Source organism: Aquila chrysaetos, chromosome 3 (assembly GCF_900496995.4).
Source record: "Aquila chrysaetos chrysaetos chromosome 3, bAquChr1.4, whole genome shotgun sequence".
In the NCBI taxonomy this organism is placed as follows: domain Eukaryota; kingdom Metazoa; phylum Chordata; class Aves; order Accipitriformes; family Accipitridae; genus Aquila; species Aquila chrysaetos.
In genome coordinates, this window is record NC_044006.1 from 16,794,975 (window position 1) to 17,069,910 (window position 274,936).

The 274,936-nt window shown below is 52.7% G+C and overlaps 5 protein-coding genes across 19 annotated transcripts; 3 read left to right on the forward strand and 2 right to left on the reverse strand.

The window, feature by feature from the left end:
* Positions 1-29,257: 29,257 nt before the first annotated feature.
* On the forward strand, positions 29,258-206,917 carry DLGAP4 (DLG associated protein 4). 10 transcript variants are annotated; one of them, XM_030010511.2, is made up of 15 exons: positions 29,258-29,370; positions 56,412-56,549; positions 125,446-125,539; positions 135,509-136,551; positions 137,932-138,102; positions 144,552-144,769; positions 148,180-148,294; positions 151,264-151,314; positions 152,454-152,700; positions 198,067-198,428; positions 199,842-199,933; positions 200,386-200,795; positions 202,503-202,594; positions 204,174-204,326; positions 205,079-206,917. In XM_030010511.2, the coding sequence occupies exons 4-15, from the start codon at positions 135,601-135,603 to the stop codon at positions 205,292-205,294; spliced, it is 3,078 nt and encodes a 1,025-aa protein (XP_029866371.1). In that variant the 5' UTR covers positions 29,258-29,370; positions 56,412-56,549; positions 125,446-125,539; positions 135,509-135,600; the 3' UTR covers positions 205,295-206,917. The 10 variants fall into 10 exon arrangements, with proteins under 10 accessions (XP_029866371.1, XP_029866368.1, XP_029866369.1 ...); XM_030010508.2 differs by lacking the exon at positions 125,446-125,539; XM_030010512.2 differs by lacking the exons at positions 29,258-29,370; positions 56,412-56,549 and adding an exon at positions 102,927-102,944.
* A 3,977-nt stretch (positions 206,918-210,894) lies between these two features.
* On the reverse strand, positions 210,895-218,845 carry TGIF2 (TGFB induced factor homeobox 2). Of its 3 annotated transcripts, none has more exons than XM_030010520.2 (3): positions 218,637-218,845; positions 217,389-217,627; positions 210,895-213,653 (listed from the first exon to the last, which is right to left on the reverse strand). In XM_030010520.2, exons 1-3 carry the CDS (start codon positions 218,674-218,676, stop codon positions 213,069-213,071), a joined length of 864 nt encoding a protein of 287 aa, XP_029866380.1. In that variant the 5' UTR covers positions 218,677-218,845; the 3' UTR covers positions 210,895-213,068. The 3 variants fall into 3 exon arrangements, with proteins under 3 accessions (XP_029866380.1, XP_029866382.1, XP_040978509.1); XM_030010522.2 differs by lacking the exon at positions 218,637-218,845 and adding an exon at positions 218,443-218,598; XM_041122575.1 differs by lacking the exon at positions 218,637-218,845 and adding an exon at positions 217,848-217,963.
* A 6,325-nt stretch (positions 218,846-225,170) lies between these two features.
* MYL9 (myosin light chain 9) lies at positions 225,171-234,506 on the reverse strand. Of its 3 annotated transcripts, none has more exons than XM_030010524.2 (5): positions 234,399-234,506; positions 233,344-233,417; positions 227,353-227,556; positions 226,019-226,180; positions 225,171-225,795 (listed from the first exon to the last, which is right to left on the reverse strand). In XM_030010524.2, the coding sequence occupies exons 3-5, from the start codon at positions 227,534-227,536 to the stop codon at positions 225,623-225,625; spliced, it is 519 nt and encodes a 172-aa protein (XP_029866384.1). In that variant the 5' UTR covers positions 227,537-227,556; positions 233,344-233,417; positions 234,399-234,506; the 3' UTR covers positions 225,171-225,622. The 3 variants fall into 3 exon arrangements, with proteins under 3 accessions (XP_029866384.1, XP_029866383.1, XP_029866385.1); XM_030010523.2 differs by having other exon boundaries at positions 234,349-234,475; XM_030010525.2 differs by lacking the exon at positions 233,344-233,417 and having other exon boundaries at positions 234,399-234,414.
* A 4,430-nt stretch (positions 234,507-238,936) lies between these two features.
* On the forward strand, positions 238,937-245,331 carry RAB5IF (RAB5 interacting factor). The gene is made up of 4 exons (XM_030010055.2): positions 238,937-239,142; positions 240,640-240,743; positions 242,781-242,910; positions 243,579-245,331. The coding sequence occupies exons 1-4, from the start codon at positions 239,014-239,016 to the stop codon at positions 243,618-243,620; spliced, it is 405 nt and encodes a 134-aa protein (XP_029865915.1). The 5' UTR covers positions 238,937-239,013; the 3' UTR covers positions 243,621-245,331.
* Positions 245,332-249,170: 3,839 nt separating this feature from the next.
* On the forward strand, positions 249,171-271,528 carry GGT7 (gamma-glutamyltransferase 7). 2 transcript variants are annotated; one of them, XM_041122260.1, is made up of 16 exons: positions 249,266-249,375; positions 252,889-253,140; positions 253,255-253,481; positions 254,902-255,053; positions 256,048-256,162; positions 256,701-256,768; positions 257,453-257,526; positions 257,999-258,192; positions 260,521-260,608; positions 261,382-261,509; positions 263,665-263,753; positions 264,536-264,688; positions 265,212-265,329; positions 266,051-266,188; positions 267,176-267,275; positions 268,766-271,528. In XM_041122260.1, the coding sequence occupies exons 3-16, from the start codon at positions 253,314-253,316 to the stop codon at positions 268,927-268,929; spliced, it is 1,749 nt and encodes a 582-aa protein (XP_040978194.1). In that variant the 5' UTR covers positions 249,266-249,375; positions 252,889-253,140; positions 253,255-253,313; the 3' UTR covers positions 268,930-271,528. The 2 variants fall into 2 exon arrangements, with proteins under 2 accessions (XP_029865173.1, XP_040978194.1); XM_030009313.2 differs by lacking the exon at positions 252,889-253,140 and having other exon boundaries at positions 249,171-249,375.
* The last annotated feature ends 3,408 nt before the right edge of the window (positions 271,529-274,936 follow it).

Here is a 274,936-nt window from a genome sequence, read left to right on the forward strand (position 1 = left end):
CACCTGTGTGTCACTGCAACCCTGCAGGTGATCCATGACTCCTCATTTCAAGAAGTGAGGAGGGGGAGCAGGACGCCTGGTTTTTCCTGCTCCCAAGGTGGCACTGGGTCATGCTCCTCTGTAACAGTGAGGGGTTATACAAAGGATCCCCCCTCCAGACTGCACTCCCCCTGCAATGGAGAGGCAGCAGGACTTCTCTGTAGTCCAGCTCTTTGGATGCCACAGGAAGGGCATTCCACATTGTAGGGCAGTTGCACCTGTGGAAGGCAGCCCAGCAGCAGTCTCTCCAAGCACATCTGACCTCTGGACGCTATGAACTTGCACTGTCCCTTATTCATATCCAGTCTCTGGCCCTGACACGATTTTAAGTCTCCCACCTCACTGGGCTGCTCCTCTACTTGGGGCACTGGGCCAAAATTCTGGCTGCGAATCAGATGCTTTCACGTGGGGGGACTCTGAGAGAGATTTAGCACTTCAAGTGCAGAGACAAGCTCTCCTTTAGGGCATACGAAACAAGGGGTGAGACCTGCTAAGCACAGTGTGATCACCAAGGCCTGTGATAGGAGCCTTGAAACTAGAGAAACAGGGAAGAGCCTGGGAAGTGGCGACGAGGGTCTCCTGCAGCTGGTCCTTCCTTTCACTGCCTCTGACCTCCATCTCTCTCCTTGCCTGTGGAAAGCTCCCCAAAAGGCAAAATCACCATTATTTTGTTTTCCCAACCTGAGCTTTAAGTAAAAAAATAGCTAACTAAATATTCCTGATGCAGCAGTGGTTTTCAGCAAAGGCAGTAACATGACTCTCTAGGTCTTGCCATGGGGTGGGATGGGGATGCATGGAGGGTAAGAAGCTGTCCTGGAGCCTTCCAGGATGTTTGTGTGCAGGATTCATGTCTCATCAGCCCAGGCTGCCAGCCTTGCCACCCGAACTGGGCATGCAAACCTAGGCATGCTTAGGGCATCAGCTCGTGTGCACAGAGCTGTGGGTCCCTGTGTGTTTGGAAACCTGGTCAGCTCTGTTGTTGCTGGGGAGGGGAACAGGGCTTGTATTTGTTGATGATCTGTTGATGCTTTGTGTAAAACCAACAAATACTTGCTGAGGCTCATGAGCTTGGATGGGATGCTATTGCAGCAAGTGTGATACAGCTCTGCACTCCTACCAGACTCTACAACTGTCTCTTGCTCTCAGGGACTGAACCCAGCCTCTTATGGCAGAACAAGGCAGGCTTGCTTGCCTGAGCTGACTGCAGTCCTGGGAGTTCAAATCACTGTTTCTTCTAGGGCTAAGACTGGACATTGCTGTAAACTGTCATTTGCCTAACTAGGACCTCGTTCTGCTTTGTATGACCCATCCTGCAGTGATCCTTCAGCAAACCTGTTCCTCTCTCACTGGCACTGATGTGATGGGCAGCATTGTCTGAGGGAGGCTGGTGGAGGTCCCCTGGGGTAACCTGGTGTTGGGCACAGTAGCTCTGACTGAATCGCAGGCTGGCAATCTGGTTCATTGGGTGGGTGGGAAAGCAGGGATGCTCCAAGCAAGGTGAGGAGGGGGTGAGGGCTGCGATCCCCCACCTGTCTGCGGTAGCACCCCTTGCTGTGGGGGGTCAGGTTGACAGGAGAGGCTGCTCATTCCTTCCTGCCTGTGTTGGGGCGGCACCTGCCTGTCCACATGCCTTTCTGAGGGGCTGCACCCCACAGCCCTTACTCCAGTTGGCATGCAAGTGGCCATCTCCTTTTTCAAGTCCCTTTCTCAAAATCCTGGCTTGAATGCACAAACCTTTGCCTGTGCCCACTGCTGCCTGCCTCTCCCCTGCAGTCACTCCTGGTGTGGCTCACGCTGACTTCAGCACTGGTGGCTTTTTCGTATCACAGAGCAGAGATGTTGCAAGAAACACCCTCTCGGGTGGATGCGGGAGGAGGACAGAGAGGGAATCACATTGCCTCTAGTCATCAAGCTCCGCAGCCGAGGACAGAAAGGGTGGAAGAGGAAAAGCCATTGCCCCAGTCCTTCTGCCACGACTGGTCCTGGTCCGAGCCCTGGCACCGTGGATGGGGCTCCTGTTCCCCTCTGCAGCTGGAATCACCTCCTCCTCTGCTGCTGGTGCTGCGGTGGCAGACGCAGGTTGCTCCTTGGAGAGCCAACACCCCACTCCCTGTCCAACTGCCACCCTCTGCAGGAGCCCACTGACATCCCCAGCCCCAGTGACGAGCACGGGGTTTCTGAGCCCGTTAGAGACTTTGCAGAAGTATGGCTGGGCGTGTGTGCGGGGGATATATTTATAACCTCCCTGGTTTCACCTGTCTGCTCAGTCATAACAGTCCCAGACACGCTGCCTTTCCTCCCCCGTTTTCCATATGCTAATGCTTTCCTCTCACCTGCCAGGGGCTGCTAATAGACTTGTTCGTGTCAGCCTGATAGACAGCCCTTTAATTTTCTATTCCTGCAAACTGTGTGGCTGCAGGAGAAGGAGGCCACATGCCAGGGGATGCATGGTTGTCCGGCGGGTTTCCAAACCGCTGGTGTCCCTGGGAGGTGGGTGTCCGGATTCGAGCTCTGGGTGGTTTGGGACAAGCAGCACCTGCCCTGTGCTGCTATGCCCAGTCTGGCCCCAATGAGAGGCTGGGGCTTCTCACCAACTGGTGGCAGGGACAGCCAGGTACAGACCACAGCAAGCTCAGCAAGGTCCTTCACCTCCCTGGCACTCTGCTCCCTCCAGGACCTCTTCCCCTCCAGTTCCCAGCCTGGCAGAGCGGCCGAACCCATCCCCAAAGGAATGCTGCTCACCCAGGAGCAGAGAGCTGCCTGCCTGTCCTGCTTGCCCAGCACACACACGGTGAGACGCAAGGACAGAGGGAATAAGTCTTTCAGGACAGGGATGCTGCAGGAACCCTAGAAGGTGACAGCAGTGCCTGACTTACCACCGGTGAAAGGTGGTAGAAACCCTGCCTGTGCCTGAGAGCTGGGTGCCCAGCTGGGCTGATGGTGTCTGCTCTCTGGCAGCCTTTGGCCAGGTTGGTCTGCCAGCTCCCCACCTCAGTTTCCCCAGGGCAGTGCCACAGCCCTATTTTGCCTCAGTGCCTTTGTTTCCACTTATCTCTAAGCCAAGGCAGTTGTGCTGTCCCCGGCTTTGCTTTAGGGGCCCACAATAATGTGCATCTTTCCAAAACCGGGAGCAGATGTGGCATGAGCTCCATTCCTCACCTTAGTCTCCTGCAAGCTCTCCAGTTCTGTGCTCCCATGGCAAACCCAAATGCTTCCTCCTCCTCACCCTTCTCCCAGCTGCCCGAAGAGCCCAGTGCCCTGACCCAGGACCTGCAGCAAGCTGGAGACGTGCCAGGAATCAGCAACCCACAATGGTGGGGCTGATGCTGGGCCAGCCCTGCAACTCCCTGAGTGGGTGGCAGGGCTGAGGGCTTGGCAGCCTCCCCTGCCTGCCTGCTCTCCCTGGGCCTCTCCTGATGTGAGGTTATTTTTCTCACTAGATATTACTCGTGTTGAGCACCTCCCTCTATTTGTGGACCTTTTGAGCATCGTTCGTTTCCCAGGCATTCTCCCCCCCCCCTTTTATTTTTAAATTAAAAAGGAAAAAAGAGATGTTTCCATAGGAACTTGGTGAGAGGCTGATCCCGACCTCATTATTTGCTCAGTGAAAGGAACTTTATTTTCGTCTGTTTGTGTACATTGTCAGATTTTGGCTAAACCTACTTTCCTGACTTTGTACAGTGTGTTCTTTTAATCTTCATTTCAAATGCATTCATCCCATGGCTTAATTTATCCCGTATTGTGATCAAATTTAGCTGAAAGCTATCTGCTTTGCCAATTCCGAATATTCATCAGCTGCCTCATTCATTCACTGGAGCAAACCCTGCTCAGAGCGTGTGGCTGCAGCCGCCTCCGCCGGGTGCTGCCAACCGGGTTGCTTGCTCAGGATGCTGCCTTTCTGCATGCCCTTACCCGCTGCAGAGGTGCTGCCCGCAGCCTGCACCCTCGGCCTGTGCCTGCTGCGAGGGAGCGCTGCCTGCTCAGCCGGCTCGCAGTGCCGCCAGCCTTGCATTGCGCCGGCTGACTCACCAGCAACAGCCTGCCCCAGCAGCCGGTGCGTACGGGCTCCCCGGCACCATTGGCTTTGGACCTGTCTGAAGAGAGAGGGAAGGAGGCTGCCTGGTCCAGGGAGAATCACAAGGGATTAAGAGGAGGAGGGATGGATGGCTTTGCCAGGTTCACCTGGGGGATCTGCAGGTGGTCGAGGACATCTCCACCTCCCCGCCCTTCGTACCTGTTTGGGACTCGTGCATAGATGGACCTTTCTGATCTCTCCTTGTGACACAGTTGGTCCCCTCTTTATCCAGAACTGGCTTGTTTCAGCCTCCATCCTCCTGGGAGTGTATGAATGCAACGAGGGGAACAGGAGGTGAAACACCCACAACGCAGAGCCTAGAGGAAAATTCATGAGACGTGTGGAGAAACACGGTCAGCACAGGGTATAGTCTGTGTTTCGCAATAGTCCCCAGCTGGCACTGGAGCACAAGCTGGGAAGGTGCTGTCACCATTTCCCCCTACTCTAGGCCTGTTTTGCCTGTGACTCGATGTCTGCACAAAGTGCAGAACAAGGGTCCTTGATCTCAGCCATGCATTAACAGTAGCAAAGGTGATTGGTGGTGGTGTGAGAAGTTACACATGCTCTCTCCCAAAAACACGGTGACTTGTTCTTTTTCAGGAGACATTGCACCCATTTCAGCAAGTCCCATGCAGTCAGCATGGCTGCGCAAGGCAGTGCTGGGGTGAGTAAGCCCCCTCTGCGGCTCAGGGGCTCAAGCCCCATGCTGCTCTGCGCAGACGCAGTGGGCAGGAGGGAGGACAGGAATCCCACAGGCTCTGCTATCCAAGTTGCTGTTCTGTGGGAAGGATTTTGTTTTTACCTTTATTTTCAGGCTACAAGTAAACATGACAAAGTGGAAAGAAAGTGACTTGACTTCAGTGCTGATGTTGAGATTTTCAAAGGAGTTTTGGCACAGATTGAATTGAAAAGATGTGGGATTGCCCCATTCCCTGCTTTACCTTTGTCTCTATGAATCAGCAGTGTCTTAAAGAAGTGAAAAAAATTGTTTGAGCTGAAACAGCACTGTTCACTAAATATTTGTGAAAAAAAAAATAATTTGAGAGGTGGATTGTTTTGATGAGTGAGTGCCTCTTCCCTCTCCCCCAGCTCAGCCTCACAGGTCGCAGGGGCTGAGGAGCAGCCAGCAGAGCAAGAACCCCCCAGCTGCAGAGCTGCATCTGGGTGTGGGCATCCAGGATGTGAACAGCCCCAAGCAAACATCATGGCCAAAGGGACTCAGCAAAGTCAGAGGCAGGGCTTGTAAAGGGATTGAGCACTTTGTGCATCACCTTTCTCTGCACTTTGTGCATCACCTTTCTCTGCAGAAGTGCTAGTGTGAGATGTCCGGAGTGAGACAAGACAGAAATTCATGCATAATGCTACCTCCAAATCTCCCATTTAATCCATCCCTCTGTATTAATGTCACTTTACAGCTCTTGCACTAACGTTGTGCTGCCCCTAGAGACTAGAGAGATTACTGAGAAGGAAGCACACTGGTGCTTTGTCGTGGGCTCCCACAGCACTGTGCCACCTTACACCGGCTGAGCATCTGCCCCTAATCTGGTTTAGCTGCATACAGTTCAACAAAACCACTAAGTGGATTGGCTTATCTCTCCTCCACTAACCCAATCTGCAAATTAGATCTGGCTGGTTTTTACATAGTGCGCAAGTCTGTCCTCGAATCATTCAGGAAATCTGTACAGACGGGCTGCCACGGAGGCTCAGTGCCATCCCCGAGCTGGCTGGCTGCAGCCACCTGATCCTGTCCACTGCCAAGCTATTGAGAGCACACCATGGTGTGCCACGGCCCTGCCAGTCCTGGGCTGCTGGCCATGGTAAAACGCACCTTTACCCCATCTCCTCGGTGTCCTTTGCAGACCCACATCACCTTCTCTCTCCCTTTTGTGGAGCAGCAAGGGGAGCAGCAGGATGAGTCCCTGGACTGATTCATTCCCTTCTCTGCAGCCTTGTCCGGACTGACAACACTTTAAAGGCAGGAGCTGGGAGTGCTACAGGGGCAACTATTACTGGGCTTTGGCACTCTCAGTGGGATAGGGAAAGAGGAAGGGATGAGCAGGGTCATGGCCATGGGAAGGTGGCTGGAGGCACTGGTGTGTGTAATGCATCTCATGTATCTGTCCTTTGTTTGACTTCAGTGGGTTTGGTCCTGCCTCTCAAATCCTTCAGGCCACTGGGCTGGCAGTGTAGCACAACCACTAATGCTCACAGCCCATGTGCAACGCTTTGCCTGCTTGCACCAGAGACAGCAGCTCCCAGCCCTGCTGGGACTTCACATTGCTTGCCTGTCTTTCCCAGGTCAAGAAAGCTGGGATGAAGGGCAGGTGGGCAAGGTCTCAATTTGGACCAGAGATCTCAGGCTGAGCCCCTTCCAGAGGCATCAACTGAGCATAGCATGGTGCAATGCCCCCACAAGCCGTCAGCTCACATCTGCAGGGCCCTGGTGAAGAGTGACAGTGTGACCACAGAGCAACCCTGCCACTACAGCTCCAGGTACAGCACAGGAGCAACACTGTCCCAAAGCCAAGACTGAGACAAAATATGCTGGACAGAAACCCCTTACTTATGTAAAAAAGCAAGTGCAACTCAAAGCATTCTCCCTCCCAAGGAAAATAGTGGGGGAGGGCAGTCTAGCCCTTGAAGTCCCACCTTACCCCATCATCGTTTGGTCAGGGAGCGAGAGGGTGCCTTAGTAGAATTGAACAGATTAATATTCCGCCTGCTGCTTGCCAAGGACAGGCTGTGTCTGTGACCAGCAGCACAGCAAGATGTGCAGTCCCCACTGAAACCATGTTACACCAGAGACACTCTTGGCCTCCTACAACCACCTTTATGGCTCCCTGGCCGTTCTGATTACTGGGCTTGTTCCTATCAATTCTTGTCTGCAGCTAGTGCTGGCTTTTTGATTTCCCAAGCTGCTTGCTAGGCAAGAGCAAATTGCTTGCTGGAATCAAGTGAGATTGTATATGTGTTCTGCTGGGACAGCCACTTTCTTGGGTTTTTTTAAAAGAAAAAGAAAACCCCAAAACCTTTCAGAGACAGGTTAAAGGTTGCTCAACTCCTCAAGGCTCCAATTTAGATCAAGATCAGCTTTTTCTTACTGTGAAGGTAAAGGTCAGAAGGGGAATAATTTCTGGCCATGTCCTGAGAGCTATTCTCCTCCCAGATGTACGTCTGACACAGCTTGCCTCCAGGCCCAGCTGTAAGTGTAGCACCTCATGCTCAGCTGCTCCTCAGCATCAGTTGCAAAAAGGGAAGCAGCAGAGGTGAGTGTTAGACTTGCTTTTATTTCCAGGCGTTGTGACACTAAAACATATCGAGAGAGTGGCGGCTCTGAGGGTTTATGCTTTGAGCTGGGCATTCAAGTCTAACACTGCTCCTTCTCTGGAGACCACCACTCCCCTATACTCCCCTTGCAAAATGGTGATGATCCTTCTGCCAGTGGTGCTCCCATCTCTCTCTAGTGAAGCCTGAAAAAGGGGCTGACAGAACTGGGACCCACGATCCACCTCTTTAACAAACAAGGTATGGAAAAACAGCACAGCTCCAAAACCCCAGGCCACCTGGGACCTTTACACCTCTTACAGGGTGCTGTGCTTTTCCTTGTCTCTTGCTTCCTTTGTGTAGATGCACATGCAGTGCCCTGTGCAGCAATCTCTGCTCTTGCACAGCATCCTAGCATGCCAGCATTCAGCGCTAATAACAGCTAATCACTGGGCTGACTTGATTTTTAATGGCAGAATGAGGCAAGTGCTGTGCTTTGGCAGGACCTTACCTTCCTTCCTAAGTGATGCTGAGAGGAGGAGGAGGAGGAGGAGAAGGAGGTATGCTCCAGGCTGTGCATCATCCTTTGCTCTTCTCGGGGCAAGGAAGAGTGGAAGGGAGCTTGTGGCATGCCAGTGGTAACACTTGGGCATTTGATGCATCATGGGACAACCAAGCACAACACAATACCTAGTGAATTTTAGTGATTTTTATGACATTGCATAATGTAGGCTGTAGGTCTGCAATGGCTGCAGCGATGGTGGCTCTGAGTGCTCCTTCACCCGTCCATAATCAGTCACAGCACAACTGCCCACCCTGGCATCAGCCTGCTTTGGCCCCCTCTCACCAGGGCACCAGGTGAGGATGTGAGATGGTGATGCATATCCTCAGAGCAGGTCTCAGATCACCTCCTCCAGCCACATGTCATGCAATGGCTCTGTACTGCTCTCTGCCTCAGCTGGCTCTGAGGGGACTAGCATCTCTAAGTCTACCAGCCCTGGGATGATGGAGGATATGAAGGCTTTGGAACAGGCTCCATCAATCCCAAGAGCAAGGTGGTCACCTCATTGAGTTCTGTGTTATGGGGCATTTGTGTCTTTATTCTGTGCACAGTGTGGGTATCCTGGTCCTCAGAGCCCCCCATGGCCACGCAAGCTAAGGTGATCGGCTCTTTTGAGGGAGATGGATGATGAAGGAGGTTAGATGTGGTGCTCAGAGGAACCTGACTAAGGCTGCAGGTGATGGTCCCAGCCATGCTGCCATTTAGGCCTGGTGACAAAGGCTTTTCTGGTCTGTGCTCCCCATCCTGTGGGGCCGGAGTCTGGCTGGCAAGAAGGGATTCAGGTATATGGCACAGGTCTTCAGAGGCTCTGGAAAGGTGTCCTTCTGGTGCACCATGCCCCAAGTTGCCTACCCTCGGCCCATCCTAAACCCTCCTGCATGTGGTACCTGCTGGTTGTATGGCACCACCATTCCTGCAGGAGGCAGACATCCAGGGCACAGAGCCCCTAACCATGGGGCTGCCCCATATGACCAAACCAGAGGGGGATGACACCGTCTCTTGGCAAAGAACGGAGCATCCCTTCCCCTCTGCTGAGCAAGATGGAGACTTCAGAGGTCCTCACAGGAGACAGGCTGCTGTGTTGTGACCAAACATGGTGTTAAGAGGTTGATCTCGGGGAACCACAGCTGATATGCAGACTGGAGAGAGACTCTGAAGGCAAGCACAGAGCTGCTAAAAGGCCTGTGCAAGGCACAACTTCTTGGGAGGGTGGCAGGGTGGGAAAGATGGCTTAAATGGTGCTTTCCCATTTCTCTGCAAGTAGTAGATAAACTGGAGAGGGAAGACTGTGAGAACGCAGCTTCATTTCTTACAATAGCCTGCTCTGAAGCACATGATGTTTTTAATACTTTCAATTAAGTCAGGCGGAGGAAGCTAACTATCACAGGGTATTACAGAAAATTGAGGAGTTCTGCACTCTGCACAAAACTTGAGCAGCTGAGCGGGGCCTTTGAATGAAGTGCAGAAATCAACGGTGAGCACAGAAGAGCTTGTGGCTCTTGTAAATCTAAAGAGGCAATATTGCCAGGGCTAATGGATGCCTGAGACAAGATGAGATCTTTTAGGAATTCAGAGATGGGGGAAAAGCTCAGAAAGTCACCAGAAGGACACAGAATTAACCCGAAACCAATTAGGATGCGCTCATCAAAGGAAGACATGCAAGCTGGCTCGTGGAGCATGAGTGGCCCTGACTCGACCTGATAGAGGATCTGGTCCTTAGAAGAGAAGACACTAGCTCAGAGTTTACAAACAGCAGTGCACAGGTCTGCAGGCACTTGAGTCAAAGTGATGGATGGGAAATGGCTGTGAAGGGTGACAGGTGACCTCCCTCTGCAAGCTGTTGCCCAAGGTGGGGAGGAAGGCGCTGATTCAACCTTCACTTGCAGGAGGAGTGCTCTGGAGGGGCAATGTGCACTGCAACAGCAGCAGGGAAGTGTGAGAAACATTTTTGCAGAGGAATGAGATAAAGCCAATCTCCTTTCCCTGGTCAATACTGAGGTCAAGGAGAGCTGAAGGAATACCATAACTTTGTCTGCAACATGTTCTGCTGCCTCTGCCAGCTCTGCCCCCCCTACCCCCCCCGGAATAAATTCCTGCCATGATTGTATCTGCAGCATCTGGGAGATGCCCTTAGGGAAAGCGCACATATGTTTGTGAGGATTCAGAATCTCTGACAAGAGGTGGTTTCTTTGGTGTCCACTGACATTGTCTTCAGCTCTGAGGTGCTTCACAGAAAATGGTCCATTCAGGAGAGTATGGCAGGGCCCAGGTTCTCAGCTGATGTCCTTTTGATCTAAGAGAAATCAAAGACCACAACCAGCCTGTAAGAAGTTTTGGGAAGAGTCAGGACTGATGAGCTAAAGTAATGAAAAGGATGTCTTTGGTAAATAACATGCCTGGGACAGTGATGGACACAGTGAGGTGCCAGACTTGGCTTTGGACGATCACTGGAAAACACCAATTATACCAGCACAAGGGAGATCTTGCCCAATTAGCAGCTGTGGGAAGTTGCCTAATGTCATCCAGACCATCAGGAACCCCAGTCGTGCTGAGCAGTGGGGGCTGTGCTCTCTGCTGCTGCTGCTGAAGGGTTTCCTGTGGTTGTGGGGCCACCAGCAGAGCGGGACAGGCCAACCTCGGGGCTGCGAGGCTGGGGCACCTGGCAGAGGAAGCATTTCCTGGACCTCTCCTGGCTGCTGCTCAACTAAGGGCTGAATTAAGTGGCAGCAAAGGAGCCAGAGAGGCCAGGATGGAGCTGGGGCCACCAATCCTGGGCTCCATGCGTTGCCAACATGTGCCACCCACTGCCTGAGGTGCTGGTCTGCACCACAAGGTATCCTTACAAATACCTTTTCAAGGTACCAGAGCTGAGATTAGTCCCTGCAGTTACCAAGAGGCTGTCAGTTTGGTGAGGCGGTTTCAGACGAACTGTTAGCTTCCAAGGCCACCTGGCAGCAGGGTGGCCATGTGTTCTGCCAGAAGCTGCTGCTATCAGAAAGGGGAGAATGGGATACGTAACTGCCTCAAAAATGCAGTGGGCAAGGCGGGGGGGGGGGGGGGGGGGGGGGGCATGGCAAGGCTTGGGGCTATGTGGGCAGTGGCAGGTTTCTGTAGTTGTCTTTGTAATGCCCATCTCGCCTGCCTGCATGCCTGCTGCTGGGGGTCAGTGCTGGAGGAGCCCCCATCCTCCCCTCCCAGACTGGGGGGGTTCCTGCTCACCCCCTCCAGCTCATCCCCTGCTGCACAACACAGGCCTGGACCCAGCACTGCTCCTGGATACCCTCAGGCAGGATCCTACTGTCCCATATGTGCCTTCTCCACCACTTCAGTCCTGGCATCCTCAGGTGTCTCAGATGAGGTTTGTGGTCTCCAGTTCATTTCATTTGGGTCTCTCTGTTGTTTATATCCAAACTTTGGTCTCCCAGGGGCACAAATACTACGAGCACAGCTTGACATTAAGTTTCCTGAAAATTCCAAAGGAAGACAAACCCACCAATTTTGCTTTTTCTCATGCTCTGAGGAAGACCAGGTCCCTATCCTGGAAGAGTTGGAGAGTCCTCAGACTCATGCATGGTGTACTTGTAACACAGAGGTGTGATAAACAGTCCATGGGTGGGGAGCAGGGGGGGAGTAACAGCAAGGGCACCCTACCCCAAGGGACAGTGTTGGATGGAGTTTGAGGACTCTGGTTCCTACCCCAAGTTCAACCCAGCTTTGGCATCTGGGAGATGAGCTGCAACTTGCACTGCAGCCAACCCAGCCCAGCTACCTCCCACTCTACTGTGAGGACTCCTTCCACACGTGTTCCTCCGGTATTGCTTTTATGACCAACATGCTTCCCGGGCAACAGTTATTTGGAAGCAAAATGACTATTAGCTAACAAACATTGGGGCAATATTTGTCTTCTGTAGGAGTTAAACAAGCCCATGTGCCTCGTCTTTAGGTTGCTGCTGGCTGCTGAGCCTGGGTGGGCTGCAGAGTCCCATCCCTGCCTGGTAAGAGTCCAAAAGATCCTTGAACTGGCAGGTTGGGGGTGAGAGGGGGATGTCCCCCCTGCCGTTAGCAGTTCCCTGACTCCCCTGATGGATCCTTGTCACATGTCAGCCACTGGGGGTTACCTGTGTGGACCACAGTGACATTTCTTGATCTCTCACACAAGGACAGCCAGGCACTTTGGAAGAGTATTTCTTGATTTGTGTACCTGCGTTGACACATCAGGGGTGGGCAGCTTCACCCTGTCACACCAAGGCTGCCAAAAGCAGTTGTCTGACCCCTAAGCAGAGGGACATTGCTTTCTGGGTGCTTGTCATGCGTGGCTGAAAGTGCCAGCGCCACCTTCTCTGCCAGGCTTGTGAGCTGCGTTTTGCCATCCCAGGGTCCACACTGGACGAGAGCATCCCCCCCCTAGCAAGGAGGCTTGGCTGGCAAGTCTCAAGGCCAGCTGAGGGTGGCCCCTGTCTTTTGGGGCCCTTGGACAGCCAGAGGGGGCTGCAGGGAGGCTCAGCGAGGGCTGACCCCCTGCCCCATCGCAGCCATGCCTGCAACCAGCAGGGCCCTGGTCCCCTGGACCCTGATCTGAGGACTGACTTTCTGGCTCAAGCCTTGACCTGCTTCACCATTGTGGGTTTGCTGGGTGGTCACTGGGCTGTGTCTGACCCCAGTTACCATTGCCACACCTGATCCTGACCCTGGCTTGCTGACTTGCCTTCCAGGCTTGGCCGTGGACCTGTCTCATCACCAGCAACTTGCCTGATGATCATGACTCTTGGCTGAACCTGGCTGCCATGCCTGCCCTGCTCCCTTGCTCTGGTACCATGGGACAGACCACTGCTTATGAAGCCCCAGCCCCACCAGCCATGTTACTCTGCCCTTGCTGTGCCCTGGCAGGCATTGCTGTGTAGTGCAACACTGAAAGGATTATTTTCCTTTGACCTGTGATGCAAAATAAATATAGAAATGAGCCAAAACTTTGCTTACAGAATATACCAGGTGAATAAAATATGGCTTTGTGTATCTGACTAGGAATTCCTGCTCTGCTTCTGGCTGTTTTTTTGCGGCCGGGGGAAGGCATGCTTGGGCAAGCATGGCTTTCCCTTGCAGCTCACTATCAAAGATTGGGGATAGAGAGTCACACAGTGACCTCTTGTGTGCACTGCACAATACCCAGTACCTTCCTAGACTGTAGGCTACATGCTAGGTGCTGTACGTTTGCTATGAAAAGGGTAGGTACCACTCCAAAGAGTGGAGGTAGGAATACCTGTGTTAGAGGTATTGAGGAAAGGAACTTAAAAGCTGAAGGCTTTGCTGCCAGAAGAGTTTGTGGCCAGTGGAGGATGCTCGGGCAGAAGTGTAAGAAACGTGACAAGCCCCAAATGCCTTCTCTGGCCACCTCATTGAGGTGTCGCTGCTTGTTCAGAGACTTTTGAGATTGCATGCAGACCATCATCTCAGATGTTGGACTTATCCCATCTTGAATGCCTTTATTCTCTTTGCCAACATGATGCCCTGTGGCAAGGAGGTCCACAATTTCCTTGCACATTTGTATGGACAGATCCTTCCTTTTGTGTGTTTTAAACCTTTCTCTGTGACAGCTTCTTTCCTGGCTTAGCTTCTGCATTGTGAGACAGAGTGAATTACTATTGCTGACTTGTGTTCCTGCCTCCTTGTGTCCCCATCTGTGTGCCAAGGACCCTGCAGGAGCAGGTCCCAGCCACCAGACAGCATTTGACTTTTCTGATGGGACAGTTCCCTTCAATTATTTTTTTTCCCAGAACAAAGCCTTTAGTATTGCTGAATCTGTGAAGATAAACAAGAGCACAGGACAGACTACGGTCTGGTTAATGCACCCACCAGGCAAGCAGCATGATGGCTTTCCATGGAAGGAGCCAGGGCTCGTGCCAGAGCTGATGCCAGGACATGCCCTGCCCTTCCCTGCCCAGCTCCCCGTGCTGGCCGACCCCTTCTTTCCTGGTCCGCTCCCACTTTGGCTCCAGGAAGTGCAGCCCTGGATTGTACAGCAGCTGGCTAGACAAAACCCTTCTGAATTGTCTGAAATTAAGCAAGCTGTATATGTGAGACAAGGAACCTGGACTGAGCATGAAATGGCTCTGTCCCTCCCCGGCAGCTAATTTCTAGATTGTCAGAGCCATTTACAGATGTCTTCCTGCTGCAGTCTTCTTGTCCTGCAGTATGATAGTAGCCAAAAAAATGATGAATAATAAAATCGTTTTTACCCATTAACTCTTGTCTCTCAGGCACATGCTCATATACAGAGTACAACAATCTCATGTTACTTGATAGACAAGAGGCTGCAACACTAGCAAATCTCCGGGTATGTTGACAAGAAGGTGAATCACTAGCTAGGCAGATTCAGGCAGACAACTGCCAGGCGAGCACATGGCTGGATAAACAGAGGTACAGGAGCTGATCAGTAAGTGGAAAAGCATTAAAGATCCTTTCATAGTTCATCTGTAGTGCAATAAATAAGACCCTCACCAAGAGCGGAGGGCACCTCTCTGCGGTCTGCAGGAGTGTGAGTGATGTACCTGTGGCATGATCTATATGGAGAGCCAATATGGTCCCTGATTAATAAAGCCAAAGACTTTTGTCTTCTGTGCTTCCAAAGCAGGTCATACTGAACTGTGAGCTGAGATGCGCAGAAAAAGGGCAGATCTCAGCTCTGCAGAGCCAAAATTTCTGGTACACTGTTTTTCCACTTCTCAGATTTTTGTTCTTAAAATTGAGCGTTTTCTCTGAGATTCACAAAATGGATATTTTCATGCTAAGAACAAACCAAATCACACTTAGCATTTTGAAATTTTTATTTATACTTTCCCCAGTGATTAGAGAAACAGACCATTTTTAAGGAAAATATTTGCAACATTTTGCAAATCTGTTGTGAAAACAGGATGATTTTGCATTCATAATGAAGAGTGAAGAGACTGGCAGAGAACATTTCCCTGTTTCATTGCATGTATTAGTCACTCTGAGTAGAAAAGAGAGACATATACACATGTAAAGGCAAGCAGAGAAATGAATCTATAGGAAAAGAGCACTTTGTGAATGGTCAGATGAGGGACAGAAAAGGGGAGAAATAGGGTGGAATTTGGAAAAAGTGTATGTAGAAACAGTGATGAACCTGGATAGAAAAATATATGGAGGGCTGGCAAACTGAGCCCAGGAGGAGGTCCTATTCATTGAACATCTTCCTTGCACCTGAGGGCTTCATCATGTCCCTTCCATGACAGGTCATGGTCTACCTGCAGTGCCCGACTGCCCCAACATTGGACATCTCTAAGAGAAGCAGCAGGTTGTGTAACACAGGATTTACTCCAAAGAGAACAAGGAGCATACGCTGTCCTGCATGGGGCATCAGCTGTCCCAGCAGAGCTGACCAAGAACACCAAACACAGCAGGAGCTGATCTAGAGTTGATACAACAGTCTTGGATATGGTGTGGGGCTGAAGGAATTGCAGGCCACCATGTCATTTGTCTGAAGGGTTTTGGAGAGTGCCAGGAGAGCTCAGCCTCTTGTCCCAGTGCACTGGGGCTGCACAAACACTATGCCTGAAGTTGTCTTTATCTAGGCTCAGAGGTGGATAGGAGACAAGCAGCGTTCAAACACACCCACCACCCAATCCTGACATTTTTTTCATTTTTCAAAATTTCACTTGGGAAACAACAATTACACTCAAAATTGGCTTTAATTTCAAGACTCTAATTTTCAGTTTTGCATCACTATTATTATTATTTTGATATAGCGGACCAGTGTACACATCATATCAAAAGGCACATCACGGTGTGTACAACCACCGCTGATATATCCTAATAGAATTGTTTCGTAGTGAAATGTTTTGACACTTTGAACAAGATAGGAAGAAAAGCACACAGCATACTAATTAGAGGCCCAGCATTTTTCAATATATTAAATAATGATTTTAAACTAACACAAAGGTATTGTGTCAAAGTATTTCATTAAAACACAAAGAAACATTTTGATCTAGAAAATAAGACGTTTCAATCAATGCTAAGTAAAAGCTGTTCAGAATGATGTAAATCAAATACCGTAATGTGAATAAAATAATGGAAGTGGTGGAATGCTCTGCCCCAGTGTGTGCCTGATGCATGTTACACAGTACTGCTGCTGCCACTTCTTGAGTGATAGAAATGTAAAGAAATACAGTTTGTATCCCTAGGGAAATGATGAAATGAATATTTTATTTCAAATTTTATTTGTGTATTTTATTTTAAAACACAATTTGCACTTTTATTTTCCAAACTATATTTGTTCCGGAACTGCTCATTTTATAGGACAGTTTTTTCCCTGAGCTAGAATTAATGCAGATTTCAAGATGTGACAGTTTCTTATTAAATGCAGTTTCCAAGCTTCAGCCCCTGGTTGGTATGGCTCATTGCCACCTGTCCTGCTGTCCCTTGCCTGCCCATGGCTGGATGAGGCAGGGAGAGACCTTCCTGCCTGCACCAGTGTAACACCATGCTCTGGGCTCCTGGCACGGTGCTTCCCCTTTGTGCCCACAAAGCCCAGTGACTGTGCCTGGGCTGTGACCACCTTGCCCTCAACTGTTGCAGAGGCGCTGAAAATTGGTGCTTCCTCCTCTCCCTCGAGGCTGATGCTCTTTGCAAGGGCAGCAGGCACACAGGGCCGGAGCAGGGTCTGCTGGCATCCCTCCCCAGGCTCCTGTCCCAGCGTGGGAGCAGGCTCTTGCAAACAGAGTCTGTTGGGAACGCGGGGATTCTCCAAGGACCCGTGGCATCATTAGAGAAAACAGCATCTAAGGGAGTCACGATCAGCCTCTGACTTTCCCTTTGGGCCCTAAATCTGTTCTTTGTTCACAGACGCCAGGCCCAGCTCCATTGGGAGGCTGTGGTGTCATCCCCGAGTGCACCCTGAGCTCCCCAGGAGCAGAACTGAACCAGGCGGTCCATCACTCCTCACACTGTCAGAGAACCCGTTTCCCAGTCCACTCCATGCACTGTGGAGGAGCAGCAGGCAGCCTGGGGTGAGCTGCATGGCATTAATTCAGTCCTGGCTGCTCTGGTGGCTCATGAAGATCCAGCGAGCCTCCTTCCAGGGCTGCAATGTCACAGCATCACCATGCACTTGTTTCCTCCCAACCCCAAGCAGCAGCTCCATTACTCTTCCCATCCTGAGCAATGCTGCAGCCACTGGCTCCTGTCCAAACATCTGCAGCACCTTCAGGACAGACATCTCCCTGGTGGGCTTTGCAGCAAGCTGTCCCCAGTGAGCTCCCCATGGCAGCTGGGGTGTTCTGCTGCCCAGCCTCCCTGGCCAGGAGGCAAGCCTGGCATTTTCTGTTCCACTGGGTTTTTCATATATATGCTAAGCAGGTAATCCTGGCTGGTAGACATAACCCATTCATCTTAACACGGCTGGGGATCCATCCATTTCTTTCTCCTGTTTTGGAGGGTTGTGCCAGAATTTGCTGGCGGTACCTGGAGTTGGGAAAGTGCCGAGATGCTACAAATCTGTCAGGACAGCACCAATGTCCAGATTATGCATGCAGGTAGGCAGTACTGCATTTCTTGGACACATGCCTAGCCAGCCCCTTTTACCTCTCAGGCACTCTGGCCTCAGCAGCGTGGACAGACAGGCTGACTGCAGGTATCTGCTCCTTCCTTTCTCCCACAGACACCCCCCCAGGCAGTTGCAGCCAGCAGACCAATCCCACAGAGATGTCAGACCAGAGCACCCAGCCTCCACAATCACTCTCTGCCTGGCATGAGACAGGGAGGTCCCGAAGACGCAGATGAGTGCAGCAGTACGAAGTCTCAGGAGGGCTCAAAGGGCTGCTGGGCAGCAGGGATGAGCTGCATGGCCACTTCTGATCACTGCATTGGAAATGATGCTTAAAAAATGAAGTGACTCTTTTCCATCCTGGCAAGAGTTTCTGCAGGGTCTACTGTCACAGTGAGCAGATGCTTGCCCTCATGAAGGGCAGGAGCAATTTCCATGCCCATGAAACAATGCCTGCGGGATCATTTCTGACTCCATCTGCAGCAGTGCAGAAAGGCTGCAGCAGGCAAGCTCCAGCTACACCATCCAGCTAGAGCGACTGCATCCCAGCTCGGTGGCCTCAGTTCCAGGGAAGTCCTACGTAGTCACCTTGGTGCCCTTGGAGGACCGAAAAGACTGTGGGCTGTGCCTGAAGCACCAAGGATGGTACCTTCTTGGGTGCCCCTGTGCAAAGTGCTATTTGGCTCAGCTGGTCCCCAAGTCACTCCTGTCTTGCTGCTCACCTAGGCCCCCCCCAACTCCAATGGCACCTCTGCCGCACAGGCAGCAGCAGCCATCAGGAAATGTACAGATTGTCAGTAAAGGAGAAAAAAATGGCTGTCGGTGAAAAAAATGTATATGTCACTAAAAATGGCAAGATAATGTAGAAAAATCTGCTTTTCTTCCTTTGGCTTTAGTCTCTCTTTGGTGTCAATGCCTTGAATGCAGGATGTGGATTTAAGGGTTTCTGTGTTTTTTGAAGATTGAAAATGATGGATTTGGTATAAAGGGGAGTATAACTCTTGTAGTGCATGCCTGGACTGGTCTGTCCCTGCTGTGAGTCTGTCCCACATGTCCCTGGCAACAGGCAGGGTTGTCCCTCTGCATTTCAGGACAAGGCAATGTCCCTGGACTACTCTGGTGGCAGCCCAGGCAGGACTGGGAGCTGCCCAAGCTGCTCCCATGCAACTGCTCGCTGCTGACTGTGCAGGTTCCCACCTGCCTCAGGTACTGGACACTCGCTAACTTCTCCTCCCCAAACTGCTTCAGGCAGTCAGCTGGCAGACTTGTGGTTCGTGGTTCATGGTTCAGTGTTTTCAGCTCAGAGACTTCACAAGCCAGATCTGGTTTCTGAATATTTAATAACCTGCCTGGGGATTTAATTTCTTTCCATTTATTTATTTTTCACACTTGTTATTGTCGAATCCTCAAGAATTTCTCTTTCAAGCAGTTTTCTGGTCTCCATATATTCCTGTACACTTTTGGTGTCTACAGCATCCTGTGGCAAGGAGAACCACAGCTCTGCCTCCACTTCATCACAGCACTTTGGGTTGGTTTGAACCTCATTGCTCTCGGCTTCATTTGGAGTAAGACGCTGTGAACTTTTTCTGGGTCTAATTCCTGTGTGCGCTGAGGGGAACAGAACTGCAGACGGCGTTCAAGAGGTGGTTTTCAACTTGCACAGTGGCTCTGCCATCTCCTTTCTTCTGCTTGTGTTGCAGTGGCCCAGCTGCATTGCTGGAAAGGGCACAGCTTCCCCATTTGCATGGCCACTTCGGGTTTCATGCTGCACCGGGGGTGAGACTGAGCTGCATCACGTCCATTGGGAGCAGTTACAGCTAAAGCCAGCTCCAGGCCCTTGAGCTGCAGGAGCTCCAGGGCATGAACACCCAAAGCTGCTTTGCTGCCCAGGATGCTGAAGTCAGAAAGGCAGCAGTGAGCTATGGTCCCAGGCCACGCGTCAGCTGAAGGAGCTGGGAGGCCTTCAGCTCCTGAGACATCACAGCCTTCCTTGCATTTTACAATGGCCTTTCTATTTCATCTCTAAAATGTGCCTTGTGTGCTTTCTGTGTCTCAATAATAAAAAAAAAAAAACAAACCATGGTATCTCCACACTGCAGGGAGGTAATTAAAACTAATAATGATCCGTGTTGTAAGTGATTTTAAAAACAAAGCACAGCTATTTCTATTTCTATTAGGCTTTTATAAAGCTTTTATCGGCTTTTATGAAGCTTATAGTTGGCTTTTTTAGATAATTAACTGTAGGCCTTAGCCTACGGGATGCTGATGTTACACCTTCAAACCAGCCATACTCTCCCACCCTGCACCAAGCACCTCTAGTCAGGGGACACCTCTCCATCCATTTAACAAAATACCTCGTAACGTTTCTACCTTTTCCTCCACACTGGTATAAAGCTAATTGCTCTGTGATAGCTCAGTGATCCCGTATGTTGTGTTCGCTGCTTCTCAGTCCCTGGAAATCCTACTTTTCTTGAGGGAACTCAAACCTGACGCTTACCTGGAAGCTGCATTTCTCTTATTGCCAGCTAAAAGCTGGTTCTTTCCCGAGCTGCATCTTCCCAAAGAAGTACGCTGCAAAAGGAGAAGCAAAACCTGACTTTGTTGTCTTTGCTTTGGGCAGGAATGGGATCTGGAGATGGGATCTGATGGGATCTGGAGATTTTAGAGAGGCCAAAAGATGCTGAAGGAGAGAGTGGAGCAAACCCAGGATGCGACCACATGAGCATGCTTGGAGGCACAAAGCAGCAACACCTCCCAGGCTCTGAGCTCTCTCCGACCAGCAGGTGCGATGCCGGCAGTGACAGCACAGCTTGCCAGCCTCTGGGCTGTGTGGTGTGGGCACTGCCGGCAGCGGGCATTTGCGTTAGCAGCTTTGCTTAGATAGGAGCACACATCTCCTGGTCACCATCACCTGCCATAGCCTCACCTCTTGGGCTGCCACTTGCTAATGAAATGGAGCCAATGGAGGAGATTTCTGCTGATATGCATCTGATGATACATTATTTATAAGGCGGTTGTATATTTGAACCAGGAAAAGGGGATTTTAATTATTCTGTAGTAACTCATTAGGTTTGACCATTATACACTTCAAAGAAAAAAGGGTACCACTGTTAACCATTGCACATTTTTGCCTCACTAGTTAGAGGGTGATTTTACGGCATATGTGATGTAGGACCCTTCATACCCTCAGGAAAACAAAAGAAGTGTTCTCGGTGTATCTATGAGAAGAACCATCTCACACTGGTCCCCATCTCAAGGTTGCATACTCCATCTGGGGAAAACGAGGTATCAAAGTCCTTTTTATAAGAATGTCTTTTACAAGGTAACTAGAAAAGTTAAAAGAAAATGTGTTAGGTATGACCTGCCAATCAAATGTCTTCTGAGATCATCTGAATATAGCATGAAGGGAGGCAGGCAACGTGATGGAAAAGATTAGCCTAGTACCAAGGCCTACTCGCTGTGGTAAAACATCCCCAAAATAGCAAAAGCCCCTGGCCCAGGGTGTGCGCTGAGTCTGGTGTCCAGAGCAGCCCCTGCCTGGGCCGGCTGAGAGGGCCAGGCTGCCAGGCGGCCAGCAGCTGGGTTAGGAGAGGTTTCTCCAGTCTGAACTGGGCAAATAAAACTCCCCAGCCATAAAAGTGGCTGTAGATGCCTGCCCACTTCTGCTTTGCTCTGCGGATGACAGTTTCATCATTTCTAAGCCTTTTGGTTTGAATTCAGTCAGGTTGTAAAAATATTCATTTTATCCCTAGCTCAGATGTTGAAATTGAATGTCAGTTAGAAGCAGAAACCCAGAATTATTCCATGAGAAAATGCTAAAAAGACGTTCTTCAAACTTTATTCCAAAAATAAAGTAAATTTTCCAGGGAGGCAGTTTGCTCCTGCAAGCACCCGTGCTCTCCCCACCCCAGCGCTGGGGCTGGTTCTGCCCACGGCGGGGTCTGGTGCTGCTGCCCACCTGGCAGCATGTCAGCTCAGGATTTCACTGGGCGTTTCATGGTAGCTGCAAATATTTGTCACCTCCCACAACCTGACTGCCCGGAGCCACACTGCTAGGGCAGTCTCAGTGCCTTTCCCCTCCTTTCCTCTCTCCATGCCCTCGGCATTATTCTCATTTATCGAGAGCTTAGAAATACAAACTCTAAAGGTTTATGTACCAGAAAGCAAATACAACTGCCAACAATTATTATTTTTAACCTCTCCAAATCTGTAATCCAATGACATGGATTTAAAAAATAGTAATTTATCTTATTGTACTTTTCAGTGAGGCTGTTTTTTTTCATGCTTAGACTTCACCACGGAGTTACCTCCTGCTTCTGCCAGGGAACTGGTGCCACAGCAGTCTGGGCTTACTGTGTCTCCTGCCCAAGCAGAACCAGGAATTGGGTGGGGTGAGAGTCATGCTACCTTGGACATATCAGCTCACCCTTAGACCCAGCTTCCTGGTGTTGCAAACACCAGTTCCTATAAGGAAACCCCATTTTCAGCAAGCACTGACCAGTGCAGGATCCCGGCCCCGGGAGAAGACACAGGTACCCAGGGGAGAGGGATGCTGCCTGGCTGGCACTGGGTGCGGACATTGCCCTGGCAAAGTGAGGCTGCCAGCTCCTCCGTGTGGCCTGTCCCCAGGTCCAGGCCCCAGCATTTACAGCTCACATGAGAAAATGACATTATGCTGCTGTAATTTTTGTGGTTAGCACCCTGGCTTTGCTGTGCCTGTTGAGTCCTCCAGTGAAGCCTTCCTCATTTCTGTTTCTGGGTCACATCTTCAATCTCCCTTCTTATCAGGTTGAATCTATTTTTTTAATTGAATGCATTTCTGCTTAGCTGGTGCATATATCTCACCTGCATAGTTCCTGGCAGAAACGCGGCTTGTTCCTGGATGTTCACATGCTGAGAGCTATTACCATGCCCACTGCAGATGAGAGCAGTGTATAAAAATACTGGGTTTTGGGGAGGGTGTGTAGATTTTGGGTGCATGGTTTTAATTAGAAATTGACATTTCTAAGCCTTTTGCTGCCAAGCAACAAGCATCTAGAAAATTATCTCAGTTGTGGTATGTAGGTACCCAGCGTCCATCCTCACTGCGGTATTTAAAGCCTCAGAAAGTGCCACCTCACCATTCATTACACAGGCACTCATTGGCAGTTAAGTTAGCAGTTAAGCTAGATGGAAGCCAAGGCAGAGTGGCTGACCAAGGACCTTGTCACCCCCCAGCACTGCTGGAGTAGCAGAAACTGAACATAAAATTATGTGGGAATGAAATTTGGTATCGGAGACGGTAGGATGCTCTGAAATTGCAGTCTGATTCCTGGCTGAATCTGGAGCCCTGGCTACTCTCTGTGGGTCAAGCCCAGGACTTCCCACAGCCTGAGGACTTGGCCCCTTGCTCAGCAGGCAAATGGGAGTGTGCAGCTGTAGCCTGGAGCCCATACAAACAAAATGCAGCAGGAGGCAGAGAGCACAGAGACACTTGCACAGCTCTGCAGGCACTGCCGTACAGCCTCCCTGGCCTCATCCTTACAGAACAAGCAGCTTCCTCCTTATCTTTCCTTTCTGGAAGAGATTCTTGCCTCAAATTAGCTGACTGACTCACTGCACTCTTTGCAAAACAGTGTTTTGTCCTTTCTTGCTTGCAGCACCTCCCCTAGAGCTCTTCAGCCAGGCTGGCAGCAGAGGAGAGCAGCAAGAGAGTTTCTAGAGACTCTGTAAAGCTTTGGCATCTCTGGGCCATCCTGCAGGTCGGAGGTCCTGATGGATACAGCACGCTCCTCCCCCTGCACGGCCCTTGTACTTCTGGCCTGCCCTGCCCTGACAGGAGAAGGGGCTGTAGCAGTGGCCGGGTGAAGCTGCTCCCCTGCTCAGCAGATGCAAAACTGCCCATTGGCTGTGGTCAGAGCATGGCAGCAAGATGAGCTCCTGAGCAATGGAAGAAAGGTTGCAGCTGCCTTATTCATTTCCCTCTTCCTTTCCTGGTACAGACTCATTTCTCATAGAATATTACCCACATCTTTGCAGGTACTAAATATAACGGTATCTCTCAAGGAACAGCTGGACAGTATTGTAAACCGTTTCCTAGTGCCCACGCCATGGTTTCCTGCAATAAAAACATGCAAACAGTCACACTGGAGCAGACTGATGGCCCATCTGGTCTGACACTCTATGTCCAACAGTGGCTCATGGCAAACGCTCCCGAGAAATTCCTTATACGCTCTTAATGTGCTTAACTGTGCAGTCCTGTCCTGTGGGGGCCAGATCCCGGCTGGCCAGCAGCTCTTGGTCTGTAGCAGAAGGTCTGCTGTCCCTTGTTTGCTTCCCTCTCTGGCCTAATGTGACTGCAGATGCTCCTCTTCTCCATAAGTGCCTCAGCTTCTTTCTGAATCTTACCAAGCTCTTTCCTTCAGTTTTATCCTGTTACTCCTCAGCATTCCTCCCTGGCATCCCTTCAGATAACTAGATATGGCCTTATACTGTCAGCCCTACTGTGCTCGTTGCTTGGCTCATCGTGTATTGAATTGAATTTGGTGCGTTGCAAACATGAGAGTAAGTGTCTGACTGAGTTTAGTCCACTTATTTCACCCTTCTGAGTATTCAGTTCTTGGTGTGCCCTATTTTGCATGCTCTCTGAGGTAGGGCACAGGACATTTTTTGTTCCAAGATATCATCAACTATAGGCGATGCATCTTGCCTGTGTGGAACATGTCTCTCCTCAGATGTGCTGATGGTCTCCAGCTTGTTCAGACAGAGTAGAAGACCCATAATCTGCCTGCAGGTGCACATGCCATAACCAGCCCATCTGTCCTCAGAGAGAATGTGGACTTCAAGCCTCCAGCAAAGCCACATTGCCTGGAATGAACCCTTACCTGGTTATGAGGAATTTTATGACAAAGGGTAGCAGAGGCTGGTCTGACAGACCATTCATTCTCGGTGAAACAGGCTTTTGAGAGCTTCCACCTAAGACCAAAGCAGGGGGAGACATTTTCTGTGAGCAGGACACAGAGAGCATGGGAGACTGAGGCTGAGGTTTTGAGCATGTGGCTAAGTCAACAGGCTGTTACTCAGCAGCGTTTGCTTTCAGCAAGGAGCAGAGAGAAGAGTTGACTTCTGAGTGATTTGATGACAGACAATCAAAGCAAACCAGGCCTGCCCTCTGCCTAGCTGGGAGGTGCAGGAGGGCTGCACTGTGCTGTGCACACACCTCTGATCTTTTACAGCCCACTGCAGATTTTCTGGCCTTTCACCCTTCAGTGGTCTCCAGAGGTATCTCCAGCACCCTGAATATGCAGGGGGTTATAGGATCTCACTGGAAGACCCACATCAGCTCAGAGCTTCATGAGCTTGTGGGATGCCAATCCATCCTGTGTTCAGTGCATCTCCTACATGGGAGCACTGGGGTCTGGACCCCACACTTGAACAGCTGCTTCCCTGCAGTGCCCTCATCTGGGCTCACTGTGTCTCTTCCTTATTCCCCCAGGTCCTAAATCAGTCATGGTTGTTTGTCTCAGGGTCCTACAGACTTAACAGCCCCAATATTGCTTTGTGCGTGCTCAGCACTGTATCCATCACTCTACACTGCCACCTCACTTACTCCTCTGACCTCCCTCTCCATATGCTGTCCTCTGGTCCCTCCCCAGCTTTGCTTGCTTCCTGTGCAGAGCCAACCTGGGTCATCTCTCCTGTTGGCAGCGAACATTTGGTCCAGTATGACTGAAATATTCGGTGGCATCTTTGACAAATTATGTCACCCTTGGAGACTGAAGCAATCCAGTGCCAGAGGAATTGTTTCTGCTTAACAGCAGAGGGTTGCAAGCTACATTCAAAGACTGTCCTGTGCGCTGCAAAGCCATCCACTAGCTAAAATTCCAGGAGGATAAAACTTGAAATAGAAGAGCCTTTGTGTGACCAGGGTGGCTTTTGTGCCCATTGCTCATACAGTGCCATAGTGCAAGTCCCAAACTCAAGCCAACTTCTTGACTCAAACCAGTTCCTTTTAGATTTGGTTCTGCCTTCTCCTCCCTAAATGACTGTTCCTCTCAGCGAATTGACCTCCCACACAGCATCCTGCCACCATCTTCATAAGGGATGTAAGAGATCCTGACCTGTCAACCCTCATCCTCTTCTGCTACTCTGTGGAGACAAATCTCCCCTGCCACCTTGGTGAGACTCTTCTGGATCCCTCTGTTTCTCCTTGCACCCCCATCCTCTGCCTCCCATGGGGACAGTCTCCCTCTGCTCTACTCTGCTCTCTCCCTCATCTGTGCTAGGGCTCCTCAGCCTTACAGCACAAACATCTCTAAGCCTGGAGAAATCCCCTCAGATTGCTGTCCCATCTCTCCCAGGCCTTCTCCTCCTCCACCTCTACACTTACACTGTCTCTGCCTTCTGTCCCACTTGCTCAGCACACAGTCCCGTGTCCAGGTTTTAAAGCTATGCTCAGCCTTCAGCTTGGATCTTTCTCCTTGACGCCACACATTCAATCACACTGGCTTAGAAAGCTGGTCCCTCTGAGCTTCTCTGATGTCCTTCCCTGGTTTTCTGCCTGCCTTTCTCAACTCTGCTTCTCTTTCTCGTCCTTGCGCCCACTTCCCTCTTCTGCTGGATGCCCACAGCATCCTGTCCTTCAGCCCTTTCTGTTTTCCTTTCACACATTATCTCTGGGTAATCTCCACTACCCACTAACTCCAACTGCTATCTCTATGGTGACTCTCAGATCTACCGTGCTGTGCCAGACTTGTCTCTTCCTTTCAAAAAAAATCAGCGAGCCTGGCTGACATTTCCTGGTGGAGGTCTAGCCCCTCAGCCCAATTTCAGCACAGTGAGAGCAGAGTTCATCACCTCTCACTAAAGGCTTTCCCATCTCTCCCGAGCAGACAAGACCTCCGTGCTGCACTGCTCTGCACCACCTTGAGTCCCACACGTTCTCTCCATACACTGCTTCCAGATAAACACTTTCATATTAATTCCTCCAGCTAAAATACTTGTCTGGGCTCAAGTACGTTGCCATTTGATTACTGCTATGCTCTTTTCTCTGGCCTGACAACAACAGCCATGTTAATGAATACTCATCGCACTGGTTCCTGGAAAGATTATTTCCCCTTTGCCTTGAATGTGTCACCTCTTCTTCCTATGCCCCCTTAATTGTCCCTCCTTTATCCCCAGGAAAAGCATCTACAGCTGCCTGTGGCTTTCCTGCTAGTGTCCAAGTCCCCTCTAGACTCCTGTACACCTGAGAAGTGAGGTTTGGGGCTGTTTTGCAGACAAACCTCCCCAGCTGTCCCTCATTCCCGATATCCCTCCTTATCCCACCATCTTATTCCTCCACATGGGCTTTGCTGGGTTGCTAATTAAAAATATAACAGGGGAGCATGCCAGCCTGCCAGGGCTGCTCTCCATCACCCTGGGGTCTGCACCTGGCTGTAGGCTTCTTAAGACATCAAGTGGCTTTTCTGAGGAGCACACATACACTTATAGTAAAATCAGCAATAAATAGCATTATTCATGCCTTCATCTTCATTTCCTTTCAGACAGTTGGGGCTGACATAAGGCTTGGGAGGGCTGTAGAATAGGCAGTATGATGGAAGAGGCATTGCCCCGCAAAGCCAAAAGATTCAAGACTGACTGGTCCCGCCACTGGGATCCAGAAGCCTTCTTGCCTTTGGCAGAGACGAAATGCACTTTGCCTCTGCAGCAGTGTGGTGCCTTTCGAAGTAAGCCATTCACTCAGCTTCTGCTCTCTTTTGTCCCCACACCTCTGGGTCACAGTCTCCATCATTGACAAATAACCTGCCAAGTTTCAATTTAAGAAGCAAACCCATTTTGAAGCTGATAGGCATTTAGAGCGGGGTTTCAAAAACATGTGGGTAGCCTTCATTGCCCTGCAAAGGGAGCCAGGCACCCCTGAAACTTGGGAGAGGAAAGTGCCTGGGTTGAGAAAGACTTTAGAGGGTGCAGAGAGCACTGTGGGGCTCGTTGTTCCTCTCTACTTGGTCATTTCCCCTTAGGAATGAACTGAATGGTCAATTCTGTATTCAAGGCTGTGAAGGCAGCTGCACTTTTGCTGAATCTGCTACAGGAAGGAAAAAAAAAATCTGTATATTTCCATTTTCCTTAGAGAATGAATCCTCTTCCCCAGAAGAGGGGAAGCAAAAGCACTAGGGCAAAGTGATGAGAAAATAACCATGATAGCTGCTCATAGCATCTTGTACTCATCCCTCAGGCCTGATTCTGAAGCCTCTGACAGAGGTGCACAGCAGCTGTGGTGTTATTTTTTAGAAATTACCACTGCTTGGCTCTCCAAACACCTCACTTTCTCATGGGGCAGCCCTGGTCAGGCCTCCCAAAGCACCAAAGTCCATGAATTAGCCATCAATCACCTCTGAAGCCACAGATACCTGAATTGCCCAAGGCCGGGCTGTGAATCCGTGGCAAGGGGAAGTCCAAGAGCTCTTGCTCAACGTCCTTCATGGATCCATCTGCTCAGTGCACTTGAAAGACAGTTGCTTGTCCTGCACACACCTCAAAGGGGTGTGTGAATAAAGGGGCTGTTCCCCCAGACAGGTTCCTCAGCTCTCCCCAGGAGAGGACTGTGGGCATCAGGCAGGCTGGGCAGGGGGAATGCCTTCCACCCAGTTAAGGGTCCTAAAAGCATCCTAAGAAGATCAGAGAAAGTGTGAGGAGCAAGCACACTTGCCTGCAGCCCTGTGCTGGCTGCCAGGCCTGGCAAGGTCATCCCCAGCCCATGGCAAGCTGGTGCCTAGGAAGACATGCATGCAACGGAATGACCAAAAGCCATGGGCAAAAGAGGAGAAATATGTGAAGAGTTGAGCCTAATTTGTGCAAGGCTGTAAATGAAAATCAGTGTGGCAGATGGTCAGTGGATTATTTTCCAGAGGGTTAAGCAAGACCCAGATTAGGAAAAGCTGAGAAACTTTGATGTGGTGTGCAGGACATTATCCTGGTGCTCAGGACACATGGACCCCATTGCCTTTTGAGGGGCTCCTGGCTGTTCAGGGGGGTGGAGGAGCCCTGTCAGAGGATGGCAAAGCTGGGAGGCTGCCAGGGCAGATGTGGGGCCAAGCGTGCAGAGTCTGCACACTGGGTTGGCAACACTGGCAAAAGGTGCCCCCCGAGCTTTACATGTCTTTAAAGCCAAGCTCCTGGCTGGGGTGGCTGGTGACCCCCTGGCTGGTGTGAGCCCTCACTTAGGAGGACATTTCGATTTTGCAGGGGAGCCCTGACACTGCTCTGGCCCTGCGCGGGGCCGTGCCCACCGCCTGTATTCCCCGGGCTTTTGCTTGCCCTTGCCACCCTCACAGCATCCCTGGGTTCCGTGCTGGGGTGCTGTGCCGGCCCCGCTCCGCTGCCTGCCCTGATTTCCTTGTGGAAATCCCAGAGTCTTCTCCAGATCCAGCTCTGGTTTTGGGGGCAGCCATCTCCCTCTCCCTCTCTCTCTCTTTCCTCTTCCCTCCTTCTGCTCTCCTTCCTCCTCCTTTCCCTCCTCCTCTCCGCACTGTACTCTCCGGGGGCTCTGGGTACCGCTGCAGCATCACTAGCCACCTCCATCCAGGAGGCTGGGAGCGCGGGGCGGAAGGGGAGGGCTGCGGGGGACAAGCTGAATGAATGGGCATCGCCTCGGTGCTGCTGGAGCCTCCGCATAGGGGCGAGGCGGCCGGACCGCGCCGCGGGCAGGGGGGCAGCGGCGGCCGGCCAGCGGCCGGGGCCGGGGCCGGGGCCGGGGCCGGGCCGGGGCGGGCCGAGCCGAGCCGGGCCCCCCGCCGAGCCCGCCGCCGCCGCCGGGGGGCTGCGAGGAGCGGGCGCTGCCCCGCCGCGGGGCCCCTCGGGCCCGGGCGCCGCCTCCTGCCGCCGCGGACCGAGGTGAGCGGGCGGGCCGGGGGGCGCGGGGTGGGCTGCGGCGGGGCCGGCGCTCGACCGCGGCCGCTCCCGGGAGCCGCGCCGGGGCCGGCCCGACGGGGCGGGCTGCGGGGCTGGGGGCCGCGGCGGCCCCCCCGATGCAGCAGCGCGGGGCGGGGGGGGGGGACACGCCGGGAGCGGGGCGGGAGGCGCAGCCCGGGAGGGCGGTGTGGAGCCGGGCCGGGCCGGACGGTGTGGGGCGTAGGGCTGGACGGGGCTGGGAGCGGGCTGGACGATGGTGGGGCCGGGTTCGGTGATGCTGGGGCCGGGCTGGATGGTGCAGGGCTGGGCTGGATGGTGCTGGGGCCGGGCAACAAGGAGTTAAGGGGCTGCGGAGCAAGCGGGCTTAGCGAGTGTGTGTGTGTGTGTGTGTGTGTGTGTGTGTGTGTGTGTGAGCGCGTGTGATCCGGCACCCACCGGGGGGGCGTGGCCCATCCCACCCCACGGGTGTTGGTGCGCACGGCGAGCACCGGGCAGCGGGAGGCCGAGGGGGTGCAGGTTCTGGCTGCGGCGTGTCGGGCCTCCACGGTTGCCAGAGCCACGGCAGAGCCTGTCCCCGCCGCTGCCTCTCCGGGAACCACATCGCGCTTGTACGGGTGTGCGTGTGCGAGAACCCCGGGCCGAGCGTTCGTGCGTGTTTGGGGGGCGGGGGAGCCACTGCAGAGCCGGCGTGTGCGGTTGTGCCTGGGTATGAGCCCCACGCCACGCCTGGCGCTGTCAGGGGTGCAGAGCTGAGCGTGGCCCTGTTTCGGCGTGAGTGCCAACCGCATTGAGCCTGTGTGTGGGAGCAACCCCCGCCGGAGCGCGCGCATGTGTGTGCGCGCGTCCTGGTGCATGCGTGTGCACTGCTCCGGGTGTGCGTGGCGCATGCACGCGTGTGTGTCGGTAGGTGATGTGGGCCTGCCTGTGTGCATGCTGGGGGTGGTGGGGGGGTGGTGGGGGCTGTGGGGGGGTGTGCCAGGGAAGGCACCGGTGGGATGGAGGGAGCAGGCAGGTGTGGGGAAAGTGGGGATGTGCGCAGAGTCTGTGAGCACCCGTGTGCGGGGGCTGGCTGCTTCCCCCGCAGGCAGGGGGACAGCATCTGATGGGCACACTGGGCCCCAGGCTGGCTCCTGGCACCTCCGAGGGAGAGGGGCTGCCGGCTCCCCCCTGCCCGCCTCTGAGTGTCTGGCCCCCATCTCACCGAGTGGCTGCTGGCACTGAGCATGGCCTGCCTCTGGCTGCATCCCTCAGTGTCCCCCTCTCCTTTCCCTGGGACGGGGACACCATCAGCACACAGCGCCTGCTGAGGCAGGGTGGCCAGCCGGAACCTCACCCCCCGCTGCCTGCTAGTTTTTGCAAGTGTAAAGGTGGTCCTGCTTCGCACCAGATGACACAGAGCCAGAGGGGCTGTGGGGAAATGGAGCCGGCTGGCAGCGAGCAGCAGTGCCTGGCAGGGCAGTGCCCTCAGTTCCCCTGTGGATGCTGCCAGCAGGCAGGCTCCCTGCCTGCCCTTCAGGCTGTGGCAACAGCGTGGATCAGCCCTGAGGCGGTGGTCAGGTCATTACACTCGCATTAGACTTTTGGAGGGGCAGACCAGTGTCCCCCCACATGCTAGTACCCCTCCAGGAGAGAGATGCCACAGAACAAACTCTTCTACGGGTCTTTGCCATGACGCAGTTAGGAAGCCCCAGTCCAGGATGAGGCCCAGGCAGGAGCAGGATTTAGAGCCTTGTTGCCATCATTTCAATAGGAGTTTGGCACCAGCATGCCTGTGAGGATCTGAGCCTTGGTGACCTTCCCGACACCATGCCACCATCCCGGTGTAGGGCCAGCACCTGCTGCACCATGAGCAGACGTGTCCATGCAGATGCGCGAGGGCTGGCAGCCCACAGGACCTGGGCATCTTGGAGTGCTTCCTGCAAAATGGACCCTCAGAGCCTTGCGAATCTGCCTTCGACTGCTTCTCCTCTGAGGAAGCACAAAGTGGAGCCAGCCCAGAGGCTTCCTGCAGGAAGCTAACGCCTGGTCGGAGCTGCCACTCCTGCTCCTGAGACATGGGGCTGCTTCTTATACTGGCTGGAAAATGGGGCTTTTCCAAATCCAGGCTCAGCAGCTGGTGTGTGCAAGCCCAGTTCTGATCTCCACAGCAGCTCGGCTCCTTCGCTTCTCTCAGTGTACATGACGTACCGGTACAGTTTGAAGCACGGCTGCAAGTGGTGAAGGAATAGAGCAGCACAAGAGAAACATGCCACTCTGCAGCAGGAGACTTTTGCACCTTCTTACACCCTTGTGCCAGTCCAATGGTGTCAGGCTGAATTTTACCCTCAGAGCATAAACATCTGGCAAGCCAGAAAAAAATATAAATCAAATAAACATCAGTAGTAATTGAAGACCCGTTTTGAAATTGGTTTGATACCTGCATGCCTCCCAGGCAAGCTTTTCTCATGTTAACCATTGTGCATCTTTGCATGAAAAATGAGGCTTTATTTTCAGCCTGGGTAATGGCAGCGCAGCATGGATAGAAATGAACACGCTGTGTCCCCTCTAATCTGTCCACAATCAGGCTTCTCCCAAGCACTGAGCCGCTACTGCCGTCGTCAGAGATGAATAGTCCTGGATCCAGATGGCAGCCTGCTTTCCTTGGTGCCCACATCATCCCTTTGCCATCCGCAGAGGAGAGGAGCAGCCTGTGAGAAAGCGTCCCTGGGAGGACCCCTGTGCCACAGCAGCCACCTGCGTCCCCAGTTTTGCTGCCCATGGCTCAGGCCAAAGCCGTCAGCTTGTGCCAAGCAGCGTCAGCCGCAGGCAAGGCAGCACCTGGTTGCCAGAAGCTGCGCTGACTTCCGATTTGCTTTTGGACAGAGTTCAAGGTGCTGATTTTGAGCTTTGAGCTCCGCATGGTTTTTCTTCTCGCCGTCTTCCAGCCTAGATCCGTCGCACCTGAGGCTGAAGCCACAGCTAGCTGAGCGGTCTGGCCAGCCGTGCCCAGGGCTGGAGGCAGCAGGCAGCCCCTTGCTGCAGCTCTGCAGCCCTGAGCAGCCTTTTTGGTCTCCTGGACCATGGTGAGGTGTGCTGAGTCACCCTAGGTCAGGCTGAGACATCACCCACCCTTCCCATGAGGAGGCTGTGTTTGTGGAGAGGACTCTAGTCGTACTTACTGAAAGCAAAGGGGTTGCAGGCGGATCACAGGCAGATCGCAGGCTGTAGCTGGGATGATCAGAGGGAGTTGTTTTGAGCAGCGAGTCTGCTTGATTATTCTTCATTTTGGGGGTGTTTTTAGGTTTATGCAGACTAAGTGGAAGTGAAGATTCAGCTCCTCTGCTTGGGGATGTGAGGGAAGCCCTCGGAACGAGCTGTTGCTTTAGGCACTGTGTCTTGCTGAAAGCTGGCTATGTGACAGCAAAGCTTTGTTGAAACGACACTCCTTGAGATTTGCATCAACCTCTTGCAGCTTGGACTTGGTGTGTCCTGCTGTCTATGGCATAAAAATGACAATGCTTTGCAGAAGATACCTGTATTTCACACTTTGTATCTGCTTACAAGTCTTGTTTGCGAGCTTAGCTGGGTTCCTCTGTAGGGTAGTGTCTTTGGCTACAAGAACCACGCAACTATTAGCAGACTTTCCAGCAGACTCCTTGTGTGACCTCGTGTTATGGTTTTGTGTGTGCAAGAGAAAGGGAGTCCTGAGCCCCTTCTTGCTTGCAGAGACATTGCATAGGGAAAGTTCCCATGAGGCTGAGACCTAACGTGCCAGCTCTTGTTTTCCTCAGGCAGGCTCTCAGGGATGTCACCCTTTCCCAGCTCTAATGGCTGGCTGGTGGGTTTGGACCATGGGCTGTCAGGAAAATTACCTTTCCTGAGAGCTTTCTCTGAATGACGCCTGGCTCACTGCAGCTCTTTGCAAAGCTTTCCAGCTGCTTGAAGGAAATTCTGTACAACTTCCAGAGCTGTTATGGTGATCTCAGTGGTTTTATGCCCTCTGAGGATGGGCAGGTGGGTTGTGACAAGCAGCCACAAACCTACACTGCTGGCTGCAGGATGGTTTAGATGTCCCCCGGGTCTGGCTCCTGCATGCCCTGGGGAGCGTGCACCCTTCTGCACATCCCTTGGGCAACTCTTGCATTGAGGGACCCCATTCCTTCAGGCCCTCAGCAACAGCCTTGAGGTTTGGTGTCCCCTTTTATCTCCTGTGCTGCCCATAGACCAGTTGGTGAGGACTTGGAGGAGCTGTCTCTGCAGGAGGGACTCAGGAGCTTTGAAGAACAGTGTTGACACTTGCAGGTGGGCAGAGGTCTGGCCTGTGAGCAGGGAAGCCAGGTGGCAGCTCAGTGTGTGCATAAAATATGTAAAAGGCAGGAGTATTAAAACTACTCAGCACTGGCTCAACTGTATCCTCAGGAGGAGCAGTATGAGACCCATGATGGGTGTCATGAAAGTCCCCTTACCTCAAGTACTTAATATCCAAATCCCTCGGCCATTTGTCTTAATGTGTCTGTGCAGGACAGGGGCCACCCACACCATTTGCCTTGCAAGATGAGATATGCATGACAGCACCACGGCTCCAGCCGTTCCCCTCGCTGCACAGCACTGTGGTGGTGGCTGGCTGGCATGGCTGGAGTGCTGGAACCCTTTCCCCACCTCTTCCCCTCCAATTGCTGTCCCTTTCAGATGTGACAGGATATTTTCTTCATCCACATTGTCTCAAGGCCTTGGTAGAGGAGCAGGCACTGGAGATGGGTCATTGATTTTTCATGTTTGGTGCCCACGGTGGCCCAGCTGACGGCCAGGGCTTCGCAGGGAGCCACTTCCCTCCATGCCGTGTGTACTGTGAAGAATGTGTGGCGAATGTCCCTGGGATGTTTCAGGGCATCAACTTGTGCCCTGAGGAGCTCGGTTGCTACCTCCTCTTGTGTGAGACATCCCTCTGTGCCTGGGGTGCCCTGTGAGGAGGATAGAGATGGGCTGACTGTGTGTTTCAGGCTGGTTTGAGTCAGACCATAGTCCTCGGCTGCAGCCGCAGGGAGCCTTGCAGTTTGCTTTGGAAACATCCTGTGGGTGCTAATGCTTTCCACCATCTTCTTACCTCCATCCTCCCCCTGGCTCAGCTCCATCCCCTCTGGTGTCTCCAGGGTTTACACAGCTCTTGCCCTATTCCCATCGACCGTGGCTCTCTCCCAGCCCCTAGCTTTCCTCTGGGGCTGCCCTGGAACAGCCCTGCTGTAATGTGTCCTTCTGTCCCTCACCCTCAGGGCAGGGCCAGGCAGCTGCCAGCTCCAGTGATGGTCATGGCCGTGCCTTTCCTGGGAGGCTGCCGGGCCCCGGCACCAGGGTAGGCAAGGGCCACATCCTACTGCTCCATCAGCAGAGCAGCACCCCACGAGGTATTTATAGGCTTAGTAATGTTATTCCCTTGCCAAACTATTACTGAAATAGGCTCAGTGTGTGTCATAGGAGAGAGGATTTTAATGGCACAGTTTCTTCACTGCCGGACTGAAGTTGACGCTCCCTCACTGTTTCCCTCATCTGATTAATCCTTCTCGTGGTGGAGGGGCACAAGGGGTTGGCTGGTCCGGTGGCTTTGTTGGGGTTTCACGGGCTTGGGCAAATCCTTGAGATGGGCACCTCAGCCAGGCGTTCATTGCTGTGCCTGCTGGGACCTGCTGCCTTGCAGCCGCGCTTGGCTGGACCTAAACTGCAGGAGCGGTGGTGCCTCTTGTCGGCTCCTCATGAGACCCTGGGGAGCACTAAGCCTGGCGGGAGCAGCCTGGACCCCAGGGACCCTCCTCCTGGGGCAGATCTGCCAAGGCAGCCGGGACTCAGGGCTGGTGTTGGGACCGCGCTGACACAGTTTAAGGGACAAGGTCCCTTTTCTGGCAATTTTCGTGTTCTGAACAGTAAGGCAATTTTCTGAATGATCAGAAAGGGTCAGTTTGGCATTTTCTAAATAACCCACCCTCCTTTTGTCTCAGCTGGACACTGCTGGTGGTTTGGGAAGAGGTTGTGAGTCCAGTGAATCCTTTTAGCAATGTCTCAAGGAAGCGTTTCAGCTGGCTGAAGCACAAAGGATTTCTCAGCCTGTCAGTTCATAAACACTAGTGTGATTCCCTGTCTAGTCCCCACTTGCTGTGGGTAAAAGTCTCTGGGGTGGGAAAACCAATTTCATGCCGGGTGTAGGTTTGGGTTGTGCTTTCCAGGCAGCATGCTGGATGTCCTGGAGGCTGGAGGTGCACGGACAGACAGACCTACCACAGCACGATGGCCAGTGTCCTCTCCCCCAGCTCAGCATGAGAGGGTGATGCTCAGTGAAGGTGTATGTGCCTTCCACAATGGGATGCAGGACAGCAGGGCTGGGCAGAAATAGGGGCACCTAAGCTCCTGATGAGCTCTTCAGTCATTTCCTGAGGCTGGCTGGGCATGGGAGTCCTGGCCCCAGCACTTCAGATGGGTCTGCCTGTGGGATTTGAGCCCTGAAGGGCATGAGCAGAGGAGAGCAGACCTCTCACTGCCCAGCACAGGAGCAGTGGAAGCCAAGGTCATGGGCTCTGAGCCATGGGGAGCCAAGGCCCCTGCGTGACATGGGGATGGGAGGCTGCTGCAGACCAGGGCTCAGTAGGTTTGGAAACAGTTGCTACTGGTGACCCAAGGAACAATGTGAGGCTTCGGAGCTGGAGCAGCTGCTGTCGTGGAGCTGCTGACCGTGCAGCCTCTGCCCCTCCCACCCTGGTGTCTCCACTCCTCTGCTTGGAGCTGCGAGCTGGGGAGGGAAACCTTTCCCTCCCGTTGCTCCCTGACAGGCTCTGCCACTGCCCACGTGTGATGCAGACAGACCCGCTCCTGGGCCTTCATGCCCTCTGCCCCAGGCGGAGCCAGCCAGGGGCTGGTGGCCAGGGGCCAGTGGCCAGGAGGAGCCCAGCACCCAGTCCCCCGCAGTGCTGCGCACAAGTGCAGCACCCAGGCCCTTGAAGAGACAGCTTGGAAACTGGGAACCGATGTGCTAAAGAAAAATGTCCTTCCCACACAGCTCAGCCTATCCTCCTCCCTCCACCAGTGCTGCTGCTGGTGAGCTGCAGGCTCACTGCCGGGCCAGGGCACCAGGACCTGGCAAAGTGATGGTAGCCTACAGGATGGAGAGACCTGAGGTCCAGAGCAGGGCGTGCAGATGGAGCGTATAGCCTTGGGGAGGCTTCTCCTGTGATGCCATGGGTATCTCCCAGGACCCGGCCCTCCTGCCTATGGCTCTGTAGGCCTTCCTTTGCCTCCTGCCAGCTCAGGGAGCTACCTTTTGGTGGATGGGTGCTGATGGCGGCTGTGTGGCTCAGGAGGCAGCATCCCTGCCCTGCTCTCCTCCTGCCCACACCTCTTTGGCTTCCACCATTGCTGCCAGACCCCCCAGGCAGGCTGCCCAGCTAGCTGGACCCCTCGTCCTTTCCACCCCCAGTTATTTTCCGGACAGTCATTCCTCTCCCTCTGGTGGCTGCATACCCGGAGATCAATGCTGAGTGCTCTCCTCCTCCTCCGTGCTGTACTGTCCCTTAGGACAGACCATTCAGCTTGCTCCTCCTCCTCCTTTTCCACTTCGTTAATGAGTCTCTTAGCACTAAGGAGTCGTGATAGCTGCCAGGGGACCTGGGAGGACTGTGGAGAGCAGTGGGAAGGCCACCAGCCCAACTCCCAGGGTTTGGGATGCTGAGCGCTGGGTTTGGGATGCTGCTGTGGTTGCCTTGGTGCTGGCTGAGCCCCCAGCACAAGGTGTGTGGGGCAGGAGGGACATGACAGACAGTGAGTGTTTTGCACTTGCTCCCCTGCAGTGGCAGGAGGTGGAGAATCAGTTTTGGGCAGCTCCTAGCTGCTCTGCTAGTTTTGCCCCTTTTCTGCTGTGCGTGGTGCTCCTTACCCTGCTGCAGGGCTTCTCTTTCAGGGATCTCAAGGGCAGAGGGTGGGCAGCCCCCGTGTGGCCTCCCAGCTCCATCCCCGCAGCAAAGCTCCAAGTGGCCACTGAAGCTCCTGCAAAGGCTTGTGAATCTCACAGGAGATCTCCACTGGCCCTGGTGGGCTTCATATCCAGTGGGCGGTGTGTTGGCAGGGGATGTGGGTTCTGATCAGCCTCCAGCCCCCTCACCCAGCAGCTGGTTCCCCCGCTCAGCATGTGCCAGCTGGCAGCAGAGGGGTCTGTGTGGCAGCTACACATGGTTCAGAGCCTTACTAATGAAAACTGGACTTTTCAAACACATTTTGTGGGCATTGCTTTAATTTCCCAGTGTCTCAGCACTCTCCAAAACCTGAGAAACTGATATGGTTTCTTCTCGGTGGGGAGGTAGGCTCCTGTTGTCGCTCTCTCACATATGCATGCATGCATGCACGCACACACACACAGAGGCTCTTTCTCTTCCTTCCCACTTTCCTCCTCCAAAAGACTTCAAACACTTTATGAAAATGTTATTTTCTCCCAAACATTTGCCTTTCTGTCTTGCTCTGCCTGAGCAGCCTGCTGGCTTTCACTGGGCTCTGCTCCCGAAGTGCATGGTCGCAGCCACTCCGCATGTGCAATGTCAGCGATGTCCCTGCAGCAGACACAGCCGAGCCTGCAGAAGGGGAAAGGTGCTTGTGTGGCTGCGCTGGGGCTGGCGGGCTGTCCCAGGGGCCTAACAGCAAACCTCCTTTTGCTTCTAGTGGGGCTCATCTGATCCCTCAAAGTTGTTCTAGATGATACAATAAAGCAAAACCCTCCTGTGAGATGGTGCTGTGAGGATACAGCTGCCTGGCTGTGCTCTCCAGGATGCCGTAAAGGTCCTGTTCACCAGAAACATGCTGGAAGATGCCCACAGCCCCATGGCAGCCTGCCTGCCTCTGGCAGCTGCCCTGCCTCGGGGAGCTGGGCTGCGGCGCTGGGCAGGAGCCCTGCTCCCCCTGCATAAGGCAGGCTCTGCTGTCTGAGTGTCCTGCAGGCAAGGCTGGACCTGGGGACAGGCTGGAGGTGGGCTGGAGTTGAAAAACCCTTTGTTGTCTTGTACGAAGGGGACTGACTCACTGCTCTCCCGTGCTGTCATAAGCAGATGGATGATTTAATCACCTAGCAACCAAAATAATGTCAGGTGAGGAGTGCTTTCTGATCTGTTCTCGGCCCACAGCCCCTCTGCCAGGCTGGTGGCAGGGGCCAGGCAACCCCCAGCCATTCCCCAGCCCTTGGGGTTCCCTGGGATAAGGCTGGCAGGGATCCCTCTCCTGCCAGCCCCACCGGAACAGGGTGCAGGGCTGTGCTGTGCATCATGCCTGCCACCAGCAGCCCAACAGAAGTGGCTCGCAGAGCCATGGCTGAGGTGGGGTGCACAGGGCCATGCAAGGGGTGAGGGTCATGCAGGGCCATGCAAGGAGTGGGATACTCCAAGACCAGCTCCCAGGAAGGTCAAAGGGGCATCTCCAAACATCCATAGAGGGGCCAAGTCTCTAACACCATTTGGGCCAGGTTGCTGACTGCCTGGAGCATCCAGAGGTCCCATATGAGGCGAGGGAGGCTTGTGCCCGGGACCTCCAGAACACAGTGAAGTTTCTGGGAGGTGAACCCAGAGGACTTTGGATGGGATCCACCAACCGCTTGGCACCCCCTCCTTTGTGTGCACCACTACAGTGCCAGCTCTGAGCGCCCTTGGCTCCTGCCCTGTCCCCTTGCCTGGCACCCTCAAAGTGGGAGAATAACCCCAGCATCAGTGTGTTCATTCCAGTTCTTCTCCCATCACAGGCAGGGAGGTGTTTGCCTGCCCTGCCTGTGCTCATGGCATAGCCCTGATGCTATCAATCCTGTGCTGCCTGAGAGAGCAATTTCCTCCTGATGGCTCCAGCCACCCAGAAAGGCTCTTGGCATGGAGCTACTACAAGCCTGCAGGATGGGTTCACTACAACCCACCCTGCAGGTGATGAGACCTCCTGGAGCAGGGTCTGAGCTGAGAAGGTTAGCAAGTGCTGGGCAGGCAGAGGGCTGCCCCAGCCTGGCACGGCAGAGTGCAGACATGTGACAAAACTGTCAGTCTTGGGGTGTTTGTGCCACCCACTCGGAGCTAGCTGGAATCCCTTTGCTGCAGACCCCTTCATGGCTCCTGACGTGGGTGCATGTGCGAGGTGGTGTGGTGAGGACACATCTGCCCAGGCCACAAGCTCCAGCACCCTTGTGGGATTGCACTGCTGGACTGCCCAGGGTGGGCTTCTTCCCCCAGAGTGCCTGATCTTATGCTCAGACCTTGGTGGCAAGTGTGAGATCACTTGCAGCCCTCAGGGCAGCCCAGTATTAGTCAGTCCAAAGGCTGGAGGGTGGGATGAAGAGAGGCCACTGATCCATCAGACACCGCCTCAGACCCATGCAACTGTCTTCCCTCCCCACCAAAAGCAAACATGGACGCAGGGAGTGGTTGTACCAGGCAAGCCTTGCTAGGTGCGGAGGTGCGGGCGGTGGGGAGCTGCTGCTCCCCTCCTCCAGCTGATTAGGCTGAAGGACATGGGCCCATCGCAGTACCTGGGCAAGGGGTGGGCTAGCACCAGCGCAGCAGCTGCTGGGGACCAGAGGAGAGCTGCGTAAATAGGGCACCCCATCTCCCAGCTCCTCTTTGTGGGACAGAGCCGATATAATTAGATGATACGCCCTGTTCTGTGCAGTGCGCTGAGAAAGTCTTTGTGCCGCCGTGGCCCCAGGGAGCCTGGCAGCCCTACTTTGGTGGTACCGCTTGTCCCCACGAAGGTGAGCCACTTGCAGGCAATGAGCCCTGACTGGTTTGCTCCCTCCTTCCCTGTGCTGCTCCAAGAAGCACTGCCTGGTCTGCTTGCTAGATGACCATGTCTCCTCTCCTCTGCTGTGGGTTTTGGTGGCTTTGGTGGACCCTGCTGACCTACAAGAGAGGGGTCAGTGAGGTGATGCTGGCAGGAGCTGAGCACAGATCAGCACCTGAAACTCTGCACACCTGTGGGAAGAAGTGACCAAATCCAGTGCCTGCAACAGCAGCCAAAGCCCCACAGGCAAGTTAGGGGGTGGAGGGGTCCCCCCAAGTCAGGCTCTTAACCTCATTAGTGGACATCCCAAACTGCATCTGCACTGCCCCTGGAGAGCCTTGTCCCTCAAAACATCCATGAAACAAACCATCTTGGGGTAGCTCCAGAAGTGCAGAGACTCCTGGTAGCACACATCGCCCTAGTCCTCCTGCTAACATGCAGCTCCTTGCTACTGCTGGTAGTGTGCCATTTTGGGGAGAAGAAAAGCCAGGGCCTGCTCTGGCTTGGTCTGGTTCACTTCTGCTCAGTGCCACAGCTCTTCTCTAAACACCCTGTGGTGTTCTCATGTTGATTGATTAATGACCACAGCCTAGGTGCTAAGCGGCCTGCTATTGATTTCTGCCCCAGGGTGTTCTGCACATCCTGGTGTTGATCAGTTGATCCTCCTGGACTGGTCCTGCCAAAGAAACTGAGCCATAGCTATTTGGGAAGTCCTGCTTGGTGGTTCTGATGTCAAGCTACCAAATCCTGCCACTTCTGCCCCTGCCAGCAGCCAGGAGTGTGTTTGGCATCCCCACTCCTCCAGCCACTTCCAGTTCCTGCACAGGGATGGGCTCAGACCAAGCACCCACCAGCTCCATCAGGGTCCCTCTGCCAAGCTCCCATCCAGGTCTGGGGTGGATCTGTGGGTGCTCCCTGCAGAGTTTGCTCTGCGAGCATCCCTCATGGTAACTGCCAGTCTGCTGCAGAAACAACCGAGGTCTCTATGAACCAAGGCAAATTTCAGAGAAAGAGAAAAGAAATTTTAATTCCACAAATGCCTGTTTATACTGATCTACTGGTTTACACTGGAGATGTAAAGCTGCTTTAACCTCCCTTTCTCAGAGGGCTGTGAAGGGATATTTATGTACATCAGGCTCAGTGCTTGGGTCTCCAGGCTGTTCTCCCCAGGAGTCAGGTCCAGTTTCCCACCTGAGGACAGATTGATTAACTCACTGGCTCAGAAGCGGCTGCTCAGCCTCGTCACAGCACCGCTGCCTGCTCCTCTGCCTGCTCAGCCACGGCTCCTGGCTCACGCTGGCGGGAGCACTTGGGAGCTGCTGCTCTTTACCTCTCCAGATGTGGTACACACGACTGTGCCTGTGCCTGCCCCAGACAGGGCTTTGTCCCCCTCCTGCTGGAGGACACTTGCCTCAATTTGATGTCTTGGCTGGGAGAGAAGCAGTGCCATTGCCACCAGCTGTAGCAGGCAGTATGGACCAGGTGCCCCTGGCAGCCATGTGTGTCACCTCCAAGCCAGGGATGACATAACCAGGAGGAGAAAAGAGGAGGGTGAAGGGCAGCTGCTTTGATATTTCCCACTCTTGGCAGGGAAGTGACCCCATGAGGGGGTGCATGGGACCGTGGGGCACATCAGGACCTTTTCCATGAGAAGAATTCACAGCACATTGTGGCCTTCAGGGAACTTTGTGCAAGCAGAAGCTCTGGCTCACCCTGGCTGCTGGCCCTGGGCAGTGCCACGAGCAGCACGGTGCAGGCGGGTGCATCGGTGAGCTGGCCTGTGGGTGCAGGCAGGACTGTCCTGCCTTGGTGCTGGCATAGGGATGTGTCTGAGGGTGGCTTGTAACACTCTGTGGTGAGGTCCCAGTGTAGGAAGAGCTTTAGGAACCCCCAAGTTTTCCCTAGCCCCACCAAGCTGTGATAGAGCTGCTGGCAATGGGGCGAGCAGAGCAGGGTGGGAGCAGGGCTGGGTGCTGCTGGTGGCTCCCATGGTACGTGGCATCTGCTGCCCTTGGCAATGCTGCAGGAGGATGGGGTGGGCTGAAGGGAGAGGCATTTTTGGTTGGAAAGCCAAAATGGTGGGAGACCAAGCCATTGCTGTAGCTGGCGAGGACTCACCTCTGCGCTGAACCCAGCCCAGACATGTTTGAATTTCCAGTGCCATTCCTGCTCTTTCCTCTCTCTGAAGATGTGACGGGATGGCTTTCTGGTCAGCTTGATGTTTTTGAGTACAGTGGCTCTGTTTGTCCTCTCCTCCAGGCAAGGAGGATTAGCCTGGGCAAGGCAATGCTGCTCAGGGAGCCCTGGTGTCCTCTGGCACCTGGACCACAGCCGGCATTGCTCAGAAAGGGGAATTTCACAGGGTTGACAAGGAGGAGAGGAGAAAGTCCATACCTATGGATTTGAGGAGGTCATCCCAGATCTGAAGCAGGCTCTGACTCTCCTGTTTTCCCCAGTGATGGGAAAGACCAAGCCTGGGAAAGAGCCAGTAAATTGAACCCAGGCCACCCGCACCCTACTTCAAGAGTAACTGGAGGCATCAGAAAAATGAACCTCTGCTGGCAAAGCAGACAAGGGCCTACTGGAGGCTGGAGACCGGCTCCAGCATGACTCCTTCTGGAAGACCCTGGCCAGCAGGCTGGCCTCTCTACTCGAGATGGGAAGAGGGGGAGGACAGGGAGACCCCAGCAGGCCGGGGTGCTCTACTGGACTGGGGCTTATCATCATTTCCATGAGCTCTTTGTTCTGTGTGCACCATCTTCTCCCAGTGGAGAAAAGACAATGTATATTTTTCCATTGAAATTCACAGTTTTTCTAACTTTTATCATAATGGGAACATGAAATCTTGCCTCCCCTAGAAGTATGTGCAGCTTGAGCAAGAGATCACTCCACATTTAATTGGCATGGTGCAGGGAGCTGCAGTTCGGACAGTGGGTGCTTTTCTCCCAGCTGTTGTGCTGGCATCGCTGTTAAATAGGTGTCTGCAAAAAACATACTCAAATGTCGTAAAAATGTGACTGAAAGTCCTATTCTCTCTCAGATCATATGTTTATGGGCATAAAGAGCTTTTATAGGTAGATTAACTTCATTAAAATTGAAAGCACTCATTAATACCACTGTAACTCAATCTAATAATACCTTAAGCTGACCGGGTTCATCTTTGTCATGAAGCTGCTCCTCTGTGGGTGCCTGTACCTGTCACTGAGGCTTCCCATCTCCTCCCTCTGCCTTCACATCATATTTGCATTTCTGTGTTGGATGATGCCGAATCAGGGTGGTGCCAGAAGGCTCACTCAGCACCAAGGGTCGGCGGGGAGCACCTGGGGACACGCAGGGTGGGGGACAGTCCAGGGTGGGTCTTGCAGATGTCAAGTCCCAGCAGGGTCATACCGGGGGTGGAGGGCAGGAGTATCTCTGCCCTTGTGCACTGAGGATGTGGCTCATGCTTTCGAGCTCTGGCTCTTTGCTGTTTCTCCTATGCAAAGTCTTTGCACACAGCATGGAGCACTGCTGGAGGTAGCTGGGCTGCTTGGCTTTGTGCCCGTTGGTTGGGTTTTAGAAGGGGGGTGATGCTGGGGAAGGGGGGTGAGCACTAGGATGACTTTTGGGAAGGGCAAAGCTGTAGAGCAGTTCCTGAGATGGTCCTAGACCCACCTCATCTCCTGTTTGATCTGGAGCAAGTTTCTCACCCAGGAGAGAGGAGCCTGGTCCTGTAACAAACTACATGGGAAACAGGGGCCCTGCTAGAGACAGCAAGGGTTCAGAAGGGGCTGAGGCCAGTTCTGCTGCTCCTCCTTTGCTGGGAGCAGCATCTTGTCTCTGGGCTGTGTCTGGAGGAGGTGTTCAGAGCAGCCTCCACACACTTATCATGGGCATTACCCAAAACACCCAGGCATGGGGCTGCTTCCATCATGGCCTGCCGGTGGCCGCGGAGCTGGGGCGATCCTCTCGGACGTGTGGCCATGCCTGTCTGCACGCACAAGGACTGCATTGCCCGTGGCTGTCGGCGAGTCCCATCACAGCATGGAGGTGCCAGTTGGGGCTTTCCTCCTGGAGTCCATCCCCAGCCAGAGCCAGCTCCCTGCCACCAGCAGCCACGTGGGGAAGGAGACAAGTGGGAACCCCAGGAAGTGGCGTGAGCTTTCTGGGGCGCTTGCTGTGCTGCTGCCTGCCGATGGCCAGTCCCCCGGTGTGACTTGCCAGTCATGGGAAGCAGGGTCCGTGTCCCCCTGAGACAGCCCAGGTGGCCTCCAGCTCGGCGCCAGGCTGCTCTTCTCTGGCAGCAGCATGAAGATCTGATTTATCTCCCCTGCCTTCAATTGGCCCCACTAAGCAGGTTTTAATTTTGTTAAATAAATATGAAGTAATGGCAGCGGGGCTAGGAGCCAAATGGCCTGGGGACAGCCTTGAGAGCCAGATGAGCTCTGCAGAAGGGCAAGACTCACTGCAGGAGCTGTGCGAGCTGGGGATGGCGTTGGGCAGAGCCTCCCAGGGCGAGAGGGAGCTGCTGGCAGTGGGGCCAGCAGGGTGGTCCTGGGCTTGCTGGCATGGAGCAGATGCGGCTGCATGCTGCGGTGTGCTCACAGCGACTTGCTGCCTTCAGAGCAATTTCTAAATGGCTGCTAAACGTCACTGTCAGAAGCACACTCATCTTCACTTCCTAATTAGTGGATCAGACAGTAATTTGTAATCCTTTTGAATAGGAAGGTCTTAGTGTCTAGCCCTGGAGCCTGGGCCGGACATGGGGGATGGCAGCACAGAGCAGAGCTTGCCCCAGCCAGCAAGGCATCCAGGCAGGGATAAGGCAGAAGGGCTTCCTGCAGGGTCCTCAGTCTCTGCAAGAATTGCTCTCCCTTTTCTCTTTGGTCCAACGCACCTTTCTCTTCCTTCTCCAGAGTTTTGGCATTTTCATTTCTCTTTGTGATACGAAATGTAAAATAATCTGCATGGCAGCCCCAGCAGCAGGCTGGCTTGCAAGTCAGCTCCTCCAAGGTGGTGGATGTGGCAGGGTGGCGTAGCTGGTGGGAGCTGGAGCCCTTTGCACTGCTGGCGAGCCAGCTGAGCAGTCACACTGGAGTTGGGATGGGCTGGTGTCAGGGAAGCCCCCCAGGGCAAACCCGTCCCAGTGTGGGTCGGGTCTTTGGTGTGCTGGTAAGCGTTTGCATTTTCAAGGCTGAGGATAAAATGAGACCTGGGAGCAAAAGGGGAAAAAAAGCTAACAAGGGGAAAAAAAGCTAACAAGCTGAAAAAGACGATGCAAAGGAAGAGGGAATGAAGGTGGGAGGTGCACAGAGGGCAGTGAGCGGAGCAAGCAGGAGCGGACCCAGGTTAGATGGGCAGGGAGAGGAGGCCAGCATGGAGATGGGCTGGGCTGGACTGCTGGCCATCAAGAGCAGCAGTGAAGCAGGAGTTTGGTGTGATGGCCACAGCCTATCCCAAGTGTCAGCATCTCTGTGTGGCCCTTGGACAGACCAAGCCATGCTCTATGGAGCAAGGCAGAGGTTGGGAATGGAGGTGGAAGTTCACAGAGGGGTCACAGCAGCTTCCCTACACACGCAAGTGTAGGGGAGGGGAGAGTGGTCATGGTGTGGAGTGGGGCTGAGCCAGGAGAAGGGCAGCAGGCAGACCTGCAGCACAGGGTGATGATGGGTGTTGAGGCTCATAGGGAGCTCTGGGATTATTAACAGTGGTGACAGGCAGAATCAGCGCTTTGGGCAGACTGAGGGGACCAAGGAGTAGTAGCATGCTGGGAGAGGGTCATGCAGCCCTCACCACATTATGGATGTCACTGAGCAACTCCTTGCTGCTGCTGTCCTTAGCATCAATTAATCTGGGAAAAGCATATCTGTCCTGCATGCATTAACCTTTATAAATGGCTTAATATGAGGTGCAGCCACAAAGCACAGGAAGGGTGGTGGGAGTGGTAAAGATGCAGCTCATGTTGTCACCCCAGGCGTGAAGAGCCTGGCCCCGGGGGGCACAGCCTTGGGGGAGGCAGGTGCCTCTGGGGCAGGCCAGGGGGATGGAGCCGTCCCAGGTCCCAGAGCAGAGATCTTGATGGAAGGAAACAGCTGCAACCAGTGACTTCAAGGAACACCACTTTCCTACTCATTTCTACAGACTTTAGAAGAAAGTGTTTGTAATAGCATTGGTGACTCACTGAGCGTGCTTTACTCACCAGTTAATGACTGAGCAGAGTTCCAGGGCTCTTAGCGATTCTGGCTTAGATAAACTCAACCTTTCTCACAGATTCCCATTAATAGGGGAGAGTGGTCTGGGGCATTCAGAGAGGGCAGGTGAGCAGCATGGACAAGGAGGGCAACTTCTTACCCCAGTCCCAGCTCCCCACAGTTCCCCTGATGCTGAGGGTCTGCATCAGAGCCAGAGGTAAAAGGAGAAAGCAAGCGATTTTGCAGGAAGGCTGGAGAAGCCACACACTCCGTTTTTGGTGCTCATTCTTGCAAACCCCCACGCATCTGCACCCTGAGGCAGCTGCCTACACGTTCATGAAGAGGGTGGTGAGAGCCACCCAGCTCCCAGAGGAGCAGGAGGAGGTGTCAGTGGGATGGAAGGGGCACTGTGGCTGGAGCAGGGAGCTGGGGAGCCTCGGGAGCTGCACTTACTGTGGTCCCTGGTCTTACATAAAGTTATGAGTTGGCAGGGGACAGCCTGCTTTGGGGATGAACAAGAGGTTCCTGGAAGACAAGCTTAAAGCCAGGCCTGGCTACGAGTGGCTTGCAAGGAACAAAGCACAGGAACAGATCACCATGCAGTGCAAGACCTTTGTGCACCATCAGGGCCTGGATCCAGAGAAGGACAGGCGCTGGCTTTCTGGGCAAGAGTGTGTCCCACCAACGTGCCCAAGCTCACTGCCCTGGTCATGCCCCAAGTGAAACATGCTGTTTGGTACGTGCTGACTGTGGGAGGTCCCAGCCCAGCCACAGCCGGGGCTGCTGACAGTGGGTCGACAGAGTGTGCAGGACCCCGTCTGCTGGCTCCTGGCCCTCTTGCTGCAGGTGAGCTTCCCCCGGCTCTCGCCCTGACCCACTATGCTGTGCTACCCAAGCAGTGAATCATGAAGCCAGGGTGAGCAAGTGCTTGCAGGTAATCACAAGAAGCCTGTCATCACTGTTGCGGGCTTCGCCCTCCAACCTGCCATGCTTGTCACGCTCACCAGGGAGGTTTTGGTGGCCCCAGGCACTCGCTGGCTGGTTTAGGCAAACCAGACGCCAACCAGGTCCTCCCCACCTGGAGTGGTTTGGATCAAGCCACTCCGCGTGAAGTGGTAGCTTTGACACCAGCATTGGCACTCGTTTAGATAAACCACAGGATCAGTGGGGTCAAAAGTCGTTCCCTCTGTGTACCAGCAGCACACAGAGGTCTGGCTCATGCATGGGGACACTGGGATGGCTGTAAAGGCTCCTCACCTCTGCCAGGCACGTGCCAGGCTGGTTGTGAAGCCATTGCAGAAGCAGGATGTGAACATGAAAATGAAAACGATGCTCAGGTCTGTGGGGTGGGGAGGGGACTTGCAGGAAAGGAAGTTGAGCTTTGCCTGCTTTACCATTTGTGCTGCCCGCACCGCCCGGATGCATCTCATGGGGGCTGGCGGGGAGGGAGGGCTGGAGGTTGCTGGCGTTCCTTGGCCGAGGTAGGATGCATGCCCAGGGCCTTCACCGGCAGGGAGGCAGGCCCCCTGCACCACTCTGTTCAGCCTGCCGTGTTCAGACCATGCCTTGTCTGCAATTAAATGTGTCCCAGCTGGCACTGAGACCAAGAGCCAAGGAAAGACCCCTGTGCCCGAGAATAGACTTTCTTGTGCTCGTCCATCTTGTTTGGATGCTGGCTGCATCTGAACTGCCTCCTGGGATGGTTCCTGCCTGTGCTGGTCCCAAACCATGCCCTGAACCCAGCTGAGGGCTGTGCCAGGACTGGAGGGGTCAGGTCTTGGTCCTTGGTGGTGTGGAGGTTTCCTGGGGGCTGGGGCTGGAGGCCAGACCCAGGGCTGCCCAGGGCAGAGGTAGCCAGAGGGGGTGATGCCTCCCATGCTTGCAGTGCAGGGAAGGGGCTCATCCTCTGTCCTAACCAGGCATGTCCCAGTTCATGTGGACCACAGAAATTCCTCCTCGGCCAGAGGGACTGTAAAGAGGGAACAGTGGGAGGTTTCTCCAGGCTTCACAGGCTCCTGTAAGCCTGGAGCAGGGGCCTAAGCAGCACCTGGAGAGTGCACGTGGTGTGCCTGAAGAGCTGGGCTCAGTGGGGCAGCCCTGGCACCTGCACTGCTGGTGGATGAGGTGTTCCTGCAAATCCATCTTCCAAACTGCTTTTGACAAAACCATGGGTTTTGAGCTACTATTTTTGCTGTAACGAGGTAGTTCGTGGCTGCCCCATATTCTTGCTGGGCTGTGAGGTGTCGTCTCCTCTGGGTACAGAGACCTGCCAGGGCTGGCCCCAGTGCTCAGTGGGTCAGGGGGACATGCAGGACCCCTGGTATCAGCAGGGCCCTGTATGTCCCCGGTGCAGCCCTGGCCCTGAACATTTAGGGGTCCTAGGCCCCCAGGGAGGGCAGGCTGCCTGGAGGCAGCTTTGTGTGCGTGTGATGGATGGGCAGAATTCATTTTAAGATTTTTTTTTTTTCCTAGCTTTTCCTTTTTCTCCCTAAATTACCAAATCTGGGACAGAGAGCTAGCTGTTTGCATTTGTCACACATACACGCGATGTTACATCTATACATTATCTTGACATCAAAGGGAAAGTGTGACGTTTCTCTGGCTGTGCAGGCAAGAAAGGACACTGCCTGCTTTTGGGAGAGAAGAGGTTATTATCAAAGGGTTACAGACAGCTCCTGGAAAGGAGAATGAGAAATAAGGACGGAGAGCACAGAACTGGGAGTGACAGCGAGGTGCTGCAAAAGCAAATCTTCTCCTGGTCTTTTCATCTTCCCTCTTTATTAAAGCAGGGCAAGAGCAAGCCTCTCACGGCATGGACTTAGTTATTATTTTAAGGAAAAAGAATCTGCAGATGTGATAGCTGGAGGGAGTTGGGGAATTTTGTTTGGCGAGGAGACTGAAGGAAACCTATCCGCATACAAAGCTTTACTGCAGTGAGGCTCAAGGTTAAGCCAACACAGCCACCTTACCCCAAATGGGTGGGTGCTGAGCTCCTCAGTGCAGGGACGCTCGTGCCACTGTCTCAAGCTCCCCGAGGAGTTCAGCATCTCACCCCCGAGGAGCCCAAGCATGCGAGCACTTGGAGGGGGCATTTCCCAAAGTGCCAGATGAGCTTGGAAAGCTGCTGAGCCTTTGGCACCCAGGTCAAAACAAGCCTGGGCCGAGGGAAGGTGTAAAGAGGCAGCGTGTGGAGACGAACCTGGCTGGGCACTGGCCTGGCTCTGCTCCATGGGAGTCACTGTCCCCTGGAGTCCTTCAGCGTATCCAGCCCACTGCCCTCAGCCCTGCCTCCTGCCTGCCCTCCCTCCAAGCAGGGCAGGGTGGCGAGCTGCCGGGGGCCTTCCCCACATCCCCCTCCTCTGCCCATGGGAGCGGATGACCAGCTCGTCCCCATGCACATACCAGCAGTGCCCGTGATGGGCAGCTGAGCCCTCTCCTTGAGTGGAGTTGTCCTCACTGGGGCCAGCTGGGCAGCCCAGCTGAGCCAGCTGAGCTGCTACCAGGCAGCTGGGCAGCCAGGAGGAGACTGCCCTGCCTCCAGCCTCCCAGCTGTTGCCCGGGCAGCACCCACAATTTGCCAGATGACAGCTTGCCTTCCACCCCAAGGGTCTCCCAGCCACAGGGCTCCTGGGGCTTTCCATTGGTGCAAGGTCAGATGCTCCAAAGGACTGTTGTCCCTGCTGTGGAGAGCTGCAGACAGTGTCTTCTCCTGAGATAGGTCCTTTCTGCTCCATCTCTCTCCTTGCACCAGGGAAGAAGCATAGGGGGGCAGTGGCAGTGATGCTGCCTGGCCAGATTGCTTCCTAAATGACCCCACATCCAGCCCTTGCTCTCCCCTGAAGCTCTTCACACCAAAGCAGTGTGGCTGAGCTTCCCTCTGCACTGCCCACACACCACGGGAATGCAAACAAACCTGTCTCCAGGCTTTACTGCAATGAAACTGAGTATGAAAAACAGCAGGGAGAAAAACTTCCAAGCCTGAGACTGGTGGTAAATCCTGCTGGGGAGTTTCTGCAGGAAGTCGGTGCTGGAGGGTCCTTGTAGAGGTGACCCATCCCAGCGCAGGGAGCTGCAGGCTCGGTGCCTCCAGCCACACTCCGGAGCTGGCAGAGCTGGTGCAGATGAGCTTGCAACTGGAGAGCAGCAAACCGCAGGGGCTGGATGTGCATGTTGTCCTTCCCGCTGAAGGTTTCTTGTCTGTCTTGGGGGAAACCTGGAAGGCAAAAAGGTTCCTGCTTGTCCTCTGAGTGGCCAAGGTCATTTCTGGGAGCCAGTGCAGATGCCGGCTGCCAAGTGGCTCATGCCCACAGCACCGTGGGGTAATTAGCTGGAAAGACAGTCAAGCAGCATGGCAAATGGGCAAGAAAAGGAAGGAAACAGCAGAGCCATGCACAGATCAGAGCCTGAGGAGGATGCTTTTCTCTCCAGAGGTACCTTTCCATGTTCAGGTCTTCAGCCCCTGGAGCTGTGGGGATATTTGCGTGGGCATGTGTGGGGTGAGGAGTGGGAGCTCGGCCTGTGCTGGCTACCAAACATGTCTTGGTTCTGCATCAGGGTACTGCAGGCTCCCCATGGTGCCTCTGCAGTGCCCCCAGACATCTTCCCCGGCCCTCCATGGACATATTGTGTTTGTTTCAGCTCAGCGCGCTCATTAGATTAAAGTGGAAGAGTCGATCTGATCAAACTTGGAAACACAAAAATAAACGTGCTGGGTTCAGCAGATGGAGGGAGCAGCGTGGCAAGTCAGGCGAGTGATGGCAGTGCCCCACAGCAAGCACTCGCAGCAGCTGCTTTGCAGCAGCCCTCGGACACACCTTCCCCATGCTGTGCTGGGTGGTGCTCCTGCCCTGCGGTGCAGCATGGTGGGGATGCTGGCCGTGGCCTCGGGAGGGGGCTATGGGTGATGGGGTGTGCGCTGGGGGCCAGATCTATGCCTGGTGCAGCCACGTGGTTATTTTCCCTCTAGCACTCTCAGCCAAGCATTGCATGGGGCTGCAGCTCAGGCCTGGGTTTTCTCCCTTTTGCTGCCCAGCTGCTTTGCTTCCCCCAAACCTCCCTGGCAGTGAGCCCAGGAACTGCTCCCACTGCCTCCAGGCAGCCTGGGATGGGGGTCCTGAGACTCCCCCCTCCCTCACTAGCGTTTACTGGGGCTGAGGGTTTGTTGTGTGCTTCCATCATAAACCTCAGCAGTGTGAATGGTTATTCGTCATCTCGAAGGAGAGCGCTGGGAACAGAGGTGAATGAACCTGTGCACTACAGTATAGCTGCTAGATGAACGTTTTATGGGGTATTTACTTTGCTGTGATGCTGAAGTACCTCTGGAGTTCAAGCACTGCTGAAATACATCTCCCCTGTCCTTTCCAGCTCTTTAACACCTGAATCCAGCCTCGCCCGCAAAAGGAGCAGCAGTGCCTGTCCTCTGGGGACCTTACACCCTCTGCCCTAGCAGAGAAAGCCCCCTCCAGCTTTCTCAAGAGAGCCTTGCCCTCGAGCCCTGCCCTCGTCCTTCCCTGGAGGTGGCCTGTGTCCTCCAGGTTAGTGGCACTGAGAGCCCTCCCCGAAGTTTCCTAGCCACCATCCATCTCCTCCAGCACTGAGGGATGGACTCTGCAGTCAAGGTTTCAGTGAGCAGAAGGGGAGCTGCTTCTCCTGCTGGAGGCGTCTCTGATCCGTCTCTGCTAGGGCATTCGCATACCTTGCTGTCTGCTCCTCCAATTTTGGAGTCATTTTGCTCCTTAGGTTTGGAGCCACCTGAGCCCCAGGGCTCCTCCCAGCCCAGCGAGGGCTGGTTGTGCCTTAAACCTCCTTCTTAGTTAAATTTGTAATGGGTTTTCTCATGGGTTTCTAATGGGTCCCTGGGCTGGGGGGGCTCCCACTGCCCTGGGACTGGGGGTAATGGTTGTATCTCCTGCTGAGCTCACTGGGAGATCTGCCTAGGAGGGAAGGAGCTGGTTGTTCAGACACCAGCACCAGTGTCCCCAAGCATGGGTCCTGCTGTATTTGTGTGGTAGGGGACTGGACTCTGGCACTAATATTCCAGCATGGATTTTAAGTCTTCTGTGAGTGGTTCCGGTGATCCTGGCCATAGTGATCCCAGCAGCTCTCCTCAATGGCTCGATCGTGGCCTGGTGGTTCTCTGTTGAGTGCATCTTGCTGCCCAGAGTGTGCTGATGATGAACCAGAGTGTTTCTTTAGGGAATGATGTTGCACAGATAGAGTACCGTGTTACCCAGAGTCCCCATCCCTCTGAGATGGATGCTTTTGGGGCTGCTCTGGCTCCTAGTCTGCTTGTGTGCTGGATGATGAGGCCAAGAGTCTGGGCTTTGGGAGATACAAGCTCCATCCCTGGGTCTGCTCTTGGCTCCCTGTGATCTCTTTGGCAAGTCATTACCCCTCTGGCCTCATGATATCTAGTTGCAAGACAGATGCAGTGCTCATCAGATGTACTGGGGAAGGTCTTTCTACTGGTGTTGTGCAGTGGTAGGATCCGCAGCATGGTGGAGAATTTACAGCAGGGGCCATACAACCCGTCTCTTAGTGTGTGGGGACAGCCCTGGGCCAGCCTCATGTCACTGTCCTCAGCCCACTGGGAAATGATGGGGTGGGATGAATCTTTCTGCTTGTGCTTTTCAGTCTGGGAAACCTCCTACTGGCAAATGCTTCTGGGTTTGCTTCAGGGTCTTGTGAATATGTAGGGTTGTCCAGGACACTGAAGCAAACTGTTTTTTAAAGAAAACCAAGCAGAGCAGTTTTGTGCTTTGCTTTGTAACAGGTGACCTGCATGGGATCAGGCAGTCACATCTGCTCTCTCAGTCCCAGCTGAGTTTTAGGTCCGGCAGAGAATGACTTGTGAGGCAGCTGAGACAGAAGGGCTCTGGTTAGTGTTCGGGACTGGGGGAACAAGAATTGAAACCTGTTGGAGGTTGCCTTGGTCCTGAAGAAAAGGGAAGTAGAGTGTGGGGAGACTGGTTCCTGGGCTGTGCTGAGAGGGTGTGGAGGTGGTGTGGAGGTGGCCTGATGCCAGACAGGGAAAGTGGTACAGCAGTTTGCGCTTTCTGATGGGCCCAGAGTCAAATAACTGCAGTGGTGATGCAAGGATGTGGAAAGTCACAGGGGAGGGATGTTGGGGATGATGGGGCTGTGATCTCCCCTGTCGGTCCTTACCATGGTGGGGAGAGGAAGCTGCTCTGTGGTTGGCAAGTCTGACCACTTCTCAGTCTGCCTATGCAGCAGTTGTTGGGCAGTGGCTCACCTTGGCTCCTCCACTCTCCCTGCACCATGGATGGGACTTATCCTGAGGCTCTCGACCAGTTTGCCTGGCAGTCACAGCCCCTGTCTTTGCCGGGGTAGCTTGTGTCTGCTTGGCACCTGGTGCAAAGAGAGAAGTTTTGAACTATCCTGTCTTATGAAGTTGATTTATTTTTCTTCTACCCAAATGTCTTTTTCCCCCCTTGCCAAGAAAGCTGTCTGATCAGCAGCAATTAGCAAAGCAAACTGCAGTAATGACCTTTATAGTGTGTTCTGTGCTGTCTCTCTGAATGCCCTCAAGAAGAATGCACCAGATGTTTGGGGGTTTCTGCTCTGCAGAGATAGGGCCAGGACACGACAAAGTGCAGCAAAAGATGCACAGGAGGGGCTGTGCTAGGCAGGCAGTAATGGTCATTCTGCTGAACTTCACCTGGCAGGCGGTAATGGTCACTGCTGAACTTCATCTGGGGCAGACCTTCACGTGCATAGCCTCTGCAAGCAGTGATCCTAACACTGGTCGGCAGACCAGATGTGGGCTGTGGGACCAGCACCAGGGTCTCCCAGCAAGGCTGGGAAACTTGGAGCTCAGCAGCTGACTGTGCCTTTTCAACTGCAATAGGCTCTGCAAGCCCCCATGGCTGTCCAAGCTCTTTCGATGATTTGATCTCTGCTCTTCTTGTCTTACTGCTGTTCAACAGCACATCCAGGAAAACACTGGACTCTGGTACTGCTTTCCCATCCATCATCAATGATTCTCTTTTCATTTGCTTTTTGGCCTTCACCTTTTAATCCAGCTGTCTCCTGCCTTACAAATGTTTTTTCCTCAATTACTTACACCACGCTGCAGGGCTGGCTCCATTCATCTCAGGAGCACGATGAAGCTGTGCACTCAGCCAGGGCTTTGCTAGCTGAGTGCACAAGATCCTGCACCAGGAGCTGCCCCCTGTGTTGTCAGTCCCCGCTTACGCCAAACAGATTGCACCGGCATGAGGGGTGGCTCCACTCTGTGCTTTCACCACTGACCACATCCCAGGTGGCTTCTGCCCATCTGACACACGGGTCCTCCACGTGCAAACCTAGTGTGGGAGCAGATTGCTTTCCTCAGCCTTCAACAGATGATGCAGGTTGACACTTCTTATTCCCTTCCTCTCCCCTGGTGCTGGTGTGGGGATTACCTCTAAAGGGACATGCGGAGGAAAAGGTACCTGGCTTTCTTGGAGGAGCAAGTTGTGTCTGCTTTGCTGCAGGAGCTGTCAAGCTCCAATCCCATCCATGGGGCATGGGTCAGGGTTGGAGATCACCCAGGTGGTGATGGCTCTCAGTGAATGCCTCTGAAGGAGGAGCAGAGCTCTGCAGATTGTATGTTGCCTCTGGCCCCGCATTCAGGAGGCAGAAGAAGGACTTCGCAGAGGAGGGAATCCAGTGTCAGCTTGGGGCTGAAGTGCAGTCAGAGCTGGGAGGTACCAGATCCCCTTACTGGAATGAGGGACTATGGGGAGAGATCCCACCCTGCTCCAAGGTCTCCTGATAAGGACTGTGCTGTCCTTGTTCCCCCTTGGGATTTCAGGCTCCTGATACAAGCTTTTGGAGTGATCCTCTGTGTCCTATGCCCTGCCCTCCTTAGACCTCCCCCATCTCCTGCACTGAGGGGGCTGCAGGCATGGAAAGACAGGTCATGTTAGAAGGGACGTGCTGAGCTGCTCTCAGGTGCCAGGGCATGCCACAGCCAGCTCTGCTGTGCTGCTTCCCAGACTAGGGACCAGCACAGACCATTCCTGCATGAAGGCTGCTTTATCCCCACTTCTTAATGCTCTTATCTTGAAGGCTCTCCTCAGATTAAAGCCCAGGCAGTCAGTTCCCTCCCTGGATTTATTGCAATGCAGTTTTCTTCCTCTAATCCGATCAGAGTGTAAGCTGCTCTTTTCAAAGTGCATGGGGAGGACAGATGTGCATGTCACTGGTGTGGTTAGCCAGTCTGACAGAAAGCAGCGGGAAGGTGCCCTGTTCTTTAGCTTTGTGGCACATCTGACTGTTTTCATGGCTTAAACCCCATTTTTTCTCCAAGCCTCTGAGAGCAGCTGTGATGTCTCAAGTGCACCAACAGTCATAAGGCAAAAGGTTTGCTTTGGAGCAGGGTGAGTTGCTCACCATGCTGGAGTCTGTTGACCTTCCTGGACACCCTCATCAAGCTGGAGCCCAGTCTTTGGTGTCTGACAGCTATGGAGATCCTGGAGTTAGGGAAACAGTGCTGTCCATTTCAACAGGACCACAGCAGGAGTTCAGGTGACACCTGAGGATTTGACCTCAGCAGTGTGACTGCCACCCAGTCATGGTGGACTGTTTTTTCCTGATGAGCTCATGAGTCCATGGCCATGCTTGGAGCAGGTCTGGAGAAGCCAGGGATGGACATGCATCCCTGCCGAGTTCCTTCTTTGGCTCTGCCTCTTGCTCTGCTGCGGGATGGGGGAGCTGAGACCACTCTTCTCTGCATGGCTGGTTCCCTGCAAGGGCTTTACCAGTCCTTCTGATGGGTGCGACGTGGGTCAGCCCCACTCAGTGTGTGTTCCCAAGGAAGGCAGGGGCACATGGGGAGCCAGGGAGGGCTGGTGGAGAGGAGTGCCTGTGGGAGATGCTGGGTATGAATGTGCTCTGAACTTGATAGGTAGTGACATATCTGGGGTCTGGGGACTTTGGAGCAGAAGTATCTCTGCTGGATCCCTCCCTCACTGAGTGGGCCTGAAGGGACCTGGGGCAGGGGAAGACTGGAGGAGGATGACTCTTTTGTGATGGGGAAGGGACTGGGGTTAATCCATGTATCTCTGGGCTCACACTCGTCTTTGTCCTCCTCAGCCCAAGGAGCACGGTCACAGAGCTGCCACCTGGCTCTGCCCACCCTGCAGCCAATGCATGGACCACCAACGTCCTCCAGCTCGTGAATGACAGCAGCATCCTGGCAGAAGGGTCACCTCGGAGAGCAGCATCTGGACTGTGAGTGCTCCGGGCACCGCGGGCAGGGCAGGGCTGAGGCAGGACCCCCACAGGTCATGGTCCTGCTCCATGGGGTTTCCTTGGGGCAAAAGGCAAGAGGAGCCTGTGGGTGTTGGAAAGCTGTGGGCTTCTCCTCTCTTGGGATGCTGTTGCCCTGTGAGGCGAAAAGAGAGCCTGAGCGCCGAGCGGCAGCAAAGGAGGAGAGGTACTGCTGGCAGGGTAGGGGGAGATGGAGGGGCTGTCTGGGGTGCACAGGTGAGCTGATATGAGGTCCTGGCATGGCCCCAGTGGCCTGGGGCAGAGGGTGGCTGGAGGATTCTGTTACGGGTCTGGGGGCAGGGAGAGCTGTGACGGTGTCTGCTCTGGGTGATGGCTGTGATGCTGGGCAGTGGCTGGAGCAATGCCAGAGCACGGGAGCATCCAGGCTCCTGCTGTGGCTGTGGGGCAGAGCCCATGGAGACCAGGCAGGCCGTGAGCCAAGTGGCAAGCAGACCCAGGAGGCACCTACACCCTCCAGGTGTAGGTGCAGTGGGGTCTGTGGGGCTGCCCCTCACCATGGTTTGCTTTCTGCTCTCTGCTGTTAGCTTGTGACCATGAGTTCAGCTACACATGTGGTGGTCCCCAAGGTCCCTGACTCACTGTGGGCTAGGTGGGCAAGAGGAGGGTGCAGACGCTTGACCCCCTCCAGTGAGCCAGAGAAGGAGGCTTCTGCAGGGAATGGCTGCAGCCCTCTCAAGCACATGGAAAGCCTGTATTTCTCCCCCAAGGAGAGAGACGAGCTTGTGCAAAGGGCAGGGCTCTGGATTCAAGCAGTGTTGCCACAGCTGCTAAGGTCCTTTGGGAAGGAACTTGTTCTGAAAGCAGCAGATACTTGAGAGGCGGTGAATAGGCAGAGCCTACCTATGGTGGAATAAATCACATGCCTTCCCTATGTCAGGAAAGATCTTCTGCCATCTCCCAGGATGTGACACTGGCTCCATCAGCAGCTCAGCCAAACCTAAATATTCAAAAGGTCTTGATTTGGCCTCTGAAAGGGAGAAGATGATCATAAAATCCAGTAAGCATCAAGACTATGTCAGGGGATTTTTCTTTCACAGCCCTGGAGCTTTGGTCAATAGCAAGCAGCTGTGGACCCCAAGGGGTGGGGCTGGTGGGGTGCAGGGGCTGGTGTGGGTGCCCTGTCCTGGCCCTGATGCCACTTAGAAGTAAATAACAGCTCCTCTAAAGAGCACAGGCTGCCAGAGAGCTCATGACCCTTACAGCATGTGGCTTTCTCAGTACAGCAGCTACTAAAACGCTTCTTTGAATTGTTGTCACAGGAAAATCCATGATGTTTTTTAACCAAGTTGATCTTTTTCCTCCCCCTTTGGGCCAAAAAAAGAGTCTTTGTAGGCTTCTGGGGTCATTAAGAAAGAAGAGGCATGTGGTTTTCTGCAGGCTGGCATACATAGAGGTTTCTCCTTAACGTCGAGGCTCTGGCAAGTAGTGCAGAGGTCTCAAGGAGATTTGGCGATGAGGATGGAGGTTGGGCATACATGCATGGAGGGATGGGCTGTGCACCTGGGATGGATACTGTGTTGGATTGAGGATTAAGGTCATGCACAACCGCAACCTCATCCCCTTCTGCACTGCAGAAAAGGCCTTCTCCAGCCTCCTTCCTGAACAGCACATTCACAAACAGCAAACCCTACCAATGCAAACTGAACACGTGGTTTGGTGATGATTGAGACACAGCAACGCTCCAGGCAGCTCCCACACACTGTAGTGCCAAGAACAGGGAAAGGGCCAGAAGGAAATTAAATCAGATGGGCTTGGGTACTTCCTGGATGTTACATCCAGGAGGATGGGAGAGACAAAGTTTGGTGTATGATTTGGGAAGGGAGACCTGAGAGCAAGTGGTCACAGTCCCCATGTGGCACAAAGGTGGATGGTTGCATGGGGGACAGTTATGTCCTTAGGATAGGAGAAACCACTGGGAACCCTGGGTGTTAGGAGGCCTCCACACCAGGGGGACTGCCTCTCTCCCACGGGACCTGCATGGCACAGTGAGAGCACTAGCCCTGGTCCCCTGCTGTGAAAGCACTGGGCAGCAGGGCCCTAGCTGGCTGGCCTCCCCGCTTCCCCACTCCCCGGCAATCACCCATCTGTCTCTTTCCCTTAATTGCAGTTGCTTGATTTCTCTCTGGGTTCTTTTTTTAATGTAGGTGACACATGTTTGGTTCGAAGCACTTAATTACCTCTTGGGATGCATTTCATTTATTCATTAAGATAGAAATTGGAGTTGTCAGGTTTGCTTTATTTTGCTATTTTTTTTCCTTCTTTTTTCCCTTCTCTATTTTGTAAGGAAAGGGTGACGAAAAAAATCCACATCCACCTCCAGCATGTGTGTACCCAACCTCTCTCCTCTGTGCCTCCCAGGCTCTCCTGTAGCTCCTGAGCAGAGGAGCGGTGATGGGGAGGAATGGTCCTCCCTGGCAGTCTGTTGGCACACTGTAGCTCCTTGGAAACTGGAAGGTGAATCACAGTGCCGGTGCCAAGCTCAGCTCCCAGACTGCCATGGGAGATGCTGGGAGGCGAGAGCCATGTGCCAGGTGCTGTGGCACAGGACAGGAGTGCTTGAAATACCGGGGGCTTGCAGCCTGACCCCCTGTGCCCAGGCAACCATGGTGCTGCCTGCAGTGGGCTGCTGAGCGGGCAGCGGGGGACAAGCCATGCCTCAGGCTGCCTGGTGCCCTCAGCCCCTGCCTGGCAAGCTGGGGAACCTGTGTCATGGGGGCAGAGACAGTCCTGGTTCTTCCTCTCTGTCCTGGATGTGAGAGAAGAAAAGCCCTGGCGAGGTCTTTGCTTGTGTTCCTGTGAGGCTCGAGGGTCCGGGTCAAGGATGTGCTCCTGTCCTGCTTGTGTGACTGGAAGATACCTGCCACGCTGGTATGGTGGTAGACTCCACGGCAGCAGGTTGGGATGCTGCAGCTGCACAGTGTGTAGGTCTGCGGGTGGGGGTGCCAGCATGTAGCATGTGATGTCCCAGGAGGCGGGTGGCAGAGCTCAGGACAGCCTGGCTGGGGGGATGCATAGCTGCACTGCTGGATTGGCTTCCTGCCTTCTTTATAGCATGGCCAGGCAGTGGGTTGGCATCCAGGGTGATGATTCAGTGATGCTCAGGAGAGAGGAGCAGTGGGCATCTCACTATTGCTACAGCTGCCCTTCCCGTTGTGAAGGACACATCACAGGAGGAGAACATAGTGGTGGGATGCATGGTGCTTCATTGGTACAAGCCACCTCTAGTGCCTCTGCCCTCCCATGTTGTGAGGCAGGCTGGAAATAAAGGGCCAGCCTCTACCTGCGCCTCTTCCCAGAACAAAGGTGCCCCCTCATCACCAGGCCAGGCTAGCAGCCTTGGCTGGGTTTTGCAGCTGGTCATTCTCCCCAAACCTGGAGAGGACACTTGTGCACAGCCAGGCCTGGTGCGAGCCCACTCCCAGCCAAGCTCGCTCTGAGCAACCCTTGGCACAACATTCACGTGCAGGTGGAGATGGAGCCACTGAGCAGGACCCAGAGCTGCTCTCCTCCATCTGCTCGCTCAGTGCCAAGGAGGCCAAACCTCTCCTGGCACCCATCTGAGAGCAGCTGGATGCTTCAGCACCTTCAAGACAGGATTTTGCTCATGGCTGTCTTAAGCAGGGACCTTCTTGCAGTTTCTGCACAAGGTGCTCAGCGAAACGTGTCTTCAGAAAGGGTACTTGGGTCCTTATCACTAGTCAGGACTTCTGCTTTCATAACCTTTCTTGAAAGTACTTGAAAATGCAGGTGTGACTGCCTGTCCCTTGCCACATGTCTCATCAAGACTCTGGTCTCACTCTGCATTTGCGTTTCTGCCCAGGGAATTTGGAACCAAAACAACCCCTTCCACCAGAGATGTGGCTGTATCGCAGTAATCCTCCTGCTGCCTATCAGTTGCGAGAAACCAGTAACTCAAATTAACTGAAGAGAGAAAGAAGACTTGCACTAGAAGCCCCCCATCCCTTTGCTGCCTTGTGTCTGTGCACAGAGACTTCTAGGATGGTCGCTGTCTATGCTGGGTAATTGCATAAACCACCCTGTGCTCTGACTTTGGGTCTGGAGGTGAAAAGGGGCCCAGGCTGGGCAAGGCAGGGGAGCAGGGATGTATTTGCTGTGCTCCTGCAAGGATTCACCCGTGTGGCTGGAGGGAGCTGCTGGCCTGCGGGAGAGGGATGGCAGAGCCTTTGTGTACTGTGGGAGAGAATCTGAGATTAAAAACTAAGGAGTGAGACTGATTAAAGATCGCAGAGCTCTCAGAAGAGGCAGCTGAGGACTTCTTACTCCTAATGGCCTTCTTTTGTATGTTGAAGAGAAGCTTAATCTGAGGCTCCAGTGTTGCTTATTGACATGTGCTGCAGGCAGAGCCAGCAAATGGGACCAGGATTACTCCAGGGCTTGGTTCAAAGTCAGGGTCCAGCATGTTTGGGAAGGACTAGGGGCCTGCTCCCCTACAAAGTCTTGCTTCCTTGAGTACAGAAAGAGGTGGTGGAAGAGGATGGGATGGCGAGTATTTACACTGTTCAGCCCAACCGCTGGCCCATACCCTCTAGGTTTCCTCCTGAGAGGAACATATTCCCTGAGCACACCTGTAACGAAGCATGGCTGAGGACCCGTCTTTCCCAAAGTGTTTGGCGCAGCCCGGAGCACTGGTGTTTCTGTAGGGGTGAGGTTTGGCTGGGGGAGGGTGCTCTGAGCTGATGTTCATCCTGGAGAATTGCTAGCACAGGACAACAGGAATAACATGGAACCATGAAACCTAGCACCTGACTTGCAGGCTGCAGCCCTGCTTTCAAAGGGAAGAGGTCTGGCCTGCTTGCAGAGTCAGCTTCCACATTTGTACGTGATGAGCTTGTGGGATTGTTTTGGTTTTTACATATCGAAGGCCACTGGTGGAGGCACCTGCACTCCTTCTGGAAGCTTGCTTGCTTAGAGACAGAATAAAAGCAAGGGACGGACTTTAACGCTTGGTGTCTGTTGCCCCAGGCCACATGTTTTCAAAGCAGTGTTGGTGCCCAGACCTCTGCAGATACATCTTCTGGCTAGCACAAAAATAGAGTATACCTTCTTCCCTGTCGAGAAACCCACAGACACATACTGGAGCTAATAAATGGAGATCCTAATAGTCACCTGGCTACCTTCCTTAATAAACAGCAATCCAGACAGCTAATGGATTTGGATTTTGTGTGGATAAAAGAGAAAACTATGGAAGGACAGATGGCCAGGTGGACAGATAAATGGATGAATGGTTTGTTCTAAAAAGTTGAGCTGAATAAATTCAGAGAGGTGAACAGGTGGATGCTGTGGTGGGGAGGATGGGACTGCAGAGGCAGACCTGGAGGGGTAGCTTGGCCAAGGGCAGGTGGGTCTGGTACCTCCTGGCTCCGCACGTCCCCATGGTTCTTCTTGTCAGAAGCCTTGGTGCAAGAAATCCACCCTAGGTCCCTGCCCCAGCGACGGCTTTCTGCTGCCGGGGATTGCTGTCCCTTTTTTTAGGGGTTTCTGTTTATATCCTTTCCTTTCTCCTCCGAAGTTCTCATCAGCATGAACAGTCCCATTAGGAACAAGTGGACTGGGCCAAGAGCACAGGCATTTTCTGTTCCTTGGCAAGAGCCCTCCCGAGAGCATGACCTCCCTCACTCCATCCCTCTTTGCTTGGTTTCCAAGGGCCTAGAGGGAAGAAGAGTCATGGCTTTTAGAGGCAGCATGCCTTCCTTGTCAGAGGCTCCCTGGTCCAAATGGGCTCTCTCTATAGAAAGCCCCCTGCACACTTACTGAATCTCAGCTCCACAGTGCTCCTGTCCCCTTCATCACCCAGGGGCTGAGCCCCTCCAAAGGCTTGTCACCTGCAAAGGACCCTGTGGATACTGTCCCTGGACTTCCACACTCCATCAGTCCCTGAGCACCTGTGCTAAGGAGCACAAAACCAACCTCTCTCTCCCTGGATAGTGGTGCCAAATGTTGAGTAAAGTGGCTCCCAAAAACTTGGTGGTGGGGGAACTTGTGCACCAGCAAACATGGGGATTGTTTTGCTGTGGATTCCCAAAAGATCTTCATAGCCCAGTAGTGCCCTGTGTCTGGCAAGAGAACTTGTTGTTGGGTGTGTGAAGTGGGCGCTGGGTGTTGGATATATGGACCTGCATCTATAGGTTGGGATCATCAGTAACCTGACCAGCTCGCAGCATGAAATCACTCCTCTGGGAAAGGGGCAGCCACGTTCCCGGGGGCTCAGAGCACAGCCCCCTATACTGACCAGGCAGAAATGAGCAGCTTGGCCAACACCATATGCCAAAAAGGGAACAAATCCCCCCAGTCCAGTTTTTTCCCAACCTGGGTCCTCCAACTGGTCTGGCAGAGGGGCTGCACAGAAAGCACGAGGGACACTGCTGCACGCTGCCTGTGCATATGCATGGCACTAACACCCTCCCAGAAGTGCTCTGGCCCACGCTGCAAAGGGGCTGCAGCCACACGCTGTGAGCACTTTGCTCCCACCATTTCTCACAGCTCCAGACCTGGAAGCCTTTTTCCCTCTGCTTTCTCCTCCTCTCCTCCTGCTTCCCAGGTTTGAAGAGAGAGCTCAGCGGGGACTATCTGTGCCAGAGACAAGCACAGGAAAATGTTCCTGCTCCCAGCCAGGCTGTCTGCTTGGGAAGCTTTAGCTTTATCTACAGAGCCAGGATCTCCCAGGGCCAGCTCCAGGACCTGCCTTGGGCAGGAGAAGGAGCAGGTGCTGTTCTGGACCCCTTTGCTCTCTCTCCAGAGTGGTTGTTTTCCTTCCAAGCAGCACTGCAGCACTCGAATAAGAAGGGATTTGCAATGCAGAGAAAAACCTCCCACCCGCCACTCAGCAAGCAGCCTGTGGGCTGAGAGCAGAGCTGGGAGCAGCTGTGCCACTTTGCTTTAACTGCTTGGGCTCAACAGTCTTCCTGCTTGTGCCCTGTGGGGTTGGCCACCTTACAGCATGTTCTGGGTCAGTTCCTGGCTCTGGGACCCAGAGCCTGCCAGGTAGGCTTATGGAAATTCCTCCTGGGACCCTCTGAGGCAGTGTGCCCTGGAGGGTGGAACACTGCCTACGGATCATGGAGAAGATGATGCTCTGCTCTTGGCTGGTTTGGGGCTTGCTGCCTCCTTGCAACATGCTTTATTTTCCCAGTCTGCTGAGCAGGGACAGGACTGCTGGCTTCACTTTGTGCCTTCCTTGGAGTCGGGGGCATGAAAAGCACTCTAGAGGAGGTAGAAGCAGATGTAAGACAGTGAGATTTTTGTGTCTGTGATCCAGCAGATCAGCAGAAAGTGGGGGGACATTTTGGCAATGGGGCACCAGAGAGAGGGCCTGGAGGACTCCGAGGTGTCCCAGGTTAGTCCTGCACCAGAAGGGAGGACACCGCTCCTGGTCTAGGCATACTTTGCTTTCTTGCTGGGAAAATGAGGTGGAAGGGACAGTGTGTGCTTGGTCTTGGCTGTCCCCCCATACTGAACTGACAGAAATTCAAGCAGACTAGGTGGGAGGGGGCACTATCTCCAGATTTGGAAACCGGTGCTGACCACACGTCCTCTCCTGGGAAGGCCACCATGCTCTCTGCTCCCTGGGGAAGCTTTAGTGTTACCTACAGAGAGAAGGAAATGCCCTGCCGGGCACAGAGTAGCTACTTGTGCCCTTCTCAGTCTCTCAGTGGGGCAGGAAAGGTTTGGGTGATCCCAAGGTCATCCCTTCATTGGGGCTGTGATAAGGGACATCACAGTGCTGCTGCTTTGCACTTTGGGCTGCTGACCCTGCCTCCAGCCTGGAAAAAGTGAGCTGTGGTGGCTTACATTGCTTCCTCCCAGACTGAGGGTAAACCTGGGGATGATCTGCAGGGAAGTGATGTAGTTACTTGGCTCCAGGTGCCCCTGAGCCCAGGTGGGACAGGCATAATTTCTGTGGCACTGACTAATGAGCACATGCCCATCTCTGGTCCCACCCTCATTTCCCCAATACCCAGCTGAATGCGGGGCCTGAATCCCATCTCTGGACAGTGGGAGCACTTCTCTTTCCCAAGCTGTCATGCTCCACTGTCACCTTGAAGAGTCAGAGCGTGGCCGGCAAGGCACCCACTGCTGGCAGCTGGGAGCACTGGAGTCCCAGCTGCTGAAGACACTGAAGGAAACAAGCCATACCATGAAAGCCCAGGGGGTTTACCTTCCAGGAGCTAAAAGGGCTTTCACTGCTCCCCTCTTGGTTTGCAAACAGCTGCTGGGTTGCTTTTGCCCCTCTGTACTGGGGTGTGCTGGGTTTCTGGGTGTGCTGGGTTTCTGGGTGAGCTGGGAAGAGGGCAGCTGAGGATGGGCTGGCTCAGTGCAGCAGGGTCTGCATGGCTGCGATTAGGGGGATGCCATCTAGCCTCTGGCAGGGAGATGGTTCCTCCTTGAGAGGCTCTGCCCTGAACAGGCAGGTGCTGCACTGGAGAGGGGATGGTCTGAGATCATTGTTTTTTGCCAGAGTAAAAGGGAGAAGGAAAGTCTGCTGCCTCCCCAGGGTAGAGTTGCAGGAAGGGAGGAGTTGCTCTGGCTTGCAAGGGGAGGCAGGAGACCCCCAGCCTCTGGAGAGCTGGGATCACCTGGGACCTCACTGGAGAGATGTGTTTTCTTCCTTAGAGCACAACTGTCAATGGAAAAGTCTCAGCACAGACTTCAGTGCTCAGAAACACTGTGGGCTGGGACATTTTGGGGAAGATTTTTAGCTGCAGCAAAGAAATTTGGCAGGTTGGAAGCAATCTAATCATCCTCCTCCCATATGCTTGGTTCTATTTAAAAGGGAGCATGTACCCGATTCCTTCCGACCAGCACGGTGACATTTCCAGAGTGCGTTTGGAAATAAATTTGGCATCCGCTGTCAAAATCTCAGATTGAGCCCAGTGTGGCTAATTTGGGCTCTCAATGCCTTTGCCTCTGCAGAGCACTTTTCCCTGCTGACAGATCCTAAAGGCAGCAATAGCAGGGTTTGCTTCCTGCAGCTGGGATGGCGCAGGCACCAGCCAGGCTTTGAGGGCTGAAAGGCACAAGTGATTTGGTTACCGGCTGGTTGCTCAAGCCCCTTTTCAACAACTGCTAAAGCTGAGGAGGCCGTTCCCAGATGGGTGGTAGCTATGTGCCTGGCTCTCCTGAGCTGCTCTCTTCCCAGCACGGAGGCAGAAGGAGCTGCGGATGCTCGGGCTCATCTTGCCAGCCTTCCGGGAGAGATAAGGCATTCTCTTTCCCCTTGCTTACTAACAGAACACCCATTCTCCTCCAAGCTCTCTGCTCACCAGAAACCTCTCTGAAAACAGTCCTACAACCTCCCACCCAGTGCCCTGCCCAGCCCAGGGGTGACGAGCTGTGGAGGGGCATTTAGAGTCTTCCTCACCTTCCCTCTCCCATTACACACCAGCCACCTGAATGTCTGAGGTGATGCCCCAGCAAGGTGGGAGCAATGTCGTACACAGCAGCGCTGCCCCACGCTGTGCTGGGTGGTGTGCGCAGGCGTAATGAAGCCCATCTCCAGCTGTCCACAGGTGAAAAATGGCAGGGAAGTGGATGCTGCTTGTACCTCCCTTGTGTGAACATGTGTCTGGTGGCCGGGCAGGCTGGCAGGCCCATCTCCATCCTACAGACGCGTCTCTGCTCTCCCCAGATAGGTGAGCATGGCTCTTTACATCCAAGTTTTTGCCCCCTGCCTGCAGCCACCCCTTGCTCCCTCACCTTGAGGCCATGGGTGAGATGGAGACCAGCCAGTGCTCCCAAGGGGAACACGGGGCTCTGGGGCTGTGCTGCACACCTGGTGACTGTCACTGACGGTGACAGCAAGGGGCAGTGCCAGGCAGGTGGGAGGATGTTTGGAGGGGAGTGTTACTGAGATGCTGCACACACACGAGGTTCGGTGTCATGTCAGCCTGTCTCAGCATGTTAGGTTGGGGTAGATGGACTGTATCTAGAAATGAGACCAGGTGCCGCATCTCTGACCAGGAGCTGTTCCCTCCCCTCACCCAGAATCCCAATTCCTCCTTGGTCCCCCTGGCCCTGCCGAGCCCTGCCCTGCCCATCACTCTGACCCAAAATGCTGCAGGCTGTGGGTGCACGGAGGTGTGAGCGCACACGGACACCCATCCAAGGGGACAGTCTTCCTCCCTTCCTCTTTCTTCACGCTGGTTTTGGTCTCCCCCAGTGCTGCAAAAGGGGATTGGGGTGAGGGTGGAAGAGTAAAGTGGGTTGAAAGCATATGGTCGGATTAATGCTTTATCTCTGCCTCCTAGCTATACATGTGTTCCTTCTCTGCCTTTGCCATTAGCTTCGTTAGCACCGCTGGAGTGGTGGATTAAATCCAGTGAGCTGTGCAATGAACCTCATTGCTTGAGTCAGTTTTAAGGATTATGGTGAATTATGTAGATCAGAATCAGACAGCAATCCAGGCATGGCCCAATGTCTCGAGGGGGTGACAGGGCTGTAGCTTTGCCATTCAGGAGGTTTGCTGTGATCTAATTAGATGTTCAAACAGACCCTTCTGGCCACAGCTCTGCAAATGCCTGCCCACATTTACCACTCCCCTCTGTGCACTCAACTTTGCTCAGTCTTTGTAAACAGCAAGGTCTGGGCTAGGCTTGGGGACAGAAGGGCGAAGGATATGTTGTGATTAGTGCCCAGATGGCAGAGGGTCCTGGAGCCATGGAGGGAGGGAAGGAAATAAAGGTAGGAAATGAACAGAGCTCTCTTGGTACCAGGTAGGAGGTAGAACCTGATGTCTCCCTCTGCCCAGGCTGAGCAATGGGGGGTTGCAGGACTTGCCTGGGTGCAGGCTGCACCTCTGCTCCCCACTGTGCAGTGCCATGCAGCCAGCTGGCCAGGCAGGGGCAATGCACTGCTGCAGACATGCAGCTCCGCACTGCTCCCGCTGGACTGGGAGCAGGCTCCCTGCTCTCAGGTGTGAGCTTTGACTGGGGCAGAGGAGGACCCGAGGGTGAAAAAGGCAGGATCCCTCATTGCAGGGAAGAGGTGGAGCTTCTCCCATGGTCCTGATCTAGATCCACTGACAGACACAGTCTTTCTGTGCCTTCCTGGTCCAGTTCAGACATGCTGCCTGCTGTCTGCACCTCCACGGTGCTCACTTCTCACTGACAGGGCAGACATACATGGTATTTTTGCCCTGGCTCTCTCTTTAAGCCCGTTTGCTTCTCCATTGCTGGGCAGTGATATGAAGTGCACTATGCATTGGCAGTAAAAGCCCAGAAGAAGCCCAACTCACAGCAGTGCCCTGACTGAAGTCCCATGGCCCTGAGTGCAGGTGAGCACGCTGTGCTGAGCCTTGGGGAGGGCTCACCAGTGGCCAGCACCCTCTTGCCAGCACCCTGGGTATGCTCAGTGCAGAGGAGTCAGGGAGGTGTGCTGAAAGGTCCTTCCCAGGGCTGGGGCTGTAGCACATAACCAGTGCTGCTGAGCCAAATGCCAGGGTGGGCTGGAAGAGGGAGGTTTCTGATGTTGGCTAGGTTTGGTTTTCCTTGGCTGAGGTGAGCATCATGCTGGCCTCCTGCCAGGCACACCAAAGGGCTCCTGCCTGTGCCTCAGGGCTTGAGATCAAGTTAAAACATTCTTGATCCAGGAGACATCTGGACAGGCCCCCGTCCTGCTCCTCCAGGCTGATGTCAGCTGGGGAAGACTGGGCAGACTGCCACGGAGAAGGGATATTGTCTGGGCCTTTGGCCCCCCTGGAAGGGCTCCTCTGGCTGCCTTGGCCTTTCCTTGGGTCTAACACCTTTCTTCTGCAGCATTTCTTTCTCCACTGTAGTAAGGTGGAACACCTCCAAGTACCCTGCTGCTGTAGAGGTCTACCTCACCACCACCAACATTGTTCTACCTGCCTGCTGCTCCCCCCGCCCTCTCACCCAGCTCCTGACTATTGTGAATGTGCCTGTTCCACCATGCATGGCCCCTATCTCCCCTGGCCTGCCTTGGCTGAGCAGCAAACATCCACGGCCCAGCTCCCTGCACCCTCCAGGACAGCGAAAGGGTTTGCAGGTCACCTGTGATTGCTAGCTCCCCTCTCTTTTTTTATTTTAACTGAAAGAGCTAAAATCAAAGTGTGGGAGAAGTAATAAAGGAAAGTAACGTGGCTCTGGAGAATGAGGTGGTGAAGCCTTCATGGGCTACCAAGAAAAACGTTGTAGGTCCAGCTGTTGGTTCAGCCACTGATGATCCCCGTGTGTGTGATCAGGCTCCAGACCAAAAGGTACCTAATTTTCCCATGCCAACTTACACCCTCCGGAGCAACCTTTGAAAAGCCTCCACTCATTCGGTTGAGTCTGTGAGCCTTTAAACAGCCCTCAGAGAAATGTGCTGAATGGGTCTGGTTTCATTTTGGCAGTGGGGTGTGAGCTGGTGCACCGGCTGGTGCTCCTGCCTGTGGCTCTCTGTCCCCAGAGGAGCTCTGCTCAGGCTGGAGAGCAAGGGCAGTACAGGGAAACAGTTCTGAATCACGAAACCAAAGGTGTCTGAGGATGGCCCAGGGAAATGTACACATGTTCGCAGCCAGCTTTATCCACTGCTTTGCTAGAATAGATCCATCAGGATTAAATGAAGAGTGACGCTTGCCCTGGTATCTCTTTTTTGTCACTGTTGTTCTTTTTAGCATTGGGCTATAAATTGTCTGCCTTGCCCAGGCATTGAAATGCTCTCCCCCTCCCCTGGCTGCTGGAAATAGGGTCAGCCTAAGGCTGTTGTTTAGCAGTACACAGAATACACTACCTCAGCAGCACCTCCTGTCCCAAGGTTTCAAAGGCCATCCAGGGATGAGTGAAGTGAGCTTGACAGTCCTCCTGCTAGCCAGTTCAGCAGGGCAAACAGGAAACTGAGGCACATTGAGAAAAGTGTGGATAGCTGAGACTGACTCAGGGTCACACAGCAAGTGGCATCCACCCATGGGAAGGACACTGGCCTTCTCTCTGCCAGCCCTGGGTGCTGGACACCAGGCTTCCTCTGCCTTGCTGGGTTGCTGCACTTAAGAGATGTCATGAGTTTAACCTCTGTCTTCCCCCTGTGAGAGGTGTGTGCACGTGGGTGGACAACACTGCCAGCTCTCAGCCTCCCAGCCCTGCTCTCTTCTGGGTCTGTGATGGCCCCACTTACACCCCAGGTAAAGCAGTGCTCTGCGACTGGCTGGAAGCACAGAGGCCAGGGAAGCCGAACACCCTCCTGTGCTGCCCTTACTCTGAATCCTGTCCCAGTGGTGAAGCCAGGATAGCTGAGAGCCCAAGCAAGTCTTGTAACTGGGTGTCAGAAAATAAGGAAGGTGAATCCTGAGAGGCAGGTCCGTAGCAGTGAATAGAGTGTTTCCTGGCTTGCTGGGGCAGCCTGAGCTGAGCACCCCTTCAAATCCCTCACCTCGGTGAGGATCCTGCCAGATGTCTGCACCGCAGATGCAGCGCAGCAGAGAAGGAGCTGGTGGTTCATAGTTATTGAGCTCTAGGCAGAAGATGTAGGGAGGATCCCTATGGAGACCATCACGTAAAGTCTCAGATGGGGAAGGGATTAGTCTAGCCCAGAATGACTTTGGTTTCAGCTGTAGCAGTGCTGGGCATGGGTCTGTTCCCAATTAGTGATGGAAATCCAGAATAGCCCTTGGCATGAGTCAGGATAACTTCAGCATGGGGCATCTGCTCCTGGGCCCATACCTGTTCCTGTTTCAAGCCCACCAGGGCTGAAGTACCTTCCAGACAGAAAAATCCCTGGGTCCTCTCCAGCCCGAGGTCTGGAGGGAGGAGGGCTGGCTTGGACAGACGCTGGTGGCTGCCCGGCAGGCCCTCTGGCACCTCCAGCAGGAATCACCCACCGTCTTGGCGTAAAAGGAAAGAGGGGAGAGCAAAATCTGGGATGGGCACACACCAAAACAGGAAAGGTCTGGCTAGCCTGGGTTATTTCAAAGGTCTGTGAACAAATGGGTGACAGATGTAGTCTCCATGACAACCCACAGCTGGCCAGGCAGGAATTAAAGGGCACTGTGCTTCAATGGAGTGTCAGCATCTTAGATTCATCTACTCCTAGTAACTTGGGTAATTAGAGATGCACTTGAAAATGTGCAGATCCAAACATGTTCTTGTTTTAAGCCCTTTGGAGATAAGCGAATACAAGGACAATCATCCAAAAGGCTTATCTTCTGCTAGAGCTCCTGTCTCCCAGCCATGTGCCTCCACGGTAGTTCCCTGGGCATTGCGGGTGGTGGATGTGAATGGTGAGACCTCGTCTGTTTGTTCTCTAGGCAGCTCGCTGGAGGAGGAGAGCCGCCAGTGCCAGCACACGCCACTTCTGTGTTTTGTGCTGCATTGTTCGGTAAACTGGTGGTTCACGAAGAATGCTCCAGGCTCCGAGCCAAGCAAATTAGCCGTAATAGGTAGATAGCAATTAATGGCAGGTTTAACTGAACACCATCTCACAAAAGCTCTGCCCCATGGAGTGGGCTTCCCTCACGATAAGGACCCAAGTCTGAGGGATTCCTTACGTCGGGGAGGTTCGTTACCAAATGGTTGCTTGGCTCTAAATGAGGGCAGCTGAAAGCAGAATCTGCCCCATTTAAATTGGAGAAAGGACTTCATCAATGTAAGGAAGAAACAAATGGAGACCGGCCTCTCCTCTGAAAAAATCTTTTGCCTGTTATTACTATAATAAGTCTCCAAGTCATGTGTCTGAAAGGGCTGAAGGGAAAAATCTATTTTTCTCCCTGTTTTTTTAGGCTGCTGTCTGTGTCACAGTCTCACTGCAGTCGCTGTGCTGGGTTCTGCGTAGAGGTAGCCAGTTTTTTCTTGTTGTTTGTGTGGGTTTTTCACATGGCAACGGCAGAGAGAAAAATCTTTTTTTGAAGAAGAAGAAGCAAATGTGATTGTAAAAAGCAACTCAAATTTGCAAGAAAGAGGAAAGGGACAGGAACACAGACATCAGTGCACCTCACTCCTTTCTCCATTTTGGGACCACTGCAGTTGTTGTGCTCTTCTCAAACAGCCAGGCCCCGGGATGTTGTCTTCATCATCTGCTCCAAGGACATCCAAAAAGAGACCCCAGCCTGGGGCTGCCTGGGTGGGTTTCCTAATGGCCAAGGTAGAAGCAGGTCAGCCTGAGGCTGATGTTTTGCAGGGAGGCTCCGGACATGCTGTGCTAGAAAGGGTTAGGGGTTTGGGAGCCTTGGTCCTCAGGCATCCTTTGGAAAGCTGAGATGGGAATGGGAGCAGTCTGGCTCTGCGTGGCCACCGAGCCATGCGGGAGCTTGTGCTGCCGAGCAAGCACCCTGAGCCAGGAGGAAAAGCGCCCGCGCTGATATGCCCAGTGCTAACGCAGCTCCGTTGTGCTGGGTCACCAGCTGGTGTCTGCAGGGAAAGGTGCCACCCTGACCCCCCCCCCGTGCAGTGCAGCCATGCCTGTCCCATGTAAGATCCATGAACGCCTCCCTTGCTGCTTGTACCCAGCTGCTCCTTCCCAATCCTCCTTGGTCCGGCCCTGGCCATGGCTGGAAACCATGTGCAGGCTCCCAGCACACTGCTCTGCTCTCTGCCCACCAGGCTGTAACAGCCTGCCGTGCTCCCTTGGGAAACTGTTCCGTTCTTCAGTCCATCACAGCACTCCCACGGCTGGTGCATGCGTCACTTTTTTTCCCCTTCTTCATACAACTGCCCTTTAGATATTTATATAGTGTTATCATGTTCCCCCTCAGGCATCATCTTTCTAGGCTATACAAATTAAATTCCCTTAGTCTCTGCCCATAAGTCATCCTCTCCAGTCCTTGTATCAATTTGGCTGCTGTACTCAGGATGTTTTTTTCCTTTTCTGTGTGCAATGTCTCTCTCCCTGTAAAAGCCACACTGGGTATTGTAGGACACATTTACTACCATGGTGTAAAAATAGAATTAGAACTTGTTTTGTCCAGTGAAGGATCATTCTGGGCTCATACCTGCAAGCAAGCTGCCTTTCAGTGGACCGGCAGCTCGGTGCCATGTCCCCACCCAGGTGCTTCCAACTCTTTGATCCATGATTGCTCTGTAACTAACCATATGCTCACTTCTCCCCATGCTGCCTGTCCTCCTTCGCCGCTGGGAGGGTCTCAGTGTGAACCCTGAGCGCCAGCCTTGGTGTGCACCCATCAGGAAATCCTGCCTGATTCTCCCTGGATGCCCTCTTGGCTTGGGGTGGCCACCAGATGCTCCTCTGTCCCCTGGCTTGTGGTAGCCCCTTACCTGAGCACACCCTCGGCTTGTGTGCCCAGTGCCCCCACTGCAGGCAGCTGGGCAGTGCCCGGTGCCCTGTGAACGTCCTACCCTGGGCACAGTGGAGGCTTCTCTGTCCTGCCAGATACACATGGCTTGGTCACCGGGGGGGCAATTTGGGGAGCACAGGGGAAGGTGGGATGGTCGGCCCTATATACAATTTCTGATCAGCAGTTTGCTTACAAGCACTTGGGGAAGGCAGCTTGTAGAAGACATGACTGCAAGAGGCCAACAGTGCATTGGTTTGTCCTTAGCCTGTCAATGAATCCTTCACTGGAAATGACCATGATTAAATACTTGCACTCTCTACCTTGGACACCTGCAAGCCCACAACTATGGGGGCAGCACTTAGTGCTGTTTTCTTCTGCGGACACTTGGCTGTGGCAGAAGAACAAACAGGGAGCAAAACATGTTAACATTGCCTACCCTCTGTGGTGTGACAGAGGCCACGCCAGAGCAGTAACAACTGCTTGACAGAGGATAAACTCGTTCACACAGCAGCTACATTCTATTTTATTCATATTTTCCCCCAGAAAATTAGATTTCATTTCCAGCTGTTGCTGCTTTTTTACATTCAGTATAAAGCTAACTGGGTAATGTGTGCTAATGGGATGCCCCAAAGCAATGCTTGCAGGGTTTTCATGCCTGCCTAGCAGAAAGCCTGGCTCTCGCCACCTCTTGCAGTCTGCCATGGTGACCACACGTGGTCGCAGAGTGACCTCTTGGGAGAAACTGTTGTAAATTTGGGAGTTCCCATCAACCAAAAGTGTTTCTGTAATTCTTGCCGCCACGTTTGGGGTTTGTCCTTATATTTTGTCAGGCTGTATATTCATCCAGATCTACTCTTGGGTGGCAGCCGGCTTGCTGAGGTGCAGCAAGCTGCCTTGGGGCTCAGGGCACTGTTACCGAGAGAAGGGGGATGAGCTGTGCTGTGCCTCCAACTGGTGGATTTGCAGCTACCATGTTGCAATCCTTCCTCCTGAAGGATTTTTTTTTTTCTCCCTTGATCTCTCCCTTGTTCTTCTCCTGACTTCTCCCTCCGTATGCCAGATTGGGCTTCTCTCTTGGTTGTTGCCTGCAGGATGTCTTCTGGGGTGGTGGTGTCTGAGACCTGCATAAGGATTGGGGAGGATCGCTCCATCCTTTAATATCTTTCATGCCTCCCTTCGCCCGTGTTGCTTACTGGTGATTGCAACCTCCCCTCCAAGGGCTGGTGGGTTGTTGATGCAGCGTCAAACGCCTCTGGCTGTGCAAGGCTGGCCCTGGCTCTGCACAAATGCTGCAAGCTACAGTCACTCCCAGGGGCAGTAAGGCAAGAGGAGGTTGTGTGGCTGCAGCAAGTGTAGCGGGAGTCTGAAAAGTAGGAGTCTCAACATCACCCTGTCAAGCTCTGGTTGGGAGCCACCCTCCTGTTCCAAGGATCCCACAGCTCCCACGAGGTAGGGGGACTTCACCCAGCACTCAGTCCCCATCACACCCCCTGTTTCAGTGCCAGTGCTCTGAAAAGGCTCAGATTGCCCATCTCCAAGCACCCATGGTCCTGCCTGCACCTCCCCAGCTGCAGCCTGGCAGGGACATCTGTGGACCACACACCAGCCCGGTGGAAGGGGCTGGTTTCTACCGCCCAAGCACTGAGCACTCTGTGATGCCCTGAGCTCTCACAGCCACCCCTCCCCATCGCACCATGCCCCCTCCAGCCTTTGCCAGCCATCAGTGAGCTCAGGCATTCAGACAGTCACTTGTACCACCATGTTACAGTCTCTCTTTCATCCCTGGCATCTCCATATGTTTCATCTTGGAAGGCTTGATATTAAAAAGCATCTCAGGAGGCATGATGAGAGGATTATAGAGGTTGAGTTAATAATGCATTTCACTGTGCAGCTTCCCTTTAAGCAAGAACTGGCTGGAGTGAGCTGCCTAAACAGGTAGGGACCCATGAGTGACAACATACAGACCAACTTGTATGGCTTGTAGAGTTTTTCAAGGCGTTAAAGTTAATTAAGTACTAATTAACTGAAATACTCTGAAGTATCCCTGTCATAGCAACCTAGTGTATCAGAGCCTGCCTGATTTACATTCACATAACTTCACTTTTTACATCAAGGCAGTCTGCTTTATGGATTCACTGCAGCTTTGTGTTGCATATCTAACCTGCCTGCAGGCTGATGGCTCAAATAGGAGTGTGGCCCCGATTCAGGAAGGGAATCAAGTGTGTTTATAATCAGAGAGTTGTGTTGAGCTGAATGGAAATGAAGCACGTGCGTGGGAGTGGGCCACATGCCCACCATGGCCAGTAAAGCACTCATAGGGTCGCAGGGAGCCCTCCCTGCAGGACCTGCCCCTGGCTCCCTCGGCTCTCCTCCGAGACACCAAGCACATCACATCTCCCATGGGTGCCTCTTGCATAAGCCAGCACTGACCCCTGGGCCCAGCAAGGACCCACCATGTTTGATGGTGAAGCAGGTCTGAGTGCCTCCAGGGGGAAAGGCACAGCAAAAGTCCAGGCAGCGAGTGCCTGTCAGCCACACAGCCCTGCCTCGCGCTTGCACAGTGGCATCCTGCATGGTCGGGACTGCTTGAACCCTTGTGCTTTCATCCTCTTTTCCCTTGAAGGGGAAAAACTCTGCAGGATTTGTCCTCTTTTAAATCTGCCGCAGCAGCAGCCTGAGTCTTTGCTCTGCCTCAGTGCTTCTCTGACTTCCCCTCACCGTCTGGTCACATTGAATTTGACAGGTTCTTTTGATGTCTCTGTTTAATTCAGTCAGGTGATGCCAGAGAGGCTTTCTGCCTGCTGGAAAGCAAAGAGTTACCTCTTTAATGTCTGTGTAAGCCTTTGGGAAGAGTGGAGTTGGGGACATTAATCCTGAAATGAAAAACCCGCTCTTTGCATTGACAAGGTTGGCTGAAAAAGGAAACCATTAAATTATTTGAAAGGCAGCCACTCTGGGGAAGGCAGAGAATTGGGGTAGCACATGTAGGTTTGGAAACCTAAGAGATTGTGCAGGAGCAGAGGACTAGCAAGGGGGACATAGGATATGTTTTAAAACTCATCGGATTAATTCTGATCTCAGCGGCAGGAGTTTCTCTTGGAAGTAAGGCTGCTGGGTTATTCCTGCCATGCCAGACCTGAATTCAGCTCTCTGGATTTCAAGGTTGTGGTTCAACCTGTCTAGATTTCATTCCCTGGCACTTGTGAGTTTCTGCTCCAGGGACAAGAGCAAAGTGAAATCATGTTTCCCAAGCTCTTGCAAAGCTGTCGGCACAAGGAAAAGTACAGCATAAGAGCAAGGAGGAGAGGCCTGGATAGCTCGATTCCTGCCTATGCCAAGTGCTAAAACATAAGGGCAGGGCAAACTGAGGCCAGGGTGTCTGCAAAGAACAGCCCGGAAATAAAACATTCACAAAACTGCTGCCTGAAGGGAAAATCCCTGAGCAGGACAATTGGTCTCCATCCCTTTGAAGAGCACAATTTAACCATCCTTTGCTTTTATTCAGACATAAAGCATCACTTTAAAAAGTGAGAGAGCAAGAGCGCATATTGCTATGCATGCATGAAAGAGAGAGAACAGATTTTCTGCAAGACTGGCAAAGGATAATTAGCAGTTTAGCCATTATAATCTGATATGTGTCCCCTCCCCAGCTTCTCCCCTGGTGTGTACAGTTGCTGTGGGTGTGCCTTGCTTGTCTCCTTGCCATGTGGGCACAAACACCTACCTGGTGCGCTTTGTTTTCTAGGCATCTGGAGGAAGCTCATCTGCCCTGGGGTGTACATTGCCCTGAGCACCTTGTTCAGGAAGGACACTGGCAAGGCAGGGGCCCAGCCAGGCTCAGTCTTGGGAAAGGAATGAATTTCAGTAGCTGATAGGGACTAGGAGAGGGCAGTTTGCTGGCCATCACAAAATGAAGGCTGCAAAGGCTCTGTCCATGCAAAAAAACTCAGGGAAGTTAGAAACACCTACCAGGACCAGGCTCCTTCAAAGGCATGTATTGTGAGCATCTGCCATCTCGATCAGGTAATGGGATCAGAGCTGGAGATAGGCTTTGCCTGAATCCCAGACCTGCTGAAGACAGGCATGACCAGTCAGTGCTGACCAGCTCCATCTTCTCCCAAGCAGACCAACCTTCTCTGGTGCCCGTCTGTATCCCAGTTGCCAAGTTCTCCTAGGACATGGTGATAGGGCTGTGTCTGCCAGCAGCATTGCCAGATCTAAGGTGGTTGGTGCTGTCAGAGTAGGGTGGGAACGTGGTGGCACAGGAGCAACCAGCCTATGTTGGTCCCTGGGCAACACTGAGAATGCTGGAAAGGGACAGCTCACCAAAGGTCGAGCTAGCACTGGTCAGAAAAACCCTTTTAATTTTCAGAGACAGAAACTGTCCTACACTAATGCCAATTAAATTTTACAGGCATCTAAAAATTTAATCTGAGTTTAATCTCCCTTGCCAAAGCCACGAGTCTCTGATAAATATTTTATTTTCCTCCAAGTAAAGAGGCTTTGGAATAATTAAAGCAAATGATGAGTCCTTTACTCCACTTGAGCCCCAGCAGAGGCAAGACCACGGCTCGCCCCCCCAGCTCTCATGCTCCCCAGCGTGCCAAGCCACACAGCAGCCGAGCACCAGCCAGCCAGACACTTGCTGCACTCTGCATGCCTTATTGAGCAATTTGTGAAAGCTGCCTCTGTAGATAATGAGAGAGTTTTGCTGGTTGCAGCAACATTTGAAGAAGGAAGAAAGGAAGGCAGATGAGAAGGTCATTGCTTTCTCTTTGGAGGCAATGAAAGAAGTTGCTGCTTTCCTGGTCATTTGGAGATTGTGCTTGCAGTACGATGGCATGCTGTGTTCGGCATGCTTCGTCGACACTTTCTGCTCTCCTCTGAGTGGGAAATTTTAGAAAGCATTGTTTTCAAAACCCATTGCAGTTTATGGGAAATGCAGCAGCAATTAGAGATGCCATAGGTGGGACTTCAGATAGGGAAAGATCTTCCCACCTTGCTAAGGCAGGGAAGAGTTTTTCTGTGGACTCATGGCCATGGTTTCTTACCTGACAAATGAGCAACAGTAGCTGCAGGAAGATGAATGTGACGGAAGCAGGCTTTCCAAAGAGGGCGCGTGCAGCCCATGGTGCCTGAGCTTGGCGGAGCCTGGCTGAGTTATAATGGCTTTGTCACGGAGCACGTGGCTGCGCTGAGCAGAGAAATGATATTGTCACGAAATCTCCATAGAGGGAGTCCATGAAAGTCCACTCATTGCACGGGGAAGGAAAGCATGTCAGCTAGCATAAATGTGCTCACCAGTGAGGAGGGTTGACAGCGTTTGCATTGACAGGGAGCGAGCCAGGAGGGGTCTGGAGGAAACAAACTGGGACGTGAGCACTTCTGCTGTGAAGTCATTCAGCTGGCCTGTGTTTCCGAGGCCCTGGGAGCCTTGTAAGAGCCAGCCCCATCACCCCCTCTGTGGGGCAAACCAGCTCCACCAACACCCTCCGTGGCCAGGCAGAGCTGCAGGGGGACACGGCTCCTGGCATGGCAGGTGGAGCACATCAGAGGAAAATCAAGTGTCTTCCACTCGCCCCATCATCAGGCTGTTTGTCAGAGAAGGTGAGAGCAGGCTGTCATGGATGGGTGGATGGCAGGGATGGGTGGATGGCCCTGCACTGTCACCTCCCCACCCATCAGCCAAACTCATTGGCATGGAGAGCAAGCAAGGAGGCTTGGTTGGGAGCCTGCAGGCAAACCAGAAACCCTGCCAGCAGTCCGCAGCTTCCACCGTGATGTTCCTCTCTCCCCACTTGCACCCTCTCAGCCTCCATCCAGTGATGGCCCCAGAGCATCACAGCTGTAAGTCGCCACGGCAGGGCTGGTGACAGACCCCCTAAGGCTGGCATCCACTGGCAGGCAGCAAGCCAGACAGGTAGTGAGGCTGAGTGTAGCAGAGTTGTCACCTGGGTCCATCAGCTGTGCAGAGTCATGTTTCTGCAGTGCCCGTGTCCGCCCCCCTCCATCCATCACTGAGGCAGGCAGTAGTGCCTTGCACCCCTCTGCCTTGGCCTGTGGGGAGGAAAATTGGCAGGTGCGTTAAGCTGTATGCACTGCTATGGTATTTTTTTTCTCTTGCAACTTTTTTTTGGGGGCTGTCTAGGATAGTGCTTGTAAAAACAGCCATAAAGACGTTAAAAAGCAATGTGCTGGCTCAGAGGAGTCGTTCAATATCCTTATTAAAGATCCACAGCACTGGAGCCATAATAGTACTTGGCACTCGGAGGGCACCTTTCATCTCACGAGTTCAAGTCACTTTACAAGCGCTAATGAATTAAACTTCATAACAGCCTTGCATGCAGAGCCTTGCAAACGAATTATTCATCTGTTCTCACAATATAGGCATTAAATAATAATAATAAGCTGGTTAATTCTGTCTCTCCTCTGGTCTGGGGATTGTCTCTGAGCTGATATCAATTCCTTCCCATTTATCCAGTGCTAATGGTCAATATTTCTAATGTGCAGGATTAGGTGAGCAGGGTTTTGCTGGCATATTTGACAGTCAGCCTGTGTTTGGGTCAGAGCAGCAGTATGGTGAGGCTACTCCTTCTTGCCTCTTCTCCACTCCAACCAAGCATTGAGCCTCAGATCCTGCCAAGGGCCAAGCACTTGGCCTGGCCCAGATGAGCTCTTAACCACCACCTTTGCTGATGTACATGAGTAGCGCAGTTAACGTCTGGGGAAATGCACCTTCCAGCAAATTCAACATCTTCCGTAAGGTTTTTCTGGCTGGAGATTGAGTACTCTGGTGCTTCAGGGGATGAATCCAGAAACAGGCAGTAGGTGCTGTGCTCATGAAGAGATACAGGAGTAGTACTGAATTGGATCAAATGCTTAAATTAAGCACATTCGGAAGGATCCTGATCCATCGGAGTTTGGGTGAATAGTCCATTCAGATGTTGCTCTCAGAAAGTTGAGGTTGGGTGCAGGATTTCTTGGGCCAGTCCTGAGAGGTAGAGAGGGAATTGGTTTGGTTTGGACCAAAACAGAAAATGTGACACTTCTCAACCAAGTAAAAACCAAAAATGCCACTCTGAAGTGTTTAATCTGGTGGAAACAGAAGACCTTCATGCCCCTGCACACTATATGATCCTCCTGCTTATGCTCATTTTCTTTTAATTTGTGAGGTTACAGTGTTAAAGCCCCAAACCTTGCAGTTTCAAAACAGCACATATAATGTTGAAAAGAAAAAGAGCAGCTGTTCCAGCACACCTGCCACAAAAGTAGTCACTTAAAAACAATAACATGCTTTTCAAATTGAACCTCCCCTTCCCCATTTTTGGCCAAAGCTCTTCATCTGGTATTTAATAGAAGCAATTAGATTTAGTCTCTCTCAGCACCAGACACTCTCCCTTGGTCAGGGCACACAGTGGAAAGACATCGCCTTGCCTTTACCACAGTGGTGGCACCTTCCTGGAGGCACTTTCAGAAATATCAGGGGGCTGAGAGAGGGGAGGGGCAGCCGGTGGGTCAGGCAGAAGGTCCTTGTCCCAATTACTGAGCTCCAGGAGGGTTGTGTAGGCTCTGGGAGGAGGGAGCTGAAGGCTGAACACAGCGGGGGACATGACTGGGCATCTCTTAGAAGGAAAGCTCCCCATCTCTTACAAAGAAATAGCAAACTGCCTTGACTCAGTTGTCAGGATTGAGTCACTGGAACAGGCCAGGGTGACAGCAACAACTGGAAAACTGCCCCAGAAATTCCGAAGCGAGGTGCTCCCTGCCCAGTGTCCATGCCAAGCCAGCGGAGAGCCCCTGGGGGAACCTGGGACCGATGGCACCAGGCACCGAGGTGGCAGTAAGTCAGTCCCAGCCCCAAGGGCTGTGGCACAAGTGCAAAATGTGGAAGCACAAATGGTTGGTATCTGTCCAGACCCCTGTTCCCTGAAGGTCATCAGTGTTGGTAAATGGGAGCACAGTCAAGACTGGGGCATGCTAAAAACCATCTGCCTGTGCTAGAAACTGGGATGGTCAGGCCACACAGCTGGGGCATTGCTGGGGCACCTGCTCTTACCTGCCAGCACAGGCTGGCCAAGGAGAAGTGTAGATATCTGCCCTTGCAAAGAGGGGGTCATGGAGCTGCTCCAGAGAGAGCAGAGCCAGAATGGGCAACAAGCCAGAGCCATCTGCGAAGTGACCTAGAGCCAAAGTGGACCTGTCACATCCCGGGCTAGGCTCGGGCTGTCTCTCCAAGGCATCTCGTGCAGTCCCTGGGCTGTAAGGATGGATACACAGGTGTGCGTCTCTGTGCCGCCTGCGCCGTGGTGTCCATGGGGAGGTGACACTGAGGCGTCCCTGCTCCATCCCTTCCGGCAGCACACCTGTGGGGACTGGGGTTACCCCAAAAGCAGTAATGGCAACTGTGTGGGCATCCTTGCCCTCTCCCAGGAGGGTGGACAGCCCACGCTGACAGCAGGGTGGCACAGCCAGCACTCTGTGGCAGTGGGACATCTCCTTACAGCCAACCAGACTGATGCGGTCCTGCCCTCTGAGGGCACTGAAGGTGGTCCCTCCCATCCCTACCTGGGCATCCCCCGTTTCTCCTGGTTTCCATGATGCATATTTGGGCGATAATTATAAGAATGCTGCTGATGAACTCATTGCTATATTAATTTATCTGAGTGCTGAGGTCACCATCTTCACACTGGCAATCATTATAGCAATGAACACACAATAAAATAAATCACCAATCGAAGCACAAGTCTAGAGGGAAAAAATCCCAGGAGCTGTCTCTTTTGCAAGGATGTGAGATAAAGAAACACTTGCTGCTAGGGATCTGCCATTTTCTCCATGTGATCTGAAGAATACAAGTGTCTAATGTGCTCCTGAGCAGCATTCGAAAGGAGTGGTACAACAGGGGTTGAATTAGCCAGGGGTTCACACTGCCAAAACAGCTGGGAAGCAGATCCCAGAGGAGGGAGGCTGTGCCTGCCCCAGAGGTGGAGGTCGGGGGACAGCAGCCCTGCCAGCGCTGAAAGCCTCGGCTGCGCCTGGGTGCTGCAGGATTGCTGAGTCAGAAAAATAATAGCACTGAGGAGGAGTCAGAGCGGAGCAGCAGGCAGATATGCCGGAGGGGTTAGCAATTGCTTCCCACCTCCAGCTCCTAAAGCCTCTTGCTGGGAATCCCAACTCCCACTAGATCTGACAACTTTTTTTCCTCACCACATGACCTTGGACAAATAATCTTTCCTGTGGTGCCTGCTTCCCCACCTGCACTGGGGACAAGGATGTCCCCCCCCCATTTTTAGTCAAGACCCAGAGATGGAGGCACACAGGGGTTTGCTCCCCCCCGGGTGCGGGACGACCCACAGGCATGCTGGGGCTGAGCCGGCTGCTCCCTTGGGACGGCTGTGGGAGGAAGCAGATGTGCGTCCATGGGCTGCTGTGGCATCATGCATGTGGATACCAGCTTGGGACTGTGTAGCATCGCAGTAGCAGTGCTGGCAGTGCTGGCAGTGCTCTGCTGGCCCACGGGCACTGCGAGCTGGGGCTGGGGCTGGTGGCTGGGGCACCTGTGCTCTCCCCAAAGGAGGACAGGGCAGTATTTAAGGAGTGCTGGAGAGCAGAGCCCCTGAATCACAGCTTGATCTTGCCTGATCATTCCATGTCACTAACCAGAACTCAAAATTATTTCTGTGCCATTCGGAGCATAAAAAAAGGGGTTGGGAACTGGGAGCGGAGTGTCAGTGGAGGGGTAAGTGTGTGTGGAAATAGCATAAGATTAATTACAGGAGCAACAACTATGATTGTTGATAACTCAGCTCCTGTTAGGAGAGTACCCGTGGTCCTGTAACTATCTACCATTCTCAAGCTGGGATGAATGAACTAGCTAATTGTTTGCTGTGCTGAAAAGCAATCTTCAGGGAGCAGCACATTACATTAAATGAGTCAGCTCCCTGCTGGCAGGACTATTATCAAATATTATAATATTTAGCTGGACGATTTCTACTCAAGCTCAGTGTCAACGGAGAATGGTGTTGTTTTCGTCAATGTATAAAGACAGACAGACATCAGATAATGTTTGTTTCCTGTTGAGCCGAGATCTGGCAAAAAATGGGATCATTTCACTTGTTAGTGCACTTTTGAAATGAGTCATGTGTGTTTCAGTGCTGCTTCCAGAAACTTAATTGAAAGTTCTGGTGTCTGTTGTTGTTAAGGGGAGAACCATATGCCATCAAAAGACATGACTTGTTTTTTATAGTCCAGAAAGATTATAACAGCATCAAATCCCAACTGTTGTGGCAATGCATTCAGAGAGCAGGAATAAATCTAGGAGTTTATACTGTAAGGAGATCAAACACCTGACAACAACAACAAAAAAGGAGAGACTGTTTGTGAAAACACAGCTTCATTGTGCTATTTGATAGTGTAGATAATCGTTGCTGACTGATCTACTTAAGGTCGAACGGCTGCAGGGATGTCTCCCCGTCCAGCGGAGGATAGGATGTGTGATACAGTCAGCTGTTTGCGAGGTGCTTGTGCTGCTGGCAATCCAGACTGCTGGCCTGTCTTTGAAAATCCTAGTTAATCATCCCATGCCATCCCATTCATCCTTTCTTCTTATTATTTGCAAAGCTCTCTTGGCTGGAAAATAAAGTCAGTGAATAACATGCTGGGAAACAAACAAGCCTCGTGATGCCAGTCTCCAGCAGCATCAGGAGCTGAGCCGTGAATCCGTGGAGCACGGTGGTGAGAACACAGCTCCCGAGATCCTTGTGTAAAAGCGTTCTTGAGAAGAGCTGGAGCCCCTCCATGACCATCTCATCAAAGACCACATGCAATTGCTCTACGGAGGGCTTGTGGAGACAGCCTCTGCAAAATGAAGTGAAAGCAAAAAGCCTGAAACAACACTGATGATATAAAGTTGCATTGTCTAAGGAGAGCAACATGCGTAGTTGAAGGTGTTTATGCAGTGTCATCCCAGAGAGACTAAGCCCTCTTTCATCTACTGGAGATGTCCACAAGGACATAGTCTGCCAAGCACAAGTGTCACAAGTCAGAAGTAGCTCAATTTATTTGTCTGTGAAGTTGCAGTGTTAGCAGTTGGGTTACTAAGGTTTGCTTTTTGAGTTTAGTTGGGGTTTCTGTGTGGATAGACTGTTAACAGCTCTGTCACATAAATGGCGATCCCAGCACAGCCCCACATCTCTCCTATGCTTCCTCTACCCACTATTTCACATTTCATCCCTTCCTTCTGCAGGTCACCTTCAGCAAATCACTTAAACAAGTGCATAACTTTAGGTATCTGCTTAAACCCTAATACAACAGCATGTGTTTAAAGCAAAATACATGCTTAGCATTTTGTGTGCTGGGGATGAAAGGGGCTGTTTCCCAAGTAGGGGTGCGTGTGCTGGACTGCCGCATCCCAGGCAGGAACTAGCTGGAGCAGGAATCACTTCTGAACCTGTTCGCACAATGTGGTGAAGGAGAGAGTCCTTGCAAGGTCCTGCTGTAGGCGGGACTGCAGCAGATACAGTAATTAAATAATAACAGCCCTGTCAGAAGTGCTAACCTGCAGGAACTCAGCCTTTCCCTAATTCTGCATTTCCCTGTTTTATACATATGCCATATGCTACAGTAGCATATGTCAGAAGATAAATTGCATGTGGCAGAATAATGAATTATGTAGAACTTGAACACGGGCTTCCTATTGTTGATAGATTTCTTCTTTCTTTTTATTTCTTTCTCTTTCTTTTCCTCCTTTTGCATGTACATCATCAGTTCAGAAAACCTCATTTCCCACAAATATGGCCAAGACACTTGCAGGGCTATTCACTGGAAATTTATCCAAGGGTCTACAAAAATGAATACAATTAATGAGTAAAATGGGGGAAACTTGGCCAAAGTATTTCAACTTCAAAAAAGGGGATAAAATTGAATAGAAGTTGCTCCTTTCAGTGGACACAGATGATATCCTCAGGATATTAACCCAGTGAAAAGAGAAACGAATGCTCAGCACTTCTTTTTTGTCAGGAGGATGTTTCTGAGGGCCCAGCAGGCTTGGCACCTGAAGCAAGGGTACTGAGATCATTTTAGGTACAGTTTACCTGTCACCTTAAAGGATTCCTGTGAGATCTTATGGGAACAAAAAGGCTGCTGTTATTTCCAGTGCTGTAATGGGAGAACCAACTAGTAGGGAAAAAAGTTGGGGGTTTTCTACATTTTTTTTGTCTCAGGCAGAGGAGTAAAATTTCATCTCTGAAAGAACAATCCTGCAAGATGCTGGGTCCCTGTGCTCCATGAAGGTGATGGGGCCTCAGGACCTCCTGGGATGTGCTTAGCAGATTGAGTGGTGACCAGAGTAGAACAAAGGTTGACAAAAGCCTGGTCTAACCTAAGGAGGACAGTGCTGTGATCCAGCAGGCTGCTCTCAAGGCCTTAGAAATTCAGCTGTCTATCAAACCTGGAAATAAAGCAGCTGCTTTGGAAGCCATTCACTCACTTGCACTGCAGATGACGTGAATATATCCTAGACAATTCTGAGCAAAGAGGCAGGAAAAGCAACTCTCAGAGCACTTTTCTCTTGGAGTGGCACTAAGCTACAAAATTTTTTTGAAGTACTGCAGTGGACTCCCCACAAGCATAAATGGCAGGTCAGGTCAGGACAGAGGTGAGATTGCAGGCTGTCACCTCACCCAGAGACCTATCTGCGAGGCTGTGTCCTGGGAGGGGGTGAGAATTCCCCTTCTCTCCTAGAGCTGGAGGTGGCAGAGGGTGGAAGGTGTCCAGCCTGCATTTGGGCAGGGGGCCTCTGTAGCCTCCCTTTAATCTCATCCAAGTCACCTGCAGCAGCCACCCCTGGAAGGGCCCTGGGTACCCCCCTGTCCCCAGGCTATCAAAGGTTTTCACAAATCTATCATTCTTCTTGGAAATCACACTCTTCCTCCTCCAGTGCTGGCAAAGCAGGGCTGGGAGAATGCTTCTGCTCCCTGCTGCACACGTGAGAGCAGCAGCAGCACCAGCAAACTCAGGGCCATGCAGGAAAAGCAGATTTTCAATGACTTGATGCGTCTTTGATTCCAAATTTATACATATAAATATATATAGCATCATGAGTCATGACAGTGCTCTGGGAGCACAGGAGGACCATGAAAAGATTGTCTGACCACTAGCTAATTTGAAGATCTCCCACTGTGCCAGACACTCACCAGTGCTAAGACACTGCTGACCTAATGGATCACAGGGAGTTTTGGGAACTCAGCAGCTTCTGGGAGTCAGCCTGCTCACTGCACTAATCAAACAGCAGCCTGAAAAAGCACCCAGATGCCTAGTCCATGCCAGGCACTGAAGACTGCCCTGTTGTCTTTCATTGTAAAGCACCACATTGGTTTTAAGCTGCAGATATTGGAAATATCATTTCTGAAATGACCAAGCATCTGTTTCCTCCATCTTTTTCTCTGTAGAGCAAAATGTCCACCTTGCAGGGGGCTCACACAAGGGCCATGTCCCTCTTTCATCTCATGTTCACTCCTCTGCGTTGTAGACTTTTGGCAAAACTGCAATGGATGTGGTAACCTTTATTGTAGGCACACCAGTTGATATTCCTCCTGCCCCTTTGGGCTTGAAAGCCCAAATGACCTGCCCAGCCCAGGAGTGGCTGTACTCTTGCAGAGACAAATTGCAGAGATGTTAAGGCAAGCAGGTGAGAGGAAGCCACACCAATCTGTGCTCCACTGGAAACACACAGAGAAGTAGGACCTCTTAAGGAGATGTCTACAGGTGGCTGAATTTAAATTCCCAGGGACTAGGACAAGCAAACAAATCATGGGAGGCATGTGTTAGAGATTCATCTTGTATACAGAAGCAAAGCGAATTGCAAAAATTGCAACTGCAAAATTGGCAATGCCAAATAAGCCAATTTCTGCCTTTGGACAGGTATACAGCTGTAGTAAGGCTATGATGGAGGAGGCAGCCTTAAACCCAAGCTTAGGCTGTTGCCCCTTTGCCTGCCAGATTTCAGTCCACATCTGACTGCTCTAGTGAGCCCAAATGCTGCAATGCCGCACACGGCAGGCAGGCAGCTTTGTAAGACACGAACAGTCAGTGCCTTTCTATATGCCTCCCCATGTCTCCTTGCCCCTGCCACCAGCTGCAAAACCTCTGTAGAGATTATCAACAGAACATTTCTTGCCATGAGGAGGGTTGTTTTCACTCCTAATGGAGACCCAGACACAGCAGCCATGAGGCTCAGAGCCTCCCGGCAGGGTGAAACACAGCGTGTGGGCAGCCCTGGGGTGCTGGTGCCTCCAGGAGCACCCGGTGAGGTGCAGAGGGCTACTTTGCTCCCATTCAAGGGCAAATCAGTGAAGTGGCCAAGCTCAGTTACTCACAAGCTATTGCCAGCCAATGGTCAGCATGCTTAGACAAACCAGACTGACGTGTTTGCTAGAGAACAATAATCTGCCCATGTTGCCAGGTCTCTTTCTCTCACTTCTCAGTTAGTACTTACATTTTACAGTGCCCAAAAAGGAAGAATGAGCTCAAGTCTGTCAAGAAACTGCTGAGGAAAGAGGTCTTGTGACGGTCATTGGTGATCGTTTCCTTTACTGTTTACTAGTAGTGTATCTCCCCAAGAGCTTCCAGATGATGTTCTTGTCCTTGATCATCTTTTGGGGTGAAACACTGTGAGAAAGCACAAGCTACAGTGGCTCCTTTCTCCTTATGAATCATTTCCCTTGCTGCAGCTGATGTATACATAGCCCAGGGCAAAGGTTTAGTGGGCCATTTGCTTAAGGATCTATGGTCAGAAAGATCTGTGGGTCTTGCTGATGTGATTCGTAGGTGGATTTGTGTAGGAGACCTGAGGAGGCAAAGTCCCTAGGAGAAATCACCTGGAATGAAATTCCTACCCATAGAGAGCAAGACAAAAATAGTGCATTTTCTGAGTTGTTGAAGCAGGCGTTGATTAGCTGTGTAATATAACACTATTTAGTAATCTACAACAATGGCACACCCCATTTATTCTTGCACAGCAGAGTATTGTCCTAATGGCAAAAACAATAAATGAAGCGCACACCATCTGCACCACCTTCAGTGGGGTGCGCAGACAGCAGGTGCTGTGCTGGGACACCCAACAAATCTCTCTGCCTGGCCTTCAGCCACCCAGAGGGCTGGGGACTGAGCGTGTCTGGGACCTGGTGCCGCAGGATGGGCTGGCTCCTGGAGACGACTGGCCCCTGCCCTGCTGCTGGCATAAGGCAAGGCTTGACAAATGGCTTTGCTACATGATGGCTTTCTGTGGCTCATCTAGGGGGGGAGTATTGCAAAGAGCAATTGCAAAGAGCCCAAGGACAAGTGCCATTAGCGGGGGCTCTTAAGAGGGAGGTCAAGCCAGAGACTGAGCAAAGCTCCAGTGTCTCTTACCCCTGAAGCTGAGCAGGAAGGATGGCCATGGCTGAACAGAGGAGGCTAATGGCTTTCATGAACTGGTCTGGAGATACCTGGATGTCTTGCTAGCTGTTGACATGAGCATTACCAAATCTTGAACAGCAGCAGCTTGTGGAGATTGAGCCTTGTAGGGGCAGCTCCATGGCATTTCTTCACAAACAAGACAACACAGGGCTTCTGCAAGAGCCTCCAGGCTCGGCTGCTTAATCTTCATTACTGGGTATTTACAAGTGTGTGCTGCCTCCTCTTCACAGTCGCTTTGATTGTGTGAGCAATTAGCAGGTCTGACGCTAGGAAAAGGTGTTGTGGTGTGCACTGCGGGACAGGAGCAGGAGTTATTTTTAGGTCTGTAGAGTTGCTACCGTAGCACCCCTGTGCTGCACTGCTACCCAAAGCAGCACCTGCCTGTCTGGCAGGATAAAGCTCTGCCAAACAGGGCAGGGGGCTGAGCCAGTGACCCCAGCACCACTGAGCCACTCCCTGCTTGCTAGTGCCTGTATCATGCCGCACAGCTGGCATCCACTGCCACGATCACTTCTCCTCACACTGAAACTGGCAGGGAGGTTGACTCTTAATGGAACAACCAGGGGTACATTTTGGGCCAGCCAGGTAGGTCACTGGGAAAAGGCATGTTCATAGCCAAGGAGCAAGTCAGTTGGTTGGTCACCACTGTGAATGTGGAAAGACTACAGCTAAATCAGGTGGGTTTTTAATTCCTATTTGTAAAAATAAATAGGAGACTCTGAGCTCCCTGCTGCAAACTCTATGCAAATTTAGACCTCATGCATCTGAGCCTGTGGTTCTGAATGTCAGCAGATGTCCCTAGAGCTGCTCCAGGTACAGGATCAGAGGTTTGCAAACCTTCGGCACCTTTCACCCCTGGAGCTGCAGAGTGCGTGCCTTCTCAGCTCAATCTGGTCCGAGCACATCTCAAGAAGGTGACTCTGAACATGCTTTGGCCCGTGGAGCTGGCAGGAACAATGTGGCATCCTGGGGATGGCTCAGCAGATGGTACCCTCAAGCATGAAGTTGGATACAGTCCCAAATGCAGCCAAGCAGCGAGCTGGAGCTGACAGCTGTCTGCAGAGGCCAGGGAGCCTCAGTGAAGGAGCCCCTCGGCCATCCAGGGGAACTGTCGTCATCCCTGTGGCTTCAGGAGACTCCCAGAGCAGCTTTCTCACACTGTGGGAATGATTCACCAGTGGTGCCCTGGCCTCCTTTCTGGCTGCTGTGTGGGATGTGGCATGCTATGTTCTGCCCCCAGGGGAATCTTGACTTGAGCTGGCTTTGCCCTGAGTGCTGAGACTCAGGAATCAAAAACCAAACCAGCTGGAGAGGGCTGGAGACCAAGGGCAGCAGTGTCTGTAGGCATGGTGCAAAGCCTTTCCCACTTCCACCAGCTAGTTGTGGCACAGAGGAGCCCAGTGGGAGCTGGCCCTGCCCCATCCTGCCAATGGTGTGGGCTCCCTTTGCCCAGTCAAGGGATCGAGCTGGGGGAGATACAGATCACAACCAGTATTTGTTAGAACACTTTTTATTAATGAAGTTCTTATTAGTAGAATCAAGCTGTTAGTAACAGAGCAGTGTCACTAACTCACACACCTGCAGTTCCCTAGCGGCAGCCGCCACAGGGAGGCTGGCCCTGGAGGGTCGTGGTGATGTGCCAATGACTTTTAGGCTCAGAAAGTCCTTCAGGGGTCCCTGCTTTCATCAGATGTATACATAACCTGTAGTCTTGGTCTGCAGCAGCACACATGCCAGCACCCAGGGCAGGCACATCCTGCCAGCCTCGCAGCACACATGCTTGGAGAGAAAGGCTGGTCCCAGACCCAGCAGAGCCAGAAGCCCTACCAGCCTCTGCGCCATGCCTGCTCCTCTGACAAGATTGATGGGCAGCTAAAAAGCGTTTGTAGCTGCCTCGTAGAAAGCGAGTGTGTCGTCTTCTGCGGCTCTCACAGTACCTGAGGACCTGACCTTCCAGCAGTCCTTGCTGCAACTGATACAACATGGGCTTAATTCCTCCTCCCTGCATAGGCCCTTGTGTTGCTACTGTCCCAGATAAAACTCCATACAAGGTGTGATGTGACTCACAAAGTGACCTTGATTCAGGGAGCATGTCATGCATGTTGTCTTCAGGTCAACAGACTGTCCCCTTCCGGGTTGCTAAAATCTCCACTTCAGTGTGTTATTGCATTGCATTCCCACACTGCTCCCAGAGGATTTGAACCCACCCCAAACTTTTGGGCCAAGTTCTGCCAAATCCAAGGTAAAAGTCTTTGAGCATGCAGTAAAACACACTGATGAATTAGAGAGGGGAAAACGAGGCAACTGGTGGGAGCAGTGGTGTTCACAGAGCATCCCAGCACTGCTGCAGGGCAGCCGGCCTGACAGCCAGCCTTGCGCTCCAGCAGGCAAAGGAGCAGCTCTGTTGCAGGAAGGAGGACACGGTGGGTAGGAGGTGGAGGTGAAGCAGCAAACATGACTCCAGGAGCAAACAGGGCTCCAGGAGTCAGGAGCAGGCCTAACAGTTCATCTCCCCCATGGTCGACCCAACTGCATCAGAGTCAGACTGTCCTGAAGGACATCTGTCATGGCAACTGGAGGGTGTTGCTATTATTTACTTATTTAGCCTTGCACCTCCCAACCGAGGTCCCAAGTATAAGATGTCTAGGAAAACCATGCACCTCTGTGAGCCTGACAGTTTGATTTTCTAAGGCTGAAGGTCAAAGAACAGCTCCACCTTCCAGGAGGTTGGAGACATCATGATAAAGTAGCCAGAGGTGAGCAGAAATAGTCAGGAGAACATGTGAAGAAGGTAAAGGAGAGCTGGGTATTAAACATCTTGAAGTGAGCCGTTGTTTCTGGTCCACAAAAGGCAGGCCCACAGAGCTCCACATGGAGCTCAGCACCATCAATTTGGACCCGTTGCATCCAGTGATGAAGCAAACCAGAGGTTATGAGGAGAGGGTGGTCTCAGGACCAGCTAAGTGGGACTTTGAAAGGAATCGTCAGCTCTGGGAAAATACATGCTGGTGGCCAAACCCCCAGTGGATCAAATCCACAGCCTCAGCAGGGGGTTGGATCTGAGGTGGCTGGAGGGGCTTTTCCCATTTGTTTGATCTATCCATGCCATGCTAAGGTGGTACAGCGAGTATCACCACCCAGGAGGATGGCAATACAGCGGTGATTGGGTCAGGATTAGGATTCCTGCCATCTGTGGTGGCACAACAGCAGTAGTGATGTTCATCGCACTAACATTAACACTGAGCTGATGGTATGGCATGCGGCTGATGATCCCAGTGTGAGGGGTCAGGCTGAGTGCTGCTCCAAGGGAGAGCAGGAGCATGTAACTAGCAGGGGTGCAGGATAAGTGCAATGCTCCAGCAATACTGCAAGCATGGGGGATAGCATCCCCTGCACTGTCTCAGTGGCAGGTCCTGCAAAGCCCAGAGGGTGAGTTGGCAGCACCACAACAAGGGTCCTTGCAGGGTGGAGGGAGGGGAGGGACCAGGGCTCACAGCTGCAGGGCTGCAACACAGCCAGGTGCCAGCAAGCTGCACACGCTCTCTCATCACATCTGTGCATTCATGAATGATTGCTGAGAGGGACTGAATGAAGGCTGCATGGTCCGTGGAGCTCTGCCCCTCTTTTCTCCCTTGCCAAGCAGGCAGAAGACGCAATGTGCTGCATATATCACAGGCCTCTGAGCTGCTAAATCCCTCCTCCCCTGCACACCCCACACACCCCCAGCAGTAGATTAAACGATGGCAGAGGGAAGAAATACCACTTCATCCAGGCAATGCATGTCAGTCAGAGATCTGTCATCTAGGTCCTGACTTTCTTCCTGACTTGCAAGCTGGCCACCCCGGTCTGGAGAGCTGGAGCTTTCCCCCAGCTGCTTTAGCTCAGGCTGGACACCAGACTCCCAGCTGCACTGCTCTTTTCCAGTGATTGGGCACTTTAACAGGGATCCAGTGACATTTGCTGCCAGAAAAGTATTTTCTACAAGAAGAGGCTTTTTTAAACAAGTTAAGAGTGGGGGGTTATTTAGCACTGGCAATGCCACAAACTTGCTCTGCGCGTTTCTGTACGAAAATTGCACAGACAACACCAGGAGGCTGCACGGTGCTCAGTCTGTGCCTTTCCATCTTCCCCAGCCTTGCCATGCCATCTGGCCGGCTCCCATCCCGCTCCTCCTCCCAATTCCCCAGCAGACCGAGGGATCCCGTGTTATAAAGGTAGAAGCAGACTCTGCTGCCATACCCTCGTGCCGCCTGTACTCTTTGGGATGCTGGTCCCTTGTTTTTCAAATGAGGCCAAGGGATCACCTGCATCATTTACCTACCAGCTGGCCCGGTAGGTTCTGCTCCTGGAGCCCACCCCCTGCCATGACAGCGATAGGATGGCAGGAGCAGAACAAGCCCTCGCTTTTCTCCACATGGCCAGTGCCAGCGGCTCTGTTCATATTGGGCTCACTCAGTCTGCAGTGAGTGGCCAGGGACACCCTGAACTGGGCCACGTCCCCAGCCCTGGGGGGGAGAAGGGTGGGCAGTGTGAGGCTGGCTGGGCACCGGGATGAGGGCCATCGCTGGCGCTGGGGACGGCATTGTGGTCCCCCGCTCAGCCAAGCTCCCTGGCTCATCCACAAAAGTAGCCCAGAGGTGCCAGACATTGTCTGCAGGGAAGTGAAATGCCCTGCCTCATCCATGCTGCCCATACTGGAGAGGCTGGCAGCAGAGCTGGGGGCTGACAGAGGGACCAGGGCTCACGGCGGGGACAGGGCTAATGGCAGGGACAGGAATGATGGCAGTGCTGGGGATGATGGCAGGGCTAAACTGGTGACAGGAACAAGGCTGATGGCAGTGACTGCAAAGAATATCTTTCCTGGGTCCATGTGCCCTTCTGATAAATAAGGGACCCTGCCAGTGCCAGCAAGGAGAGTTTTGCAAAGGGGCACAGCACCAATGGTGCACCAGGTCACTGGGGAGACAGCTGGGAGTGTGCGTGCTTCTTTGATGAAGACAAATGAGCACATTTATGTCAGCTCCAGAAAAGTAACATCTGCATGGGGCCTTAATGAAAAGCCAGGTACCTGGTAATAGAATTACTATCTGGATTGTCAACAGCAAATTAAACCCTGTTTAGGCTGGGTGCTGCCTTTCTTCTGGGGTTATTTTCCCTAGGTATGAAATCAGCAGAGCTCTTGGGGCTCAGGGCTTTGTTGTTATTTGGGGGGGGGGTACTCTCATGGACCCACATTTCTTCTATCCCTGGAGCATTCAGCCTCCTGCCTTTTCTGATGCAGCACAGGGACAAGAGGCAGCTTCACTCTCAATGCCCTGTCCTACAGAGATGCTGCTGCAGGGGCAGTCATGCCTCTATCTTTGAGGGGCCAGATTTGCAGATTCAAACCCTGCTCCCAGTCTGGGCAATTGGTCAACTGCAGGAGAGGCCTCAAGGCACATCCCGAGGGTTGCTGAGCACCTTCAGCTCCCCATGAAGGCAAAGGCTTGGTAGGCACCAGAGCTGAGAGTCCGGGTGCTTACGCAGAGAGTGACTGATCTGCTGCCTTGCTGCTGCACCCTGCCGAGAGACCTCAGAACAAAGGAAGGCTTAATGTACTAACTGGGGTTTTAGTAGCTCCTGGGTCATGGTAACACCAAGCCTAGTGCAACCTAAGTTCGTCTAGGTCCCACCTTCCTAAGTTAAAGCTGGCACCAGCACCTTTCTTCTGGAGTGGAGAGGAGCCTGAGCGGGGGCTGCACAGGCTCCCAGCCAGCGCTGAGCCCCATGGTAGGACCATGCCAGCCTCGTGGAGCTGGAACACAGCAGTGTTCCCTGTCTGGGAAAGATGCTCATGGGTTTCCACTAGGCTCAACCTTCCTGGCCCTGTCACTTCACTGTCTCCACTTCCAACATCAGCATCTTCAAAAAACCCTTCAGCTGATGGGGGACCTCAGTGGCCTCCAGTGGGGGCTCTCAAAGCCAGGAGGGACTTGCTGCAGCTGCGCTGCCAACGCTCAGGGAGGTGGGAGGAGGCGAGCGGGCAGCGAGCGACAGCGCATCTTTGCCCCTTGCACTCTTCCACACTCCTTTTGTGCTTCCGACTCCCTTTTTTGGCCATGCATGACATTAACAGCTGTTCTTAGATAATCACAGATGGACAGAAAGCCGAGGCAGCTGACAGCGCAAACATCCCCGTCTCTGCCCAGCACTTTTCCTTCCCCTCCTTGGTTCTGCTCTCTGTCCCTCTCTGAGGTAGAGGAGACCAGGGAGCTCTGATGAGCACGTGGTCTCCCTGCCAAAAAAATATTTTATACTCCTGGTGGCAAAAAAATGCTTCCAAACATGCCTTCCAATGAGTCAAGCAACATTTTTAGAGTGGGATGCAGTCATGGGGTAAACGAGGGGGGCACAGCACAGCCTGTCCCATGTCACGGAGACAGAGCATGCATGTCCCCAAGCAGTATGAGTGGTGTGGCTCTGGTGCTTGCTCATCATGAAGAGAGTGTGTTCTGTGTGGTTTTGCTGATCAATTGCTGTTGACCATGTTTCCTCAGAGGAGCTACATTAATAAGTGCCGCAGCGTTTGCCTGCATCTCCCACCAGCCCTACTCCCCAAGCACAGCATGAGAGCTTTCAGCAGGAGCCTAGGCTAGAGCAGATCTGGAAAGAGCAAATCATCATGTCCTGGTGTCCCTTCTGAAGGGCTCAGAAGCACTTTGAGATCTGTGGATCAAAAGAGCTTGTGAGGAAAGGCCAGTCAGGACTGCTGCTGCAGAGCAGGTGAGGGCTGAAGCAATCACCTGCAATGTGCAATGTCCTTTCACCTTCGCTCTGTTGCTTCATACTCAGGCAAAAGCCCCTCTTCCGACCCTCTGAGCGTGAGTGCTGGCCGGCTGTGCCAGCTCCAGCCCAGGGCAACCTGCTCCACAGCAAGCTCGGGTGGGCACTGTCTGTCCGAGAAAGCCCTGTGCCAGGGCACAGCGCTGGCAGCATGACCTCCTTGTCTTGTCATAGCCTGTGGGGAAGTGCTCTGGCTTCTTGTGCTGTACACACAAATAGGTGTTCAGAGGTTGGCTGTAAATCATGCTCTCTGAGCAGTTGGCAGATGCAAACTGGCGGGCACAGACACCCAAGGACCCTACCAAAGGGCTGGAACATACAGATCAGCACAGAGCAATGCTGCCAGCTTCCACCCTCCCAGCCTCTCCAGCCACCATCAGGACAGTGACCCTGGGACAGAGCAGCCCCACAGGCTGGATGAGGGGCTGGACTTGGGTATGGGGACATGAATTTGCCTTCCCAAGTCCATCGCAAGCTTCTCACCGAATGGATGAGCCACTTACTGCTAAACCTGTGTAAAGCAAGGGTGAAGCATCCCTGCCCCATGGAAGAGCTGAGAAAGAAAAATCCTCAGTACTCGAATGTGGTGGGCTGGCCATGTCAGGTCCTACAGGGCCAGCGTTGTGTGCAGAGGTGCAACAGGGAGCAGGTCAGAAGCCATTTTAGGCTAGTGCTCCATGGCATCCTGATGTTGCCTTGTCTCTGGAGGTGTTTCTGATGGTAAGTCAGCTCATCCTGCCTGGCAGTACATTACACTTACCAGCCAGCAGCACAAGATGCCCTGATGATAAATAGTTTCAAAGGCAGGACTAGGTAGGGCTCAATATATTATCATCTTACTATTAACACATAGCTTCAGGTGCCAAAAAGCAGCTTTCCTGGCATGCTTTCAGGGCTGTCATGCCAGACCTGCATCCCAGCTGCAACTTTGACAACGACGCTCTTGAGCTGTACTTATTCAGGTGCAGCATGCAAACAAACCACAGAGCAACCGAGCCATTAATAGGATTCTCAGCCTGTCCCGTCCCAGATGTTATTTCTAAGCATGTCCTTGGCCAGCACTCTTCAGGGTAGTTCAGTCCTGTAGACTGAAGGTCCCAGTGATCTGGTCGAGATAAGGAACCGCTTCCTACCACTGTTTCCAGGTCCTGGCAGCAGCAAGGCTGAGCCAGATCCCCGCTAGGGCACACACCCTGCCGGCACAGCCGAACCAGCGCAGGCAGGAGGGCAATGCTTGTGTGGGGGATATAGGTAGCATGAACAGCCCCATCCTACTCCTGAGGCTCACAGCTCAGGGGAAAAACCCTTCAGAGAGCCTCCTCGGTATCCACCTTCCAGACCCTCAGCCTCTCCAGGATTTGACTCCAGCACTGCCTGTTGTACTCACTGGCTAGCCTGGCTTGAAGTTCACTAGCGGATCTGGATCACACACACACACAAGGATGCACCACACAGGAAAATAAGAAGGCAGCACAGACTGCATGCTTGTTCCTCCCTGTTATACCTGCATCCCTCCCTTTCCCCACCTTTGACCCTTCTCCAAACCATCCTATAACAAGTATTGTGCAATCCCCAAATTCCCTGGTTCAATCCTCAAAATTCCCCCAGGAGCCCCCCCGGAAGTCCTGGAAACTGTGCAGCAGCCCTGTTATTATGCACACCTTTCCAGAGAGTTTCTGCTGCTGAATCCCCATGGAGGGGGTTGCCACAGCGGCAAAGGTGTGAGCACTCAGCCATGATGGTTTAGGGGTGTCTGAGGGTTAGCTGAGGTCAGCACTGCCTCATTTCCTCTGGTCACTCTGTGTTTATTTGCATCGGCCTTACACAGCCATCCTTGAAGGACAGGCACAGGGACGCAGCAGGGAAAGTGCGGAAGAAGGATCACAGCTTTAGGTGAGCATAACTCTCATTTGAGGTGTTGCGCTTCTGTACAGCATAAATATGTGTGAACACACAAGCACCATAGCAGCCCTCTCTTTGAAGGATATTTGTGACCCATCCTGACCCCTTAGCAAAGGGTCTGTTGTCAAATAACAGCACAAGATAAATTGGTGTCTGTAAATGCCTGAGCTGAGACCACCACGCTTGTTACATGGGAGTGCAATTCGGAATGACATGGCAGCCTTGGGAGCATGTGTTGTGTCATCCCTGCTAAAATCCCATCTCTGAGCACAGGAACAAGTACCCACAGTATCATGTGTCTCCTCACTAGACACAGCACAAGTAATCACATTAGTCCCTAATGAGCCCAGGGCCCCACTGTGAGAGTCAGACACAAATTCATATTCAGAGACTTTTCCAGTCCCAAATGGCTTATGAGCTATCGTGGTTAAGACAGAGGAAATATCATAAGCCTTGCTTTACAGATGGGGAATTGAGGCATCAAAAGGTTTAAGTGACTTAACAGGGATTCAGAGAGGAGTATTTCCAGAGCCCAAGTGCAGAAGCATCCCTGGAAGAAGGCCTGACCTTTCAGTGTCCACCTCATCAAAAATACCAGCTGGCACAAAACAAGAGGTATCAACAGCTACGGATGAGCATTCATGATGCCAGCCCAGCTCCAGTGTGCCCCCAGTTCTTCCTCACTGCATCAGGCTGGTGGCATGCAGGCAGCCCCCAGGGTCAGTGCCCTGGCAGAAACCTGTGCCCCCTCCTGCTCTGCTCCGGTGGGGAGAGGCTGTCCCCACCTCTGGGCAGGGTGCACAGAGGCCACATGGACCGGCACACAGGAGACTGGTGATGCTGGCACAAGACTGATGCCAAGGTTAGAAAAGTAGCTAACCTACTGACATGACTGAGGTTCCCAAAAGCAGCCCACATCACCACACGCAAGCCTCCAGAGCCTGTTGGCACATGCAAGGAGACCTCTGGAGACAGGGAGGGAGTTAGTAGATCCCAGGGATCTCTTCCTTCAGGGGCTCTGTAATCCTGTTTGTCCCCAGCTTGCTGCTGTCGCCTGAGCACCCCTGGGGTCTTCTCAATGGATTTGTCTCCCTCTTCTTTGCTCCTCCTTCTCTTGGGTACTTTCAGTGGCTCTGGCTTGTTGTGTCACAGCCTGGGGAACTGTGTCAGCACCTGCCGGGTGTATGTGCCTGCACGTGTGCATGTGTTGGCACGTGTGTGCATGCATGTGCATGCTTGGAAGGGGAGAGACAATCCTGTAACCTAGATAACCTAGCATAGTATCTTACCAGCACTGCTCTTGACAGTGACTGGACTTTGGAAGAGGCCATGGGGAGCGTGGGCATGAGCATCTGCACGGGCAGGAGTGTCTGGGGTGCATACAAGGTGGGTGAGCTGAAGGAGGGGTGCCCATGCTTGCAGCTGGCTGGGGTGAAAGTCAGTGCTCCCAGGCAGGAGCTGTGCACTGTGCACTGTGCACCACCAGTAGAATCTATCCCTGAGGACATTCAGGTCAGGGCTGACCGACCTAACTTGCCCATGGCTCCCTCCATCTTCAGTAGTGAGAGGCACACCTGGAAAGAGGGGGGGGCCCTGAGCCCCTCCGGCACACCTAGGAGCCTGTGTATCCCCAGGGATTGGTCACACAGGCACACTTGTTAGCCCTGGCTTCACCTGTCCTCACTGACACAGATCAGCCCATGGCCCCAGGTTTCCTGTGCTAAGACTTCAGGAGGAGGTCTGCAGAGTGGTCCTGAAGTGTTTTTAGAAACACCTCATGTTTCCAGACATGGGACACCAGGACAATCAATGTTGGATGCTCAGATGTCACCTTTGGCTTTCTAGAAAGCCGGAGATTGAAGATTTTGAAAACACCACATGCTGAGATTTATTTGCTTCTTTCTGATTTTTTCAAGCTATTTAGCACGCTGTCATACCGCTGCAATCAGAAGGTCAGAGCTTTGCTACTTAAAATACAGGAAAGCAAGCTGGGTTTTCACGTAAGCCTGTGGCTCCTGGAGCTGCAGCGCGTGAACCTCACACCGAATACGGTGAGCTGAGAAGTTTGCACGAGTTGGCCAGGTGCTGTGCATGTCTGTGAATGAATAAATTGGCTGCTGAACTCTGAGCTGAGGGAAAAGCTTTGGAAATTTCCTGCAGAAGTGCAAAGTGGCATGGCAGCGTGTGCAGCATTGGCTGGCCGAGAGACTCTGGGCTTCGGTCAGGGGACAGGGTGGGAAGCTGTGCTGCCCATGGAGACCCAGAGGAGCTCTTGCAGGCTCAGGTGTGAATTGCTGTGCTGCAAAAGAGCCCCACATGTGCTTTACAGCCTCACCAGGCAGGGCGGGAGCATGGCCAGGCTAGAGCGGCCTCAAGGCCCCACAGCTGCAGGGTCGTGGGCCAGTTACCCCATCACCCCCAGCAGCAGCAGCAGGCTTGGCTTTGCAAACCAGTATTTGCCAGCAAAAAAGGTATTTGCTGCTGTGTTTTTTTCTTTTCTTTTTTTCTGAAGGAAAGATGTAAGGTGCTTTAGCAATAGTGGTGAAAGGAGGACTTGAGGAATTGCTTATGAGAGCAGATATGCAGCAGCATAAATTGTAGCTGTGAATCCTGGTTCTGCAGGCAGTGTTGGGGGACATTTGAGACACATCTGCTATAAATTTTGGGTAAAAGGGCTTTGGTCATTTATAATCTCCTTCTGTGAGGCATTTGTGTCTCAGGTTTGTCTCGGTGAATGTGTGTTGTCCCTGCCCTGTTCGTAGTGAGCCCAGGACCACTTCCAATAATCTCTTTCTGTCTTGTTCTCTGCGTTTCTTTAGGACTGAGCGAGTGTCTCCATGGCTCTCCATTAATATCACATACACCCCAGACACCCTAAGATTTGCCTCAGTGGAAGAGATGGCTCCACAATGACCTTCTGAGGTCTTGATGCCCTGGGACTTAGGGATGGGTGCAGGGTGCTTAAAGCCAGATGTGGCAAAGCCCTGGTTAGCCGCACTGCCAGGGAGCCCTTCTGTCACAACCCCGAGAGGGTGAACGTGAGCCGCAGTCCAGCATTCACAAGAGCCGCTCTGCTGAGACTGTGCCCAAGCACCCAAAGAGGGAGCACCTCACCGAACTCCTGAGACAGGCTGGGTATGAGGGGTTACGTATGATCCCCGTGATTTTACACAGCAATGGTCTCCTTGCCTCCTTGCTCTGGGCTGCAGTGAGGAGTTGTTCCCAGGACTGCAGTCATCAGTGCTGCAGGGTTTGCAGAGTAACAGCCCCGTAAGGAGCTGCTTGCATGGTGGAACAGCCACGGTCCCTCCTGCATCCCATGCCCCTGCTCTCTGAGCTTCGCCTCAGCCAGGCCTCTTTTGCCCAGTAGTGAAGGAAAGTCCTTGTGAACTGCTTTCAGAACACTGGGTCCCCTCCACGGCCATGGTGTCAGCCTGCCCCTGGCTCCTGGCAGGCTGCTGTTCCCAACCAACTTGTCAGCCCTTGCAGGGCATTAACCCCTGGGGAGCTGGTACGGGAAGATGTCATGTTCATGCAGGGAGTCAGCTGGTGGGAGCTGCGCTGGCCCTGTTCACAGATGTCTGTGGGGCACACAAACCCAGTGCAGCTGCCCGCCTGTCCTGTCCAGTTTTATGTCTCAGAAACAAAGAAATAAATGACCCAGAATGAGATTTTTAAAGCTGAAGGGTGACTGTGTCAGATGTGGTCCTTTTCGAGGCGTTTGTGACATCTGCAGCCCAGAGTGATGGCCTTCCCATAGGAGCTGCTCCAGCTGTACCTAGTGGGTGGCTGTACACCCTGATTTCCAAACCAGAGCAGTGTGCCAGGCTGACTGCCACCAGGCTGGGGCCACCTGGGCATCCCACATCTTGATAGCGTGGGGCTGCCATGCTGGGGCTGGGGACTGGTGCTTGTCCCAGGGTGTGGTGGTCCCAAAGCAAGAAGGGGTCCACAGTCTGCAGAGGTCTGCTGGTATCCCCTCTCCAGGTTGCTCTCCTGGTGTACGTAGTGCTCAGATCCTTTTCTGTTGCAGAACCCTGGGCTTTCCTCAGCCTCCCAAATTTGCTCTCCTCTCTGCTCCAGCATGAAGTGCAGATATGCATGGCTCTCCAGGGCCTGCTGGGGAGCCAACAAGGGGGCTCATGAACCCACTGTTGGTGGACCCCACAACTGCATGTTAGGATCAGCATTCGGGTAGACTTTTTTCCTGTTTCTTGCCATACAACAGACTGAAGCTAAGTTTTCTGGCTTCCTGGGATGACAGTTGAATTACTCAACCAGACAAGGGCAGTGAGAGAGCTGGGAAGTTGGACACTTAGTTGCAGCCCTGCAAAGCATGTCTGGCTGTGCTGCTGTGCCTCAGTTTCCCCCTCTGTGTAGAAGGGATGGTTGTTCTTAGCTGTTTGCATGAGGCATTGCTGCCAGACAGGCACCCAGAGCAGGGTGCTGAGCTGAGCAGAGTAAATGGGTGACTTCAGCCACCCAAAATCCTTGATGGAGACTTCCGAACCACAGGTCACTCTGGGAAAGGCTCTCATTTTCCTGTGTCCCCTTCCAGATGGGACACAGCTGGTGTGAGAGCAGAGGGGAGTGCCAGTGCTGCTCCTGCTGCAGATACCCGCTCCTGGGGCTGTGCCTTGCATTGGGGGATGCAGAGAGGTTGCAATGGGCCTGTGGCTCAGGCTGGCGGCTGGGGACCATGGCTGTAGCACACCCCACTCACTGCTGGAGATATGTGTGCTTTGTATTAGGAAATGGCAAGAATGGGATCAAGCTGCTAAAAAGTGACCTGTTGGAGAGAAAGGAAAGCCCACAGCTCCCTCAAAACGGTCGTGGGTGCCTGGATCCTGTTTGCTTGCAGTGTTAGATGCCCTTTCTGCTTGGATTTTTCTTTAGAAACAGGATTTCAGGTTTCATGACACTCTGGTGAGGAACTTCTTGGGCTGTCAGAAGGTTAGGGCACAGCATTTATCACCTGGCAGCTAGCTACCTGTGGAAAGGGCTGTCCTGCCACCCCTGCTCATTTTTATCTTTCTCCTTCCCCTCTTAGTACCCGCTGGGGCACTCCTGTGCTGCACCAGACCAGAGTTCACATCAAACCTCACCGGGAAAAAACAGCCCTTTCTAGTAATCCGGGTCCCAAACCGGCCCCCTGGGGGATCAAGCAGGATCAGGTTTTCTTTGTCCTTGGGATCCTCCCATGACTCGTATTGGGGTTTTTCCCATGGCTGTCCAATGCGGGCAAAGCAATAGGTCAGCCCCATCTCCAAGCGAGCAGCAGTGCAACACAGAAGTGGCACCTGGTCAGAGCAAGGAGCGTGCTTTCCCGGAGAGGGGCTGCACGGCAGCTCCGGCATCACGGAGTTAAGACAGAGGTTTGGCAGGACGGTGGACACCTGCCTTTACAAAACGAGGCTGCTGGGAGACCTGGTTTGGTTTTGGCAAGGAAGGTGTCACGCAGCTGTGCGTGTGACCACCGCCGACCTGGTCGTAGTGTTTTCCTGGTTTCCAGGGGACAATGGTACGGGGAGGGGTGGCGAGCCCTGGGCATCACGCCTGCCCTGCGGCAGGTCGCTCCCATCTCCATCTCCTCCTGGGTGTTACCGGCGTGTGTTCGCACGCTCTGCGCGGGGCGGCACTCGCTGCCACCGGCTCCTGCCAAACCGGCCGGGGCCGCCTCGCTCGCCTGATGCCTGCGAGCTGGCTGCCGCCGGGACGGCACGGGGGCGGCTGCCGGCCCCATCCCCGCTGCCTCCGGCCGGCGGGGCTGGGCGGGATGCCCGCCGCGGGGATCCAGCGGATCCAGCGCCTCATCTCCTGGCAACGGTCCTTGCGTAGCAACCGCCGAGCCGCCGAGGGGAGCGGGAGGGCTGCGGCCAGGGAGGAGGAAGAGCGGGAGGCCCTGGCGGAGCCCCCAGGTACGTGCGGCTCCGGCCGGGCAGCGGCTGTTGCCGGATGCTGGACGGTGCCTGCCGGCATCCTCTGTCCGGCCCCAGGGGTGCTGCTGGGCCGGGGGGCAGCTCAGCCCGCGGGCGTGTGGGGCGGCTGGGAGCGGGGAGCAGCGTGTGCGGGGGCTGCTGGCTCCCAGCCATCACTCGGGCAGGGGAGGGCGGGTAGCGGGGCTAGCGGGCGCTCCTGCTGGTGTCCCCCAGGCGTGCCCATGGCGTGGCCAGCCTGCCCAGAGGAGCAGGCACTGGGCTGGTGGAGCTCCCTCCGAGGACGTCCTTCCCTCAGCTTTGTCAAGGCCAAATCGCCCACTGTACTGACTGGTGGCATCAGCGCCTGGGCCCAGCAGGGTCTTCTCCAGCTGCCCCTCGGCACAGACAGGCAGTGCCCACGGACCAGCTCTTCCAGCAGCTGGTCAAGCCCAAGCCCCGGTACATGGGAGCTCCCCACCTGGTGCTTGCCAAGGCATGTCCCTTCAGGGGTGGTCCTCCTCAGCCCTTGGCCCATACTGTTTTTTCAGTTGCATGTGAGTCACAGAGTGAATGTCTCCGTGACTTGCCTCTGCCCTTGTTGTTCCTTTTTTTGCTGCCAGCCTATTTTAAGCTGATTTGCTTTGCACTCCTGGTTGCTTCCCCTTTGCCTTAGCAGTGCCTGCACCTGTTGAATGCAGACCTGTGCACTCGCTGCTGTAGTTTAAGCTTAGCCTTTTGGTGTTCCCCCCACTTCTCCAAAACCCTGCCTGCACACATCCCCTCCACACTATGCCAGTGGGTGAGTGCATCCCTTGAGCTGAGGCCATACCCCCCCCCCCACCCCGGGAGCAGGGGGCTGGGCACCAACGTCTGGGTTGTCGCATGGGGATGGTGGGATCATGGCCAGGTAAACCATGGGGAACTTTGTGCCCCTCTGCACAGCACAAGATTCGCACATGGGACAGACACCCTTGCTGCTGCTTGCACTTGCACATACTATTGCACCACAGCATCTCTCCAAAGATTTGCTATAGGAGGTGCCTCTTCATTAGGTGTGTGCCTATGCCACTCTTCTTTCTCCATCCCTGACAGCACTGGCATGCCTGCGGGGCACAGGAGTGTTCCCCACGGGGCTGAAGGCTCAGGCTGCCCTGTCCTGTGCCACAGCCAGCTAAATATGTCCAGAGAGCTGGAATGAGAGATGCAGCTTGCACCTACACGGGCTGCCAATGTGCCTTTGAGACAGACGGCGCGCAGGCCCCTGCGGTAGTCATCATGGCCAGAAATGCTGCTTTTTTTTCTGTAACAACAAACAGCATTCATATGAATACAGTGTGCAAATCAGGCACTTGGAGAATCATGGCCAGAGAGTGCAGGTGCCAGAGGACACAGGGTGGAAGCATAGCTGGGGGCGATCCACCATCCACCCGCAGGTGGGCAGGCAATGGGGGAAGGAGTTAAGATGCAGCAGGCTCCCATGGGCACAAGGCAGCTCTGGGCACACATCTGGTGGGAGAGCAGGGATGAGTCAGCTCACGCCCCTTTCTCCCACCCCTGTGCCTCTACCTCCTTACAAGAAAAGCCCTGTGGAGCAAAGGTGGACTGATTGAGGGATGAAGGGTGTAAAAAGGCAGTAAGCCATGTCTAGCCATCACTCAGTGCTGCTCTGTGGCTGTTGTATATCTGGCCAGTTTTTCTACCAGGAGGGCCCCTGCACTGACTGTTGATGCTTTGTCCCACTGCCTGGGGACAATAGGACTTGCCTTTCCCTGGGCCCTGCAGATTCCATAATACGGGACATTCATCAGACACAGCAAGCCCCCAGAGACCCAAAACCTAAGTGCAGGTACCCTGGCCATGGGGAGTTTCTTGTCAGGGGTTCTGCTATCTGTTGTGGTTTAACCCCAGCCAGCAACTAAGCACCACGCAGCCGCTCACTCACTCACCCCCCACCCAGTGGGATGGGGGAGAGAATCGGAAGGAAAAAGTAAAACTCATGGGTTGAGATAAGAACAGTTTAATAGAACAGAAAGGAAGAAAATTATATTGATAATAATAACAATAATAAAATTACAATAATAATAATAATTAAAGAATTGGAATATACAAGACAAGTGATGCACAATGCAATTGCTCACCACTCACCAACTGATGCCCAGTTAGCTCCTGACTAGCAATCTGCCCCCCCAGGCCAACTCGCCCCAGTTTATATACTGGGCATGACGTCACATGGTATGGAATATCCCTTTGGCCAGTTTGGGTCAGCTGCCCTGGCTGTGTCCCCTCCCAACTTCTTGTGCACCTCCAGCCTTCTTGCTGGCTGGGCATGAGAAGCTGAAAAATCCTTGACTTAGTGTAAACACTACTCAGCAACAACTGAAAACATCAGTGTGTTATCAATAATCTTCTCATACTGAATCCAAAACATAACACTATACCAGCTACTAGAAAGAAAATTAACTGTATCCCAGCCAAAATCAGGACAGTGTCATCCCCAAATGACACGTTTAGTCCAGCTCTTCAGTCTGGAGATCCCCATCTGGAGATTTCCAACCCCAAAAGTGACTTCCAGGACCCCTTGGATTTCTTCAAGCTTCCAGCCCATCCCAGATGAACAGAGTCCTTGTGACTCACTTTGGTTCTTGAACTTTGGGTCAGCTCTCCCTGGAGAACGGACAGCAGTCAGCTCAGCTTGCAGAATGCAGTCTACGCCATAAATTCAGTGGCTTCCCTCCCCTTCTTATCCTCTGGCCTCTCTGAGTCAGAGTGGCAAGGAGCTCATCTCTGTCACTGGCTCAGCAGGGGCAAAGGCAAGACAGGGTATTGAGGACCCATGCCCATGGGTCTCCTCACCATAGCTGAATGTTTGCACAGTCCTCTGATGAGGTAGAGCTCTCCAGTCAGGGACAGCTGGAGGCAATCAGATCTGGGACTGTTGTAGGAAAGACAGCAGAAGAAATACGGAGGTATCTCTGGGCTAGTGGCAGCTGACCTGAAACCTTCAATTAGTGCTTGATTGGTGCAGAGCCCCTTGGAGGAACAGGAACTAATTATACTGGAATCTGTCTCTACGCAGAGGGACCAGAAAAAACCATATTATTCTACCAAGTACATCTGTGTCTGTACGAGATGGGTCCAGGTCTACCCCCAAAAGCACAGCCCGCTCTGTGGCAGGTTTTCTCCAGCCTTATCAAACTGAGCCTCCCAGAACTAGATGTAGCCATGTCCAGAAAAACTCCATGAAGAGACTGTAAGATCTTATGCAGATGACTGAGTCTTTCTGGACCTGTGGGCAGACGAGTGGAAGAGGCTCTGATCTCTGTTTTTGGCCTTTGTATGCTGCTGTGTTTAAAAATTTAGCAGCTATAATTTCAGGCACAGCAGGCAAGTCTCTCCATGATGCGATTGGACTGGTCCAACTGAACTCAACTCCCGAGAAAACAGCAGGACCTTGGCTTGACTTTGGAGATCCCAGACCCCTGGGGATCCCCTGAAATAGGTTGGAGAAGCCCAGGAGGCCAGATGCAGAGAACAGGGAGCAACAACAGCTGTCGGCAGGTGGCCTGGTCCCCTGCCAGCCCCCGGGGCAAACATGGCGCAGTTCCACAGATGGATCTGCATCGCTTGGCACGGAGGTTTCATTGCAGCCAATGTCCCTTCTAACAGCCGGCTGCAAGGAGCACTGAATGCAGGTCACAATTTACAGGACCTGGGAGTGGGATCCTGGCATACAGTGATCTTGAAATGGATTTAAGGATGAAAGTAGAAGAAGCATTAAATGCAAGATCCCAGTGAGGCCAATCATAAGGGAGTAGAGTCAACCTGTAAATCCCGGCTTGTTTGGGCTGTTGAACGAAAGGGGATGCGACAGCTGTATATTGATGCATTACTGGGTAAACACTAGAGTAGAGAAGAAAGACAGAGTTCAGCTAAAGGACACAAGAAATGGTGCAATGTTTGGAAATGTTCGAGCTGGAAATTCAGACAAAAGCACAAATCAGCACTGTGGGGTATGGTGGCTTCTTCATATAACACCCTGGCCCAACCCAGGCTGTGGGCTTATTGCAGGTGCAGATGGATGGCATCCTCCAGCCCAGGTCCCACAGGACCAGGTGTGGGAGCAGAAATGGTCCTTCTGCCCCCACTAGGTCTTCAGACCTTGGACACGGAGGCCACATTGTGTTATTGCTTCATGAATTCGTAGTGCCAGGATGATCATGCTCCAGCAACAGTAAATTGCAGCAATAAGGAGGGATAATTGCAATTAGAATTACTGTGCTGTAATTAGCATGTTTGATACAAAATGGCAGACGAGGGAGTGCTGACAGCATGGGTGGGTTCACTCTTGAAGCCATGCATGACAGAAGGGACTAGAAGGCCGAGGAGGTTCCCCTTAGCATTCATCAGCCATGGAGAGGGCTTGACGACTTGGCAGGTTCTCCAAGATGTGCCAAACACCAATCTGCCGTAGATGTTGGAGAGGCTTGGCTCATGCTCCCCTGTCCTGTCACCCACTGGTGACTGTCTCCTCTCCCAGCCATTTCTGCTGGCCTCAGGGAGCAATGCTGCATCTCTTTGTCTGAGTTCAAAGACCTAACACCAGCCTGTCTGCCCACAAGGGCTGTGGAGCAGTGGGTGACCTGGAGTTTGCCAGCCCTGGTCCCCACTGGACCAGCAAGCAGCTTTGAAGAAGGCAGTGGCTCCTGCAGCATTCGCTCACCAGCTTTGCCATGCTGCATTGGCAAGAGCTGGCTGCCTGTCCCCTGCCAGCAGCGCATGTAGGCAGCGGAGCATGGGAACAGGCTCTCCTTGCCTTGGCTTGGGCAGACCTGGGTGCTAGCCCCAGAGTGCAGCCAGTTGCTGAGCTCCTCTAACCCCGTCACCCGTCCCTTCGCTCAGCATCAGCATCGGCACCGGCAGCTGCCAGTGTGCCTCGGGCTGCCCGCTTCGTGCCCTGCAGGCATCACCAGCCTGAGGGGTCTCGCCTGTGTGGGGGGTGGTGGTGGAGGGTGCCTGGGCTTCAGGCAGCCCTTGCTGTTACTGTACAATTCAGGCAGGGACTGAAGGATGCCCCTGTGTTGCACCAGGCAGGAGAGCTGTGAGGAGTGGAATTTTTCAGCCAAAATCTTTTTTTAAGTGGGAAAAAACCCCACCTTTTGATTTTTTTAGATCTTTTGGGGAACTCACCTGCCAAACTGAGCAGGTCAAAATCCATTTTTTTTAAAGTCAAAATGCTTTATCTCAATACCTTCCTCCAGGATGCTTCAGCAGCAGTGTCAGACTTTCCTTCCATTTTAGTCTAATTTTATGATACTTCTAAAATTTCATCAAAGCTGGAATTGAAAGCTCTTGCTTGGGCCCAAATAAAATTGTTTTGACTTTCCAAGTTGCTTAAAAAAATGTTAATTTTAGTGCTGCTCAGCTCAAAATTATTTTTTCCTGTTTTCTGACTGTGCATCTGCCCCCTTGACCTTTCCCACTGCAGGAAGAGCTGCTGGGGTGCCATACATCCCTGGGTGAGGGGGTCTTCCCTCAAAGCCAAAAGAGACTGTGTGCTCGGTGTTGTGCAGTGCTGTCCTGGTGTGCTTCAGCAAACACCAGCATCTAGCTGCTTTGGTAGTGCATTTTTTCAGGGGAGGAGGGAAGTCACTGGAGACACATAACTCTGAAGGTCGGGCAGTGCAGACTGAGAAGGGAGGGTCTTTTGGTGACAAAGCATCAACCTTGGCTTACCACCATGCCCCTCAGTTCTAGGGGATGTCCCTTGCCTGCGTTCCTGCAGATCCGCATCTTGCCTGTCTCTTCTTCCAGGGGTGCTGCTGAGCTCCCCATCCTGCAGCATTTGCCTTTACAGCAGGTCTGTCTGTCTGTGCAGACAACGGGGCTCATCTTCTTCCTCCTGTTCTGCTCTAGTTTTACTCTCCTTCATGTGTTTCTACAACACTCCCTGTTCTGCCCTCCGCTCCACCTCCTCAGCTTCTGCCCACCCTCCAACGCATGAGTACACCAGCTAATTGCCTGGGACACATCCACTGATTCACCAACCCTGCAATATTCAACAGGAAGAAAGAAGTAACTGGTATGACCTGCCCGTTTTGCCTGTCTAGTATCTCCTGGCCCATCCATCCTTTGTGTTTATCAGGCACCTAAAATAAGAGTTGTGCTAATATGTCTCTTCCTCCCAGGAGTGTTGGGTGGATTAATTAGTTAATGTTTGTACAGTGCTTTGAAGATAAGTGCCAAGCGGGATGATGATAAGAGTAGAAATGGATTCTTTCATCTTGTCTCCCTCCTTTTTTCATGTGGGCTAATGCTAACAGCCGATGTACTCTTCCTTCGCTAAGTCACCTGCTGGGGATAGTATTACCTCTCCTTGCAAACCAGGGTGAGGAGATAGGTGTGAGCAGAATCACCAATGGGGAGTAAATAAAAAAGCAGAGAGAAGGTGGCCAGCTGAGGAAAGCAGCAGGGTTCAGCTCCGGTGGGGTCTGGGCACACAGCTGTGTGCCGTAGCCCTGGGACATTGCCACTGGCTTAGGGCTAGCTCACTGTGCCTGGGACCTCTCTGGCTTGGGTGGGAGGGGGGCGTGCAGTACTACCCCCGATACGGACCCCGGCTCGTTGACTGCCAGCAAATTTGCTACCAACCAGCTCAGGGGAGTGCTGTGGTTTAACCCCAGTCAGCAACTAAACACCACGCAGCCGCTTACTCACTTCCCCCCACCCAGTGGGATGGGGGAGAAAATCGGGAAAAGAAGCAAAACCCGTGGGTTGAGATAAGAACGGTTTAATAGAACAGAAAAGAAGAAACTAATGATAACGATAACACTAATAAAATGACAACAGCAATAATGAAAGGATTGGAACGTACAAATGATGCACAGTGCAATTGCTCACCCCCCGTCAACCAACACCCAGTTAGTCCCCGAGCGGTGATTCCCCGCCCCCACTTCCCAGTTCCTATACTGGATGTGACGTCACATGGTATGGAATACCCTGTTGGCCACTTTGGGTCAGGTGCCCTGGCTGTGTCCTGTGCCAACTTCTTGTGCTCCTCCAGCTTTCTTGCTGGCTGGGCATGAGAAGCTGAAAAATCCTTGACATTAGTTTAACACTACTTAGCAACAACTGAAAACATCAGTGTGTTATCAACATTCTTCTCATACTGAACTCAAAACATAGCACCGTACCAGCTACTAGGAAGACAGTTAACTCTATCCCAGCTGAAACCAGGACAGGGAGATACCTACCCTTTGGGTGCAGAAGGAGAGGTGAACCCTCCCCGGATGATTCAGGCTGGAAGGGCATTTGACATTTCTCAGGCAGGCAAGGGGTCGATGTCTTACTGTAGATAGGCTGGTGTGAGGCCTCACGTGGGTCTAATTCTCCCAAAACCAAGGGAATCTCCCACTCTCATTCCCATCAGGGAACAGGCTGTTCTTGTCCCACCATGACTGTCCCATCCAAGATGTCTCTGGCATTGTGGGTCTTACCACCAGCCAGGATGGGTTTCCGCATCCCAGCCTCCCTGCTGTACTGGTCAGTCTGGTCTCCTGACACCTTTCCTTCGCTCTCCAGCTCAAGAGGTTTGGTTTTGCTTTAAGCCTATCTTTCTCATAAAACCCACGTAGCAAAGACAAGAACAAGGGACTGAGTGGGAGACATGACCCCACGCTTTTTGACTGGCACATCAGGAGAGCTAATCCAAGGTATTTCTGCCAAGTGGGCCCCTTCCCAGGAGCTAGAGATAAGACATGCCCAGAATGTAGGACAACACTGTTCTCTGGGCTCCCATTCCTAAGGGGGTGGTTTGGGTCTGATATGGTGGCAAGGAGGGCTGGAATAAGAGTGGAGGACACTGCTGGGGCAGACATTTCCTGAGCAGAGCAGGACAGCATGATGCTCATAATCCCTTCACAGGGTGACTTGCTCCAGAGACTGTAGGGCAGTGCTGCAGCTGAGCCCCACTGCACCTGTGTTGCTGGGGCACAACCCCACCTTCACTCCTCCTTCCCCCACCTTGGCCACACCCAGACCCTAAATCACCCTGAGGACAGGACCCATGCAAGAACAGCACTTGATTTTCTGCATGCCACGTACATGCACATGCTGGGGAGAGGGAGTCTTCTGAGTCTGTGATCAGAGTGGCTGGGCTGCCCATGCTGCAGCCCCTGTGAGCCCAGGGCTGGTGCTGGGCAGCCTGGGTCTATGCTCGGCAGCCAGCAGCTGCCCCAAACCTGGATGACTGGGACGGCACCTCCATCACGTTGGGGAGGGGGAGGCCCCGGGTACCAGCAGACAGAGGCATGCGGACCCCAGTGCCCACGTGCTGCAGCCCTGCCTCACTGGCCAATACTCATCGGGTGGTGGGGCTTTGGTAGCTGGGATTTCTTTGGTAGCTTGTTAAAACTGCTTTTGGACACAGTGGCCATTTTCCATGACAGTTCCACAATGCTTATGTCATTTTTACCAAAATCTCTCTCTGGAATGGCCAACACTCTTCACATACCAAAACCACACTTTCTTATGGAAAACTCAGTGTGATTTTCTCATGGAAAGAATGAGATTTTTCTTGTGCGGAGTGGTAGTACAGGAAAGTGTTTCACCCACAGGACCTTCTTTTCTTCCTTATTCCAAACTCTGCAAAAGGGAAACAACTCCAGTTGTTTCACCAAATTTTCTTTCAGTTATCTGTGCCAACTGCCCCCAAAAGCAGCCAGCTCTGGGGAAGATCACAGCAGCTATCCACATCCTGGAGCAATGCAAGGGAAGCTGAGGCAGAGCTTCCCTGCCTGAGCAGGACAAGTCCAGCATGTTGGGCAGCAGGACTGAAATTTCAGGCTAGAGAATTCCCACCAGCCGTGCACCAGCCCCAGCTCCGTCTCATTGTACATCAGTAGTGGATGAGCTCCGGCTTTGTCTGGGCTGGGGAATACATGTTGCAGCTAGTGATGTTAATTAAGCGGTAACTAGACTGATGAAGATTTATTTTCAGGCTGCCTGCTAGAAACTGGCTATACACATCTGGGAAAATGAAAATTGACTTCCTGTTCATTTCCTGTCTTCTCCAAAGCAACAGTTAATTATTGTGGTAGCCTGCAGAAGCTATGGGGTAGGCTCCTCCATGCAGCGCTCCCTTGGGGTCACCCAGACAGGCCTGGCAGGAAGCATCTCTTCAGCCTGGCTCTGGAGCCTGGTCCTCATCTCCCTCCATCCCAGATTCTGATCCAGGCAATCAGCCCTGGAGCTGGCTGGGGGTGACCTGGGGTGCCCCCTCCTTGCCTTTCTCCCACTCCCAGCCTGCGCAGCCCCAGGGAGAGGAGGGCTGCTCATGGCTGTGGAGATCTTTAAGCCTGGAAAAGGGGGATGTGGTCAGCACTGGGTGCAGATAGCGCAGCTCTAGGCTCAGCTCAGCACTCAGGGCAGGCAACACAACATCCCTGGGAGCTCCTTCCACAGTGGGGACCACAAGAGCTGGCACTGGGCAGAGTTCAAAAGACTGGAGGTCTCCCCCTGTCTGCATGACTGACCTTCCCTATCCTATGCCTCAGTTTCCCCCGAGTGATGGTGGTTGTTTGAGTGAGGGTGATGGTTTTTGCACTTAACAGGGTTCATCCTTTTGCTGCAGAAGAGGCCAGAAGCACTGGCTCCAGAACCAGTGGCTCCAGTTGGTACAGGATGCTCTGTTTTTTTCCACACCTGTGCAACATGAACTACTCCTTGACGTGTTTCCCTCCATCTGGCTTTGCACACAGTCTTACTCTCTATCCCTGCATTGCGCAGCAGACTGGAGTGTGGAACCACTGGAGTCTTGAGACTTGCTTGCCTGCATGGAGCTAACTGGGCTCCACTGGGCCACCTGGGGAACTCCCCTGTCTCCTGGGCTGGGTGGGCTGTGAGTCCCTGGGCTGGGACCAGGCCTGTGCCACACACCGCTCTGTGTTTGCAAGACAGATGATGCCAAAGGGATGCAGGCCTGGGGAGAAGCAGCAGCTGCCTTGAAAAGCACGAAAGGGCTTTACAGCCTGTCTGGCTTAGCACTGGGGCTACAGGCTCCATCTGCTCCCTGTCTCAGCCAGCAGCCTTGGCCAGCAGCATAGGGACAGGGGACAACAAGAACAAGTGGCATTTCCTTTTAGGTACTTTTAACCCTTGAGTTTCAGGTGACCTGCAAACAAAGCCCACAACCCACACACAACCTCCTGGTTAGTGCCAAAAACCAGCACAGCAGTCGCCTGTAATGCTTTTATAATCTGCTTTCTTTAAGATGACTGTTCCCACAAGAAAGGGAGGGGGAGGCATGATTAATTTTCATTAGCCTTGTAAATAATAAGCATGTTTCCGCTAGCCTTGCCCTGTAATTAGAGCTCTGGTTCCAGGGCCCTGCAGAAGGAAGCTGAGATTTGCTGGTGACTCATGGGAAGCCAGGCCAGCCTGGACATCCCACCCTGGGCCAGGAAAAGGAAAGTGGCTGGGGCCCCCTCGGAGAGACAGAGCTTCTTGTCCCTCCAGAGGGGAAGGGAGCAAGAGACAGTGGTCCTCCAAGGGGAGAGGGAAAAGCCCACCCGAAGGAAGTGTAGGCTGAGGTTTGCACATCTTCATTATTCAGATGAAAATGAAAGCAAACCTTCTGGTTCAGGGCTGGCAGCATCTGCCCCAATAGCTGGATGTTGAATATGGATGTAGGATGATCTCAGGAGGAGTTCAGTGACATGGAGATAAGGTGGGGAAGGAGCACCTGGATATTTGCATTGAATCTGGGGCTGATGACCTACAGCCACCAGCGTGCAAGCACAGAGCTTTTATCCAAAGCACCGTGGAAATACTCACTCTTGAACCATGGAGTGAAGAAGCCTCTACAGCTGAGGACACAGCTGTGTCTCTGTGAGAGGGACCACACAATGGTGATGGGTGATCTTTTGGGTTGATATGTGGTTGGGGGGCTCAAAACCTCAGACGAACAAGAGGGGAATTTTTGGAGCCTCCGTTGCTATTTTGGTGCCTGCTAGGCAAAAGCATTTCAGTTTTTAATCTGAAAATGCTGTTTCGATATATTTTAAAGAATGAATGATATTTTACAACAAAAAGATTGCACAATTTAAAAAACCCAAACCAACCCAAGAAAGTATTTCATTAGAGACCCCCCAAAAATGGTCATGCTGATCCCAAAACACTTATGCCAATTCCTTGGGAAAACCAAACAAAAATTTAATTGCAGGAAAGCCCGAAAGAAGCAATCCTTTCCTAAGTTTAGCCAGAAACTGAAAAATTTCTGTGTATGCAGCTCCCCCGCCCTGGTCTCTGGGAGCTGCACTGTCTGTGGTGTGACCTTCCCTTCTCAAAGCTCCTGTGGACAAGGTGGCACTCACCAGAGAAGTCCCTCGTACTCCTCCAAAGAGGCTGTATGCAAGGTAGGCCTTGAAGCCAGCTCAGCTGTGCCCAAGCTATGAAGACTGAGGCTGGAGCCTCATCCCAGTCCTGGCACAGGTGTGTGGAGCTCATGGCACAGAGGTTTGCATGGAGAAGTGCCTTGTTGTGCCGCATGACGCTGCTCGTGCAGGATCACAGCAGATCTGCAGGGAAACAGCCTCATCCAGAGCAGTTTTCTGCTGGCTGCTGCTCTGTCCCTAAGCTGCCTGATCCATGCCCCTACCCCAGGCACTCGGGGAATGGCAAAGGAGCGTGGCCTGGGACACAATGTCCTTCATCACTATGTCCCCAGCTCAGCACCTTCCTTTTGACGGGACAAGGCTTGGCCCTACCCTACCATAAACCTTATGCCAAGCAGTGGTGCCACACTGACCACAAACTCTTCTGTTCTCCCCCTCCAAGAACATATATTTCACTGCCACCCCAATTTTGGTTTTCCATAGCTTTACCTAGGTTGCATTATACCCTCCCTTACTGTAGGCTGGATCCTACACCTCTGTGTGCCCCAAAATGCCTACCCACCAGGACATGGGTTTTAGCTTAGTCTGAGATGGAGGTGGCAAGTGAATGACTCTCTTGCAGTATTTGGCAGTGCCTGATTCATTCCTTTCACCCAACATACTGATATTGCTTGGAACCAGACTTCATATCTGAGCATCATGTTTCACAGTTCCATAGCTCCCCCAGGGGCAGAGGTTGCAGGATATTAGGCCAGAGCAGAGGTGACACAGCCACTTTAATAGATGTGTGCAGGGAACTGTAGTTGGAGAATCCAGTGACTTCTAGTCACTGGTTTTATTGCAAGGGGCTGATGAACAGTCGCTCCCCTCCATGCAGCAGCATTCAGAGAGTGCGTAGGTGGCAGAGGGGTTATCGGTGCTGGAGGCAGAAGTGCCTTCAGCTGGTCCTGCCCCACAGTATGGGATGGTGCTCAGCCTGTCTCACCCAGGGCAGCTGCACAGTGTCAGGAGGCTCATGGCTAAGCAGCAGCACTTTGTCCTGGCCCAAAAAATTCACATGGGAAGAAATAAGGAGGGACTCATGGGGCTGAGATCTGGGAAACAGAGCATGCCCCAAAGCAGGGGACTGCTGCTTTGGTTACTCTTCTCCCTAACACAAGGACAAAGCATCGCAGAAAGTGATCAAGGTGGGATCCTTTTTTTCACAAGCAAAATTCAGCTGTGGAACTTGCTGCCATGAGATGTCAGAAGCACAAAGCTAAGGAAGTATCAAAAGAGAAAAAAAAGGCTGAAAGGGATGTGGATAAGGAGAATGTCTCTGCCTACAAGAGGTGAAAGCCAGTCTTTGGGTCCTCTGGAAAATGCAATGTCAAGGATACCGCTAGCATGGGACACCTCCAGGAATGCCTCCATCCCCGCAGCATGCACACAATCCCTCCTTGGGCTTGTGAGGTTCTCAGTTACCTCTGCATGCTGCTCAGTGAAAGTCAGACTGTCCAGCTCAGGCAGCCTGGGAGGTGAACTGCAAAGCCAGGTGGGAGCCACCGATGAACAGCACATCTTCCTCTCCAATTTTAATGCGCAAGAAGATGCACAGCTTCAGCATGGCAACAGCCAGCTGTGGCTAAACACTACTAGAGTTGGGAAAATAAACATCCTGGGTTGTTTATTTTACACCTATTTTACAGCCACCCAAAAGTGGCTTGTGTGCTGGGTGCTCACCCCTGGTGTGGGTCAGGGATGAGCAGGATGTATGCCATGCTCCGCACATGAGCCCAGTCCTACAGCCTCCATGGAAGGAACCTCCTGCTGAAGAACTAAAACACAGCCCCTTCTGGGAACAGTGTTTTCCCAACCTAGCAGATGCAGCAAAAACCCTTCTTCAAAGAGCTGTTTGCTAGGGAAAAAACAATTGGCACACTAATTAAAAGTGACTGATTAAAGGACTGAAAGGGAATTACTCATCTTGTTAAAGGCAGGTGCCTGCAGAGCTCTTCTTGCTATCAGAGGGACAGCATCCTCTATACCACAGAGAGGACACTGCTACTCAGCAGTGGCAGGCATGTGAAGCAGCCCTGATCAGTGTAGCACGTCCTCTCATCCAGCACAAACCCGCAGCCACCAGCCCAGCACATCCCGAGGAGCTGCAGCAAATTGATCCACCGCGAGGCAGTGGCAGTCGGTGGCTGTCGGTATGATGGCAGGCAGCGCAGCACAGCGCGCCACAAAACAGCGAGCGCCATGGGCCAGGCAGCTCAAACACAGCATGACCCCCTCCCAGCGACATGACCCAAGCAGCACCACACACACAGAGGTGTATGCACACACATTTTCCCCCTCTCTTTCTGGGCTGGCTGTTCTCTTCTAGCACCAGCATGGTCTGCCCTTACTTGGGTTTGCCACAAACGGCTTCTCCATCCAAAGATGTAGCCAGTGGCCATGTCAGAGCAGGGAGGGCTCAGGTGAGAAGCACAGAGCAGAGACAAGGCTGAGGGCTTCTTAGTGGGAGCTGTCACTTTCTGACATGAGTGGTGGTGTGGCAGACCTGGTTTAGGGATTTTTTTGCTGAGATTTTGAGTGGCCATATCAGGTTGTGTCCAGCCCCAGAGAGAGATGCTGCTCTTTATCTCTTGTTAGCCTGAGCAGACAAGCAGTGTCAGGGAGAGGGAGCAAGGAGCAGTGGCAAGGACAGATTGTTCAGGTCTTCTCTGCCACAGGAGAGTAGGTCTTCCTCCCATAGGGCTCAGTGAGCGTGGTCAGGACACAGGCACTTTGCAGCAGAAAATCCCTTCAGACCCCAACCAGGAAGAGGCTGCTCGGTTCCCTGGGTGAGGAGAGCACTGAGAACAGACACTGCAGAGCTGCAGGCTGGGAACAGGCCGGGCAGCAGAGGAGGTGGCTCCAAGCCAGCTCCTCTGGCCTTTTCTTTACTCTGTAGCCCCATTTCAGCTCTGGCTGGCTATCCCACCTGTGCAATTAAACCCTGTGTTCTCTGGCTTTGCATGGTTGGCCAAAGGTTAAAATAAGAGCCAGCAGAGACAGTGAGCATGTGCCAATCCATGGCTGAATGTATGTGTAGCTGTAGGCACAGGGGAATCTGCTTTTCTTTGGCTTTGGGTCAATGTGCCTCCATCCTTTCTTCCCTGGCTCAAGCCTGGTCCTGCTGCACTGGTGAGCAGCTAGTGCAGATCCCTTTTTCAGTCTGGTCCATCAGCAAGAGGCCAGAGGCAGCTGTTTGCTTTCCTTGCATGCCTGGTGTTACTGCTGGCGGTGTTCACACCTTTCTTCTAGGTCAGTCAGGTGGTAGCTTGGAAGGAACATGGAGCTTCTTGGAAGCGGTGATGTCCAGAGCATCACCAGTAATATTCTCCCATAGGGCCAGACACTTTCTTTCCTGGCCTCAGCTCAGGCTTTAGGGGAGGAAAAAACCTGCAGGAAGGGTAGAAACTATCATGGAAAAGCATTCACCGCATGAGAAAGGCTGAGAGCCTCCCACTGGCATTGAGGTGCTGTCTGTAGGATGGACAGGTCAGCAGGGGCCACCTGGGGCAGTGGCCTGTCTCTGGCCCATGCCAGGTTTCTAGGAGAGAGCCAACAGGCTGGGCACATGGAGCTCCCTGAGCCGAGCTGTACCTGCATCCATGCATTTCCCAGCCCTTCACAGACTTTCTCCCATGCTGCTGGCTGCGTGTCAAAGCAGGGAGGCCACTCTAGGACCAATGAGCAGGGGGATCCCAGACCTCTCCACAACACCTAGCTGGAGCAGGGGAGTTCCCCACTGCCTGACCTGGCCCAATAGAGGGTCTGGCATTTGTCCTCTCCTTGTCCATGGGACTGAGCGGTACTGAGATGACTTGTCCATCTGATGCTGTTCTGTGTCTGTGGTACGCCCAGTGCTATTTTTCAGAAGAAAAAAAAATGCCATAAATCTGGTCTGTTTCCTGGAAGATGTAAGCATGAAATCAGGGGCCCTGAACATGTGCAAGTGTTCTATTTATCACAATGCCCCAAACCAGAAAGAAATACAGTCACTTTTGAAAAGGTAATAGCAACTGAGTAAGAAATCCCTGTGTTTGTTTATCCTTCAGGTCTCAGAACTGCATTTGAACTAAACATCTTGGGAAAAACCTCCCAGGTAACTTGAACTTTTGCCCATGATGGAGAATGCACTGCTACACTCAGTGGAGCGTAGTCCTTTTAATGGCCGATTGCTCTTGTTTGTTAAAAATAAAACCTTTCTTTGATTGTGGTCCAGACTGAACCATCCCCCTGGATGCATATGGGGTCCTGGCTGCAGTGCTGAAGAGCCCTCCATTGTCAGCCTTTTAAGGACTGGTGGTCTGCAGTGAAGTTGCTTGTGTGCCTGGTGCGAGCCACATCATGCAGTCCTTGTGGCTCTTCTCTAAACCATCTCCAGTTTATCAACATCCTCCCAGATCCATAGCTGCCGGAAAAGGACCCTCTTTTCTAGTAAGATAGTGTCTGTGCCACACACAGGCCCTGCTTCTTCTGCAGTGTCCTTCATTGGTCGAGGCAGAGTCTCATTTTAACCATCATTTTGCACAGATGTCATGTCCACCTGCTTAGCCACCATGTCCCTCAAGTCAATCTTGGGGTCATACTAGGATACAGTTCTTGGCACCAGTCTCTCCAGTTAAGTTCCTCATAACAAGCCAACCTCTTTTCCATGCTTACCACAGAGATGCTTGCAGAGCCAGCTGTCAGGCTCACCAGGATGAGCTGGTGGGTTGTAGAAAGCCCATACATTCTCCATCTTCTGCTTCCTCTGCTAGGACACAGATCTGTAAGCTTTACAGGTATATATGACTCAAAAAGCTGACCTTGCCTGCCATGACATTCAATGTCCCTCTTTGCGCCCTCATTCTTCCCTAAAGGTGTTGATTTTAACATTTGCTGATTTTAACATTCCAATTATATGATGCTCCCAGCCAGATTTTGGTAGCACAACTAGGTCAAATTCGTGTCCATATGTGAGCAGAGTGTGTTATCCAGGCTCCCTGGCATTGGTGTGAAGGCAATTAAAGAATTTCTTCTCTTCAAGTCCCTTGCTGTCTAGACCAATTTTATTCTCAACATCATGATGTCATGCTAGTGAAGGCTCCTCAGTCCCTTCTACTTGCCCTTCTCCTTCATTGTTTCATATCCTACTGGGTCTGTCCCACACCCCTCTTGGTCCCCATGCCCTCAGAGGAAGGTTTTCCATCAAGAACAGCATCTCATGGAGTGCTGCACCACACCGGACCCTGCCAGCTCACACCCTCACGCTGCCAGCTGGGCACCGCTGCAGGAGCCGCCTTCTTGCAGAGGCACACAGCTGCCCCAGCAGTGCCTCCAGCATCCCCAGCCCCACCACTGCCCTCTGCATGCCCAGGAGCTCTTGCCTGTGAGGTGCATCATTAGTGTGGATTAGTGAATCCCTCCTCAGCAATGACAGGCTACCCAGCCTTGTGGACACCCAGTGTATCTGGGCCCTGGGGAGGGAACATGCCACCCTGCTGGTGAGTGGGATCCCTCAGTAAGAGCATCCATCTTCCCTGCTGGGTGTCACTGTGGGTGTGATTATCTCACTGCATGGACCAGAGAGGCTCAGTTCTGCTCCACCCAGCTCCGTCTCCCACTCCTCCACTGGCAACCTCAGAGCTCTTTTCTGCTCTTCCCATGGTAAGAATTGGTAACCTCCACCCACAGGGAATTATGTCTCCTCCTCTCTCTGGTGCTGCTGGCCTGGCCAAGCTTCAATCTCTAATCAGGCAGAGCAGACCCTAGTTGTCTGTGTGTTTATTTAGTAAATTAATAAAACAAAATCTAATACAAGATCTTACCAGAAGGGAGGGTGGTATTTCTTTCAAAGGAAACAGATTTCAATCACTCAAACTCATTCTCTCTGAAGTCTTTCTCCTTCCTGTACTCACAAGCTCCAAGGCTTATGTCCAGGAGGTCTTGCCAGGTTCACCTGTGTACAAAATTAAAGGAGAGGAGTGCTGCTGTCTGGTCCCCACTGTGTCTCTTTGGTTCCTCTTGATTGACAAGGATGTGGGTTTGGGATCGGTCTTTTACACCCTCTAGGAGTCAATGGTCACGATGGGTGGATCTTTTGCCTCAGCCTCTTGCTTACTTCAACTTCCATAAATCTTAGGCAAGATTAGTGCGCATTGTCTTTGTGTTCAGAGTACCCTCCTGTTGGGAGAGAGGAAGAGGAACAGCACATGCAATGTGCTGTAACCTTGTTTCCCTCCTCCCATGACCTGAACAGAACTCTTCTGCTGACAAGTCATCTGTGCAGGGACCTTTCCAGAGCGGCAGACTTCTGGGCTCGGAGAGAGGAACATGTTTCTCACGGTTCAGAATGACTTTGCCACCCTTCCCACCTTTGCTCGATTGTTTCCTCTGGTGCTTTTACACGCATATTTTTCCATTCATACCTCCTTCAGAAGAATCTTAATACTGGCTACAAATCTCTTCACTTATCAACAGCCATATCTCATCTGTACTCTCCACTCTCTCCACAGCATCCTTTTTTCCTTTCTTGAATGTGAGGCAGTGATAGCTCTCAAATCAGGGCCCAAGCATCCTTCATACAAAATATATTTTTTTCTGGGAGACCCAAAGGTACTAAAGGTATTTGTTTTATCCAGAGAAATGGTTATGAGATTAGAGGTACAAGAACACACATATATTTATTTTCATTATTTCTGTTGCTGGATTTGCACAGAATGATGCTATGGCCTATTTCATAAAGGAGCACAGGCCAGAGGTTTATAATGACTATATCTGAACTTACAGTCTGTAAATGTAAGTATTAGAAGGAACTCAAGTTAGGGATGATAGCAGGAGGAGGGGAACATTGCATTCAATAGCGCTTGCCATTGCTGGGAGCCTGCATGCCTGCCTGTGCTCTTCACCCATTTCTTACTGCCCAGGTGCTGGACCTGCTGATCCCCTCCATCCCTGCAGACATCCCAAGGATCTTCACTCGGGCTCACAGCCTTTCTCCTGTATAAGAGCTCTGGATCTGACATGGGGCCTGCTGCGAAATAGAGAAGCCCAGGCAGGTCACTTTGCTGGTTCCCTGACACAAGGACTTCATTTCTCCTGAGGTTTAACAAGCAGACGTGGCAGTTTGCTGAGGCTCTTTCAAGTCTGGAAGAGAAGCAGAACGTCCCTGCAGCAGGAGGTGAGGGAACGGCCAGGGAGGGGGCTCCCTTTCTCACACAGACCCAGCCCAAAATGCTGCTTTTTGAGCCTGTAACATTTCACAGTATTTTCACCAAAATTAAATCCCAGCACCATCTGCACCTTCCCAGGAATGCTCACCATGACTGCTCTGCTTGCCTTGCTCTGCCCAGGTTGTGGCCACAACTGTGTGGCCCCAGGAGTGGCTGGCTGGAAGGGAAAGACCATCCTGCCTTTTGCATCATGCTGCCGTGCAAGCAGGCTGTGCTTTCCACTGCTCAGTCATGACTGAAACCCTCATCAACTTCCTCTGGAGACCCCAGCAGGCAACAGGATCCTTTACTCAGAGTTGCCTCTTTCTGTCATCTAGCTGCAGCTACCAGGGATCATGAATACCAGGTCAGTCTCTTCAAGGTCTTCTTCAGCCACACTTCAAGTCCAACAGAACCACATGGGCTACAGAAGGGCAGGTTGTGGCCCTCCTCTCCTAGACCAAGGCTCAGAGGAACAATAATCATGAGCTGGTTCTCCAGTGAGATTTGGCTGCAGAGCATCTGAGGCCCTAGTTCACCAAAAGTGTCTTGAATCATGCGGGGAAGGGACATCAGGTCATCAGCAGGACAGCCCTGAGGAAACAACAGCATGGGAGCATGCAGACCACCTTGGAAGGACCCTTGGCTGCTTCCTCCGGTATCCTGTGCCTTCATTGCCTGGAAGCTCAGGGACCTCAGCTTGCCCCCTGCTCCCCACCATTCCCTGTAGTCTGCAATCCACTTGCCTGAGGTTACACCACCTCTCGTAGCAGTGTATGTCCTTCCACACATCATCTTCAATCTCACCCCCTCCACGTAGCAACCATGATGTAAGCAAGCTGCTCCTGAGAATGGGAGAAAGAGGGGGATGATGGAGGGGGATCGCTGGTAGTTAACGTAATGTAATTGTGCTGGTGGCACAATTTTTCATTTGCATTTTCTTGGAGCGTTGATGCTGATATTAATTAAAGGTAATTATAGCACTGCTTTCTCAGTGCAACAGTAGCATGCAAAGACAAAAGCCCTATTACAGTCAAAAATGTTTCTTCCCCAGAGCTTCAATGGCATCTTCTATTTTGATAAATCTGCAGGGTGAGTGGAGGCCTAGAGCCCAGGCACTGCTCCTCCCACCCATCAGAGTCACTCTGTGCCAAGGGGTCCCGGGATCAGCACCGGTTCTAGAGGTACTCCAGGATACTCTGAGAGTGCTGGTGACAGACACAGACATGACGGGTGATGGTAGTACTGAACAGATACTTCCAGTGCAAGTAGCTACTGGTGGTGATACAGGATGCTGGGCACTGGTGCACCCAGGAGTGGTGCTGAGAGCATTGCTAGCAGATGCTGCAGACTTTCATGATCGACATTAGTGGCTCTAGTGATACATAGTGTTACGCTTCATAACAGTACTGGTGGCATTAGAGCAGGAAAACAATAGCTGTGCTGCTGGCAGAGGGATGCTGATGCTATGGATGGCTGTAGGTAGCACTAGCCATGGATACTGGCTATGCAGGCTCTTCATGTCTGGATTACTGGCTCAAACCTAACTCAACTCACTAGTATCTGGAATTCACTTTCATGTGGAAAGACCTGTGAATGAGTTGGATGGTGTCAATGCAATTACTGCTGCACAACCATTTGCAGCACCCAGAATCATCATACCTCATCTTACCACATTCACACAGCACTGTCTTTAGTGCTGGGAGTAGTGGCCTATTGGCAGCAACTTACAACCTCCTTGACACCTCTAAGCTCAGGAACATCTGAGTTTGGGATGTGGAATTGTCCCTTGTCTTCAGGAGCTGATGCCTCCAGAACAGAGGCCTCCTTGGTTAGGTGGAAGCATGTTTGCTGTACCTCCTGGATAGAGCATCTGTCTCTGGTTTTCACAGCTGAGTACCCATCAGCAGCAGGAAATTCAAAAAACAAGTGTTTTGGTGCAGAAGACAAGTTAGGTCTGGGGACAGATGTGACTGCCCTGTCTAAACAACAGCTGTCTCCTGCTTGGCTTTCCCGGGGTGTGTGCCTTTTCTTTAACCTTTTCCCCTGCATTATTGGGGTTCAAGTGGCACAGAGCTAGTGGGAAGGTGAAGAGGGTTTGTACCAGATTTAGGAGGGCAGCCTTCTGATCTTTCTAGGCTTTCCATTCTTCTGTCTCTTGGGATATCCACCATGAGAGTCTCTGAATGCCTCTTGAATACCAAGTCCTCTTATTCTCTACCTGCACTGTATCTGTCCATCTATCTAGTCTTCACTTCCTTGGGACGGATTATAAGGAGGGCTGTTGAGCATGTTTGGAAGGAAACGCGGTGCCTCTGTCATAACCCAGGCATACATTGCACCTGGGATGTCTGTAAATACAACCCCCCCCCCAGGCATGAGTTATCCTGGGGGAAAACCCCTCTTGCTGGGTGATGGCAGGGTGAGAGAGCAGGATCTCATGAGCACTGCAGTGCCCATCTCTCCTTTCTGGGGACAAAGAGCTGCTGTCTTATCACTGGCACTAGAGCACCAGTTCAGTCATCTTCTGCTTCACCCAAGAGGGAGTCAAACCCACCACTCAGATCCATCTTTCATAGAAAAATTGCTGAGGTTTGTGTCCTTGTCCCAGCCTTCCATACATCCTCCCAGTCAAGAAACTGGGGTTTGCCTATTTTAAAGCTCCCTTCAGCTCTAGGCAGGCTTTCTCAAGACACAGATGGCATCCTCTGTTCAATTAGGAATGAAAAAAAATACCATTATAGGAATGCTGACTCCTTACTTTGAGTTACCATGCCATTCCCATCTCTTGCTTCTCAGCAGCGAAAGGCTGGATTCGCCAGATTGTCCCAGCAACGTGCCTGCATCTTCTCAGTGCAGAATAGAAAGCATGCATGCATACACACAAGCCTACCTTGGAAATTAATTGATGTAAACCCCAAATAATATTTAATCTCTCTGATAAAATAATACAGGCTGTGTTCTCTGTTGTGATGTGTAGGTTTTTGAGGACATTGAGAAACATTGGGGTTTTTTCCCCATATTTATTTACTTTACTTTTCATACAGGGAGCATTTTTTCAGTTGTTTGCAGCGTAGCTGATGGTGAATGACAATGAAGAAAGAAGTACAATGCTTTAGCTGCAATACAGTAGCACCTAGTGACCAGAGGGAAGAGATTTACAGTGTGACCTGCTCAAGCAAAAGTTTAATGAGCAGCATTGGTAGGTGAGAGTAAGATGCAGATTTTGGCAGGTGTATAGCTAGGACACACCAAAGATAACCAGCTGCTGCCTGCCACCCCAGTCAGGGGGTTTATCCTCAGGATTGTCCTTCCTGCCTTACCAGTCTCTGTTCTCCCATGGCTCAGAGCAAAGTGAACAGCCCAGAAGATGAGGCACAGAGGGTTACAGAATCACCCCTGCTCAGGTCAGTAAGCTCCTGGCATGGCCAAGAAAAAAAATACAGCTACGGGCAGCAAGGGGGTTCCCTGAGGGATTCTTTCATGACAGAGAAACAAGGGAAGGAAAGTCAAAGACCACTTTCCCACAAAGGGTCTCGCCCCAGCCCTGTGCCCCTGAGCAAGAAGCCCGGGTATTTTGCATTTTTTCATCCCCACCTAGCCGATTTCCAGTCCATCCTTTCAGTCCACGTACAACACAGAGGGACATGGGACCCACTTCCACATCTTTCCCCCCTCCCATGGGTATTGTCTCTGCCTCTTTACATAGGATGGTTTCTTGCATTTGCCCTGTCTTTGCTAGGACTTAATGAAGGCAACCTGGGTGTCAGTCAGAGTTGTTGTGTCTTTACAGCATCAGGGTTATGGCCTGGAACATTTGGCAGGAAGACACCACTCTGCTTTTTGTGACCCAATGACATTTTCCCTTTTCTCTCTGCCTGGCAGGTCTTCATGAGGGACAGCTCTGGAGTCCAGAGGGACACAAGGTGCACAGGATGCTGAATCTGGCCTAGTCCCCAAGCCCAGCAAGCTGTGAGAGGTACAGTATGGCCCAGGGATTACTTTGGAGCTCTTCAGAAACAGCCAAGGTGGGGGACGGGATGGGCAGACACAGCTGTGTGCATGTGCTCCGAGGGGCAGCAGAGCAGGAGGGAGAAGAGGGCTGGGGAAGTAGAGCTGGAGAAGGTATTTCAATGACAACCCTCCTTCCATCTAGTAGTGAATCCTGCAACACGCCCATCACTAAAATAAAGTTATGAAATCTAATACTGATTGCTATAGTAACGTCACGCCTCCACGCTGACCTAGTTTGAGACAAAGGAAGTGCTCCCGCAGCTTTGAGCACACAAGAGGCTGCAGATGAGTCTCAGTCTGTTCTCTGGAAAGAATGGCAGAGGGAGCTGCTGGTTTTTCCCCACCTACTTCCCCTTGCCCCAGGACTCTCAGGCAACATGAGCTGCTTTATCTCAGGCACTGCCAGAAAGCGTCTCCATCCTGCATCCCAAATGCAGGCAGGGCCCCACCTAGCTTCATCTGGACCTGCCTAGCTTCATCTGGATGTTCAGGCAATGGGAACATCTGCCCTGGAGCAAAGGAATGTCCTTGCAACGCTGCACAGACATGGTGGCACAGCAGCAACAGCCATCACCATGCGGAGCACCCTGTTACTACTGTGCCACAAACATCTAGGACAAGGAGCCTGTCCCTACCCGCCCAGCTATCCCCACCTTCTCGTCTGCTTAGTCCTTGGTACCACCAGTTGTGGGGCTGCCGCTTGCTCTGGTAGCACGGTGAGACAGGAGGATCCAGCTGGCAGTTTGGGGCAGGGTGGTAGCACAGGACACCAAGCAGAGTGGCATGCCTTCTTCTGTGTCACAGGTTTGCAGTGCAAGTGTGGACAACCTCCATCCTGGGAGTCACACCATAAGCAAGGTCGAGGGCAGCCACATTAAGTGCTTTTCATCCTCTGCTTGCTTCATGGAGGGCTTTGCAAACACACACCCCCCCTCCAGGCCTCTTGAACAGCACTGACCAGAACAGATCAGGTTTGGTCCCAGCTTGTCTCATTAGCTGCTCTTCCAGACAAGCTGGAACATGCACCACGTTGTCACCAGCATGTGCCCCAAGTGCCCTGTAAGAGAGAAGAGACTGCAGGTAGGTCTCAAAAGACAGTGACCCTTGCTCACTGCCCTGGTCCTTGCACTCCATCTCATCGCTCTCCTGCTTTCTTCCTGAAAACTCTCCCTTTCTTATCTTCCCTTCATTTGGCTCATTTGACTGACTTAATGCTTTGCATTTCCTTCTTCAGAGCAGATCCCATCTTCTGGAAGACTTTGAGAAACTTCTATTTAGGGACAGACAAATAGGTTTTAAAGTTTCTGGGGTTTTGTTCACTTGAGAGTCGATTATATTACCAGGGACATTTGCATGAAAATAAGTTCTCTGTCTCTCTCAAGAGTTCATCTGCTCCTCTAGCTGAGTCAACACCTAAAGTAAAAAATCTTTGTCGTATTGCAGCCATTGATTTTCACAGCATTTGGTTGTGCTGCTACCAAAAAAAGTAGTGTCTGTTTTGGCTCCAGTCAGACCCCATCCCTTCCCATCACCCCAGTGGGCATCAGCTGGCAGTCCCAGCAGAGATATCGCTTTGCCTGAAGAACGAGTAGGAGACCACAGGCATGCACCGACGCTCCCAGGGCTGTGGGGCACTATTCAACTGCCATGAAGCCTTGGGAGCTGTATGCAGATTCCACATTAAAAAAGCACAAACCACTTATTCACACATGAAGTGAGATGTGAGCAGATCCTTCCACTGGTGACATGGGACTCGGTAGCACTGAGAAATCAGTGCTGCACACTTTCTTGAGGTCATACGCCAATGTAGCCTATGCTGGGCTTTGGTTCATCTAGCGTTAGCTGCCTGGAAGTTGGATTTGTAGATGGGCTGGGCGAGCCCACTGGGACACCTTCAGGCAACAGGCAGACTGGCCCTCATAAAGCAATTCATCCATCTCCTAAGGAGGTATCCCTGGTAGGTGAGACACATGATTCGCTGGAAGCCACTGTCTCCCCTCCATTGCTGTATGGAGAGTGAGGGGCAAAGGGTGGCTATGCCTTGGTTCTCCTGGCGATGCTGTCACATATCTCAGTAGGAAGGTCCAGGTGACATTAACCCCATGGGTGCTCCTCAGGAGACCCTGGTTTAAGCTTTCCTCAGCAGTCCAGGACGGGCAGCATTGCCTGCTGCTTGGACCTCGGTACCTGCTCTACCCCTGGGACAAATCTCCCCAGCAGCAGTGGGAAAATTCCCGGGAAGAAGCGAGCAGCAGAAGGAGGCTGGAGGAAGGTCTGTTGTATAATGAATTGTTCTAAGTAGAAGCTGGCTATTTTTATGCCCTGTGATTAGATTCTGAACTCTTTGAATCATCATTAATGCAACGCCCTGGAAGCCAGCGGCCCCCCTTGCTGAATGCCACATGAAGTGTTCCTGCTAATTCAGGGAACATTTGAATTCATGCGTGTAGGCAGACTGACGTCACCTACACCACAGTATACAATTTTTTAAGCTTCTTGCGGCAGGGTGAGGGGAGTCATTTTTCTTCTGCAGGTTGCAAATCATTTATTCCTTATCTAGCTAGTTATTAGCATGTTGCTAGGTTTCTATATATAAAAGCCACCCATGTGTTTGCAGCCAGCTTGGATGGCTGGGCTGAGGTTTACGTGGGAGATTATGGTACGTGGAGCCCTGGAAGAGCTGATCAGCAGAGGGCAGGACTAGTTGACTCCAAAGGGTGCCTGCAGCCCCATCAGGACAGGGATTTCTTCCTTCTGGAGGACTTATGCCCTGAGCAGTCCCATTTTACAGGCTGCTGCTTCTCCTGATGCTTCTACCTCCCTCTCCTGAGCAGCACCTGAATGGCCTCCTGGCCCTTTGTGGCCAGCCCTGCCTCAGCAGTACATGTCCTTCCCCAAACAGTCCTGTTCAGGCAAATGCTGCTTCAAAGCTTATGATCTCAAGAGATGCCTTCCAACCTAAACTGTGTTGGACTATATAACAAGGTTGTTATATAAATGCCAGCCAAGAAGCCTGGTGAGAGGGTCTCTGGCTTCTTGCTGGCACCACCTGGACCAAGGTCTGGCTGTATGTCTGGTGCCTGGTGTTTTGCACAGGTGCAGTGATTTTGTGGTGCGTTATGTTCTTTAGATGGAACATGACAGAGGTTAGGATGAGAGACCTGAGCTCTCCCAGGAGGTGGTAGGTTCCTCCCTCCATCCAGCAAGGACGAAGGCCCCTGGGCTGGCATGCAGTGTGGGGGCAGCAGCTTTGGTGTTTCCACAGGGAACAAACTTAGAAGCTGTTGGAAAGCTTTGCTGGTGGGAATAGCAGGAATCTACGGCTAAGCTGTGAGAGGGAGGCAGAGAGGAGAGGGAAGCAAGGGAAGCAGGGAATGATGCTTTCGGCTATGATTTTGGGGAGAAAGAAGAGCTCTTCAAGTGCCCATTTCTGGATCAAGGCACTGCTCAGTCACGGCAGCCGTGGCTGTTTGCAGAGGAGGATGGCCAGGGAGAGGGCATGGACTTCTTGCATGGAAGATGTGTGCCAAGGGCATGGTAAAAGGGATGGAGGTAGCACAGAGCCTGCACCCACTGCTGGCCGTGGGAGGTGAAATGCAGCCACCAGGCCAGCTCTTGCAGCTCCCCAGTTTCTACAGGAGCAGAAGCACCCACACGCAGACTGCAGTCCCTCATGCTGTGAAAGCTGCAGAGGTAGGTCTGACCTCCCTCTTGCCCACCTCCAGTGCCTGGCAGGGCAACCCTGATCCCTGTACCTGGGCCTCCACCATGCACACCACTGGCAACAGCACACCAACACACAATCCACAGCCACACAGATGTGTGTTTGCCCTCCTGATACAGTCCCAACATGCACGCACAAGGAGCAGAAATCCAGGTGAACACTGGGGGCTCTCAGAGCTCCCTATGCCCTGCCAGGCTTGGTGAGAAGGAGCGAGCCCTGCCCAGTGAGCCCTAGCACCGGCTGACTCTGCCACGCACTGGACTTGTAAACACCAGCTAATTGCAAAGTGAAATCCTGGAAATGGACTGAAGCAGATAGCAGCAAGGCGAGGCGAGGCTGACAGGGTAAGGTACTGCATTTCCTCCTCTTGTTCACTCCTCGCTGAGAGAGGGCAGAGGGTTTGCCCTGTCTTCTCCATGCCCTCAGTATAAGCTACTTTAAGGTGGGTTTGCAGAATTTAAGTGGGGAATTTGGCCCACGGGATACTAGAGACATGAGAAAAAGGGTAGTTTTTCCTGGAAACCCACCTCCACCCCAAAGTTAAAATGGAGGTATGGTGGGCAGTGGCAGGTGGTTTGCCCAAGTCCCTTGTGGTGCAGAGCCCCAGCACAGAAGCTGATCAAAGCCGGTGGTCCCTAAGATGGTTGGCTTGCAGAAGGTGCTCTGCCTTCTCACAAGCACAGGGCCCTCCCAGGCTTTGTTGTTTTGTCTCTTGGGGCTCAAGCCTGTTTGGAACAGGCAAGGAGCATCCCCTGCAGAGCAGTGGTCCTCTGGCTGCTGCCTTCACAATGTCACAGCAACAGGGGAGGAAGTACTATGGGGAGATGGGGACGGACCCGTGGCCAGTGTCTCCCGGGCAGCCATCCTCTTGAGGACACAGCGCATAGCCTCGTGGAACACCTCCAAGGGGACATGGAGCTCGTCTCCAAGGGTGCAAAGGAGGAAGGAGATCTGTTCTCCATGTGCAGGGTGGACAGGACAAGACATCACAGGCTGGAGCTGCCACCAGAGAGATGCCGGATGGATAGTAGAAACTTCAGAGCTTTATAGAATTGCGAAGACAGACAGGTATCTCCAAGACAGCTCACTGGACTTCTGCCCTGGGTGGCATTTTGACAGACTTCTCACTCACACTTTCTGCCAGGAGTTACAAATCATAATTTCAAGGACTCGCCAAACACTGCCTGGCTGGGCAACTGGCTGGATGGAGAGCCATAAGCTGGGCAGGCACATGAGAATGAGGACAGGACAGATAGCTAGGAAATCATTGCTTTGCTAGCATCTACACTGCATTGCAGCTGTCTCCTCTTCTCCATCCAGTTCCTTTCAGTTACCTCCTGCTCTGCCCAGGGTTCAGGCCAGCCTAATCTCTTTGCTGTTAAAAAGAGACAGAAAAGCAAATATTTGCAGTCAATGAAATATCTCTTTACAACAACAGAGGCTTTTCAGCTCACAATGAAGATGTGATTCAGTCTTCCTGAAGTGGAGTGAACAACCTCCCACCAGCGTCGGCAGCCCCTGGACCAGCCCCATCTCCCGCTCACAGTAGACAAGCACAGCAGCTGTGGGTCCTACAGGAGGGAAACATTGGCAGCGCTCAGCCAGGGGAGGAGAAGAGTCCCTGCTGAGCAGGAAGCTTCTTCAGGCAAGGCTATCATCTTCTGCATGATTTGAGATTTCATACACTGGTTGGTGTCTGGAGCTGCAGATGTATTTTGCAGGAGGTGCTGCTGTAAGTGAATTCAGTGCAGTCAGTCTGAGCCTGCAAACAGGCAGCTCCAGTGCTGCTGTTGTAAACCGTGCCTGAGAGGAAGCTGAGTCCAGCTGGTTGGTTTGGGACACACAAAACTGCCATAAATCAGGTCAGGTCATCTGCTGCACCTCAGAGACCTCTAGGCATCAGCAAAGCCACTGGGAAGAGGTGGCTCCAAAAAACACAAGCCGAGGGGAAGGAAGGTAATGGGGCCACGCAGCAAAACCAGCCCCTTGCCCTGGGCTCAGGGGTGTAGCCTCTCCACACCCTGGCAGCCCCGGCTATGACCATCTGCTAACCAGGGTCTTCTCCTGCCGACCACTCTGGGTGCCCTCCCTGTGGTTGGGGGCCGTCCACCTCCTTGCTGTGATGCCTGACTCAGGGCAGGAGGACACAGCAGGGGCACCAGGCAGCTGTCCTGGGAGACAAACCTTGCCCAGTTTGTGAGCTGCAGGATTGTGGATTTGGGAGATTTAATTTCAAGCTTTTTCATCCTTCCAAATTAAAAAGATGGCAGGAAAGAGGCTTGTTGGGTTTTTCCCTTCCCTGACCCCATGTCTCAAGAAAGTGCCAAGGATTGCAGAGAGTAATTGAAATGTAATGAAAACAGTTTAATCCATCTTAAAGGGAAACCAGCTCACAGAGGCTGCAGCAAACACAGCATGGTGGACGCCAGGGGCTAGGGGAGTCCTGACTGCCCCAGCAGCCCTGACCTGACGCATGCCCAGCAGCAAGGCTGGTGCCCCACACTGTGGCTGGCCATCATGTGAAGAGATGCCCAGGACAGGCAGGAGGACCAGGACCTTTTGGCAGCCCTGCAAGAGCCCACAGGAGGAAAAGGGAGCAATAAACTATTTGCCATATAGAAGTGAGTGTCCGCCCTTGGCAAGAGCACACCAGCCTGGGAGAGAGGGAGCTCCCTGCCCTCCCCTGCTCCCTGCCTTCCCATCCCTTCTGCTCCCACCCCTCCAGCCCCCCCACCAAACTTCACTTTTCCTCCCTTCCCACTTGTCCCCACAGCCCCTCAGTCACTCCTCCCTGCCCCTCTGCTTCTTGAGCTGTCCTGAGCCAGTCTGGCCCCCAGCCCTGCTCTTCCCTTGAAAGCCAAGCTTTCATTGCATTTCATTTATTTTCATTTCATTTTTTTTAATTTCATTTCATTTCCCTATTTATTTTGAGTCCTAAGGCAGGTTTACTTTATTCTGGAGCCCAGTGAACACAAAAGCAGTGATGCTGATGTGCTTTATGGTGAAGCAGTCACAGGGCTGAAGTCTCAGGAATGCCTGGGAGATTTCTGCTTCAAATATTGATTGTCCTTTCTAGGAAAAGATGTATTTAATATCAATATCCAGAGACATCCCATTATAATCAAATCAGCACTGTGTTGTCTCCTTAGGGACTGTCTAACTCCTGTAGTGCATGATGCACCGTGTCCATCAGAGCCAGCATGGCCTTGGGCGGACGAGCCTGAGTGAAGGACCTTGCTGGGAGTCCAGAGCTGGGGTATGGAAGGAAGGGAGATCATGGCAGGCAGAGCTGAGCCTAGGCAGATCAGGGTGTTATTCAGGGAGGATTTGGGCTCCCTGCTGCCTGCAGGGCTTCCCCTCCAAGTCGGGCAGGGTTGAGCTTGCCCATTCATGGCCATCTGGAATTTAAAGGACCACATGGATAACTCAGTCTGGAGCCTGTCTTTCTGCACCCTGTCCTCTTCTGTCCAGAGGGTTTCCTTTGAGAACATCTCCTGGGGCTTTTTGTCACCACTCTTCCACTACTGTGCTGATGCCAGCTTGCACAAAGCAGGAGCAAGGCTGCCAGGCACATCCAAGAGTCTTTCTTCTGTGGCACTTCTCCAGTCAGCACCCAATGCTGCTCCACCAGCTCACATGGGTGCTGTCCCGTGGGCAAGGGACTCCAGAGAGGCTGATGCACCTAGCTGCTGAAGAGCACAACAGGAAAAGGATGGCACCCACAGGGACCATGAGCAGCTGGACACCAGTCAAGGCTAATGTTTGGCAAGAAGGGCAGGTTTGGTATCAAAGTTCCCCCAGCTCAGGCCAGGATGACAACCATGTCCTCATACTCAAAACGCATGGGCACTGTCCACCATGTGGTGGACAGGCCTGAGGGTCACATAGTCTCTCCCACACCACCGAAGCCCAGGCCATGTGGCAGGGCACCAGGTTGCATGTGAAGGCAGCTGGACCAGCTGCAGGGCCCAGGTCAGCAGCAGGTCTAGAAGACCCACCCCATGGGGCCGTACAGCTTCTCCAGGTGGGTTTCAGGAGAGGTGGGACAGGACCAAGCAAGCCTTGTGTGTAGCCACAGGATCCCCTGGGGAGAAGAGCCATGCAGGTTCACATGAGTGCTGGCAGGCAGCTGGCAATGCCTAGAAGTGCGCTCAGCTGAGTTCACCACCGGACAGCTGGCAGGACCCCCGAGAGTGGGATTTGCCAGAGGGGGAGCGGGAGTCTCTGTCAGAGCGGGGCGGGAAGCCCAGGCTGCACTCGCCTGCTGTTTGCAAACCACTGCTTTAGAAAGACCAGCTTTGCTTTGCCAACCTGCTGGGAGCAAGAGAGTTAGATGGAGAATTTTTAAAAACCATCAAGCCATGGAATACATTGCACTTCTCCTTCTTTTTGTGCTTCCAAACAGCTATTTAAAGCCCCAGCTGCTTTGCATTATTAATACATTTTTCCCTGTGTGAGGAGGGAAAACAAGCCTGTCAATTCCTATCATCCTCCAGTGACTATTGACTCCGCTCCCCACACCAGTTCAGTCCTAGCTGCTTTTGCTGACCAGACTGCATGCAGGACAAGCTTCCTGGAGAGACTAGAGTCAAATTTGTGGCTGAACAGGGAGAACCCAGGAGCCCAGACTACCAGCTCTGCTTCTCACAAGGTCACACCATTATCCTACTATCCTACTACCTCTAGGAATAAGCAAATTATAGTTTTCTTTCTCACAAACTCACTGAAGGCTCTGAGGGTCCAGGCACTATTTCACCTTCCAGGTGCATGTTGGGGAACACTGCTTCATCCTAGTGTTGGAAAATGACTCTTCTGCACAGACCCCTGTTGTCCCAGCTCCCAGAGCAGCCCCTTCATCTTACCAAGGAGCAGCTGTTCAGCTACTTGTACATGTTTTGGGGCCCTGGATTTTGAAAAAGTAGTCTAGGATCTCATTCTCCAGATTTTTGCACCCATAGGATGCTTCACTGTTTGCTAGTTGCCTTTAAGTGACACTCAAACTAAAGCAAAAAGGAAATAAGAAACTAAACTAAAAGGTAAAAGGAAATGAGTATTAGTTTATACACTACATGATTTCAAAGAGGTTTTAAGTATGGAAAATCAACTCATTGATTGACAACTCATCTATATGTTCATTGATTTTTTTTAAGCAGCCCCAAAAAGGTTGTCTTTTTTCCCTGTATAACCCAGTGCAGATGAGGATTCCTCCAAGCCAAGCAGGACAGGGTAAGTGCACCAGAGAAATCTTCAGCAAGAAGCTACCCTGCCCTAAGGGGACCCTCTGTGTCCAGGTGCCTCCTCCATGACCCCGCAGGGTGCCTGTACCTGCTGAATGGGCCACAGATGGCCAACCTCAGCCTCACAGCCAGCTTGCCGTGGCAGAGGAGGACCTTAGCAAGGGACAGCCAGCCAGGCTCAGAGGGTGACACAGCTCCCCCAGGAGCGATGCAGCAAGGCAGGAAAGATCAACTGGGCAGCAACCAGCTTCTCAGGTCAGGCTCTGAGTGTTCAGAAACACCTCTGCTCTCATCGTAGCTACTGAAACAATTTCCTCCAGGGTAAAACATGCCATAAACCAGGGCACTTGTTGAAGAGGAGACGTTTGACATCATATCGCATTAGCGCAGCTGTATGCAACACACAGAGCAGGGCTGCCAGTCCCTTTCCAAGACCCAGTAACCACAGAAACACAAAGCATAATGCAGAAGATGGGATGCTCAGCTCCAGACTTCCCTTGGCTCAGGCAAGGCCCGTGTGCAGTGTTTGACAGCAGGTTTTTCTCCAGTCCCCTGAACAAATGGGACAGGAGCAGTGATTTGCTGGCAGCGCCCCTGCTAGCCTTTGTTATGCTGGCTGGGGAAGGGACTCTATTAAATAAACATGTGCAGAGACCAGAAAAATAGCAGCAGCATTATTAGAGCAGCCTGTGGTTGAGCACAGAGATACACAAGCACTTAAACTGCAGCTCAAAAGAATGAATCCTTCCCCTCCTCCTCTCCTGTACACTGTTCTCTCCAGCCCCTGGTCTCCTGCCCCTTCTCCTCCCTCCTGCCATGTCATCTCTCTCCCATCCTGCTTCTCTCCTTCATCCCTTAACCTTGGTGGCATTTGCTTTTAGAGCTGGGACAGCCCTCGCAAGGACACCCCGGTGAGGAGTGGGCTGCCAAAGAGGTACTCGGCAGGCTCTGAGCATCTATCCTCTTCCTCCAGGTGTAGGGAAGTCTGCGGGGGAGGAGGATCGGCGCTCCTGCAAGGGCTCTGCCGCACCACCCCTGAGCGATGGTCTAGAAAACACTGGGACCATGAAGGGCTTAGGAGATAACAGAAGCCGACACCTCTCCGATAACCTGGACTCCCCTCAAGACTCTCTTTATGCCCCCCAGGACAGGAATCCTTATCTCCTCAGCCCCACTGACTCCTTTACCATGGACCCCCGATTCCCAGCCCAGAATACCCTCCATGGTGACTGTCTCCTTCCGCTCAACAACCAGATCTCCAACAGCAGCACTTTCCCCCGCATCCATTACAACTCCCACTTCGAGGTCCCAGATGACAACCCTTTTCCAAGCCATGCCCAAGCCACTAAAATCAACCGCCTGCCTGCAAACCTCCTTGACCAGTTTGAGAAGCAGCTGCCCATCCACAGAGACGGCTTCAGCACCCTACAGTTTCAGAGGAGCGATGCAAAGCACCGGAGTGAGAGCCCTGGGCGCATCCGGCACCTAGTCCACTCTGTCCAGAAGCTATTTGCCAAGTCCCAGTCTCTGGAGGGCCCCACCAAAGGCAACGTGAATGGCAAGAAGGGGGCGGATGACCCCAAGCAAAACCGGAGGAGCAAGAGCAAAGACCGAGCAAAGACCTCTGAGCCCAAGCGCAGGACCAGATCCAACATATCAGGCTGGTGGAGCTCAGATGACAACTTAGACAGCGATACCTGCAGCTACCGCAACCCAATGGGCCTCATGACACTGGGCCGGCAGCCGGACCACAGCCAGCCGAAGTATTTCATGCACGCTTACAATACCATCAGCGAGCACATGCTGAAATCCTCCAAGAGCAATAATGACCTCAAGGTCACCCCTTGCACCAATATCCCCATCAACAATGACTCCAACTACATTAAGAGGGGCTCCTGGTCCACGCTGACACTCAGCCATGCCCGGGAAGTGTGCCAGAAGGCCTCCGCCACGATCGACAAAGCATTGCTGAAATCCAAGTCCTGCCATCAAGACTTGGCCTACCACTACCTGCAGGTGGGTGCAGCGGCGGGTTATGGCTCCATGCAGGGAGAGCGCAGGAAGGCAGGGGACACCCTCCCAGTAGGCGCCCTATTGCATGGTAGACCTTATCAAACAGCTCCAGATGGTTCAGCTGCTACCTCAAGTCACATTGCCAGGAGAGGGCTGGGGGGGTTAAATTCACCAAGGCCCCAGGGACAGACCACTACACTTCCCACAGGGACACTGGTACAGCTCCCCTAGCTGCAGCGCTGCCCCAGGACCCCCCGGCCCCTGTGCTGGACCATGGCAGCAATGGGGAGGAGGTGATGTGCCCATGCCTCAGCCTCAGCAGCCTCTGCTGTGATCCCCATTTTCTGCGGGACCCCAGCATGCCCCCACTGCCCTCCCAGACCCCGCAGATGCTGTGCTGGGGTGGACTCTTGGGCAGCCGGGCACGTAGCTGCCCACACGTAGCTGTTTCCACTCGGCACCCAGGCAGCGGGGCATGCTGATGGGCTGCGGCTCATATCCCACCCGGACACAGCTCCCCTGCCTCTGGCCAAGCACCGCCACCACCCCACAGTCTAAAGGTCACCAGTGATAACTAATGCTTAACTTTATATCCACGCATCGCAAGGATGTGCCAGCGTGCCCAGTAAGCCCCGCTCTACAGAGCTTCCCCGGAGCGCTGGTAGGACCTGCAGCTCCATGGGGCATGGCTGCCTTAGCTGCTCACCCGCCTGCGGGGCAGGGCTGTGGGGCCAGGAGGGCAGTGCCAGCTGCCCCGCTTGCATGGCAGAAGCCTGCATGGCTAATGCTGGTTTGAACTCCCCCATCACCAAAAGCGCCAGGTCACTGTGGCAGTTTCAAAAAGTGGCGCTTGAAGAACATAAAACTGGTTGTGCCCTAGACAGAGGAATGAAGATAAATAAGCCAGGCCTGGATGGGGGGAGGAGGGGACTAGTCTATGTATGTAAATCTCCAGCATCCTTTTTAATGCAAAGGTGTCATGGGCTCCCCTGGCTGTGGCCAGTGGGCTTAGAAGCTTTAAAGAGCAATGAATTATTGAAGCACACTCCACTTCCAATACCTTGCTTGCCACAGCTGCAAATCAAATTTCAGAGGGATTTATTGCATCAGGAATGTCATCAGAAAAAATGTTCTCGGCCTGGTTTCTTTTTCTTTGCCCCCCTCCTTTCAGTTAAGCGTTAGGAGGTTAAAGAGCTGCAGGCAAAATATCCGCTGGCACTGTTCCCTCTCTGGGTGTGGCAGCAGAGCCCAGCGCAGGCAGCCCTGGGCACCGAATGCGACCCCAACAGCCCCTCACCTCCTGGGGTTTGGCCACAGCCAGGGGTACGAGACTGCCCTGCTCGTTATTCCCCACCCATGTAATGAGCCTCCGTTTCTCGACAGCCTGACGGAGGGCTGTGGGCACAGCTGGGTGGCGTGAGCCCAGCCAGCAGCTGGGCAGCCCCACCGCTCGGCTGGGAGGACACGGGTGCCGCCCCGCTGCAGCCGAGCGAGCCCCCGCGAAGGTGGGACCAGCCTCTCAGCCCTGGGCCAACCGACGCAGGCAGCGGCCAGGTAGGGATCTTGTTTTGAGGGGAAGCTTTTGCCCAGCTCCCTCCCTGCCCTGACCCTCCTGGGACCATCGGATGGGGTCGGCAGCCTGTGCCACCGCTCAGAGCGGGAGCAGCCTGGGTAGGGAGCAGCCGGCAGCCACTGTCAGCATGGCTGGAGGGGCACTGGGGGATGCTGGGGTGTGACCGGCATCCCAAGCGCCTGGGGCAGCCCCCACGGCCGGCGGCAGCATCTCACCAGCAAAGCCAAGACCCCGGGCACCCAGTCCAGAAAACATGATGTTCGGTGCCCATGCAAGCTGACAGGTCACAGATGCTCGGGCTGACCTTGCCCCCAGATGCCTGGTGTGAGCCCCGGAGGGCAGGGCACAGGGCTTGGGGCCCTTGGGGTAGGATGGGGTGATTGTATCCAGACCCCTCCTCAGCATGGGAAGGGGACTATGCTGGCGATGGAGAAGTCACCTCTGGAGCCTGGTGTGTGGAAAACATCCTTTTGCAAGGCCACATGTTCCCCTGCCACGTGCTCCTCCCTGGAGCAGGATGAGCCCACTCCCCGCTTGTGCCATGGTGAGGGACGGCGTGCATCTGCCTGCCCACAGAGCCCGGTGCTTGGGGAGCATGGAGGCCCTGCCCTGCTGCGGACAGGGCTCCTGCAAGGCAGAAGTGCGTGGTGGGTCCCAGAGGTGGAGAAGTGCTTCTCTGACATGAGGGAGGACAGGAGGAATGGGATGGGGACAAACAGGACCGCCCAGCCTCTGGGCTGGGATAAGCCCCAAAGGCTATTCACCTCCCCTGCCCCATTTGCAGGCTCTGGGTAGTCTTGGGGCTCATCAGGGACTACTGGAGATCCATGTCATGTTTCCAGACCCATCCCCAGACTCAGACGTTGGAGCTGAGAGTGGGTGATCACCCAGCCGCACGTCCAGCCCTGTCCCGTCAGGGTGGGGGGTTTCTCAGGAGCAGTCCTCAAGGCAACACAGCACTGTCCTTAGAGCACAGTCCCCAGGGAGGAAGGCTGTGCTCCCTGTCCTCTTTTTTCCCCTCCCCATGGGCCCCACATGTGGCTGGCAGCGCAGGGGAGGAGGCTGAGGGGTCAGGATGCCAATGGCCAAGGAGCTCCTTGGAGTAAGAGATACCACAGGCCAGGGGTGAACAGGAGCAGGCAGGGCTGAGCAGCATTTCTGCCCCAGACACAGTCAGCCCCATATCCATGGATACCAAGACCACATCAAAGGGACAGGCAGTGTCGGGGCTCCCAGGGGACAGAATCATACCACAGGCACCATTAGCCTGATGCATGATCCAGATTAGCCTCCCCAACCCCACTTATAGTCAGACCACACCGAAGCTTTCTTAACCCCTAGCAGCCCCCAAAATAAATTCGTAATCCAGGGTGGGTGGCCTGTTCAGTGCCAGCCACTCTGCAGATGCTGGCTGCCCTCACGCCAGCCCCACAAGAGCTCCCATGGGGCAGGAAACCTGGCCCAGGTCCTTCCCAGAGGGTGCCCTGCCAAAAGGACAAATGGGGTCCATCGGCAGCCTGGGCTCCAGCTTTCTTTCTTGAGGACATGCCTGAGACCACACATAGCCCTCGGGACACCACAAGGGATCTGGCCCTGGAGGGAGCAGCAGTGTACCCACATCGGGCTCAGTCTCTGCATTGGAGCCTGGCTGCATGGCACGTGCATCCCTGCACGCTGCATCCAGCCCTGTGGGTGCCTCAGCGGGTGCGTTCATGTGTGGTGCATGTCTGTGTGTGACAGGACTGGGCTGCATGTCAGAGCTGGCACACGTGCAAATGGAAACCCTGTTTGCTCTGCAAGTCTCTCTTTCCCAGACCTCACCAAAGCGATGGGAGCAGTGCAGCTCTTTTGCCCCTGCCCAGCACCCAGGATTGGAGTTTTCCCCTTCCCTCCTCTCTCCCCTCTGTTAATGCTCCAGGTAACTGGGGAATGCCCCAGGCAGAATTAAGGTAGGGGGAAAACTCTGTGTTGGACTGTCATGGTTTAACCCCAGCCAGCAACTAAGCACGACGTAGCCGCTCACTCACTCCCCCCCCACCCAGTGGGATGGGGGAGAAAATCGGGAAAAAAGAAGCAAAACCCGTGGGTTGAGATAAGAACGGTTTAATAGAACAGAAAAGAAGAAACTAATGATAACGATAACACTAATAAAATGACAACAGCAATAATGAAAGGATTGGATTGTACAAATGATGCACAGTGCAATTGCTCACCACCCGTCAACCAACACCCAGTTAGTCCCCGAGCGGTGATTCCCTGTCCCCACTTCCCAGTTCCTATACTAGATGGGACGTCACATGGTATGGAATACCCCGTTGGCCACTTTGGGTCAGCTGCCCTGGCTGTGTCCTGTGCCAACTTCTTGTGCCCCTCCAGCTTTCTCGCTGGCTGGGCATGAGAAGCTAAAAAATCCTTGACATTAGTCTAAACACTACTAGCAACAACTGAAAACATCAGTGTTATCAACATTCTTCTCATACTGAACTCGAAACATAGCACCGTACCAGCTACTAGGAAGACAGTTAACTCTATCCCAGCTGAAACTAGGACAAGCCCCTTCTTTCCTTTTTCCTCCACGCTCAGCTTGTGACATGGAGAGCAGAAGAGCCAGAAGGCACTGCTTCCTTGCAACATGCAGTATTGTGGCAGGATGGTGTCAGTGGAGCCCAGTTCCCCAGGGACAGACATATGCCTGGATCCCACATGCCTGCCGCACAGGGCACTGTATGGACCAAGCCCGAGCAGAAACGAGGATCCGCATCCTGAAGCCTGGCAGAGCATCTCTGCCGTCCACTCCTCCCCACCTGGGCAGCCACTGGGCAGGGTGGATTCCCAGGCCTTCTGTGCCAGCAGCGACCGACAAAGGCTCTCGACCTCGGTGTCCTCTTGCTCCTGCCCCTTTCACACCAACCAAACCACCATGGGCAGAGCCAAGCCTACAGCTGGGAGAGCAGCATGAAGAGCTTCTCTGTGCCAGGCCTAGATGCAATACAAGGCAGCCCTCATTTCCACTTTCTGTAATACACATGCTGTGATCAGAGCCCAGGGTCTCAGCTGCCAGGAAAGTTGCTGCCATTGAGGTGCTGCACTGGCCACCATTGACAACAGGAGGTGCTTTGGGTTCTTCACCCCTATCGCAGAGCTTCAGAGACTGTGAGACAGGCTCCTCACATCCTCAGGTGCCTGAAGGTGCACAGAAGCACTCTGGAGGATCCAGAACTGCACCTCAAGTACCTGCACTGCTTTTGAAGATCCCCAAGAGCACCTACTTGTCTTTTCAGGTGTGGCCCTTTTGAAACACTTGCCCTGCGCTCTGTCCCACGGGAGCAAGAGCTGTGGGAGTCCCTGTGGACTCTGTGCCAACAGAGGCAGGACACGCTCCAAACTGGGGCACCAGATTCAAAGGGTGTCCTGCTAAGCATCTTCCTTCCCCTTGATGCTGCTAAACTGGAATGTGGAGCACCTTGAGAACAGCTTTGTTTCTTGCAGCCTTGCCAAGACGCAAAGTAGAGGAGAAGCATGGGAAAGGAGAACTAAGGCAGCTCAGTTAGGACCCGCGAGGCTGTCGCAATGCGACGAGGAAGCTGGTGGAGGCTGTGCCTAGGAGAGGGGCAGGGTCCATATGAGGCAGGCAGTGCTGGGGATGCTTGGCTCACTCTGCTGTAGACAAGCTGCACCAGCAGAGACATACTGAAAACACTGTCTTTGTGTTGCTTTGCCTAGAGCCAAGAGTGCCCAAAGCTAGGAGGCAGATGCACAAGCCCAGGCAGAGCTGAGCAAGCCCCAGACCCTGCCCTCAAGCAGCAGCAGCAGAGCAGCTGCAAGAGCCTGGGGTCTTAATTGAGCAACCTGGTCTAGTGGAAGGTGTCCCTGCCCATGGCAGTGGGGTTGGAACTAGGTGTTCTTTAAGGTCCCTTCCAACCCAAACCATTCTATGATTCTATGATTAATACTTCCTCTGTCCTTGGGCTCACTGGGCTGAGCCCAGCACCTCTCACTGCCCCACGAAATACAGCATTTGCCTCTGCATAGGGGATGGCTGTGTAGTCCCCTGGCCCCTGCTTGGCATGCCTGCCTGCTGGCAAGCTCTCACCTCCTTAGCCAGGGGCTGCAGACTCCAGCCCTCTCTGCCACCTTGCTGGCCCAAGACCCTTGCAGGCAGGAGGCTGCGATTCATCCTGAGAAGAAGGCAGGCAGCAAAATGCAGTCTCAAGTCAGACCTGACGCCAAAGCAATGGGTATAAAAGTGCTTCTCAGGGGCCCTGTCTCCTTTAGGAAAGGTCAGAGCCAGCCACCCCGGTGACCTGTGGAAGCTCTCCCATGGCAGGACTCAGCTGGAGCCAGCAGGGTCCCTCCTGACTGGCCTCAGGGCCACCCAGTCCAGGCAGCTGAGCTGGGGCAGAGGGAGTGCTCCCACCCAGGAAAGAAAGGGCTCACTGCTCTTAATTTTGTAGGAACCTGCAGGGTAACACCCAGTAGCTCCTGAGCTGGGCGGTCTTGTTAGCAGCCAGCCCAGAAGCCATTGCCAAGCACGAAGCTTGCAGGAGGCAGAGTGGTAAGAGCTGGGAAAACCTGTAGCAGCAGTGAGCAGGGCCAGGGAGGCCTGGCCAGGTTTGTGTCTCACCTGTGAGACTCGCTTCATGTCAGTCCCCACTTGGATCTCGCATACAGACAACACGATGCCCCTGGCTCTCTGTTCCATGTCCCCCAGTAATATGGGTCCTGGCTCATGAGCACACATCATGGTGGGAGCCCTATCACCAAAGCAGTCCCACAGGCTGTTTGGGTTCTGCTCCACATAGCGCTGGGGTCACCCCTTGCCTTCTCCCAAACACATAGAGCAAGCAGCAGGCTGGCAGGACATGGGCTGAACCCCTGGTTCCTTTGAGCAGAAGAAAGCCCTTGGAGTGAGCTAAGCTGTTGCATGTGGATTGAGCCTGTATCTGGCACATCCCAGGCCCTCTCAGGAGAATGAGAAGCCACTACCTGCAGATCTGAAGCTCATCTGAAGATGTTGCACCCCAGCAGCAGCAGACGGCACCCTCAAGCCAGCTATGGCTCCACAGAGCATGCCTGCTTTGAACAAGGAAGGGAACAGGAACCACGCAGCGCTTAACAGCTCTGGCTCATCACAGTTAGCTGCAACACAGCTCTGTGCATCCCCAAAGCACTATCTAAACACTGGCTGATTAATCCCACAGCCCCCTGGGGAGCTGGGCAAATCCAACAGATCCATCCAGCAGAATCAACGTGGATGTCCTCGGCAGCATGAGCTGTGCTCAGCACAAGACCCTTTACTGCTCCCCATGGTGTTCCCCAACCAGCCTGCTTCCCACAGCAGACTGGGGGGCCTCAGGCTGTCCTGGTGTCTGCATGGTTTGCACATTGTTGCATTCCTCACATCTTCCCTTGCTTCTCCTTGACCATGTCTCCTCAGCTCAAGGGCAGGTCAAAGGCCAGCTACAAACCAAGTTAGCCATGAAACCAAGGCTTGCTCCTGGCAACTCAGGTTGCCCCATCTTTCTCCTGGCCTGTCCCACACTACGTGTGGCTCTTGTCCTGATCAGTCCAGGGCTGATGTCTGGCTCTGCTGCTGGCCGAGCACCTCCAATCACCTATACAAACCTTTCACAGGACAGGCAGGCAGTGGTGTTGGTTACTTCAGTTGCTCAGTGCTTCAGGCCTCTAGTGGAAACATCAGCTTGCCCATCTCTAATGAAGGACCAAGAGACTATGTCTGCCTTAAATTAGTTGCAGAGTTGTCATCTCAGTGAATTTAGAAGTGCTTTTCTTGCACAAGGTACTACTCATCTCTGTGCAGAAAGGCCAGCACAAGGTCAATGTGCCCGAGCAGTTCTAGAGGGACTTGTGAGGGCCTGGCTTGGCTTCAGAAACGAATTTCAGCCACTAAGAGTCACATTCAACTCAGAAACCTTAAAGGGTGTTGGACCTAGTGAAGGTCTGGGCTCTGATCCACAGGTCCCTGTCTACAATAGCTCTTGATTGCCTTGGCCTGAACAGTATGTGCACTTTACGCTAAATGAGCTTGGTCTTTGTGTTGAACAACTGTGTGCCACTCCTGTCCCAATGCCCAGCGCAAATCTGGTGAGACTCTTCCCTCCCCATTATGTCTGGCACTGTGCAGCTTTATCAACTGTGTAAGCATGGTCCAGTGTGAAGGTGGTCTGCAGTGGTGGGGGGGGTGAATGGCTCTGGGTAGATGTGCATAAACAGAGGCAATCAAATGTAGGGCTGCCTGGCATGAACTAGTAAGGGAGGGTCGGAAAGGAATTGTGTTGCCCGTTCCCACTACACTCCAGCTGAGGGTCCAATGGTTGTCCTTGCCACCAATCCCTCCAAGTCCCCATGATCCCTCTGGGCCCAGAGGTGCCATCCCTCACAGCTGCTCATGCTCCCCTTACTTTTGCAGGTGCCTCAGGGGGAGTGGAACAACACGCTGTCTCGGGACAAAGACAGCGAGATCCCGTGCCGGCGCATGCGGAGTGGGAGTTACATCAAAGCCATGGGGGATGATGATAGTGAAGACTCAGAAACCAGCCCCAAACCATCCCCGAAAACTGCAGCTCGGAGGCAGAGTTACCTCAAGGCCACCCAACAGTCCCTGAGTGAGCAGAGCACCACACAAAGGTAACGCTGGAGTTCCTCCACGAGCTCTGCACAGGTCCCCAAGGGCCATCCCAGAAGCAGTCCTTGGGGTCTAGCCAGCAGCACCCACATGGAGACCCCCTGTGGGGATCAGAGCCCAGCAGGGTTCCTGCACACCAGCTCAGATTGCCCACAGGGCAGGCAGATGAGGAGACAAGCAGGACAGGACATGTGGCAGAGGAATGGAGAGAGCTTCCTATCCTGGTGACTCCAAATAGCCCTGGTGGTAGGAGCCTGCTCCAGGTCCCTGTTCCCTCAGTGATGAGCAGGGCACTCCTTTGATGGAGCTCTGTATTTCCTCTCTAAGCATCTGCTCCTCCAAGGGAGTGCAGAGATCCCAACCCCATGATGCTATTTAGACATGGAAGATGCTCAGCTGGCATGGCTGAGAACACTTGGCACGCAGCCCACGGGCTGCTGGGACTGTGCCATCTGCTTTGCTCCACAGGTGTCCCAGGGACTCTGAGACCAGCCAGAACATGCCCTGTTGGCACACTAGGCTGGGTAATACCCTGAGGCCAGGAGAGATGAGCAAAGAGGTCTGGGACCAGGTATTGAGGAAGACCCACAGTGGCTTCAGCCAGATAGACAGCAGAGCAAGGGGAACACAGCAAAAGCTGGTCCTTGCAGGATGGGGTCTGTGTCACCACCTGACTGGAGGTGATGCTGTGCCATGTCTTCACCAGCTGCTCTGCTTCCTGGGACAAGGCACCCAGGGGCTCTAACAGGCTGTCAGTGTTTCAGATGCTGCAGCTCAGGAGGTTGTGAGCAGCACAGAGGGGCAGAAGGAGGCAGGAGCTACCGTGGATGCACTGCTGATGTTCAGCAGACAGAGCCAGAAGGAAGTGGGGGTGCAGCAGGCAGTGTGGAGACCCCTCATGGTGGCTTCAGATTGCAGACCAGATGCTGCTTTCTGCTGAGAGATGGTGACAAAATTAACTGCAAGGAGCCCTGGAAATGCCTGCTCTGAATCCATCCCTGTTCCTTGCCTTCACATCCACTTCAGGGGGAGCAGAGTTGGGGCCAGGGGTCTCTGATGCAAAATACCCAAGTTGAGAGACTGGAGTTCTTCCTATCTTGGGCTCATTTTCTATTCAGGTCATGTCCATCAGGGTATGCCCTCACCTGGGCTGCTGGGGTCCAGCCGGAGCCCATGGACAGGTAGCTTTGAGGAAGGGGCTAAGTCAGGGCAGGGTGTTTGAGCCAGAGGGGCAGAGCCGGCAGAGCAGTGGATGCAGCTACGTGGGAGAAGCAGGGTCCGGGCAGGGCTGGGCTGGACGCGGCCATTGCTCCCAGTGCTTGGTCCCCAGGAGGAGATTTGCTGGAGGGAAGGATCCTGCCTGGGAAGGAGGGGGCTCCGCAGCTCTTGGCGCTGCGCTCCAGCGAGGGACATGGCACCCTGCTCTGCCCGTCCCCGATGCCCCAGGGTAGCCAGGGCTTGGGCCGGGCCCAGGACAGGCCGGAGCGTCAGCCAAGCCGGCGCTGGAGCGTGAGCACGGCTGCCATCTGCCGACCACCCCCTCGCCTCTCCAAACCCCCTCCCCCGAGGATGCTTTTCGGATGCTGTGGCCGCTTTGGTTGCTGCGGGGCCTCCCTGGGTGGCACCGTGCCCTGGCACACCCTTGGGACAGCAGCAGGGGAACCGTGCCCTGGCACAGCCCCATGCCAGCCCTCGCCAAGATCCTCGGTCTCCTTGGCCAGAGCTGCTGGGGCTCTTTCTGGGCTCCGCCAGTGGAGGGGTACCGGACCTGTGGTTCGGGATGGGAGGGACTGCAGGGAGGACAGTTGGAGCCTTAGCCAGGACGTGGCACAGAGGAGTGAGACCCGATCCGTCCCTATGAGAGGGTATCTGCCTTTCCAAAGTCGGTTACCTGCTTTGTGACTTGGTTTCCCCACAGGCAGGCTGCAAGGGTAGGTCAGGGTGAAGCCCAATGGGATGGGCACAGGGGCTGGCAGGGACACTGCCTGCCCCAGGACACAACTGACTCACACCATGGGTGCACGGTGAGCTCACGGACAAAACCCTCTCAGGCAGAGGGAAACAAGGCAATAAACAGTCCAGGGTTTGGGGCACCACATTGCCCTTGGCCGCTCAGCAGTGGGTCCACTGCAGACTGGGAGTCTCCTCCATCACCCCTGGCAGAAGAGACTACTCCCCACTCTCATCACACCCCAGGATGGAGAGTCAGGAGATGCCTCAGTCCTTCCTGGAGGTCCACGCACTGCACAGGCCTCCTGCCCAGCTGGGACACATTCTGCCCTCAGCTTTGCTGTCCCCCAGTCTGGTGAAGGACAGACCTCAGCACTCACGGCCCTGCCAGATGCAGGGGAAGCAGCACCCCAAGGGTCCTCTGTAGGGACCATGGGCGATTCAAGAGGGAGAGTCCCCACAGCTTGCCCAGGCTGGCATGGCTAACTGTGTCCTCCACCATGTCCCACCTGGTCTGTGACAAGGACTTCTTCACGCAGGGTTTCATGGTGGAACAGAAGAATGGGAGAGCCCCATCCTTCCCACTTCCCTCCTCTTCCTCCCACATCCCTCCCACAACCCTCCTGGCCCCATGTGCCTGGGTCTCAGGCAGAGTCCGTAGTGTGGTCTTGGCTGGGTGGGGCTCAGTGACAGCCCTGCTCTTTTCCTGATGCAGAGGCTGCTGCTGAGCCCCAGGGCATGGAGACAGTGCTTCTCCCAGAGCCTGCAGCAAAAGCTGCTCTGGAAATACCAACCCCCCTGCTTCTGCAGCACTGTCATTCAGGCTTGGCTCCCCTTGAACTTCTTCCAGATAATCTTTTGGGTTCCTCTACACAAATTAAAAAAAAAAAAAAAATCCTGCAGATGTTTCCAATTACAAAGTCCACAAAATACCATTTAAAAGTTATTTCTCACCCCACCTCTTGCACCCCCTTCCCACTAGTCCAGGCAGGGAAGAGCTGGCTTCCCTGACCCTGGGCCCCAGCATAAGCCTGTGCGAGGGCTGGTGTGTCACCAGGGCTCTGACTCTGGGGGCTGGCTCGGATCCCATGTGCTCCCTGGGGTTCAGCTGGACTAACCTGGCATCGGCAGTGCATTCCTGGGGGCAGCGGGACCCAAGGTCTTGTCCCCTCTCCTTCCCCTGCACCCCACAAACCTTCACCCGTGTGCCAGACTCGATAGCTCAAGGCAGGAGCCAGCAAGGTGAGAAAGTGCTTCCTTCTACTCCAGGAGCTGCAACAGGGGCCGAGTGGTGGATGCGGTGCCCAGCATCGTCTCTGTGCTGCCACGTGTGCCTGTGCCTGGCAGAGGGTGCTGTGGGCAGGGGCGGTCTGGCCCGCCTGGCAGGGCGGCAGCTCCAGCACAGCCCCAGCGCTGCCCCCGCTGTGGGGACACCCCTCACATCCTCTCTCTCTGCTGGCAGGAGCCTGGACCGCCTGGACTCTGTCGAGATCCTCCTACCTCCGAAGTTCCCAACCTGGGAGGAAGAATACAACCAGATCTCCGACAGTGTCAACGAGTCCAGTTGCATCAACCAGGTGAGATGCTGGAGCGCTGAGCCCCGCTGCACCAACACACCCCAGTGAGAAAGGAGGCCAGCTGAGGGGAGAGAGGAACATCTTTTTCCCCCTTCAAAATAAGGCACTGGCTGTGCTCCAGGAATTGCACATGCTGTTCTCTGGCAGTTTTACCAAAGTATCAAGGCCAGCTCCTTAATTCTGATTCATATTAGACCCCCCCTTCCTCTAGCTTTGCCTCCTCTCAGCACTGCTGGTGCAGCTGAAGTCACTCTGTCATGGCCACAGGTATGGTAGCCCGGAGCGATGCTTCACAGCAATGGATGAAGCTCAGGGCTGCTCTGAGCACAAGGTCCCACCATGCCACCACCCAGAAGCCACCTGCAAGGCTGCTCCATCCTGCTGCAGGGTCCTCCCACCACACTGGGTGGGTGCAGAGCCCAGGCCAACCTCACCTGTGCAAAAGGTGGCATCCAGCCTGGGACCCTGCAGTGGGTCACCAGGGACAGTAACCCTCCTTAGCTCTGAGGACCTCGTCCCTTGTGCAGCAGACTGGACCGAGGAACAAGGTGCCTGTAATTCGGGAGACTGTCCTGCCAGCTAGCTGGGGATGTCTCCCTTGAAAATTCCTGCTCCCCTGGGAAGGGCAAATCCAAGGATGCCACTGATGGTGGGTGACAAACCCCTTGCCACGGGGTGGGCTCATGCCCTGACCCCAACCTCTGGGATGCAGTTGGTGCAGACTGGGGTTAACTCCCAGTCCCACACTATGCCTCCCCTTGGGATTACTCTGGAGTAGCTCGGGGCTTGGATGGCTATCAGCCAGCTGCCTCACAGGCCAGAAAATTACCCATGCCAGGATGAGGCCTTTGCAGAGGTCCTGTGTGCTTATCTCAGCCCCAGGGAGCCCGTCCTTTCAGTATGCAGGTGGAGGTCCCCAGGGCAGCAATGGCTCCACAAGCTTTGCCCAACTGTTTCACTGTCGCCCTGGGCCTCTGTCATGTCCCATCTCCGTTCACACGTCTGCATGGGAACATCTGCACACACATGCCCCTTCTGTGCTGCTCCACTCTGTCTGTGCGCAATGATCAAGGGCAGCAGTGCGAGGCAGGTGTTAAGCAGCGGGATGGGCATCGCGAACCAGAGCATGGAGGAGGGTGAGCACTGCGTGCCATGTGTGGGGCTCTGAGCCCTCCTCCAGTCCAGCCCAGCCTCTCCGGCCCCATGGCTGGTTTCTCCTGCTGTCACAGAGCAGTTGGAGCCCTTGGTGGGGAGCTTTGGGGAAAGGTACAGGGGCATTGCTTCTGGGTGTACATGTTCCTTGTGGTCAGTCTTGTTCCTTGTACATCAACAGCAATGTGCTGGGTGTCTCGTTGCACAGAGAAGGGGACAGGACTGACACATTCTTGTCCTTTGCGTGTAAATCCATGTCTGAAGCCAGGTCTCTGTGTGAAGACAACAGGTGGGCTGAGTCTGTGCTCTCTCCCTGTCTAAAGCTGCTATTTAGCAGCTGAGTGCAGCACCCCCATGAAGGCATCAGAAGGTTCTTGGAGCTGGAGGGTTTGAGCAGCCTACAATGTGCCAGGAGCTGCCCAGGCAAATGCCCCAGGCCCAGACTGGTAGCACTGTGATGCTGGGGGCATGCCAACTGCCACAGCACTTGCTCAAGCGTGGGGCAGCCATCATCACATGCACTCTGCCCACTTTCCTCCAAATCAGAGAGAGTTCAGCTGCAACTGGGTTGGGATTTTAAGGCCTCCCACAAATTGCATAGCTGTTGATCCAGGATGGAGCTGGTACAGCCACCAGTGTGTGCTGGTCTGATCCTCTGGCGGGTCTGACCTGCCCTTTCATCCAGTGCCAGAGGCAGTTCCTCCACTGCCCTCACTTTTCTGTGACCTCCAACACCTTCCTTGTGTGTCCAGCAAGACCCTAGTGTCCTCCCACACAGAAGCATCCCCAGCTCTGAAAGACAAGTCCGCTCTGCTTGGTTTTGTCCCTACTGACTTCCACCTTGCAAACCTCTGGAAGTCCAGCGTCCACTGGGTGTGCATGTCAGCATCTATCTGTCACAGCAAGGGGACCAGTGGCCAGAGAGAGCCAGCTGGTGACACCCAACACTGCTTATCCACACTTTGAGCTGTGCCCTATGTAGAAGAGCTGGACCCAGGCCCCAGAGCGAAACCTCTTCCCTTGGGTACATTTTGAACCTGGATTCTTCCCAAGATGGGTCATCGTGGGTAGCTCACACAGGGCAGAACTCATAGGGTGGATGTGCTCTGCAGACCAGGGATGGAGAGGAGGAGAAGGCATTCCTCCCCACAGGCCGCACAGCGTCTGTCAAGTGTCTGTCCTTATGCCGAGTGTGTGCCGTGGCTTTGCTATGGAGAGAAGGCAGTATCGCTTCTGTGTGGCTTCCTCCTGGCACGGGAACAGATGAGATAGCAGTGAGGTGGCCAGCCCAACCCCATCAGGGTGAAGGACAGTTTCCCTCACATGGAGCACTCAGACTGCCCATCCACCCTGGCTCTGCAGGCTGTGGAAGCCCATCGCTGCTCCTGGCCACGTTGCAAGGTGCTGGCCAATGCTGGAGGCTTCACAGGTGCAAACTGGGAGCCACGCCAGCCCTTCCAGCAGCCACAGGCAACCCAAGTGTGCCAAGGGGTGCTCCAGCAATGTGTGTCCCAAGTGTGCCCTGTGTACATATATTGATATATGGTACATACAACAGGCTGAATGCATCAGCAGCTTTTCTCCGTCTGGGAGGTGTCCCGTGGAGCTTTGCCATGCCGTGTTTGTGCCGCTGAGGCGCCTGTGCGCCATCTTGCTTGGCATCTTATGAGCTCTGAAGTTTGTACTGAAGTGTCAGCAGCAGTGGCCCCAGGGGACAGGCCGTCCGCTCCCCTCGTCCTCGGTCCCTGTGCAATGGCTGTCTGTGTGAGGGGCTCCCCCGTTCTTGGCCTTTAACCTTCTCCAACTCTTTCTTCCAGATCTTTGGACCCCCCTCACTTATCCCTCAGATATTTACCCATGGAGAGCAGGTACTGTCCCACTGGCGTTTCCCTCTTCCTTCCTCATGGAGCTTTCTCAGGTCAGCCTGGACACCCATGACAGGGTGCAAGGCAGGCTGTGGGGTCAGCCCACGCCCCAGGGCCAGGAGGAGGAGGAAGAGGAGGAGGAGAATGAGGCAGCGCTCCCAACCTGGGCACTGTGGGGCAGCTGGAGAGCTTGGTTCCCCTGGCCCTGGCAGGGGGTTAGGGACCGTCAGGTTTAGGGGGAAAGTAGATGAACTTTTTGAGCTAAACCTTGTGCAGATGCCAATGCTGGGCAGAAATACTGTCCTTGAGGCCAAAGAAAGGGCCAGGAGAGATGGAAGTGGGCAACAGGGCCAATCTCAGCATCTCTCATCTGTATTTCAGAATGCTCTGCTTTAGGCTGGCTCTGGTTTAACCCAGGTGAGCCTGTCTTAAGTACAAGTTTGACCAGCTGCTGCTACTGGAGAGCAGGGCAGGGCAGGGAGCATGGGTGGGAGGGAGGTGGGGGCAGCAGCAGAAGCAGGGAGCAAAGCTGCCCCTGCTCGGCTCACACCTTGCCACAGCCTGCCATCGAGCCCTCTCCTGGTCCCCCACTGTGGATGGTGCTAGGATGCATTCCCGATGGTGCCACCTAGAACCAGTCCAGGCAGCCTGTCCCTGGTCAAGCATGGAGGCTGTCTCTATAGCCCACACTTCCCCACCTTCTCTCTTTGCGCTGCACCCTGCTGTAAGGCCAGGCCATCTACCCCCACTGAGGAGCATGCCTGCCCGGGCAGGGTCTTGCAGCTGAGGCTGGGGTCTCCCAGCTGTGCTGGTGGGGCAGAGGGACCTGTCAGAGTCTGGACAGAGATTTTAGCCTCATGTGCTCTCAGCCTCTCCGTCAGAGACTGAAGGGTGTTTCACAGGCACTGTGGTGGTAAGTCCTACTCCACAAGCATGGACCCTCACACCTCCAAGGAGGGTCCCCTCTTCCCTCTCTCTCAGCAGAGAGCCCAGGCATCCTGCACCCCACCAGCACTGACCACTGCCGTAAGCAGGACCACGCAGGAATGGCAGCAGGGTGGCTGCAGGGAGAGGAGCAGGAGGGAAGGGAAAGGGCTGCCTGCAGGCAGAGGGTGACTGGATCTGCCCCTCTTCCCCTGCAGGCACCAGAGCCGGAGCTGGGGGAGCAGTACGAAGTGGTCTGCGACTCTACCTACAGCGAGGCTGAGTCGGCTGCTGCGGAGGTGCTGGACCTGCCTCTGCCCAGCTACTTCCGTTCCCGGAGCCACAGCTACCTCCGAGCCATCCAGGCGGGCTGCTCCCAGGAAGAGGACACGGGGTCCATCCGCTCCATCTCCCCCCCGCCGGCGGGCAGCCTCAGCGGCAGCAGGACCCTGCCCACCAACAGCAGTGAGTGCCAGCGGCGTGCGGTGGGGAGGCGGAGGGGAAGGGGCATGAGGCCAGCGTGGACAGGGGGTACTGCTGCTGACTGCCTGGGAGGTGTCGAGCATGTGAGGTGCTTGGCTCAGATACCTGTATCTCCAGCCACGGTTGTCCAAGCCTTTTGTGGGCTTATGGGGGCTTGTTCTGTGCTGGAGAGGGAGGCCAGCAGCTGGGTCATGCCACTAGGATGGCTGCGGCTGGATCTCTGGATGCAGGTGCTGAAATGGCAGACAGGCTCTAGTTGTTGGGATCTGGCTGGCACAGCTGATGCGGCCTGCAAAGGTCTGGGAGAGCTCGAAGTCTTCACTCAGTCAAGCCAAACCCAAGCCTGAGTGCTGTGGCCGGGAGCACCCCACGGGATGCCCACCTTGCCCAGGAGCACTGGCTGCCCTCTCTGCCTGAAGTCCTGCAGGGATGCAGGTGCAGCGGAAACCTGCAGCACAGGCAAGCAGCCCTGCTGGCCTACACTATCAATAGCTTCCATCTTCCTCCTCCTGTCCACTATGTGTCTGTTATTAGCCCAATCCAGGCTACAGTTGACAGGTTTGACCTCTGTCTGAAACTCTTGGGAACAAAAATGTCTGTCAGGGACTCTGCACCAGCTTCCCCAGGGTCTGAGCATATCCTGATCTCTGCAGCCCCTTCAGCCAGAGGCAGAAATTTGGGCTGACAGGAGGAGGGAGGGCAGAAGACATCTGCCTCCATCGCTCAGTGATGGAGGTGTGACAAGGCTTTGGGGTTCACCATGAACTTCTTTGCAGGTTCCTGCACAGAGCAGGACTCCTGGAAACAGGTCTGGGGGATTGGATCTGGGGGGAAAGGCGAATGGTGCAAATTTGCCCCCTCCAGATCCACAGGGTTTGTGATTTTGCCCGGCAGAGTCACAGGCAGGTCTGACCCTGCCCATCCAGGGGCCCAAGCTTTGGCCGGTGAGGGCAGGACCCTGGCCAGCCCGGACCTGAGAAGTGCAGCCCAGGCAGCAGCATGCCAAACGTGGGGCTCGGCAGCATAGCTCCTATGCCATCCAGGCGACAACCCAGCTCCGTGCAGAGGCAGAGTGGTGCTGTGTGTTGGGCTCACAGCACTCACACCCCGGTCCCTTCCCCTGCAGGCAGGGCAGAGGAAGCAACAGGCAGACAGTGTCACCCTGGTGCACCCAGCCCTTGGCAGATTTCAAAATCTTCTGACAGTGAGATGCTGGGAGTTCATCCTTTGGCTGAACTGGCTCCAGCTGCTTTCTCTCCCAGAGACAGAATTGCAGCAGCCACGTAGGTGTCTAACACATCAAGTCCTATTTGCCCCTCTCAATTAGGTTTACATAGACTAGAGACCCCAACGTCCCTGGTCTGGGGTAAAAACAGGTCTTGCTCTGAGTTTCAAGGCACTAACAAGCCTTCCCAAGAACCAGAGCCCAGCACCCTGCAGCCTCGGTGCACTGAGCAATCGGCAGCATTATACCCAGCTCCAGATGCCTCGCCTGGTGCTGGATGCAGACATTATTCATTCCAGGCCCTTCTCTTTTGATTAGTAATTACTGTATGGACAAGAGCCTGGCCTTTCCCTCTGACGCTAGTCAGGATTGACTCCATCCCCCAGGGTAGGGGTGAGGCTGCAGGCAGCCCTGTTCAGCTGGTGTTTGTCACCAGCCAGGCCGTCTCTCCTAGGAGGAAGCTCCCAGCATCGCAGCAGAGCAGGTCTCTTCACCAAACATCTGGCCACAGCTGGCTCTCCTGTGTGCCAAGCCGTCCCTTCCCCAATGGCCGGAGCACCCAGCACCTCTGGGAAGAGTTGGGGCTGCCCGCACTCCCCGGCAGGACCACCATTGCCCACCTGCAGTGCTGCTGGAGGAGGCTCCTGTGAATGCCCCACTCATTCAGCAGTGGGGTGGGAAGCAAGGAAGGCAAGTGCTTTGCCCCAGGATGTAATTTTGCCAGGATGCTGGGTTCACTGGCTCAAGACAGCAAGGAACAGTGAGGGCTGCTCTGACCCCACAGTGCTGGGAAAGCCCAGGAGGAAAGAGATGCAAGAGCTGTTTTTCTGTCTCATCCAAAAATTAGCTGGCACTGTCTCCCTGGTGCAGAGACCAGCACTGCCCTGGCCCGGGGACATGTTTGGTGAAGCCAGGCTCCACCTCTGGCTGCCTTTACCAAAGCATAATCTGCAGCAGTGGCTTCATTCCCCAGTGGTCTGTGCCTCTCCTGGAAAACGTGTGCAAGGGCTGTGGGCGGCAGGGAGGAGCATTGCTCTGGAGATGCTGCTTCTGCAAATGGCTCCTGAAGGCCTGAGCAGGGCCAACAGGTTCAGCTGGGTGAACCTGCAGTGTGGGGAGCAGCTCTCCTCTCACTGCAGCACTTTGGCTGGTATGAGGCCCTCCTGGGGCACTGGGGGGTGGGAGCAGGCTCCAGAGAGATGTCCAGGGAAGTTGGTAGGCCCTTGCCAGAAGAGAAGCCTGTTACTTTTCTGTGATGCTTCAAGTCACTTGATCTGGATCACTTTTGCATCATTTTCTTCAAGGCAGTCTGTGTCCTTCTTGGCTCCTGGCCAGCCACTGTGCTCCAGGTAAAGCTCAGCCGTAAAGCAGGGCACAAGGAGATGAGGGGTCCCATCCTGGGAAGAGTTTTGGGAACTCATTAGAAAAATTGATGCCTTGGTACTCCCAGACATGGTGGTGCCTGGACATCATGCCAGGCAGACACCAGAGCGGGCAGGAGGAGTCCAGCATCTTACCAAGGTTAGACAGTGCTACCAGCGGCATGGAGGCAGACAGCAAGCCCTGTCACACACAGGCACACCGGGGTCAGGTCCAGCGGGGCAGGCTGCTCTTGGCACAAGCTCTGGCACCAAACCACAGAGCTGGGGGCAGGGGGTGTTCAGAGCAGCCTCAGTGTATCTACTACGGGCAAAGCTGCCGGAATGCAGGAGTGGGCTGTTGGTGGGAGCCAGGTCAGAGCCCCATCCCAGCAGTGGGCAGAGGGGGGAGCAGGAATGGGAGCACCAGCAGCCTTTGTGCCTGGCTCCAGGCCTTCCCACCTAAAGACATGCCCATCCCCTCACATCTCCCCTTCAGTTGTCTGCACTCCAGGGTCAACACAGTCAAAGTCCACAGGATGAGGCAGGGACTGGAAGAGATCCCCTGGCAGGGACGGGCTGCTTGCTCAGCCCCACCCCTCCTTCCTACTACCCTCTCTCGCTGCTTCTGTCCCATGTTCTTCCCACCCTGGCTCACCCCACTCTCCGCAAGCCACCCTTGCTCCTTGCTGGCAGTACGGCTGATGCTGAACTCAGCGCTGCTCCAAATCCAGGCTAACACCAGGAAGCAACAGCCGGCATAGCACAGAGGGGGGCTTTCAAAATGACTGGTTGCTACCTCTCTGTGATGTGACCTAACAGAGATCTGCTGATTTCCAGAACATCCTCCAGCCCTTTGCATTGGCTGCTGGGGCTTTAGGAGGGAAACGTTTTTGATGGAGGGGGTGGGGAGCAGAGTGGACCATCTATGTTTTTGCAGGTGCATGATGGGGAAGGCAGGAGGCATATCTGGATAGCAGTCACACCTTTAATCAGCCATTCGGGCTCAGTTCCCCCTGCAAATGTGCATCACTGAGGCTTTAATTGGTTGGTGCTGTGTGAGAGGGGCCTCCCAAGCAGCAGGGTGCTACCTCTCAGCTTGATGGCATCAGTCTGGACCAATAGGGAGAAGTGGGTTCACCATTGTTTGCAGGTCTAACGGTCACTCACGGCCTCTCCTCCACGCAGGGCTCTGGAGTGAAACAACTGAGAGCCCTCACCCATTCCCTTCCCACAGACACCCTCCTGCACCAGCATCCATGCAGCAACCCAGAGGAACAGTTCCCATCATGTGCCCAGTCCCTGAGAGGGGGGTCTGGGTTTCTTCTCTGTTAGGACACATCCTAAAGAGGCACCAGCAGCAGCAATGCTGTGGCTGACACAGGCTTTTCATTCTTTGAGGACAGCATGGGGGTTGAATCGTAAAGCAAAGGGATTCAGCCACCAGCATGAAGAGGTGCAGTGAGCTCCATTTCACGGAGGGCTGCCAGTCTCGGGGTCTGTGTGGGGAGCACGGCCAGGTGGGAGAGCCTTGACAGCTGTCACATCTCTGACAAGCCAGTTCCTCCCACAAACACCTGTATCACTTGTGCATTACAAGGCAATTAACTCCCATTTGACAGCCAGTGAGACAGATGATGAGCTGCCCTTGATCAACCTTAAACAAAGCTTTGTGCCTTGTGAAGCCAGAGACTCAAAAGCCCCAGTGAAACCTATTCATCTAATTGCCAGGCATTCAGCCGACAGCCACACTGGCTCCTGAGCATTACAAAAGGCTCCCCAGCCCCAGCTCCTTGTTATTAGAGGCAGCACTGGGAATTGATTCCTTAATAGACTGCTTGCAATACAGAGCTGAATATTTGTTGTCCAGGGGAAACAGGAAAGCAGAGGTGAGCAAAGCACAGCAAAAGGAAGTGAGAATCCCCAGTGTGGAGACCCCAGCCCAGCCTCCACTCAATGCACCAGTGACAGCAGGGAATGCTCACACCAAGCCAGTTCCAACATGAGCTCTTCCCAGTCCTCCCTGTGCCGTCTGATAACGTCACCCTTGCTCAGAGCATCCTGCCCTGGGATTCAGCAGCCTGTTACCAGAAAGCCCAGGTGTCCAGCTCCTTATCCTGTGCCCAAATCTCTTCCAGGGAGGCCAGGGAATCCAGCTCTGCCTCCTCCTCCAGGACTGGGCTGTCTCTGTTGACCTGTCATACCAATGGTTAAGATGTCCCTGAGAGTGTGAGCTCTGAAGGGCAGCAACCCTCCAGTTCTCCCTTTCTGCTGACCCCATGATGGCAGCTCTGGCTGCAGGCCCCCAGCCCAGCCCAGCATGGGAAGCACAGCACCTGGAGCAGAAGGAGCTTGAGAAAGTCTAGCCCTTCAGGCCAGCCCAACCTTGACCCAACCAGAGCCAGGCATCAGGCTTGTCCTTGAGAGCCAGCAGCACCATAAACAACTCCCAGGGCTGCACACACCTTGTGTCCATCCATATGCCCAAGCTTTACCAAGCCCAGGCTGGGCTTGAGAACACTACTTGGGAGAGACACTCCCCAAAGGCAGGACAGAATAGCCGCCCTTCTGCCTCCAACCTGCTTTCTGTCTTCTTTGTATTGCTTTTTTTTCTTTTCATCACTAAACTAGAGAGATGGCTCCCAGGACCATTGCTGTGCTGGGAACCCTACCCTGCTCCGGAAGAAGGCAGATCCCAGCCCAGTCCCCTGGCACTGATGCTCTTGTAGGGCAAGCATGGTTGTACTTAGTGGAGGAAAGCCAAAGTGCCTGCACACCTCTGTGCGGTGTCAGAGCACAAAGCAGCATCATGCTGACCAAATCCCCAAGGGCTGGCTCACTGTGGGATGAGTTTCCACAGCTTCTGGGAAAGTCATGTAGTGCTGGCTTGTGAGGGATAGGTACAGACACCCTTCCTCCTCCTCCTCCTCCTCTGCCTCTTCATCCTCTGCCTGCAGTGATTACCTGGTCTCTGGGTAGGAAGGCAAGTTCTGCTCCTCTCCTCTCTCGGCTGTCATGGCCTTCTCTTCTTTGTGGGGAAGAAGTAGTGGTGTGAAGGCAAAGGAAAAACCAAACCAGGCCAGGACACATTGTTCAGCCTGTGAGTGAGCAGCCGCAGCTGAGGAGTAAGGCACCATTGTGGCCCCTTTGCTAATCGTATCAGCCTGAGCTGACCCTGTACAGCCTTTGAGGAGAGAGACTGTTATCATTCCCTTCAGATTTTCTCCTTCTTTTTGACCTAGATTTCACGTTCCAGAAATAGCTTTCTCTGACATACCAGCAGGAAAGGGATTAGAGAGAGAGAGAGTGTGTGTGCGCATGCGCGCCAGGGAAAGAGTTCTGTTGCATGCTCCATCAGTGTTTGTAAGAGAAAAAAAGGGTACATATACATGTTCCATGATCTATTCATATGTCTGTAGGACACAAAGACATTTATGACAACTGTTTCTCTCCACACTTACTGTTCATTTTTCACATCTAATCTTTCCCTTGCTATTATGGAAACTCCACTACCAAGCCCTGTGCCCAGACAGTGCTCCCTTTTCCGCAGGAAGCCTGTACCATGGCTACAACCTCGCTCTCCAACTCCACCACCAAAACCAAAATCTCTCTGTCCTTCTGCCTCAGCAAAGCTGCACTTGGTGCTCTTTGCTGCCAGGTTTCAGCTCTACTACAGGCAGCACCCAGCGTAGAAAGCTCTCTTTCTGCTGCCTGCTGCGTGCATGTGTCTCACTGGCACCCAGGAATGGTTCCAATGGGTTTGAGCCCCATGGAAATGTCACTTGCCCAGTGACATTTCAGATCCCCAGGAAGAGGGGAGCTGCAGCCCACACGTGATGCTGTGCCGACACAAGCAGACTTAATATTGGGAAGGGAGCACAGCTCCAAGGTCCTGGCCAAGCCTGCCCTCTCCCAGCAGGGTCCATCTACAAGGGAGTAGAAAGGCAGCTGCCAGCATTTTCCTTTGGTAATATGGTCAGAAAGCCAAGTCCTTCTTGTTGCTTGCTTTTATCAGCCTTAATGGCAGGAAAGGGAGTCAGTAGTGCTGTCCTTGTGGGAGAGAAGAAACTGAGGCACCAAGGGGTGCCTCAGCTTGCTCAGAGCCTCTGGGAGAGCAGTAGCAGGGACCCCATGCATGGTGTAGTGCTCTGCCTATGAGGCTGCGCTGGTTGGAGAGCAACACGCCGGGTACAGCAGATACCTAACTAAGTCTCTTCTTAGGCAGAGGGGCCTGGTAGCATCCCAGCACACTGGCCCTGCTGCCATCCATGCAAACCAGGTGAGCACAGAGCTGCCCTGGTGCCAGGCAATCACAGATGCCCCTTTGTGTCCCTGCTGTTGGCGATGCTCAGCACCTCTCTACATCTCCCTCCATGGCCACAGGGCTCGTGCCGTCGCTGGAGCAGTCCAGCAGCAACTGGCGACGGTCTTAGCTAAGATACACACACATGCCAGGACAGAGGGACTGGATGAGGTTTAGTAAGGCCATGCACCCAGGCCTGAGCATTTGCAGGATTTCAGACAGCGCAGGCAAATGAGGATTTCTTTGTCTGTGTTTCTCTTGTTCTGGGTTGCTTTTCCTCTCCTTCATGCTTTTCCATTACTATTTCCATCTATGGAGCCATGACGTGGGTATTCCTGAGGATTCAGGAAGAGATCGGCTCAGAGCTTCGCAGAGCCACTCACAGCCCGTGCGGATGAGGGGCTCTCAGTCCAGAGCTGCTCACCACTCCCAAGCCTGGAAGCAGTTGAATTGAAAACAAGTTTTCTTGTTTTCCTTGGTAGGCAGCGAGGGGAGTGATCCTGGGCTGCAGGTCCCGAGTCTCAGGGCTCTCTGGGGAGATCCTCCTTCGGCTCCACTTTGCTGCTCTGCTTCCAAGAGCAGAAGCAGCACATCCACAGCAATTCCATTGCTGAATGCAAAGGGCGGCGGTGGCTCAGCCCCACTTGCTGGAGCTGGCAGCGCGTGAGCTCAGTGCGGTGTTTCCCCAAGGCGCTTTGATCTCTCCTTGCTGCAGACCAGCCCTTCTCCACTGAGCGCCGTGAACCCAGCGAGTCATAAATAAATCAGAGCATCCAAAGTATGTACATCCACTGATGTAACAGTGAGGAGTTGGGCCGGCACACGCGGCAACACCGCTACCTGCAAAGCCACAACCCCTGCTGGAGGCCAAGCAGTCCGCAGGCGGCACCAGTAGGCAGCATCCACCTGCATTAGCAGCAGGTGCCTGCTGCTCCTGTCTCATGTCAGACCGCCGTGTGGCATGGCTCCAGCGTCACAGAGGTCTCCTCCTGCCCCGCAGTCTGGGCGAGCCTCACGCGCAGCTCCGGATCTCTCAACATGGGATTGGAGGGATGGAGCTGGATGCTGCTCCAGCACCTGGCACGTCTGTGCCCAGGGTGCCAAACCCGGCGTGGCTCTGCCCAGGCAGGCTCTCCCTGCAGCCCACAAGCTGTACCAGCCTTGCTCCCCTTTGCAGGTCCATCCTCCATCGTTCCTGCTCAGGCAGTCTAACGGGGAGGCACAAAACACAGGCACTGAGCACAGCATCAGCACTCGGTGAAGCGAGGCTCAGTTCCCTCTCCCCGTGCACATCAGGATGGAGCTCGGTTAGCAAATCTGTGACCAGCGGGAAACACCCACCCAGGGAAACATCCACGTCCCCGCTCTTTCCTTTTCGATTGATTTCTCTCTCCATCAGAGACTTTCCAGCCGCTCACGCCGCGCTCTGCCTGCAGCTGCCCTGCAGCAGGTGGGGGGCAATGGCACTGCTCCCCAGGGCCAGGCCCCGGCCCCGCGGCAGCCTCACCTGCAGGGCGCCCACCCCCCCGCCTCCGGCCCAGCTCGGGGTGTCCCCGGCGCGGGGGGCCGGCGCCGGGGCAGCGGCGGGACGAGGAGGTCTTTCAGCCAAACCCACTTTCGCGTCGGGGGGAAAGACGGGGCCGTGCTGGGGGAATGTCACCGAGTCTCCCGCGGCCATCAGGAGGTGACAAAGCCCCCGCGCGGGGGTGAGAGAGGCGCCCGCTTTCTTCAGCAGCGCTGGCCTCCCCCGCTTCTGCCACGCAAGGGGCTGCCACCCGCAGGAATTCCGGTGCGGGAACGGCGGCAGCCGCCGCCTCCGTCCCCGTGTGTGTCCCTTGTGTCGTCGTCCCGCCCGCTGCAGACGCGGGGCTCCCGGTTAAGGCTTGAGACGTGCCCGGTCTCCTCGTTCCCGCCCAGAAACCGGGAACCGCGGCGCCGCGCGCGGATGACGGACGCGCGCGACCGCGCCCGGCCGTGGGAGTGCCGCGGGGCGGGGCCGCGCCTGCGCGGGGCGGGGCGGTGACGCGCGGGGCGGGGCGGCGGTTTAAGGCGCGGCCCCGCCCGCGGCGCGCAGCCGTGAGCGGCGGGCGGGCGCGGTGAGTGCGGTGGTGGCCTTCTCGCGTCTCCTCCCTCCTCCTGCCCGCGGCCGCAGGAGCAGCCGGCGCGGCCCCAGCCCGCGGCCCGTCCTCCTCCCGCTGGGCACGGCCAGTCCTCCCCTCCGCGGGAGCCAAGCCAAGCCGGGCCGAGCGCCCCCGCCCCGCGGGCCCCCTCCCTCCCCGTCTCTCCGGTCCCCTCCGCCCCTCCTTTGTGTCTCCCATGGCTTTGTGTCTGGAGCTCCTGAAGCAATGTGAGTGACTGCCCGGGGCGCGGCGGGCGGGCGGGCGGGGGGCCGGGCCGGGCCCTGCATGGCTCCGCGGCGGGGGTGCCGCGCCCTGCCTGCCTGCTGCTGCCGCCGCTTGCCGGCCTCGCCGCCCCGCCGGGATCGCAGGTGGCGCTTCCGCTTCCCACGCGCGTCCCGACCCTCCGGGGGGTGGGGGGGGGAACTGCGCGGCCGCGGCGGGAGGGCTCCTGCTGCCTCCGTGCTCCTCTCCGGGGGAGGGGAAGGGGGTAGGGAGGGCTGCCCCATCCTCCCACGCATGCCGCCTTCGCTGCGTGGGGGTCTGCGTCCCCGCGGGGAGAGCTGGGCCCTGTGCTGGAGGGCGGAGGTGAGCTTTGCCTCGGAGCGGGCGGCTGGAGCAGCTGCTCGTCCCCTCTGCCCTCACCGGGAGCTGCCCGCGGCGGGGGAGCAGCGGCAGCGCTTGGTCGCAGCCCCGGCCCCGCTGAGCCCCGCTGTCCCCGTCCCTCCGAAGAGAAGCGGGGTCGAAGAGGAGCGGGGTCGTGGTGGGTCAGGCTGGATGCCCAGGCAGGTGCTTAAGGTCTTTAAGGAGTCCCTAGGTGCTGGAGGAAATGAAACGGTGCTTCGCTAAATGTTTTCTCCCCCCAGGGAACACTGACCCCTTTTTTAAGGTGGTGGTTGGATTCTTCCTCCCCTTGAGAAGAAAAGGGTATTGTCTGGGTGAGGCACAAAGCTTCAGCGTGCCTGTCGCTGCTGAAGGCTGACATTTAGCAGTGCAGCAAGCTGGCACCTCCTGGCCAGAGCAGGCTTTGAAAAGTCTCTTTTTTACCCTGTGCAAGCAGGTCCTGGCTGAGGCTACCTGGTGTTGCACCCCAGTGTTGAGCTGCCCTACCCTGGCTAAGGGTTTAGGCTGAATGACTCTGAATTTAACCCCAGGTGTAGCTCAGGTGTCAGTGTGCCGTGTTGGACAGTGGGGATGTTAGGGTTGGTTTTAAGCAGTAAGTAAATGTAGCTCTTAATTTCTATTCTGGTCTTTGTTAAGAGGTCCAAAAAGGAGGATTATTTCCAGGATCCTGTTGATAGGACTAATATTACTTATTCTGTAAAGGTACAGACCCTGACCCCCGGTTGCGAGGGAAATTTGTGTTTGAGACAGGAATGGAATTAGGGTCTCTGAGTTCTGGGCTGTAATTTGCCACTTGGGGGAGGGAAAAGAAGAGAAAGAAAAAAACCCACAGCATGTGGCATTGGATCCTAAAATAAATTCCAATCATGTGGGATGATAACAAGCCAGATTGCCAAATCGTGTAAGTTGGCAGACTTGACTCCAGAGGGTCCAAATTACTTAGCTGGTAATTGCTCTTCCAACAGGAGTTTGGTGCTATTAAGTTACACATTCTTGAATGTGTGGAGAAAAGTAAGCCTGACTAGTGGTCAAATCTAGCCTGCTTGTCTTTCACATTAAGATAACTTATGTGTGCATACTCTGCAGTGGTACCCAGGTACTCAGAAGAAGGTTATCTGCACAATTTGTCTGACACATTGCAGTCATGGAAAACCTAAAAGCTCACTTTTAAGGTGCAAGTGCTAAACTGCTGCATGCTATTTCTGCATCTACAGCTTGCTACTTCTATTCTGCTTCTGTAGTAGCAGTGTAAGTTTTTGGTGTAGCCAAGGGCCCCAGGATCTGTGACTTGGCCCTTGAAGTGCTGGGGTGTAACTACTATGCAGTGTGCCAGTTTTGAAAGGACAAGAAGACCCTGTGCAGCCCCTGCCAGCTCCTTGACAGCAAAGGTGATAATGGAAGAACTTGATTTCTGTTGTGTGGATTGGCTATCTGGAGAATACTGAGAATATGGTGGGATTTGGTAAACCATGGAGCACTCTGAGGCCAACAGGTACCTTTGTGGAACTTGATCTGCTGTAGCTGGTGTCCCAGCCCTCTAGCTGATGGGGCAAACATTGTCAGCTGCTGGGGGAGAGCTTGCATTTCGCTTTGCAGCTGTGAGTCAGTAGTTGGATACTCAGTTGCTTAATCTGTGCATGCAGTTTAGATTTGTGGACACTTCTGACTACTTAGCTCAAGGTTATTCATCTGCTTCTGCAGCCTAATGTGTAATGCATGGGAGACCTGCTGTTCTGCAAGCTCATTCTTAGCTGTGCATGCTCCCATAGCAATATAATTTAAAAAGCTTTTAATGGATAACTAATAACTGCCAGGCACTTACAAATAACTGTATGTCAGTTCTTGTCTCCCATATAGATTTTTCCTGTTGTTTGAGTCCAGACTCAAATAGTTTGGAGTGAACTATTCACCAGACCCTGTAAAAGTCACTCTGTGACACTTGATTTTCCTAATAATGCAATACATGCCTGCCTGAAGAAGTAAGGCTGCAAAGCCATGCTGCAGCAGGGCTTTTTTTTGTCTCCTCAGCTGATACTTTTGCTCTGTGCAACCTGAGCAACAGCCTCAAATATTTTTTAATGGATTGAGGAGGCATAATTGGATTCAGTGTAGTGCAAGTTACAGTAACATATGGGAGCTGGAAGGATTAAGGCTGTGCAGGCGGGTGGCCTTGTTCAAGAAAAATCCACTTCAGTTTCTGCAGTGAAAAGTTGTGTGTTTTCGATCAGAGCAGATTTAAAAAGGGAGGGGAGAAATACTAAGTATGATTGCTGTTTGCTTTGAAAGGCGATTACAGTTCAGCTGTCAGATAAACTTCTGTGAAGGCTGTAGTTGGGCTTGGGGATGAAAATGGTGAATTTGGGTCCCTCCAGAAGAGCTCACAAAAGAGTGAGTTTATCTTTCCCTTCTCTCCTGGTCTCCATGCCAGCCTGCCACCTGGAGAGAGGGAGAAGTGGGGGACAGAATGACACCAGGGTGTTTGACATAAGCTGCCTTTAAACAAGTGGAAGTTAAACTATTTGCAGATGGGCTAGTTAATGAGGAGAGTGGAAATGATGTCCACTTCAATTTGTCTTCAAAATTAATGAATTGCTGGCCCTTTAGTGCAGATGGGTACAGTAAGTCAACCTTCTGTCCCCTGTAGAAGCAGCGGGCAAGAGGAACAGCAGTCCCATGACTGCAGCCCTGACCTGGGCCCTAGCCCTGTGCTTCACTTCTCTGGTCTGCCAGGGTATGGCTTGTAAAGCTGAAAGGCACCATTTCAAAAGCATTTGCAATTTCCACTGAAAACAGTGAGGTAGCTGCTCAGATAGATACATCTGCCCATGTGAGTCTGGTCTCTCATTTTATGGGCAACATAAGGTAGGGCAGTACCAGTGTCTACATACCACAGTGTGGGCTGCTAGTCTGCTATCAAGGATAGGTGACAAGTAGTCCTGGGGAAAGTAATGGTCCCCCAGGACTGGAGACTTTGATTTCTGTAGAGGACAGGGATATGGATTATGTGCTGCCAGGCCTCTTCCCGCATTTCCTTGCAGTGTTTAAATACTGTGAAGGAAGACAGCTGACTTCTGGTTCTCTCCTACTTCCCCCTGGGGTTCTTGGTGGTGGGCTTGATCTTGCACTGTGAAATTGCCAGTAAAGGCACAGAGGGGCACATACACATACTGGGGTGCAAGAAGGATATCTGATACCTACATGAGTACTGCAGCCTCCCTGCTGCTGCTTCATCTTAGCAGATGGCGCACACAGGAACTTGGTTATCCTCACTGCTGTACAGGGTCTCTGGGGGTTAAGTTTGTCAGCTCTTCTGGCAACACCAAGAAAACAAAACCAGTCTCTTTAAAAGGGACTCACCTGAGATAGGCTGTAGCTTGCTGCATCAGACAGCAGTGCTCAAAAAGGGAACAGTGTGAAGATGCATAAATTTTAAATGTTAGCATTAGTATTTACATCAAGGACATGTTGACTATCAGTCTTGTGTGTCTTATTTAGTATTCTTCATTAAGACATCCACGTTTCACTGCAATGATCTTTTCTTCTGAACCTAGTTCGAAGAGATCAAAGCTTAAGCTACTGTGTTGTCTCTCCAGTTTGAAGCTGGCAAAAAAACTTGAGTGGTGAATGTTTCAAAGGTAAATTCTTACTTGAGGTGCAAGTCTGTCAGAGCTGGAATTAAAGCAAAGATTAGAAGTTGCATATGCCTTTCTACTGATGTGCTGTCATAGTACAAGGTGATATTTGATGAAAGGTATTTAAGAGTTGATAAAAGGGAATTTTTATTCCAAGTTGTTGTCATAAGATTAGTCAAATTTCTAAGAATTATTTGTCTTGTTTTTTCTATTCTGGGAGTGGTTGAGGATCTAACTGAACAGAGTCCCAGCAGGGCATTTGCTGTGCTCAGGAGGGATCTCCAAGCCTAAAACTTCGTACGCAGGGTGGGCCTATCTACAGCTGCATTAAATGGAAAGTCAAAATTGGGAAGTTAAAGCATGGATATTACATTCCTCTTAGGCCTTGTACGTAAGACAGCTATCTGTGTCTGAAGCTAGAGAAAGTGTCCCAAAGGCTACTGTGGAGTTGTCCCCAAGGGGGTTCCTGGACCCTCTTCTGAAGGCCCTTGTTAGGAGCTGTGCTGCTGCCTGCTCGGCTGCCAGATTAGTCAGCGCTGCTCTTGTGGAGAGCAGTGTGCATCAGGGCAGCTGGTAAGCCAGCATACTATTGCAGAGCTGCTCTCCCTTGCCTCTTGTAAGGTCACCTGAGTAACTGTTTTGTTGGGAAGCCTTCTCTTCCTTGTTTGAACCCTGAGGCTTTTCTCAGTCTCTCAGTTTGGCCCAAACATGTGGTCCTGAGTCATGACATTTCTGTCCAGGAACACTTCCAGGTTTTGGTGCGCTCTATTGAACGGCTACCAGTGCTTTCTTGTCTGACCTGCCACTCCAGCAGCAGTCCTGGGCTGGGAATTTTGGCCTCTTAGTGCTCTACTCTGAGCAAAGCAAGCTCCCTGGCGGTGCAGAGCTGGTATAATGCCAAGCCTTGTACAGCGTGGGCAGGGACTTGCCAGGGGAAAAGGTGGATTTGGGGAGATGGGTACTAGTAGAATGGAGCTGGAGAACTTTTCCCAGTGCCTGAACAGCTGCTTATTCTCATCCCTTGGAAATAAAAGGGTGTCGGACAGTGCTTGCACCTCCTGAGCTCTGGTCCTGGACAAAGTAGCTACTTTGATTTAAAAGCATTGAGTTTCAGTGACCCTCAAATTTGCAGTGTGCCAAGAGCAAGGCCTTGAGCACGGAGATCCTGGATGCTGGGAAGCAAAGATCTGCTCACCAGCAGCCTGTTGCCTTGGCCACAGCACTGCTGCTGTTGGCCTTTGTGCTTGGCACCAGGCTCCCATGTCTGCATCTCACTGTCGCCCTGCAATCTTCTAGGGCATTCTGGAGGCGGCCGCTGCTAATAATGGTATTATGCCGCACATTAGCTTTTATCGCTGCTCTGTTAACATGCTTACTGGAGATGAGTGCTGCAAAATGCTCTGGGTTGCTAAGGGGAGGCTGCCAAAGCAGGCTCTTACAGCCCTGCTGTCTCACAGGAGTCATTCTTGCTCAAGTCAAATAGTGAATCAGGCTGATCAGGGGAAATCAGGTCTTTGGAGGAGGGGAAACAAAAAGCTTGTATGGATACCTGTCTTCAGTCCCCTTGCCTGTGTAACTGCTGGTGCAAATGCTGTTCCCTGTCAGCTGTGTGTTGTGTGTGCTTTCAGTGTACATGCTTGTCTGTGAGGGGCCTGTTTCACCTGACCTGCTTGTTGGCTGTGTGGGCATCGGCTGGGAGGCATCCCCGATTTTGGGGCTGTTCATCTGTGTGATGCTTTAAGTCCTTTTCATAGTGCCGCAGGGGGGATGATGTCAATGTGGCATCAGGACTGAAGAACCTGCAAGCTTAAAAGAAAAAGGGAGGCAGCGCATTTTGAGTATGAACTTCCTCTGAGTGGGCGGGGTGGGGGGGGCCGAGGAGCGGGCGCAGCAGCGAACAGGAGGCGTCCGGGCTCCCGAGCAGCCGTGGGCCGGAGGTGGGAGATGCCCAGAGCTTGCGTGAATTGACTCAGAGTGGGTTTCTCACGGCTGTGTAAATCGGCGGTGGATTGTCCTGCCCCTGCGGAAGCCTTTGGGGTGACTTGGTGCCGTTGCTGATGCTGCCTGGCTCTGCCCGGGGCGGGGGGCCTGCCCTGACCCGGGCAGCGGGCCCTGGAGGGCGGGTGGGGTGCCGGCCCCCGCCGCGGACCCTCTCCAGCCCCGCGGAGCGTCCCGTGCCGCCGCCAGGCCGCAGCGGGCCGTGCCCGGCGGGAGGGCGGCCCAGGCCCGGCCCGCGCCGCTCCCCTCGCCCCGCCCGCGCTTTCCGGCCGCCGCTCTTTGCAGCAGGCCGTAGGGCGAGGTAAGCGGCCGGGCCCGGGGCGGCGGGTCCCGGGCCTGCTCGTCCCGGGCCTGCTCCAGGGTGGCCGCTGCCGCCGCGAGGCCGGGCCGGGGCCGCCTCCCCCACCGCCCCGGGCGGCGGGGAGCGCTGGTCCAGAGACACCCCGGCCTTTGCCGTTCTGTCCGGTCACTGAAGAGGCGCTCCGAGTGCTTGCGCTGCCCCCACCCCCGCAGCCCCTCTGGGCCGGCGCTTTGAGCGGGGACGCCCCGACCGGCGCCAGCCCCGCGCTGCGCCTTCAGCCTCCGCGGTGGCTGTGCCGGCGCTCCGGTGAGCTCCACCGGCATCGGCTGCGGGTAGGGTGCCTGCCCCTCCCCTCCCGGCCCAGTCTGTCTGGGAAGGTGGCCGAGCTGGAAGGGTAGCCAGCTGTCAAGTGTGCAGAGGGAACCCTCCCTAACCTGTCACCTCGGGCCTTAAATAACAGCAGGCTTTAAAAAGCAAGGATGAAAGTGCCTGTCTGTCTTTTTCCCTGCTTTAAAGTGCTGTGCTTGGCCTGTCCAACAGCGGATCAACAGTTGTCCTGCTGCGGGCCCCTGGCACAGAGCAGTGCTTGTTATTTCCCCCACCATACATGTGGCGTGGCTCCAGTGGAGTCAGTGAAGTTCCTGAGAGCTTGCTGTGGTACAGCAAAGCAGAGCTCAGACTAATGAGGCCTCCTCGAATCAAAAGGACAGAACTGGGCCAGCTGTTCAGGCTGCTGGTGTTGTGACAGCAGTAAACTTTGAAGCACTGTCTGCTTTCTTCTGGCACTGCTATTTGTGTGCTTACCTTGGATTTATTTTTTTCAAGGGCTTTGAATATCTTGGGTTCTGGAGGAGGCAGCTCTAAAAATAACTTTAGAAGCTAGTTGTTTCCAAAGTCATTATTTCTGCTTATCTCGGGTTTCTTTCCCTTCTGTAGCCAATGTCTTTTTCTAGTGCTGCAAGGCCTGGTTCATACAAAAAATCATGTTTTCTGCTCTCTTCTAGTTCTTGCTCTGTTAGCAACATGCTTTGGGTATGGGTGATGGTATGTGTTCAGACAGCAGGTGGATATGATCGCAGTTCTGGGTAAACAAGTTCATGTTCCAGGAACACTGAGGCCAGAATGAACTAAAACCTTTTTGAAGGGCAGAACTCTTAGCTTGTGAAAAACAGAGCTGCTCAGGTGCTGTCCTGCAGAAGGCAGTGTGCAGGAATGTGTGTGTCTGCTATTTGAACCAACTGTGTTCACAGGTGAGAGTGGCTTGAGGAAGTCCTGTTGTCCCATTTCTCAGAAGTGTGCCACGGGATGGCTCGTTTTTAATGGCTGAGTGAATCCTAGCAGGAGCCCTAGTCACTGTTAATACATTAACTCAAGTCCTGCTGTTGCATGTGAAATAACTTTACCAGACTGAGGTAGGAGCTAGAAAAAGTGTTTGGTACAAAGACTCTCACTTGGATGGATTATGACTGAGAGCTGCTTCTGCTGCAGTTGTTGAGGGGACCTGTTAAATCTATTTTATGCTAATTCTTAATTTTTTTAAGCTGGCTCAATTAGAGTTTTAGCCAGCTGTGCCCCTTATCAGAAAACAGCTGCTAACCTGATTACTGCCCAGCTTCCACATGCCATGAGCTTGTCTGTACTAGGGACCTGTGTGCTCTGTTTCCCCTGCCAAGAGTGACATGCCTCTCTTTCCCATCGAGTTGCAGGAGAGGAACAGGATAGGTCTGCTGGCTGCAGCTCTGGGAAGCAGCGTTACCCTTGAAGGTTTAACCACCAGTTGTGACTGTGTTCAGTATGGCTGTGGCTGTGCTCGAGCTGCTGTGTTGGGTGCAGCTCTCCTCACTCTAGGTGGCCTGACTTCATGCTGTGGGTTACACCTTCAAGCTTGCTTTCTTGGAAAGTATACCCTAAGGTTATTCATGGACTGCTGCAGCTTTTAGGCTTGCTTGAGAAAAGAAAAATGCTGTAAATGTACCTCTCAATGTAGCTAGTATTTAATGGTCTGAATCTATAGACAAAGTAGAGTTGCCTAAGGCTTAAGGCCTGATTGTGGTACACTCTAAACAGCTGCTCTGCCCTGGGGACTTCCTACTAGCTTTGCATTGGTCCTGGCCACTCTGGAACAATGCAGCAGTTGCCTTATCCCTGGGACTGCAGCAAGTGCTTCCTGATTGACATGCACTGTAGGGTGGAGAGTGGAGATCGGTCAGGGAGCCAGATTTTGCTTAATGTTCCTCCAACAGCACCATAACAATTTAACCTATGCTAGCAGAGATTGCTCCTGTATGTCTTTTATTGATTTGGAGGTTGAAAACAACATGGTATAGATACCTAGAGGGTCCAGATCTTGTTCATATCATCTATTTCAAATCTTGAGTGTGCTTCATCCTTGAAGGTGGTGTCTTAGCCAGCATGAGTGACTATGGATTGGCAGCCTTGGGTTGGTTTCTTTTGTGTGTTCCCCCATGCATACGTGTGCATGCTAATTGTAGCAACTTGAAAGGCACTTGGGAGGGTTTGCTTGAGCGTGATGGGCTGAGAAGCCTCCTAAGCATGTGGGCAGGCTACAATGGAAAGGAGAACTTGACATGAGGGGAGAGGAAAAATTATCTCTCTGATCCAGGCTTGCTCAGTGTTCTTTAGAGCTGGGAAAGAAGCTGATGATAGCATGGGTTTGCCAGTCTAGAAGGGCTTTTTTTTATACTTAGACATGGTTTGGGGGTTTTAGGTTCACCTGGCAAACTAAAAGCAAGGTATTTATTGTTGGAGTGATGTACTCTTTATAACAGCTTCTCTTATTTCTGTCAATTACTATGGTTCCAACCACAAAAGAGCTTTCTTGTTCTAATTGGCCTCCTCCTGTTCAGATTCAGTTGTGTTGCTGTGTCACCATGGAGACAATCGTGAAGTCACAAGCTGTGGCATCACTGAAAAGTGGCTGGGAGGCAGTTGTTAATATTCCCCCCCTCACCCCATCCCCCCCAGTAATCAATAGTTGGGAGGAGAAAGCAGAACAGCTCAATAGGTTTCAGGGAAGATACAGAGCTTTTAAATGAGCCTGAATTACAGCTGCAATTTTAAGGCTGTTGCTTCAGTAGTGATGGCAGAAGAGGTGTAATATGACCACTTTCTCAAAACTGTCTTCATTGCTGTGTCTGTTGTTGAGCTCACTTAAAATAAATAAATAAATGGCAGGAAGCCCAAAATCTCCAGCTATTGCTGTGCTGCTTCACTTGAGCTGGGTTAACAAACATTTGTGATGCTAAAAATCCAAGTACCTACTAGGCTGCTTTCCAGTCACAGCTGAAGAGCTTGGTGGTTCTTGTGGCTGGATAAGAGGTACAGTGAGCTTGTCTAGCTAGCTCTGACATCAGTCAGAAAAGCTGATGCATCACCAGGGTGGCTGTTTGAGGAGCTTTTTGGGGTCTCTGCCCTTTCTAGCACTTCTGAGATGGCTGTTTCCACTGTGGGAATACTTAGGCACATAACGGGGTAGCTAGGCTGCTGACAGCTATGCGATGAGATCATGAAAGCCAACAGGATTTGACTTGTATGACCTCATGTATGAGCTCAGTGGAGATGGTAACATAGCAGAGAACTGGGCTTCTTTCATGGCTTAATTCTGCTCTTTGCCAAGATGCTAGGAACTTTCTTCTTATTTCCTGAAATGCCATGACTCGTCACCACAAAGACTGTGTGTGAGGCTGTGTTCTGCTGTGTGATCTCTTCCATGCATTTGTCCTCAGCTTTCTCCATTTTCTTGTAAGGGGTCTGATTGAGAGCATGGCACAGCGTACTTGATACTGTGTCTTGAGCTGTAACAGCCTACTCAAATTTTAACTAATCTCCTCCTGATTAGTGGGAGGCAGGATGGTCTTCAGTGCCTGACCTGGCAAGCATGTAGCTAATGCTTTCCAATTATTTGGCCTATTTGATAAAGGGGTTTTGTCATAGCTATTGCAGAAGCATGTTACCTGTAACTTTTCTGTTTGTATTAGTCTGATATTAGGGAGGGGGCATGCAGATTCTCCCTGTATGTGGGGTGTATCTGGAGCTCTGGGGTGCTCTCATACTGCTGGGTGCTGGCCCCTGCTGCTCAGCAGGGACCCTGTGCGCTGCACCTGCATGGTTTGGCTTGGACTGCTCTGAGTTGTAATCTACTGGAGCTGGCACTTGCTTGGCAAGCATGATCGTACATAATCTCCCTTGTGCTTTGCTTGTTTTAAGCAGCCTTGTATTCAGACAAAAGGGATAAAATTTCATGTAATATGGAAGCTGAAACAAGTTGACTTTTTTGGTGTGAGAGAAATTTCTGGCCGTTTTCCTGAAAGGATCAAAACTGTTTTCCAGCAGTTCTGCTGACAGACTCTTCTTCTTTTTCTAATTTATCTTCTGAATTGCTGGGATTTTAAGATGAAAGGCTAGAGCAGCTCATAGCATGAAGACAAAGTGGTTTTCACCTTGTCTGTTCCCTTGGTGCCCTTGATTATCCCTTGATAAGTGTCCTGTTTAGGGGGAAAATGTGATGGAAAGGCCAGTTGCATTTGAATCATGTTAATTTGTAGTGCTGTTGACCTTAAAATAGCTAGCTGTCTGGCCAAAGATGCTAAAACCTGCTTTTTAACCAACATTGGTTAAAAACTGTAGAGGGTAGGAAATGTTTTAGTTCTGACACTGATCACATCTGTCCTGATTGCTACAAGGGCTGTGGAGCAACGCACACCAAGGCTACTTGACTCTAAGACTTCTAGCACTATATTTACCATAGAGGAGAAAAAGAATGCATAAAGGTCTATGACTGAAATTGTTTAGGACTACAGTTTGCAGACAGATAGATGTCATTCAGGAAAAGAGTTCAAAGCTCATCTATGAATTATGCTTGGTTTGTAGGTTTAGCTATATTTTTAGCATGCTTTCAGTTTTCAGTGTGTGTAGAAAACTACCTCATCTATGGGAAGGGTAAGGTGAAGATTCCCTTAATACAGCAAAACAGCTAATTCCAAAGTATTGGGAGATTTTCATTAAAGGCTATGAATAGATTGCTTCCTAGAAGGAAACTAGTCCTTCTGTCCTTACTCATGGGCTTGTCTAACAGAGGTAACCCAAACAAATTCCTTTACTACATGAGCAAGTTGCTGTGAAATAGCTTATTCTTTCAGAATAAGACTCTGCATGGAGTTCCTTATCCCCTAAACTTGTTTATGCCCTAGGGGTTAACTGGGGATAATTCTGTGGATGAATCCATGATCTGATATTCTCAGTTGCTCTGTTCTTATGCCAGACTTTTGGTAGACTTGAATGCCAAGTATACATCAGATAATCTGACCATATAATCTCCACTGCTAGGTTCTGAATAATCCAATATATATACTGAGTTTGTTAGAAGATGCTGTGTAGGCTGCTTTTGTACCCCTGTCTTTCAAAAATATGAAGAACCTGGCTGAATTAATGGTCCTCTGTGGGGGAGCCTGGAAGCTCTTCTCCTTTTCCTGTTGCTTCTAGCAGGTAACTCTTGCTGGTGAAGAATGGGGTCATCCTGCACTGGAATGGGCTGAACACGAGCAGCTCTCATGAGTGACAAATCTTGGTGTTGCTTGCTTTCTGCTTGGTTCTTCCATGGCTGCTGCTACAAAGGCAAAGGAATACTAGGTCAGTGTTGTGCTGCTTTGAGGAGCAAGAGGTCAGCAGGAGAGGCAGAGACCCCCTCCCCTCTGTCACAGCTGTGCAAATGCCAGAGCACTAGGTTTCCTTGCTCCTGGTGTGCAGCATCTTACCTGCTCCCACCAGTAGGGCTACACTGACCAGCTTGGACTTCAGTGCAGATGCTTTAACCTTGCAATTGCATTGTATGGTATCTTCTTCCCATATGCCAGACCCCTTCCCTCTGTACTTGCAGGTTTCTTGAATACCTCAGACTGGCTTGGCTGACATCTATAATGATGCACTTGCAGAAGGAAAAATCGAGGTGCTAGCTAAGGTAGGCTGAGTACTTGAGGGTGGGAACAGAAGCATAAAACCTAATATCCTGTGAATTAATGTGTTCTTCTATTGAGTTCTCTGAAATTTAGACATAAGGGCACATACCTGTCATTCAAACAAGTTTTAAAGGATGTCTTTGCAGAAGATGGTCACCTACAGGATGGTAAGCAGTATCCAAACTTAAAAGGGAAGAGTGAGTGGGTACTGACAATTTTTGCAGAATAACTCTGCAAAATATATCTGAGATATTAAGGGAAATGGCATTCCTGCCTGAAAGATAAGGTAGTGAAAATTGCTACAAGTTTTTCTGGGCATCTTTCCAGTGCTGAAGTTTCAGGCATTCTTTCAGCAGCAGTTGGCTAAGGGTTGTGACACCAAGTGCTTGTTCAGATTGTAAGTCAACAGATTGCATGCTGCAAGCCAGGACCTGGAGACTAAAATCAAATTGTCTTGTGTGGTCTCTGATAAAGACTTTGAAACTAGAGCTGCCTGATCCTGTATCAGCAATGGCCATGTATACTTGTTCAGAGGTAAACAGAGCTCCTGCAAACATCACCTAGAGATGGATTTGTGCTCAAAGCAAACTGTTACAGAGAAAAGGAGATGATGCAGAGCTGGCAGGTGCTCTTAAGTAAATGACTAAAAAGTGGGGTTACTTAAGAATGTCTCAAAGCCTCAGGTTCCCATCTAGCTAAGCTGCCATGCTTCAGAATGATAGAATAGGACTTTTTTCTTGGTGTCTGTTCACCTCATAGTAACTGCTGGTCAGTGAGTGGCAAAAGATAATGGAGTCCTTCCCTTTGCTCCGAAGAAAAATGTGTTTGCTCGTTAGGTCTTGTCCATTCTTTTCTAACCCCTCAGCAGATGGAAAATACCTTAGTGAACCAAGGTCTGCACTTGCCTGGGCTTTTTACACTCACATTGAGCACTGCTTACTCATGTGGTGTCATATGCAGGGCAAACACAAAGTGGACAAGGGTGGCACTTGGCTGCTTTCAGTCTTAAAGATCTCCTTGTCTAGCCAGTAGTGACACACTTCAGGGATGTGGAATCACGTCTGTGTCAGTGGTATTTGCATATTTTAGGGAGACTTGTTGCACTGTGGTTTGTGCAACACTGAGAAACTTTAAAGATAGAAGGGAAGCATAGCTGGATAATACTGTCAGGTGCATGTCTTGATCTGAACTCCTCCCAGTGCTGAAAGGTGAACTGTCAGTTTAACTTCAACAGTGTTAAGACTGGCTGGTGCTTAATCCTGTCTGCAGGATTGCAAGAAGCTTGTGAATAGCTATTAAGTTTGAAAACCTGCACACCTGGCCACAGAGGCAGTGTAACCTCCTGCAGTAAGTGTCCCCAGAAGCCACAACTTGTGCTTAAGCCCTTGCCCAGGTTTTCCAAGTCCTTTGAGGTTTTCATGGAGGGAGAATGTATGCAGAAGGAAGCTGGTCTGTGCTAGTTTAGGCAATACCTGTGCATGCTGTGCTGTGATGCAGGCAGACCTATGGTCATGTATTCTGTCTACTCTTTCCATGCAGTTGGCTTCAAGTTACTAACAGCCTTTCTTATTTGAAGGGGCAGTGGATGCTGCTCAGTTGGCCTCTTGTACTGAAGTTATCCGAGCCTGTTCATCTGTACTGCAGCTGATTCATGCCAAACTCAGCACTGCTTTTGATTGAGTGTGGCTGCTTATGGCTGCACTGACTTCGAGTTTGTCTTGTGTAATGTGTTGAGGTCCAGTGAACAGGGTTGGTAGGCTACCAGTGGAGTCTCTCTTGCTGGGAAGCACTGACTGCAGTTCTCAGTTCTGTGGGCTGATCCTTTGGTTGCTGTTTTCCTGCATCTCTAAGTGGTGAAGATCAGAGGTAGGTTTTTCACATAGCTACAGTCATAAATGTAGGAAGCAAATAGTTCAGCACTACCTGCTGAAGGGGGAACTTTGCATGTTCTGCAGTGGAACTTGTGCATATGGGAACTCTGGTCTCTCTGCACTGTTTCTGCTGTTTCAGTATGTAAAAACTAAAGATGAAGAGTTCCTTTTTCCTCTTACAGGTAAAATTTATGAATAATTTCTTAGCCAGCTTCATGGTGAAATCTCATTGATAAAACAAGCAAGTAAAGTTCCTTAGTAAGGAGTCTCTGATTAGGATGTCTAATTTTTCTAGTATTGATAAATACTTCCAGGAAGCAGGATGCTTAATAACACATCTGAATTGGTACTTGGTAGCCTGTTGGGTACCAGGGCATGAAAATCTGGGCCACTGTTCTCAAAGATACTGGAAATTACTAAGTTCAGGTCCTGTGATGCCAGCTCTGTGCATGCTCCTTAGAGTGCAGTTGCTTAACTGTGTGTTGAGGTTGTGGTTACATTTCTTGCCCTGAGAGGCAGCAGGTGATTGTTGCTCACCTTGTTAGGCTGCAGAGAGTTGTCTGCAGCACTTGCTAGCAGTAAGTGGAACAGGGATGGGAAGGGGGACAGCTGGGTCATCTTAAAGTAGGGAAACTTATGCTTAGTTGTGGGTTTTTTGAAGTGTAATCTTCCTCCAGAGTTTTGGGTTGTGCCTTCTGTTTTGCTCTAGGGTTCAGTTTGTTTTCTTATTCCCTGGCACCTTCAGAGAGCCAACAGGTCAACCTCCTCTGTTAAGGGGCTGAACACTCAAAATGACAGTGGGACATCACAGGATGGAGTCTGACTTACCACCTACCACAACCAGACTGATAGCTTTAAAACTTCAGAAGCAATTATTATTTCATGCCATTGTTCTTTGCACTATAATGGTCTCACACATACATACCTAATAGAGACTAATGACTGTTCTGATACTAATGCAGAGAGGATATGCACTGTATACATGAAATCTGAAGGAAGTGTCAAGTAACTTTAGAGTTTTGAAGCTTCTTGCATCTAATGTGCAAGAACCAAAGCCTAAGGCAAATTTGTTCGTTCTGGCAGGGACTGCTGAATTAAACCATAAAGCAGTTCTCTCCTTACTCAAATTCCTGAGCGCATTCTCTGATAACATCCTGGCCTTGGAACTGCAAAATCATTTGCTTACTGGAACCCGTCTCTAGCTTTAAACACTATCATGCTTTTTTCTGTGTTCAGAGTGTTACATGTAGTAATGAGGAGGAGCTACTACTGCAGTCTCACAGGCAAAGGGCAGAACATCCTAGAATGTAACTTCCTGATGAAAAAAGTAGCAATCTGGTAATGGGAAGCTTCCAGTGATTGTGTGAATTCATAGGGTGTTAAAACTTCCATTAAATTATGCTCATACTTAAAGATCACTGCAGAAGTGGGCAAAGAGAAAGATCAGGCTGGAGTCCTTAAGATGACAAATTGAAGGGTTGTTTTAGTTTTGTGGTACTCAAATTTCCAATGCACTCTTGATTACTTCCTTGTGCATATACATCTAAGCATCTGCAGAGCTTGGGTGTAGTGATGCTTTTGCGCAAAATTTACCAGCTCATTTAAAACTTGAAATGCTTGTATCTAGGTGTTCCCTTCTGCACTGCCTTAGCATATGAACTCTCTCCCTTGATTTTGAACAGGGAGCACTTCTAAAACTGTTTCTCAAACTGAATAGTGCTGGGGGACAGACTGTGCTGTCCCTGAGACATGTCCTGTTGGTCAGCAGTTTTGGAGGGTATGCTGTATTTCAGTTAGATAGGATCCTGGCTCTCAGGAAAGGTGGTACTTAAATTAACAGAATACTAATATTTGTATTGCAAATTCCCAAATGCTTGGTTTCCTGACCTAGAGGAACCACAAATTAAGTAGAGGACAGAAGATCCATATCATTAGTTGAATGTTAATAAACCTCAGATCCGGCAGCTGTAGACCTCAGCCCACCAGCTCCCTGCACCTCACACTGCTGTGGCATGGCTGTGTGTCACCACCTGGTGTGTGGTCATGGGTGATAACTGGAGTTGCAGGCTGCTCAGCACTGAGTGTGGTGCGGAATGGTGGACAGCTTAAGGTGAAGGTGGGAGGAAGAGGACTTTGGCTCTCTGGCCTGCTTCTGTAGCCCTGCTTTTACTTTTCCCAGCTCTGAGCTCTGTTGCTGTCCCTTGGCTCTGTTGCTGTAACACTTGTGTTGCAGTGGAGAGTGTGACCACAGTTTGAGTGAATATTCTCTATTGTGCTGCCCATGTAATATTGTGCTTCTATATTCAGCATTTCCTTTGATCTCACAGGTGTCGATCGTGGTCTTCTGTCTGTGGATCTCATACATACTAATGCTTGCTATATTAACTTGCACAGAAGACCCTACCTTTAAAGTTGATCAAATTCCTTGTTTTCATGTCTTGCTCTTTGGTGCCTGAGTGAGCTGTATGCAGCTTTTAAGCACACAAAGTAATGACTCCCTGGTATGAAGCCTGCCAGGGTAGACAGACCATACTGAAATCAGTAAGCTGTCCTGGCGTAAACTATGTCAAAGTGGTGGCCTACTGTGTGTGTAAGGTGACTCACTTCTGTTGTTACACCTTTCCTGAAGGATAAGGCATCCCTGCTACAGAGAGTAGGAGGCCCAGCTTGCACCTGGCCCTATGGTGGTTAAGTCAGATGTCTTGTCAATTAATATAATTAACAGTTAGCTGTAGAAACACCTCCTCTAACTGTCCTTGTGGTTGTGTCTGTTAGTGGCTGGAGTAGGAGGGAACAGTCCTGTGGTACCCAAGGGAGATGGCATTTCACAAATTCTTCCAGGTGTCTTGCAGCATGAGCTGCTGATGTTGCAGACTGATGAAAATATACTGATGGAGATGATGCAAGCTGCTCAAAGCTTGCAGTTAGATAACCCTGTGAGTGCTCTGCTGCTCCCTCTCAGAGCCTACTCATACTAATGTTCCCATGGTTAGATAACTGGCCATGCATCTGTTTACAAAATAGTATCCAAAATAACTTGTTACTGTTTTGTTTCCTCAGCTGTACTGTGCATCTTGGTTACAGCCAGAAAAATGGAAGAACTGAAATCTGTTGCTGAAACAGGGTTGGACTTCCTTTTCCCCTATCACTGCTTTAGTACAAAGTTGTTTTCACCATCTCAGGACTTTGGGTTGTTGGTATGAAGCTTGTCAGCTGTCACTTCATAGACATCCTATGTCTTCTGGATGTCCGGGACAGTAATAGAAACAGAGCAGCTTTACATCACTGTCTGAAGATTGGGTTCATTCTTAGTCTGATGATCAAGCCGAAGATGCTAGCCTTTGCATGTGGGGAATGGTTGCTTGTGTAGGAAGGGCTGCCCTAGCCACTCTTTGCTTGCCTCCCTGGAAGTCAGCAAGAGGATAATCCTTGTGCAGCTGGCTGCTTCCAGCTGGGTGCTCAGATGCTTGGTGGAGCAGGTGGAGCAGCAGCCCTGCAGGCAGTGTGTGGGGAGTGGGCCCTGAGGCAGCCCTGTATATGGGTTGCTGCACTGCAGCAGCTGTTTTGGCCCTGCTTGTTTGTGGGAATGTACCAGCCCACTCTGACTGGGGGTTAATGCACAGTCAGAGCTGGAGTGAGCAGGAGAGCTTCCAGCTCTTCACCAGGTTTGTGTGATTGGAAGACAATAGAAGTCAGACACTCAAAAATTAAAGGCACTTATTTAGTGTTGTCACACCTCTTCACTTGCCACAGGACCATTAATTTATCTTCAAAAGCACTTCTGGTTGGTTTTGGCCTTTGAAAGGCTGTTAGGGGATAAAGGAGATTTTTCTCTTGCTGTCAAACAGTGACAGAGCTGAGAACATAGTTGTTTCTTTAGGTATGTTGAGGAGGAAAATTAATTTCAGCAGCGTGCACTCTAGGTCTCCATCAACATGTGCTGTAATGGGAACAGTTTCAGCACTCCCTTTTTTCAGCTTCTTGACAGTACTTCTCCCTGCTGTATCATTCTCTTGCTGACAGCAAGTTCACAGTGTTTCTCCTGCCTGGCTGCCAGAAGCTGTACAGAGGAGATCTCTGGTAGAGTCATCCTGTTCCACTGACCTTCATCTAAACCCTGGCTGAGACTTCAGAGCAGCTTGCTTCTCCTGAGGGATGGACCTTTGTGGTGTTTGGTTGTTACTATGATTATGAACTATCTTCAATCAGTATCTAGTAGTATGTCTTAACTCTTCTGGCATGGCCTAGATCCAAGACACTTGACTGGGTATCTCTTCCTCTGACAGTGTGGCTCTGGTATATAACCTGAATGTTTTCTTGAAAGTGCTTTCTAGGAAAATGTAGAAGGGATTGGATTGGTTTGTTTCCCAGTCTGGTATCACAGACATCAAGAGTGACCCTGAGCCACTCAAGTGCACTGTCCCTTTACAGGCGATGCTGGGACCACTGCAGCATATATGTGCTGAGGGTCTGTGCTTGGGCGCAGTCCTGCGATTCAGACTGAAGTGACAAGGGCAGAGCAGTCTCCCTCCCAGCTGTGTCCCTCTCTTGGAGGCACTGTTTCCTGGTGTATCTTGCCATACTCTTCCTCTAACTGATGGAGGGTCCTTCTGGCAAATGAACCCCTGGAGCAGATAGCTGGAGACCTGCTGCTGCATAAGCTCTTCTTGACCCCAAATTTACTGTGCCCCACAAATTAAATGCTGCTCTAGGTTTGTGTCTACATGATCACAGTTTGGTTATTTTTGTGTGGTGGTTCTTGTTTTGCAAGGCCACTTAAGGTGAAAGCACTTGCTGGACTAACCCCCCAAGTAGCTGACATGGTGTCAGTCTGTACTGGGTAGCTAGTGTAGCTATGTTCTCAGCAATCCCTTTGAGCTAAACATGGCAAAGACTGAGTTGGTGACTGCCTTGGAAAGCACTGCATCGAAAGATTGGCATTTCATTTGGAAGGGTAAGCTGCTGTTACTATGAATTTCATCCTACAGCTGGTCTTGGTGTTGGACAACTGGCATGACAAGGAGTGGCTGCTTGAATGCAGTAATTTGTTCCAAGCCTAAAATTGTTCCCTGGCTGAGTGTGGGCAGATCGCCAAGTGGAGAAATAACTCCAGCCTTGGGCAATCTTCAAAGTGTCTGGTTTGGCTGGGATTTTCAGAGGAATGAAGAGGTGGGATTTTTCACTAAGAGCTGATGACAGCATACTTGCCTTGGTGTATGCATGGGAGCGAAGTCAGGCCACCTCCAAACACTGCTGTGAGGTCGGCTCCTTACTCCCAGGAGCTATTAGGAAAGTCTGAGCTGGTTCACTCCAAAACCATTTCATCCTTGGTGTGAGGAAGTCTCTGCAAGGAGCAGTTTGTTTAGCTTGTTCACTCCATCCTGCCCTTGCAGGAAGAACTTCTTGGCCTGTATGCTTTAGAGTTGTCTTCACCTCCATGTTGTAACAGCTGCCTGAATGTTTGGACTTTGGGTGGGGGGTGGGGGGAAAAGGGAAGAGGTGGGTATGGACTTGGCTACCAACAGTCCCAACACGTGTTTGCTGAAAGCTCTGATCGTGTTCTCCAAAGGATTGGTAGCTCAGCTGTTTGGTAGGATTGTGACTCTGAAGACCTCTAGCAAAAAGCCCCATAATTTCCTTTCTGGAACTTTAGACTTGGTAAGCTTCTGCTATGAGAAGCAGGGCCATTCTGACTGTAGCTGTTACATTAGTTCTGGTACTTGACTGATGTTTTCTGTCAAACTAGGAGTCCAGCAGATCCTGCATTTTCTCCATGGCACCACTTTAGTTACTGTTTAGGTTATTCTATAACTGACAAAAGGCTTCTGTGCTTGTTTGGAGCAGGAGCCTTGCAATCAAAAAAAAAAAAAACCCACTGATCTTTGTGCTGCCTGCTATAAGTGCAGATGCTTGAGACAGCCCTGTGAAACTGTTGTATGTGAGGGAAAGCTGAAGATGAACAGGAAAAGGCAGCATTGTGGATAGGCTTCTTTCAAGGCTGTTCTCTGCTGCTAAACAAGCCACCATGGAAAGCCCATTAATGATGTGTTTACAACTCTTTCGACTAAAGAATAGCAGGGGTGGTGTGTCTTTCACCAGTCTCTTGGAGGCCCATCCAGCTCTGGGAGATCAAGTGAACAAGATCAATCCTTCCTGACCTTTTTCAGGAAGGTCAGATAGCTGTGCTTCAGCAAGGACTGGCTTCTTCCAAAAACACCTCTGGTAAACTGTCTCTTGCTGGAATAACTTCAAAACAGTCTGGCTCAAGATGATTCTTATCACCTTCCTCAAGCCACTCCAAATCAGTAGTTGTTAACCTCCTTCTCACCCTGTCAGACTAACCTCTTCCATTTAGTGTCATGCAACAGGTCAAGAAAAGCAGAGGTGCCAGTGCTGAAAGCACTGCTTCATCTGCCTGTTGGTATTTAGTGTTTACAGGTGGAGTCCTAGGAGGAAGCTTTTTGGAATATCCTGCAGAACAGCCCTAGGATTTCTGAGTTTGATTTAGATAGTGTTTATTTTGTAGCTGGAGCTATACAACTGGTAAGCTGAAAGGAGTGGAGGGAGAGGAGGTCACTCGTTTGGAAACAGGAATAAATATCAGCAAGGTGGGAAATTAAGCCAAGAAGTCTTCTGGCACATAGCTTTCAAGGCAGGAAAATAGTCTGTTCTGCAGTTGAGCAGGTGACATTTAATACTTTTGCTGGAGACTCAGTTTTACTGTTAACCCTCCTTGGAAGGCCAGGGCATCATTGTGTCAAATACTGAATTCAAGGACAGGAGGACAGAAAGGAGTAGGTCCTGAGAGTGCCATGGCAGACAAAATGGCATGAGAATAGCATAACTAAGACACAGTGCCTTTAGCTTTGTTGTCTAGAAACTGAATCTGTTAAATGGATGTGGTAGGGCTCCTCACTAGCCTCTCCCTTGTGTCCCTTTTCTAGTTAATAGTCTTAGATCTTCAAAGTACCTTTATGGCAGGTTCTGCAAGCTGGAGGACCAGATGAATGTGAATGTGGGCAAACAGGTACTGCACACATGAATCTAGACCTGCTACCCATATTTGTGGCTGAAAAGTGGTGGTCTGGGCTCTTAACTTGAAAGATTACAGGGACTCTTCAGGACTGTGAACCAGGAGCTTGGTGTTTCAGAGCCTCCAGTAAAAGCAAACTGAGCAGTAAAGATGAAGACTTGGTGGCTTGAAGCTATTTAGGTCGCAGGTATTAGAGCCTCAGATGTGCTTGGAGAAGACTCTCAGTTCATGCTTGGGATTTGTTGTGCTCTTTCATTTCACAGCTGGAGCCTGCACAGTGGCTCCTTTGTCAAATGGCCTGCTTGACTCCCAAAATGAAGTATTCCAGAAAGTGCTGGGTTTATTCCAGATACCCCCTCCCTTGGGAGGATGGGAGAAGGGACCATTGTTCTGGAAGTGCTTGTGATATTTGGAATTCTTAAGAAATCAAAGCTGGGGACTCTTGGCCTATGGGAGAACAGTGTGAGCAGCGTCACTGGGAATGTATGCTACCATTTCTCTATGTACCTCTGTGTGCTTAGCTAGTGAGAAAGAAGAAAGCCAGCTCGGCTTTGCAGTATACATGTGTCAGTTCATATGGGAGCATTCAGAAATCCAAGCAATGATAACAGCTATGCTTTTGAAAGCTTTCTAGTACCCTACCCAAAAGGATTAGAAGGTTGGAATATTTGCTTAATTGCATGCTCTGACTCCAAGGATTTACCTTGCCTCTTCAGATCAGACAAGAGGTTTGCAGCGTTGCCTGTTCTGCTTGGTGCAACAGCTAACCACTGCCAAATTTAATGCTAATGAAGAGAGATCGCAACCTGCTACAGTCTTTTCTGTGTTCGTGTGATATTTTTTTTAATCTTATAACTAATGCCATGTTAAATTGTGAATTAGAATATGGAATAGCTTTGTCTAACATGCAAAGCTTGTCTTCTGCCTCAGCAAACAGAAGTTTCCCAGCAACTTTGACTTTGATTCTTCAGTATTAGCATAATGTTGCCACATCTTGGTTTGTACATACTTAAGGGAGGAAATAGCTTCAATTGAATCTAACTATTAAAACCTCTTGATGATTGTAGCTTTGAAGATGTAAATCTTGGGTGCTGGCTGCCTGACAGCAAATGTCCAAGTGGAAAGACAGTCTTGACTAAGGGTTAGATTTTTCATAGGCTGGGTAAGTGCAGGGAGATGATGCCTTCCCCATCTCCTTGCGCAGAGGCTGTGTTGCATTGTTGTCTCCTCATCTGCTGACACATGTGCTTTCTCTGGCCCTGTGGGTACAGGGTGTGGTTTGTTTTTAGCTTACAAAGAATTTCTAGTCATCTGGGTGTGGAGAGAGTTTTTCATGATGTTCTGGCAAAACCACCTCTGCTGCTCCTGGTGGCATTGCTGAATGCTTGCCCTTGCCTAAAACAGCTGGAATCTTGTCCTGTGAGCAAGTGGGAATAGCAGATGGCAGCAGTTCCCTGCCTGGATCAGGTAAAATTTGGGATACAGTAACTGAAAACTGTAATGAAAATCTTGATACTGAATAAAGTGATGGAGAAATTAATTCTTCTCTTGCCTTGAGGTTTTTTGGCAGCAATGGTGGCAATTTCTAAATCTTCTAGGTAGGCTAGAGAATTGCTGGCTGCTTCTGTTCTTGGGGATGAAGCAATCCCCTAGGAGCCCCATTTATACTAGGGGGAACTCAGCTATTGCTGACACCAATGCAGCCCTGTTCCTGTTATCACAGTCTGTGTTGACAAGCTGCTGGCTGCCATCAGTGTTTTCAGCACCCTCTTGGCCAGCTCTTCTGTGAACAGTGTTTAAATGGTACACTTAAAATAATGGTAACCCATCCACACTGCTTCCATGACTGTCTGTTGGTGGGAACATGCCAATTTTGCCTCAGCAACTGTGCAGTTTTTGCAAAACCTTCCTGCTGTTCTCTGAGCACCATGAGCCGAACTAGTGTCAGTGGGCGTGGTTGCTCAAAAACTTCAGTTGTGATTCTGCTATACTGGAGCTCTTCATGTTCCTGCAGCTGTAAAATGGTCCTGGACAAGAAGTGAGATGGGTTATTGGTAGGCTTTGAGGATGGTCACTGAGCTGAAAGGGAGCTGTGTGGGGAAATAACTGCAGAATAACTGCTGCTTGTACCATGCTGGATGGACAAATTTCCACATGAGAGGGGAAGCAGCCTGTGACCTAGTGGCACTGGCTAGTTCATGTCTGGTTCGCATTTATGCCCTAAATTCACGTGTGTGCTGCCATAATCCTAAGCAAAACTTGCAGAAAAGTGGCATTAAACAGGGAGAGGAGTACAGACTGGTCACTATTGTGTGACTGTAATACTGTGGCAGCCAGTTCAGACCAGTGCTCCCTCGCTGCCTTTCTGCACGTTATCCATGGTCTTGGATGTCCTGCGCAGTTCTTGCTCTTCACGAGGCCATTCTAATACAGACACACAGGGCTGCAGAGCCAAAACTGGCCTAGACAAAAAGCTTCAGTGTGCAGTCGGCAGTAACAGACTCCCCACCCCTTTAGTGAAAGAATCGTTATTTTGAGACTGCCACAGTATGTATTTAAAAGCAAGGAGGAATAGGGCCTGCAATAAGTGCTATCCTTGAAAAATACTCTGGAATGCAAATCTCTAGATATCTTTAGTTGTTTTTTCTCTTTCCTGTTCTGCTAGCAGATCAGTCTTGTCTCTCTAATCTCCTGGCTGATGGTGTTAGAGCTACCCTGAGTGCTGTGTGTTTGTGCTGCTGCACTGACAAGTGGTGCATGGTCAAAGTCCAGTTGACAGTCCCTTGTGCTGGGACTGCTGCTGCTGCCAGGTGAGCTTTATTTGCCACACCTGGGTGAGACTGCTGCAGGCACAGCTGTCTGGATTGGGAGGATGAAGTGGATGATGCTTTGGTGCATTACCAGAAATGGGTGTTGCTTTCCTGTTGTGGCAGCATCTTTCAGTGCAGCTTATCTCACTGTATGAGGAGCTTTTGGCTGATATGTGGTCACTAAGCTGTGGTCCATATACTACCGAAGTGGTCCTCATACCTCCTGGAGCCCTGTTGAGCTGTGGTGTGCTGAGCTGTGCTGGAGGGAGCGGCTGTGCACTGGGTGGGCTCTGTGAGGCAGCCTGTGCTCCAGTCTGTCAATCTTGCTTTCTGTTATCAGATGTGAGATCTGGCACTGGCTGCAGGGAAGTCCATGTGGCCTGTCCCGATGGCAGTGTCTGATGGAAATGTCTGCTGTCTTGAAATCATCTGCCTCTGTGGCATGGATAGTTCAGAGCTCAGCCCCTTCCTGATGATGGTCTGGAGAGGACTAGCTGCCATGTGGCTCAGATGTGTAGGCAGGGTATTCAGGCTCCTCCCAGCCAGCCACCTCCCCAGGATCCTCACTCTGCTGCAGCCACCCTTCCTCCCCCTGTGCCTGCCATGATTCACACCTGGGTCAGAGCCAGTGTGGTGCTGTGTGAATGAAAGGATTCTGAGGTGAGAAGGGGGCTCCAGGGGAGCTGTCTTTGCAGCCGTGTAGTAAACAGGCTGCTGGGTGATGCAGTGAGTCCTACTGGGTCTGCCCTCAGCCTAGTACAGGGGCTCCTTGGCACCATTGATACCCCAACTTGGGTTTGCTCGCCTGCTATTTCTGCATCCCCTGGACAAAGCATAGGTGATGAGCAGAGATCCTAGTGCCGTGTGGGCTTGGGTTCCCTTTAGCTGTGCTGCTTCACATCTCTTGGTGTATTAAGCTCATTAAGCATTAGCCCTCATTAGTGAGGGTGTTGACGGGATAAATACAACCTGTATTGTATTTACAGTAAGTAAGTACAGAGCAAAGGCACACTGAACTGATGGACCATTCCCTTCACTTCATACACTTTGTGGAAAAATGTGTGTGCCACCACTAAATGGGCAATGAGCTAGCAGGTGAGGGGCAAGGGGCCCAGTCCCTGGGCATCAAGCACCCCCACCCTGTCAGAGCTGCAGTTCTGCTGCTTCTGGTACCATGCCCATGGCTTTTCTCAGTGACTTCTTGAGGCAGGATGGTTAGGTTTTGGGGATCTTGGTTCTTGTTAATGAATTAACACCTTAGGCAGGGAGAGGAAGGGGATGCTCCCTTAAGCTACTGCCCTGTGCTAGCTGGATTGGAGACCTGGCTGAGTCCCACAGGACAGATGGACAGCTTGCTGGATGTGTGTCTGTGGAGCAGGGTGGAGTTGCCTATCACTGCTCCAACTTGCTTTAAAACCTGTGCTGAATATTACTTTGGGGAGAAATTACAATGTCTCTTCTAATACAAGTAGAAGCCCCAGTAATAGTTGCTGCAGATGGGTTTGGGAGTGTCTGTGGCTGGCGTTCCCTGTAGCATTTGTGTCCTTACTGTCAGGCTAACTCTGCGGTAGCAGTATGTGCTGAAAGGGGGAGATGACCATATTGGTCAGAAGGCCAGCTGTGCAAGATACTGTATTTTTAAACACCAGGATTCTTGGGTGGTGTCATCTGATGCTTCATGCCTCTTTTAAATTTGTGACCTTCTACAAGTGGCTTTTTAAAAAGAAAAAAGCAAGCTGCCTTGCCTTCCCAGTGTAATAATTTTCAGTGTACAAGTGCTTATTATAATTTCTCTGCTCAAACATTGCTACAAATTCCAAATCAGAGCATTTCCAAGAAGCTCAAACTTGTGGTACATTGAAAAATCCAAAGTCCCTCATGTAAAGAGATCACAACCCTCTTAGCCTTTCCTTCACTGGTTAAATGTTTCTGCTCCCCCCCCCCCCCCCCCCCAAAGTGTAGGGACTAGGTCTCTAATCAGAAGTGGCTGCTAAATCTTGCGCAGTCCTGAGTGGTCAGTCCTGAGTGGTGGAGTACTGCCACCCTTGCCCTCTTGCCTGTGTTGTGCAGTCCCGAGTCCACCCAGCATAGTTACTTAATGCTGTTAACTAATGCTGCAGTTCACACCAAAGGCATGTCAGTCATGGGTGACCAGAGAACACAAATGGTTGTACAGAGTATTTTGTGGCGTATTTCTGGATAAAAGCTGTACTGTTAGTCTAAAAGCACACAGCTGATGTTCAAGGAGAGCCCTTTGCTTCTGTATTTGCATTGCGGGGGGGGGGGGGGGGTCTCTTTGACTGTAACATTTGAGATGCTCCCTTGAGTTTGAGGTCTTTTTTCTGCAGATAGGTCCAGTTTTTTTGTTTCAATAATATTCAGGAACTTACTGTACTTGGCAGTGGTCAAGCAAGTGCAGGGCAGTCCCTTGTTTCTCAGTAACAGGTAGCAGATGAATACATAGGTGATAAATACTATCCTGCCAGCATAGCCTTAGAGATCTGCAAGAGTGCTGTGACCAAGGTGGGTACTGAACCTGAACAGGAGCAACAGGTGACAAATCTTTAACAGCTCTCTGCTTGCTTGACCAGCACTTGCAAGTGGTTTCCCAGCTGGGAAGCGAAGAACTATTTGCACAGGTCTTTGTTTAATACTGTAGCCCTTGCAAACATGGAAGCACTTGCTGCTCAGTGGTGGGGAGGAGGCAGCTGTGTTAGCTTCTCTGGCTGGATTGTGGTGGGGCTTTAGGGAAGGAGGTGTTTCTCTTAAAGCTAAGAAGTTATTTCTTTTCTTCTTTCTGCAATGAAATGCCAGATAGCTGAAATGTAGTCTACAAACCTGGTGCAGGCTGTACCAACAGGGAGCTGGGGTATGGGTCAAGCCTGTATGTGGGTTGGATGGTGGGTGCTTCCAGAGGAAGCCAGTGTGCTGGTGTGGGAAAAATGGTACTCATTAGTGAGGGCATCTCCCCTCTATGTGCTTATCTCACAGGTGAGTTGATGCTGTTCATTTCAAGTGGAAATAGCCATTTCCCATAGCTGTTTGGGTCAGGAAAAGTGAATTGGGTACAACTCCAAGTGAGGTCTGGTCATCTTCCATAGCTGCTGGTAGGAACAGCTACAGCTTTGGGGTTTCAGTATATAACCCCGAGCTGCTTCAGTGGAGGAGATGAGCCTGCTGCCACTCATGTCTCCTTGATCTCTGCTGCAGACCCACCTTCCCTCAGTGTGGCCTCTTTGGTGTGCTCCCTGATGTTGCTGTGATGCTCTTGCTTCTGGCTGGGAGTCCAGTGGGCTGGTGTGAGGGGGTGCCCCATTGCCTGTGGAGAGGGATGGCGGCAGAGACCCCAAGGCCTTGTTGTCTGTCCTGGAAACAAGTGTCTTGTCTTCAGCTGGTTGTATGGTGGGAGAAGCAACAGCCTGCAGGCAGCAATGTGGCAGTGGTTTCCTTGTCCCAGCTGTCACTCCAGCCATGCCCAAGCAGGCTGCAGGGCTTGCTGCTCTACCTACTGGGCTGTGCTGGGGCCAAAAGCTGAGGATGAGTAGGGCAATAAGGGGAATGTAAGTGTAAATTTCTCTACCGACCTCCTTTGGAACTACTTGAGCTGATTTGGATGTCTGGAGCAGAAGCTGGGCTGTTGTGTGGCTGGGTTTAAGCTGGGCTGTAGTGCAGAGGTGGTGGTGCTTTTCCCTGGTGCTGCAGCTTGGGAGGAGCACCTGGAGCCTGCTGTGTTGTCTGACTTGCAAGCATAGCATGGCTTCTGTGTCAGCTCTGTGATTACAAGGAAACAGCAGGTACAGTGATTATAAGCAAACAACAGGTACAGTAAGCAAAGTTGAGGGCTGTGGTGAGCTGGTGAAGTGCTAACAATGTTCCTCTTGATTATGAGAGCTTTGGAAAGGCTTTGCTGGGCTGGTCCCATTGTAGGTCTCCATGGGCATGCTCAGCCTCCACAAAGGCAGTGCACAGTTTGGACTGTAGGTGAGCTGCTCACTCCAGGATGCCACTGCTGTCGAAGTTTTACACTGCAGCTTGGTGGAGTGAGGACTGTGGCAGGAGAGTCCACAGCCCATCCCTGACTCCCCAGCTTAGTCACAGTCAGCAACATACTTCCCTGTTGGGTGCCTCTTTTCTTGTATGTAGTATTGAGGTGAGATTATTTACTTTTTTCAAGTAACAGTACTACTAAGATTTACAAAGGGAGAGCACTGAGGGAGTAGGCATTTATAGCATTTCCATAAACAGTCTCTTTAAAAAAATGCAGTCACTTAACTTTGCTTGCCAGTAGTGTGCTTTTGTTTAAGCAGTGTAAGACTTATTTTAAAATTTCTCCAGCACTCTAAAGACAGTCATTATTTCAGAGCAAGAGGTGGCATCTTCACATGGATTCCCCGTCTTGTCTAGATGGAAATATTTTCCTGTTGACTAATAAAATCTGGGTAGGTTTCTCATCTGTGCCTCTGATGCAGGTATCTTGACCTTCAATCTGCAGAGTACTCAGCTTCTATACAGGCCAAATACAGATTTGAGGAGGCCTGTGTGCTGTGGCCATGGCCATAGAGGCTAGAAATATTTTGTTTCAGCAGAAAAATAAGGTCTGAAGTGATTGCTGGGAACCATAAAATCAATAAAGATCTGTATTGTCTTCAGTAGCAATTTTAACTGGGTATCATTTTTACTTGGACTCTCTACAAATAAAACATCCTGCAGTTCATAATAGTTTCAACCTTGAAGTGTTTTTCGAGCTGATGAAAATCAGTCAGGCAGTGGAATGCAGCTGTTCCAGTTCCCTTTGCTATTGAAAACTGCCTCTAAATGCAACTCCTTCCATCTGTGAGACCCTGTGACAAACACAAGCCCAAAGACATGTGACCAAAATCTGAGGGGTAAGGCAACTGATGGTTGTTCTCATTTGCTGCAAGATTATTGGGTTGTTTCATTTAAAAGACAAATGAGCTTGTCTTGTAGTAGGAGGGACTATTTCAGAGCATGTTGCTTTATGCACAAGGAAATGAGGTCATTTCTTCAGATCTTCCCATGGAGAAAGGGGGGATACATGGAGTGGGGAAGTGATAGTCTGAGCCCTGCTAATATGTTTGAAGGCAGTCTAACTTGCCTTCACAAGTGACTGTGGCTTGGAGCCTTTGAGATAATTTAACAAAAATGAAGATGGCTTCAATAGGTCCTTGAAGTCACTGAAATGATTACAAATACCACCAGGCTGTATTGACTGAGCAATAGCAACAAAATAACTGGGCACTTCATGCTAGGTGCACACTTGAGGGCAATTATGGTATTTAAATCTAAACCCAAACTACCTTGGCTATGATCTTGGCAGTGCTGCCAGGTACTGAGCAGGTAAGCACAGCCTGATGGTGTTTGAGCTGGGGCCTCTTAAGGCAGTGCTGGATTTAATACTCTTTTATGACTCCTGTGTTTAGTCTTTCAAGAAGCAAATGCCTGGTTCTCTGGAAGGAGAGGGAGAGGATCACAGTGTGCCCAACTGGTTTGGGGGTCAGGAGGGCTCTCCAGGCTATGGCTCTGAAAACAGATCTTCTGCCTGGGGCTACATCAGTGGGTATTGCCCAAGCCCCTGAGAGCAGCAGGTAATGTCATGTGGAAAATGCTAATTTGGAAACATGCTGCTTTCTAAAAATAATTACACAAGGAAGACTATAAACAGACATCCCTCCCCCCCAAAAATCAATCATCCACAGCACAGTTGTGAATTATAACAGCTTGCTTAAATAAGCTTTAGAAGATCCTATTGACAGGAAAAGTCTACTGCTGCAAAGCTGGAAGCTTAAGCGAAACTTCAACATTTTCTTGTTCTTCTGCAACTTTTTGGAGTGTGGCTGATGTTCACAAGCAAACGTAGCTGATGATGCTGCAGAATAAGATGTGTACCTGCTTCAGTGCCTGTGTGGATTGTAGTTCCACATTATAGCACAAGCTGATTTTAAAATATAATAGGCTATGACCTGCAGTAACTCAAGAGCAGGTTTATACCCTGTTGAGCTGTAGCCGTTTGGAGGGGGTAAGTCAGCAACTGGAACATTGCTAACTGGTGGGATTGACCTCTGAGCCATGAGGGCATGCTGCCTGCTGAGTTGGTCCAGTAACATATCTCCTACAGAAATAGCAGGATGTTCTTAGCCTCTTCAATATCTTGTCTCTTCCCACAGATGCAAGAAACAATGACACTTACAAGTTCAGAGTTTTGTTGAGGGAGAAAGGCAGACTGTTCTAGATGGGCTTGCTTTGACTTTTGCTTTGAAACCCATTTTAGGTAAGGTGTGGTTTCTGAGTTTGCTGCATGGTCAAAAATCCCTGTTTTATGGTTGCAGAGGGCTTCAGTGGGCTTAATTTGCAATTGCACTAATCAAAGTGTCACCAGTTCAAGGCTCCTGATCTTTTTGTGTTTCTTTCATTAGCAATGTTTTAGAGCTGTAAGCATGTTTTTATAGCTCACATAGTCAACCCTTTGATCACATGTACATTAACAGGCATTTTTTTTGTTGGTACTGTGTGATTCCCTTCTAGCAAAATCTGTGATGCTCTTCAGCTGAGCTGGGTGGCATAAAGGGATCCCTTGGAACAAGACAAGGGGATGCTGCTGTATCCCCCCGTATGTAGAGCAGCACAAACAGTATTCATACTGTCTATTGGTAGGTGGAAGGATGAATTTGGATCTAGCTTATTGACCCTGAACATCACTTATCTTCCCCAGGAAACTCTACTGTGTTTCTGTGCTGATCTGCTGCCCTCCTCTTGTTTTGCCTGGCTGCTGTGTTTGATATAGCAATTGATTTGCTTTCCCCAATTACATTACAGCCCTGTGGGTGTAAACAGCAGCTGGGAAACTTGAGCTGTGCTCCTAGTAAACATGCCAGCAAAACTACTGCACCCCTCCCATCAGTTCAGCTCCAAGCAGGATGGTGTCACAGAGGCTTACTGTTAGGTGGCAGGGGACTCTGGGCAGCTGGTGTGCCAGAGCTGGGCACTCTCCCTGGGGACGAACAGAGGCCATGTGGAGTGGGGAGACAAGGTATTTAATTGGGAGGGCCCATATTTAATATGGAGGGCCATACGGACATGCTTTCTCTGCTGCCAATTTGGGTGGCTCTTGCTTGTCCTTGCTGTAGCCCCCGGTATGGTAATGCAAGGCGGCATGTGTGGCCTGTGTGTTGGTGGTGTAGCCACAGCTTATCCAGGGGTATTTCTGCAATTGCTCTGTTCAGGCTACTCCTACACTACTCTGTTGGGATGGGCTGTACAGGACGGGGCGTAAGACTTGGCCTAGAAATTGTTCTAGCTATTTAAGATGGTGCTCTCTGGTCAGGCAGCCCTGGCAGAGCAACTATGTGGGCACTCTTCATCTGTGGGGTGCTCAATGGCTTCCTCCTCTGCGGCTGGCAGGCCTCTGGCCTCCTGTACCTCTGGCAGCGTGTGCCTGTGCAGCTTTGCTCTGGAGGGCAGTAATGAGGGCCTGAGCAGCCAAAGGCCTGGGCTGCTCTTGTGCTCTCTAGTGCATGTCTACTGTTGAACTTTTTCATCCATCTTCAGTGGTGGTGTCCTGCATGAGCAGGTGTTGGTGGCAGATGAGTTATTTCAGCACATGCCCAAGAGGCTGTTCAGCTGTAGAGCCAGGGGAGTCTTCTGTGATGGTGCAAAGCTCTCGTAGCTGTGCTTGTGTGAAGAATGCTTTACCTGTCTAGCATGCTGTGCTCTGTGTCAGGTATGTGTAGTCAAGATTTCTGCTGTAAGGGCAGAGTAGGTAAACACCTGTAACAAGGCAAGCTTTAACTTGACCAAATCTACACTACACCTAAGGAGGCTTTTGGGGATGTCCAGCAGAGAATATGGGGAGAGGGAATGATTGTGCAGTAACTGTTGCTTTAGCACCTCCATGCCTCCTACTGTGCTGGCAGTTTGTACATTTGCACAATGAACTAGATCCTGTAAAGCAACATCCATGGGCAAAGCTCAGCTCTGGGGTGCAGTGCAACCTGTGCTTGCACAAGTGGTGCCATCTAATCTGGTAGCTCTGAAAGAGGCATCCCAGTGGTGAGCTTGACTTGCTTGGAGATGCTAAACACTTCTGAGCTGGTGCTGCTTGAGCATCTGCAGCAGGTCCTGCTGCTGTCCTGAGTGTGGGAGCTTCCACTCTGCATGGGAAAGGTGAAGTGGCACTGCCAGGTAGGAGGTGAATGCCAGTGCCCTTTTAGTCATCTGTTAGTGGTGAACTTGCAGTGCAGTTGCACACTCTACATGACCAAATAAGTATTGGCTAAAGGATGTGTGTAGCTGTGTTTTGGCATGTAAATTTGACAAGTTGAAGCACTTGCATCTGACCTTTTAGGAAGTTATTGTAGGTGAGTTTTAAAGTGCATAGTAAGTTCCTGTCCCTGACATGAGACACGGCAGCTGTGGGCTCAGGCTGCCCTAAGCAGTTTACATGGCATGTGCCAGCACTGAGAACTGATCAAGCTCAAAAAAAACCACAGTCCCCAGACATAGTAGCCTATCCCGGTTATTTTTCAGCTATGTGGTTCCCTACTGCAAGTCCCTCTTGCAGCCATGTGGACCATGTGTCAGAAGGTAGTGTAAGGGCTGGGGTGAGCAGTCAGGATAGGTTCTGCTCTCACGGTCATCAGGACACTGCTCAATTTGTGCTGGACTTGGTGTACTGAGGGGCTGGGGGAACTGGTATGGGGTTTGTGCCTTACTTAGCTCCTGTCCAGATTCACACTGAAAGGCAGCTTGGTTGGCAACCCTGTCATAGGCTCCCTAGCTGTCTTGTAGCAGCAGCAGTGTTACAGTGCTTCTCAGGCTCTTTGGGCATATAAATGCTTTTAGAAACATGGATCTCCTTGTCTGTAACCACTCCCTTTTAGTTCCTTCTTTGAAGTGGAACTTTAACTGTTAATGTGGTAAATATTGGGATGTGTAAATACAGGCACGTGTAAATACTGTCAATAAGGCACATGGTGTAGGTGTGCAATTTCCCCACAAGGAATATAGCTGGGCTCCCAGGGATGCTCAGGACTGGCTCTGACCCCATTGGAGACTGCAAGGCAGCTGGGACACTGCTCCTGGATGCCCTGTGAGTGTGGTCAGCCTCTGCTGCAGGCAGAGGGACCTGTCTGGGGAGCAAAAGGAGCTGCTGGGAGGCTTATGTCACCTGAAACACCCCTTCCCATACCTGTAATCAGTTCGCATCAGGATCATTTGATACTTCTCAGTTAATTGTGCTAAAATTATGCAGGGAACAGAAGGCACCCTCTGATGGGCTGAGCCAGAATTGGTTGTGTCCAATTGTTCTGAAAGATCAAAACCTGTGTCAAGTGCTCTGTTGTGAGCTCCCCAGGGCATGCAGGCAGTGCAGTTTGAGGGTGAAAGGTAATGTTCAGAAGCAGCAGGTACCTCTGCCTGCCCTTGCAGTCCCCAAGTAGTCAAAGGATTCCTGACAGAGAGGACTGGTCTCTAATCTAGTACTAAATTTGCTAATATGCTGGTGGCTATTTTGGGGATAGACTGTTAACTTTACCATTTCTATCTGTATTGTTTAATGAAAACGGTCTGTATCTTCATATATATCTATCACTGTCAGGTTTTGTTTGGGGAGGTTATGTATAGGACTGGGCAGTGCAGTTGGAGGTAGGAGCTTGCAATTTGAGGTGCAAAACTTTACTAAGATCAGGGAATATGGGTTGGAGCAGGGAACCCAAGGGAATGACAGCCCCTGCAGTCATCGGAGCTGTACTAGGAAAACACTTAGAAACTGGGTTTGGGTTTGTACAGCCCATCTGTGTTGTTGGTTGGGTGACCTGGGAGGTATATGGGTCTGTGCTGGTGTATGTCAACATCTGCATGTCAAGGGCTAGGGGAAAGGTGTGCATGGAACAGGATGGTGCATGGGGTTTCAATCTGAAGGACAGAACCCCTTTGCTGGAGACCAAGGACTATGGGCTGGAGCAGGGAACCAAGAAGAGTGACAGCCCTGCTACCACTGGAGCTTCCCACACCACTGTACAGTAGTGACTTACACAGGGATGCTTGGTTTGTCATTGACAATGTGGGAAAGGGACTGCCCTGTAAACATGCCTCAGTAACACGCTAACTGACCAAGTCCAGGAGCAGGGACCTGTTTCCTTTTAATATGTAAGGTACAACTTGGGCAGGCTGACCTGGCCCTCCATGATGCAGAGTGGTGATGGAGCTGATCTGCTTGCAGCCTGGAGCAGCAAAGCTCCCTACCCAGCCTGCAGGACCAAAGCACAGCTGTGCACCACCACTGAGACACCAAGGCAAGGGAAGGGTAATCCCTGTAGGTGCTGCCTGCACAGCACAGGGTTACCATGAAACTGCAGCAGCCCTGATCCTGCAGCTCCTTTCCAGGGGAGTAGGACTGCAGGGCTTGGCACACCACAGCCACACAGACCTACAAGTGCCTTGGGAGGAACCTGGCAGCAGCACTAAGTTTCCCCTTCTGGGAGTGTGGCCCTCCCAGGAGGTGAAATGGGTGGCTGGGCAGTGCTGTACAAGGAAAGAGGATGGTGTGAGCCTCTCTGCTTATGCCTTGGAGCAGGGCAGTGTTATATGTGATAAAGCTCCTGTGCATGTCCATGAAGGGGCTCAGAGACAATAGTAGGAGGGGGACCCTCAATCATACCCTGCTGGACTACTCCCAGGTCTATCCCAGAGGCCATTAGCCCATCACAGGCCCATCTGCACAAGCCCAGAGCAGGGACAAGCAGGGACGCACAATGGCAGGTGGGAGCCCAAGCCAAGAACCCCTGAGCACTGAACACCCTGTCCAGGCCCCTCTTGGGGTTGTCCCAGCAGAGCCTCAGCCCTGGTGTCCAGGTGTGACACCCATTACCATGAGCCATGGGGAGCACCTCCCCAGATCACCTTTCAGACTAAGGAGATTGCTCCCAAGGGCTGGGACACATTATGGGGTGCAGGGGAAAAGCAGTTTGGGATTAGACAGGACTTAATGCGATATTTATGGGAGGAACCAAAGGTGGGACAAGAAAGGGGTTTTGATGATTTGGGGAGGAACAAGAGTGGGGAATACAGGGGTAAGGGATAAAAGGGGGTCAGTTGTGTGTAGGTAGGTGGCTGGTCAGTGCACTTGTCTGGCCATGCTCTGCCCAGTGCAGTCTGTCCTGTCTGGACAGCAACTGGAGTAGGACTTTGCCTTCAGGGGCTTGTATGTCCAGGGGCCAGGAACTGGGCAGAGTGAGTGCCTCAGCGCAGCTGCTGCAGGATCCATCTTGTACATGTATTTTCACTAATAGACTTCCATCCTGTCAAGGCAGAGACGGGAGCAGGATGAGGCCGTTGCTGCTGTCTGTGTTTATGTGGGTGCTCTTCTGTGACCTGCGTGGCCAGCTACATATATATGTACATCTAGTGGATATGTGTGCTCTGTGTGCCTGCTGGGAACACATCTTCAGCCTCACTACTGGTTGGATCTGGGGACATGGAGCAGCAGCAGCCTCTCTACTCTTGGGCTGTTGCATCCAGATGATGTATTTTCCTCTAATGCATAGCAGCTAGGTTTTTAAGGTACTTCACAAATGTTTGTTCCTACCATCAGCATCTAACAAACTTTATGGCTTTCCATTTTTATAGGAAAAAACACCAGCCTGGTCCAGACACTGAAACTTGTCAACTGATGGGACAAAGAACTGAGACACTTGGCTGTACTAGGACACTAAAACATAGGGTTTAGCCAAAGAAAATTTCCCCAACGTGGAGGCTTACACCTGCCAAACCCTGTAGCATTCTTGGGAGGCTTTTCTATACCTCTTCTCCATTTCCAGCCTTTCACACATCACGGTATTCCTTTTGACTTCTTTTGCAAGCTAGCTCTGGCTCTGCCTTCTGCTTCCCCTTATGCTTTGGTTTGGGTTACCCAGTGTGAGCTGCTGGCTGTAGGCTGTTCCTGCATTTCTGCCTCCAGCTTCTACCTGGAGGCTCCTCTTGGATGTTGTGACTGACCTGCTTTTTCTTTCTCTTTTACTGTATCTCTCTCTCTCTCTCCAATCTGTCTTTTGTGTTCTCCATTATTCCCACCTCCATTACTGCAGGTTCATCATGCCTAGTGGCATATAAAAAGACTCCACCTCCTGTCCCACCTCGGACCACATCAAAGCCGTTCATCTCTGTCACTGTGCAGAGCAGCACTGAATCGGCACAGGACACGTACCTGGACAGCCAGGACCACAAGAGCGAGGTCACCAGCCAGTCAGGACTCAGCAATTCTTCGGACAGCTTGGACAGCACCAGGACACCCAGTGTGACAAGGGGAAGCGTTGTGACTCCAGCAAGAGAGACTCCAGAGTTATCCCAGAAAAATGCAACTTTGAAAAGTGACAAAGGGACTCTGACTAGCGAAGAGCCTAAAGTGGAGAGTATCCCCAAAAGAAAGCTGTCATCTATAGGAATACAAGTATGGAATAGTTTGTTCTCCTTTGTCTTAAGGAATGTCCTTAACCCGTCCATTTAGTGTGTGCATTTTGTGTGACCAGGTGTGCATCTGAACTCACTTAGAATAGCAAGTGAGTGAGCAACTAACTGCCTTGTCAAACTAACTTCCTGTGTTCCCAGGGGTAAAATACAGCAGAAGCTTTCCATAACAGACCAGAAAGGACTAAGTTCTTTTAGTACAAAATTAAAAAGTTTCATAAAGCAGTGGGACCATGTTAACTGGTTGAGTCCCTCTAAAGAGGCCTTTGGCTGCTAGTATGCCTGTGCTCTGTACTTTGTATTACTTAACATCAATCTGTTCCTTGTCCATCACGGTTCTAGGGACAACTTTCTTCTGAGAGGTGGGCCCTTCTACTTGACATCCATGTAGTATGGGCTGCTGCAGTGCAAAATGGTCCCAGGGCTGTAAACACTGCTGTCTGCTGTTCCCAGCAGATTGCTGCTTCTTTTGCTAGAGGCATTTAACTCTGTGGAAATGGATGGAAATGAGCTTTTGATTATATAGTCAAATGAGAACCCATTGAGTAGTGTAAATCCATGCTTTATTCAGCAAAACTTAAGTCATCTGCAGTTGTACATTCTTCTTGTGGACAGATTTCCCAGTTACAGATGGCTGACTGCCATGAACACTTGTTCTGTCCCAAAGTCCTGGTTCAATGCTGCAGGCTATTACCTGCAGATAGGAACTTGAGCATTTGGGCAAGTCCAAATGCAGGATCTGAGCTTTGAGCCACCGTGTGTGTGTGTGCTGAGTAAATTCTCCATTGGCTTTACAGTAAGGCTAGCTGGCCAGTAAGGTACATGTGATAGTGAAGGCTTTTTTGCAGGGCTAGTGGAGCAAAACACATGCTGAAAGGGCAGCAAGGCAAGAGAACTCACATTTGAGAGGCTGCCTTCCTCTCTTCCTTTTCTGAGCTGGTTCCCAAGCCACCTGCCCCACAGTCTGGATTTTGTTCCTAAAACCTTCTAACCCTCTTATTAGCTATGGAGGGTGTCAATCCCCGGGAGGGAGGAAGCTGGGCTTTGCTGTCAATCTTAATCAGATCACTGCCCTTTCTTGAATCTCTTGCCCTTTGCCACACACAGAGCTGCTCCCTCAGGGATACACAGCCTTCCCCAGCATGCCACAACTGTGCAGACAGAGCTGAGTGCTCTTAGACCAGATACCTGGCAGCAGCCTAGCAGGATACAGTCTTGATGCTCAAGTGGAGGCAGACCTGAGTAGTAGCCTTGTGCCTCTCCTAAGACAACCCTCTAGTTGGCATGTGGTGTCAGCATGCTGTTTGTGTGTGCAGTGCTCCTGGTCTACTAATGTGAATTCCAGCAGCAAGTTCTTGTGTCTGGTTTTGTCTGTATTTTTTTTCTGTTTAATAAGGTTGACTGCCTTCAGCCAGTGGCAAAAGAGGAGCCTCCTCCACCAGCCACCAAATTCCAGTCCATCGGGGTACAGGTAGAGGACGAGTGGCGGTAAGTGAAAGACGCAAGCTTTTGTAGTTTCCTTTCTTTTAAATTGCACTTCCCTCACTTTTGCTTAGACCTTCTCCCCTTCTTTGGTCCAATATGAGTGGTGTTGAATGGGGGCCCATGGAGAGCTCTTCCTCCACAGCACACACCCGCTGCAAAAAGCACTTGTTCTGTAAACAGCCAAATCAATGGGAGTTTGAAATTAAAAAAAAAAATACAAGATGTAATTACAGATGTGCGTCAGTCCTCTTGTCTGAATGGCCTATTGCAGTAAGCAGGCAACCTTATAATTTTGTCTGTCTGAATGTGTGGTGTGTGTTTGTGTGTGAGGAGGGACAGGGCGGGCAGGGTGAGGCTCATCTGCAGGCATAATAAACAAATGCATTTCACTTGTCAGTGTGTGAGGCCAGCCAGGTTGAGTTCTGCTATTTAATGTTTGCTTTTGATCTCTCTAGAAACAGCCACTCTCGCAGCATGTCCTCCAAACAGGACACAGACTCTGACACACAGGAACCTAATAATTCTAGCTGTAAATCATCTGAGAGAAGCCTTGCTGAGTGCCCCCAACTCAACAACTCCGTTGGTGTTGATGCCACCACCAGGCAACCAGCCAAGCCCTCACAGATTAAGAGAAACCTCTCCTATGGAGAAAACAATGACCCAGCCCTGGAGCCTTCCTCTCTCCCTCCTCCTGACCCCTGGCTTGAGATGTCCTCCACCTCACCATCGGAACCCACACAGACAGGAGCCTGCCGGCGGGATGGGTACTGGTTTCTGAAGCTGCTGCAGGCAGAAACAGAGCGGTTAGAAGGCTGGTGCCGCCAAATGGACCAGGAGACCAAAGAGAACAATCTCTCTGAAGAAGGTAAGTGTTGTTAGCCTCTGGACACTAGACTGGAGCAGCCTAGCAGCTCCTCTCTTGAGAAAGAGTTGTAACTAAGTATGGGATCAGCTTTCTGCAGTTAAATTGCTGATAGCACACAGAGACAGAACATGGAGATGTGTATGGGACAAGGAACATTTTTTCTTTGGAAAGGATAAGGTAACTCCTTACCCTAACCAGGGTAAGAAATAATACTGTGATGTAGCGTGTAAGACTTGCAGGGCATGGTGCAGCTTCTAACCATTTGAAACTGCTAGAAGCTTAAATGGATTGCTTTCAGGGAGGCTGTGGGATCTTTCTCCCTGCCTAACCCATTGTACTCAAGCAGGCAGGTGAAAGTTTAGTTGGCAGTGGGGCAGAATGAACATGACTTCGGAGCTTGTTTGATCTGTTGAATCAGTGGACTTGTCTTCACAGCAAAGAGGAAGTTTCTTTATATGGGAAAGCTTCACTGAATTTGTGCTAAATATGCCAAAAGCACATGCACAGGGAACACAAGGCCACTTAATTTTATTGGGTTCAGTCCCAATTGGACTTGTTCCATTATTTTCAAATGAGTTGGCAAAACCTGTGCTTCTTGCAGTGAAAATTGTGCCTGTGGTGCATATAGAGTGACAGAAGTGGTTGACTAGGCTGCAGAGGGCAGGATCTTTGTTTTGAGTCTGGCTGATTTTTATTTTTTTAATATCTGAGAAAGGTGAAATAATGGTGAGACTCAGTTATAGCTCACTGTCCCTGCTAGGGCTTGGGGGAGCTAATCACTAATCCTATTGCACTAAGATGCTGCACTGCCTGCCAAGCTGGACAGGCTGTGCCAGGGCTCTCCCTACCTCAGGGATTGCCCTTGTTTTGCCTGTGGCAACAGTGCTCTGGCAAAAAAAGACACCAAGACCAGTATGGCATATTATCTGTGACCTCTAAGAGCAATCTCCTAGTAGATTCTGTAACTGGGAACTTGGTGGGTACAGAGAGGCCCCAGCTTATGCTTGTTCCACCAAGATCTATAAACATGCAGGACTGATCAGCAGGTGCAGCAGCATACCAAGGAGAAGGGGAATCAGTTCATCCCTGTTCATGGTGCAGTTGCAGGCACTGGGGTCTCTCAACCATGCCTTTGGAAGGCAAAAGCCCATACAGTGTTCTTCCATTAATGAGCAGAGGAATGTTGCCATGCCCAGAGACTACTTGGAAAACTCGCTAAGAGCAGCATAAAGTCCTGGGTATTAAAAGCCCTAGCCTGCCAGTATTTTAATCCCTTCTGGTAAATGGAGGTTGGAGACAGTTCTCCTGCCCCTTACTACTGTCACCTCGTGCATGAGTGGAAAAGCAGGTTGTGATCTGCAAGCAGGTGCTAGCAGATGGGCTCACTGAGATTGTGCTGGTGACTTGTCTGATGGGCTGAAGGCAGTTCAAGGTATTTTCTGTCAGCTCTGATCTAATGTTCTCGGTCTGGCCTGCTTTTGACCTGCTCTAGAAGGAGCAATTATAGATGGCAAAGACAGATGTAGATTAGTTTCAATACATCTTCTTTCCCTGAGAGCAGTTAGTTCCTTGGGGATCTCTGAAACTCCTTTTCTAATGAATCAAGAGTGTTTCTTTGCTCCAGAAACATTCCAGTTCATTGCTGTGTTTAATAGTCTGTTCAACTGAGGTCTTTTTTCTTTTTTTTTTTTTTTCTCTTCCCAATAGTCTTAGGAAAAGTCCTGAGTGCAGTGGGCAGTGCACAGTTACTAATGTCACAGAAGTTCCAGCAATTCCATGGCCTCTGTGAACAAAACTTGGTGAGTCTGGATCTATTTCTCCTGTTTTTTGAGAGGGGGATGTATCTGTTTTAACAGCACTACAGGAACTTCATCAGGTATTAACAGGCTACTGTCACTGTAAAAACAAAGCCAATGCAGCTGTAGCATACAGCCTGACCACCATGCCACAATGGGTGAACGCTGATTTAAAATGGCAGTTGAGCAGTGGGAGGCTGATCACCTCAGCCTCTCTCAGGGATGAGTATTTGGAATTCCTTTTGGTGCTTACATGAGCATGGGAATTTTCTTGAACTGCTGATCAGAGTATGTGGAATATCTGAGTCTCTCTGTGGGTCTGAATTGTCAACTAGCCATACTGCTGTGTGTCTGGGAAACTACCTCTTTCTTGTCACTTTGAAAGGGCTTTTTGAGGTGACCCACTGAGGTTTTGCCAAATAGGGAGGAATGTTCAAAAAGTCTTCCATTCTTCTCCAAACATGCTTGCTTTGCACATAGATTATGTGGATGGTAAAACTGTCCCAACAGGATTGTCCCTCATTGGTCACAAAGCACTGTTTGAATCGGATCTCTTCAAATGTAATGCAAGGGTGTGCCCTTGCTGAGGGCTGAACAGGGCTAACATGGGGATGGATGGGAATCTGTGTTTGGTTTTCCCCTCAAACTTTATCATGGTGTGGATTTTGCAGACTTCCTCGGAGGTGAATTCCCCCTTCACTTGCAAAAAAACCTTAGAGAAACTTGGGAAGGAGGAGAAGGGGAAGTGCTGAGCATCTGCTTGCTGATCTCTGGCTTACCACAGTTGAGAGATAAGCAGCAACACCACTAGCTTCCAGGCTTTCAACAGAGCTTTGTGCTGAGGTCTCCCTTGGATGCTTTGTGCTGAGTTGCTCACATCCGATCCCATGCTTTCCTGAGACAGTCCAGGCCTATGATGGCAGTTCAGGTGTCTCGGAACTGGGAAAATTCTGTTCCTGCAAGAAACTTAAGCTACTTAAAATTTTTCAACCTAGCCTGAGAAATATTGATACTTTCAGATTGTTTTGTGGGGGATGTAGCAAAGTAATTTTGCTTGTGAAAGCTATATTGACTTCTTTGGATTGCTGTACACTGGCATGCAAGTTCTCCAGGTGCCAGAGCTGTGCTTTGCATTGTGTGGTGTCCATTTCCATTATTAACCACCCTGAAATCAGGATCTCTGTGTAAGAAACCAGTGTTCTAGCTCTGAACCATGTGCTGGGGACCTTCAGTTAGAGGTTACTGCTGTGGGATTAGTGCTAGCTGGGGAAGCTTTGGGGAGAATGGGAGCTATTGCTTTCTGCTCCAGAGAATGTCTTTTTCAGGATTCTTCTTCAGGCTTCTGTAGGAGAAATACAGTCAGGATCTGCTTCCTGATCTTTGCAGAAATAGTTTTGACTATGAAGGATGGCATTGTGTGTCTGCATATTTAGGGCTGGTGTCTCCTGTGGGTTCTTGACATTTCAGTTGTCAGGCAGGTAGACTTACAAGGGGTGAATATGTAGGCTGTGCAGACTGCTCTGCTTGTCAAGAGGGTATATTCTTTCTGAAAGGTTGGGGTTTTTTATGCTTTCCCTTCTAGAACCCTAATGCCAATCCCAGACCCACAGCCCAGGACCTAGCTGGGTTTTGGGATCTCCTGCAGTTGTCCATTGAAGATATCAGCATGAAGTTTGATGAGCTGTACCACCTGAAAGCTAATAGCTGGCAATTGGCAGAGACACCGGAGAGAAAGGTGAGTGTGGGGCAGTTGAGAGCAGCCCAAGCACACCTCGGACGTTTCAGGTATCTGAGGTCTATTTCTGTCTGCAAACAGAACAGCTCCAGGGCTTTTACCATCTTGCACTTGTGCAGTGTAATCTCACAGCCTTGCAAGGCACTGAGACCATTTCTCTTGAGTAATAGTGGAAACAGTTTTGTACAAGGGGAAGAAGTATTACAATGGTGAGAGACCAGAGCAATGAGTGGTGGTATATGCTTGAAGTAGTGATACAGAGGCCTCTAGTGTTACAAGCTTTGTATGAATAGGTTATAACTATTCCTGGTGTCTGAGTAGTGTAAAAAACACCTACTGGAACCTTTTGAAAATGCAGCACAGGCTGTGTCCCTGGGCCAGGCTGCCTGACTAGACATGAGGGTAGGACTATGGCTCTGGGCAGGGTGGCATATTAAAATTTTGCAGTTTCAACTCAAATTCAGTCTTCATGCCTGTGCTGTGTTCTCACCTGTAGCTGAGCCATAGTCTGCAAACTCTAGTCCCCTTCACAGAGGGCCTCTGATGAGATGCAAAATGGCACATTTCTAGAAATTGGGGAAGCTGATTTTGATGAGTGTCTTTCTCAAGAACTGCTCCTGCTTCTTTCACCTGACACTCGATCTCATTGCTTAGTGCCTCATGCCGTAAGAGTCCCCACCATATCAGAGAGCAAGCTTCTGTATGTGAATTTTTATTTTATGTTTGGGTTTTTCCTTACTGTCTCCCTAAAGGAAGAGAAGAAACCACCCCCTCCAGTGCCAAAGAAGCCAGCCAAGTCCAAATCTCAACTGAACCGGGACAAAGCCTCTGATTCAGACAAGCAGCGCCAGGAAGCTCGCAAGCGTCTTATGGCGGCCAAGCGGGCTGCCTCTGTCCGGCAGAACTCGGCCACAGAGAGCGCAGATAGCATTGAGATCTACGTACCTGAGGCACAGACCCGCCTTTGAGCAAAGGGGCAAAGGAAGGAACCGCGTGGTTTTTATAAGTCATTAAAAAGGAAAAAAAAAAAGGTTCTCTCTAAACTAGTGTGATTTATTCAGTCTAGAGACAATGAGCCATCCTTGAAAAGGGCTCCTGAGTTGGCTTTTTTCTCTCAGCTTTAAGTAATGAAGATTTTAAAAAAAAAAAAAATCAACAACAAAAAAAAGAAAAAATACCCCTCGTTTTCTCACTGGCTGTGGTGTTGCTGAATGGACTGAACAGACTCCTGGAAACTCCAGTCCCTCGACTTGGAACTTCAGTCTTTTTACTTGTTCTATCTAATGAGAATTACTAGCTTGTTTACAAGAAGAGGACAAGAAAACATGAAGCCTTGAGCACTTGCCATGCTGTGTTCTTCCTCCTCAGTTCTGTTCTTCCTTCTCATCCTTTATTTTTTCCTCCTTCTGCTTCCTTTCTCCCACCCTTTGCATGGCTTCGTTTACCGTGTTAGAAATAACCTCTCTTCCACAGAGGTCCTGAAGAGAACACCCTTTCAGTGTGTACTACTATTGCACTCTGCTAGCAAGCAGCCTTTCTTGGGTTTGTTTTTTTTTTTTCTTTTGATGGGGATATTGGGGTGGGGGGAGGATGGCTGGGCAGGGACAGGGCAATGGGTTTGTATTCCTCTGTTTTATTGAAGTGAGAGGGTGACAGGGTCTGTGGAATGTAATGCAGAGTTGTTGAAACATAGCCCAGAACCAATGTGCAATAAGCTGGCAAAGGGGGAAGGGACAGCACTTGGCTGGCTGATCCCAAGAGAGCAGTACCCTACTCCAGGCACAGGAGGGGAGCTGAAGGACCACAGAGCAACTATGGGCATGATCCACACACACTTCACTTTGATTTTTCTCCTCTTCCCTTTACAAAATTATTTTCCTTGAATTGCTTGTTGAGAAAGAAGCTGCTACACTGGGGGACCTGTTTCAAAGTGGAGGGGGGAGGGCTGGGGAGAGTGTAATGGTATTTCAAGGTGGGAGGACTGGGTTTTGTACAAACAGGAAGGCACAGGTAGCTGGTGGGTAGGCTGCCTGCCTGTATGTATGTGTACATATGCACATATACACTTAGTAGTACCTGTACATTTAATTCATACACACATATACATGCCCATATGCACAGTGCAGATGGTGTACTAAAAGCACCTTGGTGAGAATGGGCATATGTATAGCATATATTTTTACATGTACTATATCTAGATGTGTGTAAAAGTGTGTGTAAAAATATATACCCTGTGTGTAATCAGATGACTATTTTTTTCCTTATCTCCCTGCTCTCTGGGTAGAGGAAAGTTTGCTAAATATTTTTTAGCCCATTTTCCCGTTTGTAGGTCTCCTTTTCAGTCTGGCTTCTTGAAGCTAGAACTGCCACCATCAAATTCTTTGCCACCCCCTCAAACTAAGCATTTGGCCCCATCTTGAGTGATCTTGCTGGGGATTGATTTTTTTTTTTTTTTTTTTTTCCTTTACTTGCTTGAATGAGTTGGGTGATTGTGTGCTACTTTCAGGGGGTGGGGGTAGAATCCCAGAGAAGTTTCAGCAAGGGTGCTGGTGATCCAGAAGGCAAAAAATAAATAAAAGTGAAATCCTGAATGCTGTCTGAATGACCATTGTATACTGTCCAGTGTTGCCCATATATAGGTCCCCTTAGATATTTCTGTGCACCTACCATAAATCTCAGACATGGAATTAGATTCCCATCAACAATTGGCCACAATGTAACTCATTCAGCATTAGTCTTGATCTTTGTGGGTAGAGACACTGAGTTTTTGGGTTGCACTGTCAGGTTTTGGGGAAGGATTGTAAAGATGCAGTTTTAGAGATATCTAGCATTGAAATTGGGAACAGCAGGGAAAGGTGGGTTTTTTTGTTGGTTTTTTTTTTTTTTTTTAATTTACTCTTCTAAAAGTGGCTGAGGCTGCTGCTCAGGAGCTGGCCTGGAAAGCTGCTTCTTCCATGGCTGGCAGTCTGTGGGCAGCAGCCCATCTCACTGAGTTGTCAAATGATCTTCTTCAATCACCTGGGCTGAGATCACTCTTCATCCTTGGTTGGTTGCCCCAGGCCTAAGGGTGTGCTTTGTGGGCTGCAGCCAGGAGAGGTGCAGCGGGGCATTGATGCGGGCTGTTCTGTGTGCACAGGTCTCGGGGTTGAGGATGGGTAGCGGAGGCAAGCGTGTGTGCCTGCCTGACTCTCATTTTGTTTCCTGCCACCTTGGAGGAGAAGAACTTAAAGCAGCAAGGACAGCTGGCTGACTTACCGTTAAAAAAAAAAAAAAAAAAAACAACAATAAATAAACAAATGCAGTCTGAACTTATAGCTGCCTGTGGTCTCTCTTGCTCTTTTTTTTCTCGGCAGTGGTATCTGTGACTGGTTTGGAATGGGCTGTGTCTTTGAATGTGCTCAGAGCTGTTCTGTGGAGTGGTGTTGACCTTCAGCTGTGGGGGACCCCAGCAAGATGGCTGACAGGGTGGAGGGCTGAGGGGTGGGTGGGGCAGGGTGGGGACAGGTGCTTCTGGTGGAAGTCCCACCCCCTCCTGCAGTCTCACAGGCTGCTTGCCCAGGAGTCATACCCTCTTCCAGTCCTGTGGTTGATGGTGATTGGCTGGCAGGACACCCCCCCCACCCCCCCGTGGTTTACCTGGAAGTCCATCAGAGCAGAGGGCCCTTCCTTTACATTTTATCTATTTTATACCTGTAGGTTTATGGCTAATATATATTTAATCTCTACAGCTTTATAAATGGGCATATATATATTAAAATATATACATGTATACAAATATAGAAGTATATATCTGAAAAATATTTATACACACCTTTATATAAATAATTCTATATATACATACACTGTATAAAAATTGATGTATTTTTCTATCTGAGCACTTCTGGAGCCAGAGGAAGTGGGCAGCCAATCACGGGGCTGCCAAGATCACGTGGGCATGATAGAGTCAAGAAATGGCTGTCAGCCAATCACAGAGCTGTATGATGTTTACAAAATGGCTGCCCCCTGCTATAAAATGGTGGGTGAAACAAAATGGCTGCCCCCAGTGTACATGGGGGTGGGCCTTTGTGTCAAATGTACTTCCGGGTAACCTGGGGGGCGGGGGCTGGCTGTTCCTGCCAGCCAATCACAACAGACCATGCGACTTCTGGGGCAAATGGCTGCTGAGGCTGGTGGGAGGGAGTGGGACTTCTGGCAGAAGCAGTAGGCGGGGCACCTGTCAGTCGTGCCCTTGCAGTCAGTGAGGTGTGAGGCAGTGGGTGTGAGGGCGGGGCGGCAGCTGGGAGGGCCGGGGTGGCCGGTGCCTCACGCCTCGGGCCCCCAGAGTTCTCCTTGTACAGGAGGGGCTGAGCCCACCCTGTGGCCTGGGCAGCACTGGGGCAGGCCCCAGCCAGGCAGAAAACCCCTGGTACCCATGCTGGGTCTTTGCGGGAGGTTTGTGTCCTGGCCTGAGGGCTGCAGCAGGTGGGGTCTCCCCAGCTGAATGGAAGCCGCTGCCACTGCCATGCCAGCCGGCCTTCCACTGGGCCTCTCTGGGAACAGCTGCCTGCTGTGCTGGCTGTCTGCGGGACTCCTGTGACACTTAGCACAAGTCCAGCATCCCAGGCAGCACTGAAACCAGAGGGAGCATGGAGCCAGGCTGGTGCATGCCCCGAGAAGCAGTGCCAGGGGAGCATCTCCCTGCGTTATCCAGGTAAGAGGAGCACAGCAGGAAGCAGGAGGGGGACAGTTTGTGCTACTGCTGACCTATGCATCCCTGGGGGCTTGGAGAACCTAGTGATGTGTAACTTTACCTTCTGGTTGTGCTGTTTTGGGGCACAGCATGATACCCTGCATTGCTTCTTTGCCCCAGCAATGGAAGATGTAGCTGCCAGGGAGGGTCTCCCAAAGCCTTACCCCCATGTGGGTGTTTTGGGACAGTGGTGGCTATGGCATGAGAAGTATGAAAGCATCATATTTCTGCACTCAATGCAATGTTTGAGCATGCCCAGGGCAGATCACGGGGCGGGGTGGTAGCCTGCAGGGCTGGGACAGGGCAGGTGGTGGTCAGCTGGCAGGACCCCTCCTGGAAGCACAAGTCCCAGCTGCTGCCCTGGGAGGTGGCACCTGGGGGCAGGGGCAGAGCCGTCCCTCACCCTGGGTAACCATGCTCAGCACTGTGCTAGAGGACGAGGATGCTGGCTGTCCTCCCTGCAGCGCTCTCCTTGTGCCTCTGGGAAATGTCTGCCCATCACCCTGTGGCAGGGGTGCCTGAGCCCAGCTGGGCACCAGTGGCCCCTTCCCCCATGGAGGCAAGTGCAGGTCCCTGAGGCTCTGCCCGACCTGCCTGGTTGGGTCCCCAGGGCCTGGCCAGGACAAAGGCACCTCTGTGCAACTCAGGAACCCTGAGGTGCTATTTGAGACCACAGGAGGGGCAGGCAGAGCTGGGGGACATGGGCTGTGTTTTACCCAGCCATGATCCCCTGTTGCTGTGCTGACCACCACCTCCGAGTTGGGCTGGCAGTCCCTTGCCCTGGCTGAGTCCTGGCTCCAGCCCCACAAGCACTCCAGCCCTGCCGGGTGCCCCAGCCCACATGCCTCACCATGAGCACAAAGCGCCAGCAGCCCATACAGGGTGGGTGATATCCTGTTGCTATTATTGTCACCAAAGGTGCTTAGGGGTTTCCCTAGAGCTGCATTGATTAAGGCCTGCCTGGAGGCTAGGTGCCTCCATCGTTCCACAGCCCCTGCCCAGTGCTGGGGTGCAGTGGGTGCAGAGCCCCTGGGGTTGCCCTACACCACAGGAAGCCAGGGGCAAGGGGGCTGCAAAGGGCTTGAACTAGTGTTAGCACCCACTCCAGCCCCTACTACAGTAGAGAGCAGGTGTCCAAGGCAGGCAGGGCATCAAGAGACTGCAGCCCTGAGCTGGTGTGCGTGAAAGATGCCAGCAGATGAAATATCAGAGTGCACACTCCTAGTGTGTGCAAGAGGCTGACTGAGCCCCTGGGGCAGCACAGGAGCAGGCACAGCAGCCCTGAGCCCAGCCTTGCTGCCAGCATCCATGCCAGCAGTGCAGCAGCTTTGGGGTCTGTGCCCTTGCCCTCTGTGGCAAAGCAAGGCAGGCTGGGGCTGCTGCCCCAGGAACAGCTCTGCAAGACCCCTGCCCACCTGACAGGGTTCCTGACCCAGGAAACTGTGCAGTGGAGCCCCACCACAATTGTTTCTTTTTTCCTTTGCCAAGGGGCTAGCACTGATGCCCTCTCACTTTCCCAATGCTGGCCAGGAAGAGGGAAGACACAAACACATCAGCCCTCTGCTGCTGCCAAGTGATTTCTGGCTCCCAGACACCAGGATCAAACACTGTGGGAAGTGAGCACATAACATCAGACCAAACGATGGTGGGGTAGGTGCAGGCCTATGCCAAGCACTGGTCCGGCTTTTTCCAGCCCCAGCAATGTTCCTCAGACCTCTTAAGCTGCTTTGGCCCAGTGTCAGGAGGTGGGGGCTGGTAGTGAGGGAGGAGCAAGTGAGCCACCCACAAATGACATAGTCCAGTCTCACACACAGCTCATTTAAAAAAAAAAAAAAAAAAAAAAACTAAAAAACTTTTATTTGACAACAGAAGAACAAACAAAAAGATATTTACAGTAGTTTTTTGCTTCGTAAATTTCATTCCAATAATCCCTGCCCTCCCCACTCTTTCTGGTCCATCCCCAGGGCAGCAACACCAGTCCATGGCACAGGCACAGCTGTAGCACTCCTGCCCTGGGGGAGGAAACCACTTTGGTTTGACTGGGGCAACATAAGGGGAGGAGACTAAAAAGCCTCTCCCTCCCCTGGGGGAGGAAACAGAACTGCAGGGAGGTGACAGGGGGAAGGGCTACCTAGAAATAAGGGAGGGAGTCCTAAAATTCAGGGCTTTCCCCAGAAAGGAGGCAGAAGACAAAGGCTGGACATAAAATGGAGCCAGGGGAGATGAGGAGGGGGATGTTCACAGCCACATGATGAGCATCCACCTGAAGCCGGGTAGTACCAGAGTTGGAGCCATCCCTGCACTGCACAGGGGCACCCGGCCAATGCAACACATTATTGGCAAGCCTTCCTGCAGCCCCCATTAGTACTCACGAACTCCTCTCTCCTGTCACCTTCTCTCTGAAGAAAAGGCGGGGGAGGGGAGGAAACACCAGTCCCCAAAATCAGTGCTTTTCCCTTCCAGGCCCCATCGTCCCCCAGCACTGCTGGCTCCAACCACTGCAGAGCACCAGATCCTGTGGACGTTATTATCTCTAGTCATGCAACTTAACAATCAGGCTAATTACCTAGGATTAGTGTTTCTCAGGATAGATAACATAGGTGCGTACATATCGCTATTTAACTTACATTTTACAGTGAAACAGCAATATCTCAGTCCCAGGACCAGTGCAGCACCCAGGCTCCCACTCAGTGACAGCAAGCGATGCCCAGCCAGGAACTGCCTTGGAGCCTGAAAACCCCCACCAGGCCAGGCTGGGGGGGGGCCCAGCCAGCTCCCAGCAGACACGAGCTTGTCACTAGAGGTCACCAGCACCACACAGCCAGGCACAGCCACGCTCAGCCCTGGAGAGCAAGAGCAGGAGGGAGGGGACGGCAGAGCAATAAGACTCCATCCCTCCGCGTTCCCAGGGCAGGTCATCAGCACTTGGCCGATGAGACAACTCTGCTTTCCAGGAACCATGGTCTGCAGGTTGTGAGCACTGCACTTGCAGAAGAACACACATGCCCATACCAGCAACACGCCTCTTTCCAAATTCAAAAAAAAAAACAAACAAAACAAAACAAAAAAAACCCCACCAAGTCGGGTACAAAATTTCACAGTCTCAGCTTTGCATCCACCCCCAGCAGCAGCCTGCTGTCAGCATCTCACAGGCTCCGCAATGTGCTCTCTGTTCCGGGACACAGTGTGCACATACTCAGCAGGAACTCAAGAGAAACACGGGCAAGTTGTGGAAATGCTTATAGAAGAAAAAAAAAAAAAAATCGTATAATAAATCACAATTAAAAGGAAAATGTTTCAACAAAAAATTGCTAAACAGCACCATAGGGATTTCTACTGGCAGCATCCGTAACACCCTAAATCAGAAAAAGGAGTCCCATGTTTTCCATGCGAAAAAATGCCACAGACTTCAGGTTTCCAGTTCATCTGTCCTTTGCCCTTCCCTGGGCAAGGCAGGGCTCCTGGCCAGCACAAGGTACCAGAAAGGCCCTCCACAAACAAAAGGGGGGAAAAAAAGGGGGGGGGTGGGGGGTGGGGAAAGAGAGCAGAGATTTGGGAGAAAGAGCTTTTCATCCATAGTCCTTAAAACAGACACCAACTTTAAAAAAAAATAAATTCTCTCTCTCTCTCTCCCTGAAGAAATGGTGTTGGCTGGACCCTTGTTTGCAGGAGAGAGAAAAAGAAGTCAGCAGGTTTTCCAAGGGGAGCTCCACAGTAACCATCAGTCACAGCAGGGCGAGGTCAGTAAAGCTGCAAAGGTCTCTTCACAGCAGCCAGACTGCAGTGGCCACATCCTCCCATGTACCCGGGGCACAATCCTCAGTGGCAAGGGCAGCAGGCGGGGGGGGGCATCTCCCCACCTCTCCCCCCTTGGCTGACAGAGAAACCAGAGCCCCCTGGAAGGCAGGAGTCTGCTCCTGAGATGAGCTGGTTGGGGGGTGCAGGCAGATGGGTGGCCGGGAGGGTCAGGCACCCCCCGAGGAAGGGCACCCTGCGGGAGCTGGCCCAGGGGGTTATTTGGAGACGGAGGCTCCCAGAGGCTCAGTCTGGGGTGAGAGGGGCAGCTGCCCGCCCTGCCGCTGCGACTCCAGCTCGGCCGCCTTCTGCAATGCCACCTCCACCAGCAGCTGGAAGCTGCTGAAGTCGTCGCCAAAGAGCTCGGGAGGCGTGGGGGGTGGTGTGTTAAAGAGTCCACTGGTGGGGCTGGCCGCCTCAGCCCGGGCCAGCAAGGTCATGGTGCTGCCGGTGGTACCCAGCGGCGCTTTGGGGGCAGGGTCCGGCTCCGCTCGCTGCGGGCCAGGGGGCTTCTCCCACTCGGGGCTGTGGGCGCTAACCACCGTCAGGTTGCTGCCCAGCGCCTGGGCAGGGTGGCACAGTACCTGCGGGCATACGGACATCGACAGCACCTTGGAGGCCCCGGCAGCCGTCACGGGAGGTACCACCAGCACCCCAGAACCGGCAGCAGCCCCCCGCGGCAGAGCCACATCACCAGCTTTGCCACCCCGGCGGGAGATGGTGAACTGGTTGGGGTCCTTCCCATCCTTACGCAGCATGTCGGGGAGCAGCCGCCTCCTGGCGTTGATGAACCAGTTGCAGATCTGGGAGGAAAGAGGGGCACAGTGCTGTCAGCTGGGGGCTGCCACGCGTGCACAGCACTGGCCGGGGGGCAGCAGCCCAAAGCCAAGCCAGCAGAATCCTCCCCTGGACGCAGGCAAGCCCCACACGCACACCCCAGCTACCACAGGTCTCCCCGCTCCAGCCCCACACCTCTTTCCCGTGGGGCTCCAGAGAGGCAGAGCTACTCCTGGCAGGGCTTGCCCAGCCACCCACGGAAACCCCAACGCTGGCTGCTTCCTGCCTGGCACTGCCTGCCTGGGGGCGCCCCTTCCTCCCTGCACTCCTGTCCCAGCTGCCCACAGTCCAATGCTCCCACTCAGCCCTGCCAGCCCACCCTGCCGGGGACTGCGCATGGGTGCCAGCCCCCCACGGCACTGCCAGCACCCACTTACCACACCAGCACACTGAACAAACGGAACCTGGGTAGCTTTGGGGCTGAGCCGCTCCGCAAGCCAGAGCAAGGCTGCATAGAACTGCTGGAGCTGCAGCGGCTCTTGAGCAGAGCTGCCCACTCCCCAGGGAAGGATGGGCTCAGCACTGTCCCAACGCAGCCCAAAGTCTCAGCAACTGACTGTGCCCAGCCACATGCAGGTAAAGCAGGGTGCAGCTCCCAGCACCCTCCTGGGGGCTCCTGCCATTCCCCCTAACCAGAGGCTGTGGCATTCCACAGAGCCAGCTCGGAGCCCGACAGCCTCCAGCAGGTCCCTGGTCTGGGAGAAGTTTTCCCTTCTCCAGGTAACCCACCCCAGGGGTCAGCGTGCCCTGCCACACTTCGGCACACTGATGCCAGTGCCAACATGCTGCCACCCTGGACAGGAGCACTGAGGCTGCCCAGAGCAGACAGACAGCAGGACAGCAGCATGGATGGAAAACCCTAAAAACCATCAGCTCACAGTGCTGCAGCTCCCCATCCCCTAATGGGGTGGCAGGGATTGCAGCAGTACATCGACACCTTCCCGTGCCTCCTGCCAACAAGTGAGGTTACAGCTAGCTTTAAAGGCTCTTCCAAACATCTGCACACTAAAGAGGCAGAGCTCTGCAGCTACACCTCTGGAAGCCCTTCAGAATCACAGCAGCCATGTATTCAGTCTCGGCCATGTATTGTTTCAGCACATTTATATAAAACGCTACATTAAAAAAATAACTGCCTTCTTCCTAGAAAACAATTAGAAGAGAATAAATCAGAAAAAAAAAAAAAAAAAAAGACTGATCTTTCCTAAATCAACAGCTATGTAAAATATTTCCCCCGGGGAGAGAGAACTTACCACAACTTTGATCACAGCAAGATCTCAGTTGTCCTTTTTTTGTCTTTAAGACAATATTTGGCATTTAACACCCTCAAACACACCAGTCTCACCCCCTTTTCCCTTCCAAACACCCTCCCTTGCAAGCCTTAACCAGGTCCCCTTGACATGATCTTGTGATCCCATGGCCATCAACCGCCGTAGTCCGGAGGGCTGGACTCCCAACAAAAAGCCCAACAAACTCTGCAGTGCTGAGAAGCCCCCCGAAATCCTGCTGGTCCTCCCTGTCATGCTCTTTCCAGCATTCAGCTCCCTCTGGAGAACACACACACAACCACCAGTGAGACTGCATGGCGTCACCTGCCCGGGGAACTGTGATATGCCTCAGCTTTGAGGCAAGCAGCTTTTTTTTTTTTTTTTTTTTTTTTGAAAACATGGCCATTGCTTGGCCCCACCACCAGCGCACACCAGACCATCACTTTGGGCAGTATCTGTCCCCACCACTGCCACAGGAGAGGCATCCCCTCTGCAGGGAGGAAAAGCCCATCCCCACAGGAGGGCACGGGCTTGGAAACCTGCCGTTGTCCAGGAAGCCTTGCCAGGCACAGGCACTGCTTTCTTACCTCCCAACTTTCTGCAAGGGAGACACATGGCTTCCCAGTCTCTCTGAAGACCTGAGATTGCTGCGCTCCTGATCCCTGGCCACTGGTGCCTGGCTCCAGCTCCCCAGGTCGCTGGATGCACAAATAAACAACTGGGGAGGTGTCTGGCCAGTGGCTGCAGCGGAGCCCTGTGCTCAAGAGGCTCCTGGAGGGGTCGGATCAGCACCGATGGATCAAACCCTGCAGCCACTCCAGCCTTGCCGTAGGGTGTCCCACACCTCCACCCCAACAGGCTTCTCCTCGTCAGATGAAGCAGCCCCCACAGCATCCTGTTGCATCACCTCAGACTGACAGAAATCCCCATGACAGCCCTCAGCTGGCCCTGGGAAATGCCACCAGGCTGGGACCCCCTGCCTGGGGGGGTATAGGGGCAGTCTCCTCACCAGGCACACGGGGGCTGCAGGGGGTCCCACGGGGCTGACAATGGCTGGCACACAGCAAGGCCACACCTCGACAAGCCCACAAGCCTGCCAACACCCTCCCAAAGAGCTTAGGGCACAGACAGCCAGGCACCTGCTGGTCCCACTGCCACAAGCCCTGGGGTTAACCCCCACGTGCCAGGCACCGCCATGCCAACCCCGGTCCGTCACAAGCCCAGACCCCCACAGCCCCAAACCCAACACTGCTTCCCCCAGCACTCTGACTCAAGCCCTCCCAGGACCACCAGCCTCCCCTCAGAGCAGCTGCCCAGACACAAATCTGTTGCACAGCCAGCATTTAAAGAAACACACTAAAATGAAAAAGAAAGTTTGCCTTGCCGGCCAGGAAGAAGGAAACCAGACAGCCACTGCCCACACACCGGTGTCTGGGCTGTGGCCAGGATGGCTGGCCAGGACCACGCTGAGCTGCAGGGAAAGGAGCCAGAGGTGCAGAAGAAGCCCCAAGGAGAGGAGCTCAGCTGCAAACCCACTAGCCTTTGCCTGCTCCCTTACACACAAGAGCTGTTTCCCACCCCACTGTACCCCCAGAACCAGAGAACAGAGCAAAGCCCCCATCCATCTCCCACCCTGCCAGGCTGGGAGAGGGGGGATGGGGCCCTGGGCACACAGGGGTCCCCCTGCCTGGAGGCTGCTGGCCTTCATGTGGATCAAAGGGGCAGGCAGCTGCAGGCAGGTTCTCCCTGCCACCCTAACAGCAGGCAGGGTGAAAGCCAAAGCTGGAAGGAAAAGCACTGCTCACCCCAGCTGCTCACCAGGGCTACCAGCTGGGCACCCATCACAGTACCACACAGAGAACACCAGCCCACAACCAGGAGTGGAACAGGGGGCCTCCTACCCAGGAGCCTTCAGCTGGGCTGGGCTCCTCTTAATGCAACTGGGGTAACTGGGGCCAGGTGGACCAGCCAGTACTTAGTGCTGCTAATGGCCCACCTGGGGTCAAACCCCAGCCCAGCCTCTCTCTCCTAAGATAGTTGTCCCCCACCCAGCTCTGCGTGCTGGGGGGGGGGGCTGCTCAGGGGAACAGGATAAAGCAGCAACCCCCCAAAAGCCTTCTATCAGTGGTGGCTTTTACTAACAATAGGGTATTGCTTAGTTTTTCCCCATCCCACTCCCTCCATATTCTGGCCAGCCAAAAGGGTCTGCTCCAGCACTACCATAAAACTAGTCCCCGGGGCTCAGACCTCTCCCAAAAAGCAGCTTTGCTTCCCTGCTGTTCCCTCCCTCGCCTCCTCGCTGCCCTTCAGAGGCAAGTGGTTCCAGCGTGCCAAGTCCTTTGGGATCTTCAGTGGGGTTCTCCTGGTCTGGCCCATCCCAAGCACTGCAGCAGCAGACCCAGTGGTGTCCCCAGCGTGAGGGGGACTAGCTCCTACCTGCAGCACGGAGAGGCTGGTCTGCCCTGAGAGGCTGAGCTTCTCCTGCTCAGAGGGGTAGGCATTGAAGCGGTGCTCGTACAGCCAGTCCCGGAGGATCTTCACGGACTCCTTGGGGAGATTGCCCCTTCTCTTCCTCTTGTTGGACTGCAAGGGGTCCGGGGATGTGGCGCTGTCGTCCTCCCCGAGGTCGCTTTCCGACATGGTGGAGATGCCCGCAGATCTCTCCTGGTTAAAGCCTGGCAAGGTGGAAACCGAAGAACAGGCATCAGGCTGCGTCCCGGTCAGGGGAGCGAAGTGGGGGGAAGTGCAGCCACAGCCCCCCCCCCCCCGCCTCGAACGTGAGGGGCGGCTCTCCCCCTCCTCGCCTGGCCGGGGGGGGGGGGGAATAATCCAGAGGCAGCGGCCCCCCCCCGGGGAGAGGAGAAGCTACAGGCACCGGCGGAGACAACAGCCCACCCCGCGGCTCTGCGGAGGCTGCACCGGCGTGAGCCCGGCAAGCGGGGCTCCGGGGGGGCGATCGCAGCGGGCAAGAGAAAACCCAGCATTTGGGGGGGGGGGGGGGAAGAGCGGGGGGGAATGTAAAACAAAAGATATCTCAGCAGGAGAAGAAGGCCGGGGCTGGAAAGTCGGAGTTGCTCCAGGGAGAAGGAACCACGCGGGGTCATTGTGCGGCGGGGATGGAGGCGGGGGGCGGCGGGGGCGACTTCCCCGCGCTGCTGTCACGGGCCGGGGGCTCGGCTCGGCGGTGCGGTGCGGGCCGGCCCCCCCTCCCCGCACAACACCCCCCGCCCCTCCAGCCGCAACAGGTAGCGCGGCGCCGGGGTCCCTGCCCGCCGCGAACACAAAGCCGGGGAAGCGGCGAGCCCCGGCCCCCCCCCCCCCGCCCCCCCTCGCCGCTGCCCGGGGAGGCGAAGGAGAAAGAAAGAGAAGCTGGAAAGTGGCCCGCCGCCCCGCACCCCCGCAAACGGCAGAAAGCGACCCCAAAATAGCCCCGAGCAAACAAACAACATCGGCCAAGTTAGAAACGAGGCGGAAAGCGAACAAAACCCACCCGAGCGCGCCCACCCGCGACTCCCACAAACTTTTCACGCCGGGGGCGGCTCCCGGCCCGGCCTGGCCCGGCCCGCACAAAGGCGGCGGGGCCGCGCTCCGCTCCGCGCTCCCCGGCCCGGCCCGGCCCGGCCCGCCGCGCCCGCAGCCCGGCCGGGACTCCATGTTTGCCGCCCGCCCCGGCTGCGCTCTTACCCCCGGGCCGCCGCCGCCGCCGCCGCCTCGGCCCTTGCATGGGCCGCGCCGGGGTCGCGCCGCCGCCGGGGCTCCGGTGCCGGTGCCGGGGGTGCGGCGGGACCCTCCCGCGGCGGCGGGGCGGGCGGCCGAGGCGCAGCGAAAAGTTTTGGGTGGGCGGCAGTGACAGATGCCGAGACAGAGTTCCCTTTGTTCCCGAGGAGGCAGGAACTCGGCCGGGCCCCCCGCCCCCGGCCCCGGCCCGCCCGCCCCCGGCTGTCACCGCCGCGGCACCGGGCAGCGGGCACCCGAGCCCCCGCCCCGCCGAGCCCCGGGCCGGTACCTGGCGACGGCGGCGCCCCCGCTCCGGAGCGGCCCCGCGGCGGGGATGGGGCTCTGCCCCCGCTCCCGGACACAGTGCCCGGCGGGAGGGAGCCCCCGCAACCCTGCAGGCTGCGCCGGGCTGCAGAAGTGCTGTGGTAACCCCCCCTGCGGGGAGCTGCACCCCGGCACCCGCCCAGGGGCACCCATGCAGGGGCACCCACCCAGGGATACCTGCTCAGGGATACCCATGCAGGGACACCCACCCAGGGGCGCTCACCCAGGGGCGTTCACCCACAGGTACCCCCACAAGGCACCACACAAGCTCCTTCCCCCCCAGCCATGTTAAGGCTGAATCCTGTAACTGAGCACCAAGGGGTTACTGGTGCCTGCGGGCAGGGCCAGGCCTGGGGACAGGAGCTGCTGGGACTGGTGTGGGTGAGAGCCCCAGGGACCTCAGGCCACCCTGAGGCACCACCGGTGCTTCGCTTGGTGGCTTTTGCTTGGTGGCTTTCGACATACTAAATGGGAAATCAGAAGCTCGGCACATCACCACTCCCATGGTGGAAGGTGTTTCAAAGTAAGGGTGGTGATTGAGGAGGCACCAGGTGGGACCTTTGCTGTCTCCATTGCCAATGGGCTGGGCAAGGTCTTTGGAGGCCTTACTGGGCTGCCCCTGCTCTCCCTGCACCTCTCCGCTGCAACAGCAGAGCCCAAGGTGACCTTCCGAGGTTTAGAGACCAAATCACTCCATTGACATGCAAGCACGCTGCTGGTCCAGGATGTGGCTCCCACAGCATTTCCCCACCACGTGCTCCATGCCCTTCTGTGATGTGGGGCTGGGTCACACCTTCACCCTCTGCCAGATGCTCGGGACAGGCAGGTGAGCAGTGCCAAGCACAGAAGGGAACGCATCCGTCATGTCCACCCTGGGGTGGTACCCGTCACTGGTGGGAACCACAGGGAGAAGAGCTGCTCTGAGCAGTGGTGCCACATCCTGGGGGTCAGGCACCCCCTCAGCTGTATGGACAACATGGTGAGAAACGCAGACTGATCCCTTCCAGTTCTTGCAATGGAGAAGGTGCTGCCACGGGAAGCCAAGAGGACCCTGTCCAGCGGCCAGCCCAGAGGGGTGCCAGCACAGAGACCCCCCCTCTTGGGGATGTCCTCTTTGGGATGTCCATCCCCCCCCCTCTTGGGGATGTCCACGCTCACCCTTGCCAAGCCAAGCACAGCATGTGTTTGTGCATCCCCCCAGGGATATGGGGGGGATGCTTTTGGGGCACAGCAGCCCCAAGGGTCACCAGGTCCTGCTCCGTCTTTCTCCATGCAGAGCTTGTTTGCAGCCGGTGTTTGATGGCAACCTGGCATAGGAGCCAGCCTTGCAGCAGTTCTCCCTTCCCAGGCTCCACCACCTTTGCAGGCTGTGCTGCAGCTCCCCTCCCTCCCCTCTTTTCTGCTTGCAGGGAAAAAGATGGATATCTGTTCGGGTATTGAGAAAGGCTGCAAAAACCCTTTTATGGTAGGTTTTTGACCCGTGCAAAGCAGATTGAGTGGTGCAATAAAGGATTAAATAGCAAAAAAAGGAGAATTCCTTAAAGCATTTGTTTAGTTGCTGCTAAATCTTCAATGTCCTGAGTGAAACTGTACCCCCAAATTGCTGTTGCTCCATTAATGCAAACGCAGTACAGGCTGATGAGCCACCAGCGAGGTGTGGAGCCAGCCCTGGGTGTAAATCCTGCCTGCTGCATGTTTGCACCAGTGCATGGTGCATCCCCCACCCCAGCCAGCCCTCTCACATTCGGCTCGCTCCTGCCTGCAAACCAGGGCCACTACCAGGCAGGGTGTGCTCATCCTGCCCACTCTGCTCCCTGTCTGGGCGCCCAGCCTGTTCCTGGTGGGTGACACCACAGAGTCCCCTGGGCCACCTGCCCGTCTGTGTCGGCTGTGTCAACCACCATGCCGAGAGGCAGGACTGTCCTCCCGAGCAGTCTGGTTTTGCTCCCACCCTTTGAGAAATGCTGTATTAGTCTTCTGCCTAATTGAGACAACTGGGAAATGGTCCCTGGGCTCAAATACCGGCCCAGGGCTGGGCCATGAGCCCTCCCGCACTCCCTGGGCTGCAGATACCAGTAGTGTAGAAGCAGCTTTGGAAAAATCCCACTGGGCATCTGAGTGCAGCATCTGGGGAGCCTAAATCCCTGGGCAAGCCCAGCCTGGAGCAGGAGCCAGGTTGCTCCCAGCTGATGGGGAATTAAAAGCCTTGTGGGGTGAGGGGCCAGGGCAGGGGCTATGGGGCATCTCCCTGCCTGCTCTCCCTAAGGGCTTGTCCAGGCTGAATCCCCCAGCAGGAGGCCCTGCAAAGTCTGGCCAGGCCTATTGACATGATAATACTATTAAACTTCAGCAATTTGAAAAACAATCAGTCAGCAAGAGCCCAAAGGGGGATGCTGGAAACCCCAGGCAGCCTCTGAGGGCATTGACCTGTCCCAGGCAGGACTCCCTCCACCCTTTGCCCACCCTCTGATATTTAATCTGGATTTTTGGCAAGGAAAATTAGATTTGTGGTCAGCTGTGCCCGCTGTCGGCTACAGCCCTGCCCTTGGGGCCCAGCTCTGGTTCTCCAGCAGCCAGGGTCCTGCTCCCTGCTCAGAGCCACTGCACTCCCTGCAGGCTGGGATTCTCCCAGTAGGACTGGTCCTGGGAGTGGTGTTAACAGGGCTTATTTTACTGGTTCACAGCCCGCCTTTGCTCTGCAAAAGCCAAGGCTTGATGGCCTTGCACTCGAGTCATGGGTGTGTTAATTAGGAGGGAAAAAATAGCTGGGTTCGTCCTTCCCCTGCTCAGGGATGGAGTGGGAGCCTCGGGCTGGTGCACTTCTTCACCCACCTCAGGCAGAGCTTTAAAGGCAGGTTTAAAGGTTTAAAAGTGCCTGCTCAGCAAGGAGACCGACAGTTGCATTAAAGTGCCGGTAAGGGCCGGTGCATGCCAGCAGCACCGCACCATGAAAACACCCAGCATCCGACTGTTTGTGCCACAGTCCCGCGGTGCAGGGCTCAGCCCAAGTCAGCTGTAGCACAAGCTGCTTCACCGCCTCCAGTGCCACGTGGCTCTGCCCGGCTCCAGCACCAGTGCACCACGCTTGGGCGCCACGGCCCCTCCATCTCCTCCTGCCCCTTCCCGTGGGGCAGCTCTGCTGTTCCTGTTGCCCTTCCCGCAGACTGTAGGGCAGGGCAGATCCTCTCTCAGCAGGTACCGCCATATCCTTTGCCTCTCTGGTATTCCCATAACCTGCGTCATTGGACATGGAAAGAGGAGCCGTGGTGCTCTGGGGACATCAGGATGGAGCTCACAGCACTGGAGAACAACACTCTTGGGTCAGGGTTTGGAGGAACCCAAACTCCCTGGGCTACGTAGACAGCTCTTGTTCAGGCTAAAGGAGGGCATAATTCCCATGGGGAGAGCTGAGATGACAGGAGCTGCCACCCAGAGCACCCAAGGCTGCTCCTGGGCCCCTGGCTGGACTGTGTGTTAAGAGGAGGAGCAAGAGCTGAAGAAATGGGCCAACAGGAACCTCATGAAGTTCAACTAGGGGATGTGCAAAGTCCTGCCCCGGGGAAGGAACAACCCTGGGCACCAGGATGTGCCAGGTGCTGCCCAGCAGGAAAGGCCCTGGGAGTCCTGGTGCACAGCAGGTTGACCATGAGCCAGCAATATGCCCTTGCAGAAAAGGCGGTGAACAAACGGTGTCCTGGGCTGCATTAGGAGGAGTTTCACAGCACGTGGAGGGAGGTGATCCTTCCCCTCTGCTCAGCACTGGTGAGCCCACCCCTGGAGTGCTGGGTCCAGTGCTGGGCTCCCCAGTACAAGAGAGACAGGTACAGTCTGGAGAGAGTCCAGTGAAGGGCCATGAAGAGGATGAAGGGACTGGAGCATTTCTGCTAAGAGGAGAGGCTGAGAGAGCTGGGACTGTTCAGCCTGGAGCAGAGCGGGCTCAGGGGGATCCCATCAGTGTGTATAAATACCTGGAGGGAGGGTGCAGAGAGGACGGAGCCAGGCTCTTCTCAGTGGTGCCCAGGGACAGGACCAGAGGCCATGGGCACAAACTGGAACAGAGGAGGGTCCCTCTGAACATCATGAAACACTTCTTCACTGTGAGCAGCTCCTTTAGATTGACCCAAAAGGATAGTTATTTTCTTAACTTGGTGCCCCTGCCCCAAGCAAACATTTCTGAAATTAAATGTCTAGATTTATTTTGGTGCTGTTTAATACTTTTGAAATGACTGAGTCAGGTCAGGTCGACCTGCTGGCCACAGTTCTCGTGATGCTGTCCAGGATACAGTTGGCTTTCTGGGCTGCGAGCACACATTGCCAGCTCATGTCCAATTTGCCACCCACCAGTATCCCCAAGTCCTTCTCCTTACAGCTGCTCTCAAGTCATCCAGCCCCCAGTCTGTGCTGGTACTGGGGATTGCCCTGACCCAGGTGCAGGACCTTGCACTTGGCCTGGTTGAACTTCATGAGGTTCATACAGGCCCAAATAGTTTGGGGGTTTGCTGATGTTTCTTTCTCTCTCTTTGGATGCAGTGGTTGACCATAGCAGATGAAATGGTTTTGGTGAATGCACAGCTGACAGCACAGGAGAACTGCCCCATCTGCTTGTGTTGGTGGCACCAGGGGCGTCCCAAGAGCATCAGCTGGTGGGCGATGTGAGCCAATGTGATCGGAAAGGCTGACCTCTGGCCTCTGCACTGCTGGAAAAGCTGGGAAGCCAACAGCTGAGCAAAACCAGGGGAAGGGCCTCAGTTAGTACCAGGACTAAGAAAAAATAACAAAGTGTAGAAAGGGCTCTAAGCATGGCTGGACGAACTGGCATGTCTCCCGGAGTCCTGTCTCCCACCGTGGCTGGAAGCAGGTGCTGAAAGAGGGTGAGAACAGAGCCCATGGGAGAGATGCTCCTGGCCACAGACACCCTGAGCCAGATGTGGCTCTGGCTTCCAGTGCTGTGGAAGCAGCACCATCCCCACGCTACCACCCCACTCCCACGTCTCCTTGCCAGGCCAGAGTTCAGCCTGCCTGGGCCCTCCTCGGGTGCAGGCTGGTCCATGCTGCCAAACCTCCCAGTTGCCCTTCTCAGGATGCTTCCACTTTGGCTCCATCTCTTTTTTATATTCAAGTTGTGGGCAATAAAAGGACCTAGCCAATGGCCGAACAGTGGTCTCTCTTTTAATCTCCTTTCTTTTCCTAGGAATTCCTAGCATGTGATTTTCTTTCTCCTTTTTTTCTTGATTTTGACAGCTGCTGAGCTCTGACCTTTCCTTGGGGCTGTCTTGGGGCACTTGGAGCCTGTTGTCTCGCCTGTGAAGTCAAGGTTGATCTTCCCCATGTGCTTCACTTTCTGTCAACCCACCTATGACTGCACTTGCATTTCAGTGCTTTTCACTCAGCCTCTGAAGTCCTGCAAGCCAGCCCCATCTTTGTTACCCAAATAATTTCTTGATCCACCTGCAAAGAGCTACAGGAGGTGGGAGAGGCAGGACTCCCTTTTGCAAGGACCATATTTACTCTTCCCATACTTACCCCAGTGTCCATTAAGTTCCTCTACTTTGCTAGCATCAGGGTTGAAGGATGCCCTCTCCTGAGAGTCCTGTGGTGTAACTATGGCCGTGCCGGTGAAGGGGGCAGCTCAGACACAGCAGCTTTAGTAGCTGCTTGAGACAGTGCTTCTGAATGCCCCATGCTGGAGCCTGTGGCAGCTCTCTGCTGGGGGCCAGCAATGCCCGCAGCTGGTGGTGGCCAGCCACCAAGTCCATCCCACTCCCGACGCTGGGAGAACCTGGGCTGGTCACAAAAGCTGATCCTTTGGGGTCAGTGGGACTGAACATCGCCTCTGGATGCAGCTGCCTCCAGAAGACAGTTTGCCCATAGCGTGGCAGAGACCCTGCAGAAGCTGGAGGCCCTTTCCCACACCACTCGGTTTATCTCCAGCATCAGCCCATCTGCCTCAAAGCGAGGTCTGTGAGACGTTCACTTTGGTGTGTGTCCCACTGAATGGGGCTTTTTAAAAGGCATCCCACTCCCCAAACCCACCGCAGTGCAGCACGGCATGGCACCAGTCCACGAGGGAGCCACACACAGCCTGTCTCCATATCACACCCATCAGGTGTTATATGCCACTTTGGCTTCCCAAATCCCTCAGATCACAGGCTCTAAAGCCATAAACCAGCCAGGGAGGAGGAAACAAAGTGGGTTTTCTTTCATGAAGGAAAGGAGCGTGGGAGCAGAGCGGAGAGGTGCTTGCTTTCTGTGCTACAGCCCCGAGACAGGGATCACTTAGGCTCGAGCCAGCCAAAATCCCCGCAGGCCAGTGCTCACCTGGGATGCTCACCCTGGCCCCAGGGACCAGCGGCATGGTGGCTTTGAGAGAGTCAATGGCTGCTTGGTGGGGGTCCCAGCAGGGTGAGCCTGTGGGTGGGAGAGGCAATGGGAGGGGAGGTCTGGGGCTGACAGATGGGCACACAGCGGTGCAGTGATGGGAGCGCTTCCCCTCCAAGCATGACCTGATGTGAGGTGCTGGTCCTGGGAGGTGTTTCCCATGGGGGGAGCCTGCTGTGGGGCAGCAAGGGGGGCTGAGGGGTGGGGGGTCATGCACAGGAGGAGGCAGAGGGGGTGAGCAGCCCCGGGCTCTAATCATCCTTGTCCTTGGCCCCATGCTTCAGGATGCGGGTGAACTCCACGTAGTTGAAGTTGCCCTTCTTGTCGATGGGCGCCTCCCGGTACATCTCATCCACCTCCTCGTCGGTGAACCTGTCTCCCATGGTGGTCAGCAGCTCACGCAGATGGTCCTCATGAATGAAGCCTGCAGGGATGGTGGGGGGTGGCATTAGCAGGGGACACTGTGGGAGGGCTGAGTGGCAGAATCTTCCCCCCCTCTCCCAAAGACACCCCTGCCCAGCTCTCCCACTCTGGAGCTGCTTGGGGACTGTCCCCAAAGATCTGGCCCCAGCCCTCATCCTGGCTGCACACCTGAGGGGTAAAGCGCCCAGGCAGGAGGCACGGGGCTGTGCAGGCAGTGCCCATACCTGACGCCTCCTCGTCGAAGCAGGCAAAGGCATTGCGGATGACGTCCTCCGGGTCGGTGCCGTTCAGCTTCTCCCCGAACATGGTGAGGAACATGGTGAAGTTGATGGGCCCCGGCGCCTCGCTCATCATGCCCTCCAGGTACTCGTCGGTGGGGTTCTTCCCTGCCGGACACAGGCAGTGGTGTGGGTGCAGGGCCCTGTTCCCCCCTCCCCGGCACCCATCCCCAAGGCCAGCCCATGCACTCAGCTGGCTGGTTTTTTTAAATTGCAAATGAATTTGCTGGCACATGTTCACCCACCCTACGAACAAGGGAAGGGGGTTTCCGCAGTGCCTGGTACTTCCCCCTCGGCATCTCTCCCCATGCTTTAAACCATGCCAGAGGCCACCTGGAACCACGCTCTGCCAGGCTCAGCCTCAAGGGAGATGCAGGAATTCATCTGGGCACTGCCAGGAACTAAACCCACAGCTTTTCCCCATTCCCCTGGCAGGTGACACCCAGCACCACCCAAGGAGAGGGGCAGCAATGTCCCCACATGAGCCTCATGCTGCTGATGTCCCTAGCCCTGCTCCTACCATGGATGCACCAGGGATGGTTTAAGCTTCTCTGCTGAGGTCTGTGGGCCCCCAGCACCCGGCCCCTCTCTGCTCCCAGAGCTATGGCTCACAGGGGAGGAGGGAGGTCCCTCCCACGGCCAGGCAGGACCTCCAAAACAGGTTTGGCTGCCAGGTCAATCATTGACAGACCTCCCAAAGCGCGGTGGAGGTACCGCAGGGAGCAGGAGGTGAAAGCCATGGCCTGCAGCGAAGGAGAATGGGCTCTGGGTGGGGAGCGCAGCCAGACCTGCAAGTCTCAACCAGCCGAGGTATCACACCGGTCGTGCAGGGACCCAGGCTGTCAGCAACGGGAGGGCTTTGTCCTGCAGGGGATGACACCAGGCGATATTCTGGGGTGAGACTACTCAAATATTCAACAGCTGTGGCTGGTGGTTGCTCCTAGGGCAGAGCTTCTCCAACCCCAAGGGTCTCTTCCCTTCTAGTGAGCATGGCTGTAAGAGCAACACACCAAGCGGCTGCCCCTGAGTGCCTCCACAAACGCACCTTCTGCGGTCAGCTGGAGAAATCTGCCCGCCCCCCCCCCCCCCCCCGATTTCTAGCCAGCATTGGGCTGGCCCAAAGCAGGAGGGCTGTGCCTCAATGGCAACCCACCAAAGCAGGTCTTCAACGCTGGGTGTGAGGCACTAGGTCACCCAGCAGCTCTCCCCACTTGCTGAGGAGGCGTTGGGGGCAGAGGGGCTGAGGGACACATGGAGGCACGAGGGAAGTATCTCCTCACCGAGGGAAGCCAGCATGTCGTGCAGGTCCTCCTTGTCAATGAAGCCGTCGCGGTTCTGGTCGATCATGTTGAAGGCTTCCTTGAACTCCTGGATCTGCGACTGGTCAAACATGGCGAAGACGTTGGAGGTGGCGCGCTGGGGACGCTTCTTCGTGGTCTTGGCTTTGGCACGTTTGCTGGACATCTTGGTGGCTGGGGTGGTACCTAGGGGCAGGGCAGCAGGCAGGAGCGTCAGGAGGGCTGGGGACAGGCAGAGCCCGAGGGGCTGGAGCAGAGCCAGGGACACACAATTCCTGGCACCTCCAGTCCTGTGCCTCAGTTTCCCTGGCTATCACACAGTTTGGCAACAGTGAGGTAAGGGGGTCGGACATGCAGACAGGCAAGACTCAGGCTCTAATGAGTCCCTTGGGAAGTCACAAGAGCAGGCAGCGCTCACTGGCACCCTTCTTCCCCAGGGCAGTCCCCAGGGGCTGTAGGCAGGGCTCCCTGCCTGCACCCTTGGCCTCCAAACCCCCAAACCTGATTGCCGCCTGTCCCCTTTGTGTCCCAGCCACAGGGACAGATGCCAAGCCCACCACCCAGCATCCACCCACCGCCGTCAGTCCTGGGGGTGCCAGGGGGACGGGTGCCTCGGCATTTTAGGCAGAGCTTGGCCGTGCCCCCGCCCCGGCCTCCCCTCCTCTTCTGGCAGGGCTCTCTCCAGCCCTCCCCAGCCCAGCTCCCGGGGCGATGGGTCTCCCTGGCATCCTCCATTTCGCTTTGCAAAAGCAGCCCCCAGCCACGTTCCCTGGGGGTGGGCTCAGCACAGCACCCAGCACCCAGCGGGAAGGGGTTATCTGCTCCGGGCACATTCCTCACATACCACCGCTTCCCTTCCCCCTCCACCCACCCCACCTCCTGCCACCACCAGGTCCGGCCAGGCCAAAGGCCGTTCGTTCGCCATCCCCCTCCCTACTGCAGCGCCCGGGTGCACCCCATGGTCTGCCGGGCAAGCCCACGGGAAGGGCCCCGAAGTGGAGGGGAGAGAGGGCTGGTGGTTCTCTGGGGGGCTGCAGAGCCCCTGCGGGGCAGGGGAGAGCGGCCAAGCAATGCCGGGAACCCGGCGTGCTGAGGACTGGTGCTGTTGTTACAGGTAATGAATGCCAGGAGAAGGGAACAGCCTGGAGGTGCAAAAAGACGGGGACAGCAGTGGGACAGACAGACCTTTGGGGACACGGCTGGGGCAATGAGTGTCCCATGGGGAATGGCAAAGGGACCATGCAGACCCCAGACACCACCGAGGCGGGACCTGGTCTTTCGAAGGGGGGGTCCTGCCCCCAGCCCAGCAGGGCACCCAGCAGAGCCGGGCTGGAGTGGAGTGCCCATTCCCACCCCAAGATGACACCTACACCCCTTCACAGCCTCCGAGCAGGGGTTTGGTGATAACCCCCTGCCATGCTGCCAGGGTGAGGGATGCAGTTAGTATTTAAGACACCCACCACCATTAAGCCATGGGTGCTGGGGACCCAAACAGGATCCGTATGGGGTGCTTGGCACCCCCAGCGACCACCAATGTTGCCTGAGAGGAGGATGCTCAGACCTCTTCCAGTCAAATCCTGCCAAGCATAATTCAGCAAGATGCCAGCAAAGACCAGCCTGGCAGAGGGATGGTGTCGGCTGCCAGCTCAGCATGGCCCTGCGGGAAAGTCTGGGACAAGGTCAGCCCAAGGGAGAGATGCTGCTCAGAGCCCTCATGTTTCTACCGCAGCCATTTCTCCCTCGCACGCAGCCCTGTGCCTCAGTTTCCCCATCTGGGTCAGCAGCTGGCATGGGGAGCAGCTGGAGGAGGCAATGTTAAATTAATGGATTGTGAATGAATTCCATGGGGGAAGAGAAGAGTATTACTACCCTGCTCTGCTGTGTGCCCCGTGACACGGGGGGCAGCAGGGCTGCCTGGGTTCCTGTCTTCTCTGCCAGGGGACACAGGGTAGTTAAGGAGCCACATCATGTTGCATGAAGCAGCACAAAGCAACAGCACCAGCGAGCTGCGTGCCAGCAACTGTGCCAGCAACCATGCCCGGCTGGTTTGGCCACCCTGGGCGTGCTGCTCCAGGATCTGCTTCCCAGCTGGGTCCTTAATGCTGATGCACCCAGGGAGGCTGCAGGGCCTTGGGGAGCATCCCTCCCTGCAGGACCCCAGTGCTGGCAGACTAGGCCAGAGCAAACAGCGTTCTGCACCCACACAGCTCCCGCCAGCCCTCCCCACACCATACCTGTTTTCCAGCTCTTTCCCTCCCCTCCTGCCATCCCTCTTTCAAGGGGTTGCAGAGGTAGGGGCTGTAGCGGCCACCAGCCTGGTCCCCACCCTGATGCAGTCCCCAGCCTCCCCTAGCTGTGCTGTGCTGGAAGGACATCCTGGGGGCTGTGGTAAGTGCCAAATCCCAGCTACGGTGCCAGTGCCAGCAGTGCTGCCTGTCACCGCAGTGCCCAGCCAAGCTCAGAGGGGGCTGAGGACTCTCCCCCCACCCCCCGACACCTGCTCCCATCCCACTGCGGGAGCAGTGCACCACACCAGAGAGCCTGGCAGCACCCGCTGAGCCCAAGCTGGGCCCTTCATCTGCAGGGGACATGCTCCATATCCCCAGGGAGACAGTCCCCCAACTTGTCCCCCAGGAGCCCCAGTGGCTGCAGGCACTGGGATGGAAACTGCACTGCTCTCAGCCCCCTCCCTTGCGCTGCCCCAGGCTGCCGGGGCCGGCACCCAGCACCTAACAGCAGTCATCAAATCACCCCGCCATCTCCCAGATGCTTGGTCCTTTCCCAGTGCCCACCAGGAAAGAGATGTTTGTCACCAGCCAGCTGAGGAGAGCAGCAGGACTAGAGAGCCCAGCCATGCCCACGGCTGGGTGGGCAGGAGATCTCACCCCCCATGGCCCATCTCTTGCTCCCTGCTTCCGCCAGCACTGCTGCACCATAAAGCTCTTTGCAATGACAGCCTCTTTCTGCATGCCCTGCCAGACACCAGCATGCACTGCTGGCCCATAACCATTCCCCAGGCTGCAACATGGGGAAGCTCAGCTGAACACCACAACTTTGTTGTGCAGGGCCAGAGCCAGCAATAAAAGCTCTGCTGCTGGCCCATGGCACTGGGGTCAGCTTTCAAAACACACTAAATTATTAGCAGAATTATTAGCAGAATTATTAGCAGAATTATTAGCAGAAGACTAGAGAAATAAGCAGGAGTTTTGCTCTCACTACTTGAATTAATATTATCCAAATATTTACCCTGCCCTGGCTGCGACCAGCAGCAGAAGCGTGGCTTGGCACCCTCTCTAGAGAGATGGTTCTTGTTAGGGGGATTAAGTGCGATTTTGACAGCACATGGTTTTGCTGTTTGATCCAAAATATGCCCTGGAAAGATGCCTGGTCCCAAGGTCCAGCCCGGCCTGGTCATCTCCTAATCATTCTATTTCTGCTGTTAGCAGACCTCCTGGGGCTGGCTAGGGCTTGGGAAGAAACTTTTTTGGGTCAGTGCAGGGAAAGGTGCCTCTTGCATGAGACAGAAGTGATTTGCAGCGAGGCCTGATTCGACAGGGGTGATTCATGCTCTGCACGAGGGCTCAATGGCTGCACTCCCCTGGTCTTCGAGCCCACGCTTTCTGGGATTCCCAAAAACCCGATGCCAAGCCCATTCCAGGGAATGCCCGGCCGTGATGTCCTGCACACTGGGGTGGACTTGGCTGAGCCAATTGGTGCAGTCACCAAACCTCCGGCTTCCTCCTTGGAAAGAAGGAAACCCACAGAGACTAGTCCTGCTCCTGCCACCCCCCCGCTGAAAGCCCCATCCCAGCACTGCTCCAGCCCAGGAGCTGCTGATCTCAGGCAGCAGAGCTGAGGAGGTTAGTGCTGGGATGAGACCCCAGCCAGCCTGGCATGAAAGGTATGTGCCAATCTGATCACCACACTCGCCCCATCACCGGCTGCCCTTATTCCCTTGTCCTTCAGCCACCGCTCCTGCCGAGATGATCTCCCTGCTTCCTGCACCACCGGGCTTGTGCCTTCCCCACCTGAGAGTCAAACCCAAGGGGCCGTGGGGATGGCTTAAAAAGTTCATAAAATATAGTTCAGTTTTAAAGAGAAAGAGCAAAGACCCACAGTTATCAGAAAAATAAACCACAATGTGTTTCCTCCTTGGTAAAAACCAAACGAGCAACTCCATCCTGGTGCTGCTTCCTGACCGTGCTGGGGAGGGTGGGATAAGCCAAAGAGACATCGCAGTCTGGGCCCTGTCCCATCCCCATCCTCCTCCCTCCTACCTGCTTCCACCCTTCCCTACCCCGCGCCTTCTCCTGGGCTGCTCCAGCTCACTATCCCAGCTGGCAAATAAAACAGCGGGGGAGCTGCTGCTGGGCCAGCAGGCTGAGTGGGCTTGTGGCTGGTCTGGCTGGCATGAAGGAAGGGTGCCTGGGTGGGGAGGGGACGGGGCAGCTCCCCTTGCAGTGGCAGCAGCCTGTCCCTAGGCGCCAAGGTGTTCCTGTGTATTCAGAATCTATGATCACCCGGGATACGCTGCTAAGGGTTTCCCAAATGTGGCTCCTCCAAAGCTGGCCATGCAACTGCAGTAGCCACCTCTAAAAAAGTGCTGCTGAGGCTCCGGCACCGCATGGGGCTGCCCTGCAGGCTCCAGCACAGCCAGAGAGGGACATTGCCTCCTGCTCGCAGCAAGCTCCTCTCCACCATGAGATCCCACAGCGAGATGCATGATGTGCATCTGCTGGATGCTTTTGGCCAGGATAGAGAAAGAGCGATTCAACAGCCCGGGCTGTCCCAAAGGACACCCCTGCAGGGTGAACGATGGCCCCTTGCAGGGACGGTGGTTCAATCTCTGCCCAATGGCTCTTCCCAAAGTTAGTTGCTAGTACCAGCGAGACACAACACAGCCACACCTTGACACATTACAGCACCACAGGGGTGCAGTCCAGCACAAGCAGCAGTTCCCATCCCCTCTCCCAGGGTGGCACAAGGGCCAGCGTGGGTGATGCCTTGCAGCATCCCACACTAGCACAGGAGGCTGCAGGGCAGTGCTGCAGCCGTCATCCTTCCACCCATAAAGCTTTGCTGTCCACCAGGCACCTCCCCCAGCATCAGGACTGCCCAGGAGCAGACATCCCGCCTCCGGAGCCAGCGGGACATGCTGGAGGACTCAGTGAGGAGCAGCTCATCTTCCCTGACTAATTTGTTGTTAAACTGTCCCTTTCCTCCAGCCCAGCGCCACTCAGGATGCCCTTGGGATGTGGCATTGCTCAGCTCCATCCCTGCTGCCGAGGGGTGCTGGGGGAGCCACACTGCCAGCCAGAGGCACTGGAGCTGCGGGAGGAGCCCCCCATCCCGCTTGGCACTGCAGGAACGGAGGCAGGCTGCCATTCTTGCTCCTTTTTTGGCCTTATTAGAGATGGATGTGGGAAAGGGAGTTTGGAGGCGAGGGGAAAGCAGAACCTGAGCCCCAGGCAGTGTCCCCAGACCAGCCATACCCACCAGTACTGAAGCTGGTGAGCAGGTTTCGTGTGCGGATGGGAAGGAGCAGGGCAGCATCAGGGAGCCAGAGCTAAGTGTGCAGCGACCCCCAGGAGGGAGAGTTCATCCCAGCCCTCCCTCAGCTCCCGCCACACACCGGGGACCCAACCAGGCCCACGCACAGCCGTGGGGCTCGGCTGTAAGTTCGGCAGATGGTTTCTGGGCTGGCTCCTTCCCACCTAGTTTAGGGGACAAGGACTTCATCGTGCCTATGTGGCACATGCAAGCCCCTCCAAAGCGCAACTTCTGGGGCCACCACAAGATGCCCATGCACAGACACCATCACCACGCAAAAGACCCAGCATGCAGCACTCTTCTGATGCCTGGGGAGCCTGGGAAACAGGACCATGGGGCAGAAGGTCTTCATGGCCTCGGGCCACCAGAATAACATGCCCTGGACTGGGTTTGATATTTTCCCAGGAGAATTAAGGGGCTCACCTCAGTGGGGGAATCTGGCCGCAGCGCCTCAGAGGGGGAGGTGACTGCAAACTCCTCCTACAGCTGCACAGAGCCTGCCAGTGATGAGAGGAAAAAAATTCAAGTGACTGAAGAAACCCAACCATCTTTGGTCAGTGGCAGTGGTTGTTGACACTTGGGGATATTCCACTCCAAAGAATGTGGCTTCGGCTGCCGCCTTCTCCTACACATCTATGTTTTAGAGCCTCTCTGTCTTTTATCACAGTTGTAAGATTTTGTACCAAAAGGGCATGCAGGGAGAGAAGCCAAGAGGACCTCAAGTTTTCACAGGCAAGGCTAAACAAAACACAACGTTCCTCTGTGTTTAAGACTGAGGGAAATGAGTGAAATAAAGCTTTTCTGCCTTACAACAGTTTATTGCCTGAAGTTGCTCACAGGTCACTGGGGAGGTCTCTGGAGCATCATGCATGCATCTGGATCTTGTCTCTGGCCATCAGCACTTTTTGCTGGGGGGACAAGCAGATGTTCCAGACAGGAACAGCTCTCACAAACCAGGAGGTGGGTGAAGCCATAGGCGGCAAGATCTGCTCTTGCAGCACTGCCATCCCGGGGAAGCTGGGATGTCCCCAGCTCCAAGTCATTGCAGACAGTTGCCGAGAGCTTTGCTCAAGACCACTCCTCGCCTCCCCTAGCTGGGACATCCCTGCCGGGCCCCGGCGAGGGGCTCCCCCCACCTGCCCGGGCAGAGGGGGGCCTGGCAGGGACGCACCGGGGCCTCTCCTGCCGCTCATCGCCCCCTCCCCAGGGCTCTCCCTAGCACCAGCTCCAGCACCGCCACAGCGGGGGGCCGGCCGGGGCTGCTCCCTCCCGCTCTCCCCGGGGCAGCCGCCTCCTCCCGTCCCACCGCTTCCCCTACGAGCTGCCCCCCGGCTCCAGCCCGCCCGATCCATCGGGGCTGTCCCGGCTCCATCCCGCCCGGTCCCTCCCGCCCGCCCCGGGGCTGCCCCCCGCTCCCTCCCGTCCCACCTGGCGGAGCGAGGAGCAGCGGGACCGGGACCCCGGCGGAGCCGCCTCACCTGGACCGGAGCGGGGTTACTGCAGGGCGGCGGGCGCTGCTCTGCCGGGGCCCGGCCCGCGGCGCGGCCCTAGGGGCGGGCGGGCAGCGGGCGCCCGGGGCGGTGCCGCCCGCCCCGTCCCGCCCGGCCCGGCCCGGCTCGGCCCATAGAAGGCAGAAGAATGCGGCGGGGCCGGGGCCTCGGGGCCGAGGGCGGCGGGACACCGCTCCCGGCCTTATATAGACGAAAGGGCAGCGGGAGCGGCCCACGCGTGTCCGCTTTCCCGCGGGGAGATGCGCCCCGGGGGGGCTGGGAACCGGCCCGGCCCGGCGTTCCCGTGGGGCGTCCCTGCGCGGCCGGGCAGCGCGGCCCCGGCAGGTTCCTGCCTGCAGGTGTGGGGCTGCCTGTGGACCCATTTGGGTGGCACGGAGGGGCCCTGGGGCATCCCAAGGCTGCACCGCGGCTGGCCAAAAGCGTCTGTTAATGGTCCAGTGGGACCACTCTGCAAAGGGAACGGTGGCCAGAAGGACCAGCCAGCCAGCACTGAGCCCCGCCTCTGCCCACGGCTGTCAGCCCCCAGAAGGACCCGGTTAAACAGCCCCTCGAAGGTCCTCCAAAAAGTGGCCTGGATGGAGAACAGCCAGGGACCAGCGCTGTTCCCAAGCTGGGGTCTGGAGCCTGGAGGCACAGGGATGGGGAGCTCCCACCTTTCACCCGAGACAGGGCAGACACCGGTCCTGGGACACCTCTCCAGAGCAGCAGGTCTTGCCCACGTTTCCTTCCCATCAGCAACCCCATGCCACATCCCAGTCCTGCAGTCACCAAGAGGAGCTCCCGGTCCTGTGGGCTCCCCCTTGGAAGGGTGATGCCACCTGCCAGACATCATCCCAGGGGGATTTATCTTTGGTTTGCAGGACCCCAGTGGGGCCAGAATTCAGCCTGCAGAGGAGCAGGCAAGCAGGAGAGGGAGACACCAGGAGTGCTTCTGAGAGGGATTCACCCAACCCTGGAGCAGGCAGCCGGAGCAAGGGCTGCACTGCCAGCGGCTCTGTCACTGCCCATGGAGAGGTGGGAGCTTGAGGACAAGGAGCATACCCTGCTGTCACCCCTGGGCTCTTCCCAGTGTGGCAGAGCTGTGCTGATGGGACAGTGTGGAGCGCACGGGCTGTACTTGCAGCAACACAGGTGAAGAGCAGACATGGGCAGTGACACAAATTAACCTTCAGCTGCCATTCTCCTTCAGGGCATCACTGCAAACAACAGTTAAAAAGCCAGAAAACCTGTTTCATCACTGACACAAAAGCAACAGCCATACCCTCCAGCAGCCTGGCCAGACCCTTGCCCAGGTCACGGATTTTATTCCCATTGGCTCAGAAAACCAGTGACCTGCTCTGTCAACAGCCTGCCAGACTTGGGGACATGCTAACCATGCCTCCGAGCTGCTTGGACAAAATCTGCCAGGGCATTGCCTCCTGTGGGGAGCAGGGGAGCCATGGAGGTCACTCAGCCTTCACTGGAGGAAGGTGTCCCGCCTGCATCTCCTCCAAAGGACAGGCCGTGCTGGGGGAGGAATCAGGAGCTGGCCAAACACAGAGACGGGGTTGGAAACACCATCGAGTGCCGTGCTGGGCCAGAGGCGAGCCACGGAGAGTGCAGAGCCTTTGCCATGCCCATGATCTGGCCATGAGGGTCCCATTTAATAAAAATGTAAGGAAAGAGAAAAAAGAAAGAAAAATGAACAAATCCTAGGAGTCAGCAGCCTGAGCTGCCACCCCGTGGCTGGTCCCAGGTTTTTCACTGCTGGAGGAAAGGCCCAGTCTCAGCCACGTCCAGGTGGTCCCCGGGAGCCTGGCAGGGGGTAGGACCCCCCTCCAGCCCCACTGGAGTGGCCGCTGTCCCTCACCGAGCCCCGGTTCCTTGCCACTGGGCAGGTGTCAGGCCAGGCCCCGGAGCGGGGGAACTGGTGAAGAGGGGCAGTATGGACATGGCAGCTCCTCGCATGCTATGCAGCCTCTGAAGCTGTGTGCACATAAGGGGCTGCTGCTGGCCACCTTGTGCAGCCCCTTGGGCTCTCCCTTGAGCCCCATCCAGCCCTTCCCGCCTTTCCCTGCCTATGCCCAGGTTCCTCATGTAGTCCTCCCTTACTTCCATGTGCCTGCCAACATGCACCCGTTACCAGGGGCCTGTTTGTACCCCCATGACATCCTCTGGCACCTCTCCTGCCTCCTCCTTGTTCTTTCAAGCCCCAGTTTAATTTGTTTTTCTCTCTGGGCAGTGGATCAGGCAATGGAGATGGAGTAAAACAAGCTAGTTGTTTTTTTAGCTTGTGAATTTTAGGTCGGTTCCCTGATCCAGGTGTCTCATCACTAATGCAAGCGCTTCCACCCCTGCAAAGTGGCCTGGGGCAGGTGCATGGAGCTGGGCACTGTGAGACTCCTCACATGCCTAGGGCACTGAGACGGGGAGCCAAAGGAGTCTGTTTTCCGCAAGTCAACACAGCCTGAAGACCTGGAAGAGATCAGCCATGGGGTCCTGCAGCTGCCACCTCCCCCTGTGCCCAGTGACGATATCCATCACAGAGAGGAGGGTGGGGAGCAGGAGGGGGGCTGCCATGTCCCAAGCACCTGAGGAGTGCCCCAGGAGCAAGGCTAGAGTGGGGGCACATGAGACGTGGCCTCTCAGTGAAGGGCCCTGTCATGGTGGGGGTGTCAGAGGCAAACGTCCTGTCGGAGATATAGCGATGACCCCCCTTCCTGCTAATGCAACATGGGTCCATTGACTTGGACCAGCCTTTGGCTTGTGGCAAATGCCCAAGGTGTTGGATATGTGCTCAGGGGTCTGATAACCAGAGCAGAACAAGATACTTTTGAAGTCCCAAAGTATCTTGCATTATCTGTATTTAAATTACATGGCCTGGAAGTGGTTGGAGGTCTGGGACAAGGATTCATCTGCCTGCTCCCCTCTGTGATAACCACACATGGTTTGGGTAGGTTCAGTCTACCCCTGAAAGTACCCAGGTCCTGATGAAATCAACAGCAAGGCGGCTGCTACTGAAGTATTTAGCACTGCAGACAGAGAGCAGTCAGGCTCCTGAGATGCTAGGATGTCACGCATTTGCTAGTTTGTGCAACAGAAGGAAACGCAGGACCTTGGGCTTGGGGTTTGTTCATGGCAAAACGAAACAGTGAACCTCATCATGCGTCAGCACCAGTGGGGATGTGCATGGGCAAGCGGGGAACGAATGGCTCCACACAAGCTGTTTTCGCAGGACTCGGGCTTCACCACCACCAGCAAGGTTCACTGTAGGATCGAGGTCTTCCAGCAATGCCTTGAGTGGCCCCAGCACTGCTGAGCTGAATGGCTTGTCACGCTGCCCACCAGAAGGAGGTCCCTGGACCCACACCCACGCACAGGCAGGCAATTCGATCATTTATTGTCACAAACCCAGGCACTTCTCTGCCCACAGCTTACCCTGAAGAGGGTAAAAGCGAACAAATCCCAACCAAATACCCTGCCTACCCCATGCTGAGGAAGTAATTCCCAACATGTTTTTTTCATGAGGAATGCAACTGTTTTAAGTTGAATACCATTGCTCCTGTAAGGCAAGAAAATAAAAAAAGTAAAATCTTTAGGACTCCACATGTGATTGTTTTATTTGCATACACTTCCAAGAGCCCAACTTCTGCTGACAGCGTATGTTTGGCTGCTGTAATGTCTGCTCCACTAAACAGAGATAAGCTGTAGTGCTCTGCACAACCATGCTGCATTTTACAGGCTGTCCTGCTCCAAATGCCTCCAGTCCTGCAGCCCGTCTCCAGAAAGGAACCACCGAGAGTCTCACAAACGTGGCTACGGATTTCAAGCAGGCAGCGTAGCACGATGCCTACGGGCACTCAAAGGGTCGGCAAGGGGGGAAGCTGTCCCCCGGGAACCCCGCACAACGCTTGGCCGCCTGTGCTAGTCCCAAGGGCCGTCCCCTCTCCCACCCAACCTGCGAGGCCACCACGGGGGCTCTTCTCCCGCCCTTCCACCGAGGAGCGGCCCTGCGAGGCAGCGGTGCCCGAGGCGGCCCGTTACCGACACGGGCCCCTTTCGCCTCAGGGCCGCTGCCGGCCCAGGCGCTACCCCGGCGGGGCCGCACACGCCACCTCCGCCCGGACCCGGCGCTGCCGGCGGCCTGGCGGAGAGAGCCCGGCCCGGCGGCCGCCTGACGCTCCGGAGGCCCCTCCCCGGCCTCCCCCGGCCGCCGACCGCCGACCGCCGACCCCCTCCCGTGCAGGGCCGGGAGCCGCGCAGGGCGGCGGGAGGGGTGGGGCCCCTCCCCACCTTACCGAGCCCAGGCTCCGCCCCCCGAGTCCGGCGGGCGCCGCGCTTCAGCTTGGCCCCTTTCCCCTGCCGTAGGGGGAGCGGCGCTCGCCGTTGTCACGTGTGACGCCAGGCGCCGCCGCGATTGGCGGAACCGGGGCGCGGGCGGGTGACGGTGCGCGGCGGCCGCTTCCGGGCCGGCGGTGGGGCCGGGGCCGGGGCCGGAGCCGGGATCGGCATCGGGATCGGCATCGGGATCGGGATCGGCATCGGCATCGGCATCGGCATCGGGGCCGGGACCGGGACTGGAGCGGGGCGGGCGGGAAGGAGGATGAGCGGCGCGCGGCGCCGGGAGGAGCCGCCGCACGCGCAGCAGCACGCGGTGGCCAACGGCGGCGCGGCCGGGCGCGCCTCCGTGTGGGGCAAGGCGCTGCGCAGCGACTCCGCCTGGCACGACAAGGTGGGGCGGCGGCGGCGGCGGGGGTGGCGGGAGCAGTTGGGGGGGGGGGAATATATTTGCAAATGCGTCTGACCTGTCAGGTCTGAAAGGAAAGGGCAGCGGCCAGAACAGGCTCGTCAGAGTTTGTCCGCTCCAGTGTCGCGGCGCGGGGATGCTCTCACGGAGCAGTAACGTCATGGCGGCCGCTCCGCCGCCTGCGGTTTGCTTTGCTGTTCCTAGCCTCGCTGTCCGCCAGTGCAAAAAGAGCTTCGGCTTCTACAAAACTTCACGCGTGTGCTCAGCTTGCATGTTTTGCTCGCGTTTGTCAGCGAGTCTTCCAAGTGCGAGTGAAAACGTGTCAGGCACAGACCTCCCAGTGGTTTTAGCGCTGGTGAAGCCTTTTCTCCTGTGCATCTGCCCCTGGTCTGCGCTTCTTCCTGCTGCTGCCCCCCAGCAGCACACCCACAGGGTGCTCTGAGCTCCTGCAGCATCCCGGGTCCTGCCATACCCCGCACACAGCCCATGTGCCAGGGACGTCTGCTCCCCGGTTGGCTGGCTTTGCCTTTCAGCAGGGAGCAGGTGCGGGCTCTGCCCTGCTTTTCCTCGGGAGACAGAGGTGAATCTGTGTCACTTTTTTCTTATCGGTTGCTGTTGCTCACAGAACCGGCGGGGCTCTCCTGTACTCGACCTCATCTCCCTCTGACAAATTGGGCAGGAATTTCAGAGTTAGCACAGGCTGTGTCAATGTTTTTGATGCAATAGGATATGAACTGAAGGCTAAAACAAGTGAGAAATTTAGTGACTGAGAGAAACGACCGTATCTGACGTGGATTCTAGTCTTCCACGTGGAGCAAAACGACCTCGCGCATCCTGCAGTAAAGTCACGAAGGCCGTTGGTGTTTGGGGGTATGCTGGGGCAATCCTGTCCTTGGGGAGGCTAGGAAGAAAGATGTGAGCAGAAGTGAATTTTATTTAAAGCGTGAGTCAGCATTTTCCAGCTGCAATACTTACAGTTGTATCGGCCCTGTGGACAAACAGGAATGACCACTTTGTTGCTGCTCTGAAAGAATGCAGGTGCGCTTGTAGTATGTGTGAGATATGGTTTGCGGTTTGGAGTTGGCATGGGTACTGGCTACTGGTAGCACTTATTTCTGGGTGGGAGAGGGGCTGGGGCACTGAGAGTGGCTATAACAGTCTTAAAGCATAAACAGTTCTTTAACTTTTTATTCCAGTGAGTTTTTATAGAATTGAATCTTTAGGAAACTAGGGGACTCAATACTTGTTCGCCTCTGCAGTTAGCCCATGGGAGGACAAAGCTGTGTATTTCATTTGGAAGCAGAACAGCCCAGGGTGCATGGTGTCGTAAGCTGCTTTCATCTGCTCTGAGTACAATGTCTTATACTCTGAATGGAAAACTAAGTGTTCAGTGTGTTAAATTTTCAACTGTTATTTGTATGATGCTTTAAAAAAAGGAAACATAGTAAATGCCAAAATCTTTCTTGTACTTTATCTCCTCAGGACGAGTTTTTAGATGTGATCTACTGGTTCCGGCAGATCATTGCAGTTATTTTGGGAATCATCTGGGGAGTAGTTCCACTGAAAGGATTCGTGGGAATAGCAGTGTAAGGTTTATTTCCTTTTCTGTCTCCTGTACTTTCCCACATTTGGACTTTACTTGGTGTCTGGTTTAAAGTTGTGCTATAAACAGTGGGCTGGCCAAACACAGCCTCTGTCTGCCGTGCATCTTAAAGCCAGCGTTGCATTCCAGATTGTTAATTGTTATGAAATTCTTACAAATCATAACATGTCTTCATCAGCCTCTTTCTCTCTCCTCAGCCAGATTAATGCTTTTAAAAATTATTATTTATTTTATTATTTTATTATTATTAAAGGGGGCAGGGGTAGAAGAAGGGAATGAGAGGTTCAACTGACTTGTGAAGTGGCCTGTTCCTGCCTGTGTGAATAGGGGCTATGAGTATGGTGCTTAGCGTGGCCACCTAAGAAGTAAGGACCATAGAGGGGAAGGTGTGGTAGTCCTCTCTGAGTCAGGAGCCCTCCTCAGAGAGGAGGTTCTGTTAGTAGACAAGAGGGGCAGCTTCTCTTTGAAAAAGAAAAGGTTTCTTCAAAACAACAAAGACTGTAGGTAACAAGCAGGCAAAGTGGCACCATTGGCAGCGCTTCTGCAGTGCTCCAAGCTTGCTGAAGGTCTTCTTTCAGTCATGTGGGGTGGGGGGGAAGGCAGTGCCTAGAAGGGTATGTATGCATCGAACCCCCACCAAGATGTGGGATTCAGGTCACCTCCCAGGAGGTGTCTGAAGGCTGCAGTGAGCACTCTGAGTTATGAAATGAAAATTTGTTTGGCCCTGGCATGTGCCTGAAAGCCTCTGGAGGGACACCAGAGATAGGAAACACAGCCCTGCTCTCTGAACACCGGGTGTGGGAAGATGCTGTGTCTGCTCTGTGTCTCTCCATTTGCAAATGTCTCTGCCTAGTCAAGCTCACAACCTCACAGCTTTTCTTAGGCAAAGTTGACTTGTCATCTTGTCCCTCCTGAGTGTCCTGGCTGTGGCAAGAAAGTGGAGGGAGTAGCAGCAAGTGTCTCTAAGGAAGACAAAAAAAAAAGCTTGAAATTTAGGAAAAAGGGGCTGTAAAGCAGTGATGCTCCAATAGGAACTCAATAGCTACATGCAAACATTTAAATCTGAAGTGCTCCCAGTAACAGGTGTGGAGTAGCTGAGAAGCATTGTTCTTACTTAGTCATCCATAAATTCACAAGGCACCTCAGCCAATTCCTGTGCTAAATGTTAATAAGAAATAAAAGTAATTTGATGTACGGTGGAAAAATGAAAAGCTTCTAGAACTCTGTGTGTGGTTTCTCTGTGGTACGCAGTCGCACAGCTGCTCACAGCTTGCTGCCAGTCACTGAACATGTGTGTATGTCTTCCTGTATTACCCTGCCTACACAGCCTTCTTTCCAGGAAATGTACCTGTCGCTTCCCAGGGTGCCCCAGTCCTAAGGTGGGGTGGTGTAAAACCAAACGTGTCTAAGGACAAACAGGAGGTCATGTTTTTTTCTCTCTGTTGCAGTGTAATTGTTGGCACAGACTAGAGCATGCTAAAAGTTGTCTCAAGTTGAACCCCAGTGCTCTGACTCTGAGGGTGCTATTGAGTCTTCTCAGGCTCTCATCTCTAAGTCACTGTGTTTGGTTGTGGGACACTAACAGGGATCTTACACTGAGCATGGAGTCTATAACAGTCTTCCCTCTTAGCAGCCTCAAAATCAAGTAGCACACACACAAGGAAATTGGATTTTGTGTGGGAACAGGACTGCTGATGATCTGCAGGATAGGAGAACTTGCAGGGTTTGCAGATGTGCTGAAACTTCCATCTTTTGACTGCTGTCTATTGAGCCTTACTAGGAGTAGGTTGTGCCTTGTGACGTGAACTTCATCCAAACCTAGCATGCTACAACAAGCTGACCTGGAGGTGCTCTTAAGGAAGTGACTGAGCTGCCTGGGAAGCATTGCAGGAACAGCGTTCCTCTTTGCTTCCTCTCTGCTGCGGATGAAAAGACATTTCACTGCTACGTTGCTGTATGGCACGTTGGATACCTGCATCCTATATCACCGAAATGATGGTTCCTAACCTCTTTCTTCCAGGTTCTGCCTGATCAATGCTGGTGTTCTGTACCTCTACTTCAGTAGCTTCCAGCAAATAGATGAGGAGGAGTATGGCGGGACATGGGAGCTAACAAAGGAAGGATTCATGACATCTTTTGCACTGTTTCTGGTAATGCCTCTTGCTTTCTTTAAGTTGATTAGTGAATTGTGTTGGTACACTTTCTGAGAGGAAAGACCTGGAAAAAAAGCTGGTGAGGTGGTACGCTGATAGAAGAGAGATCGTCTAATCTAATCTAGTTAACATTGTCTAATAAGTGGAGTTCATTGGGAAAGAAAATCACAAAATCTGATGGCTACTGGCTATGAAATACAGTATCAATGCCTTGGATTTCTCTGTAGGAAAGGATGTAGGAACAGGCAGCTATACTTCTGCATCTACTACTTAACTTTTATGTCTTCCCATCCTCTGTCCCAGATATCCTGGCAGAGTTTCATCTAGAGCCAGTTACACCCAAACTGATATTTTGGGTGTCTTTTTTTTCCATTGCTCCCCTCCCTGAAGTCTCTGAATACACTCAGAACTTGATTTGGTGGTGTTTCTGAATCACTAGAGGGACTATGGTGGGATTTTAATGTGGAGAAGCTAGTCACCCCAAAAGGCAAGTTGAATACCACCGTCTGTGGCGCATGGTGATCCTAACATCTCTCCGAGACCATCTCAAAGCTGGAATTCAGTTCCCAAGTCCTCTATTGAGAGCAAGAAGTGAGGCTTCTTTTCCATGTCTGAACCCTCTCCAGAAGCATCAAAATAACCTTCACTTCCTTTCCTCTCCACAGGTTGTTTGGATAATCTTCTATACTGCTATCCACTATGATTGACACAGTCTGCAGCTTTTGTCTGTTAAATCAGTCGTCAGTAAATCGAGAAGGTTTTAATAAATCATAGTCTTTAGTGGACTGGTGGGAAGTTGGGGGAAGTCAAATCAACCCCCTTCTGTACCAGTGGTCTGATTAGCCTGGAAGAGCCCCAACTCTTCTGCTGGAGAAGTCCGTCTCCGTTTTATATACCTGTTAATTGTTGGAACTATTAAAAAGCCATTGGAATTTTTGGAAGTGGTTCAAGACTGTTGAAATTTGGAACCTTCCATGACTCTAGGCAGTAACTCTTATCAAACTCCTGTGTGGTGAAGGTTGAATCTGTTAATTTAATGTATGTATGCCCTTCTGTCTGAAATCTGTCATTAAATCCTGACTTGTCTTCCATTGTTGTCCTTCAGACAAACAGTTTTTAAAAAGCAGTTGTAGGGTACATAGGAGAAAGGCACTGCAGCATCCAGGATATGAGTGGCTGTCCTTAGCATGTTTTTGTAGTAATCAGATCTGATTTGATTAAACAGATTGTGTTGTTACCATTTCTAGTATTTTTTGTTTTACATGCAAATCAGTTGTCAACCAGAATTTTTAAATTATCTTTGCTGAAGACAAATTTTTAAGCAATTTTGCTAGAAAGAACTGTGATTCATTTGGTTAACAAAGGTGTATTCAGGAGGCTTAGAAACTCCGCTGCATTCTGCTAGCCTGACTACTAAGTTGCCATCGCATACCTCAAAGCTTAGTAGTCTTGAAGGAGAGTCATTCTGGAGATACCCTTTTAAAAGTTAAGCATTTAAATTCTTTTTTTTTTTTTTTTTTTTTTTTAAGCTCTTGAATTCAACTGCTCCTTGTTAAATGCAGGAGACTAAGACACAATTGAGGCAGCTATTATCTTAAATGCAGAATTACTAATTTGCAAATCAGGCAAAGTACATAGCCTCTGGTTTGTGAGGTGCTTTTTGTGAGTCAGTCACTTCATAGCTCAGTTCCTCCCCAGTCATGCCCTTTTTGTGCATCAAGGGGGGAGCCTCTGCTTCAAGATATTTTTAAGGACATGTCTTTCAGAAATAGTTCTTGGGAAACACGCACAGTCCTTGTTATTGTCCCAGGACCTTGTAGTCTTGTTGCCATGTAGTCCTTGCTTTTCTAAACAACAGCTCAGGCACCCAAAAAGAGTCCTGACCTAAAGCTGCCTTATAGTGAGGAGTTGATAGTTTTAGTGTGCTCTTGCTGAAAGTCTGCATTGCTTCCTTGCTGATGGAAGTCCAACAGCCTGGTTCTCACATATGAGTATGCAAAGCCAGGGATCTAAGTGCTGAGCTAGGGCTCCAGAATGGCCCACCAGTGCAGGCCTCCATTCTTACCAGGGAAAATGCTGTCTGTTCTGCGTGGAAAAAATGTGCCTGGCTATTTTAGGTCCTTGGGATGCCAAGGGAAGAGTGCAATAGCAGGCAGCTTCTGCTACTTTTGAGTTGCCAATTCAAGTAAGTGATCTCAAATAAAATCTCTATTTCCTCCTCCCCTTGCTCAATCTTTTAGTCTGATCCTTTCTTTTCCTCTTCTTTCAGCTGAAAGCATTAATTTCCCAAAAGAATTGCAGAGCCTGCTAGTTCTAGGTCACCCTTTCCCACTGGCATCTGTTTGCATCTTAGCTGCTCACAACCATCAGTAAAATCATTGTATACTTGAAATGCTCTAATAAATGTTGCCTGGATAATCCACTGTGCAGCTTCTGTATCCTCCAGTCTTGGAAGTTTTGTAAAATGGTGGGAGTGTGGGATTCCTTTAAGAGTTTGATTTTTGGTAAATATCTAAGCCAGCAGCTCTTTGGGATTCTCAGGTCTCTTGTGCTGCAGGCTTGAGTCCTCCACTTTTAGAAAGGGTCAGAAGCATTTGTAGTGGAAGTAGTAGCTAATGCTTAGATCCATGCTTTAATGGGTGATTAAGCAGGTTAAGCCAAGTGTTGCCTGTATGTAAGCTGTTCTGCTCCTACAGCAGCTGTCCCTGCCCTGTAACACACAACCATGGCAGAGCCACTGCTGCGTTGCAGAGTGGCCAAGTCTGGTCCAGAGCAGGACTTCAAGCACTGTTGTAAAATGTGCAGAGTGAGAGAGTGCAGAGCTGGAGAGTTGCTTACCTGCCCCTTTGCTTTCTTCCTTGCTTGGCTGCAGTCCCACCAGCTGAGTTTCTTGGTCTTTGGAGTTCTCTGCTGTTCTAGTGGCTGGAAGCTGAGGCAGAACCCAAGCTGATAAGGGTCCTCTGTTGAGGAGGATCACGACCATGTGGAAGAGACGTTGGTCTCTGGATCTCCTGAAGGCTCCGGGTGAATAAGTTAGTGATTGCAGTTGCTCAGCTGCAAGCTTTCAATCTCTTAAGGTTTCTATTTTAAGGGGTGCCTCAATGGCTAGAAGCAGGTATCCTCAGTGCTGATGACCAAGAGAACTAAAGCTATGGCATCTGCCCCCGAAGAAAGGAGGTTAATTTTAAGAAGCTCAAGGGGATGCGGCAGCCTGTAGAATGGAGCTGAGCATCTTACAATGATAAGCACTGTAAAAACAAGGTTTTTTTGCAGAGACTTGAGAGATTGACACAGGGATGATCTAGCAGAAAGCATGAAATTGAGTGCTAGGAGGACAGAATAGCAGCACCTGACAGGAGTAGTGACTGCAGTGGTGGGGACAGGGGCTTGGGCAACACCTGTGTCCTCAGCACTTTTGGTATTGGCACAATGCACACGCTCTGCACTCTCCTCTCCTTGAAGGGTGGGGGACTAAACCAATGGCTGGTGGGGGTCTGTGCTACTATGGAGCAGCGACTCGGGAAGAAAAAGGTCTTTCCTGCACCGGAGAGCTGAGCTGTGGGAGCCACAGCTGTTAGGATTTGGTTCTACCAGGAGGCTGCATCCTTATGGGGTCTACATGATGGTGCAGAGAAGAGGCTGTACTGCCTGCAGGCTCTGTGAAGCTCACTGCTAGGTGCAGACCTGGAGCAACATCACTTTGGCTTTCAGCAAAAAGCAGCCAGTCCCTGGCAGGAAGGAGAGTGAAATATCCGCCAGCCTGACCTCATTGTGAGGAGAGGAGCAAATGTGTTCTGGTGTGGAACTGGCAGAGAAATTTCTTATGGTCTTTCTTAGGCTTCAAGTGTATTATCTGTTAAAACTTTAATGCAAGTTATTTTTGGTGTTAAAGGGAAAAATGGTGTGGGTGCAAAGATGTGCTGACAGGTATTGAGAGGTGGCTGTGCGGCTGGGCATCTTGCGTCTTGGCAACATCAGTTGTCAGACCTCAGCTAAAACAGCTGCTGCCCGCCGCAGGGTAGCTCTGCAGCGGCGATGGCTGAGCATGCAGCATGATGTAAATTTGTTACCTGTGGGTTTGGTCCAGCAAGGGAATGTTGCTAATGTCAGTTGCTTTAACAGTGCTTGGGATGTTCTTAAAGCGAGTGGTGCCTGTTGGGGCTGGGAGCACGCCACTGAGGGGCCTCTGTCCCCTCCATGGAGATGTCATTATCTCTGCATTTCACCAGCTTGACTACCAAGCTTGCAAAGGCTGTGCCTACATTTGCTGGGATTTAGCTGCCCACGGGTGACAGAGCTGATTGATTGGTTTTGGTTTGTCAGGAACACAAGAGTAATAGAGGCTGGGTTGGTCTGGGACAAGCAGGGTCTCGAAAACCCAAGAAGCAGAAGTAGAGCTTTGTCTTCAAGCACTGCTAAGTCACACCTATGTCTGACAACTGGGGATAGTGTTTGCTGAGTGTGTCCCTGCACGCACTTCCTAGGGTGTTTCATTTCAAGGATGTCTGTTAATAGTCTGCCAGGCAAATGGGCGGAGGAGGATGCAGTATGCACAAAGCTGGCCTTGGAGGAGCTGCTTTGGCGGGGAAGGGACCACCTCCAACTGCTGGGGATGAGAAGGCTGCAGAGATATCTGAAAATGGAGCAGGCTGAGACTGGCTTGCAAAAGCCGAACTATCCTCCCACGAGTATTTAGTTAATAACTGACAGTGCCCATTATGCCCTCAGGCTGCTGGAGGGCACTAGCAAAACCTTGCCACTGCCACAGCAAAGGAAGATTTACATCTCCCTGCATTAAGGAGCATTGACCGAGCTAGTGGAGCTGCTCACAGAGGGAAGAGCAGGGGGCATTAGCTGGCTCGTTGGAGGATGAGAAAGTAGGACATGTACCTCTCAGGTGACTTCCCCAGAGCCAAACAGCCCAGCACTCAACACACTCCGTCTCCCAAAACAACAGATATCCAGGATAGATCAGCGCAGAGGATGGATTTTTCAGATCTGGCAGCCCAACAGCCAAGCATGTGTGCCAAGCTGAGAGGGAGAGGCCAGTGTTGTTGCAGGCGGAAGTAATTTGCACAAACCTGAAGCATTTTGTTCACTCCAGAATGAAACAACCTCTTCCATCTTCCAGTTATTTTACTGGTACTTTTTAGGTCAACCTCTGAAAGAAGCATAGGGGGAAAAAATGAAATGTTTCAGCCAGTTTGATTTCAGAAATGTCCATGCAAACCAGGCCTCCCCTGCTGTATGCATTTCAGTCAAAACTCTGCCAAATGGGAGCTGCTGACAACCATAGCTCAGGTTTGCCCCAGGCATGGCTGGTTCTGCGGCCCCAGTTTGGGCTCTGCCTGCACCCACCTGGCTCCGTGCTGGCCGGCTGCACTGCCTGGCAGCCTCAGCCCATCCTGACACACATGCTGGTGCTGCTGGAGCCAGCAGCAGCAAGAGCCACTGGTGCCAGGGCTGAGCCTGGCCAGCTTCACCTGCAAAAACCGAAACCTGTTGTGCTGCGAGGAGGACTGCAATCTTCAGCTCTCATCTTCAGACGGGCATGCACGAGAGGTCCATGTTGGAAGGTCAAGCTGGCTGAAAGAGCACACACGAGGCTGCTTTGTGGCAATGTCACTGTGTCTCTTGCTGATGGTGTCCCACTGGGTGCTGGACCCCCCTTGCTGCCGTGGTAGTGCATGAAACGGTGGTGTGTGAGCCTCCCTGCTAGAAGTCGGCTTGAATAAGCGATGACACAAAGTATGTGCACATCCCTCGGAAAACTCTTCCAAGCCCTCTGGAGACAGGACTAAGAAATCTCTGATCCAGCTGCCCTGGAGGCTTGGCCCGGAAAGCAGATGGCCCTGCTCTGAGGGGGGCCAGGGCTGATCCCCCCCAGCTCTGACCCCGCGTGTGGAGCAGGGGACAAGGGGGAGCTCAGACCCCCAGAGCTTCACCCGGCTGGAGCCCAGACCAGCCCGGCCCTTCTTCTCCGCCCCGAGCCACCCTGCGCCTGGCACCCCCACGCTGTCCCGTTCCCCTCCCCAGGCTCCCCCACCGCAGGGCTCGGGCTGTGGGGAAGCGCCCGGGACCGGGACAGGGCCCGCTGGCCAGGGTGGAGGATCCAGGCCAGCGCGTCGCCACTCTGCGAGCCGTCCCCCCGGCCTCCAGCGCCGGCCTCCAGCGCCCGCCACCGGCCGCTCCCCACAGGGCCCCGCCGCGGGGAGGGGCCGTGAGGCCGCCGCGGCGCGGCGCGGCCCGGCCCGGCCCGGCCCCTTCCGGCGGCGGCGGCGATGGCGGTGCCGGCGGAGGCGGGGGGAGGCCGGCAGCGGGCCCTGGCCGCCGGCTCGCCCGTGGACTACATGAGCATCACCAGCTTCCCGCGGCTGCCCGAGGAGGAGGCGGGCAGCGCGGCCGAGGGCGGCCTCCGCTCCCGGAAGGAGGAGGACGCGTTCCTGGGCGAGCAGGACACGGGTGAGGGGCGGCGGCCGAGCCCGCCCGCGTGCCCCCGGCCCCCGCCGACCCCCGGCCGCCCCCCCCCCCCTCCTCGGGCCCCCGCTCCGCCCGCGGCCCCGAGCCCGCCCGCGGCCGCCAGCAGGCCGGCTCTGGGGGTCCCCTCAAACTGCAGCCCCCCGCTCGCCCTCCAAACCGCCTTCCCCGGCGCTGCCGGCCCTCGGCCAGGCAGAGGGGCTCCCTCTCCCCGGCCCCCAGGCAGGGAGCGGGGCGGCTCGCCGGGCTCCCAGGTCGTCGTTTCCCTTGCGGGGACGTGCCGGGAGCCGCGGGCACGGGAGAGTGCCAGAGATAGCGGCGGTCTGGCACGGAGCTAGAGATCCCTCCCGCCAGGTGCGCGGCTGTAATAAAGTCAGGTGGTCCTAGATCCTTGTGAAAACCCTTTGCCTGTTTTTAGTCGATTGCTTCCTTCTCAGTAGTTCAGAGAAACGGTTTTCCTCCCCCATGTCATGTTCCTCCAAGCAACGTTGCCCTTCACCCCCGGGGCTGCTCCATAGCCTGCGGACAGGTCTCTGCCCCATCGACCCTCAAACCCTGTTTGAGCAGACCCCACGTGCCTCGTGTCCTCTGCCCTGTCCCGCTGTGACCACCGGGTGAAGGTCTCGTTGCCCGTTCTCGTCCTGTGCCATCCTGCACTGTTGGGGCGAAGCCACCGCGTGCAGGTTTGCCAGAACAGCTCTTTGGAAAGCACGAGGCCTCTCGTGTCACCATGCAGATCATGAGCAGTGTTTGGTGTGGTTTTGGCTGTGCCGGCGCCCGGCCAGGCGTGGGGTCTCAGCCTCCCCGGGTGCCTGCATTTGGGGAGGCTGGAGGAGCTGCTGCTGTCCTGCCGCGTGGAAACTGGTGCTCATCCAACACTGCATGCGTGTTGCAAAAGCTGGCCGTGCTTCTCCGTGCCAAATTATCTGCCGGACCGGCAGGGAGGGAACCCAGACCTTTGGTTTCTACCACCCACAGATCTCATTAATAGGACGAGCCCCTGTTGTGCTGTTGGTGCTGGGGACAGACCCCCCCAAAGGACTCAACGGTCCCACGTTGCAGTGCCTGCCAGAGCCTGCGAGCCGCTCCAGTCTCTGCTGTCCCCTCTGCAGTGGCTCCAGAGCTGGGGTGGCCCTGGTTCCCCAAAGCACTGGTTCCCCCGTGAAGCCACTTCTCCTTCACGGCCCCCATGGAAGCCAAATAGGGTTTGGTGGCTTCTCTTTGAAGTGTGGACATCGGTGGTGGGACGGGCACCTGTGTGTTGGCCTCGCAGGCTGTTCCTTGCCCTCTGTGCTCCTGACTAACCTCTTCCAGCTGCTCCTGTCCCGAAACCAACCATGGCCCTGCTGTCCCCATGCAGCACCAGTGGTCACATAGACTAAGTGACTTGCCCAAGGCCATGTGGGATGTTTGTGGCAGAGAACAAAGGGACTTGTGCATGGGTGGGAGAGGCCACCCTGGAGGGCCATGGCCTGTCCTTTCCCATGGTTGCTCCCTGAATGTTCATGTCCCCTTGTGTTGGGCTGGCTTGTCACCAGTGCTACAGGAGCAGAGTGGAGAGACAGTGTCCTGGAGGGGTTGTGCAGAGGAGCCCAGCTCACTCCTCAGTGTTTCCCCACTGGTGGGGCTGGTGCTCCACTGGGGTGTGCCAGGGGCTGTATGTGACATCCCTCCCCAATGGCATCCCCAGCCAGGCCAGTCGTGGCCCCCACTGGAGGCATGCCAGCCCATCGGCCCCCCAACCAGCCCTCCTGCTCTGCCTGCACACTGGGGGCCCAGCTCACTCAGACCAGACGTGCTGGTGAGGGGCTCTGTGCATACTTAGAGGTGCAGGCTGGGAAAGCTGAGCCTTTCCCAGCCGCGCTCCTAAATCACTGCAGCATGAATGAGATTAAATTCACCCTAAGGGGATTCCCTGGCTGCAGGGGGCTTACTTCTGGTTGCAGTATCACTGCAATTAAAACAAACTCCCTGCCTGGCCCCAGGAGAGTTGCACCCAGCAGGTGTTTTTAACATCATGGCAAGGACACGGCTGGCAGTACCCAGGGAGATGCTGCCTGCCAGAGCAGATGGAGAGGCACGGTGGGATGTTGGGGGATGCAGAGTTTCCTGCTCACTCCCTTTGATACTGAAAAGCAGGTTTAAGAAACTCTCTAAGACTCATTTTGGAGTTTTAGAAAGCAAGCACTCTTTATTGCAGTGCTGGATGCATGGGGGATAATTCCACCTAGTGTGCATTGCACAGCTGCAGCACAAACAGGTTATATGGAGTAACAATTACATATTAATCAGATTAGTATACATATACATAAAAATTATTGTAATTGATTATTATAGTACTGCCTACATCTGGTCATGCACAATGAAGAATTCATTTGAATTGAAGGGCTGCTTTTATGACCACTGACCTATTTGAGATTCTCTTGGCTGTCTTTGAAGTCCTTGTTCTTTGATCTTGAAGCTTAATGCAGTTTCAATCACGTGGTCAGTTTCAATATTGTTCTCATCTAGGGTACAGGAACATCTAGTCATAAGAGCAAAGAACTGCAGAACTTATGAGTAACTACCTCTACTAGTTAATTGCTTGGCTATACTTTTGTCTATTGTTTCAGTCATAGTGTTAGTTTAAGATTTCTAGTAATTATTTACCAAATCTCACTTTTACAGTCATCTAGCAGCAAACCAGTTTCCATGGCTGGTACAAAATATTAAAACCATCAGAATATTTAGACATACCATACAGAATGTATGGACATATGCTATTACCTTCTCCCTTACCCCAAACCTGGGAAATGTCCCCTGTGTGGAGGGACAAGCTTCTCGTCTTTTCCTCTCGGTGCTCCTCTTCTTCCCACCGTGGATGCGCGGGGCACTGCAGCCTCCGCTGGCTCTTGGCAGCCCACCAAAAAATTCATTCAGGAGCCCTGGATGATGCCCTGAGCCGCTTGGTCCCATTCAGTGCCTGGCAGGGACAGGCACGTCCCCACGGCTGCACCAGCAGTTCCATGTGCCCGGCAGCACTTGTGCGCAGGCAGGGCACACTCAGCCATCGTCCTCCCCACCGCAAAGGCAGCAGCTGATGCAAGCAGAGGTTCAAGGCATCTTTCAGAGCAAAAGAGAGACTTTTTCATCCTGCTGAGCATTGTTTGCTGTCTGGCAGATGCCCAGCAAAACCCTGCCCCATGGCATTTGCCATCTCAGAGCTGGGCGTTCGGCAAGTGGCTTTATTTCACAGTGGGCCTCATCAGCCGGAGGAAGCAAGAAATTAAAGCAGAGCCTTTCCTGCCATCAGAGCAGGTGGACGTCCCAAGGCGCCCTGGTTTGCAGGTTTGCTTCTCTCTGCCCTCACTTTGCCATGCTTCCATAGAGGTATTTCCTGTGCCCAGGCCACATGTTTTGCTTCGCCTCTGTTTTGCTCAGGTGCTTTAGATCAAGCATAGCTCCAAATAAGGCTGCTGGATTTTTATTTTTTTTGTATCTTAATTTCCTCTTCTTCAGTCCTGCTGCATTTCAGAGACCTGTTTGCAAGTCGGTGCTGTTAAGAACCCCTCCAAATGGAGCAGTAACTGTGGGCCCATCGCTGAAGACTGATGAGTGGACTGAAATGGAGCAAAATTCAGGGTTTTTTGCCCCTCTTAACTCCAGGGAAGTCAGTATGGAATAACTAGAGCTAAAGGAAGGGATCAGTAAAATGACCTAAAGCAGCATCTGACCCAGAAAGTCTCTTGAGAGCTGGGAACAATAGGGAAGGTAATAGCCTTGCTGGAAGGGGCATGGTGTAATGTTAGCGCTGGGTAAACACTGCAATAAGAGCCCCATGTTGCTCAATAACTAACACTTGTTTTCTCCCTGCTGCCCACAAAGACCCAGACTCCTTCCTGAAGTCTGCACGTCTCCAGCGCCTGCCCTCATCCTCATCAGAGATGGGAAGCCAGGATGTGTCTCCTCTCCAGGAGACCAGCAAGGACCCTTTTTCTGGAGACTGCAGCTGCCGGCAGGATGGGCTGACTGTCATCATCACCGCCTGCCTGACCTTTGCCACGGGGGTCACAGTGGCCCTGATCATGCAGATCTATTTTGGGGACCCTCAGGTAAGATGAAACAGCAGCTTTGCAGTCAGGCTTTGGCTCCAAAAATAGGAGAAGCTCCCTAACTTTCCTCCTTGCCAACAGTTTAGTGGGGTAAGTGCTGGTGGGCCCTGGCCAGTGTCAATGAGACCCTGGGTGCTGAGTCTCTCTCTGCGATTCCACCCCCAATTGTCTCAAAAGTTTTTTCCTGCAGCTGGGGGTTGTGCTCGGAGAAGTCAGCTGGGCTCTTGGCACCTGTCCTGTGGCCGGGGCGTGGGTGGCTGTGCCTGGCAGGTTTGGGGGTGCGGCCGGGGGGAAACGGGCAGCCCCACTGCTGTGTCTGCAGCTGTAGTTTGAGCCAGATGTGAATGCTTTCAGAAAGCAATCCTTAGTTAAGCAGTAGGCTTCTTTTGTACATCTCCACTTGGAGAGAGTTTTACGGATCTGTATGCCCAGGCTTGCCTGTGGAAGGATCTGTCCAGGACCAAGCAGGAAAATAGCTGAAAACAGAGCTAAGCCTCCTGCTAATCTGTCCCACAGAGTAGTGCTGAATTGCAGAGCAAAGGCAGCATTGCCATGGGGTCATACTTTCCTGCAGAACATCTCCTGCCAAGTACTGCAGCCTGAGAAGGGCCAAAGGGCAGCCAGTAGTCACCATCATCTTCTCCATATGCTGCCCAGCAGGGCAGAGCTGCCTGCAAGTCCACATGAGAGAGATCTGTTTTTTTTTAATTTATTGCTCTGTCACTGGCATGCAAAACGCAGCCGTTGGGAGTGGAGTGGCTTGGCCCTGCAGCTGACTGGGGTGCAGTGCCGGAGGGAGGCTGTGCAACGCAGCCCCTTTCATGGCACTGCTGGAAGGGCCAGTCCTGCCCACCGGCCTGCCGTGGCCCTTCCATCTTTGCACTTCCCAAGGCCACTCTGGCTCATGCTGAGATGCTGCAATTTGTACTATAGGGTTAAAATGAACTTTTTAAAACTTCTTGTGATTGCATTATCACTGCCACTGGCACCAGGGAAGGATGAGAACAAGCTGTGGTACTGGGAGGGATGCTGCATTCTTTGCAGCGATATTCCTGTTTCCAGTGACTGCATTGCTGCAGCGCAGTGACAGCATGCTGTCGCCCATTGCTCTTGAGGATTAGTCCAACCCTGCTCTGGGGTTGTGGAGGACAGGGTGAGATGTGGCCCACCAGCTTAGCATGTCTAGTGTTGAAAGCAGCTAAGCTGATGGCCATGGCTACATGCAGAGACGCCACAGCTGCCCTGGTGCAGGGATGTGCCAAGGGACGTGTTACTCCCACCGGCGTTTGGAGGCACCTGCAAATGCAGATCAGCCACAGCCTTGGCGCTGGCCTCAGGCTTCAGGTCCCACAGAGCTGGGCGAAGATCTGGGCAGTCCCAGCACCCCTCCCTGGTCACAACCACTCTCCTTTTCCGGCAGATCTTCCACCGTGGTGCCGTGGTCACGGATGCTGCCCGCTGCACGGCACTGGGCATAGAGGTGCTCAACAAGCAGGGCTCCTCAGTAGATGCGGCCATCGCCTCAGCCCTCTGTGCGGGAATCGTCAACCCCCACACATCAGGGATTGGCGGGTAAGTGTTGATTACTCACCCTCTGCTGTCGTTTGCAGTTGTCCTCAGGCAGGTGGTTTCCCCACCAGCTGAGACATGCCTTCATGGTAGCCCAAGTCCCAGCACGTGGTACCAGGTCTCTGACATAAGGCAGTGGACGTGTCCATGTCTGCACAGGGACAGGGACCCTTCCTGTGCACCAAGTTGACAGCGAGGGACAGAGACCCCCAGGGAGGGAAAAGCTGCATCTGCCATAGTGGCTGCCAGAAAAGTCCAAGCCTTAGGCTCGAGAGAGTTGAAAAAGTGACTACAGGTTACCAAGCCCCTCTGCGAGTGTGCCAAGAGCTTGCAACACCCTGGGCTCAGTCCCAATGCTTTCAGAGATTGAGTGCTTCCCTCCATGAGCTCTGCTCCTGCTGCAACAGGAGGCTGAGGTCCGAGCCAGGCTCTGGGCAGTAGCCAGGGGAGGCATGGTGGTGAGGGGTGGCCTCCTCCCAGCCCTCATCCCCAGGGTGGCATCCATGTGAGCCTGGTGCTCTCAGCTCTGGAGGAGGTCTCAGGAGCATTGCATAAACAACCGCCACCCGATAGCTTCTCCAGGCTGCACCTCGGATTGCTGTTGTAAGCAAAAACCCTGTTCTGTTGCATAACTGCTCAGATTAGAAAGAAAATCCCAGATATTCCCAGCCTGGCAGTGGAACACAACCAGTGGCCCTCTGGCCAGGCTGGCAGGGACTGATCCAGCCTTGCTGCAGGCTCAGCATGGGGGCTGCCTGCATCCCGCACGGACCCTGGCTCAGTTGTCCTGAACTGCTCTCTGGGAAAGGGCAGCAGCATTCCCCTGCGCCGCTGGCCAGCCCTGGGTCACTGCTGAGTCTGGTGACCTGCTACGATGGCCCCGCCATGCCGGGACTGGGCCTGGCCCCAGTGGCACCTGTGCTCTTCATTTTGGCTGTGTGGCAGCGGCTGTTGCAGGGACAGCCTGTGCTGGGCCGTGACCCCTGTCTCGCTGCAGGGGTGGGGTGATGCTGGTCCACGACATTCGGAAGAACAGGAGCTGGGTGATCGACTTCCGCGAGGTGGCTCCCCTGGGCATCCCACTGGAGGGGGACCTGCAGAAGGACACCAAGGTAAGGACCAGTGTCCCATGGCCGACCCCTCCAGGGCTGCAGCTGGCTGATGCCTCCAGCTCTCCTCTTGCCACAACTCTCGGGCTGAGGGGGGGATGCCTGGAGAAGCGACAGGAGGCCTCTCCCACCATGCGAGATCCCAGCCCCTACAGACATGCGGAGTCCAGGGAAAATACTTCTTTGGCAGGCCCAAAACAGCTGGAGCCTGCAGGGCTTGGGGAGTAGAGGCATGTCCCTCTGGCAGTGGGGAGCTGGGAGAACAAGAGTCCCAGGAAGGAGCAGAATCCCATGTCATTCTGCTGAGTTATTTCTCCTGACCAGACTGGGTTGAGACCAGGATTGAATTTGCCTCTTTCCTTCCAAAAACTTACTCCCTAATTTAGTGTGTTGCTACAGACCTCTTCCCCTCTCCTAAAGACCATGCAGACATTTCCCATGTAAACATGACTTGCATCTCCTTGACTTGCAACTGGGGACCATGTCCCATGACCTCACAGGAAGGAGACTACTCTTCCTTTTTGTCCTTCCTATTTTACAGCCAGGTCTGCTCGTGGGCGTACCAGGCATGATACAAGGAATGCACCAAGCGCACGAGTTACATGGGAGGTAAGACTCGAGGCTGGCACAGGCAGGCTGTCCTCATGCCACACAGGCTGTGCCCTGGGGTCCCTGCGGGGGAGCTGGGAGCACACGAGCCCTCGCCATCAGACCACGTTCTCAGCCACCAGTCACAACCATCAGCTAAGGTGTATTTGGAGGCTTGTGTGGACAAATATGTTCATTTTTTGGTACTTCATTTAACAAAAGAAAAAATTCAGCTTGGTCAGGTTTTCTGCAAAGCAAAATTTTGGCTAACAAGACGGACAATAAATGTTCTCTTAGAAATAGGCACAGAACATTTTCATGCATGTCTGTGTATTTTCATTCTTTCTTTAGCTGGACCCTAAGAAGTGTGGCTCTCCTTGATGCCCTGTTGGGACAGGGAGGGAGGGATCTGAATGACTTGTTCAGGGCTGGAGCCTGGCTTGAGATTTTGCTCCAGGGATGCCCCCTCCCCTGTCTTTGCACTGACGTTCCTCTCTGGTGCACACCGTGGAGCACTGAGTTGATCCTGCTAAAAAGAAACAACCCACTGAAAGCTCAGTGCTCCTTTTGGCCACTGCTGGCCACACAGCCTGGTCTTTCAGGAGCCCCCTGACTGTAGAGCTGAGCCCTGCGCTTGCTTCCCACCACCCTGCCCTGCTGCACCCCTCCAAGCCACGTTTCTCCTTGTCCTTTCTCCTTTGGCAGACTCCCATGGTCCGAGCTGCTGGGCCTCGCGGCCGGTGTTGCCCACGATGGGTTTAATGTCACGCACGATTTGGGTGAGTACCTGATGGGGAGCCAAGGGTGGCTGCTCAGCACGGAGGAGCACACTGGCCACTGTGCTTGGGTGCGAGGCAGCTGGGGATGTAGATGGTTATTCATGGGAGATTAAGGCTCTTTGCACCTGGAGATGGATGGTGTTGGGAGCTGAGCAACACGTGAGCCATGGTCAGGCAAGGGGAGAGTGTGGTGGCAGCAAAACTGGAGCCCTTTCCCAGGGCTGGTCAGGGACAGGTCAGAGCAGCCCACGCTGGGCAGCTGCCCAGGGCCAGCCAGGGAAGGGTGCTGGGGTTTCTCTGGGTTTCCTTCCCAGCTCTAATGGATGCATGATCCAGCCTCCCTCTAGTTTTGAAATAGGCAAGAGGCAGCAGCAAGTCTCCAACATCCCCATCAGGTGCAGAGTGACTCCAGGTCCCCTGCATGTTCCTGCACCCTGGCTTTTCTGGATGTCCTTCCCCTTCTCGCCCGCAGCCAAAGCCGTAAGTGAACTGAAGGACCTGAACTACTCTGACAAATTTCGGGAGATCTTCCTGCCGGATGGCCAGCCCTTGCTGCCTGGCATGTTTGTCAGGCGCCTGGACCTCGCAGCTGTCCTGGAGCTGGTGGGGGCAGAAGGGGTGTCAGCTTTCTACAGTGGAAATTTGACCCAAGAGATAATCTCTGAGGTGAGCCACGTCTGTCCCTGTGTCTGCCCCAGACCACACAGCACAGCCCGGGCTGGGGGTGCCACCTGCCATGTCATCTGCTGAACGTGACAACCTGGAGATAAGCCAGAGCCAAGTGTCAGCACAATGATGGGGACAAATGCATGGAGCCTCTTTCTTTCCTGTCCCTGTCACTGCAGTGGTGTAAGTGATACACAGGTCACACCCACAGCCTACGGAAGCAAAACCTCCATTTCCTCTATAACCAGGACAGACTGTTTTTTCTAAGGAAAAAAATCTTAATTTCAAGCCCCGCTCTGGGCTGTGTTAATATTAGTGGCAACCCCCTTTTCCCCATAAGGAGAGGTGTCCTGCTGTTGAGAAGCAAATTTTTCTTGTTAATGGGACTGTACGATATAGACTCCAGGAAAATGGTTTAAAAATAAAACTGTGAGCCTTGGGAGCAGAAGATCAGACAAGCTTGGTCCCACTTAGGGTTGCCCTAGTTTAACTCCTATTGTTAGAGGTTCTCTGGAAAAAATAGCATCAACAAACAAAGTAATTATTCTGGTAAAAAAAACCCCAACAAATAACTTTTATACCTGGGTAGCTGCTATCAGGGTGGTTGGTGGCACCATTTTTCCCTACCACCTTGGTTCAAGTGATGCACCTTCAACATGTCGTCAGTAATTGGGAAGGGGTTCATTCAGCTCAAGCCTTAGATATTTGTGAGCTCTGTGTTTGGAAATCTCCTAAGGTTCACCTGGACCACAGCAGAGGTGGAGAATGAGGAACAGGAAAAGTCCCAAGCTGTGGTGCATCTCCGCAGCTAAACCCTGCTTTATCACCCCGTTCCCCAGACCTGAGGGCTGCCGCAGGGATGCACAAACTCTCTATGGAGGAGCAAGGCCCAGGGTTGCAACACCAAAGACCCTGGCAAGCTCTGGGATCAAGTGCGCAATTCCAGCTTTGGTTGCAGAGCAGAGCAAAGTGCTGGCTTCCCACAGTGTTTATTGTTCCAGCAAAGGGAGGGCATCAACATGGTGAAATCAAGTAAAGGTCCAAAACACCCTACCCTTTGTTTCCATCCTGTGGCAGGAAGGCATGGGTGCAAAAAAGTGCTCTCTGGGGAATTTGAGATGGTGTCTGCAGTGTGTGGCTGACCAGGGCTTCTCCCCTTTCTGTGCCATCAGGCTCCTCCTGCCCTACTCCCCACTGCTTTGCCCAGGCTTTCCGCTGGCTGAGCTCCAGGGAGCCAGCTCCTGGCACAGGCACCTGCCTGCTCATCTCAGCCATTGGGTTCAGCCTGGCCTGTTCTCTGGGACTGCTTTGGGAAGGAGGCAGGGATCCCCTGTAGGGGATACATCTTCTTTTGCAGCTTTGGGGTGGTTTGACATGCTGCCCCCCCACAATGTGCCCTGCATTAGCTTTCCTGCTCCAGTCATTCATCCATTTCTGCCAGAGAAGGAGTTTTCTTGACAAGTTAGCTAGCTAGTTTAGAAATCAGAGCATGCACAGGTTATTTGTTCTTGCGCATTTTTGAATGGAAATCCAGAGGACTCATAGCAGCTACTCACCCCAGCAGAACCTCTCACCAGGTTGTGTCGCTTCTCCCGGGTGGAGAAAGAGTTGGCCCATGAGCACAGTAGCACCTGTATGCTGACTGAGAGTATTACCTACTTCAGGTGATCTTAAGATCAGTGGAGTGCAGTTGTGATGGTCCTACCTCATCTCCATCATGACTCAACCACAGAAGACCTGCAGTGGAGGGAATTACCCATCTTTACTGTGTTCATGAAAATTACCAAGCCCAGTAAATTGTACCTCTGGGAGAGTCTTACAGAAAGACCAAGGGTACAGCAGACCCACTATCACCTGAAATAATTAAAAATAAGTTAGGAATTGTATGCTAAAGATTTCTAGTGATGACGACCTGCTATACCCAGGTTCCTTCTCTCCTGGATCCGTATAGATCTTTTATCCTGGCAGTATTCAAATGCTTCATAAGCTTTAACATACTCATGCTTGCCACCCAGGGGAGAGAAGGCTGTGAGGCAGTGCCAGTCCCCATCCTCACAGGTAGGCAGAACATCTACAAAGCACCCATGGGGTAGGTGAGCTTTTGGAGGAGAGCTGCAGAGCCTTCCAGCAGTGGTGAATGGTGAGCCAGGCCACCAAGGCCATGAAAGCACAGATTTTCAGGGTATACTGAGGAACCTGGCACTTGGCTTGGGAATCTCAGTGGTGTTTGTTTGACAGCGTGGTGTGTGTTCACCTGGGTGAGCACGAGGAACACAGAAAGCCTTGACCCAGCTTTCTCAGTGTGCGCTGCTTTGCTCTCCTACACAGGTCCACAACTATGGAGGAGTCTTGGTGGAGGAAGACTTCAGCAATTACAGTGTCACAGTGGAGAATCCCATCCACACAGTCTATCAAGGTAAATGCCTGACCCATTGCCATGCAACCCCAGTTAAAAGTTTGCTTCACCTGGCAAGAGGTGGTGACAGTATTTAACAAGAGTTGAAGTCACAGCTGCGCTGAGGCATCTGCAGAAAAGCCCTCCAGGGAGTTTCCTGCTATTGCCTGCTGACACTGATGCATCCTAGGCAGTTCAGGAAGTTTTCAGCACTTTGAAATGGGCCTGTTTTTTCCTTGGTAGTGACCAGTGGTATTTTGATAGTGTTAAAGTGTAAAGATGCAACATGATAACATATTGATGCAATGTCTGGATAGAAGCTGGACCATAGGCTAGCACCTACATCAGAAGACAGTTCCCAAAGTTGATCTACAAGGGAGAAAAAACATACTTTATGCAAAAAAATTTGCATAAAATGCAAATGACATTTCTAAAATGTCATTCTTTTCTAGGAATCCCTGTGTTTACTCTCCATACAGCTGTAATGTTGCAAACCCATTTTATCTCCATTTTTCCATACTGCAGTCCAGAAACCAACCAGCCAACCAAAAAGAACTGAATTTCAGATGTATAAAAAGCATCCCTATTTGGGCTTCCTTCATCCATCATAGAGAAACAGAAAGATACAACAGGAATGTTTGGGGAAATCCTTTTCAAACCATGTTGCTTTCCATTATTTCCCCTCAAATCTGGAAAGGTTTCCCTGTCCTCAAGGACACTAGCTTATGGGTAAGTGTTATAACTGGACAGTATCTGACAAAAGCAGCTTCATTCCTCCCTTCTTCCCTTCACAGGTCATCTTGTTTTCAGTCCCCCACCTCCACATGCAGGTCCTGCACTGATCACAGCACTGAACATCCTTGAGGGCTTTAACATCACAAGTCAAGTATCCAGGGGGAATATCTTGCACTGGATGGCAGAGGTGAGAGGAGGTTCAACATTTGCTGAATTTCTTGTGCTGCTAGAGAATAATTTATTTATTGCTTGGTTGTACAAAAATATTTGTAGGTAATTCCCAGAGGAGAATGAGCAAATAGACTGCTAAGATGTAAATCTGAGCTGTTCTGCTGCCTCAGGTGGGTGCAGGTGCTGGAGCCTCCTGCTCAGCTGAGCTCTTTCTTGCTTAGGCAGAGCTTTTTCAGAAGAACAAACTGTGGCTTTTGCCCATTTCTTGTATGCGATCGTCTCTTCAGAATGACCCCACAGCAGCTGAGGGTGGTCCCATCTCTTTCCTCCACCTCTTATGCTCCAGTGGCCCTGGCCATACCAGAAAACCAGAGCTCTGCTAGGGCACTGCAAGGAGAGTAGCAATCTGATGCTGCAAGCAAAAACCTGTATGTGGCAATGACAAGGAAAACTGACCCAACACTATATTTTTTCAAAATCCTTACATTTTACCCCACCTCATGATCTCAGTGGTCTAGATCATGATTTTTCTAGTATTTAGGGCTGTCAGCCCTACCAAAACATTGCAGCTTCCCAGGAAGTCAAGCAAGTGCTCTGTTTCATGCCCTGCAAGGAGTCTTACGTTCTTAGATGCTTAACAGATCGACAGCTGGGTTTTATGAGTTGGGAATTTTAAGCAAGGATGTAACCACATCCTTGTAGCAGACAGGACAGTGGGTGCTTGGAAGTTATTGCCTCTCAGCAAAAATGCAACAGCTGGAGGTGTTACATGCTGCTAGGCCTGTGCAGAGGCAGAGGAGGTTAACTCACCTAAATTATTTTTGAGCTCTCTTCAGGAAGCTTTGGATGAATCTGTTTGCTCTGCATTTGCACCAGGCCAAGAGTTTCACCCATTGGTTATCATGTCCCAGCTGAGGAACAGCAACCTCCAGATAAAGGGCAGTCACTTCAGAAGATGTGTAACCCTGATCTTGGGATCTTACTTGGGATCACACGGCTGAACACATGGCTGAGATTCAGTGCTAAGTCAGCACCAGATAGTCCAGCCCTGGGACAGCCATGACCAAGATGTCCTTAACCTGTGCCTGTGGGGTGGATGTGGTCTGCTTGTTTCAGTGGAGCTCTTCCTTGGCCACCAAGCCTCTCGTACCTCCTCTGTATGGTATGGTGGTCAGGAGACTGTTTCATGGAAATGCCACCTTCTCCAGAAGTTAATCATGTTCTACGCTGTACATCAGAAGATAAATGATGATGCTTCAGGAGAAATTGTTGATGCGTGGCACATATCAAAACAGAAGTCACATCTAGCTATCTACCTGCAGCGTAATGTACTATCTTGAATCTTGAATGAAAATGGGATGACCTGCAAGCTGAAAGTCTAGTGCATTTCTGCTAGGCCCAAGCTGGCTTGATTGAAGAGCACATTTCTCCTTGTGCTTGTCCCCTGGCTACGCACTGTAACACCAGGGCTGGATAAACTGTGACTTTTGAAATTGCATCTTCCCATTTTTAATGGACTGGCTTAGGCAGGATTCTGCATGTATGAGAAACCAGGTGCCTTCCCCTTTTTACACCATCATTCCCTTAAGTGTGCTGGGACTAACACTTTCTGTTCAAACACTTCGGATGACTTACAACTAGGAACATGGGTAGCAGCTGGTGAGCAGAATAGCTCATTTCTGCTCGGCAGTAGTGCTGCGCCAGTGGAGCTGCCATCCAGAGGCAATGGCAAGCCCAGGACCCACTGTCCCACTGGGATTCAGTGTGATCTCTGCTGTTGTGGCGACCACTCAGGAATGGAAATAGAAAGTAAGTGGCATCCTGGTGACCCTGTCTGCCAGCTGGCAATGCAGCTGAACCACTGAGCTGCGCTGACCCAGCTGGTCAGCTCCTGCCAGGCATGTTCCACCTTGTGCAAACGCTGCTGGATACGCTTGGCTCCCACAGCACACAGTTTGCCATGCCAAACTGATGCCTTTGGGTCCCCATACTCATGTGTGGCAGCCCTTTGCACTGAGGTATTCCCAGGACCAGGCTTTTAGACATTTTTCTTCATAGGCTTCAGCCAACATGCCAGGAGACCAGATACCTCTTCCTGTTTGGAGTATCAAAAGTTGTATTTCCAGGGCCACTTAAATGTTTTTCTTTCTTTCTTTGTGTGTTCAATTCAGACGTTAAAAATAGCCCTGAGTCTAGCTAGCAACCTGGGAGACCCATCTGATGATGTGTCCGTCACTCACGCTGCAGAAGACATGGTGAGGTAGGTCTGAGGCTGACAGGCACAGTGACAGTTGCAAGATATGTGGTTTGGATAGCATTCCTGGATTTGCTCTTTTCAGTGCACAGGGGAAACTGAGGTTATTCTACTTCTGTTTTACTGAGGAAAGGTCAGTCCTTGGGTGTCCTCCTAGGGCTCACTCTTCAACAAGGATCACAGCTGATAGCATGGGGCTCTGGGGAAGGGTCATGGAATGTCCTCACACAGAGGTTTCCTGGAGCCAGCTTGATCTTGAGGGTTCCTCCCACTTTCTCACCTCTAAATATTCCTTCTCAGCAGGTCAGACAAACAGCCATCCACATGACCATGACCACACATGCAGTTTCTGTCTCTCCCTTCCCCACCGTGGGGCTCGGGTGCCTTTGCAGTACACCCAGACACGCGGGAGAGGCCAGGCCTGGGGTTTCAGCCCAGCCTCCTACCTCAGAGCCAGGTCCAGCCATGGTTGGTGGCCAGAGCAGGACCTGACTTGCCAGTCCTGGAGGACTGGCATTCAGCCAGGTGGTGCCAGCCCCTTTCCACTGGGGGTGAGTTTACCACTGTAGACAGAGCCCGGGAGGTCCACAGCATTGCCTCTCTGTGTGGACTGAGCCATCTTGTCTCCTTCCATCGCGTGAACCAAAGGAGCTCCCTGTCTCAGTGCCAGCCCCCTCAGGGAGACACTGCCAGTAGCTGTGTAGATGTACCCCCACAGATTGACCAAGAGACGTTCAGCTTCCTAGGCTCATGGCTTGCTTTCCTCTTTCCTTCCCTCATTGCTGAAGTAAATCAGAAGCTAATTCCCTGCGCCAGCTGATTAATGACTCACAGTCCTTCTCGTCTGATCTCCGCATGCCTCACTTCTCCGTGGAGAGTGGACCTGCTGCTAGCCAGGTCCTTGTCATGGGGCCCGATGACTTCATTGTTGCTGTTGTAAGGTAAAGGATTTACTTCTTCCCCCCATAATGTACTCAGAGGGTGGGAGCAGGGAGAAGAAAACAGGTTCAACAGGACAGGATGGGACCAGACCTGAAGCAGCTGGGCTGCTCTGTCCCAGTTAGTCCTGCAACAGAAGAAATGGTGAAGATGGGGTGGAGATGTGTGAGCTGGTGCTGCTCTGCCCTGTGCAATCCCACAGCCCTCTCACAGTGAAACATGTCTGGATTGGCCTGAATCTGCTCCCTGGATGGCCAAATTTAAGGACTGATGGGGGCATGGAGAGAGGTCCATCAACCTAGAGGGGAATCCTTAAACACAGGGAGGGACAGAGCTGCCATCGCCCACATGATTTCTGCTCCTAAGTATGTGGAGACTTTCACTCCTCACGTCTAACCAGCCCTAAAGAACTACCGAAGAGTCTATCAAGCCAGGATGGGACAGAAAATTGGAACCCTGAAAGCCTCAAGGTGTACAGAAATCTCTGGGAGGATTTTTATGAGATTTCTTCATGTTTCTTTTCAGTTCTTTGAATCATCCCTTTGGCAGTGGAATAATAACACCCTCTGGAGTCCTCCTGAACAGCCAGATGTTGGACTTCTCCTGGCAAAATAAAACAATGAACCACTCTATTCCCAGGCTGGTAATGAATGACATGACAAATTCTTTATTTGAGCTGTCTGTACCATTTTTTTCAATTTTATTCTCATCTCCACAACAGGGAGGCTATTTAATGCCTTATTAATAATTGAGAGACAATAGTCTGTAGAAAGCTCCTATTTTTTCATTATATGAGCCACTGAAACAGAGTAAACAGAAGGTTTCATGTGTATCAGTTATCATTATAATGCAGTTTTATCAAATGATGCTGTACATCTCAGCTACCTATTTTCCCTGCAGTCCAGATGCACTTTAAAGCAATCATCCTTTTCTGTGGACTTGAATTAAGGACTCTCTTTACGAATTGCTGCTCTGCAGGTTTAAAAGTAACAGATAGCAGAAAAAAAATCTTCAGTTCTTGGAAAGAAACAATTGCAGACCAGTATTGGTGGCTTCCAGTGCTGCCTTGTTTCTTCTTGCCATGTATTGAAAAACCATCCCACTTTGCTGGGTTGGTACTTTAGAAGTGGGTGAATGGCTCTGTGTACCTTCTGTAAAAGAGAGCCATGGTGTGAAACGGGATGGATCCTGTTAACACCAGAGAGCATTATCATAGTAGTGAGGATGTCAGCCTTGTAAAACTACACAAGTGCAATTGTTGGCTGAAGCATAAAGAGTAAGAAGTTAATCTGCACAACTTGAGCACCAGCAAAGCTTTAGTCGGCTTGCTGAAATTTTTTGGTCTGTCTTTTCTTCAACTGCAGCAAAATCTCATTCAGCCTCGGAAACGACCCCTGTCTTTCCTGTTGCCCACCATCGTGAGACCATCCGAGGGGATGTGCGGGACGTACCTATGTCTGGGAGCTAACAATGGGGACAAAGCCTTGAGCAGCATCATTCAGGTCAGTGCTGTGTCTGGGCACCTGCCCTCTCAGAGCAGCTGTTGAGCTCAACACTGAGTAGGGTCCCTTCCTGTAGTACAGGCTTTCCCTTCCTTATGTCCCAGGCTCTGTTGAAACTGGTGGCCACAGGATTACCAGTTCATTCTTTAATGTCACCAGTTCCACATATTTGCTTTTTCAAATCTCTAAAAGCTACCGGTTTACTTCTCTTGCACCTTTCCTGGTGGCACCGCTCATAATTGTAGAGGAAAAGCATCTTGGCAAAATCTATAATGGTTTTGTGTCATTCTAATACCTGTTCAAAGCTTATTTTAAGGATCATTAGGAAAAAAAAGGAGCATTTTGTATTCAGAGAATTGCAGGAGACTGGCAGCCCTTTAGACCTTTTCCCCATGAAAAGCTCCTTTTAGTGCATTCCCGACTGAATTGCTCAGCACTTGCTATAAATTGGGCAGCTCCTCCTAATTTATGATTTGTAATGAGGTGAAGTACTTCCCAATAGCTTGAGTGCGTGCACAACAGCAATGGATTGTGAAAAAGAAAGGCACAACAAGAATGGCTCCCATTTTCCTTACCTTTTGGAAGGCATTATTCAGAGCAGAACTAAAGCCAACCATTGCTTCCTAATGCTTTGTTTGGAGAAGTCACGTCCTGAGCTTTTGGCTGTAACTAACAAGTATTTAGAGGTTACATCACATTCCAGACACACAACTCTCCTAATTTAGCAGGAACTATGTGACAAAAAGCCCATGCAATCCTGAAAAGGTACCACTTTTCCACCAACAATATACAGGCCGTATTTCAAGGGCCTCTTTGTATGTGCAAAACCCTGCATTAGTTCATGCAGTTTGGTAAATGGTTCAAAATGTTCTTTGCCTGCTGCATCTGCAGATGTTGGAGCCACCAATTAGGGGGATGCTCGGGAAGTTGGCTTCTCCTATTCTCATTACTTGTTTTTATTATTGAGGATCTTTTATTCTTTTGCAGGTTTTGGTAAATGTTTTAACATTTAACAAGAATCTGAGTGAAAGTTTGTCACTTGGTCGACTTCACCCACAGCTTCAGTCTGACATCTTGCAGGTTGACAGTGAGTATGGACACTGGGTGTGGTGCAGCCTACAAATCTAGTGTGTTTAGAAAAGGAGCAGGATTTTCTTAGCACACTGCTGTGGAAGTGCGACAGCCCAGCACACAGCTCACTGTGTTCTAGGGTCCTCAGTGGGTGCAGAGGGTTTTGGGGAAGACAGGAAGCAGCAACCTAGCTTCTTCAAAGCTTGGAGCCCTTACTGAGCCATGCCCTCTCCCTCTTGTCTTGGGAATACTCCCTGGCCCCTCCAACACCACCTGTCCAAACTCTTCCAGGTGCTTCTCCCCAACCCTCCCTCTGTCCCAGCTCACCTCCTGGTAGCAGCCTTGTCCTGTGCTTAAAACCTTTTGGCAATCTGATGCCACTGAAGATATCCAAATAAACAAGACTGCAACCACAACTTCACCCAGACAGGTCCTGAATGCTAGCAGATCTTCCTACACTTTATTACCACTGCATAAATGATATTCTTTCACTTCACAGTCCATGTCCCTTAACTCCACCAGCTGGGGAGAAGACAAGGCTTATGGCAAGGCTTGTAGCTTGACAGCGCTGGAAATGCAGCATCAATGCTGACACTCTGGAGACTGTACTGCCAGCTCTTGTCCTTGTTATTACAAGTCTTGGTCTATCTGTTGTTTTTCACAAAGCCCCATACCTTACCGGAGTGAAACATAAGTGAAATTTGGTTCTTATTTCACACAAAATAGCCAAAGTTTCTAGGCCTTCTCATTTCAGAGGAAAATCTAAAATTGTCTGGTGAGTGTGACCTGCAGACTTGGAAACTAGAATTAATTGAACCAAATCCAAAACTTCAGAAGGTCCTAATTTGTGGGTTTGGACATTTGTCATCAACAAGATATATGTTAAGACACATCTGCAATGTATATAGCTTAAATAACTGTGGGATTTCTGTGTGCCTGCTCAGTTTGTCCAGTTGCATTCCCAGCTTTGTATCCTCAGGCACTTCTACTCAGGCAGAAATTACAAAACATCAAACAAACAAAATAAAAGCAGAAGACCAAGGAACCTAAGGTAGATGGCTGGAAGATTAAGAAATACATGAAGGGCAAGTTGGAAGGCTTTTCACAAAGTTTGTCATTTGGCAACTTGTTTTACTATCATTTGTTTTGAGCTGCCTTACATCTTATTTTGACTAATAACTGTTAATACTATTATTTGTAACTAAGCTCTTAAGAGCAGGGACTGCCTTGTGTACTGTAAGAAGAATAACTACAATAGGTGCCAGATCCTGTCATTTCCCCCACCGCACAGAGCACTGCCCATCTCTGAACAGCCTTTGCTGCTGAGAGCTGAGAGAGTGAGTGCTGGTCCTCCTCGACCACTTGGCTCTCCCTAGCTGGGACGCCTTCTGAAGAGGCTGCAGGCAGTTTTCTTCACACTGCAGATCCCAAAAGGGTTAGAATAGAGGTTTGCGTCAAAGGCAACACTGCTTTCAGTTACAAATTCCTCTTTCAAAATCCCTGCAGGTGAGTTTCCTGAAGAAGATATTGAATTTCTTGTAGCCAGGGGCCATCAAGTGGATAAAGTCAAAGTGGTCTCCCTAGTTCATGGGGCCAGAAGAACCAACAGTTTCATCATTGGCCTGAAGGACCCCAGGAGCATGGATGCTGCCGGAGCCACAATATTGTAGCACCTCCCAGATGACATGTTCACTGAACAAGGCTTAAACAAATCAACCCAAGTGATGTGCATGTTCTGAAATGGCCCCTTCTCCATCCCCAGGGTGGTAGCCCTGCATACACACTGCTGAGTAGACTTTCTGCATTCCCCACCCAGGATGACACCAGAGGGGTTAGCTGCACCAACATAGAGCTCTCTGGTTTTTTAATTTATTTTATTTTTAAATTATTTGAATTGCAAGCAGCTCAGTCCTTGTTACAGGAATGCAGGGAGCACACTTTTCTTTTGGCAGAGTATTGCTAATAATTCAGTCTTTTCAAAAGCCCAATTCTAGCCAGCATCTTCATTTTAGTGAGCGGGAACATTAGCAAAGGAAAAAACAGCTGCTGATGATACTGTCATCTTCATCTCCCTGTCTTTCCCAAGTTCATTCTTTGCCTCTTGTGTAAACCAATAATTAATGCAGCCTAATGTAGTGTTTGTAGGTGCCTGTAGCTGGAATATCAGGGAGTCCTTTAATACTCTGTATGGGCCAGCTGATTTTTACTGGCATGCAGCCTCCTGTGTTAGTTCCTTTTCTCACATCACTACATACCCTGAATTTCAGGAGTAAGTGTTTTGAATCGAGTTACTGCGCAGACTCACTGGCAGTCTGATTTTGTAACTGGAGCAATGGTTTTCAACTTCTAACAACTTGTGGACCCCCCAATAGTTTTCTTACAGAGGTTCAGCCTCTTCCATGGTGAATTTGAGCTTAGTGGTAGTGGGCTTAATTTTTTTAGATACCTTTTGGGGATATCTTAGCAGTACTCCACAGACTTGTAAAAATCCACACAAACCATGGACCGAAAACCACATGGAGAGTGTTTAGTTAGGCTCAGGGCTTTCCTTACACTGCCTTATCTCAGTCTGCTCTGAAAGCCTGAATCATGTAATCCCTACATAGAGGCTTGGGATATTCTGCTTACTAGATTCATGCCTGTACTTCAGCTCTATAATTTAATCCTGGCGGCTCTATTGCAAAAGCTGAAGAGAGTGAGAGAAAAGGTACAAACCAAACCAAACACTACTGAGATAATTTTCTGTCTGCAGCATGTAGTGCAAAATATAAGAATACTTCTTCATTTCTTGTCTGAAATAGACTGAGGAAATAATACCGCATCTGACAGCTGCACCATTCAACCCACATTTGGACATTTCCTTCTCTTTTTACTAGCAAGTTAGACAGAGACACCTGGCACTAAAAAATTCTAGAATTTGATCATTTTCTGTAGTCTAAAATTTGATGATTTCCTTCATGGTGCAAATGCATCTATGGCCACTGTACATATTATATATGTATGTCTGCTTATGGTTGTCTTGTTCTTTCATTTGATGATTACACCAGTCACCCCCAACCCTCCTCCTGAGGGACCCTGGAACACTCATCTATTTGTAACGCACCTTCTAACGCTCATTGCCATTTGATACGGGGAGCATGTGGGTCATTTTGGGGCAGTCAGGGCGCTACGGCAGATAATCGGACTAATCGTTCCTGCCACCTGCCAGCTGAGGATCTCAAAGCATCTTATGTGAAGCCTTGCAAGTTGCGCTGAGGAAGGACAGAGATGTTTTTATGCTCCGCTGAAGCGCAGCTACCCGTGAGAAGAGCACAGCAGCTACCTAGCAGACGGGAACATCAATGGTGTTTTCTGCTACAAATGCGTCAGTGGCCTCAGCTGAGAGACAGGGGAAGTACAGCATTGTCTTTGGGAAGTTGTCTTCTGTGCCACCACAGTGCCCGTAGGGCAAGAAGAGACTTTCTTCACCATAGGGACATCAAATCTATTTATTTGTTTTTCTGTCATCAGCACTAGAGTTGGTCACAGCCCAAAGTCAGAGCGTTCATAAAACTTTACCCGTCTTGGAGCAGACCTCTTCAGGTTTCACAGGAAGGGAAGGATGCAGTTTTGTGCATTGAATCTCACTGGTGGAAATTTGGGGTTTTCTAGTACGGTACAGCAGTAATCTATCCCTTGGGCACAGAGGTTTACTGTACACAGCCGCAAAATAAGTGGTCAAGTCATCGTCGCTTCAGTACTTTGCATGGAATATCACAAAACACTTTGAAAGATAAAATTCCTCCTTACAACTGAATTTGCCAACTCACTTCTGATGCTGGAAACTGTGTATTCATTTGGGAGTTAAAGACTCTGGTCTTGATTCAAAAGGGCACTTACACACCCCAAGGTACAATTTCACAGCAGTTATTCAGAATCTGAAAATAAAGCATGTTCCTAAGTGCTCTGCTGGATCATGGACTATGTTGCAAAAAAGAGAAAATTTAAAATAATCGGAAGATGGGACTTAGGCCTCTAGGTCATGGCTAAGAGAAGTAAAGATATTTTGAATTATTTCCCATTTTCTCTGCTTAAAAATGGCATCAGTATAGCACAGATGTATTCGATACAGAAACCTTTAATCTGCTAATTGGCCCAGTGTCTCTGATACTTTGAGTCCATCTGTTGGGATGAGATCTGATGAACTTAATGTGAGGTACCAAGAAATACCCAATGTTTCCTTCTGTACAGGTGAGAGAGACATTGTGAAATAAAGGGCCATGTTCTGGAGACATGTGTGTGTAGAGTAAATGCATTGATTTCAACCCAGCTATTGCAGACATCTAACAGCTCTGAAGCAGAATTTGTCCTGAAGCTTTTACATGCAAGTGTCAGCGAGGAGCTTGGAACACAAAACACATAATATAAAGTGGCTGAGAAAAACAATAAAGAAAATTTTTGAAGGAACAAAAAAACCCCAAACAAAATAAAGAAGAAAAAAAAAGATGCCTTTGCCAAATGTGACTATTATGATCTGGAATGTGATCAGCTTGCCTCTGCCAACATTACCATTGCTCCCCATCAATGTATACTGGTTTTTACATTGGGATAAGCTGAAGACAGGCTCTGCCACTAAATGTTAGCTCAGTTTATTGGTATTTCTCACAAAGGCTCAATACCATTCATGAGCACAGATAACAAGCAGTGCTTTGCTAGCTTTAGATACCGCTGTTCACCTGTGTGCATCAAGCACCGATCACTGCGTATAAAAGCCTAAATGGGGGACGAGACAGAACTCAGCGCCACTGTCCTGCAGCTGGGGGGACGAGGATACTCTGGCCCCTCAGCTGTGCCATCTTGTTCCCATTGCTGTCCCGTTCAGTGCCCAGACACTGAGGGGGGCTGGAGCCTGCCTTGCTCCCACTGGTCTGGATACGGGCAGATGCTGCTGGGGCTGTCGGGGTGGTTAGAGCCACGCTGCCAGTGTGGCTTGGCACAGCGCCCAGCACAGGCGCTTGAAGGGCCGGGGATCCCCTGCTGCCCCTGGGCACGGGTATGAGACCGGCCAGCCCAGGGCACACCGGGTGTTTCTGCACTCTAGCAAGCAGCTCTGGCAGCACGCCCTGCTCTGTGCTTCAGGGGACCGGGGCCTGCCAGCATCAGGTGAGGGCAGAGAGTAGCCGCTGCCACTGTAGCCAGGGCAGCAGGTTCAGGTCCCCAGTCTCCAGGGATGATGACTGGTGTCCTACAGCTCTGCTGCAGCTCTGCCAGCATCTCTCTGAGGGGTCCCTCAGCTGGGGCGGTGAGTCCAAAAGTGCCTGTTAAGTGTCAGCTGGTCGGTCGGCTGGCTGCCAGGAGCTGGACCCTCCAGGTGGCTGCTGGGTCCCTCTGGCTGGAACATCTCGGAGCCTCCTTCCACCTGCTGCACAATTCGACAGGCTTCCATGGGCTGATCCTGGACCCTAACTTGTTGGAGAGAAAGGGGAGTCAGGCCTCGGTAAACACCATGAGGTGAAACCTGCAGCTCTTTCATGAACACATCAAAAACACTGAAGATTTTGTAAGGTTTTGCAAAGAATCAGGTGGAGTGGGAAGAGCTCCTGTAGTACCCAGGTATTTTCATCACAACGGTTTTGGAAAGATCTTCCATACTTCAGTGATGGACATTGCATGCTAGCCAGGGAAAGGAGAGCTCTGACAGGCAGAGCTGGTTTTCGAAGAGGCAGGGCACTATCTAAAATGAAACGCATCTGTGCGGAGGGCAGAAAAGCCTATGGAGTAGGAGCACTCGAGCACTGAAAAAAGCTGCCCAAGAAGGGCCCTCCAGTGACCACAGCATTTTCAGATGCAGATTGTCCTCACAGAGCTGACCCTGCTGCCTGGGGGCAATATCCCATTTGACAAGAGCTACTTGGCAGCTGTGACCCTTCATCCATGCCAACTGCCCCCAGCACAGCTGGGGCTCCCCACCCGGCAGCTCTCACCTCTCCGTCCATCCAGAAGGAGAGGATGACTCCTGTGTATCCCCACCCTATCTATCACGTCTGGAGCCAATTGCCCATCTCTCTCTTTCTCGCCATACTCACAGGTTAACAAAATCCCACATCAAAAGTGATTGTGACTGCAATGCAACAGGTCTCCCTTCCTTCTCTCTAAGTGAGCATCGTACTGGTATTAGAGCAGAAATTATTTTGTTCAAGTCATTGTATAATATTTAAGTTTGGAAAAATCTAAAGCTAGTCGTGAGTCTACTTACTTTTTCTGTATAATATCTTTCCTTTGAAAATACTGTCATATGAAGATGCATGTAAATATAACCACAATTTTGATTGTTGTGATCTCAAATGCATTTCTGTGTTCTTTTTGCGACAATGAAGCTTTCAAACAGCTGTCTCTGTGTGCTGTACGTAGCCTTCCTTCTCTGCAGGTGATGTTGTATTAGTATGTATCCTTTGTTTTGCAGCAAAGCTTCAGAATCCAAACCAAAATGAGAGTCTGCTCATGGAGGGGCTCCACAAACACAGAATGATGGGACAGATCTAGCCCCCCAAAAATCTCCTGTCTTGGTTATGGTGTACAGAGGCCAGGTGAGATCTAGAAATGTTTAAGCTACACAGCGTGGATCCAGGCTGTGCAATAACCTCAGCTCTGGAGATCTGCCTGCAGTGCACCTTGCTGCAGAGATGCACCTGCACATGCAGGCAGCAGGATGCCAGGGTGGTAGTGCTTGAGCTGTCCCATATTTCTTCCCCCTTGCAGTCCTCCACATCATGTTATTCCCTTCTCACCACTGCCAGGTACCTGTCTGTCTCCTGCTGCATGCATCGGCAGCCAGTGAGCTGCATGCCTTTTGCTAACTACAGTATGCAGGATGGCAATCCCATTTCGGGTTCCTCCTGCTGCCGGTCTTAAGCAGAGGTGCCTCAGAAGGGTCCTCGGTTGTGTCCTGTCACCCTGGTGTCCCTTCAGCTCTACCTTCTCTTCCTTACACTTGCGGCAAAGCTATTTTGAGAGAATGGGGATTAATTTTAGTCATGTGGAGTTTCTGCCAGTTCTGGTCTTTTCCAACAGCGAGCAGCAGCATACGGAAAAGCCATCAGAAGCAGCGTGCTGCAAAGTGTTAAGTGGATGTACGAGGCACCAAGCTGCTAATGAAGGAAGGGTTTGTTTGCAAACTCCATGTGTGATTAGGCATAGGAAAGCTACCTGTGTGTGACCTCTCAAGCCCAGATCAGAAAGTCACAGCACTTAAATGGCTTGAGCAGATCCTAGTGAGATACCTCAATATTGTGCTTCCAGAAAACACGGGTTTTGAAAAATAGTGTTCTACTTGTTCTTGTTTGCTATTGCATACGAGATGTGTCCAGTATTAATGTAGATAATACATACAAAAACAAGCAAACAAACCTGAAGGACAATCTTGCAAGACAAGCACAGCAGCATTGATGGGAAAGATGGGGATTTTTTGGAAGCAGCACTCTGATCTAACTGCGCCAGAGCGGGAAATGCATGAGCCTTTGGGGGAAGATCAAGCTGGAGGAGGAAGAAGTTAAATGCTGCTGGGTTAAGAAGTGCCTCCTGAAATAGCAGAAAGCATGAAGACAAGTGGTGAAGAAATGTACTTCTCAGGTACTGAAGAAGTTTTCTCTCAGCTTCCTCGTGTTTCCAGCCTGTCTCAAAAGACAGAAGCAGAGTAAG

Coding starts and splice junctions, on each gene's coding strand:
- GGT7 (XM_030009313.2), top strand. CDS start 249,195: ATGGCGGTGCCGGCGGAGGCGGGGGGAGGCCGGCAGCGGGCCCTGGCC. Junction 265,330..266,050: donor ACCACTCTATTCCCAGGCTG/GTAATGAATGAC, acceptor CTTCAACTGCAG/CAAAATCTCATTCAGCCTCG. Junction 267,276..268,765: donor TGACATCTTGCAGGTTGACA/GTGAGTATGGAC, acceptor AAATCCCTGCAG/GTGAGTTTCCTGAAGAAGAT.
- DLGAP4 (XM_030010508.2), top strand. CDS start 56,498: ATGACAGCAGCATCCTGGCAGAAGGGTCACCTCGGAGAGCAGCATCTG. Junction 138,103..144,551: donor CCGACGCAGGCAGCGGCCAG/GTAGGGATCTTG, acceptor TTACTTTTGCAG/GTGCCTCAGGGGGAGTGGAA. Junction 151,315..152,453: donor TATTTACCCATGGAGAGCAG/GTACTGTCCCAC, acceptor CTTCCCCTGCAG/GCACCAGAGCCGGAGCTGGG.
- MYL9 (XM_030010524.2), bottom strand. CDS start 227,536: ATGTCCAGCAAACGTGCCAAAGCCAAGACCACGAAGAAGCGTCCCCAG. Junction 226,181..227,352: donor CGACATGCTGGCTTCCCTCG/GTGAGGAGATAC, acceptor TGTGTCCGGCAG/GGAAGAACCCCACCGACGAG. Junction 225,796..226,018: donor CTTCGACGAGGAGGCGTCAG/GTATGGGCACTG, acceptor CCATCCCTGCAG/GCTTCATTCATGAGGACCAT.
- TGIF2 (XM_030010520.2), bottom strand. CDS start 218,676: ATGCAAGGGCCGAGGCGGCGGCGGCGGCGGCGGCCCGGGG. Junction 217,628..218,636: donor GCGGCGGCGGCGGCCCGGGG/GTAAGAGCGCAG, acceptor CCACCTTGCCAG/GCTTTAACCAGGAGAGATCT. Junction 213,654..217,388: donor CCAGCCTCTCCGTGCTGCAG/GTAGGAGCTAGT, acceptor CTTTCCTCCCAG/ATCTGCAACTGGTTCATCAA.
- RAB5IF (XM_030010055.2), top strand. CDS start 239,014: ATGAGCGGCGCGCGGCGCCGGGAGGAGCCGCCGCACGCGCAGCAGCAC. Junction 240,744..242,780: donor GGATTCGTGGGAATAGCAGT/GTAAGGTTTATT, acceptor TCTTTCTTCCAG/GTTCTGCCTGATCAATGCTG. Junction 242,911..243,578: donor CATCTTTTGCACTGTTTCTG/GTAATGCCTCTT, acceptor TCCTCTCCACAG/GTTGTTTGGATAATCTTCTA.